General features: G+C 47.3%; 2 protein-coding genes, 1 long non-coding RNA gene and 1 pseudogene across 6 annotated transcripts; 1 reads left to right on the forward strand and 3 right to left on the reverse strand.

Annotated features, from left to right (window-relative positions):
* Nucleotides 1–25,545: 25,545 nt before the first annotated feature.
* Nucleotides 25,546–27,558, reverse strand: Ccdc185 (coiled-coil domain containing 185). The gene has a single exon (NM_001170428.1). It carries the CDS (start codon nucleotides 27,534–27,536, stop codon nucleotides 25,671–25,673), a length of 1,866 nt encoding a protein of 621 aa, NP_001163899.1. The 5' UTR covers nucleotides 27,537–27,558; the 3' UTR covers nucleotides 25,546–25,670.
* A 14,411-nt stretch (nucleotides 27,559–41,969) lies between these two features.
* Nucleotides 41,970–168,522, forward strand: Susd4 (sushi domain containing 4). Of its 4 annotated transcripts, none has more exons than XM_063272171.1 (9): nucleotides 41,970–46,399; nucleotides 47,002–47,184; nucleotides 114,456–114,668; nucleotides 135,597–135,770; nucleotides 141,219–141,406; nucleotides 160,685–160,883; nucleotides 162,059–162,203; nucleotides 165,796–166,178; nucleotides 167,198–168,522. In XM_063272171.1, the coding sequence occupies exons 2-9, from the start codon at nucleotides 47,037–47,039 to the stop codon at nucleotides 167,224–167,226; spliced, it is 1,479 nt and encodes a 492-aa protein (XP_063128241.1). In that variant the 5' UTR covers nucleotides 41,970–46,399; nucleotides 47,002–47,036; the 3' UTR covers nucleotides 167,227–168,522. The 4 variants fall into 4 exon arrangements, with proteins under 4 accessions (XP_063128241.1, XP_038946494.1, XP_063128242.1 ...); XM_039090566.2 differs by having other exon boundaries at nucleotides 41,970–46,100; nucleotides 141,219–141,407; nucleotides 160,692–160,883; XM_063272172.1 differs by having other exon boundaries at nucleotides 41,970–46,100.
* A 10,882-nt stretch (nucleotides 168,523–179,404) lies between these two features.
* Nucleotides 179,405–180,333, reverse strand: LOC120096332 (uncharacterized). Its single transcript, XR_005492690.2, has 2 exons — nucleotides 180,149–180,333; nucleotides 179,405–179,640 (listed from the first exon to the last, which is right to left on the reverse strand). It is a non-coding gene; the product is annotated as an uncharacterized LOC120096332 (long non-coding RNA).
* A 1,443-nt stretch (nucleotides 180,334–181,776) lies between these two features.
* On the reverse strand, nucleotides 181,777–181,855 carry LOC120096379 (small nucleolar RNA SNORD113/SNORD114 family; annotated as a pseudogene).
* Nucleotides 181,856–212,500: the final 30,645 nt, after the last annotated feature.

Below are 212,500 nucleotides of genomic sequence, written 5' to 3' on the forward strand. Positions count from 1 at the left end.
AAAGGAACCTTGCCAGGCTCTGAGTGTACAGATGGGGTGTAAAGGATGCCGGGAAAAGAACCTGACTGACATCAAAGACGGAGAGTCTACACACCTGAACAATCGGCATGTACGTCTCCATGACTCTGTCCTGTGGACCTATAATTGTGGAGGCAGTGGCAGGCTAGGGGGCAAGGACACTAGGATTTATTTGGACATTATCCAACACCCCCAACTAGACCCTTAGAGCCTCCCCAAGTTATACTCCAGGGTCCTCAGATAGCATGTCAAATTAAGCCTTGGACACCTGTACTTAAGAACAAAGAGGCAGGGCTGGACCGATGGCTCCACTGTTAAGAGCTCTTATTTTTCTTGCAAAAAGACCCAGCTTGAGATCGTAGCACCCACATGGTGGCTTGAAGTCATCCATAATCCCAGTCCCAGAGAATGTGAATCCCCCTACTGAGCACTGTGGCAAACCAGGCACATGTGATATACAGGCATGCGTGAAGGCGTGAGACTCGTGTCCATAAGGTAAAATAAATCTGTAAAGAAGGGAAGGAGAGAGGGAGGGAGGGAGGGGAATGGATGGGGGGAGGGAGACAGAGAGAGAGAGAGAGAGAGAGAGAGAGAGAGAGAGAGAGAGAGAGAGGAGGCAGAGTGTTGCAAAGCGGTAACCTGAGATGCTAATGTGTTTTCTGTTGCAATCAATGTTTTAGTGGTTTTTATTTGGCAGAGCTTATGGATCCCATTTTCGACCAAATTGTTCTTTCTTTGAGCTTCTGAAAATGCGCAAGGTTATAGGGCAGGCCAGTCACACTCTTTCCCACATTACTTCTTAAACGATTCCATTGAGGGTCAAAGCAAACCTCTCCAGGGCAATGTTCTGGGGCCTCCGAGAACTACCTGGCCACCAGAAGGCTCCCAGATCTGGCTTCCTGAATATTCAAGGTGGAGACGGATTTAGTTCTCAGGGTTCCTGCTTTGGAAGCAGTAATTGCAGTGATCCCTGAGTCCTTTTATACAGAGATCGTCCGCCTGGATCAGGAAGTCACGTGAAACTTTCAAAACAGCTGTCAAGGAACCCTGACCTGGCCCTCGGGGAACTTCCCACTGAGCTGTAACATTTCAATTTCTGTAAATATTTATTGGCAGCTAGCAGGAGAGCAGATGCCATGGGTGTGAGTTCGGAAAATCCAAATGTTACCTGCCTTCGGAAGGCGGGGCTGCCTACTTGAAATTCAAGCAGCGTTTGTGGATGAAAAGCTACAGGGAGCAAAGAGCCCAAGGGCTGGCACCACCAGGCTTGTGTTTGCACCCGACGCCCAGTCACTTACGGAGTCAGCCTGTTCCCTCCCTGTCTCAGAGTCCTCTTCACGGGTGGAAAAGGGCAGTTCTTGCCATGTAGATCTCTCAGGGAGACGAAAAGGAAGGAGGCTTTCTGGAGAGTCTGGAGCAGGGTGAGGGCAGGGTGAACAGTGGCTGGAGTGGAAAGCCTCCCGCAAGCAGGACACCTTCACCTGCATGGCTTCCCAGCCTGTGAAGCCAGAATCGCCCCACCCCTACAGATGCGGTGGTTAGTGGGGAATCGGAGGGGCGGCTGCCCTTACCCTAGCCTTCTGGCTGTAGGTTAGATTCTGTACCCTGACGCAGCTGGCTCTTCCGGTGTCAGGATCAGTGACCAAGAAGGGAGAAGCAATATTCGGACATGTAAACCTAATAACCATGGTTTAACCTTGAACAATCCCTCTAACTTGTGTTCCAAAGAGGATCTGTTGTTGAGCCTATCCAAAAAAAGAAAAAAAAATCACTTCTTTCAGAGCCTTTTCTGTCAGTAAGCTTCAAATGTTACTAAAGCAGAACAAAATTAACGTCCAGGACAGTATCTTCTTTATTCCAGGCAAAGGACAGGATGGCCTCTCTGGCAACCCTGTTCCTGTCTGAGGCTTTGTGCAAAGACCCTGCAGGAACCGTTGCACTTTAAATTCTTTAAGAGTTTTTAGAACCCTGCTCTCTAAGTTCTTCTAAGTTCATGTTATGAGTTGGAGGGATGCTTCCCGTTTTCCCCCACTACCTTGAATGTCTCAGAGCCACTCTGGGGTGAATCGGAAGTCACCACGGTCAGATGCTTAGAGCCAGTCATCCATTTTGACAGCCTCTGGGGTGTGGGTACCCACTTGTGCCCCAACTTGTCCAGTCTGACGAACAAAGGTATTGGACCCTGATTGGTGAAGCTCAGAGGAAGTCTGCTGCCCAATTGAGGGTTCCCTTCCAGAACCCCAAAGGTTGATCTCTTACATGTCCCTCCTCTATCTCTTCCAATTTGGCTCAGGGGTGTCCACATCCATCTGGGTTATATTTAATGTGCACATTATATTTCTCCTCAGAACAAGGCTATTTTCAAACGTTAAGCACAAATAACTATTCAAGAAACACTGTGAAAACAGCGTTGTCGGAAAACCGCACAATACAAAATCTATTTTAGATGCTTTTACAAAAATCAGAAAATTTAGGGCTAGGGAAGCAGGTGCTGTATTCTTTTCATGTGCTAAATGTCTGTACACCCACAGGGCAGGGTGAGGGCGGAGAGTGGGAGGCAGCCTGATTAGTTCCAAATAGAGTGGGGAAAGTGGTTTGAGAATACATTCTCAGCTCCAAGTCAAAGCGCCTTAGGTGAAGGCAGCTCTGACCATCAAGGTAAGATCGAAAGGACTTCTCTCTTTATTTAAAAAGACGTGTGTGTGTGTGTGTGTGTGTGTGTGTGTGTGTGTGTGTGTGTGTGTGTGTGTGTGATTTTGCCATACATAAGAAAGACTTATTCTTTAGCCCTAAAATAAAAAAAAAAAAAGAGAAGAAAAGAGAAACACGTGTGGGAGTGTCCAAAGACATTAGGAGAGGGCCTCAGCTCTCCTGAAACTGGAATTATAAGCAGTTGCAAAGCTGCCCAAACACGAGTGCTGGGAATCAAACTCCAGGCCCCCGGGAAAGCACCAAGTGCTCTCAGCCACTGAGCCATCTTTCCAGCCCCTTCCTTTTCCGTTTCTTTCTCTACCTTTCCTTTCTCCTGAGGTCCACAGATCCTGCCAAGATCTCTGGGAAGTGTAGTCGTAGGCTTTTGAGTTAGTAGCTCCCAGGGTCTTAGCCCTACCCTGTGAATGTGACTGTGGCGAGAGTTTCAGTGACAAAACACCAGTGTGAGCTGACAGGCCACACCTGAGGTCTGCAGCCTTGGAGCAGGGTCCCGTAAAGGATTCTTTGTTTCCTGTGCCTTAAGCCATGTGTCACTAGACTCCAGTGAAGGGACCCATGAAGAACAATAACACTGATAACAGCCACAGTTGTCATTTTCCAGAGCTTCCTGCGACAGACCCTTCACAGCCACCATCTCATTTACTTCACAACCATCCAGCAAGGTTGATGACATTATTATCATGTCTGTTTTCTATGGGAGTTGGGTTTTGTAGGAATCTGTTCCCAGTGGAAGGTCAGTTAACCGGGAGGAGGTAGAGCCAGCAGGAGCCAGCGGGTGCCAGCACACTGCATTCTGCCCCAGTACCCTTTCTATTCACTGGCCCCATGGGCAGGAGAGAACTATCCTGATCTCCACAGCAGAGCTCAGTTGAACCTGTCTTTGCGTTTCACATTCTTAGAAACAAAGAATGATCTCACTGTCGCATGAAGGAACATACAAAGTCAAGGTAGCTTAGCAAGGCTCTTTTGGTGTTTTTTAAAACAGATGTGCCAAGACCCAAAACAAACCAGTCTAGCAAGTACACTTGGCCAAGATGGCTTCTTTCTTTTATCCCTGACATAGGCGGTGACTTGGTCTCATCTCATTGGTGGGAGCTCAACTTCACAGTCTAGTATGATTTTCTGATTGGCAGAGTAAGGACGGGGGAAGGTTCAGGAAGTCTGAGTCCTTGCTGGGATAATACCTTTGATACATTTCTTTTCTCCTCACAACATGAAAGACATAATGGGTAGGTGCCACTTTGTATAAATGTCTGTTACTTTCCACTCAGTGGTAAGTTGTAAAACTCCAGGCCATTGACTAGGGTTGGTCCTCAGAGTGTCACTGCATGACTGCCTCTGTTTATTCTACCTTTGGGAGACCTTTAACAGCTTCTAGATCTTGGCTATTTAAGGTGTGTTATTATGTATATAGAAAGGTCTTAAGGTAGTAGATAAAATAGCTTGTGAGGAGATCACATCTGTGAGCAGTGACTGTCTTCAGGTTTTTCCTTTCCCAAACCTCATAGCTTTTGGCTCTTTTCTGTTTCCATCCTGCTGTCATGAATATTTAGAGACTCATCATTAATAATAATGTTTGCTGTCAGATTCTGGCCGACCGACTCCTTTCATCAGAATCAGGTAAGCCCCTTTCTTTTGAGCTAGCTAAGTTTTAAAAGTCATAAATAGGTGTTTTGAATTTCATCGAGTGAGATTCTTCTATTGAAATAACCATATTGCTTTTGTTCTTTTAATATGCTAATGTACTGAATGATAATTATGGAGTCCCTAAAGTTAAGCCTTATACTCTTGGAATAAACTCATCTTATTGGTACGGTATTATCTTTTTTTTCATTAAGCACGGGATTCATTTTGCTGATATTTGTATAGGATTATTGCCTCTGCATTCATGAATGAAGACTTATGACTTTTTTTCTTTGCTTTATTGTAATTTTGAGCTTTAGTATCAAAGGTACAGTGAGCTCAGAGAATACGTTGCAAAGTATTCTTTTTCATTTATTTTTCCCTCAAATAGTTTGCATATGATTAGCATATAGCCTTTGAGAGCTTGGATGAACTTACCTACAAAACCATCTGTGTATGATGATCCTGTTTGGGGGAAAATTAAACAATTGATCCACTTGTTTAAATGGTTATGGGCTATTTGCATCCTTTAAAAAAAAAGATTGCGTTTGCTATTTCCAAAGGGATGTTGGAGCTGACCAGATAGCTCAGTGGGTAAAGGTGCCTGCTGCTGTGGCTGACGACCCGAGTTGGATTCCTGAAACTCACAGGGTAGAAGGAGAGAACTGACTCCTGCAAGCGGTCCTCTGACCCTTACACATGTGATATGCAAAATAAATGAATGGCTGTGATAAAGCTAAAGGAATGTCTTCGTTTCTTCTAAGCTGAGGCTGCTGGTGCACGCCAGCATGTAGCATTGATAACACACCTTTGCCTTCTCACTCCCTGACGGATCTCTCATCATAGCCTTGGATTTATTTTTGGAATTATTTGTGAATCTTTCTTGAACATTCCTGATAAAAACCCTTACCTACCTGCGTGTGAAGATTTGGATTCACTAATCACGTCTGTTATTCTGAGTTTCCCATTCCATTCATCTCTGGGTTTATGCTTGCCTTTCTCCCACCCTGATGAACTTGTCCTATCATCTTCCTAACTTCTTTTTTTTTTTTTTATTAACTTGAGTATTTCTTATATACATTTCTAGTGTTATTCCCTTTCCCGGTTTCCGGGCAAACATCCCCCTCCCCCCTCCTCTTCCTTATGGGTGTTCCCCTCCCAACCCTCCCCCCATTGCCGCCCTCCCATCTTCCTAACTTCTTAAATCGGGTGCTTATCACACTCACGTTCAGCTTTTCTTCTCCTGTGTTAATAAACATTTGACTTTCTCCAGTCCCTCTCATAGAATCTTTTCTGTTCCGAGCAAGCCTCGGCTTGTGGCCCATTTGTCATTGTTCAGCCCTAAATGTTTTCAAATTTCTGCCGTGACCTTTCTCGCTGCAAAGTATTTAAAGTATTTTAAATTCTAGGCTTATTGTTTTTTAGTTACAAATGAGTTGCATTATTTTTTGTGCCCCACCCCCAATTAGTTGCATTGTAACCAGAATACTGACTTATACGGTACTGGACACTTGCAAATCTGAGCACTCCTCTCAAGGTCTAGTCCACAGTCGACTTCTGTAAATAGTCCGTTGATAAGTCTGTAAACCACACTTGTTAATTGCACTACTTGATGTTCTGAATACTTCGTCTATCATTGAATAAAGGGGATCCTTGAATATTAAACTCTGATAGTGAGCCTAATTTCCCTGTGGGTTTTATCAGCTTTGCTTTATGGGTGTGTAAAACCTTCAGAATTGTTTTATTTTCTAGTTGAGTCGAACCTTTGGTTATTAGGCAGTGGTCGGCCTCATCTGTGTAATGCTTGTCTGTGCTAGAGTCTATTTTTCCTGACAGAAAAGACTCGCTTTCTTTAGGTTAATGTTTGCTTTGCGTATCTTGTACTTCCAGCGTTTCCTGGTCCGTGTGTTTAAATGTGTCCCTGGTGAGTAACACAGAGCGAGTTTTAAAAACACCTAGCGTGACAATCCCCATCTGTTATCTGGTGAGAGCCCTTTCCCGTTTACAGTCGTGACTGACAGATCTCTGTTCCTTTCTAGTGTGTGTTATTTTTGGCTTATTTACCTCATTTTCTAAATCTCTGCCTGTTTTTCTTTTCTCCTTGGCGATTAAAACTTGGCACTTCTGCTGTTCCTTCTACTTATTTGGAACTTATATTGAACTTTATTTCTATCACTTCTTGGTTAACCTTGAAAAGTCACGCCCAGATCAATTACACTTTAACGTTAGTGTCCTGATGCTCTACTAAATGGCAACCATTTCTTCTCCCAACATTCGTATTATTCTTGCTTTATGTTTATTCCTCCCCACCTTTAAACATTTTTATTTCCATAAAGTAGACCTGGAAACTAGATCTGAACTTCTCTATAGACAATGTTGTTAATGTTTATCCAGTTTTCATAAATTTCAGACCATTTCCCCCATCCCCAAGACCATTTTTTTCCTTTTTCCTTTTAAAACTGCTGCCTGTGCTTCTCTGAAAATGTTTTTATTTTGCTCTCCCAAGTGGAGGTGCTTTTGCTGGGTGGGCAGTTGTAGAATGGCTGCTATATCCTCTCTGCTTCGAGAGAGTGGTGCTCTGCTGTCTCAATTGGTTTTCTGCTGAGAAAGTATCTTCCGGCATGGTTGTTTTCTTGGTAAGTGATGCATTTTCTTCTCTAACACCTTGGCTATCTTCTGTCCATCTGTAGTGTTCAATGTGTTATTTCCTTCCCTCCTTCTTTCCTCCTCCTTCCGTCCATCCTCCTCCTTTCTCTCCTTCCCTCCCTCCCTCCCTCCCTCCCTCCCTCCCTCCCTCCCTCCCTCCCTCTCCCCTCACTTCAGAATCTAATGCAGTGCAGCCCCAAACTAACCATACAATCACACTTTATCTCAAGCTTCAGATCCTGTCACCCCCATCTCCCACGTCCCGGGATCGCAGTTGTGCATCACCACAACTGGTTGATGGGGTGCTGCGGGTTGAATTCCGAGCTCTGTGCAGAGTCGGCAAATGAGTTACCCTGAGTTACCCTCCCCATCCCTTCTCCACACAGGTTTGCTTTCTTCGTAGGATTCAGAGACTCCTGTACTTCCTGAGACACTGCATCCATATGCCCAAAATTCTTGAAAATAATCTTTCGATTTCCCCTTTCCTCCATGTTCCCTGTTGCTTCCCCCTGGACTCTGATTGGACACTGAAGCATCTCTTTTTATCTTGCACATACCTTGACCTATTTTTCTCATTTTTAGATCTTGTTCCTCTTGGGGGGAAAGACAGAGACGTCTCTTCACGTTCTTCAGCTCTATCTTCACACTCGCTGATTCTCTCTTTGGCTGTGTCTAATATGCTACTTGCCCTGTGCTCCAGGCATGTGTCACAGCAGAATCTCTACTTTCTTTTACTCTCTCATATTTTTAAGATCTGCTTCTTATATGTCTCTATTTTTTGAATTTTTATGTTGGATTTTCTCTATTCTGATTTGATAATTCTAATATTTCAAACCGGGGATGAGTCCTCATCCGTATAGACTCTATCAGTCACGATCCTCTCTTCAGCAGAATTATGGATTCATAGTTGACCTAACTGTGGAAAACCTGAGCTTACACTGGGGTTACCTGTCTCCAGAAGGGATCAAGCTTGTGTCTGTCAGGGGTTCCATGGACCTGAACTTTGGCATCTCCTCCCAAGGCCTCTGCCCAACTGGGAATTTCGGAGTCAGCTTCCCCTTTTGCCATATTGTCATCCAGAATTATCCTCAGAGATTCTGCTCATGTTTCCAGACCTGCACGGTCCCTGGCCTTAGGTCTGTAATGCCACAGCGTATTTAGTGAGTGAAGCAGCCGTTCCGGGGGTCGTACGTTGTCTTCTGCACTGTCAGAAGGAGGAGTCTCGAGCTGTTTTCACATGAGTAAAGGGGAGAAGGTGTGTGGGAGTCCCAGAAGAAAAATAAAAAAAACCCCTCATTTCTCTAAATCGATTCTAAATTAATGCTAGGTACGATCTACGGCATGAGCTTTTCTATGCTATTGTTTTGAGGCCAGTAAATGTGCCTGAAGCTTATCTAGAATCTTTCATTGTATTAGCATCCCTTAAGTATTCTTGCCTGTACTATACTGTTCTGGGGATGAGTCCCAGAAGGCCCAATCTTCAGGCTGGGATGAGTACAATCCTATACGTGAAATGCTAATGACCCACATTTGCAAAAATCCAAATCTTCTCTGAACTATTCCATATTGGAGGCATGGGAGTATATATCTGGGTTATGCACAAAAGCCTAAAGCTTTTGGTGGCCATATTCCCCTGCTATAAGGAGATGTCCCATGTTAAGGACTGATTAATATTTGATTCTGAGCTGAGCGTAAAGATGCTATTTATGATGTGACTGAAGGGTGAGTCATTGTCCACACACACTTCCACATTGCTGCAGAAGGACAGCAACATCACTGAGACCAAAGCCTCCCCACCCCCGCATCCAATTGTCACCTAAAGGCAGTGAAGGACCTGGAAATTAGCACCACCCATCCAATACAAATGACAGCGGGCCGGGGATTTAGCTCAGTGGTAGAGCGCTTACCTAGGAAGTGCAAGGCCCTGGGTTCGGTCCCCAGCTCCGAAAAGAAAGAACCAAAAAAAAAAAAAAAAAAAAAACAAAAACAAAAAACAAAAAACAAAAAAACAAAAAAAAAACAAAAACAATACAAATGACAGCTACAAGTATGGAAAAGTAAGATCTGGAAGTTTTGGGGGTTAAGTCCTCTGGTTTTCGGAGAATTAATGCACCTCTATGTAACCTCAAAAACAGCAACATGACCGACCAGCCTAAGTCTGAACATCCGTCATGTCAAAGTGGAACAACAACTCCTTTTGAAACACGGGGAAATTATATGGAAATAGAACTATTCTGTTTCAAGTGCTATTAAAAGAGAAATGGCTCTGGTTATAACCAGACATAAAATTGGAAGATACCCAGAACTCTCTGAATTTTTTTTTTAAAGGACAAAATCCACTGGCAAAGGCTTGATGTCTCAAAAAATTTTTTAAAAGCCCATTATTGAAAGACTCGATTATGCAAGACACACAAACGGAGATGAATTCTGGTTCAGATCATTTCAGGGATAGACCAGTGCTGTTCAGTACGATCCTCCAAGCAAGACAGATGCCACCTTCAGACTGTCTGTAATGACTTTTATTCATTCGTGATGGAGCCTAGGACAGCTGATCCTCTCCTTAAAAGGAGGAGACAGAAAGGTTCCTGGTCCTCACTTGAGTATCCAGCCAGCCCAAGACACTCCATTTGTATGAAATTTTATCCTAAGAGAGGTGCTAGAGTATATAGGGTAGGGAAGACCAAGGGAGAGAACTTAATCTATGCAGCTTTGGGGAAGCCACCACCCATGTTGGGTGAGACTTGCCAGTGTGGCTGCTGTGGGGTCCTTGCCCGTGCTCCTGTTATTAACCCTTTGCTGTGCTCTTTAAACAACCCCAATGGTTTCCCAAAGTGATGTTCAGTGGAATTAAACATTAGTTTGTTATCTGGGTCTTATGAAGGGAAGTTAGGCATTGTTTATATCCCCACCTCTCCCAGGGAAGGAATTTTAAGCAATAAGGAGCCCCAGCAAGGTCTGATATCTGAGGTAAAATCAGCATGCCCCTCCCCACCATGAAGAAGGAAAGCGGGGATCAGAACGTCTTCGATAATGCCAGTAAAGCCAGGCCCAGCGTTGAACTGGTTCAACACAGAAGTGTGACACATTGGAAGCTGAAAGCCAACTGACTTCTTGGAAATTGAAATTATCGCTTTAGTCTTGGCTAAAAATCATTTCAGTCTTTAAAGTTTCAACGTGAAAGGCATGTGTGTTCTAATGTGTGAGAGTGTTAGGTTGCCGTTCATCTTTCCCAAATTCTGCTGTACTTGCAAATCTCTCTCTCTCTCTCTCTCTCTCTCTCTCTCTCTCTCTCTCTCTCTCTCTGTCTCTTGTATATACATACCCACAGACACACACACATAGACACACACACACAGACACACACACATAGACACACACACACACACACACTGCAATGCTGCTAATTGAACTCTTTGCCTAACACACGCTAGGCAAGTTCTTTACCACTGAGCTACATCCCTGGTCCACAAATCAGATTTTAACTGGTTAAAGTTTGAGCAGTGTCAGACCCAAAGGATTATTTCTAATAAAACTAAGGCAGAGTTTCCGTCACGTTCTTCACTCCTTTCATGCATTCATCCATTAAACATAAGGGCTATGCACTTATGTCCTTTGTGTGAAGAAACAGATGCATGGCTGGTTTGTTGTCCATTTTTCTCAACGCTGTAACAAAATACCTGACAAAAGGAACTCAGGAAGGGCTGGCTCCTTTGGACTCACAGTTTGAGGAACTGTTCCTCATCACGACATTGAAGGCAGGTGGCAGGAGCGTGAGGCCTCTGCAGTCGAGAGGCAGAGGCAAAGGTTGCTAGTGCTTGGGTAGCTTTCTCTCCTCTCCCCTTTCTCCAGTCCAGGACACCAGCCCACACTGCTGCCCACAGTCACCTCCGTGAAAATGCTCTCACTCCATCTAGTGATTCGGAATGAAGTCAAATTAACAATGGCGATTAGCCCTCACAACGAGTTAAGAACCTTGTCCGGGGTCATTCACTGGGCTTCACTTTGACCACAGGCAGCCTGGTTTCATAGCCTGCCTCATAACCAATTAGTTGCTAAAAGGCCAAGCGAGATGCAAAAAAATAAAAAATAAAAATAAAAATGGCATTCAAAGTTCAAAAGACCTGGGTTCAAATTCCATCTCTATCACTTACACTCAATATTAGAGAAAGTTTATTCTACCTTACTGCTGTGCTGCTAACCTTTACCTGAGAAAGACCATGAATAATACTTATGCCTTAGAGAAGCTATATAATTAAAACACATAAATAAATACCTGAGATGTACCACACCCTGGATAGGGTTTGGCTATTAGAGGGTAGGCTACATCAACCACATTCATCTGGATCTGATAAATACTTACACGCCAATGTTTAAGTCGCCGAAACAGGGCTAATACATTATAATTGACTTTTTATTTAATTGACAAGTTATTAAACCTATTCAATTTTGCGATCAGCTGTCTAAATAACCAAGTTGCTACTTGCAGTTTTTTTGATTGTTTTTTGCTTTTGATGAACAAAAAGATTCCTTACATTGAGATCGATCGTATTTATTGATCAGGGTTTTGGGCAATGTCAAACATGGCCAATTACAGCCTGTGCCCTCAGGGACTTTACTTGGTGGCAATTATTTTTACCAGGCTCACTTTTCCGGGCTCATATTCCACTCATCTAAGTATCATAAAGAGACTCAGATTTCATTTTACATTTTAGTCAATAACAAAGGTTATTATTTGAGGGCTTAGCAAGGCATGGCTTTTCTTTGTTGATAAATTATACCAAGTATAGTTCTTTTGGAATCCAAGGTCCTCTGCTACAATGTGTAATGCATGGGGATGTCAGTTTTATTGATATTTTGAGATCACTTTACTTCCGTATATTTTTCTCACTTGTGCGTGAATACACGCAGATGTGCATGCGTGAGCACACAAGTGCCTGTGGGGGACAGAATTGGAAGTCAGAGGTCCTAGAGATGGAGTTACACTGGGCTGTGAGCACCCACTGTGACGCTGGTTACTAAACTTGGGTTCTCTGGAAGAGCAGGAAGGGAGCACTCTCACCTGCTGAACCATTTCTTCAGTTCTACATCCGCATTCAGTTTTAAGGAATACTGCAATAATCCCTTGAATGTGTTTTACAGTTTCCCTCGTGTTGACTGCTTAAAAGCCACAGTACAAATCACACTTAGGAACAGGCAATAGCGCAGTCAAGGTTCAGAACTTCCCGAAGCTTCCTTCACTTGTGTCTCAATTTCGAGTTACTTCCCCATCTCTATCCACCTACAGGCCCTGGGAACTCTTAATCGTGTCTCCCTTTCTGCAATCCTGCCATTACAGTCATGCTCCTGCGGTGGAACCACATACCGTGTAACCCCTATAAACCACCTGTTTGCATTCAGCATAGTTCTCTGAGACTCAGCCATTTTGTTGTGCGTACAATACGTGGATTCGTTGTATTGCCGAGGTCCTGTGAGTCGGTTTTAGTTTTTCCACAGACTGTTTAACCTTTCAACCGGAAGCAGCTGGGAAACGGCTGGGCTAATCCGTCCTAGGCTATTGCAATTGAAGGTATTATGAGCACTCCTCTGTAAGCTCTCAGATGCGCGGAGATCTTAATTTCTCTTCCACAAATGTTCTTATCTGCAATGCCTGGGGAGCATAGGGTGGTGGTTGCTCCTTTGGTTTTTGAAGAAAATGCCACTTTGTCTTGCAGAGTGGTTAAATCATTTTACATTCTCACCAGCAATGTTTGAATGGCCGGTGTCTCTGTGTTTGCCAGCTTTTGATGCTATCACTGTCTCTTATTCATCTTCAGAAATCACCTATCTTACTGTGGCTTCATTTTAAGTATGTTTATAAATTTGTCGAGAATTTTATTTATTCATTTTTTTTAAATTTATTTATTTTGTGAGTACACTACAGCTATCTTCAGACGCACCAGAAGAGGGCATCAGATCCCATTACAGATGGTTGTGAGCCACCATGTGGTTGCTGGGATTTGAACTCAGGACCTCTGGAAGAACAGCCAGTGCTCTTAACCGCTGAGCCATCTCTCCAGCCCCCAAGAATTTTATATATAATGTATTTGACCATATTCACTCTTTCTAACTCCTCCCAGATCCACCTGAACTCCAACCTACTATGATTTTCCATTTTTTGTTCTTTTAAAGTGATTAACACATTTACTACAATTTGTGCTGCCCATGTATTCCTGGGTGGTGAGGTCATCCAGGGGAGCCTGGTCACTATACCAGGAGCCACACCCTTAAAGAAAAGTGACTGTCCTTCCCTAAGAGACTATCAACTGTTCATTGCTCCTCAGGAGTGGGCTCATAAACCTTCCCATTCCACACTAGAATGTCCACAGGCTTGATCTTATGCAGCTCTTACACAGGCAACCACAGCTGTTCTGAGTCCATGATACAGCAGCCCAACCACATCCAGAATACGCTGCCCTGCTCTGGTCCTCCCAACGACTGACTCTTACAACTTTTCTGCCCCTCTCTTACTGGTCCCTGAGTCTTGGGAAGAGTTGTGACATGAATTCAACATTTGCAGCTGAGCGCTTTATTGACTCTTTACTTTGACCAATTGAAAGTTTCTCTGTTAACCACTATTTACCCCACTCCACAAAGAAATGTCCCTGATGAGGTCTGAGGGCTGCACTATTCTAACGGTAGAGTGATAGGAATTTAGAGGGCAGTCTGATATTATATCCATTAGCAAAATAATAGACTTCACCCTTGGGGCCTGTGAACTCCCCAACCATGGGTCTTGGCTAGATAACAGTACCAGGCATGTGTTTCCTCCTGTGGATCTGGCCTTAAACCTGTAGCGTGAAATAAAAAAATATGAATCCCATGCTGCTGCCGGCAGAGCACTGGTGGACTGGCTAGCCTGTTCTCAACCCGGCAGACTCTCCACCTGGCTCACCAAGGTTCCATGGTGGGTCGCTGCCATGTCAGTCCCACGCTTCCAAGTTCCCATGGCTAATTGGGGTGCACTTCCGAAAACTCATGCTTTGCTGCCCTACCTTTCTCTCTGGAACCCAGCTGAGTTGCCACGTGAAGAAAAACACCATGCAGACTTAGTTTATAATCAGTAGGTTACACAATCACTGGGCGCGGCAACTAGCATCCTAATTTGTAAGCTATTCTAAGATACAAATCCTCTGATAGCAGATCCCGGCAGATCCGCCGCCTGAACCGGGCCTCCGCTACCTACATTTTGTCCTCCATAATCTCTCCCATTCAAAAGCCCTATCTTTTCTCCTGCCTCTCCTCTTACCCTACCGACCCGGAAGTCCCGCCTACTCTCCCAGTGATTGGCTCCTTGAAATCTTTATTCATTGGGGGAAGGTTCTGCCACATCTCATATTTTTCTGTCCAATAAAAAAAACAAGCTTTTCTCTCAAATATAAACTGAGTATAACCGTTACCATTCTGTAATTTATAAAGTACAAAATACACCTAACACCAAGTCCACCATGTTTGTCAATTAAATAGAACACTCTGTTATTATCCTAACTAAAAAGGCTTATCAACTCATATCTTTTATGTCCTGGTTTAACTTGTATACTATCTGAAAAACTATCCAATTAAATATGTCCTCTCAATGCTGAATAGCCGGGGTTGGCTATGAGACTATAACTAGTCTTTCAACCCCTTCAGAAATCCAAGAGTGACCAATATTAATCTGAAAATATAGGAAGCCTAACAGAGATTTCAGAACTGAGACAGATTGTAGAGACAGCTGCCTATCTATAAAGCCCCTGTATGTCAGGAAGTTGGAGCATCAATCTTCAGCCTTCTGGCCCAGGATCATCCAACATACCTTTGTGATGCAGAGTTTTTAAGGACTGATTACCCTGTCTTGGCAGAGATTATTAGTCGACTATTCTGCAAGTGTGTTCTTTTTCTGGACAGTATTTGTCTGTAGATGAAATAGGCAATTTCTGCCTGGTGGCTACCTAGCCACAATGTATTACCTCACCTGGAGGTAGAAACACTCAATTTCTTCTTTGACTCTACAAGGGGAGCTGCTTGGCACAGATAAGTCTCAACAACAAAGGAATAAATAACACTAAACGTTACATTTTGTGGATTCCTGATGTTGAAAAACATCTATCTATATAAAGTAATCTGGACTGTTTTCCGTTAACTACTCTCAGCTATTTCTAAATAAAATATTTTGCAAGCACCCTAGCGATGAACTCAGAGCCAAGAATTTGCTATCTGGCCTTTAACTCAAAGTCTTAATCATCTCAGATGAGTTTATAATAATGGTAATATAAGGACTGCATCTAAGCCTTGTGTTCTTAATTGTGTTGTATAGGCACAATGCCTATATGAGAGTAAGAATATTAATCCCAATTTTATATTAACAAGAAATTCATACCAATGAAAATCTTAAATTTTTTTCAAAATAAATTCTGTACCAAAGTAAGAAATTATGACTTCAACTTAGTAATTATTATAAAGATTTCTACTAAATGAGATGATGCCTACACAATCAATTCTAGCTATTTCCTCCCTGTTCAAATCTAAATTCCCCAGAGAGACAACTTAGAATAACCACCTCCAGACCCCCAAGCCCAGGGAACCAGGGCGATGACTCTTCATAACTACTCTTCCTGCTGAATATGGGCGTTAATATATCTTTAAAGAGAGAGGGGGGAGAGGGTAGTTTCTGATGATGTCTGTGTCCTGACTGGATCCAGCTGAGAGTTCCTGAGATCAGGAGTTCAAACAGGTCAGTTCAGCATGTCTGATGATGAGATTCACCAAGGCTGTGTAGTCTGTAATACACAAATCTCAAAACAAACTTTTATCATCGAGATCTCTGTACGGATTGTATTAGCCTGTGTAGGGTGCTCAGACTAGTTAGGATGAAATTCTGCTCCAATCATAAGTCTTCATTCGTGCCATGTGAGGGATGGCACAAAGAATATTTTCTGTTTGATTCACCTGAATTCATAGTCAGGTGGTCTGCCTCTATCAAATCGGATCCACATCACTCTGGAAGATGTGTGGACACTAATCACTTTTCCTAAACATGCAAAGGTGAAACCTTTCTCCCACATCAGCATATCCTTCAGTCGGCAACCAGGAAAGCTTGTATCCTGCCTTCTCTTCCAGAGGAATAAAAAAACAAACAAACAAACAAAACGACCAAAAGACTCATAATCCTACTCATTTTGAAAATAAAAAGAATGCAAAACAAAGGAAGTAAACTAAACAAGTACTGTATGAGCCTATTCTTAGGCCTGTTCTAATCTGTCATGCCAGGATAATTAACCCAAAATTCCCGTGGAGCCCACGAACAAAGATTATGAGTTTCCTGTACACTGTGTCATACCATCTATCCATTGTGCTCTCTGCCTGGAGCCACAGACATCCATTTTATTAATACCTCTTCATAGCAGGCAATTATCACTGCTCTCTACTTGGGGTCAGTAATTTTCCCTATTCTAGTTCTGAACCGCTGGTGAAATTCCCCAAGTGATTAGGACAAAATTCGGCATATAAAAGCAAATAATCACAATTTTATAAATTCAGTTCAATCGATATCTGCCCCAAGAAGTAGGCAGCTTCCATTCTCTGGCTCTGTGACTGAGAGCAGCCATCTTGTCTCTTTTCACAGCAGGGGACCTCAGAGCCCTCTTTCTTTCCAGGTTACAGTGCTTGAGTCATCATGTGACTCGACTATGCCCTGCTCATCAAACCAAATTTCTAACTAAATTTCTAACTCATAGGCTAAGAATCTTAAAATTCTAGTGCATTCCTCACACCTGTAGCAGGAAATATTAAAAAGGCACCATCCACACTAACACCGGCTACTCTCTGGCCCCGGCGGTCTCGCTGCCTCCATGGCTAGCCCCAGATTCTACCTGGCCCCAAGCAGTGACTGCCAAACTCACAGTTCTCCTGCTGCAGATTCTGGTCGAATTCCAGTCATCTGTCCCCTGTCCTTAGCTGTCACAAATCCCCATAACCCGGTAAAATCAAAACTCTTAATGTTTGTAATTTACCAGTCAGATTTATATCAGTAAATTCTCAACCCACAAAACACCCACACAGTGAACTCAAAACTCAATTGATATAAACACAAGTTACACACCTAGACGGAGCGAACGCACCCTACTTATTATTTAATCGTCTAAGAAATCCCCAATACTTATGACTCCCAGGACAGTGTGGTTCTGGCTCCTCTTCCTCTCCTATAGTTTCCAACTTGTCTCCTCCTCTCCTGTCCAAAAGCCAAGTCTCTTTCTCCTGCCTCCCCTCTTCCTCTCTCCCACCCGGAAGTCCAGCCTACTCCTCACCCAGTGATTAGTCCCCTGAAATCTTTATTCATTAGGGGAATGTTCTGCCACATTAGAAATCAATTGGTTACCCTACCCCCATGACATATTGCACCCGTGAACGTATCTTGCCACACTCCAGTTCTCAGGGTACACAACTGGGTAAGACTGTTGTTCAACCCCCCATACCCGTCCCCTGCCAGCAACCTGCATAGCGCTGTCGGTATGAAAGGTAGGCAGTAGGCAGGGTGCTCTTTATCATCACCAACTTGATTAATTTTAGAATTATCTATACCTACAAAAAAAATCAAAATCTGCAAAATGACACAAGGATTTAAATAAATCTATATATTACTTTGGAGAGACTTGACATCCGGTGATGGTTAGTTTTAATTGTCAAATTGACACAATCTAGAATCTCCTCAGAAGAGAGCCTCAAGGAGAGATTGTCTAGATCAAACTGGTCGTTGGCACGTCTGTCTGTGAGGGATTATCTTGATTACAGTAATTGAGATAGGAAGACTGTGGCACTGTACCTTGACAAGGGATCTTGAGTTTGTAAGAGCGGAAAAGGTTAGCTGAACTTAAGCGTACACACATTAGTTCACTGCTCTTGATTGTGGATACGATATACTTAGGCTCTTCAAGTTTCTGCTACCTTGGCTTCCCCACAGTGATGGACCGAAGCCTGGAACAAACCTTTCCTCCCAAGTTGCTTTTGCCAGTGCATTTTATGACAGCAACAGGAAAGCCAACAAGGCACCCTGGGAAGGTGTGAAATATCTGCCTTTAATTTTCATTTTTCCTTTTCGGCACTATGATGCATAGGAGTGGGGAGAAATTCACATCTTTGCCTTGTGTCTGGTTTGAGGTAAGCATCAAGACATCTACTGTTGACATAATGGTAGCTGTAGAGTGTTTTATTTTTGTTGCTTATTTATTTTATTTATTTATTTTTTAGATGTTCTTTATCAAGTTGAATACATCCCCTTTTATTAATATTTCCATTTACTTGCAAAGTATTCATGAATGGGCACTGAGTTTTGCTAAATGTTTTTTCTACATCAAGCAATAAATGTTTACATGAATTTTCTTTAGCCCGTTGATCAAGTGTCTTGTTCACAAAGTGACTGGTTTTAGGTGATTGAACCAACTTGGGTTTTTGGAATATCTCTTTCTTAGTCTGTATTTCCTTTTACACGCTGTTGAAAGCAATTTACCAACATTTTATGAATTTTTATGTGTATACTCATGAAGAACATTGGTGTATCTCTTTATTTCATATGAGCTCTGGCTGGTTTGGTATTAGGAGAATACTAACTTCCTGAAATAAATTGGGAAGTGATCTTTGTTCTTCTATCTTCTGGAAGAAGTTGTGTAGAACAGATGTCATTTCTTCTTTTAGCATTAATAAAATTCTTACATTAAATGACCTAGACTAGATCTGAGAGGCAGTTTTTAAATTATGAATTTATATTATCATTAGTTGTGGGGCTATTTAAAGTCTGGTTTTTGATGAATGAGTCATGGTTTTGTTTTTTGTTGTTTTTTTTTTTTTTAGGAATTGATCTTTTTGTCTAGGCTGTCAATCTGCGTATAACCCTGTTTACCTTGTTTTTATCTTTTGTATTTCTGTAGGGTCTATCATGGAATAGCTGTTTCATTCATTGGTGGGGTTTTTTTGTTGTTAGTTTTTCACAAGGTTTGTCAATTTTATTGAATTTTTTTAAAGAAGCGAATCTTTGTTCATGGATTTTTCTCTACTATATTTGTCTTCAGCTGGTTTTTATCTTTTGTTCTTTCTAATGCTTGCTATCACTTTACTTTGCTCATTCTCTGCATTGCTGTGTAAGACCTGGGCCCTCTGTCAGTGGTACTTTGAAATGTCCCCAGCGAGACACGGAGATACAAAAGCAAGGGGTTTATTTTTCTGGCACGTCAGGGTCCACTTCCAATTAGTCCCTCAAGGTGAATGACTAGAAGGTGACCCCAAATGGCTATTACAAGAAGTTTTTATACATTTTGGGGGCACAGGTTACATCAGCAAGACTACAGTTCAAATTTATTGGCTAAGCATATTGACCTTTAAATCTATTGACTAGCAAGCACCAGTCAGTACATTGAGAATTTTCTACAAGAGTGTTCCTGTGGGTAGAATGGAACCTGGTCTAGCCTCGCCCTGAGGCAGGTGGGTGTAAGGCTGGCGAAAGCCCCTAGGGTCCTTCACACATCACTAATTTGAGACTTCTCGATTTCTAATAGATACACAAGGTGCTCTGGGTTTCTTCTCACCTGGCTTCTGCTATGTCCCACAGGTCTGACAGGTTTCTTTCCATTCAAATCAATGTACTTTTAAATTTTCCTTTAGCTTTCCCCTTTGACTTGTGGGTAACTCAGAAGTGCTTTGCTTGATTTTTTTTTTTTTTTTTGGTTCTTTTTTTCGGAGCTGGGGACTGAACCCAGGACCTTGCGCTTCCTAGGCAAGCGCTCTACCACTGAGCTAAATCCCCAACCCCGCTTTGCTTGATTTTTGAGTGCTGAAAGTTTCCCTGCTTCATTCTGATATTAACTCATAATTCGATTCTATTATTTTGTATGATTTCCAACCCTTTTAAAAGGCATCTTTGTGTTATAGCCCAAGATAGATTCTACCTTGGGATATACTCCAGGGAAAAAAATACATATATTTTGCTTTTATTGGAGACTCCTGCAAATATAGATTAGGCTCTTTTGTCTTACAACGCCATTAAATTCTTTATCCTCCCAAGTTCTGCTTAGTTGGTCCATCAGTTATTGAGAGGACCAACTTAAATCTGCAATCGTAATTGTGGATTTGTTGATTTCTCTTTCTCCTCCTTTAGCATGTGTTTCATACTGTTGGTAGCTCTGTTGTTTGGTATGTATGTGCTTAGAATTTTTTCCTTCATAGGGTAATTCTACCATAAGTTTGTGGTTCTTTCTGCCTATTGTCTTTGTATGCTTAGGTGATCAATGGAGCTTTGTGACTAAATATTTAATAAGCAAATTTTTGTGTGTGTGTGTGTGTGTGTGTGTGTGTGTGTGTGTGTGTGTGTTTCAATCTAGACCTAATGTGGCTCCCAGAAGCAATAGGTTATTAAATGAAATTCTAGGCATGAGATATCTCCTCATGGGGCTCCAGGTGGCCCTTAAACAATACAGGCCATTGCCACTGCTCTTGATGGCCCACCAGAACTAGATGGGAAGACCCTGTTGCTCAAGACACCAGTCTCTCTAGATGCAGCACATAGAGATATCAGGCTGGAGCTGGCCTGGGAGCTCCCTCCCTATTAGTTAGCTTTCCAAGTGCTGGTGCTATGCAAGCTGCTCAAAGGAAGAAGCCCCCATTTGCTTTATTCATGGCAGCCATTATGCCTGGGATGAGACCAAACCCTAGTGTTGTCGTTTTAATTTGTGTTTTCCTGGTGCTAAGGATGCTGAGCCTTCCTTTCTCATAGGTTTCATGGCCATTTGTCTGTTATTGCTATTTCCTAAGCTACTGGGGTCCTTTACAAAAGTCCTTGCCTACACCCGTGTCTAGAAGACTATCAGTTATGTTTACTCTAGAGGTTTCAAAGTTCAGAGACTCCTTATGAAGGTCTTCGACCCATTTTGAAATGACTGATGTGCAGGGTGTAAGGTAGAGATCTAATTTCACTGTACTTACTACATGTGAACAAACAGTTCTCACCCTCACTACGTGTCATTTGTTGAAAAGGTATTTCTCTATGCTTTGGGTACATTTGCTAAAAGCACAGTTGACTGTGCTTGTATGCTTATTTCTGGACCTTATATTCCATTGGTCTGCCTGCCTGCCTGCCTGCCTGCCTGCCTGTCTGTCTGTCTGTCTGTCTGTCTGTTTTCATGCCACTAAGATTTTTTCTTATGTTATTCTGAGGTAAAATTTGAGATCAGATATGATAGCCTCAGCATTGTTTTTGAGGTTTTTGTGCACATCATTTTTACATACTATTTATTAATGAATACTTGTGTACCCTTTACACCCCAAATTTATTAATTTGGGTCTTTTCTGTCTTATGATTAGTTTGTCTAAGGGTTTGTTGATTTTGTTTATTAACAAGCCCCCCTCCTTCATCTTGGTCATGTTTTTCCTTTTGGTTTCCTTTTCTTTAATTCCCACCTTGATCTGTATCATTTCTTTCTTCTAATGACTTTGGGTTGTCAAATCGTTCTTGTTTATCTAAAACTTTAAGGTATATATTATCCTCTTAAGAGCTCTTTGATTTTTATGTAACTAGAGTTAAAACTTCCCTCTGAGAACGTCCTTGTCCCATCCCAACGTGGTGCTAAGTTGCGCTTTTATTTGACCCCAACAATTTAAAATTTTCTTCAGTGGAGCACTGATTAGTCAGGAGCACACTGCTCACTCTGCGTTTGTTCACAGAGTATCTGTAAGTTCCTATGTTACTGTTTGCCGCCTTTTCTCCACTGTGAGATTAAAAAGACTGAAAAGGATCACTTAAATTTTGTATATGGTATGACTTGCTTTATAACGCAAGGTATTACGTTAGGGTTAGTTCCATGGGCTGCTAAGGACACTGTGTGGGCAACGTTCTGTGGGTGTCTCGTGTCCATTTGATCTGTGCAGTTCCAGACATGTCTTTTAGTCAGGGTGTCCTATCTGTTGATAAGCACAGGATATTGGAATTACCCACAGTTATTGTATTTATATATTTTTCACCCTTTATGTGAAATGTGTTTTTTATTAAATCGATGATCCAATATTTGGTTCATAGAGCTTTACAATTGGTATATCTTTCTGATGGATTGTTTAAATTAGTAACTTGTAGTGACTTTTTAATCTCTTCTAATTTGGGCTTCAAGCCTGCCCCATTAAATACTAAGTGTGGGTATTTTTTTACATGTTCTTGGCTCCTGTTATCTGGTGCCATTCTTTCACTCACAGTCAGGGGTGTGTCTTTGCCCACAAGGTATGTTTCTTGTAGACAACAAGAACTTGGATCTTGGGGTTTCTTATAGGTATATATATGTTGTGTGTGTGCATACGTGTTTGCATGTGCACATACATGAAGGCCAGAGGTTAATATCAAGTACTTCTTTGATTACTCTTCACTTCTATGTGTTAGAACAGGTATCTCACTGAACCTGGAACTCACTAAGCTATACTGTCGGAATGGTAAGCCCTGAAACCCTCCTGCCTCTGTCTCCCACTTCTTCACTAAAATTTGAAATATTTGGGTTTATTATGGAGGCTCTGAGCCTTCCAGAGTTGCTCTCTTCCTCCTCCCACTCCTCCTCTTCACCCTCCCCTACCCCCTCCGCCACCTCCTCCTTCCTCCTCCTCCTCCTCCTCTTGCCCTTTGTTGTAATTTTGCCTCAGCCATGACTTTCTCTCCCTTTTCCTTCTGTTCTGGTAATAACTCTACCTCATTGATCTTTTGATGTCTGAAATCTGTCGTCTTCTACCTGTGGGTTCTAGGGAATCAAGCTCCAGTCTCCAGGCTTGCACAGAAAGAGCCTTCTCATATTAAGCTTTTGGTTTACATAGTTCGTTGTCCACTTGTATCTTTTCCATTTGGTTCTGCCCTATACTTTTTCAGCCATTGCAGAGACCTTCCTGACTATTTTAAGTGTGCCTCAAATCACTTGTTGAATCTTTCTGTTGTTAGGTAACTCCAGCATTGCTTTTGGCAAATATGGACTCTTTCTCCTTCTGTTTGAGATATTCTTGATTCCTGGTAGAGCAACTCTCATTTGAAAACCTAGACAATGTGTCCATTTAAAAGGCTAGTTGTGTGGGTTGGGGATTTAGCTCAGTGGCCCTGGGTTCGGTCCCCAGCTCCGGGAATAAAAAGGCTAGTTGTGGGACTGGAAAGATGGCTCAGCAGTTAAGATCATCAGCTGCTCTTCTAGAGGTCCTGAGTTCAATTCCCAAGCCACTACAGGGTGACTCATAGCCATCTGTAATGGGATCTGATGCCCTCTTCTGCTGTGCACTAAGGCAGCATACTCATCCACATAAACATAAATAAATCTAAAAGCAAACAAACAAAAATAAATAGTTGCCCTTTATTTATCTGACTTCCTCTGATGTTAGCCCAGGAAATAAATTATGTCACTGCCTCATACTGAGGGGCAGGAGTAAACATTCCCTTCCTCACTTAGCCATTGCCAACTGAAAGGGGTAGAGGTACTCCTCCTTAATACTGTGGGGATGGGAGCCTCCAGTCTCAGATACACTAACAGATAATGCTGCAGGAGGACCTCCTTTCCCCCCCTCCCCTGCCCCCCCATGTACCAAGATGGATGGGTGGCTGTTATGCCCTCGAAAGAACCAAAGTTAGATATGGGGGAGGAGGCAGCTGGTAAGAAGGTATTAAGCTGTGGAAGTGAGGGGGTGACAACGGTGTGTGCCAACAACAACAACAACAACAACAACACAACAACAACAAGATATTAGAGTATTAGACTCTGGGTTACTTTGCCAAACACTTTGCACAGATGATTTCGTCTATCTTTTACACTGTAAGGCTTGCCTCAGAAGTATGAGTTACTTCTGATTTTATAGATGAGGAAACAAAGACTGACAGGAAACTCCAGAGTCATGTCAAGGCTGGTCTGAAACATCGTAAGCCTGACCCCAGAATCCCCAGAGAGCCTGCTGCCGAGGCTTGAACATGGGATGATTAACTTGGACATGAAGAGAGTGATTGTTTTGGAAATTGAGGTCTGATCTGTGAGTGCTTGCATTTGTGAGGGGGGGGGTCTCCATGAGCATGTTTGAGTGAAGAAATGAGGTGCTACGTAGCAGGTCTGTTTAAGGACAAGAGGTAGAGGGGGACCTAAGACAGGAAGGAAAGAGGATGGAGATAATGGCCTGATTCTCGTGGAACAGAGAGAGTGGATGCCACACTGGCCTGTCTGCGGAATCCTGGTCTGGTTTTGTCTGATGTTACTTCAGAGTTACTAATATGACATAGCTCCTCTAATGAAACTGTCATTTTCCTTCTGCAGTTCATGCAGAGTTCACCACAGGGCTGGCGAGATGGTGCAACCAGAGAAGGTGCTAGCTTCTCCTTGACCTAAGCCTGACAACCTGAGCCAAATCTGAGGAATCACACAGAGTTGTCCTCTGACCTTCCCGTGGGCACTGGAGCAGGTGCCCCCACACATGCATACAAGAATAACAAGAATAATTTTTTAAAACCGACATCAAGTTTTTTTTTTTTTAAGAAAAGGTTTTTTTCCCCAATAAAAACTGATAGGATGGGTTGATTTCTATTGTTGCTTGCTTCGTAGCTTTAAAAAGTCATATTACTGAGTCATGCTTAGTCACTCATTCAGAGCCTCGTTAAGCTAATTAGATACAATGTGGGTAGACAGAATGACATCCTGTGGCTCCTTCAGAAGAAACAGAAGGGAAATAGAGGGGAAGAGAAAAATGCCAATAGAACCTGGATGCATAGGACTGGAGAGGAGCAACCCCCTCCAAGAAAGACTAAATATAGGCTAATGTTTATTTCTCTTCAAGATAAGGCCTCACTGTGTAGCCCAGGTTGGACCTGGAATTCATTGTATAGCCCAGGCTGGCCTGTACCACTGGTTATTACAGATGTGTGCCGACTGGGTTTCACTGAGCTCTCAAATATCACGACTGTGGTGGAACTTCGAAGACACAGTCCTGGTGTATTATAAACGCTGTCACAAGTAGAGATGTCCAAAGAAAGCCTCAGTCTGGGAGGAACTAGGCAGCCATTTACAAAAACAAGAACGAAAGGAAAAGAAAGAAAAAAGCATTTAACTACAGAACATCACTCTATAGGAAGAAGAAGAATGGGGTGATGGTCCGTGGCAAGTGCTAGGTTACAAATGAGTGTCTATACTGTAGGCGTTTACATTTACAAATGTACCAGGGGCTCTGGAGAAAGGATCGCACTAGACCAGAGTCTCCATTCTAGTTGCTTAGAGATTCTCCCAGCCCACCTTTGCTGCTTCCCCTGGGAGGCTCCTCCCGCTTCACACGCGGCAAGGCTTACCAAGTCACATCCTAAAACCCTACTCCCAACTGTGCATTCGTCTCCGGCTCCTCCAACTCCTGCCTGATGTGTGATTCTCCATTCCCTGAGAGGTATTTCACCTCAAAACCCACGAAGCCAAGCAGATTTCGTATCCTCCCCCGCCCCCGCCCCACGTCACCTGCCCCAACCACATCTACAGCATCCGAGAGAATCGATGAACTAATCCATGGGAGGAAAATGCAGCTACTGTATATACTTTTTTAAAAATCAATGCTCGATTAAAATCGGATTTTTACGGAATTGCATGACGATGTCTCTGGCTGCTGGGCTGTGCCTTCTTCCTCCTGGGTTCTCAGTAGACTCCACCCTGCTGGTGCAGGGGCAGCTGGGTCTCTGCTGCCCCCTTGTCATAGCAGCGGTTTATCTTGGAGGCTAGGGGAACCTTCTGGTACTCCTGGAAGATGGGATCTTTCCCTAGGGTCATCTGCTCTAACTTTTGTTCTTTCTTCTTGATGGCTTCCTTGATGCCCTCAATGTGACACTTCTCCTCCTTCTCCGCTTTCAGCTTCAAGATATGACGGTTCCTCTCCCGCAGGATGTTCAGCTCCTGCAGGTGCTGCGCCCTGTCCTTGGAGGTCTTGTGCGCATGACTCCTGGCCTGCCCCATCTTCTCTTCAGCCAGCTCTGCCAGCACCCGCTTGCTCTCTTGGAGCAACTCCTCCGCCTCCTCCTCTCGCCATTTCACTCTCTGGAACTGCTCTGCCTCAGTCTGGGCCTTCCCCTGCTGCCCTCTGTGCCGCTCCTTAACCAGACCCTCTTGCATGTTCTGAGAGCTCTGGAAACTCTGCTCCAGAGACAGCTTCCTGAGGAGCTCCTCCGCCTTGGCCTGGCAGTCCATGAGAACCTTGCGGGCCTGGACGTTAACAACCGTACTCAGGTTGCTCCCCTGGACCTTCTTCGGGCTCTCCATCGCATGCTGTTCCCTCTTGTGACCTGCTGTCTCCAGCCTCTTCTGCAGCTGCAGCCTGTTCAGGTCCCGCACACTCTGCAGCACCCTCTCCTGCTCCCGCAGACTCTGCGCTTGACAGTGTTTGAGGTGCTCGGCCTGCACTTGCACCCTATCCATCTTGTCTAGGCCTTGGTTCTCTGGCTTGTCAGGTTGCATCGTCCACCCACTCTGGTTCTCCGGCTGAACCGTGCTCTTTGCCTGGCGGTCCCGCCGCTGTCCCTGCTGCTCGTGGCCCTGGCGAGGCTGCTCATGGCTATGGCCCCTCCGAGGCTTGTGCTGTTCCCTCTGTCCTTGCCACTGCTCCTGGCTCTGCAGCAGCAACAGCCTACGCTCTCTCTCCAGGGTCAGGTGGACTTTCTGGTCTGAGCGCTTCAGCTCTTCCCAGGCGACTGCAGCCTGTTGCTGCAGCTCTCGCATCCTCTGAGCCTTCTTGAGCCTGCTCAGCACCAGGGCCAAGATCTTCTGGTCCCTGAAAGATATCACCGCCTCGTCCAACTTGCTCTTGAGGACCCGAGCATGCTGGCTACTCTTCTCTTTGCAGGAGGCAGAGGGCGGGTAATACTTAGTCCGATCGCGGTTTTTCCTATTCTGGGTGCACACACAAGTGGATTGCCTCCAGAGCTCTAGGGAGTGCACAGAGGACTTGTCTGTGAGATCCAAGGCAGGGGACCCGGGGCCTACATGTCTGCACACCGGTACTGCCCACCGGTCTCCATTGTGTGTCTTTTCTACAAGCAAAGCCCCAGCACTCGGGGGGCTGAAAGCTTCCCCCGGGTACTGCGGGGACGAAACTCCCGGGGCTGCAGGGTGTCGTGGGCTGGGCTGATCCGGTGGCTGCTGCTGCCGCTTCTGCTGCCAAGTTCTGCTGGACTTGGTCGGTGCCTCCCCCATCCCGCAGGCTTCTTCCAGGCGGAGGTTCCCAGACCTGTGCTTCCTGGCTCGGTCCGAGGGTCTGCGAGCCACATGTGTCAGGCTGTGGCTTTCTCGTGGCGAGGCAATATACCCACGCCGACGGGACCGCCCGGCGGGCGAACACTTCGGGTGCACCCAGGGCACCTCGGTCTCGATCTCAGCTCCGGCAGTCTGGGCCCAGGAGTTCCGAGACAGCTCATGCCAGCCTAGCTGGTCCGCGAACTCCTGCTCTCCAGCTGCCAAGGGTTCCCCGAGCTCCCCATAGGGCTTTGGGGAGAAGAGATGGAAACCGGCCATGCTCCCTTCCTGGCTGGCCCAGAGTCTACAGGAAGGTCAGCGGACCTTCAGGGGGCCACTGTGGACACCCAGCCCACGCTCAAATCCTGCGATCCACGTGGCCTGTGACGCTTCTGCCACTTCATAATGCATCCTGGTGCCACATGGTCTTTAAAGGCCTCAGTGTACCCGGGCTTTGACGAGCTGGTTGGACGTCTTGGAAACAAGGGTGGTATTTAGAAACGAGAATCTTGACAGCAACGGTGTTTCAGGTCCCTGAATTAGTGGATTGTGGGAGCCCCCGGGCCGGGCCGAGGGCGCCAGTTTAAAAATAGAAAGTAGTGGGAGGGAGGGGCAAAGTGTAGTGTCCAGGAAGGAGGATCTTGCTAGTCCTTTGGAGTCACATCTCTTTTTATTTTTATGTTTGTTCTAGTGTGTGTATGTATGTATGGACGAATACATACGCCATGATCGGCGTATGAGCAGCTCAGGACAAGTTGTAGGAGTTGACTGATTCTTTACACCATGTGAGTCCCAGGGGTCAAACTCAGGCTTTGAGACAAGTGCTTTTAACAGGCTAAGATCTCACCAACCTCACTGATCCTCATCTGTGCATGCAAGGTGTGGAAAGGAAGCAGCCCTTGAACCACACTGGTCTGGGCTTAGCGAACCCTAAGGATGCTTTCACATTTACCTTTGTGAACTTTAGAACTGCAACAGGCAATTCTGATTTTCCTCTAATGTGTGAATTACAGCTTTGCTTTTTTATCTAAATATGACTCTTGCCTGCTTTGTTTTCAAATAGCCCCTAGAAGATTTCATTTATTTGTCGTTTGTCTTCCCCCCCACCTCACCCCCCATCACTTTTATGAGATTCGTTCCCCTTTGCCAAGGGGCCAGTGACTCTGGATCTTCTGTGTTCAGCCAAGTGAAGTTGGGCCAGCACAGCACACCTGCTTCTCCATATCCCAGTATGACTCCTTGGAAGGCCCGGGCTTGCAAGTCAAGCCAGGGTTCCCAGGAGCACATGAAAGAGATATTTTGTGAATGCTAAGCTGCCAATCATCCCCTCGATGCTGAGAACAATCAGTCTCCTTTTTATCTGGCAGTGAAATCTTCAACGGACTGCATTGTGTGTCTCAGAATGTGGCCTTTTGCCAAATGAAGGCTTGAGCCCTCTTTCCAAGTTTGTTGGGAGATTGAAAGCTACTGTAAAATGTGGTCTGACCCCACAATGCAACTGAACCCGTGGGTTCTGTGTGCTAATGGTTCCTGTGGAAACTCTCTCTCTCTCTCTCTCTCTCTCTCTCTCTCTCTCTCTCTGTCTCTCTCTCTGTCTCTCTGCATAGGTGAGTCAAAGTGGAGAAATTAGGAAGTCACATATGGTACGATTGTTCAAACTGATGTGTGCTTAAATATAAAATACACATGGGGGCTGGAGAGGTGGCTCAGCAGTTAAGAGCACTGATGCTCTTGCAGAGGACCTGAGTTTTGTTCTTAGCACCCATGGCAGGTGGCTCCCAGGTATTGACGTCCCCTGTCCCCTTCTGGCCTCCACTGACACACACTCAGTATATACACATAAACAGAAATAGATCTTGTGAAATGAAATCCAACCAAAGAAAAACAAAGCACACACTGGATTCTAAAAACGAAACAGGAAGAATAAGGAAATCTACCAATGCTTCTTATTTTACCCTGGTTACATTTTGAAATCATATTTTAAGCCCCTCAGACTAAATGCAATATATTATCAAAATAAATGTTATGCCTCTTATACTTGTTCTGATATGAATTCTGGGAGATTTAAATTTACATATATGGAGATGTAATATACATTATGGTATGATTATTTGTGTGAAAGATTTTTTTCAAAGTTTATTTTAACTGACATATAAAAATTACAAATTCATGGGGTGCTGTGTAATATTTTGATATATTCCTGCACCGTGGGATGTTTAGATCAGAATAAACGAAGCTGTCGCCTCAAACATTTTTCACTCCTCTGCTGTGGAACTTGTGAAATCCCTTTGTCCCCCTGTCTGACATGTGCTGTATACAGCTGTTATCTATGGTCACCTCCTGTGCATGGCTCTGGAGATCCTGTGGTCACGTGACTGTTACTTAGCACCCATTGATCAACCTTTCTCCATCCTGATCCGTTTCCATCGCTCTAAGAAATGAAAACAGTCCAGGCTGTAAATAAAGGCTTTCAGCACACTGGTAATTTTTATTTTATATAAATTTATTAGTCACACACACACACACACACACACACACACACACACACACACACACACACACGAAGGTCAGAGAACAAGATGGGATTGGTCCTCAGGTGCCTTCCACCTTTCACATGAGACAGGGTCTCTCCCTGGCTTGAAATTTGTCCAGCTACGCTAGACTAGGCTAGGCTCTCTCCAAGCTCCCAGATCTACCTGTCTCTAGCTTTCATCTTTCCACTACTGGAATAACAAACACCACCCCTCCCTCCTACAAGGCAAGTGCTTTACTGACCAAGCCATCTTTCTTGAGGTCACCCTTTCTAGGAGGATACTATTTAGGTTGGAAGGGGTTTTGTTGTTGTTATTGTTTTGTTAATTCCTGGATGGTACAACAAACTATAATTTTTGAAATTCAGCTTTATGGTATACTTTTAATATCATGGGATTTAGGATCTTTTATACCCCGCCTCCGCTGTTTCCTTACTATGTAGGGACACACACAACGTCAAGTAACAATTTCTAAAGACACAGACCTGGGTCATGCTCTATGTGTGCCTGTAATGAACAGTGGACTCCCCAAAGACAAGGGAAGCAGAATGAACAAACCAACAAATAAAATATTCAGCCAGCCGCCGAGATAAATAAAAGCCAAGTTAGAGTGGACTGATGCTAACAGAGTGGCAAGCATGAGCATTCTAGCCTGTAAACAACTCCTCCCCACCCCCACCCCTTAAAAAAAAAGAAAGAAAGAAAAGAAAATAGTGGGTTAAGAACCTGGAAATAGGCAAGTTAGGTTGCCATGGAAACAGTCTCAGTGCAAATATTCTGAGTGGATGAGAGGTTATGTGTGTAAAAATGATGGCTCACACCCTCTGAGCATCTGCTGGACCATGCCTGCGAGTGCTTTATGTGTAAACTTGACCATGGCAAATGCTGAACGGGGCCTGCTGTTTCTGAGACAGAAGAGAGAATCCTGGCGTTCGTGAAGCTAGTACTGGGCAGAGGAACCAGAACTGGAATCCGGGAGCTCACACCCAACTTAGCACCCCCCTCCCATAGGCAGCCCTCCACCGCCAGATCTTACAGGCTAACGCTACTCTCTTATAGGCAGACAAACGTGTGGACCAGAGCTGAGAAGGGTTGAAACACTTGTGGTTTTGCTGAAGCCTAAGATTTTAGTACTCTTCACACTCGTAAACTGAATCGAATTATAAGCTCGAGATGCTAATCGATTCACACAGAAAGAAAGAGAGAACTCTAAAATGTTCAGAGCCAAGGGTGAGCTGCGTTCCCTGGGAGTGGAGGGTTGGGGGCACAAAATGCTATGCTTCAGTCAACAGAGACTCATCAGAGACATAGAAACCAACATTTCTATGTGACAGTCGTTTGCTTTATAGTACCATCTGTGCCTTAGGACGTACACACAGAGGACAAAATTCACCCTTGATGGTCACCCTATACGATGGCCCTTTATTGAATGAACTTTCTTTAAAGATGATTTTGGTTGAAAATTTTAAACAGTGTAAGACTTTCATAGTGCTATATTTTTCCTGTCTTGCTAAAGTTGAGCCTATGCTTTTAACTTTTAAGAGCCTCTGTTTTCTCAGAAGGTCCGAGAGAGGAAAGATAGTACCCTAGTGTTGGAAGGTTCGTTGGGGTGTGGACTGTGTGTGTATTGACAATCCTTGGCTGCCATTGCCAGTAGGGCAGGGACCCCTCAGCCCACTGAAATCCCAGCCTCTGCCCTGAGCAGGCTTATTCAATTATGGATGGTTTACAGAAGGCAGGGCACAGGGCTCTTTTCTACTCATAGCTACCTATGCGCAGGGATGGAGAACTCCAGCAGTTGTGGGTGGCCTTCTGTGCACCCGGAAATCACCTCTGTCCACAGGAGGTGTACAAAGACACCTTTGTCCAACTGCCAGTCAGCTGGAGAAAGCCATTACCCGCCTTCTATCCATGTGGAGTGGTGCCCCTCCCTGCCCTTCCTTGCCAAGTGAAGACCCCACTTGTGGCTCCTTTGGAGAACTAGAGCTTCTCTTTTTTTTGTGATTTGTGATCCCCACCTGGAGCTACTAGGAACTCCTGATTAACCAAGTCCTCCAGCAGCAAGTTCCACAGGAGATCACCTCATTTCCCATTGTCTCTACCACAGGTCTCCAGGGCAGACATACTGGAGGAGTGGATAAGTGTCTCATCACCGCCAAGCCTTTCCTGGTGGGTATTATGCTTCTATCGGAGTGTCTGTGCACTGCCATGGCGAATTTCAGTCTCTCCTCTCTGACTCAAGCCCTGAAGACCGTCCCCTGGCCATTCCTTTTCCTACTCTGACCCATTACATTTGTGAGAAATGGAAGTGGACAGCTCTCTTGAGTGAACCCTTTTCGGTTTGCTCTCTGTCTCTTTAAGAAAGTAACAGAGATATCAAGGCAAAAGGAGAAGTCTGGGTTCATCATTTGGCCCATTGTTCTGGGGCTGATGGCGAGGGAGTGCACCGCACAGGGAGCATACCAGTGGTGTAGGAGGCTGCTTGCCTCCCAGCATAAGGGCAGCAAAAGAGAACAAGGGTCCACATCCCAGTATAACCCTCATGGTCATGGTCTGGGGGACTTCCTCCCACTGGGTTCCAAGAGGTCCCACCAGCTCCCTGTAGTGTCACAAGGTTGTGACCAAGCCATCCGCACATACATCTTGAGAGACACTTATCCAAGCAGCAGTACACCCCTGGGCCTCCATCTTCTTCCTTTATGACGCAAGATGGAAATTGCCCCACCTCCTGTCAAAGCCACTCCTCTGGTTCTGCTGCTTACTCCTCCCCAAGCTACGGTCCTAGTCTGTAATCTCCATGTTGACGACTCTCCCATCTGGCTTCCTCTCACATGACACACATGCTGCGTGACCTCTGCTTTCCAGGACACTTGGTACTCCAGAGCACTTCCGACCAGCAGGGTCTTCTGCAGGAGGAGAATGCTCTGTCCACAGCTGTCCCTTAAGGAGGCCACTAGCCACCTGTGACTATAGTGTACAAAATGCAGCTAGCGGGACTGAGGAAATGGACTTTGAGTTTTAAATAATTACAATCAGATTAGGCATCTGTGGATCGTAGAACTCAAAAATGTGAGCTCTGGGAGAACTATTACTTTAAATACACTAGCATAAATTAAAGCTTCGCTGTCTCCTGGCTATGCAAACCCTGGGCAAGAAATTCGAACTCTTTAAATTGGCTGACTGTTGTCATCTAAAAGTTCCACTCTAATTGTACAGGGAATGAGGTGGTTCTGAACGAGAGGACTCAGAATTACACCTGCTCAGTGTAGGACCCTAGCTAGCTTCAGTGTTTACTGTGAGTGTGTGATGCTCACCCTTACAATCTACATCTTCACTTTACCTGATCCACACCTATTGTCTTCTCTAATTTCTAGTCAAGACGCTTGAATGGCCAGCAAAAATGGCTTAGTGAGTTTTGACTTGCATTTTCAATCTGAAATATATTAGACTAGAATAAGAAATATGTACCTCCCATGTGGTAGAGGTGGGTGTTCATTTGTTAATTTTTTGCTTCTATATGGGTGCACTGTATACCAGAGGGCAAAGTACAAATTTCTTACCATGGGTTACATTTTAAAAGTCCTGTTTTTCTCAAATTATCTGTTTAGGTCAAGTTGGGTCAATACTATTTTAGAGTTGAAATTTTCTGCCAGTCTTCACCTTGATTTTTTTTTTACCTCTATTACCTTTTTTATTGTAGCAATCTTTAATAAATTATTTCTTTTTTTCTCCATCTTTATTAAATTGGGTATTTCTTATTTACATTAAAATTGTTATTCCCTTTCCAGGTTTCCAGGCCAACATCCCCCTAACCGCTCCCCCTCCCCTTCTATATGAGTGTTCCCCTCCCCATCCTCCCTCCATTACCACCCTCCCTCCAACAATCCCGTTCACTGGGGGTTCAGTCTTGGCAGGACCAAGGGCTTCCCCTTCCACTGTTCCCTTACTATGCTATTCAGTGCTACCTAGGCAGTTGGAACCCAGGGTCAGTCCATGTATAGTCTTTGGGTAGTGGCTTAGTCCCTGGAAGCTCTGGTTGGTTGGCATTGTTGTTCACATGGGGTCTCCAGCCCCTTCAAGCTCTTCCAGTCCTTTCTCTGATTCCTTCAAAGGGGGTCCCGTTCTCAGTTCAGTGGTTTGCTCCTGGCATTTGCCTATGTATTTGCTATATTCTGGCTGTGTCTCTCAGGAGAGATCTACATCTAGTTCCTGTCAGCCTGCATTTCTTTGTTTCATCCATCTAATCTAGTTTGGTGACTGTATATGTATGGACCACATGTAGGGCAGGCTCTGAATGGGCGTTCCTTCAGTCTCTGTTCTAAACTTTGCCTCCCTATCCCCTCCCAAGGGTATTCTTGTTCCCCTTTAAAAGAAGGAGTGAAGCATCCACATTTTGGTCATCCTTCTTGAGTTTCATGTGTTCTGGATATCTAGGGTAATTTGAGCATTTGGGCTAATATCCACTTATCAATGAGTACATACCATGTGTGTTTTTTCTGTGATTGGGTTACCGCACTCAGGATGATATTTTCCAGTTCCATCCATTTGCCTATGAGTTTCATAAAGGCATTGTTTTTGATAGTTGAGTAATATTCCATTGTGTAGATGTACCACATTTTCTGTATCCATTCCTCTGTTGAAGGGCATCTGGGTTCTTTCCAGCTTCTGGCTATTATAAATAAGGCTGCGATGAACATAGTGGAACACGTGTCTTTTTTATATGTTGGGTCATCTTTTGGGTATATGCCCAAGAGAGGTATAGCTGGATCCTCAGGTTGTTCAATGTCCAATTTTCTGAGGAACCTCCAGACTGATTTCCAGAATGGTTGTACCAGTCTGCAATCCCACCAACAATGGAGGAGTGTTCCTCTTTTTCCACATCCTGACCAGCATCTGCTGTTGCCAGAGTTTTTGATCTTAGTCATTCTGACTGGTGTGAGGTGGAATCTCAGGGTTGTTTTGATTTGCATTTCCCTTATGATTAAAGATATTGAACATATCTTTAGGTGCTTCTCAGCCATTTGGCATTCCTCAGCTCTGAATTCTTTGTTTAACTCTGAACCCCATTTTTTTGGAGCTGAGGACTGAACCCAGGGCCTTGTGCTTAGCTAGGCAAGCCCTCTACCATTGAGCTAAATCCCCAACCCCTCTGAACCCCATTTTTAATAGGGTTATTTGTCTCCCTACAGTCTAACTTCTTGAGTTCTTTGTATATTTTGGATATAAGGCCTCTATCTGTTGTAGGATTGGTAAAGATCTTTTCCCAATCTGTTGGTTGCCGTTTTGTCCTAACCACAGTGTCCTTTGCCTTACAGAAGCTTTGCAGTTTTATGAGATCCCATTTGTCGATTCTTGATCTTAGAGCATAAGCCATTGATGCTTTGTTCAGGAAATTTTCTCCAGTGCCCATGTGTTCGAGATGCTTCCCCACTTTTTCTTCTATTAGTTTGAGTGTGTCTGGTTTGATGTGGAGGTCCTTGATCCACTTGGACTTAAGCTTTGTACAGGGTGATAAGAATGGATTGATCTGCATTCTTCTACATGTTGCCCTCCAGTTGAACCAGCACCATTTGCTGAAAATGCTATCCTTTTTTCCACTGGATGGTTTTGGCTCCTTGGCTCCTTTGTCAAAAATCAAGTGACCAAAGGTGTGTGGGTTCATTTCTGGGTCTTCAATTCTATTCCACTGGTCTATCTGCCTGTCTCTGTAGCAATACCATATAGTTTTTATCACTATTTCTCTGTAATACTGCTTGAGTTCAGGGATAGTGATTCCCCGGAAGTCCTTTTATTGTTGAGGATAGTTATAGCTATCCTGGGTTTTTTGTTATTCCGGATGAATTTGTAAATTTTTCTGTCTAACTCTCAGAAGAATTGGATTGGAATTTTGATGGGGATTGCATTGAATCTGTAGATTGCTTTTGGTAAAATGGCCATTTTTAACTATATTAATCCTGGCAATCCATGAGCATGGGAGATCTTTCCATCTTCTGAGATCATCAATTTCTTTCTTCAGAGGTTTGAAGTTCTTATCATACAGATCTTTCATTTGCTTGGTTAAAGTCACACCGAGGTATTTTATATTACTTGGGGCTATTATGAAGGGTGTCGTTTCCCTAATTTCTTTCTCGGCTTGTTTCTCTTTTGTGTAGAGGAAGGCTACTGATTTGAGTTAAATTTATACCCAGCCACTTTGCTGAAGGTGTTTATCAGGTTTACTAGTACTCTGGTGGAACTTTTGGGATCACTTAAATATACTATATCATCTGCAAACAGTGATATTTGACGTCTTCCTTTCCAATCTATATCCCTTTGATCTCCTTTTGTTGTCTGATTGCTCTAGCTAGGACTTTGAGAACTATATTGAATAAGTAGGGAGAGAGTAGGCAGCCTTGTCTAGTCCCTGATTTTAGTGGGATTGCTTCACATTTCTCTCCATTTAGTTTAGTATTAGCTACTGGTTTGCTGTATATGGCTTTTACTATGTTTAGGTATGGGCCTTGAATTCCTGTTCTTTCCAGGACTTTTATCATGAAGGGGTGTAGAATTTTGTTAAATGCTTTCTCAGCATCTAATGAAATGATCATGTGGTTTTTATCTTTCCGCTTATTTATATAGTGGATTACATTGATGGTTTTCCATATATTAAACCATCCCTGCCTCCCTGGGATGAAGCCTACTTGATCATGATGGATGATTGTTTTGATGTGCTCTTGGATTTGGTTTGCAAAAATTTTATTGAGTATTTTTGGGTCGGTATTCATAAGGGAAATTGGTCTGAAGTTCGCTTTCTTTGTTGGGTTTTTGTGTGGTTTAGGTGTAAGAGTAATTGTGGCTTCCTAGAAGGAATTTGGTAGTGCTACATCTGTTTCGATTTTGAGGAATAGTTTGGATAGTATTGGTATGAGGTCTTCTATGAAGGTCTGATAGAATTCTGCACTAAACCCGTCTGGACCTGGGCTCTTTTTGGTTGGGAGACTTTTAATGACTGCTTCTATTTCTTTAGGAGTTATAGGGCTTTTTAAATGGTTTATCTATTCCTGATTTAACTTTGGTACCTGGTATCTGTCTAGGAAATTGTCCATTTCCTCCAGATTTTCAAGTTTTGTTGAATTTAGGCTTTTGTAGTAGGATCTGATGATTTTTTTAATTTCCTCTGATTACGTTGTTATGTCTCCCTTTTCATTTCTGATTTTGTTAATTTGGACACACTCTCTGTGTCCTCTGGTTAGTCTGGCTAAGGATCTATCTATCTTGTTGATTCAGAGAACCAGCTTTTGGTTCTGTTTATTCTTTGTATAGTCCTTTTTGTTTCTATTTGGTTAATTTCAGCTCTGAGTTTATTTCCTGCCTTCTACTCCTCCTGGGTGTATTTACTTCTTTTTGTTTTAGAGCCTTTAGGTGTGCTGTCAAGCTGCTGGTATATGCTCTCTCATGGCTTTTTATTCATGTCTTTTGAATAAAGTTCAAATCCCCCTTGGTGGCTGCACTGGCTGGTTTTGTGTGTTGACTTGACACAAGCTGGAGTTATCACAGAGAAAGCAGCCTCCCTTGAGGAAATGCTTCCATGAGACCCAGCTGTAAGACATGTTCTCAATTAGTGATCAAGGTGGGAGGACCCAGCCCAATGTGGGTGGTGCAGTTCCTGGGCTGATAGTCCTGGGTTCTATAAGAAATCAGACTGAGCAAGGTGGGGGATGCAAGCCAGTAAATAACATCCCTCCGTGGCCTCTGCTTCAGCTCCTGCTTCCTGACTTGCTTGACTTCCAGTCCTAACTTCCTTTGGTGATGAACAGCAATGTGGGAGTGTAAGCTGAATAAACCCTTTCCTCTTCAACTTGCTTCTTGGTCATGACGTTTTTGTGCAGGAATAGAAACCCTGACTAAGACAGTGGCCCAAGCACCCACCTATGGCCCTATGCACACACATTCTGTCCAGGTACAATGAACTCTCCGTAATTCCCCAAGTATACCTTGACATGTTCTATGTCTTATACTGTTGTGATCCTCATAGAATTAAATTTCTCCCTTGAGAGTGAAACTTCACAATATAAAGTTCACGGCAAAATTCCGTTCCAGTACGGCATACAACGGTTATGAAGATTCACTTCCATGCCCTTCCATTCTGGTCCCACGTGAAGAGGGAGAAGACAGAGCTAGGGAGCACAGATTAGCTCTCTTGGGCTTCTAGCTGCTTTGTTACCTTTTCAGAATGGAAATAAAAACGGTCGGCTTCCTTAAGACCTGACTGTGCCTCTGTGAAGACGTCCATTCATCCAGTGAGGTCATATAAGCATTTATCAGCACCGTCCAAAGCCGGGTGGTGAATACAAAGACCAAGAGGTCATCCTTGCTCTTTGTCATCTTGTATATGCCTTCTGATACATTGTAGCATCGTCAAAAGAAAGCAAGCTCCCAGGAAATTTCTCCACCAGGAGAAATCACTTCTGGGTTGCAGGGATGGAGACTGGGGATAAACTACATTGCCCACCTCCTGCCACTTAAGTGCAAACTCTAGATGAATAGGGACTTTTTCGTTTGATCAATTCTGTACTTTTCACACTTAGAACAGGACCTGGGATATAGGTTATACCACTTGATGCCTGTTTATTCATCGAAATGTGCTGGGGGTGGGGTGCGGCGAACAAAAATTTCCATATATTAAAAAAAAAAAGTGGTCAGGGTTTTTCACTGTGAGATTCTGGAAGGCTGGGTTGATGCCTCTGTGTTTCTGTGGGCTTGGTTGGGGCTGAGCATCCCCTGGATGGATTTATGTGTGGCTGAGCATCTTCTAGGCACTCCTAAATGCCAAGTAAGTGTTAAGAAGTTCCAAGTGGAGGGTTTGGTCCATTTTACACTCTCCCTAGACATCTTAAAGAAAATGCTCTTGCCATATTGGCAATGGCTTTAGAGGGAAGAATCTAAGAAACCAAGAGAGAAAAATCAGGGTGATTAAAAAACCAAACCAAACCACAAGCTCACACAAAAGGACAAGGTCAGGAAAACAACATTTTAATGTAATTAGCCACCCCTGGGAGCGAATCTGAAAGCATTGACTCACCTTTACCTGTAGCCAATTGAGATGGAAAATTTGACCAGAGGTGGTGACCACGTTAAAATGGCTCATTAGCGGCACCTGTTTGATTTTCTCCAAGGACAAAACGTTGCTGTAGAGAAGCCAAAGTTTAATGTTATTAAAAATATTTACCCAATTCCAAATTCAATAAAAAGATGAAGGTCCAGGCATTATTTCTGTGGCTGGTCTCCTTCCCCCCCACCCACGGTGGTGATTAAATTTAACTGACTGAAATGATATTCTAAAGCATGAGATATTTATGCCAGGCCCTGAAGCGGCAGCCATCTTTGCACACTGAAATTACCCAAGGCCTGTTTTAGTGAGATGCCTGTCCATTAAACACGGTGCTGTGTACAGAATTGGTTGCTAAGAAAAGAATCAAAGGCAAGAGAACATCATAGCCCTCAAGGGGCTTTCCATGTAAGTGTGTATGTGTGTACATGTGAATGGGGATGCCCTGTGAGTGCAGATTTATTTAAGTCTGCTAGTTGTCCTTTTCTGTGTGCAGAACAATTGCCCGACACTACATTTCCCAGTTTCCTTTGCATATCAGCAAGACCATGTGACTAAATGGCCACTGTAACATCATCCTGGCTAATAGAATGTGGGCAGAATGGATGTGGGCTTTCAGGCCTGGCCCTCATACACCTTGCTCTCCTTTCTCATGGGCTGATGTTAAAAAGTGTGTGTGTGTGTGTGTGTGTGTGTGTGTGTGTGTAATGAATATATATGTGAAGGAATATATGTGTAAATTAATTATGTACTGTTAATATGTCACCCAGGTTTGAGCCTCTGGTGAAAAGCTACTAGTCATCATTTTCTTCCTCTTCCCCTTCCTCCCCTTCCTCCCCTTCCTCCCCCTCCTCCCCTTCCTCTTCCTCTTCCTCTTCTTCTTCTTCTTGTTCTTCCTCTTCTTCTTCTTCTTGTACTTTATTGAGGCTCCATTCCCCAACCATGTTACGTTCTGTGCTATCATATGAAGTCACTGTAGACCTTCCCCGATCACCCTAATATGAGACACCAATCAAGGGTGATCCCTGTGCTTTAAGCCATTCTAAACAATTCATATTAACCAATCCACAGAAGGCCTGTAATGTGGGACTTCAGCCATGTAGCCTTACAGCTCCACCTTTGGTTACTCTATCTGGTCCTACCTGGAAGGAGCAATTAAGTAACAAAGAATTTTGCCTCTCAGCTACAAAGTGATACTGTGGCATATTTCACCAGCATTTCATTTCATTTCTCTCTCTCTCTCTCTCTCTCTCTCTCTCTCTCTCTCTCTCTCTCTCTCTCTTTCTTTTTTCCTTCCTTCCTTCCTTCCTTCCTTCCTTCCTTCCTTTCTTTCCTTTTATTAATCATTTCATTCCTTTACACCTGGAATGATATCCCACTTCCCGGTTACCCCTCCACCAACCGCCCATCCCACATCTGCCCTCCTCCCTCCCTTTTGCCTATATGAGGGTGCTCCCCCACCCACCCACAGTCTCCTGCCCCACCACTTCAGCATTCCCCTATGCTGGAGGATCAAACCTCCCGGGGACCAAGGGCCTCCCTTCCCATGGTCAGGCAAGGCCATCCTCTGCTACATATATATCTGGAGCCATGGATCCCTCCAGGTACACTCCTTGGTTGGTGGTCTAGACGATGGGAGAACTGGGTGGTCAGGCCAGCCTGTGTTGTTCTTCCTATGGGGTTGCAGTCCCCCTCTGCTCCTCCAGTCCTTCTGCCAGCTCCCCTCCCAGGTTCTCTGAGCTCAGCCTGATGGCTGGCTTCAAGCACCCACATCTGCATTGGTCAGTTGCTGGCCGGACCTCCCAAGAAGCTGCCACACCAAGTTCCTGTCAGCAAGCGCCCCTTGACCACAGCAACGGTGCTGGGTTTGGATATTTCACCATCGTCGAGTCTTACAAAATGAGTCAGAAAACAAAAGGCACGGCTAAGCCATAAACGGCTTGCATTCTTAGAGGTAGACGGTGGACATTTGTTTTCCCTGCATCTGCGCCAGACATTTGATATGTCCACACATGTATCTATGGTCTGCAGCAGCACATCAGGGACTTCTTCAATTAGCCTTCTGCAAATTACCAGTGACCTTGAGCACCTTTCCATGGGTCTGTGAGCCAATCAGGGAGTGAGCCAATCGGGAAGTGGGGAGCAGGGAGCTCTCTGAGGTGTGTCTACTCCTTCCTTGTCTTGTGTCTTCATCTTCAGACCAAAGCTAAGCTTGCCTGCATGCTTTTCCCTGCTCCTCTTGGCAGGGCTCTAGGTGTGTCTCGAACATTGTGTCCATTGTGTCGTTTGCCATTTCCCTGCTTGCGTTGAAAACTCTATCTTTGGTCTCTTCCTAACCTGTCCTCCCTCCAGTGGCTGTTAGGCTATTCCATCTGCCCAGGAAACTTGTTGAACCCTTTGATTTTCCTCAAATTCACACAGACACACAGATGTCTGTACTCACATAATAGATTGAGGTCACCTCCAGGATCCTGTTCCAGGGCACCCCCTCATGTGTCCTTTCCAATCTTAGCTTTCACCAATTTAATTGTTGATTCATTTCTTTATTTTTTATTAGATATATTTCTTTTTTCTTTTCTTTTTTTCGGAGCTGAGGACTGAACCCAGGGCCTTGCACTTGCGAGGCAAGTGCTCTACCACTGAGCTAAATCCCCAACCCCTAGATATATTTCTTTACTTACATTTCAAATGTTATTCCCTTTTCTGGTTTCCTGTCCATAAGCCCTCCTCCTTTCCCCCTCCCCCATACGGGTACTCCCTCCCTCCATCTCCCTTACTGCCCCCCATATTCCCCTGCACTGGGGGTCCAACCTTGGCAGGACCAAGGGCTTCCCCTTCCACTGGTGCCCCAATAAGGCTGTTCTCTGCTACATATGCAGTTGGAGCCCAGGGTCAGTCCAGGTATAGTCTTTCGATAGTGGCTTAGTCCCTGGAAGCTCTGGTTGGTTGGCATTGTTGTTCTTATGGGGTTGCAAGCTCCTTCAACTCTGAATCCACCCTCTAATTCCACCCAGGGGGTCCCGTTCCTGTTGATTCATTTTTAACCTTCCTGTAGACTATAAAATTGTTGGACACTGCATGTTTTTATGGTCTCTGCACCTGGCATGATAACTGAAACACGTCCTGGGTCAACCCAGTAAGTGTACTTTGTATGGATAGAGGAGGTAGGGGTGGTGTGTGCCTGAATGAGCTATTTTAATCCATTTCTGCAGCCCCGGAAACTTGCCTGCTTACAGATTGGGTGGATAGACAAGCCTTGGAAGCTTCTAGATCTTCACAAAACAAGGCATTCAGTGCAATCCTGGGCTTATACTTTGTGTGTTCCAGGATCAGTAACTTGACTGTGCATTTTCCTGACACTCATGATTCAAGAAACTAGCGGAGAAGAAAAAAGAGCACTACCTGGCTTCAGTCTTTACAGTGTTTTCCTCAGAGTCCATAGTTAGAAATTTAACCCCCAAGTGGCACAATGTGCAAAGCAGAATCGGCTAGGAGTTGTCTGGGGTCCATCTCCATGAGCGTGAACTGATGCTGCTCTGGGAGTGGGTCAGTTCTGATAACAGGATGCAGGTCAGTCTCTGCACTCCTCCCTCCACCCATTTTGTGTATTTCTTTCTGGCCACATGATATCTTCTGCCACACTACAATGTAGCAAGAAGACCCTTGATGGAAGCAGTTCTTGATTTTGAACTACCAAGTCTCCAGGACATGAGCCAAGAAATTTTCCATTATTTATAAACTACCAGGCTGTGGCATTTAGATATAGCAGCAGAAATCAGAGGATGAGCTTCCCTACCATTTCATGACTACTTCTGTCTCTGCCTAATACCTCAGGAAGTCTTTACAATGAGTCAGGAAACTTCTGTCTTTTTCTGTAGCTGGTAGTGAACTCCTGTATGGGTGAGGAAGGCAGAGGAAGTAAGTTCCCCTCATTTGGTAGGAAGAAAGTCCTGCTGTCTCCTGCATACCATCTCTCCTTTCTGGAGAAAGTGTATATCCAATTATATCCAAGATGACTTGTTTTTTTGAGATTCCAGTGCCTCAGAATAAGACTATTTTTGGAGACAAGGCCTTTAAAGAGGCAATTAGTCTAAACGAGGCCATTAGAATTGTCTCAGGCACCAGAGGAATGCCCACATGAACACACAGGAGGAGACTGTCAGCTGTACTCATGCCAGCATTTTCACTTGGATACCCGGCCCCTGGAACTGGGACAGATTGAATTCCTGTTGTATAAGCCACCGAATGCTGGGTATTTTATGGAAGCCATGGAAAAAAATAAAGCATAATACAGGAAACCGACACAGTGCAGTGCTGAGCCACCCTCCCAAAGCGTCACCGCGTGAGTTGGAATGACTCACTGAGGAGCAAGCCCAGGGTGACCAAGGACCCCCTTTCTCCAACAAACTCTGGATCTGGGTGGGCAATAGGGCATCAGCTAGCTCTGGTTTGACCACAAGCTAGCAAGGAGCCCAGAAACTGTCACATAAAGGGAAGTAGCTACATAAAACCCTCAGAAGGCAAAGGAACCTGATGCTACCTCCAATTGGGCTGAAACGCCATCTTCCATTTAGTAAAATTTACATTTGTGAGATTTTTGCCCGCATTCATGCCTAGTGCTTGTGGAGATCAGAAGAGGGCAAGGGCATCAGATCCGCTGGGAATGGAGTCACAGATGGCTGTGCACCACCTTGTTGGGGGCTGGGAATTGAACCTGCATCATCTGAAGAACTTCGAATGCTCTTAACCACTGAGTGAGTCATTCTCTCCAGCCCTTGAAAATATGTCTTAAAGGAGAATCTGACTTAGTTGTGTGGGCCCAGAAAGGAGAGGCAACGTTTCAGGAAGGGTAGATCTTGGTTCTGTTATAGCTTTGTCAACTTAACATAAAGCGGACATACCTGAGAAAAGGGAATCTCAACTGAAAAATTGTTTCCATTCGGCCATGTCTGTGGGAACTTTTTCTTGAATGCTGATTAAAGAAAGAAGGGCCCAGACCACTGAGTGTGTGTGTGCATGTGCACCCGTGCATGCCTGCATGTGTGCCTGCGTGCATGTGTGTGTATATGTATGTATGTGTGTATGTGTGTGTGCATGTGCATGCATATGTGTGCATGTGCATACATGTGCAGGCATGTGTGCATGTGTGTGTGCATGTGTGTATGTATGTGTGCACATGTGTGCATGCATGTGTGTGTGTGATTCCTAGGCAGACAGGCCTGAGCTGTAATACAAAAGTCTGCCGAACAACCCATGGGAAGTAAAGCTGGTAAGCAAGCATCGTTCTCCATGGCCCTCGCTGCAGTTCCTGCCTTGGCTTTCCTTAATGGTGGACTGTAACTTGTAAGCCAAGTTAAAATCTTTCCCTCCCCAGGTTTTTGTTTTTTGTTTTTTTGTTTTTTTTTTGTATTTTTTTTGTCAGTGTTTTATCACAATAATAGCAAAAACCAAAGTAGAACAGTCCCACACAAGGAAGGCTTTTCTGAATGCTACTGGCAACTACTACAGGTTTCCTGAGGTACTAGATGAGGCTACATGACCTTGTTCACAAATAATTTAATTTTTGTGGTACTGGGGGGAAGCCCTAAGCCTCACACAAGAGCTAGGCAAGCGGTCTACTACTGAGATGCAGCCCCAGTTGGACACCACTGTGTCAGAAAGAAGATTTAAACATAGATCCCATGTTTGGGCCAGGCGGACTTGGATGTTCCTGTTGGCCTTGGCATAAACCGACTGTTGCGGCTAAGGGGCAGATTTCAAATATATTTGTCACATGGTCAACAGTTTTATGCCCTGTGGATCTGACAGCTATTTTAAAATGGTAGATATTTTTACCGAGAATGAACTAGAATAAATATTCAATTTGCAGCGAACAATCTTAGGACCTTGGAAACACAGAAAAATGCCCAAGTAATGCTTTGGGGCCTCAAAGTACTCGCTCTAGCAGGAATGCATTTGCGATAGCCAAAAATGTTAAACTTACTCTGTGCAAAACTGACATCTCAATTTTACAAATCGGGGAAAAAAAAAAACCCAACAACATTGGACTAGATTTATCTACTAAAAGCTAATTTCTCCTGCAAGAATTTGTTAAAATTACTCGCAGTAAGAGCCAACACGGTAAAAGCTGTAATTTCCCAACTACCTTCAGTATATGAGATTTTGAGAGAGTCGATAGAAGGACGAGATGATTTGGTGGCTGTATCAGAAACACGGTTTTTCATAGCCACAAATTGCTACAGAATAATGGAGTGCCAGTGGTTCAAAAAAAAAATACTGCCTGCTGGCACTACCTCATTAAGGCACACCCCTTAATCACCGTGGACCCTCGGAGCCCAGCCCAGACCGCAGAGGGAGGCCCAGCTTGCTGGGGAACAACAAATGTTGGGAGAACAGAGCTAGCAGCTGGCTGAACTTAAGACACCAGGAAGGGTCCGCTGACAGGGGAACTTTCTTTCCTGGGGACCCCTGATCCTTTCGGGTTCTTACCCACAAGAAATAAGCCTCCCCTTCCCGTTATACCCAGCTTTCCGCATTGGCACCCATCATCTCACCACCCGGTCACTTGCCTCCCTGGGGGAGAGCCTCTCTAGAGAAAGCTCCTAAAGGCATCTCCAAGGCATGCCAAGAGGGGAAATGCCGACGGTGCAAGGGACAAGAGATACAGAGAGACCTAGCCTCCTCCAGCTGTCCACTGGGCTCTAGGGGAAGCTCAGACGCTGTGGAGATGCTGAGGTCAACAAGAACTTGAGGTTTTAGCAGCAAGGGTCGTGCTTACTCTGACCCATTCAAGTTAACCCTGTCATAGGAGATGATCCTGGGTGGGATCACCCTGTCCACCTCCACCTTCGAGATCGCAGCCTCTGATGGCACGCACGGGGCAAGGGCTCCAGAGGCCACTGGTGAAGGACCGCGGTGCAGACCTGCGGTGTGTGCGCGTGCGTGTGCCTGGGTATGTGTGCGTGCATATGCGTACGCGCGTGTGTGAATGCGTGTGCGTGTGTGCCGCCGCCTGGCGACTCGAGCCCGACAGGTGCAGGCGCGCCGGCTTCCCATTGGCCGCGGCGTCGTCCTCCGCCCACGCCATCCCCTTACCCTCACTACCGGCGCTGGCTGGGACTCTCCGAGGCGCGTGCAGGCCCGCGCGCCCCTGCCCTTGCCGCGCGCGCCTGGGCCTCGTCCCTTCCTCCCCTTCTCCGCGCCGCCGCGCGCTCCCGAGCTCAGGTAGCGGGCGCGCGGGCGCCTCGCCGGGGGCGCGCAGCCCGGCAGCCGTGGCCCTCGTCACCCCCGCCCCCGGCCGCTCGGGGGAGCCCGGGGAGGGAGCGCGCGGCGGGACGGGCGGGGGCGATGTAGCCCGGCAGCCGCCGAGGCTTCCGTCTCGCTCGCTCGCTCCTCTGTCTTGCTCGCTCGTTCGCTCGCTCGCTCGCGCAGCGGCGGCAGCAGAGGTCGCGCACAGATGCGGGTTAGACTGGCGGGGGGAGGAGGCGGAGGAGGGAAGGAAGCTGCATGCATGAGACCCACAGGTAAGAGCCGGAGCCCGGAAGGGGCTTGCCTGCCCCGGGGAGGCGTGCGCAGGCCGGGCTGGGCGAGTTGGCTCCTGGCTCAGCTCCCCTAAGGGAGGAATTTTTAAAATAAAAATAACAGCTCAGGTTTCATAAGGGACTGGGGCAATAGGACCCTCCCAATCCTTGGAAAAGCAGAGAAGTATCCAGGGGCAGCAGGGTGCACATTGTGAGATTCCTCAGAGTGAAATGTACAGGCCCGGGGAAAAGTGTTTTCTCAGCCGCCTGATGCTAGAAGGCTTTAGACTTTCCTGTCATGGTCAGAACCGCTGAATCCCGGGGACCAGCACAGAGCCAGTGTGCACTAACCCCTGTCCTCTCTCCCCTCCTCCATCCCTCCCGCACGCGCAGTATCCCATAGTGGCTGCTACTCTCTGGACCCTGCATGGGGGTGGCAGGGAGAATCTCGCAGTGGGAAAGGGGGCGGGGGCTGCGCAGGGGCGAACCGGGATGGGATGGAGCCTGCAAAGCCCAGGCACCGGGTCCCCAGGGTGGAGGAGGGAAAGCTTGGCCCCAGAGCCTGGGTAACCCGGGGTATTGTGGTGTTCCGCTCCTGGTTGCAGACTCTTGCAAGCTGGATGCCCTCTGTGGATGAAAGATGTATCATGGAATGAACCCGAGCAATGGAGATGGATTTCTAGAGCAGCAGCTGCAGCAACAGCAGCCTCAGTCCCCCCAGAGACTCTTGGCCGTGATCCTGTGGTTTCAACTGGCGCTGTGCTTTGGCCCTGCGCAGCTCACCGGTGGTGAGTGGACCCCGCTGTGTTGGGGGAGCATTGGACAGCTCAGCGGGGAGAGGAGCCTGTGCTGACAGGACAGCACTGAACCTCCTGCATACATACAGACTTTAGGGGTGCCTGAGAAATAGAGTCCCTGTGTCCCAGCAAAACCCCTGGAGTTCACAGAAAATTGTGTGGAACCGGTGTAGGTTCGCACACCCACTGGCAGCCCGGTTGGGCTTTTCTGAAGGAAGGACAAAAAGCCTGGTGCATTTTCCCATTTTGGCCCAGAGGAAAAAAGAGGATTAGAGGAATGGGGGGTGGGGGGGGCAGTGTGTTTGTGGTTCTTCGACCCTTGATCTTTGCCCTCTGCAGACAGGTCAGGTTTGGGCGTCTGGATTTGAACATTAGAATAAACCGCCTTTAAGAATGTGAAGGGTCTGAAAACATGGTCAGACTAGTTGAAGGACGGGTTTATTTGAAAGTTAACTTTCTCTTTCTTGGAGGTGGTGTGCTGAGGCATGTTGGTGGCTGTTGGGGGTGGGGAAGGATGGTAGAGCTTTCCTTCAGGTTATGTTTCTGGAAGATTGCTTAGCGAGGTCTGATTTACAGGAGGGATTAAGTCAAGTACTCTCCTATGAAGTGGAAGTTCTGAAATCAAATTGATAGCCCCAGTCCCTGTAGGCGGCTAATCTATAACATACTTGATTCCAAGAGAGGGGGCTATCTCTTGGTTGTGGTCGAGGAAGACAGATGGAGTTCCTGTCTGAATTCCTCCCGCCTAAGTCTCTCCCTTTCTCCCTTGCACACTACCGTCCATCATTCTTGCCTGTTCCAGATCCTCCTTCAGACATTGCTGATGTGGGCACGTGAAGGACGCCTTTGCGTTCCCGTAGCGGATGCCTAAGTAAATTGTCATTCGATAATATATATATATATATTGCTTGGTGTAAATGAACCACGTCCATGTTGGAAAATCTTGCTGTTTCAGAGACGTTGAAGGTGAAGACCAGGGGCAAATAAGTGAGCTTGAATTTAGCAAAGCTAAGGGAGGAGTGTGATAACATGGGTCTTAGCACAGAGCAGTCAGTGATTCAGGCCTTCCACACGGCAGCCTGACGACGCCTAGGGTGTGAAAGTGTTTATAGCAGTGTGCAAGGAGTCAGAATTACAGAGGAAACTTACTTTCGCCTTGGGTGGAAAGGGTGGGTGGTTGTGTTTACTTTTTTTTTTTTTTTTTTTTTTTTTTTTACCCAAGGAGTAACTTTGTGTGCTGTTACTACGGTTTTTACTAGAAGCCTCTCCGAGGCAGATATCCTCCTCTTCACAGAGGACAAGGTCAACTGTGGGTCCAGGCCGTGTCTTTGTGGCCTGCCAGAACTCTCCCCTCTCTGGATACTAACTCATGAGCCGTTGGGAGTCAGTATGCAGGCCACCACTGAACTGGCCTGGGTCTTTATCTCATAGCCCGCCTTTCAGTTCTAGCAGCCAGCCCTTCTCACCACATCCACATGCTTTTCCATCTCTGGCACAGGTCTTCCATGTAGATGACAGACGAGCTAATTGTAGTCCATCTACCTGAGTCTCCGCCATTATTATAGAGACTGTGGGGTCTGAGCATATGCTGGATTTAAGGGCTACGCTCTCGATTTCATCCATTACTGCTTTCCCGGCTTTCTCGGCGTAGTTTCCCAAAACCCTCTGGACTCACCAGTCACCTTTGCAGTCCGCACAGTTTGTACAGCGGTGTCTCTATCCCTTCCCAGAGCCTTGAAAGCAGAGGGAGTAAGGGTTCCCTGCAGCCCTTCACTGTCAGAACCCTTTCCTTTGATGGGTCATCTGCTGCAGAATGGCTGGCCACCAGCCTGATGCCAGCTTCAGTTCTTTTTTAGCTGACGCTGATGCCCAGAGGAGTACTTAGTCCAGGATTTCTGCATGAACCCACAGTTTGGGCAGGAAAGAATGGCGGGGGACATCCCAAGACAGGTTTAGTTTCTTAGAAAAGGAATCTATGGACTCTCCAGGTTGACAGTAAAGGCAGATTTACCTTTACACCAGACCTTTGCTCTTGAAAGTTCCATATGTGTGCAAAAAATCTGGGACCTTGCTAAAAGGTAGACCCCAGTTCCATTAGCTTTGGGAGGTCCCTGAGTGTCTGCATTTCTGTGTCCTTTATTAACTTTATTTATGTGCATATGTGAGCATGTGCCACGTTTGTGCCAGTTCCCTAGGAGACCAGAAGAGAGCATTGGGTTCCCTGAAGCTTGAGGTTCATACAGGCAGCGATGAGCTGCACCGTATGGGTGCTGGGATCCGAACTCTGGTCCTCTAGAAGACTGTCAGGTGCTCTTAACTTTGGAACCATCTCTTCGGCACCAAGGGTCTGTATTCAATAAGCTCATAGGTAAAGCCTTTGCCACTGGTACAAAGACCACAGTTTGATTAGTGATGCTTTAGACCAATGTATTCCTTAGAATCAGTTGCTTCTACCTCCAGACTTCCTGACCTCCTTCTCAATTACCAGATGCAAATGGCCTGCTAAGGAGCAGAAGTCTCACCCTGGTGTCTAATCTGTAGGTGAAACGCGGCTGAAATCAGCCCTCGGAGAGAGAGCGCTTTCCTTTTTTAACCCGCAAAAGGTGCATATTTAATAGTCCCTGTTCTGAAATGTGGATTTTCATTTTTGATTGCTTTCAGAGGAAAAAAGCACACCACAATAGTGAGGTATAATAGTCAGAGCTAGGAGAGGGGGAGAAATCATGTGCCCAATATAAGTATTACAGAAAAAAGCCTGAACTAGAAAGGGAGAAATTGAGAAAAATGACCAGACAAAAGGCGGGGAGAGAAAAGAACTCCATCAAAACCGAAATGCTTTGTCCTGGGAAGCCAGAGATCCAATTCAACTCGTTGAGCCTTGGAGAGCTTTTATAAGCCGGGCTTAGCTTGTGGTGACTCTGGGTGGCTCTCCCTGGGCTGTCTTTTGTCAGCTTGGAAGAAGGGTCCTCATTTGGAGCCTCTGAGAAGGATTATCCTGAGTGGACTCCTACCAGGCTTATGGGGGGATACAGGGCCCTGCTGTGCCCAAAATTCTCATGGACCATGTCTCCCTTCAGTTGCTTTTCTTCTTTTGCCTTGGTCTACTCTCATAGAAGCCTCCTGGATTTTGAGGGATGATTAGAGCGGTCCACCCAGATGTATAGGAAGAGGATCTAGACTTTGCCCTAGAAGTTACTTCTCAGAGATGAACTTTTTCTCTTGTTGGAAACTTGGGGTGGGCACTGATACTTGATGCCTTTGAGGTTTGGTTGGGGGAAGGGGGTCTTGGCTTCCTTATCTATAAAATAAGGAGGATTTTTATAAATCTTAGGGAGTTGGTATCAGGGATGGAAATGCCACAGCCATTTGGTAATTACATGAGGTCATAGACAGTTAGTAGCTAAGACAGGGCTCAGCTTTGGGTATCTTTGCTGTTTTCATTCAGTAAACACTGATTCCTTGTACCCCACCTCACACCAAGGCCTGTGACTTACATTGCTCTTTTAAACTAATGGAACCTTATTCTCCCAACGAACAGTTTTAAGGTACAGCCTAAGTGTCATCCTCCCAAGTTTCTCTGATCAGTAAACTCTCCCCTCCCCCGGGTTCCCATGACTCTAAGAAACAGCCCTTTATCACACATCATAAGCCCACCGAGGGCTTTTTATGCTTTAGGCACCAGTGCAGCCTCTGAGCCAAATGGGCAGTTAATTATTGGCTGAAAACAAGAAGAAGATAATCCCAATTCCTGCCTCACCACCTAGAAAACAGTCACCGTGGGTGGGGAAGGTATGAAAGGTGAGGCCACATCCAACTGGAGATGATCTAGGGAGGTTGGAGGAGAAATCAGGAGGGGCTTTAGAGACAGGGTGACACTTGGGGGGGGTGTCAGAGATATCATGTACAGAGGTGTGGAGATGGTCACATGCTGGAACTCGGCATGTAGAGGATAGTCTGAGTGCAGAATATATAACCACAGGAGCCCAATAGGCACGCAGGCAGCTTACAGTCTTCTCTCAAGGGTCTGGGGAGCGTCCTGAGTGTCTCCATCAGGTGGTAGCGCCCAGCAGAGAGTCCTGAGCAGGAGTAAGGGCAGGCAGGCTGCGCTTCCCACCTCTTGCTTCCGAGTCAGTGCACCTGAGTTACATACAGCTCGTTCTGAATTCAGCCCCATGAGCCGTCCTATGTCAGTGTGCCTGCAGATAGTAGTAAATGCTTCCCAAGCAAACAACTGGCTTGTAGATGTAAGTGAGTGTCTTGTTGGAGCTTTATTGAGAAAACCTTACAAGTGAGGCTCAGGAGAAGCTTTTCCTGCAAAGCTCTCTCTAAAATCCATGATTCGGGCTGAACCTGGTCAACAGAGTCCCAACTCCACAAACAGCAGGCCCTAGTTCCTCAACAAAGCCCGTGGCGACCTAAGCAGCTGGAAACCCAGTTTATTGGCAGGGTGAAATCTGAAAGTCTCGGGGGTGCAGAAGGATTCCCTGTAACAAGAGTGAATCTCACATGTCACAACGCAGAAGGGAAGAGGCAAGTTCCAGGAGATGCAGGGTTTCTTTTCTCGGGGAGGGTAATGGTGGTGTAGACAAGGGTCTTGACCCAGTAGGTATTGATGAGATGAAGAGCAGTAGCTTTGCTATTCTGCTCTTCGTGTCTGAAACACATTCCCCAGTGCTTTCAAAGACCTTTAAAGGAGAACTCAGGCTCCACATTCTGTACAGGGTGAAGAGAGTTCAAGTCCAGCTTCTGTCCTTACGTGGCCTCGTGGCATTGGGCAGGTTGCATAACTTCTCTTCGACTCCATTCTTCCCGTATCACGGACACTATTACAGCAGTTTGTTACGTGGATCACCATTAACAGTAGTCAGCCCTCTGTGGCCTGAAAATATTAAGTGGAAAAATCTAGAACAAGCAGTAACATGTGAGTGCCATTTTGAGTAGCACAAGGGGGATCGTTCACCAACCTGCCCAATTCCTCCTGCATGGAATAGAAATTATCCTTTTGTCCAGTATACAATACAGTAGGATATTGTAAGATAATATCCAGGAGATGTGTATCGTAGTGTATTGTTATAAAGGTTCTGTTTTATTGTTTGGTATTGCTAATTCCTTACTATTCCTAACATATAAATTTAACTATCATACACACACACACACACACACACACACACACACACACACACACACACACCCCTATGCATAGGATAAAATAAAGTATGTGGCATTTGCTACTTTCTATGATTTTAAGCATCCAGTGGGAGTGTTAGAATATCTATTCACAATGATGGGGACTTTTAGGTATCGCTGGCTTCCAGGTTCTTAACTGCCTTCCCTGTCTCTCCTTTCCAGGGTTGCGCTCGATCACATCCCCTGGAAATGCATATATGAGGGGAATTCAGGTTTCCCTCCCAGGGACACAGACAAATAAACCTTCTCCAGAGTTTAAATGCAAATGACTTGCAGAAGAATTTCTTAACGTAGGTTTTTGGTTCAATTTAGAACTTAGTGTTATTTATTGATTCTGATGAGAAAAGGGACCCTCTCAGGTTGCTTCTCTTTATCCTTGCCTGGTTTCGGAAAGCTCGTTCTGTGTTTGATAATTGAAATAACCGCACAGGGTAATGGTACGTCTAAGTAGTTCACCCGGATCATAGGCTCTGACCTGAAGGGAAGAGAGGGACAAATGAATAGGCTTCTTAGCTTGTTTACAAACACAGTCACCTCTCACCAAGACACACAGCAACACCCATGGCGGGACACATAAGATGCATAGTCTTGTGTGTCTGCTGTAAAACTTAGCTACTTGTTGGTCCATTTTCACAGGAACTGGTCAGCTAACTGTAGGCGCTTGAGAAAAGATGGGATGAAATGTTAAAATGGCCAAGTTTTTGAGTGAGTGATAAACATGTCCAAACTGTCAGCGACACTGATGGCACATGCCTAGCGGGCGCTTTGTGTGCCAGCACCCATTCCCATACCTTAAGTGTGTTACCTCATTTAATGCCTCACCATACACACCATTATTTATCCTTATGTAATAGAAGAAGAACCTGAGGGATGGTGACATTAGGCTGCTTGTCATTTTCATTATGGCCTTCCTTTTAGTATGCCAGAACACGAGGACTCCGGTCTCCAAAAATCTACCCCAGCCATGTTTTATATGGGTAACTAAAAATGTCCCTTTAAGATGAAGTTACCAAGTTGTTTGAAAATTGGCCTTTCCTACCATGGCCTAAGGGAACCCTGGCATTGTGACCAGAAAGGGCCATAAACATACTGGTGAGTCCACAGGCAATGCCACAATCCGGGAGGAGGAAGAGGCTAGGGTGACTGAACCTTGGACTCTGAGTCCATGATGGAAGAGACCCAGAAGCCCTGGGGACGAAAGAGATGTTCCTTGACCCTCACCCGCTCTGGGCAAAAAGATGCCTGGTCCCTGGGACCCCTGCCAGTGCCATGCACGGTCACCATCTTCTTCTAAAGGTTGTGACAGACTTCTTTGCAGTTGCCATGCGCTTTGGACCAGTGTTAATGATCCCGTAGCTAACGTGGGCTTAGAGTGGTCAAAGCAAGGCTAACAGTTTTTGTACAGATCAGCACCTGTAATTTCCGAATGCACCAGGAGGTGGTTTTGACCGCCTCTCCATCGTTTACATCTTTATTTACAGACATCTTTAGTGAGGTTGAGCTCCGAGAGTCTACAGATGGTCACATAAAGCTAGATTAAGAGGCAAGGCACAGACACTCAGACCTGTGATCTGAACACTGAGGAGGAGAGAGACAGACAGAGGCAACTAGGGCGTTTGAGCCTTGGAGAGCATTTCTGCCCTGAAATGTTAAATCTGGAGGAAGAAGATGTGACGGTCACACTATCCAAGAGTCACTGTGCTTGCTCTCCTGTCCAGGAAGACATGGTAGATGAACTTGAGGCTGAGTTTTGGGGGGAATTTAGCCCAGTTTCCCTTTATCTTTACGAAAACCCACGTCTGAACTGCTCCAAGAGAAGTTACCTGCTCAAGAAGAAAAACAAATAGAAATAATTAAGTGAGTTGCTCACCAATTGGAATTGAAAGTGCATTTTGAAACGGCTTCTTAATTGGGAGTATTGTAATTGCTTTATTAATCTTAAACGAGGTAAATTGGGAACATCAGAGGAGTCAAATGAAAGCAAATTCTTGACATTATTTAGAAGGGGCATTAAACCCGGGAGCACAGCAGTGAACAAGCCTCCACATACTCTGCCGTGAAGGCGAGAGGCTCGTGCAGCCCCCACAGGCCAGGCACCTCTGTGACCCTGCCTGTGTGTATGAATGAGTCCCAAGTCTCCAAGGAATGGGCTTGGGTACTAAGAAGTAGTAAACTTGGTCAGTGGTCACCTTCGTCATTGTCCCCATAAATTGAGCTTCTCAAAGGAGGATTAGGAAGGGTGGGGTTCTTTGGGAAAGAAGACTGTGCTTCTCTTCTCAAGGCTGTCTCTTGCTTCCTTTTGAAATGGTTGACTTGTATGTCCTGGATCACCGCTATGGAAGAAGATCTGGACAAGCCTGGTCATTCACACACTAATGTACTACAGTCCTTTTATTTTATTTTTTATTTTCTTCCAACAGTAACAAAGTACAAAGTAACAAAGTAACAAAGTACCTCATTTCTTGGGTCTGGTTGCATCCGATAGGGGGTTAGATTGGTTGAGCCTTATGTAAAGGGAAGGTTCTCTGAAGAAAGGCGTGGGATGTGTTTGTCCAGTAGATTTAACGTTGCTGTCCCCACAGCATTGTTACGGATCTAGCTAGTTGTTGAATTCAAGTTGCCTGTGGAGAATGTAGAAGTTCCCTGAACTTTAATCTCCTACATGGGGGAGATTCTGGATTTCATCTTTGTTTTCTGTTTTGTTTTCCATGAGAGGAAAACAGGATCGCTGGTTTTATGGGAATGCCATAGGCCTACCATCTCGTGAAAGATTTTCAGTCACCTTTTTTGAGGGTTTCCGTTAACCCTTGGAATCTTAATAAAAGAATCCAACCCAAAGATCCATTTTAAGATAAGAGCTGGGGGCTGGGGAGATGACTCAGTTGGCGAAGTGTTTGCTGTACAGACACAAGGACCTGCATTTATTCAGCTCCCACCAGTCACATAAAAAGCCAGGCCTGGCTAGAGAGGACCCCTGTACCCCAGTGCTGTGGAGGCTGAGACCAGAGGACCTCTGTGGCTTGCTGGCCCGCTAGAGCAGCCGTCAGTGAGCTCTGAGTTCAGTAAGAGGCCTTGTCTCCAAAAGTAAGGTGCGTGTGGTGGGGCGGAGAGATGGCTCAGCAGTTAAGAGCATTTATGGTTCTTACAAAGGACCTGGGTTCAGTTCCTGTTTTGTAGCTCACAACTGTCTATAACGCTTGTTCCAGGGGATCTGATGTCTGATGTACCTGTCTGCAAACAAAACACTCATACATGTGAGATAAAAATAAATCTTTAAAAACGTAGTAGAGAGATGCAGAGGAAGTTACCCAACTAACACTAGTCCCTGTATGTATACTTACAGGTGTGTGCACACCCCATAAACGTACATATATGTATGTAACACACACACACACACACACACACACACACACACACACACACACACACGTACATAAGGTTTTGGGAGTAGTAGGAGGCTCTGTAGTATAGTATAACAGCGTGCTCAGTAGCTAATGGAGGCTTCCCATCAATTCAATTGTCTTGAATTACATTTAAATAGGCAAAAAAAAAAATCTTTAAGAAACTTCTAGTTTATCTGGTTAAGGTGAATTGCCCAGGGTCCACCCACCTCCCGGTTTGCTTTGGATTAGAAGCAGAGATCAGGTCCCTCCCCGCCCCACCATCTTATTTTTCTTGCTACCTTGCAGATGAAGGCACCTGCTTATTTTTAATATTGACGTGGTGAATATGTTATGGATTCCGGGGGCAAGCGCTGGGGAGACTGACTGCCTTACAGAAGGAAACCAGTTTGTGTTGCTGCTGTTACCACTTGGCAGTGGGGTGTGGTAACCTGCTCGCAGCCTTGGTTTTATTACCTGTGGAAAGGAAGTCTTTCCCTAGGTGCTGTGAAAACTGGACTGTGTGTGTGGGGGGGTGTGGGGGTGTGATCATAACTCCCTGAGGTGCCAGCATCATTGAGAACAGAAGATGCACGATTGGTACATTTCCTGTGCTGGGCGGGAGCCCAACTGAGAGCCTTCTTTGCCTGGAAGGGATTTGGGATAACAAATCCATGGCCCTCAGCGTAGGTCAGGGGAGATGGCTGGCGTACTGTAGTATTCACTGTGTAGCTCCTGATTCTTGGTCTCAGTGGTCCTATGGCTCTAACTACCATGATTTGGTACAGTAGGTTCTCAGTGGAAATTTGTCTCAGAGATTCTGGGAGGGGGAGAGGAGGAGGGATTGGGGGTGGGGGGGGCTCACAAAACACAAAGGCTTTGGAGGCAAGTCTTGATCGATAAAATAATTTTCCAGATGGAGATGTTGGGAGATGGGTTTTTGTTGTTGTTTTGTTTGTTTGTTTGCTCAGGAGGAGAAAGAGTATGAAGTACTGAAGGAGGTAAGGAAAATAACTCGGGGTCACCTTAGTAAAGTGCGATGCAGAGGGCAGGTTGGATCCACGTGCCCATCTAAGCTAACACTTAGGGGCCTGGATGAGAATCTACAAAAAAACAAAAAAAAAACAAAAAAAACAAAAAAAAAAAAAACAGGTCTTCGGGGGCCGCCATGATTTGTTTCATTTTGTTTTAAAATGGGTTTTATTTTATTTTTATTTTTTTCAGCAGCATGGAAGATAGAGACAGAGAGAAAGCGTATTAAATATTTATTACACGTCTATCCGAGACTAGGCAGGTTCCGTTGGAAACAAAGCCCTGCCCTCTGAAAATTTATATTCTCCGGGGGGCAGTTAGGAAACAACTGTATTGACTCAGGAGGGACATGCGGAGGGCTTCAGCCAGGGAGAACTGAAAAGAGAGGCAGGACTGAGGCGGAGGACAGGATGCGAGTGCAGCAGAAGAGGAAGAGCCCCGGGACAGCCTGGGGGTGGGGGCACTGGTGAGGGGTGGCAGCAAGGAGGGTGTGCCCTGCCATCATACTCGGGTGAACAGGGACACGTCCACAGCTGCCCACTGACATGGTGAGACCCTGCTGAACCTTTGCTCTCAGCGTTGTCTGGCCAGTGAGGAGGAGGAGGAGAAGGAGGAGGCTGCCTTGCCCCGGGGGCACGCACTTGGTCACCATCTGTCCAACTGACAGTCGAGAGCTCAGTTAGATGCTCAGGAGAGACATTTAGGGCTGGTGATGAAGATGTGTGTGTCATCTGCTGCAGGAGGGCTGTGGGAGGGGCTGGGCTTTCCCAGGCGGGGAGTGTGGGAGGAGAGGTTGACTATGCAGTGTTGGGAGGAAAAGCCAGCCCCGGAGGCTGAGGAGCAGTGTTGCTCATCAATGTTGATGCTAATAAGAATTTAAAAGCAAAACCAAATACACTTGATTCAGGTTATCGAATGCTCCCTCCTGTTCGGGAGCTTTTATGTTATCGTTAGGATACTTTTTATGCTATTGTTAGGATAATGTTTTAATGATCCAAATTCTGGGTGCCCGTGCCAACCAGGCAGAAAGCTGAGCCAGGAGGGGGAAAGGCCATGTTTGGGAATCTGTTATGTTTTGAATATAAAATGCCCCCTCCGGGTTTCAGGTTGTCATAGTTTGGGGTCAAGTATTGCTGTGATGAAAACCACGACCAAAATCAACGTGACAGGGAAAGGGTTTATTTCGCTCACAGTTCCACGGAACAGTTCATCATCAAAAACAGTGAGGGCAGGAACTCAAGCAAGGCGGAAGCATGGAGACAGAGCTGACGCAGAAGCCGCGGAGGGGTGCTACTTACTGGCTTGCTCAGCCGGCTTTCTCACAGAACCCAGGACCACCAGCCCAGGGGATGGCACCACCCACAATGGCTGGGCCCTCCCCCACCAATCACTGATTAAGACCACGCCCCACAGCTGGAATTCATGGAGGCTTCTTTTTCTCAATTGAACTTCCCTCCTTTCTGATGATCGCAGCTTGTGTCAGGTTGATATAAAACTAGCCAACACACACGCGTTTGAACATGGCTCCTACCGTGATGTTTTGCAAGGTGGTGGAGCCTTTGGAAAGTGGAATCTAGCCCGAGGAAGTGAGTCCGTGGGAAGGGGGCGGGGCTTGAGGGTTATAGCACAACCCCACTTCCTTTCTGTCATGTTCCTTAGAGATGTGAGGAGGTAAGAAATCCCCAGCCACTCACCCCTCCCCCACCATGGAGTTGGCCGCTGTCATGGCTTCCCACCTCAAAGGACTCTATCCCCTAAACTTTGAGTCAAAATTAATCCTTCCTCCCTTAAGTTGCTTCTTACCAGGCTTTGGTTACAACTTTAATACAGGGGCTGGAGAATCCACATAGTGATGTTTGAGCCCAGCTGAAGAACACTCGGAATGTTTCCAGTCTTTGGTGGGAGGAGACGGGTTCAGGGTGTCAGGATAGCCCAATCAGGGTGGCAGGATAGCCCAATCCTTGCAGCTCCTCTTCCTCCTGAGTACTGAAGTTTTTCTGTGTGTTCCATGATGTGAATGACAGTGTGTGTCTCTTTGGCACCCTATCCTCAAGTTCTCCAGGGACACGGTCAGGTGTCTGCTAATCTGCAGAGGGTGGGCTGTCAAATACCTCTATCACCCCACACCCTGTCACCATCCTACTGCCTCTGAAGCAAGTCACATAGTCTTCCTACTTTTTTTTTCTCTGTGAACCTAGGCCAGTGGTGAGTCCCTAGGCACCTGGCAGGCTTGCGGGACAGGAAGTCACAGGGTTGTGGGGCATGAGGGTTCGCAGAGATAGTATGAGAAGGCTTTCGATGAACATGAATCAGTGGTTACTGCCTGGATATATGGGAGGAAGCACTTGCCCACGCACCTGTGGCCACTTTCTCCTTTTGCCTACATAAGTAGTAAAGGCCATCAGGAGAGGCTCTACACAATATAAAAATGCTTCCCTGTGAGTCCAGACCCTGTGGAAGCTCATTTTGTGGAAATCTGAGGTGACACAGCCTGAGTAGCAGTTTTGCTGCAAAATGGCGTGTGCTGGTCTGTACTGGGTCCCCACTGCTGGCACATCCAGTGAGTAGTAAAGTCTAGAGTTGGAGAATCTGGTCCTTGTACTGCCGAAAGGAACTTCGAAAGAGCTGTTGGCCCAAGCCCAGTCAGTCGGCTCTCTTTGGATGCTGACAGAAGTCCCAGGAAAAGAGAAATTGAACCTTCGAGGCAAGCAGGTGATTACAGGTGCTGAAAGGGGGGGGGGAGGGAGAGAGAGAGAGAGAGAGAAGAAGAAGAAGAAGAAGAAGAAGAAGAGGAGGAGGAGGAGGAGGAGGAGGAGGAGGAGGAGGAGGAGGAGGAGAGAGAGAGAGAGAGAGAGAGAGAGAGAGAGAGACTGACTGACTGACTGACTGACTTTCTGTGTCTCTTGCTCTGCCTCCCTCTGAGCCAGCATGGTCTTTCTGCTGTGGAAGCATGTGGCTGTGAGGGCTCAGTCTTTTGCATGGTTTGCTCAGATCCTGGGATGAACAGGGTGCTTGCCTTTGGATCTAACACAAGTAGGTGCAACGGTTTGGAAGTGTGATGTGATGTCATTGGCAGAGTTCAGACTCTAGAACCAGGTGGATTGTGTGACAGAGGAAAACTGTAAAGACATCTCATAATGGTAAGTCTGTGATGTTGTGTTGGGCTTGCACAGGCTGGACCCACCAGAGAGTCTCTCGGTACTTGTATTTGTTGAGCAATGCCTCCACTCACCTCTAGCTACTTGAGTAGAATGCAGCTGTGAGACATCTGTAGGCTGTTGATTGATCGCGGGATTCCTTGTTCCTCATGAATGACAGGAAGTCCTCTATGTTCTGATCTCGAATCCCTTCAAGAAGGCAGCCTGGCCTGAGGGTACCTCACCGATGCTTCTGCTCTGCTCCTCAGACCTTGACCGAGAGAGGGCTCCTAGAATCCCGTCTGATTTGAGAAAGAGTTCTTTCACACACACCCTGATCCTTAGGCTTTGAATTGATAGCAGAGGGTCTTGTGTGGTTTTATGAGGTAGCTGAATTTATCCATCCCCTTGAGAGTGGCTTTGCTGGAAATTTGCTGCTGCTGCTGCTGCTGCTGCTGCTGCTGCTGCTGCTGCTGCTGCTGTCATTTACATGGAGATGAGTGCCCAGAGCTCACACAATACTCCCTACTCCAGCTGAAGGAAGACCTTGGTATTCAGTAGCTCCAGAAATGTCCCCATCTCTGCCCCAGCTGTCTTTGCACCTTGGCTGTGGCCCCACTCAGGGGCAGATTCCTCTGAGTCTGTTGTTGCTGCTGCTGTTAAAATTGGCCTTTCCCAGGTCCCTGCATGCAGTGTGGGTACCAGAGACTCTAATCAAAAGCTGAGCCGGCTACTGGTTCCTGCCTTTGTCGTGCTCCACGGTTTGTGGACCTCTCGTCTCCAAATGCCTTGGCCTTCTAATACTTGGCATTTTCTCTGGTGCCTGCTGTGTTGATGTCTCTAAACTGGGTCATGTTCTCAGTGATACAGCATGAGCTAACTTCCATGGAAATGTACAGGATTATAGCAAGGCCATTTCTATTGTTCCTTGAATTCATAGTGAAATGATTGTCCCCCCAAGTACTGTTTGTGGGTCAGTCTAAATAAGCTTTCTTAAAGTGAGATGGCCGCAACAATGGTCCCAACAATAAGGTTAAAACAACATCTTCATCTTGTTTAGACAGTTTGGTGGTATGAAAACGAGCCCTGTAGACTCTTACGTTTGAATACTTGTTTCCCCATTGGTAGAACTGTTTGAGAAGGATTAGGAGGTGTGGCCTTGCTGGAGGAGGTGTGTCGTGGAGGGGGAGTTAAAAGTCTGGTGCCATTTTGAGTTAGAGCTCTCTCTGTCCTGGCCGAGATGGATGTGATCTCTTAGCTACTGCTCCAGTGCCGTGCCTGCCTACCGCCATGTTCCCTACCATGATGGCCATGGGCTCCAACCCTCTGAAACTAAGGCAGGCAGTTTGAGACAGTCCCGAAGAACAAGAGCCCCAGGGACATCAATTCATCCACCGCTAAGTGGAATTCCAGTTCAAATGTTTAATGGCTTTGTAGGGCAACTGACTTGTCTGTGTCTCATCTTCTTCTTCTATAAGATGGGATGGCATCACATCACAGGACTATTAACGACAATTAAATGACTTCATACAAGAAGCACCAGAAGAGCACCTGTTATATAGTAATTGAGCTAGAACCTATGTTATCTTTACCACTAAGCTCTTCAGAGGTAGTGTCTGTGGCTGGTCTGTCTTCACGTCCCTGAACATTCTGTTTTCAGTGCTTCCCACCGATGAGTGCAGGCAGGAATGAGGGAGAGAGCAGGCTCTGCTGTCAGGCTCCACAGAGTGATCCCACACTCCTGGAGGGCTGGCACTCGACTCTGCTCTGCGTCATCTCCCCAGGGCGACCCTGGAATTTCAGCAGCCTAACCAGAGGGTAAAAGGACTCTGCAAAGCTTGCTGCTATGTAAAAAAAACAGAAAGAAGCATTTAAAAAGTGTGTCTGTGCATGGTGTGTTAGTGCCTGCATGCCACAACACACATGTAGAGGTGGAAGACGTGTTTGTGGAGTTGGTTCTTTGCGTGGGTTCTGGGGATTGAGCACAAGGTCATTTATCTTGTGCAGCAAGAACCTTTATCTACGTAACCTCCCTTAGGCCTCTTTATTATTTATAAAGTCTCTCTCTTTCCGTCCCCACTCCCAGCATCTAAGTCAGGCGCAGCAACAGCTATTGGGCAGGTGAATGTGCAGAAAGGACCGTGAGAGATACTGGCGTCTGGCTTGGATTTGAGACTTGCTGCTATTGGGAGTGGCAGCCCTGTGGCTCACTGGGTTTTTGTTTACACTGATGTAGGTGCAAACATGACTTGTGTCCACAGAACAAGAGGTTCTTTTCAGTTTTTAACCTTCGTCTGCTCTCCTGTTTATGTACCAAGCATCTAACTGAGCGCTTACTATGTGTAAGGACTGCAGTAGGTCTGAGACCAGAAATATGGATAAGATAAGCACTGGTCCTCGAGGGGCTCGTTTCTGTGTGGGATGATAAGTCAGCACAGGTGAACATATCAAGCTACCTCAGTCTGGTTAGCTTAAACAGCAGATGTGTCCTGCCTTGCCTTGCCTTGCCTTGCCTTGCCTTTCTGGAAGCTGGACGTGTCTAAGACGTTGTCCAGTGGGTGCTAGTGAAGGTTCCCTTTCTGGCTTGTGGACAGCTATGTCTCACCATGGGCCTTCCTTGGTGTGTGTGCAGGGCAGTGCAGGGAAGCAGGGCAGGAGAGACATCTCTCTGGGTGCCTCTTCTAACAAGGACTCAGTCCTGTCAGGGTTGGGCCCCACTTTTATGGTTCCGTTGAACCTTAATTGTTCTATAAGGGTTCTGTCTCCAAGTATAGTCAGAAGTGAGGGCTGAGACTCTCACGATGGATTCAGAGGGAAACAGTTCACTTCTGAGCAGATTCCCAAGGAAGGAAAGTATGAATTCGGACAGAAAGCAGCCAGGAGGACTCAGAGCTCTCATTGCAACTGAGGGGAATCTGTGATGGCTTCTGGGAGGTGGAGGGTGCCAACTTTGTTCTATAGAGAGTGGCTGTGTGAGAAGAATCAACGCAAATGAAGGTGTATTCACCTGAAGCTGTGTGTGCTTGTATGTGGGGTGCTGGGTGGAAGGTACAGGGCATTCATTGACCTATTCAAGATTATCTCTGAATTACTCGTCAAACATTTCCTGAGATTGACTCTGCATGCAGACACTGACTGTGGGGTTCAGACAAAGTGTGGAGGCTCAGATTTGCAGTTTCTTAAATTATAGGGCCGCAGAGTTTGCTCTAACCTAATCAGCCGACGGCTAGACACTCACATTATTTGATTACAGCTGCTGGACACTGAAAGTCAATTGCAAGTGGCTCCCTAGGCCATGCAGGGGGCCCCTCCTTGGTCAGGTCAGGTAAATATTGAATTATTATGAGGACTTAGCCTGAGGAGAGGTGATGGGCTAATAGCTGGAGTAATAGCAGGCCACCTCTGATGGTCCTTTTAAGTCGTTTTGAATTTACCTTCTGTGGGGCATTTTCTTATCTCTAGTCAAACGCTCCCTTTGCATTTTCTCCTTCTGCTTTCCTCTTCCTCCCCTTCCTTTTTCTTCTCCTCCTCCTCCTCTGCCTCCTCCTTTTCCTTCTCTTTCTTCACTCCTGGTCCATACCCCCACAACGTGTACACCTGAAGAGAAATCAGGGCATCTGAATGATTCTTGTAGCTACATTGGATTGTGCTGCACTGTAAAGGTACCTGCTGTCACGGGCCCTGCCACGATGGTCATGAACACAAACCCTCTGAAACTATAAGCCACCAGTAAATTCTTCTGTAATTCGCCTTGGTCATGGTGTCTCGTCACGGCCAGTAACTCTGACAGTCAGGAACTCAGACCCGAGGCCCTTTTGTGAGCAAAGGGCCTCATGAAGACTGTTGGAGGGGCTGGCGACTGAGTCTAGTGTGGTCTAGCTCTTGTGCCTGCCTCAGTCTGTTGACGCATCCCACTCTTTCATGGCCTCTCCACAGACCAGACTCTGCAGGCTCTAAACCACCCCCAAGGCGGCTTGTGACAGGGTGTGACCATCACTGTGTGTACTTCTCTGAAGAGGGCCGATTCAGAGCTCTCAGCAGACCCTCCTGTGGGTTCAGCAACGGAAAGGGGGCTTTCTCTGGAGGTGTTGTGCATAACTACCTTTGACACAGGGTATGGGGTGTCCTAGGAGAACACAGTCCAGCAAGAAGGCAACTGGTTTTGGCTGAGAAATCCTGCAGAGAGGGCCGCTCTTTCAGCCTCATCCTGACCCACCCTGGCAGTGGTAAGGACCGCAGTTCAGAAGTCCCCTCTGCCATCAAGCAGCACCTCTATCGGCTCTGAAGGAGTAGATGGGTCTCAAACAGGTGGGGCCGTCTGCAGGCCTTCCTGGAGCCTGTTGTGTGCCAGGCGCTGTTGGGAAGGTGGGGGAGTTAAAGACGAATGACGGGCAGGTTCCAGAACCCTGAGCTGATGGAGAGTGATGAATGGAAAATACCCATCTTCATATTTCTTTTCTTTGAAAATGTGGACGCTATGAGAAATATTCCAATAACCAGGCAAAAGCAACGCTTTTGTCTCCGCTATCTCTGTAATTCAGCGTGCTGTGATGACATATTGAAGCATTACATGTTTATGGCTGTGATTATGTCTCCGTTTCCAGTGTTATAAACTGATGGTTTCATTGAGTAGAAGAAAGTTGGGTTCGCCTCTTTTTTTTCTTCCTGGGTGCTTTTATGAATATGAGGAACCTAATGAATGTCTCTACCATGTACGTCCGTCCTCCCAACCCGGGCCTTTTGAGTTTAAAGTATTAAAGCATTGTGTTCCCATTGTCACCTGAGAACACGATGGTGTCATACCTGCCCCTGGGACTCTATGACCTCTCTCAGCGGGGGCTTCTTCAGAGCATTGCTTCAGACAACTGGGGAATAATGTAGGAGAAGCTTCCTCTCAGGGCCTGGAGGAACATGAGCTCCACACACGCCAGCCAGCTAGTCTGTGTGTCATCTGCCCCACCCCCTCCCCGCCCCCAATCTCCTGGAATGGGTTCCACATGCATATGAGCTGGAAAGCTTGACTTTCCGTTCTCCTCAAATACGCAGGCCCCTCTCTGGCTTTGGAAGGTGTCTCCTACTTCTAGGGGAGATTTGGGCCCGAGTGCTTTGCTGAGTAAAGTCAGTAAACCTTTGCCCTTCACACACCACCTCCTTGGAGAGGTCACTCTCAGCTTGTTTCTCCACCTCCTCAACTCTCTGTCTGCCCTGGGAGTGTTCTTCGATCCTCCCGAGGCTTGGCCAAGGGCCATGAGTCGTCAGCTGCCAGGCTCAAGGCTGGTTGGTGCGACAGGCCCTTTCTGCCCAGAGCATCACTGTAGACACCATCTCCAACCACACACCCGGCGATGTTAGTGATTCTGAGCCAGGAGGTATCGCTGGATGCGTCTAGAAGGTGATGCTGTGGCCTCGGCTTTTGTGAAGGGAGACAAGTTTACCTTGAGATGACTAGCAGGGATTTCCAGAGCTACTTGTCTCGCCCGAGACCTTAGAATTGTGAAAACAAAGAGAGATTGGAAACTTTGTTTGTAACCAGTCTACCAGGAGTTCCACACTCTCGGATTCAGTCAGTCAGAGGTTGAAGATATTCAGCGGAAAAAATGTATCCGAACTGTGCATGTATACATTTTTATTTACTTTTTCTTGTCACTGTCCCTAAACGGTACAATGTGACAGCTGTTTACATAGCACTTGAACTGCACTAGGCGTTTCTAGTAATATGGAGATAATTTAAAGTATACGGGAGGATTGCATAAGCTGTATGTAAACACGGTGCCCATATTCATAAGTTACTTGAGCAGCCACAGATTTTGCTGTCTAGGTGGGGAAGGGTCCCAGAACCAGTCCCCCATGGGGGCTAGGATATGGGTATCAGCATACGTTAGCAAACCAACTAACGACCTCTGCCCAGTAGAAGTCGTCTCCATATATGTTAAAAATGCCTTTGCCGGCGAGATATCACAGAAACACGAGACAGTTCCTTAGTTACGTCTTGCACAGATTGATGTTAGGATCACTGAGAGTTTACTGTGTGGTGGTAGTATGTCAGGTTCCATTTCTCTCAGACAGGCCACCATGGAGCTGAGATATTTAGTCAGGAAGGAATTCTACTGCTCAATACGGGCATACGTGATACTGGATGCATAGTCCAAGTGCTTCGGGGTTCAGAGGTGGAAAAGATGGGCTCCGACTTGTTTGGCAAGGGAAACGTTCGTGATAAAGGTGACTTTGAGGTTGGGCCATGAGAAATTTGTGGGGTTCTAGCAGCGGGGGATATAAACCGACAGCTGTAGGACAGAGGCTGCAAACAGAAGTGCGGCAGGGAAAAGAATGGGTCATGTTCACTGGCAGGGAGGGACTTACCCTGGCCTTGCTGTGGACAAGTGTCTCCGGAGGTCCATGGATGACAGGCTTAGGTGCTAGCCTGTGACACTGTTGTGCTAGCCTGTAACACTGTTGTGCTAGCCTGAGACACTGTTGTGCTAGCCTGTAACACTGTTGTGCTAGCCTGTAACACTGTTGTGCTAGCCTGTGACACTGTTGTGCTAGCCTGTGACACTGTTGTGCTAGCCTGTGACACTGTTGTGCTAGCCTGTGACACTGTTGTGCTAGCCTGTGACACTGTTGTGCTAGCCTGTGACACTGTTGTGCTAGCCTGTAACACTGTTGTGCTAGCCTGTGACACTGTTGTACTAGCCTGTGACACTGTTGTGCTAGCCTGTGACACTGTTGTGCTAGCCTGTGACACCATTGTGAAGCCCAGGAATGTTCAGAGTGGAGCCTACTGGGAGGAAGTCAGGCTATTGGTGCACCCACGATGAGGGTACTAAAGACCATGCTCTCTCCTGTCTTGTTTTCTGGCTGTCTCAAGATGAGCAGCCTTGCTTCCCCACATATTCCCCAGCATGCCGTGCGGTCTCACTACAGGCCCTAAAGCATGAGGTCCAGCTGAGCGTGACCAAAACTTCTGAAACCACAAACCCAAATAAACCTTTCTTGCTTTTGAAGCCGATGACCTCAAGTGTTTTGTCACAGTCATGGGAAAGTAACCATCTTGAACTGTGAGTACGTTTGGGGGGCGTGCTGGAAGACACTAGCACGCGATGAAAATGGTGGCTGCTCTTTCTCATTTGTTCGCTTGGTTACAGGTGTGTTCCCATGCCTTAGCTCATTTAAACTCACCGGAACTTGAGAGTCAATTCTCACTCCCATAGCCAGATGGGGAAACTGGGGGGAAGTGAGGTTAAAAGACAGATGCAGTGCCTCAGAACTAGGAGATGGGCTGCTAGCGGCGGTGTGAGACATCTGCTCCTAGACGTTCATGGATGGTCACTCACCACCTCGAGGGGCTCCAGACTTGGGGACAGTAGGGACAGCTTTGCTTTTCCTCCTCAAAAACTTCATCTTCCCACTGCAGTTTAAACCCAGCCCAAAGGAAGGTAAGATCAAATCTCAAGAGAAAAGAAATCCTAGACAGGTAGTTCTCTTCTAAAATATTTAAAATGTTATATTATTATTATTATTATTATTATTATTATTATTATTATTATTATTATTATATGCCTATGGATGTTTTGCCTGTCAGTATATCTATGCAATGTTCACTGAGGCCAGAAAGGACATGGGGTGTCCTATCTCCTAGAACTAGTGCTATAGATGGTTGAAAGTTGCTATATGGATGCTGGGAATTGAACTTGTATCCTCTGAAAGAGCAGCCAGGGCTCTTAACCCCTGAGCCAGCTGTCCAACCCTGTAAGCAGAAATCCTTATTTCCCAGTCTCCAAAAAACCGTTCCCTGGAGAGCTGGTTGGTGAGCTACTGAGGCTTTCACATGAGGGACCTGTTGGGGGAACCTGTAGGGTCTGGGGCTATGCCTCAGGGAGGCATTTTTGGGAGAGAGTAAGGGAGGTGAAGTGGGAAGAAGAACATACTGGTGTTCAGAGAGTAGAGACCAGAGACGCTCCCTACCACAACAGCTCCGTTGACGAAGAATTAGCCAGCCCTGAATTTTGGCAGGGGAGAGTGAGCAGCCCTGACTGGGTGGCCAGTCTGGTTGCCACCATGGGCAGGGCAGACTGGAGCAGGGACTTGGAGACAGCTACCCTGGAGGGAGGTCATGAAGACCTGAAGGTGTTGAGGCATATGCACTAAGAAGGATTGCAAAAAAGAGGACCGAGGTGAAAACCAGGTCAGCAGCCACAGCCCGAGGTGTCTTGTCCAGGATCAGTCAGAAGTGGGGTTGTTAACTGTAATTAAGAAGTGAGGCAGGCAGGAAGCTTGTGTGGATGATGAGGTTGTCTAAAGCATTTTATTCGGACTTGGAGGTAGACGCTCCCTCTGGCATTTTCAAATGAAAGGGTGAAGTTGGGTTATGGGTAAGGATTTAGTAGTCATCTCTAGGAAGCTCGCATAGACCCTCAATGGCGCTGTGGGAGAGTCAGGGCCCTAGGGTCTAACTCCAGCTCGTTCTTTGAGCAAGCATATGTATTTGAATGCATCCTTGAACCTTCTCTGCCTCACGCTCATGACAGGAAACCAAGGTAATGCATGGAGTTTAATGAGGATCCAGGCTAGCACAGCTTAACCTAAACTGTGGACAAAGAGCCTCGGAGGGCTGGGCGCTAGCAGGACACTGCAAAGGAGGTGGTGGGAAAGATTAGAACAGCCTTGTGTTAGAGCCCCTTGGTGACTTTGGGGACAGCAATTTCATTATTTCATGAATGCGGCTTCAACAGGAGTTAGCCTGCTTGGCATCATCACGGCGTCCAATTATGTTTTTCTTACAGAGCTGTGTCTGTGCAGATTTAATAACCAGTTACTCATATTAACTTTATGCTTTCCTTAAGTAAGAGGAATACACTGTAGAGGAGGAGTGAGAGATTTGTTATGAAGGAGCAGGGCAGAGGAAGACAGCAGACGGGAGCTTGTGGTCCTTTCCACAGAATCTGTTATTCTTTGAACTTCCAAACTCCTAGCGTTGGGCACAAGGAAAGAGGGCAAAAATGCTCTGAACTTGGAAGTTGTCCAGACTGTTTCAAGGAAGTAGCCTGCTGGTCTCCCTGTTCAGGCAGCCTTCTGGACAGCGGGCAGGCCAGGTTAGCCATAGGGAAAACGTACTTCGTGTTCCCTTCGGTGGAACCATCCATCATGGTTAAAGTTGGGCCATGGGGTCTAGAGAAGCTGAGGACACAGATGGGAGTCTTAATAGGGTTGGAGTTTGACTTTCAACGGCACAGACCGGACCTGCCCAGCCCATGCAAGCTCTGTCCTTGGCAAGCCTTTCACGGGGCGGCCTTCCTTTTTGTTGAAGGAAGTTTGTAAGCAACTCTTTCAGTGTGTGCACAGACTCGTTTCCTTATCGACAATCAAGGCTGAACTGATGCTCACGAAAGGAGGTCCCAGCAAAGTGCACCACCTGCCGGTCCTCAGCACGGAACCATGGGACACCTGAGCAATCCCTGAATGTGTCCTCCATTTCTTTGAGAACCTCCCTCGGGATAAGGGGTCCCATTTCCCGCCCTCTGGCAGTCCTGTCTTCTACTTCCCTAGCTCCGGCTTGCCTCACGAACAAGACTGATCTCTGCAGTTGAGGCTTCACCCCTCGTCTCTGTCTTCCTGGGCAGGTCCAGCTGCCCACATGTATTCTTTGAGAGGACAACTCGAAATGCTGAGCAGATGCGAAGAAAACCACAAGGCACATCCCATCTTCGTCGTTCTGAGGAGTCTAGCTCACACATTTGGTCTTGATTTCTTTGAAGGTGGGGAACAGGGGACTTGGAGGAGGTTGGACAGAGGTTCTTCTGTGCTGTAGGCTGTGCTCCTGTTCTTATGGTAAGAATCAAACTAGAGGAGTGGAAAAAGATCGGTGATGCTTGTAACCACGGCTCCTTGTCTCTTCCTTTGGTTTTCTATATCCAGGGTTGTCTCCCTTTGTGCTTTCTTTATTGCTTCTATTTCCATTTTTAATTCCTTCACCTGTTTGATTGTGTTTTCCTGGAATTCTTTCAGGGATTTTTGTGATTCCTCTCTATAGGCTTCTACCTGTTTATTTATGTTTTCCTGCGTTTCTCTAAGGGAGTTCTTTATGTCTTTCTTGAAGTCCTCCATCATCATGAACAAATGTGATTTTTAAATCCAGATCTTGCTTTTCTGGTGTGTTTGGATATTCAGTGTTTGCTTTGGTGGGAGAATTGGGCTCCGACGATGCCCTGTAGTCTTGGTTTCTGTTGCTTGGGTTCCTGCGCTTGCCTCTGAGGCTCTTACAGCAGTCACACTGGGAGTTGCAGGTTAGAGAGGAAATTTGACTCCACCCCCACTCCGTGTCTGGGCGTGTACTTATTGTTGGAATGTTTTAGAAAATGCTTGTTAAAAAACAAAATTAAGAAAATAAGTCCCGCCCCAATTCTTCTAAAATATGATTTATATTTTTTATTACATATTTTTTCTCCCTAATGTATAATGTTGAAACCCACCTTTGCTACTAACACTCTGTCATGTTTTTTGTTACCGTATACAAATTTATTTATTATAATACTTAAACTTATGGATAAAATGTTTGATTTTTGCGGTACTCTATTACCACTGTGCTGTCCATGTCGTGGCTAGCAAAACCAGAGGTGTTTTATCCAGTAAGGGAGACAAGCACCTTGCTAAACTCAGAAATATGTACTACAAACTCAGAGTGCCAAGGAGGAAACCTCCCTGGTGTTGGATGTGTTTATTAGAAAAGAGAGGGGTCTGCCTATGGAGGGTGATCAAGAGCTTCAGGTAGAGTTGATGGATTGAAACTGGGGAAGACCAAGGAGGGGGTGTTCCTGGTGAAGAGAGTTGTATTTGGAGATAGGGTAGAATGTTTGTGAATCTGAGGGAAGGCTGGGGTCGCTGGAGCACAAGGACCCACTGTGTGTTTATTGACTCCTTTTATTTGTCAAAAATTTTCCTAAAAAAACAAGTGGGTGTGTGTTCATGTATGGGTATGTATGGCTATGTGTTCACAAGCATGGGTGTGTGTGTTCCTGTGTGTTTGTGTGTACATGGGTGTGTTCACATGTGTTCATGTATGTGTTCATATGTGTGTGTATGTGTTCATGTGTGGGTGTATATGGCTGTGTGTTCATGAGCATGGGGGTGTGTGTTCATATGTGTATGTACTCGTGTGTGTGTATTCATGTATGTGTCCGTGTGTGTGTTCCTGTGTGTTTGTATGTACATGGGTGTGTTCACATGTGTTCATGTATGTGTTCATATGTGTATGTATGTGTTCATGTGTGGGTGTATATGGCTGTGAGTTCATGAGCATGGGCCTGTGTGTTCATATATCCATGTATTCATGTATGTGTGTATTCATGTATGTGTCCTTGTGTGTGTGTGTGTGTGTGTGTGTGTGTGTGTGTGTGTGTATGTGTGATTGCTCCTGTGTTCACAGTGGCCAGAAGAAGGCATCACGCCTCAGCACCAGAGTAACATGGTTTACAGGATGTCCAGCTCATTCTATGGGTCCTGAGTTCTGAACTCGGGTCCTCATAATTGATCAACGAGCACTGTTAACTGCTGAGCCACCTCTCTCAGCCCTTGTCACTTCTCCTGCTGCTGCTTTCCCTCATTCCTCAGAAGAGCTGCTTTCAGACATCCAGCCCCTGGAGTCTTACCCTATGTGTTCTTACGGTTTCCATCTGTCTGTGGTCACGTTAATTCAAGTTCTGCCATCATTATGCCCATGTCGTTCCTGCCATTTGGTGGCATGCCTTGGAAGTTTGTTGCCAATCCAAGGTTAATTAAATATCTGCCTGTAGTTTCTACTATTCGTTATATCTCTAGATATATAGTCAATCTGGGAGTTCATGTATGAGCGCTGGGAGAAGGTAGGGCATTGTTTATTGCTGTCTAAATGATTGGCTAGTTGTAGAAACTATTTATTGAATAGTCTGTCCTTTCTCCACCATTTTGAAATACGACCTTCATAACATACTGACGTTGTGTAGATATTTGGGTCGGCTTCTGAACCTTCTATTATACGCCATTGATTTGATGTCTCCTCCATTGTTGGCACCTTCCTATTTTACTCCCATACCCTTTAAAATCTGATAGAGCAAATCCCCACTCATTACTCTTATTTTTTTTCAAAGTGTTTTCAGTCCCAGGAAATTATTCTTCTGGATAAATTTTAGAATCATTTAGTTAATTTTGCAGATTAATCTGGGGACGAATGACATCTATTCAATACTGGCATCCTCAGAAAAATGGCAAAGCTCTCGGTTGTGTTAAATCTCCTCTCGGGTTATTGGGTAGAGAGGACATTTTTAAAGAAAGCAACAGCCTTGAAGACAATACTGGTTCATCTAGAAAATGCCGTGATCCTGAGAACATGACCAGAGTGAAAACCAGACCCAGAAGAGGTCGCTGAGGTCCCTCTGTGGTCTGGGTGTGGTCTCCTGGAGGCTTTGGTCCACTGGACAGACCCCAGCCTTGATTCTGAAGAGCTGTGGAAGGTTAGGAGGTTGATGAGCAAAGCTCATTTGTGCTGGGCACTACCCTCCTCTGGATTTGGCATGGGTCACGTTCATGCCCAACTCGATCGGCAGACGAATTCTCCTGGGCTGCTTTCTATGTGACTCGAAGGCCCAGGAAAGTAATTTAACTTTCCTAAGAGAAGGGTACTGATGACAGTGCAGAAGGGTGTGGGGCTGTGGGTGAGGAGATGGGAGGAGGAGAGGCAGGTGATGTGCGGGGGAGGGGAGGCAGGTAGCTTAAAATGCTCTGAGGTCCTGCCCTTAGTGAATTGAGAGCGCCCCCTGCAGGCAACACTGCGCGTGGGGTCCTTATTGTGCCCAGAGCAGAACTGTTCTCGTTGTACAGTCAGCCTGGACCCGTGAAGGTTTCAGTGCTTTGTCTGTAGGCCAGGGCCTCCCAGCTCGTTTGCATCTTGTGTTCTGCATGGGGAGTTTGATGGGAACTGACTCCCTGTTACTTCCCACCCAGCTGGGAGGCACATCTGGAAGAGGGACGAAAGGGGCGGTGGGATGCTTCGGGTTCTGCCAGTGGCGGCAGCTGCCTTGCTTCTCCTGTAGCCCCGGCTGGCGAGATCGGCTCAGTTTTGCTATTTTTAAACTGTCCGCTATGCTCTGGTGGAGGCTGCCTGTACCTCATGCTGAATCATGATCCAGCCTGCTAATTGCAGCAGCGCCTGTGGCCTGCCAACTACCAGACAGGCATCTGGTTCGGCATTTTGGGTTCCCGCAATAGGACAGACAGGATGACAGACACTCCTGGAGGCAGGGGTACCAGGCAGGCCCAGTAAGTACTTCTGCTGTGCTCCTTACCTTTGGATTTAATAAAGAAATTTATAGACACAACAACAAACGGCACCAGATTGTTACAGCTTACACATTAAAATGAGGGGCTTCCGGACTCTGTGACTCAAACACACAAATTTCAGCCATCAAAGTCCCTTTCGTCCCCTCTCTTAGAGCAGGTAGCATCCACATGCAAGCCACATTAACAAGATTATGGGTGTCACACACAGGTTGATTGATGTATGAGGTCGACTGTCCTTTCTTAGAAACCGGTTTTGCAAGGGCTATTGTTGTATTTCTAAAACAATGCGGAATGGAGAATTGTTCCTCCAGGAGGCTGGCAGCCTAGTGTTCTTTCTCACCGGGTGCCTCTTAGTGCATTCCCTCCCTAATGTCCCGAGCTGTGAGGTCATGGCACTAAGAAGGGCCGTGTGCATGCCCCTCCTACGAGGACCGACCCTCCATGCCGTCTTCATGGAACCTCTGAGAGCCAGCTGACAGCGCTCGCCTCAGGCTTGACATTGACATGTAGACAGAAGCCACTTCCATACCACCAGGCACCTAAAGGACTGAGTGTTGACAGCCCTTGTTTACCTTTGACAATGGTGTGGCTCTCCTGAGACATTTTCCCATCTCTCTTTAAAACACAAGGTGGCTGGGTTTTTAACCATAGCTGCTGTGTAAGTGCTTGTCTGGGTCTGCCCTTCAAGCAGAGCCCTCACCTGCTCGAGCATTACCAGGGCCGGTCCCTTTGACCCAGCAGAGGGTCAGAGAAGCCAAAGCCTAGATTTCTGTCCATTCTGGGAGGCAGGACACAGAGCTGAGCGGTGCTAAGGGACAAAGTGGCAAATAGCGGTGGCTCCCTGGTTCTTAGGGGAAGGGATGTATTGCCTTGTGACAATTCTTAGGGTACAGACCTGTGCTTGTTCTTAGGGTACAGACCAGCCCACAGGGCTGCGTGTGGCACAAACCAGATACTCTTCAAGGATTTGGCTGCGTGTGGTCCACTACAGAGAAGGCAATTTGAGCAGGATGACGGTGGTACTCTCCTTTCTACAATCTCTTGTGAGGGAGAGTTAAAAAAGACAGCTTCAAGGGCAGCTGTCAGAGGGGGGCTGGCGGAATGAAAGTCTCAGCTCTGTTGACTGAACAGATTGCCACCTGCCTCCCTCAGGACGGCTGAGAATGTCCTTATGATGAGTGAGGACAGTTATAACCGGCAGGCCTTGGGGCTGGCCCAATTTTGGAACGTAGCGAGTGGTACAGACTTCTGCATCTTGCAAGGTCTCTGACACACCATCCACAGGGCTTGTTCATCTCATGGCGCCTGAATCCCCAGCAGTCTTAAGGGGCTTTCTACAGACTCCTTGGCTGAGTCACCATCCACTCTTGAGGGCAGGCTGTAGAATGTAGGAGCTACAGACTTGATAGTGGTGAGATCCTCAGGAATAGCTGGTGTTGGTGCCCTGCTGGCCCGACTCTCACTTCAGCTCTGGAAGGGATCAAGCCATAGAAAGACCACAGAGTTTCCAGGACAGGACACGCTAGAGGGCAGATGATTGGTTGGGATGATGATACCCTCTGTCCCACCCAATCAATGCCCTGCTGTACCCAGCTCCTCTCCTCACAGAACCCCCTTTTGATCCTGGCTTTCTATGGTTTCCCCTCCCTGGAGATTCCTGGAGATACCGTTCACATTTAGTCTCTTCCCTCGTCTCCAACTTAACTGCTCAACCCACAGCAATCTGGTACCACCCCCACCACACCACTGAAATTATCCTGGTAAATGTCACCTCCGAAGACGTGCGAACAGCAGATCTGAGTGTGTGGTGGGTCTTGTGAGTTCTTTTCTTTCCCAGGCTTAGAAGGAGTTGACTTCTAGCCCTCTCTCTGCCACAGTGCTTGGCTATTTCTCTCTTCTGCCCTTTCTTCTGCTAACCATCCCTACTTTCCCCTCAGAGACCTACACCCCATTCTGTCTCAGTCCACTTCAGTGTCCTTCACGACCTCATCTACGCTGTTTTCAATCACCCTTAGAGTTGGATGTTTTCTCCTTTGTATTCCTTTCTGGCTCTGACAAGGAACTGTGGCTGCCTGTGATGGTTTGAATGTGCTTGGCCCAGGGAGTGGCACTACTAGGGGGTGTGGCCTTGTTAGAGCAGATGTGGCCTTGGATGAAGTGTGTCACAGTGCGAGTGAACAGAGGGTTTCCTCTTAGCCTCCTGAGGTACCAAGACCTTCCCTGGCTGCAGTTGGATCACGATGCAGAACTCTCAGCTCAGTGTCTTAGGCTGAACAGCGCCATACTTACCGCCAGGATGACAATGGACTAAACCTCTGACTCTGTGAGCCAGCCTCAGTGGCATGTTATCCCCATATGAGAGTTGCTCTGGTTGTGGTATCTCGTCAGACCATTAAAGCCCTAAGGAAGACACTTGCCTGTGGACACATTCACCATGTTGTCGGCCCCTTCCCCCCACCTCCCTACCAAATCTCAGCTTGTTTAGATGGAGTTATACTCTGTCTTCCAATTGCTTCTCCCCACATTCTCCTCATCTCGGTAGTGTGTGTGTTGCCTTGCCTCATCCTAAGCAGTTCTCCACCAGTGTCATGGCCGTTCACTTCCTCTTCCTCGGTCTCTACACATCATTCAGTCCTCGTGAGTCCTCACCCAGGCTCTCAATCAGTTGCTCCTGGACCACTGGACACACCTCTCAGTAGTTTTTTACCCGTCGGTAGCATCCCTCCAACTCACTCTCCTTCCTGCAAATGGAATCGTTGGTATTGTTTGTATATGCCCCGCCCCTCAACTTCCTGTGTTTAAACTTAATCCCTGAAGTAACAGCATTTAAGGTGGGACTTAATATGAGGTGATGAAGTCATGAGGTTCCTACTGTTACGGCATTATCTTGAGAGCGGGTCAGTTGTGAATAGAGGGCCCCTCTTTCTTGATCTCATGCCCTTCTTTCTGCCATGGGATTGTGCAAAAGGATGTTTTCACAGACTTGCCTTTGGACTTCAGCTTTGCCTCCATCAGAACTGTAAGAGACAAAATCAATCTGTCTGTCTGTCTCTGTCTGTCTCTGTCTCTGTCTGTCTCTGTCTGTCTCTGTCTGTCTCTGTCTGTCTCTGTCTGTCTCTGTCTCTGTCTGTCTGTCTCTGTCTCTCTCTGTGTATCTCTCTCCCTCCGTCCCTCTCAATTCACTCCTGTGTAGCAGTCTGTTAATATCAACACAGGACGGACTAAGACACTGTGGTTCAACCCGTATTTCCTGGTGCTCTTTACTGTTGGTTCCAGTAGTGGCAGTAAACTCAGATCATAGCTGCCGAGCCCTCTGCAGTGTCCACTGTGCCTCTCTCCAGCCTCAACCTTGCTCCTCCTGTGGGAGGGGGCTCTCCCCACCCCCACCCCAGCAGGTTGCTTACTGGTAGTGGATCTGATTTCAGAGCAGAGGCCCCTCATAACCCTCTGAGCCTGTCTGGCTCACGGTGTCACACCTCAGGATGCCCCTTCATTGTTTCCAGAGCACTAACCTGTCTTGAAAGAGACTGAATGGCTTTGTGAAGCCATGGTTAATCCATCCCTCCATTTCTGCCGGGAGATCTGTGTGTGCACAGATGTCCCTGCTTGACACCAATGTGTGTTTCCAGCCCAGTCAAGGCTGGAGTTTTACATCAACCTGCATGAGACTGTTCTGGGTAAATTTCCTATTTCCACTCACCTTTCTAAAGAAGTGAAAAATAGTTCAAGCATTCCCTAGGAGCGAGGAGACCGCAAGTAAAGCGGATCCAAGGAAGAGACTCGGCCCAGAAGCTGGATGGCTTTGCACACGGCCTCCCAGTGGCTTCCTTAAGGCATTTGGTATGCTCTGGCCTTGTTTACTCACTCCAGTCTGCTTTTGTTTTTGCTTTTGTTTATGCTAAAAAAAATTAGCTTTTTCTCTTGGGGACAAAAGCCACCCTGAGCAATGACTCTGCCAACTATGTAGTAGTAAATGTGTAAGTGAGGCTAGCGAGAGAGGGGGTAGGAATGGAGGGTCGGGATTTATACGCAGCTCACAGCTGCAGGCACGTGGCTCTGGGCTCCCGGGCTGCTGTGGCCTAATTGCTGTCTTCTGAGCAGATGGCTCACTCCCATGGCGCTAAGGCTGCCTGAGAGAGGCTCTGCTATTAACATGGGGTGGCAGCGGCGGGAGCTTTCATTACCTACCCACCTCCCACTTCCAGGAGCTCACTACTTGGATCCTTATAGTCTCCCTCACACCTGGAGCTAAATTTAGACGTTGGAGGGTTCATCCACTTCGTGCGGTCCGTGGGTAGGCTCTGTGAAATGTCATCCATTCATTCATTCACGGTGTGAGCGCTGAGGGAGCTGTGGGGACTGTGGGGCACAGCTCCTGTCCTGCTGGATCAGAAAGCACACTGAGGACAGTGCCATGTGAAAAGTGCTCTGAAGAAAGGTATGCTCACTTCCGCCTGGAGAACAGGGTGGCAAGGGCAAGAGGGACAAAGGAAGCCCTCTGAAAGGCTAGTAACAGCACGCTTTGATGCCACCACAGTGGCCAGCCCATACCAGGCTGCAAGCTCTGCAGAGGGTGTTCTTAGCTGTGTACGTTGTGCTAGAGTCCCAAGCTATGAGCAAATTAACCTTCGAACCCATCGGATGTCTCATATACCATGGTCGGCATCCGGGAGACAAAGTCAGCATTGAGTTTGGTTAAGTGCAGACAGAACATTCACTAGGTGGAGTTGACAAGTCCTCTAGGAACAGGCAGGCTAAGGCTCTCTGTGTCCATCAGTAAGTGGCTGTCATGTGAAGAAGCAGATACCTTCACATCTGTGGGCCCATTTCTAAATGCTCACCGGTAAATAAGGCACAAGCAAGACTTGCAACAGATCTGTGGCCTCTGGGTTGAGTTCAGTGTGGGAAAGGGTAGTTCCCACATTGCTTCTCCCAGGCCTGCTCCCACGTACACCTCAGACGGAGCCGCTTCTATGCTCATGCCTCTCCTGCAGCTGGGTAGCTTGGACTGGCACTTGCCCTATAATATCGGATATTAGAAATATTAAGAACTACCTATATATTTCAAAATATAGAATTCAGTGATATTCTTCTCTCAAGGTAGTCTCCTTTCAAGGTAGTTGTTTCCCAGCGTTTGTTTAAATTGGTTGTTTATAGTAATTTGTAAGTGCCTGCTGAGGCAAGAGATATAGACATATTTCTCCCTCCCTCCCTCCCTCCCTCCCTCCCTCCCTCCCTCCCTCCCTCCCTTCTTCTGCCCATTCATCTATCCATTTGTCTTTCTGTCTTTCATTTCTGGGGATTGGCCACACATGCTAGGCATGTGGTCTTATCGACCTACATCTCAACCCCTCGTTTTTTTGATACCCCTTTTCACACAGACAGATTCAGCCAGTAATCTTTCAACTCCCATATTCCCTTCCTGGTTGCAGTCTTGGTTCCCTCTGGCTCGTGTATGGGTTTTCTTCCCTGGATATTTGACTGGATCTGACATTGCTGGACCCGGAATTTCTCGGGTTGCACACAGACTTTAATTGAGAACCTTTTTGAAAAATCAGTCCTGTGAGCAAAGGGATGAATAGTCTGAGAGGTGACTGCGGAGATGTAGTTTTCCCTTCAACCTTCACGTGGTTGACCCAGCAGCTTGGTAAAGTCTAAGTTAAGCTTAATTGACCTCAGAAGTTTGAAGGTATCACCCTAGAATCTGTGAGTTGTAGTCTCTGTTAAGTGTTGTCCCTGATTCCTACAATTACATGTGAGCTCTGCCCTCTCACATGGCCACCTCTACCTTTCTATGAAGCTTAAAATCTTTCTTCACTCCAGCTCTCTGAATTGTCCCAACATTGTATGCTTCGAGGAGGTCTATTCATGTATGGTGGCCGCATCAGTTTAAAAACCCTTGTCTTTGAGTTCAGGGAACGTTTCATGCATTGCTCCTTTGATATTCATATTCATTCTCTCTCTCTTCCTCCCCCCCCCTCTCTCTCTCCGGATTTCCTTCAGGAAGATGCTAGAACTCCTAGCTAGGCTGATCTTTAAATGCTCTCACCTATCTTTCTCTCCATTCTCTCTCTCTCTCTCTCTCTCTCTCTCTCTCTCTCTCTCTCTCTCTGTGTGTGTGTGTGTGTGTGTGTGTGTGTGTGTGTGTGTGTGTGTGTGTGTGTCTTTATTATTCTCTGCTAAGGGAGATTTCCAAAACTTCCTCCAGGCTTTCCAGCTACTACCTGTAACACATTGTCCCTTTTAAAATGCCGTGGATGGGTGTGGTGTATGTAGTCTTGTGTGTCTCAGAGGGTTATTGGAATATTTTCTTTCTGAATTATTTCATACTTCACACTTTTTTTCCCTCTTTCATTGAAAATAGATTCTTTTCTCATACAATGTACCCCGACTGTGGTTGCCCCCCCCTCTACGCCTCCAGTTTCTCACCAACCCCCCTCCTGTCCAGAAACACTCCCTTTCTGTCTCTCATTAAAAACAAACTTCTAAGAGATGGCATGGAAATATAACACAATAAAGTACAATAAGATAAAACAAAACAAAACAAAACAAAGCAAAAAACCACCCACACTGAAATTGGACAAAGCAAACCAAGAAAAGAAAAAAAGAGCCCCTAAGAGAAGGCACAAGAATCATCAGAGACCCACTCGTTCATACACTGGGGAGTCCCATAAAAATAAATGACTGACAGCTATAATGTATACTCAGAGGACCTGGTACAGCCCCATGTTGGCCCTGTGCCTGTTGCTTCAGGCTCTGCTCTCTTTCTCCTTTCCCTGTTGTTTATGCATTTATTTGTGTGAGTGGTCATATGTGTGGGCACATGTGTGCAAATGTGCACATGCTTGTGCACCCTTATGTTTGAAGACCAGAGGTTGACATCAGGCATCTTCCTTGGCCATGTTATTTACCGAGTCAGGGTCTCTCACCAATTCTGCTAGTCTAGCCAATCAGGGTGTCCAGGCATCTCAGTCACAGCTTCTTGAGTGCTGGGGTCATAGAAACCTGTGGAGTCCACCTGGCTTTTATGTGGGTGCTGGGGGCCCCCATTCGCATCCTCATGCTTGGGCTGTCATGTGTTCTAGTGATTGCACCATCGCTGCAGCCCACACACTTTGATTCAAGTTTGGAACTCCCTTGGCTGTAGGCAGGTCTGAGGCAAGCAGGGCAGCTCTGGATCATGAGCTGGGGCTCGTCCATTCCTCAGCATCCCTGAAATGGGTCGAGCTGGGATTTAGATGTCACTGAGGGTAGATGGCGGTAGCCCCTGACTGTCTCCATCTAGAGGTGTTTTCTCTGAAGCTATTTTTTCCAAGTCTGGGGCTTCTAAAAAGATCTCCTCACCTCCCACACTACGATGGGGAGGTCACCAGGAGGCCACAGCCAGCAGACTAATTGCTCCTTACACATCTCATCTTGCCTCTCTCTTTCTAGCTCCATTCTCTACCTCCTCACCTCTGTAGAACCCGCTGCTGCCGCCAGTGTCCCCAGATCTGGGGGCTTCTGCCATGTTCTGGCAATCTTACTAACACCTTCTTGACTTCCGCCGGGTCCTTTATTCACATGTCTTCAGAGTTTCTTCTCCTTTCTGGAATGTTGGTGAGGGAGAGGTGATCAGATGTTGGATTTATCACATTCGACAGAAGTGCTAATTTCACTTTAATGTGTTTTAGAATGCTTTTTTAAGATTGATAGAGTTGCAGGCGTTCATCTGTGTGTTTCCTGTGCCTGATCTGGTTGGGTCCTGATGCTTACCCTTGAAGGAGGTGTTCATTTCCCCCAGTTTACAGGGAAGGGGTGGAAACAGGCAGAGAGAGATCGACTCAGAATGGATGGTGCGATATCACCCATCCCAAGCGTCACCTCTCAGGAAGCTCTGTGTGTGTGCAAGCCATTTGAGGTTATAGTCAGGACCTAGGAAGACAAGGGAAGGAGGGAGGTGGGGAGGAAGGACCTGAGACAAGGAAGGAAGGCTGTTCGAGGTTAGGGAGGGAGGTGGCAAGGAAAGCAATTGGCTGATCGTCTCGTATGTGATTCTGAGCTTGCTCCTACCCCCAGGTCAGCATAGACAGCTGTGGTCGGCAGTTAGCAGCATCCACTCCATGGTCACAGGTGGACATCGAGCTGGAATGTTTCATGGCCTCTATGAGGCTCTCCTAAAATGGCTCCATCGTCCCTAGCACCTGTGTACATGGAGGGGGGTTCAGTATTCAGAACAGGAAATGGACTTGAGGCTCAGGAGGATGTTTTCGTCTTAGATTCTAGCCCCCCTGTTAACAGCGCTGAAAGAAAGTGTTGTCTGTGGGGCACCTGTCTTCCATGACTGATCTCCATTATCCAAGACGGCAGAGCATCTGCAAAGCACTCCGTCGTGTTTCAGTGGCCAGGCTGCGTGTTTTTAAAAGTCTGGAGTCCAAATTACAGCATTAAAGCGAACTAACGACCTTGGGTTTAAGTGGTCAGAGCTAAGGAACTTTATCTGTGTCCAGGCAGTGAACTAGCAAGGCTGGTGTTAGGTAGTACTCATGTCTGGAAATTGTTGCAGGCACCAGCGGCAATAAATACTCACCCGACTTTTGCAAGGGAGCTCGCTGAAGTAATTTAATCACATTGATGCTTGTCGGAATTTAGGTGCCGTGTCTGAATACAGAGACACCATTTTTTACATATATTGTAAAGTTTTCTGTAGATATGTACGTGCGTGAGCACATATAAAACAAGTTGCTTTGAGGTAGCCTTGCCGTGCTTCCTAATAGCACCCTGCAAATATTTTATGAAGCACATCTTTTGTATTTTATGTCCTTACAGAGTGTTTCTGACACACCACCCTGACCATTGTTTCATTTACCAAATTGCATTTCCCCAGGAGGACTAGAGTTCAGAAGCTGCAGAATATGAGGGTGGGGTGGGATGGGGAGGTGTTTGTAACCACCTATGTAGCCACCCATGACTAGTTCCCTGGACACAAACCTGTCTCTACACAGGAAGCCCTGTTCAACAGCCACATTGCAATTCCATGAAGCAAAACACGGAAGGTCAGGGGATCAGGCTGGGACGCAGACATGTCAAAATAGCCCTTTACGACTGAGGGGAAGACCGGCTTGCCGTCTCACCCGTCAGCAGTTGGCCTGTGTTTCTGAGTATCATTCAGGCCAACCTGGGCATTTCAGTGCTGCCTGTTAGTGCACAAAAGGATGACTTCTTGGACTAAGACCAAAAAATCTCATCGCTTCTTTAGCGTCTCTGGGTTGGTCTCAGCAATCAGAATCACAAGGTCCTCAGCGTGAGTCCTCTTGTGGGGGCAAAGAGAACCTTCCCAGCCTGCTTAGAGAGGAACATGATGTTGTGTGAGGTGAGGCCTCATCCAGCATGTAAACTCATGGGGAGGATCGCAGTTTGAGTCTCAGGCCCCACGAACCACGTTTGCCCTGTGGTGAGCGTAGAATTGGGGGCATCAGGAATGATGGGAGATAGCCGGGTAGGCAGCACCCGTCAGAAAAGACAGAAGAAGGCATGACGTGACTGGAATCTGCGAGCCAGGCTTCTGCTTGCGTTTCAGGGGCCCTTAATCGCGCTCAGCTCCAACCGCACGAGGACACAGGTTCATCTAAGTTTTTGCTGGAAGTGGTGAAGCTTCGTTGGCACACGGGGTCCTCCAGCTGGCTCGGAATAGAAAGAATAGAGAGAAAAGGGAACAACACTTGCAGTGGGGACTTCTGTGGCGAAGGGAAATGAGCATGTGGTGAAAAGCCAGCCCCTGTGATGCTGGAAGCACATTGTATACTCCTAGGGGGCCACAGGGATCCAGAGGTCGTTGACTCTTGTCCTTTGGACCAGTGGCATTTGTCACCGCTCTGAGCAGTTAGCAGCATTGCCGTCACCAGGGACCATAGTACAAATCTGATGTGGAGGTGGGACAGCTGCTGCACCTCTGTCAGGGTTACAGTGTGAGAGGTGGACAAAGGTGTCGACATGGAGGGTCCAGGAGTCTGTTGGAACCACCAGCATCCCTGTACGGGAACAACAGTCCCTACTCCCCAGTGGTCAGCACTTCTCGTTCATTCCTTTGGCTAGGCTACTCTTCTGTCTTTTATACATGACAGGGAGGGACTGTGATACGGAGGACCTAGAGGGTTCCATGGGGCCATCCCACCACAAGACTCCCAGTGTTTTACAGGAAACCCAACAGATGCGGTGAGCGGTACCACGAGACTTAGCGTTGCAATCAATTGTGTCCACGGTCTGTTTACTTGAATTTGTCGCCACTGTACTTGAACTCCGTGGCTCCTGTTGCCTGGGGCCCTAACTGTACATTAGCAGCGTGAGGCTGGAGGCTTGCAGTTTTGTTTCTGTTAATGCCAGGAGTGCGAGGAAGTTAAAAGCAGCAAGCAGGACGAATGGGCGCGCTCACTGGCAGACTCTCCTTTTCTGTCTGCTTCCCTGCTTTGTGTCCCTTCATGTGGCCTGTATCTCCTCACCTGCTGCTTTCTGAGCCTCCTGGGTTCCGATTTAAGTTTGATGAGGGGGGGTGTCTCTGGAAAGGTGAGGGGTATTTCTGTAGGACCTGGGAGGTGGTCGAGCAGGTAAGAGGAGGAACAGCTGGGGCTTTTCCCAATAGAAAACTTGTTTCTTAAATAGGAAGTGAGAACAGAGTGACAAGTGGATTGTGCCTCAATCCGAAATATAACCTCTCAAGTTGCCGGCCCTTCATTGCCTTCAGGTGCTGCTGTGTGCTGGTGAGCTTTTCATGTAATGGCAGCAGTAGAGAAATTGTGAGAACTCCCACTGACAATGTGCTTAGGAATCAAATGAGTGTGATAATGAGGATGGATGTGGGCCATTGTCCTGAAGAAATGAGAGGAAGTTGTAGTAGCACACACAAGGAAGAGCACCGTCCCATCACACACACACTTTGTTCATCTATCCTGCTGTCCATCCATCCATCCATCTACCCATGAGCCAGCTCTCCATGCATGCACACGTACATGCATCCAGGAAATGAGTTTGCAGCGCTCCACACAAAGGAAAGGCCTGGAAGTGGGGTCTTAAGGGATGAGGCTCTAAATCAGTAGTTGACCCCTTCCAGAACTGAAAGAGAAAGATATATGTGGTGGCTGGTAAACAAGCACAACAGTCACACGTAGGTGAAGCACCAGAGAAACTTACAACTTCAGGAAGAGGATGCTGAGTCTGTGGGCAAAGACAGGGCAATCAATGCTTGGCAGAGATTTATTATAGTGGGGTCATAGACTGTGAAGTCAAAGCAAACAGCTTAAGGTCATATCCTTATACATTATTGATCCAGAATAGGATCATACAGGTAAAGGATGATGGTCATTAATAATCTGATTTTTTTTAACCTACATGTGAATTGTGCTGCCTTCTCTCTGAGTCCAAACACTGAATTGGATTAAATACAACACCTTTTCTGAGCCAGACACGGCAATACATAACTACAATCCCAGCATCTGGTTTATGAGTTCAATGCCAGCCTGAGCACTGGAGATGTAGCTCAGTGGTGGAAGCTTTCCTTGGCCTGTGGCTGGGTTCGAGCCCTGGTACCACACAACAAACAAACATAGAATCCTCTCCTCCTCGTCTTTATATCCACGGTGGACCTGAGGTATTCACCATGGTAGGTACTTGGCTGGATGTGAAGGAAAGTGCCAAAAAAGGGGAGGTAAGCCGAGTCCTAGCAAAGGGAAGTAAACGTTGGGCAGCTTAGAACCAGTGCTCAGAATGGAGCACAGTGCTTGGTGACTGCTTTCTTGCCACCATGGAGCTGTCCAAGGCAAGATGGGTTAGCCAACACCAGGCCAAAATTACCTTGGGAACAGCATTAGGTGTTCTGTCTCTAGAACCAGGGCTTGCCTCCACCAGAGAGCCAACTCTGCCCCTGAATACCTGATGTCTCCATGATCCCGAGGAACCAGCTGGCCACTGGACAAGGAAAGAAACAGCCCCAAGTGCAGCTGGCAGCATCTGGTCCTGGCAGTCAGCTGAGTCTGCATGTGGCCACTGAGCACTGCGCATGTCCCTGTGGTCAGGATCAGGGGACAGAGTGAGACTTGGGAGAAGCTTGGTGAATACAGAGACCATGATTTTGCTGGGTTTTCACAACCTACAGAGAGGTTCAAGAGGTGTATGGATGTCACCAGCAGTACTGTCCCCTCAAGATTTAGTTTAGGTAACCCTGACGGTACTGCCCTGCACCCTCAGCTGACCAGAAGGCTGAGATAAGATAGCAAGTTCAAGTCCCATCTGGGATGCAGAGTGAGTTCAAGGCCAGTCTGGACTACTTTAGTAAGATCTTATCTCAAAATAAAAAGTGAAAACCAGCTAGTAGCATAGCTTAGTGGAAGAGTACTTTCCCAGCCTGCTTGAGGACCTGGGTTCAATTAGGAGTATCTCCAAAAAAATTGAAAATAAGATATGCATTTCATTTAACTGGTGTTTTCCGAATGACGAGGATGTGTAACAAAAGAGACCTTACATATGAATATGACACCTTACTGAATCTTTGCACAGCAACTCCATGTGGCAGGCCTCTGCAGCTGGCACTCCACCCAAGAGAAGCAAGCAGATGAGAACTCTACTTCTCATGCTTGGCCTGGTAGGGTTATGCTTGTTTCCAAATGTGTGAGATTCTCTGTAGGCTGGCAGGGGGCTCACCACGGCCTTGTCCCCTGGTAGAGTTATTGGAAACATGAGTAGGATAGCATAGTACAGAAACACCACAGTAGAATCTGGGACCTTTCTCCACAAGCTCTGACAGCCTCATGGCTCCAAGTGGTGAGGTCATGTTGGAGTGATATCAAAGGGAAGTCCTTTCTCTTGTTCTCTGTGTGGCATGTGTGAAGTCAGAGAATCTGGTTTAGAGGAGGTAAAAAAGCTTGCTGTGGTTAGGTTGTCTTGTCTTAGAACTTTGTAGATTAACCATAATTTCCAAAAGTTAGCACTCTGTCCTTGCAATATATTTGTTTGAGAGCTGTTTCTCCTCTCTGTCTCTCTGTCACTTTCTGTCATGGTTTGAATATGTTTAGCCAAGGGAGTAGCACTATTAGGAGATGTGGCCTTGTTGGAGTAGGTATGTCACTGTGAGCTTAAGACCCTCAAACTAGCTACCTGGAAATCAGTCTTCCACTAGCAGCCTTTAGATGAAGACAGAACTCTCAGCTCCACCTGCCCCATGTCTGCCTGGATGCTGCCATGTTCCTGTCTAGATGATAATGGACCAAACCTCTGAATCTGTAAGCCAACTCCAATTAAATGTTGTTCTTTTAAGTGTTGCCTTGGTTATGGTATCTGTTCATAGCAGTAAAACTCTAAGACAGAAGTTGGTACCAGGAGTGGGGTATTGCCATGATAGGCCTGACCATTCTCTTGTCTGGAAGAATGTGGATTTTGGTACTTTGGATTTGGAAAGCTGTGGAATGCTTTAAATGGGGCTTAATGGGCTATCCTAGGAGAAATATGGAAGACTTTGTTGCTGTGAGTGACTTGAATTGTATAGACCTGGCCCAAGAAGTTTCAGAGGAGAACAGTTTCAGTATGTGGTATAGAAACTGGTTTTGTGTTATTTTGGTGAAGAAGGTGGCTGCTTTTTGCCCTTGTCTGAAGAGTCTACCTGAGGCTAAGGTAAAAAGATTTGTGATAATTGCAATGATAAAGGAAGTGTCAAAAAAAACCCTGCAGAAACTTTGTCCTATGGTCAAGTCTCATGAAGAGCATTTTGAACAAGCATAGCAAGCTTAGAAAGGAAAACATAAACTGCATGGTTTGAGTATTAATGGGGCATAAGGAAGTGAAATAGAGCTGAATCCTGTGTTCTAGGAGATAGCAGATTAAGGGAGTGGGTCTTTGGGGCAAGATCCTACCCAGCTAAATTTAGATCCAGGCATGGTGGTATACATCTTTAATCCAAAGAGACATGCATGCAGATCTCTTGAGTTCAAGGTTAATCTACAGAGCAAGATCCAGGACAGCCACGCTTAGGCAGTGAAGGAATTAGAAAAGAGGAAGCTAGTGATAGTATAATAGAACAAGGGGATCATGTTTTAGTTCCTGCAAGCAGCAGAACTCTGCAACTTTGGCCATGTGGCTCTGGCTTTAGAGTCCAGAATAAAAGGGACTACTGGGACAATTGATGCTGATTAGCCAGGGCTAAGAAATTAACAGTGATTAAGAAGAGACCAGCATCACTGAGGTGAAATCTTCTGGGAAGTGTTTCCCGAGAGCACAAAGAAGCTGTGTTCCAGAGATAGCCAAGCTGCAGCTGTACTTGGAAATGTGTATGAGTCACCCAGTTGGTACTGGTTTTGAAGGCATGAAGGAGTCATGAACAGTAGCTTGGCACTGGGAGAGGTCATGGAAGGCCATTGGTGAAGGTGCAGCCTCAGTTGCAATTAGTGTCCCAGGACTGAAGGGGTCATGCAAAGAAATTGAGGCTTGGCACCATGAAGAGATTCTGTGAGAGGCTGTTGGTGAAGCCTATTTGCAGCAGATTCCAGTACTGTGAGATGACCACCAAGAATAGCAGCATCAGTGGAGTGGATCAACCTGAGCTTAGAGTACTAGAGAGGGCAGAGCTGAAGAAGTGACACCACCCCTTTGGAGGAGCCCAGAAGATCATGTGTGGATCCCAGACATTGAAACAAGAAGCTGTAACATTGAAGTTGCCTTGGAGACCCCAAGATGCTCGAGATGCCAGAGCCATGGGTTATCTGCTGAGGAAAGCTGCTAATAGAAAGTGGAACCAACCCAGGAGAAAAAAGCTTGTTGAAGTCAACACAGATGAAAAAGGAGTTGGAGGTCTGAAGACTGCCTTGACATCAGCCACAGAGATACAGAGTATGGAGTTTGCCCATCTGGTTTCCTGTCTTGCTTTGGGATTACAGTTAAGTGATTGGATGAATCTCAGAGACTTTGAACTTTGGACTTTTAACATTATTGATTATGGTGCCTTTGGATTTTGGACTAAATGTATTTTGCATTATGCTGTTTAGGTGTGGCTCCCATGGGCACATATTTGAACAAACCTATGGGGACCAGGGAGTGGAATGTCATGGTTTGAATAATGGTTGGCCCAGGGAGTGGCACTATTAGGAGGTGTGGCCTTGCTGGAGTAGGCGTGTCACTGTGGGGGTGGGCTTATAAGAGTTGCCTTGATCATCATGTCTATTCACAGCAGTAAAACCCTAAGACACTTTCCATCTCTCTCTGTCTCTGCCTCTGCCTCTCTGTCATTCTCTGTGTCTGTCTGTGTCTGTCGGTCTGTCTGTCTGTTTTGTCTGTCTGACTCTAGCAGTGCTGGGGATAGAAGCCAAACTTTATACATGCTAACCAAGCATTCTACCCCTGAGCTACATCCCCAGCCCAAGAGTCATGGGTTTTCTAACTTTTCCCCCCATGATAAAATTCTATTAAATGATGATGCTATTGGGGATTCTCTTGTTTTGAATTCATTTGTTCATTTACTCAATTAAATAAAGACCTTGGCACATGACAGGGCTTTCTTGTCTTTGTGGGTGATGCAAGAAGGAAGGATGTTAAAGCCAGGTCACATAATGGAGGCTCCAGGCCTGGGAACCTGAGAATATCCCTCCTACTTTGGATGCCTGGGTTCCTTTTACTCTTGGCTGGTAGAAGGTCGAAGAATCACTGGCTGGTGCCAGCCGTGTGGTGGAGAATGTGTCATGGAGACACACAAGAAGAACGCCACACTGGAGCTCAGGACACTAGTTCTGGACTATGAGTGGCACACAAGGAAGTGTTTGCCCAAAGGGTTGACACTGGGGCCACACTTGCTGGTTGTCCCATGGGGCCCTCAGCCTTCTTATCAAAGTGCTGATGCAGATGGCATCTGACCCTGCAGAGGGAGTCTCCTTGCTAGACATCCTAGAGGGTCATCCCTCTGGGCAGGTCCTGGGGTAGGCGGGAGAAGGGGAGGTCTGTATGTGGGCAGGTCTGTAGGGGAGAGAGACAAAGTACAGCCAAGTTTTATTGATCCTGCAGCTCTAGAGAAGCGGCTGCTTCTGTAGAAGTCAATTCTTCATTAGCCGAGCTTTAATGGATCTTAAAGACACATTTTGAAAATAGTCATTTTGGATGAAAGTACACCCCCACCCTCCAAGTGCATTTCTTTCTCTTTCCTCTTGTTTTTCCTGGGTTTTCTGTTTTGTCATTTGAGGTGGGGTCTCGTTGTGTAGTCTATTATTGTTGTGGGTTTCTGCTGTACCTTCGATTATTTAGTTCCCAAATAAAAGACATAAAACCTTTATATTTATAATAAGCCTTAAAGCACTAGAGCTGAGCAGATACCAACCCTCTGTGCTATTTTGTCCTCTTCCCTGTCGATAACCCTGAGATACCACTTGCCATGTTCTGCCTGGGCCATTCCTACTCCAACAGGCTGGCCCTCATGGCCATGCGCTCACGATGTCCCTGCCTCATGCACCCTTCTCCTTTCTCCCCTCTGTCCTGGCCTCTGCCTCCAACCCCAAGCCCAAGAAGGAAGCCCTATCTACTTCTCTTTTGCCCAGCCATAGGCTGCAGGCATCTTTAGTCAAACCAATAGTTTAAAATTAAGGAGCAAGGTTCACACAGCAAAAGCTGGTATGTGTGAGAATTCTCTCTTCTTGAGGCAACTAGACTTTGGGATACAGAATTTGGCGTTACAGTATGGCAACAGACAAAACCTCAACAATTCCCCCTTTTTTGTTTAAATATGAAGTCTCTTTCTCATATAATAATGAATAGCGTACACTAGGAACAGTTAGGAAGCACGTATAAAAATTATTAGGTAAGCGTTACATTCACAAAGTCCACTCTGTTTACACTGGGCAACTTAGACAAAGCATTCTATCAACTGCCCTATCTTGCTGAGTTCAGAGTTCCATATCGAAATCACTTTTCTATCCTAATTTGTATTACCATCCTGAAAACAGCTTCGTAGATGAATCTTAGACGACTATGACTATCTGGTCTTCAGGCCCATAAGAGACCTGAGAAGGAATAAATATTGCCCAAGTGTTCAGGAAGTGCAGGGCTCGGCTTCCAGAAGTTACAGAAATGGCAGAGACAGCCGACCGCCTGGACTGTCCCCAACATCACCTAAAACATTGGAGCACCATCTTGAGCTTTTAGGTCCAGACAGAGAATTTGTGAAGGAGGAAATACCCTGTCTTGGCAAAGCTCGGCAGTCAACTTCCCTGAGTCCATTTGGTCCCTCTGGCAGCATCCAGTCTGAGGATGAAGTTAGGGCTTTGTCTTTGCCCATGAAGCCGTCTCCAAGTGGAGGTCCTTTGATGCGCATCAACTTCTTCCAAGTCGAAAGGGTTGCTGCCAGGAGCTGACACGTCTCAATGTCAAAGAAAGCCCTAGATTAGTAAAACAACATCTTTAAATGCTGTATTCTGTAAGGCTGAGGGGTTTGAAGACCATCTCAATCCATAGCCTATCTGAACAAGCAAACATTGCTTGTTTCTAGCCTTTTATTATCTGTTCAACCCAAGATGCATATTTCTCTGATGACCCAGGCTAGTGTCTGGTGTGACCATGAGTTTGATTGTCTGGCCATTAACTTGCATTTCTCTACCATGCCTAACAGTTTGTGAGAGTGGCTATTAAAAGGATTGGGACTAAATCTTGCATTTTCAAATGACCTATATATGAGTTGAAACATGCAGATGTACATTGTAACAAAAATTGATCTTAAAGTTTATATCAATATACAAAGATTTATACCAGTGAAAACCTTGAACCTTTATCAGTATACAATAAATTATATCAGTGTAAATAAAAATAACCTTATTTGAGAATAGCATTATCTCTAAGATGAAGAGTAGATTCAGTAATATACTTATTTATTCTACTGTTTCCATAGGATAATTCTATATAGTATGACTGGAACTCATGAACCTCCTGCTTCAGCTTCCCATGTGCTGAGATTAGAGGCATGTGCTACCACACGCAGCTCCTGCTTTCTTGTTTGTATTTGTGTGTGTGTATGTGTGTGTGTGTGTGTGTGCATATGTATGTGTTATATATATATATATGTGTTGTTTGTGTGTGTGTCATGTATGTGGTGTGTGTGTATGTGATACATGTGTTGTTTGTGTGCCATGTATGTGGTATATGTATATGTGATACATGTGTTATTTGTGTGCCATGTATGTGGTATGTGTATATGTGATACATGTGTTGTTTGTGTGCCATGTATGTGGTATGTGTGTATGTGATACATGTGTTGTTTGTGTGCCATGTATGTGCTATGTGTATTTGTGATACATGTGTTATTTGTATGTGTGTGCCATGTATGTGATGTGTGTGTTATGTGTGTGTGCATGCACATATGTATACATTATATAGAGGGTGTACACCCCTGTGCGTCTACATGCAGAGGCCAGGGATCTAACATCTTCTTTACCACTTTCCATCTTACTTGGTTAAGACAGCTTCTCTCATTGAACCTGGAACTTAACATTTGGCTAGGTTTACCGGCTAATGAACTTAAGGGATCCTCCTGTCTCTGACGCTCCCATGCTAAGGTTACAGGGGTGTGGGTCCACACATGTGGGTCTTAGAATCCAAACTCTGGCCCTCATGTTTTCATTGAAAGTACTTTACTGAGCCACCTCCCTGGCCCCAGCTCCTGCTTTCTTAAGAGAAAGCTGTTGGCTTGGGTCTTCACTGTGGACGTCGCTGTTGCGGTGATTCTAGAAGCCTGTGCCAGCCCAGCATCCCTGGCCCTCCTGCCTTTTCTAGCTGTTGTGTCTTTGATCCTGTTTTCCCTACCCTCTGTCATCTGCCAGTTGCTTCTACCTACGTTCTTCACCCTCTCAGGTGTCTAAAGCACACTGTGAGCCAGTCACCGGGCCAGAAGGGTGGAGGGACATAGCACCCTCAGACCCGCTGGAGGCCTTCCTTCCTGCCCATAGATTTTCATGTGGTGCTGAAGCTGCACACTGCACTGGTAGATGCTCAGCGACCCCCACAGCTATCTCCCCTGGGCTCAATCTGCTGCTGGGGTTAAGCTTAGCCTCTCTAGTAAGTATTTGGGAAATTAATTCTAAGGTAATTTTTTTCTTTTTACTTATTTAGTTTGTGTGCGTAGTACCAAAGCATGTTTGGAAGACAGAGGGCAAGCCTCTGGGATTTGGTCCTCACCTTCCACCTTGTGTGAGCCTGGGTACTTCTCATTCCTCAGCATAAGCTAGCTGGTCTTCAAACTTCCAGTGGATTCTCCTAGCTCTGCCTCCTGTCTCTTTGTCTTGTCTCTGGAGGGCTGGGATTGCAGATCCACACCACTGCAGCAGGCTTCTAGCTCAGGCTGTCAGCCTCAGGACTTCAAGCCCCCCTCTACTGTCCCTCCCCCTTCTGTCCTCACTGCCCCTCCCTTCCTCTCAACTTCTTCCCTTTGTTCTCCTTGCACACCTCCGTTTCTTTCCTCTCTTCGGACTTCCCCACCTAGTTTTGAGGCTCAGTCCCGAGGAAGGGAGATTCATGATGCTGTCCTCAGCCATCTCCCAAAGGTGAGAGTGACAGGGCTGTTTGTCCTCTGTCCTCTGCCTCTTGGGGGCAGGTGACAGCTTTTCTCTGTCAACCCTCTCCCCATGGCCTTCCTTGTGCCATGCCTCTCGTCCGGGGCAAGGCCCAGCTGTAATTATGAGAAGGCTTCTGGGAACACGATTAGAGAGGAATGAAAGATGCATCTGTTTAATATTTTCAAAATATCGTTCCAGTTGCGTAAACATAAATAAAACATGGACTCTGCCCATGAAAAACTTCCTCCTGTCAAGGAGATGGATGGGTGACCAACACTTTCCGAATGACTCAGTAAACACTACTGCAGTCCCCCGCTCCCTACCCCTCCTGCACACGCCAGCATATGCACACACACTCAAGCCATCCACTCCTTTAGTCTGCTGCATGATGGTGTCTGTGACCTCACTCCCGTGTCCCAGTCACTTGTACAGAGATTTTTAGCTTCTAGCATGTAAGAGCCTTGTCAATTCGTAGCACAGGGCATAATTTCTAAATTCATTCATTAAAAACAATAAATAAATAAAGACCCAGGCACTGAGTTTTCCCAGCCCTGAAGTCACCGGGATGAATTGCCCGTGAGCTCTCAGACCGCATTCCAGAGGAAGGGCCTCCCTGGAACCTAAAAGGTCTGTGAGCTAAGCTGGGACAAGGAGTTTCCTGTTTGTGTTTGTGACTGTCTAAGGGATTTCAGCTTTTCCTTTACCTAGGGAGTTGGCCTAAGGTCATCTCAGCAGTGTCTGCCTGTGGCCCTGTCACCAACGGAAAGTAAGCTGCTTCCATGTGTCCTAGTTGTCAGTGTTTCCAGAAGCCATCTTATTAACCAGTGCTTGCAGGTTAGGGAATTCTCGGATGCGACCGTAGGTCTTTACTTGATGTGTTAATAAAGAGGCACACATATTCCACATCACAGATCCGAGTGTTTTGATAACTGTATTTCAGCATGACGAGCTTCTGCTATAAGGCCATGCATTAGGAAACATTGTTTTGCACGAGGGCTCATGTGCTACCAGGGGAACCTATTGCCCGAAAGGCTTAGAACATGTCATCTAGTTGGATGAAAAGGCCTGTGCTTGAACAGTCCCGTTAAAGTGGCATGGTCCAGGCTTTGGACCTTGTCATTGGAACGGTGGTAGGGAGGTATAGAGCCACAAATGTACCTGATGTCCGGAAAGCTCAACTAGGTCTCCATAGAAGATAACCAGGGCCCTGAGCAACAACAGTGACAATAGTCAGTATGCATTGACATCTGTGTCCCTGGCAGATATATAAGTGCTTTAAGTTCAGCATCTTGCAACTTCTAACAGCCTCAGGAGGTAGGCACTGGACATGAGGTAGCTATGCACACCTTAGAGATGAGGGATCCAAGGCCTAGAGAGCTGAGTTGACATGCTCAAAAGCATGCAGGTCGACACTGGCTGACTCAAGGTTGCACATAGTGTGGTGTTTTTCTCCACCTCCCCAAGTATGGAGGCAAAGCAGGAAGGAACACTCAGGGCTTGTGTCTGCATTTCCCTGGCCATGTGTGACAGTGTTTGCCTCACAGGGTGGCCAAGATTGTGGGGTTGGGCAAAGGTGTGGTCGGAGGGGAGAGGGCTACTTCAGAAGTGCATTTCTGAACACTAGATTTCTTTGTCCTGGAACGTTGGGGCACAGGAATTCCGGGTGCAATCCACAGTGTCACATCACAAGGAGAGTAACAGTCATCTCTCTGAAAACTTGGGAGAAACAGGTTCAGGAAAACCTTAAAACTGGCATCCCACTGCACACAGACACCACCCTGAGCTACAAATGGTTTCAGAGGACTAAGGATCTGTTATGCTGAGCTGAGTCCTGGGCTTCGTTAGGGCAGTTACCTGTGGAGGTGATGCACCACCCAGGACAACTGTTCCTAAGTGCAGGGTTGCTCCAGGAAAACACCTCCCTCTCAAGCTGATTGAGCTGCTGGGAGCAAGTGGCCATTTTTATCAGCTTCCTGTTTGTCTGTTAGGCCTTGCCCTGTGTGTGTGGTGTTCTAATGGTTTATGCCACTCACGGAAGATTGTGTGTGTGTGTGTGTGTGTGTGTGTGTGTGTGTGTGTGTGTGTGTGTGTGCTTGTATGTGTCTCTATGTGTGCGTGTGTACATCAGGGGGAGTATTTGGATGTTGTTCCTCAGGCATAGTTCCCCCCACCTTTTGTTTTTTGAGACAAGGTCTCTTCTTGGCCTGGAACTCTCCAAGTCGCTAGACCTTGAGTCTAGCTCTCCAAGCTAGGCTTGTGAGCCCCAGAGGCCTGCTTCTCCGGCCTCCCCATGCACTGAATTACAAGAACACACCACTGCTCCTGGCACTTTTAATGTGGGTTCTGAGAGTTCAACTCAGGTCATGGTGCTTACAAGGGAAGCACTTTGCTAACTGAGCCATCTCCCTGTCTCCCAAGAGATGATTACGTCTCTACCACCTGTGTCCAGCCAGATGTCTGTGGAGACCCAGGAAGCAAAGGACACACACACTGACAATAAGGGCAGCTACCGCATCCCAGTTTGACTCTGGCAACAGCCCACACTCACTGTGGACTCCACTGGAATGGCTCATGGGCACTGTGCTGCTTCCAGACTGACTAGTTTCCAGCTTCTCTCCTCTGATGATGGCATTGCAAAAGGACACCTCATGGGACCTGCTGACCCCTTTAGATATATGACATTACATTTAGGAGAAGAAATAGAGTTCCTGCCATAAATCCTAGGAAACATGTCTTTCCCGGCTGAGGAGAGACAAAGGGAAGCTCGCTGGATACCTACGAGATGCCCACGCACGTTACGCCAGCTCCAGTGGGCTCCACACTCCTGTTTCCATCTGGCTTTGCTGAGGAGAAAACAGGTATGAGTGGAGAGTGGCTGGTGCGGCTGAAGCCTCCTCCCTCAGAACTAGCAGAGCTGGGTTCCTGCTCAGGTCTAGTTGTCCTCAGGTCCTTCCTTGATTTTCTTTGTTGCCCTCCCAGTGACACTTCAGCTGTGAAAAAGGCCTGAGAATTCCGAGCACGTGGCACCTTTGCTTTATTATTAATTGTGTTTGCAAGTTAGAAATGCCAACACCAAACTCCCTGTTCTGTTGACAAACAGGAAATGCCAGGTTAAAACTCAGCAAGAAGAAACACCCTAGGAGAGAAGCTGCTTGAGGGAGCCCTTATTGTCCACCTAGCACTCCGGGGTTTCTGGTGGCTCCCCATGCTGGCTGCTGGGCACATTGTGGCTGTGCTCTAGTTGGGTACGCAAGGAGCTGCAGAGGGTGCTGGGTCGGGCAGGGGGTGCTGCCCCAGCCTGGTGGGGTGTCAGGATTCAGGTTGGCTGTACACTCTGATGTTGCATCAGGAAGGCCAAGTGGAAAGTGGTCCAGCGACACTTGGAACTTCTCTGTAGCCACAGCCATGTTGATCTAGAATACGCAGCCTTCTGACCCTGTGAGCGTCACGTGTTTGAGAGTGACAATAATAATAAAGCACCTCTCGAAATAGAGAAGGAATCGGAGTTATTAGTGAAGGCCATGTCCCATGCCTCCTCAGGAACTTTTTGAAAAGCTAAGTGAAATTTGCCAATAAGGTTTCTCCAGAACCAGGTTAAACCTGGGATGTGCCAAGACCACTACTCACTCAGAAGCCTCGCTCACTCCTCTCACTCCTGGCCCCCTACAAGATCTGGCTGCTAACCCTTTATCTTCCCAAGCCCTCGCCTGCCCATGGACACATTCCTGTGGTTTGGATCCTTTCCCTCCCTTCATTGACCAGCCAGCAACTGTGCTTTTAGACCTAAGAAACGAGACGGAGGTGGTCAGAAGGACCAACATTCCAATCCTGGCCCTGTGACCTTAAGTGAGCCCTTGAAGCTTTGAACCACTGTTGAAAATCGAGTATGTGGAGTCCCTGCCAGCCAAGCCTTGGTTTTCTCATCCCCTGAGTGTGGCATTGAGAAATGGCCTAGATCTGGTGGAAGTCTGCTTGCAAGGAATCCCAGTACCGCACTGCATCTCTCTCACCCTCCCACCTTCGGTGGTGTGATGGTTAATATTATCAACTTGATGGGCTCTAAAATCGCCTAGGAGACAAGCCTCTGGGAATGTCTGCCGGTGACTTTCTGGCCTGCGGGTGTGGGGCAGGATAAACAGGACAAGTGAGCGGAACACTAGCCTTCCTCCCAGCTCTGCTTCCTGACTTGGTGGTGCAACTGACTGGCTTCCTCCGGTTTCCTGTGCCATGGGGAGCCAGAATAAACCCCTGCCTTTTAAAGGTGGCTCGGGCAGGCATTTTTGCTTCGGCAGTGATAAAGCAAATGCTCATGGAAACCCTTTAAGCCACGTTCCGGGTAGTAGCTAGAGTTGGGTGAAGGAGCGATGCCATTCAAGGTGGTATGAAGAGTCAGGCGAAGGAGCCGTGTCCTCCCCCTCCGTTCTCCCCGAAGCACCCAGCCTGTGCTGATGACAGATTACTGGATAAATGCGAGAATAATCTCTCTCCCTTCCCAGCTCCCATACTGTTTCTTGGTGCTTAGATACTCAAAAGACATTTTGGGTTTCTCGTCCTCTGCCATAGCCAGCCACGCTCATCTACCTGCTCACCCCCCACCCCCTGTGCCCTTTCACCCAGGCAGTGCTCACAGAACCCACCACCTTGAGCCTCGCTCCCCAGGCTGCAGGGTGGGGAAAAAGCCCCTCAGCCCTTCCAAGTCCCCTCCTCTTCTTCTTGCTGTAGAATCATCCCTGGTTGTCCCGAGTCCTTGGGGCAAACCTGCCATTACAGTGAGCAGGCTTTCGAGACAGAGTATACAAGGCTAGCATCCTTTTCCCATGCAGTCAGGACTTTGAATTCCCTGGGGTGGGTCAATTGATAACAAGTTTCAAAACTCAGACTCTCTGCCTAAGGCTCAGCCTCCCTCAGAATCAGACCTGCTCCCCCAAGTCTTTTTATTGATGTTTTTAGGAGCCACAAGAAGGTATCACGTGAATTCTTACCTGGAATTGCACAAAAGGAACATGCAGCAGAGTCTGAGGGCCCCACTCCCTCAGCTCCTTCCCCTATGGGTAGAGAATGTAAACCACCCTGCATTCTGGGAGAGAAAGTTTTCAGGTGCTGGAGAACGTGCCAGGTACTCTGCTCAGAGAGAGATTTTGGGAACATTTGTGAACCATCTGCTCTTAAGATCTGTCTACATTGGTTACTGTTCACCTGTCTCCCTCCCTGGTCTGGGGACCATAGCAACGATGACTCCTCCAAGGAGTAGAAGCAAGGGATAGATCCACACAGCTTCCACCCCCGCCAGAAGCAGATCCTTAACCCAGAGTATTTAGGACTTAGGCTGTTTCACCTGGTTCCCATCGTTCCGTGTTCTCCGTTTTGCCAATCGGGAGACCGGGTGTAGGAAACTATGAAGATGTTCCGGTGCCAGCCTAATGTGGCAAAGCTAAGTAGAGGCAGAGCCAGCATCCAAACCTGGTTCTGGTCCAAATCCTGATCCAGATCCCTGGTCCCATCTGTCCTTGTATTCCTGCACCATCGGTCCCCAAGGCTCATGATACAGTTAGGACACCAATACCCAGTGCACATTCTATAGGGCAGCACCCCAAACTTCAGACACCAGCTGGAAAGCTGTGGTTCCGGGCCACCAGCCTTTTTGCAACCCAGCCCAGCATTGTTAGCGCCCTGCCCCTTACCCCTTGCCCCCTTCCCCTTATCCCCTTGCCCCCTGCTCCCTGCCCCCTGCCCCTTGCCCCCTGCTCCTTGCCCCTTGCCCCCTGCCCCCTGCCCAGCTCTCCTTACTTTATAAGGTGGCAGGTTCACTTAGGAAGTTGCTGTGGTCTATCTCACCAGGTGGCATTACCATAAGCCTAAGGTGGAGATGACCTAGAAATAATTGTCTTTTATTTTCCTTTTCCTTCCTCCTCTTATCTGTCCCTTCAGTGGCTCCTGAGTAGCACTGTGAATAGAGACTGAGAAAATGGAGTGGTCTTCCTTGAAGCTCCGAACAAGGGAGCCCAGCCTCATGGTTTTATCTCCAAGTCCAGACAGACTCATTGCCCTTGGACCTCAGTTTACCAATGCAATTCATTTTCAATTGTCTTTGAATGGCCCTTCTGGTTTTCTAAGCACCTCAGGGTCCTTGTCATGCTTCCAACCTCCATGGAGTGGTGATTCCAAGTCTCTGGCTGTTGCAGATTAGATAACAAGTCTCGGGAAATGTCTATAATTAGCTGAAGTCGATGTGTCTCTGAGGGGATGGGACCAGCCTAGAAACTGGGATTGGAAGCTAGGTGTTCATTCCCCAGCTGCAGCCAGTCAAACCCTATCCTGCAGAGAGCCCTGCTGAGTGATTTAATACAGCACTGTTTTATGTGCCCTGCAGAATGGAGGTTTGGGCCGCGTTCAGTTCCTAGTCTATCCTATTTGCCAGCTAATGAGACAAATTGTGGGCCCCATAAAAAATTAAACAGCAGCTGCTTCATTTTCTTCCTATCGAACTTTGAGATTACAGCCATCTCGTTTGCACAGCAGCTCAAGATGTAGATGCAGGGGCCGGTGGGGTCCAGAGGTCCTTCATTTTAACCAAAATCGTATGTTCTCCCAGAATGACTGGCTTAAAATACTTGGAGCAACCATTCACGAACGGAACCATTGGTCGTGCAAATAGAGGGCGCGGCCACTGATCATCCTGCTGGGTGCTAATTAATAATTCTGCAAAGGTGGAGGAGCCAGGACTAATGTCAGAGATGAAATTGGGGAACGGATGGAGCTCCCAGGAAATTAGCATTCCGCCAAATGCTGGGGCGTGGCGTTCCGTAGCCTCCCGCAGGAGGATGACCGGGACAGAAACCCTTTGCGGGTCTTATTTTCACCTTTGACCTTCCTGCACACCTTTCCGTCTTGTTTTCTGGCCTGTAGTGATAACAGAGCCTGCGTCTTGACACCAGAGAGAACAGGGCTTAATCAGGTTCTGTGTCAGTCAGGTTCTGTGTCAGAGGTTTGGGGATTTTTTTCTCTTTTTTTTTTTTACTATTTTGCAAGAAAAACATAACAGAAAAAAATGTTGACTATATTTCTGAGCAAACAAGAATCTATTTGCAGTCCCCCCCCTTTGTGTTAACCTTAATTTATTCTGGTAGATGACTTCTTGCAGACACTCTGTTCCTCCGCCAAGGCTGAAGCGCACCATTTCAACCACGAATCTGGAGCGAAATCTGAAAGTAAAGAGGACTGGTGCTTCAGTGCCCTTGAGTGGCATTTACTTACTTACTTACTTATGTATCTGAAGAGAAGCTGCTTCACAGCAGCCCAGGCTACCCAGAAGAGCCTCTGACGTCACATTAGCACCGCCTCCCTTTATCAGAACTCCAGGTAGTATTTCAGCTAAGACCCCAGCAGAGGCCATTTGTTTGGGGGGAACTCAAGGGGTTTCATCTCCCCGTTCCTGATTTATCTCCATCCTCAGCAAACTCCACTGACAGCGTGTTTATAACACAGTGCTTAGGAAATTAAGTGGCTTCAGATCGTGTGCAATGGTCCATTATCGGCCCCCACCAGACGGCTGCTCTTTCCTCGAATCCATCTGTGCCGTTTCCTCTCCAGCCTCCTGGTCCCCACCCAGTACTATTATTCCCAGCGTGCTGCCGACCCTTGTGGGGAGGAGGGCCATAAAGCACCCAGCCATATTCTGAATGTCACAGACCCTCTCCCGTAGCTGCAGCCCTTCAGGATCCTGGGCGGCTCACAGACAACGCTGCTCTGAGGCAGGAAGATGATTTAGGGGAGCAACTAAAGGGACATTATGCTGTTTTTCTGGCGCCTCTGTGGAATTTAATGTCCTCCAGAGTGGCGCTGGGCCTCTGCTGTACAGTTCTGGAGGATCCGGCTGCTTCGTCAGGTTTGGGGTCCTGCAGACTGTTGTGTGTTTGTTGACTCCCATATTTCCCCTCCCCCTCCCAACCCCAATTTGATTGTCTCGTGCTCTGGAGTTCACAGAAAAACAGTGTTTGCTGTAGTTATAACTGTTCGTTGTAGACAGTGTGAATAACTCAAGGCAGTATCAAACAATAGAAGAGTTGCCAGCCCGCCTTTACTTTTTCTCATAAGTGTATCTTCTTTCCGTATTTAAAACAAAGACCCTAGGCCAACAAGATGGCTGCGTTGGTAAAGGCTTTCTACCAAGGCCGGCTGGCTCTCTGAGGTCAATCCTCAGGACCCACGTGCTGTAAGGAAAGAACTGACTCTTACACATTGACCTCTGACCTCCACTTGCATGCAGTGGCTCATGCATGCACGCTCATGTGCGTATGTATGTGTGCAAAATTAAATGAATACGTAAATATAAAGTATTTATATAAAATGAACAAATGTAAAATTTAAAAATCCTGCTATGTATGGCTTGAGGGTAGGTAATACATACACAAGAAATTGCCCAGTAGCCGTTAACATTTAGTGATTAGAAGTTCTTCCAAAACACAATTAGTGGTCTCAGAACACGGTGTCTCGTGAACTGCTCATTAGCTGTTATTATGATCAGCTTGGTGCCTCTTGTACAGGTGCTCCCGGGGAGCTGCTGTCAGGCCTACATGTTTGGGAACCAAGATGGTAGGAGATTTTATCCAAGGATTTCCAGTTTTAAGAAGAGTAGACGGGAGTCCACGCTGGGCTGCGGCTCAGTCCCATACCCCAGCTGTCCTTGAGTAAGAAGTGCAGCACGAGCTCCCAACACTGCTCCTGTGGTCACTGGCCTGCCGTGGTTAAAAGCACTTCCCGGAGCTGTCTACCCTAAGGAGTGGCATAGCCTTGCAAGCCACAGGACTCCGTGAAGATCAAAGGGGCAGCCATTGAGAATGACTTCCAGTTGGTCATCTGAGGGTCACAAGGGGCAGACAATTGTTAGACCTGGACGCTCCCCAGAACCGTCCCAGGAGCCACCCACGGCAGAGCTCTCAGGCAGTTCATGTGACACTCCATGAGCCGCACGGGTCATATGCAAGAGTCCAAGTCACCCATGTGTGCAAAGACAGAATAAGGCTAGCCAGCTCTGTACTGGGTATGGCAGACTTGTCCCAGAGGACTAGTCCCTTACCTGACTACTTCTTGACCCACAGGATGCCCTCCATCCAGACCCTAAGCATTCTAGAGTCTAGATTGTTTCTCCCTATTAACAGCAAGCATGTATATCTAGAATGAAGCTTCAGCAGAGACCGAGAATCCTGACATCACTGTATCCCTCTCTATCACGCATCATCCAGCCAGCAAGTTGTGCTGTGCTCTTCTGGGAAGTCTCGGGAAACCCTTATGTTGCTATTCTTATGCCCCTTGTCCAGTTCTGAGCATGCTTCGAGCCCATGCTGTGGCCCCTAAGTTGACTCCGCACAAACCCCATGGTTCAGATCTCACCAACTCACACTCTGCTGGCCACTTGCTGCTCTCCTCACCCAGCTTTCCTCTACTGACAAAATCTCCTAGCATCTGCCAGACAGACTGCTCAGCACAAGGTACAGTGGGAACAAGGAGAGGGTCGGGGTCTATAGGTGTGGTGCAGGCATCTTCATAGTGGTTGGGGATGGCCTGTGTGCTCCCTTTATCTGGGTTTCTGCCTTGAAACCTTGCTGATTGGCTGCGTCCAAGTCTGTTTCGTTTTCCTTTGTTTCATTTTGAACATTTTATCCTGTGGGTGCTTGGGCATAATTTGTCACAAGAGGAAGACACACAATTCCTTTTATATACTAAGAGAATAATAGTCTCCGTTGGGTTTTTTTTTAACAGCTAAAAATGAGCCACAACCTCAACGTGCCACTTTGAATGACTCTTTCCAGCTGTCCTGATCAGAAGTCCTTATATTTTCCCCGTATTCCCATGATACTCTTTCTATTATATGGCTGCTGTCTTCCTGGAGAGGAATTTGGCAGTGGCTAAAGGTGCCTTCAGGTGACAACACCCACATCAGTGGTGGGCAGAGCATCGCATTTTCTCACGGAGGCTTGTTCTGCTGCCCCTGCAGCGTGAAGGCCTGCGGATGTCCCCTGTTCATAGTCCTTTCTCCTCGGCTGTATGAGCTTACACGGTCATCTGTATGTCTTGTCTGTTTGTCTTATTTAACAGAGTTCTTCAGATGAGTTCTAAGATGTCTTCCTTCACAGCTTCTTTTTATATTTATTTACCTATTATGCAGTTTTCAGAACTTTTTTTTAATAAAGACTTAAATAGCCTAAAAAGGAGGTAGGTGATAAAATCTGTTACTTGGAGTATATCATTTAAATAAATTGTCCCTCAATGTTCCAATAACACATTTGCTGCCATAAATCCCAGCAGCTGAGTAAGGAACAGCGTCCCAATGACTGTTGGCTTTAACCCAGAACCACTGAGTCACAGGGGATGGTGGTAATGGGGAGTTCACGGCAAGTTCTGGTGATAAATATGTGTGGGTGGTGGGAGAATTTCCTCTGACCTAACTATCCTGAAAGAAAAGGGAAGGGAAGGGGGGGTTGGGGATTTAGCTCAGTGGTAGAGCGCTTGCCTAGAAAGCGCAAGGCCCTGGGTTCGGTCCCCAGCTCCGAAAAAAAGAAAAAAAAAAGAAAGAAAGAAAAGAAAAGGGAAGGGGCGAGATGGCTCAGCATTTAAGAGCACTCGTTGCTCTTCTGATGGACCTGGGTTCAATTCCCAGCAGCCACGTGGTCTCTCACAGCTGTCTGTAACTCCACTTCAGACCCCAGGCACGCACAGAGCCCGAAGGTGCACACGCAGGCAGAATACCCGTACACGTAAAAGTTTGAAAGAAAAGGAAGTTCAACAGCAGCACAAACAGACCCCTCTTCTCATTATTAGTCACTGCGAGTTGGGGGTTCACCGTCAGTGGGTGGCCCGGTGCCGAGACACACGCTGTACTAGGTGCTCTCTTGTCCATCTTTCATTTCACGAGCTGCTGCAGTTTGGGTGTTGATGGTCTCTCAAGAGCACCTGAGTCCAGTGTCCGGCTCCTGGGAGTATTGGGGTGACCCTGAAAACAGTGGGACCTGCTAGGATACCGTTACATCGCTGGTATGTGCTGTTGAGGGGACGGTAAGCTCTGAGTCGCCACCACATCTTACTTCATTTCTCCTTGCCTTGAGATGAGCAGCTTTTCCACAGCCAACTTCCCAACACACACACACATACACACTCACACATACACTCACACACACACACTCACACACACACACTCTCACACACTCATACACACACACACACACACACACACACACACAGAGTCACAAGTCCCCAGGGCAGTTGAGAGAGTAAGAGATTGGAACGCTCACACACTGGCTTAGACCGCACTTAGCGAAGGAGCTATTGAGGGGGGCCGGAGCACAGTTCTGCTAAAAGACTGCTTGAAAAGTTGTTGCTGTTAACAGTTGGGTTTTCTGCAGCGACTGCGAGAGCTAATGCTATCAAACTGTTGGAGTGATCTCTTGGGGATGCCGTGGGATGAGACGAGACTGTGTGTGTAAAATGCTCTGTAAACTGCGAGCCTGTGTACGTGTGGGAAACGTGTTCTAGTATTGTCTGAAGGCTGTTGCTTGCAAAAAGGAAGGAAAGTCTTGATTTTACAAACCACAGAAGATAGCCACAGGCATCCTGAGATTACCGTCTAGCCCCGCCCCCTCCCCGCCCCCTCCCCAGGAATTGTCTTCCAGGCTGTGTTGGTCTTGACCCTCTAATACAGCTCTCTCGTGTTGTAGTGACCTTCAACTTTTATGATCCTAATATGAACATCTGCGTTTTCTGATGATCTCAGGTGACCCCTGTGGAAGGTAGCTTGACCTCCAAAGGGGTTGTAGCCCACAGGCGGACAGCTGATGGTCTAAGGACTTATATTCTGGGAGATTGTAACATGTTCTTATCAAGAAGAGTCTAGAAAGCTGTGCCTCCAGTGGATGGTAGATTTGATTAGCATGCAGGAGACCTTGGATGTGATGCCCAGAACCTCTTGAGGCAGATTTAGTAGAGCACATCTATCATCCTAACGCTTGGGACAAAGAGACAAGAGGGACAGAAGCTCAAGGGCGTCCTCTGCCAATCTGGACCACATGAAACCTTGTCTCAAAGGAGGAGGAAGAGGACCCAAGAAACCATTTTCAATACAACATTGCAACTAGGAATTTCCAAGTTATGTATCCAAGATCAAGGGCAGGCTAGACAAGCAACCCATATTATTCTCTTAATCATTTATTTAGAAAAAAATAAAAACAAAAAAAGATACATCTTTTCCCTTAGCAACCCATTCTCTAAAACCCTATCACACCTCATTCAGGTGTCCAAACATCCGATACCACAATTTATATCAAATACAAAGGGATCCTGCTGCCTCCTGCAGACAGGAAAACTCCCGTCTCTCCTGCTGGCCGCTGGTTAGGGCTAGCCTTGTGGATGGGTGTGATGTATGCTGCTGTTCTGGGCTGGAATTGCAGGGTCTGGAATGACTGCTTTGTTGCCAGCCGAGCTCTCATGGAGCAGTGTCAGGAGACTGCAGCGAAAATCGTGTTATGAGTTCGCTTTGTGATCGGTTTTATTGGAACCAAAACCGAGTGAAAGGCCGTAGGAATAATTGGGTAATCAAAGCGAATTAAATCAAGAAGGGGAAAGTATCAGTTCTGGCATCAAATGGGGATGGCTCTGACATCCACATCTGTGGTCTTTATCCATTTTAATCAAGTCTAAATTATGCCATTAAGACTTATTTTTGCGATGTTTACACTTGCTCAGACACAGCAGACTGTATTCATCTCTGGATATTTCTTGAAACATTAAAACCTCCCCCACTGTTTTCTGGGGAGGTGTTACCTAACTTGATTAGTATCCAGATATTCTGCACACATGCTCACGTGTAGGGTATGGCGTGTAGTGTTTGGAGAATGCATTCCAGATGTCGAGCTTTTGAGCCATGCAGATGAATCTTTTGTCCCAACTCTCACTGATACCTTTGGAGAACGAGATTTAAGTGGTGTGTTATTAGTGAGAGCCCACTAAAATAAATAACCGAATCACGCTTTCCCGGGTGGCAGAAATATGACTGCAGCAACTAGCCACGTTTTCTCCTGTTCCCTTGCAGTATTTCCCAAGGGCTACTGGTTTTTCAGAAAAGGGGGGAAAAATCTGTTTAGGCCAATAAATGGCAGCACTTGCTGTCCCTTCTTCCTGACTCTCTAAGTGTGTAACTGAACCCAGGCTGAGTTATGAGGGGATGACCGAACCAGGTTCACATGCAGAGAACTGGGTGTAGGAACCTTCTGTCTCCTTTAATGAAGCTTAGCTTTCTTTGCTGCTGGGGATTGGTCACTGTGTTAGCCCCCAGTGGAAACTGTCCCAAGCCCCTCTTTCCTTCTGCTCGCTCCAAGCACTTTCTGAGTACATCCCAGGGTCTTGGCATTTATAGTCTCAGCTTGGTTTAGGATTCTGTTTGCTTCATTGGTGTCTTGCACCCAAATCAAGAGCTGTTGTAGAGGTTGACTGCTCAACCCAAGAGAGACCATTGACCATCTTCCAGGGTACCCTAGCTACTGTCTCTGAAAAAAAAAAGTGTCACAACTCTCTGGCCCTGAATGCCACTGGCCCTGGTGTCCCCTGCCCACACTGTGCTCTGAAAGAACCCTGAGTTCAATCCCCAGAGGTCTGTGTGTCACCACGAACATTTCCATAGCTTCTCACTTTGGCCAAGGGAAGGACTCTGTAGGCTCAGTCATGTTCACAGGGGTCAGATACGAGCTTGAATATCGTGAGGTGGCAAGGAAGGTGGCCAGGAAGAGAAGCCATCCCCTCTGTATGAAGCCGTGCGTTGTTCTCTTTAGAAACTTGTGGAATATTAACAATATGGCAGCTTGCATACATTGTGACCCTGCCGTCTGCCACGCGTTGCTCTATGGGTATTTACATCTCACCAAGAGTTCACAGTCACGAGGAAGTAGAGACCTTTCTGACAACACTTCCTTATACAGCAGAAGCTAATGACACCTAGAGGTAAAGAGGCTTACCCAAGCTTGCAGCACAGAAAACCAGCATCTACTCTCACTCCACACCCTTTACCCTTACACACAAACTACATCACGTCAAGTAAATGCACTGCCATTACCCCACTTTGGCTATGGCATTGAATGCCGTGCTCCATCTAATCTTTCTGGTCATGGTCTCTGAGAGCAGCACAGAGTGCAGGCGAGCATGCTGGCATAGGTGCCACAAAACACCCCACAGAGCCGTCTTCCCTCCCACACAGCAGGGACTCTGGCCTCTCCTTGTCTGTTTTGCTTTTGTCTCAGGGAGGGTGAGGCAGGAGGATCTCATATTTAAGCCCTGCCCTTGGGGGCAAACTGAGTTTCAGGCCAACATAAGTGACTCAGCGAGATCTCATCTCAAATAAAAATTCAAAATGGCCCGGGGATACATCTTAGGGAAAGAACGCTTGCCTAGTAAGGATTAACAACGTGTGTGTGTGTGTGTGTGTGTGTGTGTGTGTGTGTGTGTGTGTGTGTGTGTGTATCCTGTCTGTCCCCACCCCCAAAAAGAACAAGAAGAAAAACAAACAAGACAAAAACAGAAAAAGGAAAGGGGGTGACCTCTCCTGTAGGAGTGGGTGTGGGTCCTGCACCAGCTTCTCCTCCAAACGCACTGTTTGTTGACAGAATAAGTCATATAAACAGAAGATAATTGTCCCTTCCTTATCTCTCTTATTAAAATGCTTTCCTCTCTTCTTCCTTTTTCTTTTTAAAACCAAAGATGAAAGTTTGCCAAACGTGGAAATTGTTTGTCCCAGAACACAGGAGGCCAAGAAGCACCTAATAACGTTATCATGTAAATGTGTCTCAAAGACTCTTTATAAAACAAGTCACGTCTTCCCAGTCATTGTCCTTGTCATTCTGTGTGCCTCTGTCTCCCGCCCTGTCTGTCGGGAGCTGCTCCTGGAGACTTCTCCCCTTCTTGCCGAGGTCTCCTCAGGTCTCTGCAGGTAAACTGGTTTGACCCCAGCTCCTTCTCTTCAGAATGGATTCCGGGTTCAAGCAAACCCGTTACTAGCAAAGGCCATCACCTGGATGTTAGAACCTGGCCTTGGCTCAGGACAGACTGACTTCCCGATGGTAGGCAGTCTCTCTAGAGACTGATTCAGGAGAAACCTCCAACACTGTGTGGTGTAGACTCACACCTTCAAGTGAAGCCAGGAACTCTTAAGGGCTGCTGGGGAGGGCAGAGCAGGGATAGCTTCGAGACGTTGCAAGGTAGCTAGAAATTGAGCATGCCAGGTGAGCCTGTGTTAGCACCTCCCGTGTCTGGGTGCATTTGGGTTTTAAATATTTGCACAAGAGACTGGGCCTCACGTGCTCGGTAGCTGTAACTCCATGTCATCTCTTTGATGTCACCTCTCTGTCTTCTTTCACTGTGGAACCCATGGTATAGACACATACCAGCTCAAGTGGTGTCTGGATATTGATGTATGGATAAGACAGAATGTCTGTCACTACATGAGTTCATTTAGAAAATTAGGTCCAGGTTGTTCTGAGGGTGTGGGAGTGTTGAGGTAGGGGAAACTGAGGCTGGTGTAAGGGGAGGGGTGTGCTGCCCTCATGCACAGGTCCTGGGAGGGCGTGATTCATTTTAGTGCATGAATAAACTGGCAGAGCTTTAAACACCAAAAGGCCTTCTGAAGATTCTTCTCTGTGGGACACAGGGTATCCATCCTGGTGCAGTTTTTTTCTTGAAGCAGAGAGACAGTTTACTGTTCTGATTGTCTGTAAGTAGCTTTGCCCATGTGTTGCTGCTGACTAAAAGGGATTTGGTACTGGAGAAAAGACAAGTGTTCACCTCCGGGGAGATGTGGAGGGAAGAGTGCGGGTTTCAGGGACCCCCTGCAAACCTACCACATATTTCTCTTTGCTCTTTGCTTCTTGATTCTTGAAGGTAGGATGCAGTTCAGTCAATGGGACTTCCTCCATCTCGTGAAGCCATTATCCAGGATTGGGCTCAGTTCTCCCCAAAGATATCCTCATCAGAAGTAGACTCTGGAGCCCTGCTATGGCCAGGAGATGTTTGATAGCTCCTTTTCTGGATCCTAAGATGTCTTAGGTGACAAGCTCCTCCCATCCCTTGCTCCTCCCATTGAGATGGTGTGATAAAGGGTAAGCTTTGTGGAAACCACGAGGACCGCATGATGTGGTTCATAGTCGTCAAATAGCCCAGCATTGCTATTTGCTCAGCCCTGTTTTAATATACGAGATCCATGATCATGTAAGAGTTGAGATCGTCGCAAAGATCTGTCATAAGCTGAAAGTTGGTGAGAAAAAGCCGAGCGGAGACAGCTCCGTTCATGTCAGCAGTGCTGGACTAGTCTGAAGCCTGGGTTTGAGCCCCACTCTTAGCCACTGCACCAGTGCTTTAGCCTCACACCTCTTAACCATAGAGTCGGGCCAGTGACCTATGAAGGTGATTTGAAGGTTAACTGAGTCTTCAGTAAGAGCTCCTGGTGAGCAAAACTTGGGACTCTCAGTTATCTGTTTAACGTTTGCAGGGAAGTCTCCCTCTCGTTTACCCAATATCCTCTCACTCAAGAAATGCATACAAAATCAATTTTCACGTCTATATCCTGTTTCTTCCCCTATAGACCCATAGAGCAGTTTACAAAGAAATGGAAACCCAGCCCTGGCTCTAAATGGATTTGGCTACATTTGATACACTCTTCCTTTCTAGAATATGACTTTTCAGCTATAATAGCCCAAAAGATTGCTTTTCACACCTCTTTCGTTTTTATGATCCTTTTCAAAGACTTCTTATGTTGTTCACAGTAGAAATGTCGGCTGGGTTTCTGTAGTCTCAGAAGTAACCAAGCCAGAAGTGTCAAGACCCCATCATCATGGAGAGTCTGATGCATTTCTTTGTGTAAGAAGATAAGGGTGCGCCCAGTTCCCATTATTCACATGGATTTATGTTCAGAGAAAAGGAAACTAAGGAACCCTCGCATCCATTGGATCCAGAGACCAAATTATAACCAAGTCTTTGACTTGATCTGGGCTCATCAGCACCAGAGATGACGATGCTGATACCCAAGAGGTGCAGGCTCAGAGCAGCCAGTCCTGTAGGCATCAGAGGGACTGCAGGATAGGGCTGTCCCACTGGGCTGTCCAGACTCCAGGGTTCAGGCACCAACCCCATGCAGCGAATCAACTGTATATCTGAACTCAAAGATCTTGAGAGAAGTGGCCCCTGAAAGCAGGCATGGTCAGCATCCCTGTAGTTCACATGTTGGAAGTGCCTCAGCACATAGAAGCCTGTACACGTCTGGGTTCTGCTGGAAAAGGGAACTGATAGAAAACATCAATGTGTACGTCCATTCACCCACCCACCAATTCTCCCCCTGAACCCTCCTTCCACCCACACATCCATCATCTGTGTCTCCTAGAGACCTTGGAGCATCAGTGGTGTAAGTCCTGACCTAAGTCCTGGTCCAAAAGTAGAGGACAGATGCTCCAGCTTAAAGACTAGCAGCTAGAGAGAACAAACACCTTCCTATCCCTCATTCTGCTCTGTTTAGGCCTGTAACACTGAGCAAGGCCACCCTACACTGAGAGGGCAAGCCATTCTGCTTGGCCTCCTCCAGAGTCTCAGGCTGATCCCTCCCAGAGGAAAGGGCACACCAATCCCTATACAATAGGACTAATGTCTGGGTGCCTACATCCCGGTCTAGGTCACACCCAAGTGTGTCTTACACACACACACTGTACTCTTGAGTGACTGTAGTAGGCCAGGAGAGGCTGCTGCTGAGAATCGTTTGAACCCAAGCACTCCTCCCTCCCCCTCCTTCATCTCCTCCCAAGAGCAAACATGTCAGAAATCATTCTGGGAGCTCACTCTGCCCTCCAGGCCGTGACTGCTCAGTGCTAAAGCATACGCAGAATTTGAAGGATGGGAGGGAAGTCTGTTGGGGTTTTAAGAAAGCAGATTCTTGAGAGATGATTTGAGTGGACCTGCACAGGAGTTATTCTCCACACCTCCAAATACCTACATCAGCCCACTCCTTAGTGGGTCTGTTATCAGATGGGGCTGATCACCATCATTACGGAAGGACCCGAAGAGAGGGCTCTGTAGAAAAATGGCCTGGGCTGGGAATTGATCCACCGAGGGATAATTTGAAACAAAACACTCCAAGATCTAGCAGGCCTAGAAAATTACTATCTTGCTCAATGGGATTAGTTGTCCAAATAAAGAATATCTTCTCCTTGCACCATCCTACCTTCTGCTGCCTCTTTTCTGCTCATCTCTTCTGTGCCAGTGACTGGATCTTCAGCGCTTGCACCAGGCTCAGGAATAGGGCTGTGCTTAACTGTGATTCAGTGGGAGCAGAGAGCTGGTGGGGCCGTGCTTCAAGGACAGGGGATGCATAAAGAACCAGCTCATGAGGAACTTCCTGCGCTCCCCCATTGTAATCCTCATGAACTCTCATCATTTTTTTATTAGCACAGTGATTTTCCTGATGGATTACGTCATTTTTTTTTTCTGATGGGTCTTCAGCCCTCCCTTGAATCTTCTCTCCCTCTCTGAAAGAGAACAGCTTTGTGGCCAAGGACAGGGTGTGGCCAGCTGGAGGTACTCCAGAGTCGGCAGTGCTGTTTGGTAGCAGGGGTGACTGGCTGGAAACCATGTGTTAGGGGAGCACAAATGCCCCAGGCGAGGCACAGCATAGACCTGCCCTGTCTGTGAAGAGGGTTAGGACATTGGGATTGTAGGAAACAAAGGAGCTGGGCATGATGGTTGCACCCCTTTAATCCCAGCACTCAGGAGGCAGACACAGGCAAAGCCCTGTGAGCTTGAGGTCAACCTGGTCTACAGAGCAAGTTCAGGCCAGCCAGAGCTACATGGTGAGACCCTGCTTCTAAAAAAAAAAAAATACAAGGGAAAAAAATGAAAGAAAAGGTCAAGGATCATAGTCCACAGGAGAGGGAGAGTACGCTTCAGAAAAGCATTTCATGCCTCCCTTTCTGTGACACTCAAGAGCTTCCGGCCACTCGTGGCACTGCTTGGTTGGGAGGGATGACTGTCTGACGAGTCTAACAGAGCAGTTGGCATGCAGTTCTACCATTTGCTCATATAACCACACCCTTTACCCATCCATCCATTCATCCATCCATCCATCCATCCATCCATCCATCCATCCATCCATCCATCCACCTACTCATCCGTTTACTGACCTATCTATCCACCTGCTAATTCATGTATCAATCTGTCCATCCATCCATCCATCCATCTATCCATCCATCCGTCCATCCATTCACCTACTCATCCATTTACTGACCTATCTATCCACCTGCTAATTCATGTATCCATCCATCCATCCATCCATCCATCCATCCATCCATCTATCTATCCATCCATCCATCCACTCATCCATCTATCCACCCATCCATCCATTTGTCCATGCATTCATCCATCCACCCATCAATTCACCCACCCATACATACATCCACCCACCTATCCATCCATCCATCCATCCATCCATCCATCCATCCATCCATCCATCCATCTATCCATCCATCCATCTGTCCATCCATTCTTACATCTACCTACTCATCCATTTACTGACCTATCTATCCACCTTCTTATTTATGTATTCATCTATCTGTCCATCCATCCATCCATCCATTTGTCCCTCCCCATCTAACCATCCATTTACACACCCATCCAGCCAGTCATCTTTCACTAATGGCATTTGTGGGAATGGTTACTGCACACAGCACACAATGCTGGGTGCTGAGGACATGAGGACAATTAAATCTACTTAGGCTTTCAGAGACAAAACAAGGATACACATACTTAGGCCAGCAGTCCTGGTCAGAGAGGAAATCCTTGAGGGGTGAGCCCAGGCTAACTTGATGGGAAGAGAGGCTTCCTGTGTATATTCTGAGGAGGCTTGCACTATGGGAAACATGTCTTCATTCAAAGGTATGGCAAGCTTTCCCTTCTGTTTCACGGAAAGTACCCCTCTGCACCCCTGGGTTTAGGTGTCCTCCCTGCCTGCATCTAGGTAGCAGGCACTTACTGAAGAGCCCCTCAACCATCCCCGGCACAGCTTTCTGTTCTCCATCGTTTCCCTTGTTGTATGAAGATTCTTAGATCTCTGCTACTTAAAACCAAATTTTAGCAAGGGCAACTCTTACTGTGTATACCAACTTAACCTGGAATCCCCCACGTAACTCAGGCTGGCCTCAAACTTATAGTAACCCCCACTTAAGCTCTAGAGTGCTGGGGTCACAGGCTTGGGACACTAAGTCTGGGCTTATCTTGGCATTTTAATACAATAGTAAAAACTTTGCCTTGGCCCTCTCTAAAGGGTAGCTACCTCCCCTGTTCTATTCTCACTGGCCCTCCAGAGAACTGTATGCTGCTGCTATTCTGTCCTCTCTAAACACCAGCAGACAAATCTCACCATGTCCCTCATGATGTCTGGGAAGTGATCCCAGGATCTCTGTCTTCATCCATGGGTACTCTTGACCTGTACCCATGATGTCTACCTTCCTTTCTGATTGGTGTGTCTACCCTCACAAGGACTTAACTGGAGGCCTTCCAGAGACTTCCCTACCTCTGGGATAGTACGTTCTTCCTTCCCTGCTATGGCCCTCACCGACACATATGTACCCCATTCTGATACAATTAGAGAGTGGCTGGCGCCATCTGACATCCAAGAAGACGACCTTTTCGAGGGACCTGTCATGAGAATGTGCAGTCTGCCAGACTGAAGGAAACCATGACACCCTTTAGGGAAGCACCTGATGATCTAAGGAACGTTCCCTAAATGTACAAACTTGAAGAGATCATGTGACCGCTGTCCTGGGCCATCTCTTGTTGCTTTGAAGCATTATCAGATCTCTCATACTTAAGAAGTAGAAGTGCAGACACTGTCCCCCTGCAGTCTTCCTTTTTAACTGTTTCCTCCCTCCACCTCATCACCTCTGCACAGAGGGAGCTCTCACAGCGAGTTTTGGACATGCTGCCACCGTGCCTCTCATGCTGAGACGCGCTTTTAGCTCCGTGACCCTGAACACCAGCGGGGGAGGGAGTGTGATTCTCACACAAGCATGTGTGTGAGGGGTGAGGGGTGTCGCTGACAGCTGAGGACCTTTAGCAATCCAGGCTGTTAAAGAGGAGTAGGTGTACCTCACAGTTTCAGCAGCAGACAGCAGCAGAAGCCCCAGTGTTGTGTGAGTACTGGGTTCCGAATCTGAGAGCAGAGCTGGTACCAGCAGGCTGTACTGGGAATAAAAACTGGGCACACCAACCCGTGTCTCCATGGAGCCAAGCGTACTGGTTCCTGAAACCTGCTCAGTGGGGATCTGTGTGTCAGCTTTTCTAAGTTTAGAGAAGTTTACAGTAGATGTCTGTGTAGGGCTTAGACTTTTCCAGGCCTTTCCTTTGGGGACACGTTTGGACCCTTGGCAGACAGAAGCCACAACTTCCTCATTCTTGGGCCCTCCTAGTCAATGGGTTGTAAGCTGACACATTTAGGTCAGTTTAGTCTATAAGGTTGGAGTGGCTGAAGGGGTAGGAATACCAATCCTGGCTGAAGTACTCAAGTCTCTCTCTCTCTCTCTCTCTCTCTCTCTCTCTCTCTCTCTCTCTCTCTCTGTCTCTCTCTCTCTCTCTCTCTCTCTCTCTCTCTGTCAATGTAGGGTTCGATGACCTCAACGTGTGTGCTGACCCAGGCGTCCCAGAGAATGGCTTCAGGACCCCCAGCGGAGGTGTCTTCTTTGAAAGCTCAGTAGCCCGATTTCACTGCCAAGACGGTTTCAAGCTGAAGGGCTCCTCAAAGAGACTGTGTGTGAAACGCCTCAATGGGACCCTAGGCTGGATCCCAAGTGACAAACCTCTCTGCATACAAGAAGGTAAAGGGCCCGCCTCTCTGTGGAAGTCAGCCATGTGGAGATGAAGACTGTGGTTTCTCTGGAGGGGAGTCCTAGGGCTGGTTGGTCTTATGAAATCAGTTTGAAAAGTTCTCTTTCTCTGTCAGTTACCATCCAATCTATACCATTCTGTCTGGTTCAAGAGAGCACTCAGATCCCAGAGGCCAGTTTCCTGTCGGACTGCCAGTTCAGCACCCACTCCTGGGTTACTCAGCGAAGAGTGCAGTAAATATGTTTTGTGCAGAGGTGGGATGTAACTTGGGCTCTAACCAGCTACCACCTTTTAGCCCAGTGTTTGTTGTGACTTGTTTGAGAAGACGCCGTGACAGGTTGACCAACATGGTTGATGGGGCTCTCTAGCAGTGACCCCTGAATGTATTACTCCTTGCCTCCTGGGTGCCAGCCTAAATCTGCAGGCTCAAACAATTGCACATGCTTTTTTCTTTCTTTCTTTTTTCTTTTTTTTTTGCTTTGTTTTGTTTTATTTTTACTCTGCAGACAATGTTTAGAATTATGAAACTGCATTGTTTAATTAATTGGCTTGAGTGTGAGCCTCACAGGGTGAGTGAGGCTGAAGTTGGAATAGGCCCAGATCAGAAATTGCCTCAAATTCCTAACTTCCAGGAGGCACAGGCAGGCCTGCTCTGTCTCACCGAGCTCATTAACTTCCATTTCTCTTTGTTATTGAGTTGTTCGGGGGAGAAAGGTTTTAGGATACGATGCAAAGGATCATTGTGACTTAATAATGTGTACTTTCCTTAATGAAACTTTAGAAAAAAAATCACGCGTGTGCATGTGTGTCTGCAGGTGAGTATGCACATATGAATGCTGGCACCTGTGGAGGCCAGGGGTGCCGGATCCCCTGGAGCTGGAGTTACAGGCCAACCTGCCAATATGGGTGCTGGGCACTGGACTCGGGTCCTCTGCAAGACCAGTGCGTGTTCTGACCCACTGAACCATCCCCACAGCCCTGCGTTAGGAAACACTTAGACCGGTTTAATGTGACACTGTTTTTATTATGCTTTCTTGTACGGAAATTGCGAAGGATGAGGAAGAATGATCTCTTGCCCTTAAAGTACCCACTAATAAATTCAGTATTCCCACTTGTGTGCCCGGGTGAGCTGCACCCTCTGTGAAATTCTCAACTAGAAGTGTATCTGGTTCATGTCTGTATCTCCTGCCAAAGCCTATGACCCGAGACGCCCTGAATTCAGAAACATGAGTTGACCAAGAAAAGGAGAGCAAGGGCCCCAAATATTGCCCAGTCATGACGGCCTTCTCTTATTACGTCTTCTTGGGGCAAAGCCAAAGCAGTTTAGCATCTTTAAAGTAAGCTTCTCTCTAGCTCCTTGCTCTGTGGGGTAATTCCATGCAGTGAGCCAGTCTCCTTGGTTGGGGTCCTTCTTGGGTGCCGAGACGCAAGGGGGAAGGCACAACATAAAGTGCAGACACGGTGTGGGGACACAGCACTCCCACCGGAAACCAGACCCCAACTCTCCAAGCGAGGGTCCAGACCCCATTCTGGTGTCGAATGGTAAGCAATGTTTGGGAAAGCTTACACAAACCAACTGCCAGCTCGGCTGACACTAGGCCGTCATGATATGTTTATCTGAACTTAGCGGTGATACCATAGGCCTTGGGAAGTTTGTGTGCAGAAGTGGCTGCTGTGCCTCTATGGTAGAAAACATCATTGCTTATATCTTTGGTGTTGTTCGTTTGTTCTTTCTTTCTTTGTTGGTCCTGGGGATTGAACCCAGGGCCTCGAGCATGTTAGATATGCTCTCTACTGCTGAGTTATCCCCTTCGTCCTTTATTCTGTACAACCCATAGGGAAGGTGATAAAAAACAAATAAACAAACAGAAAATCCTTACCGTGGAGGGTTTTGTTTATTTGTTTGTTTTTAAACCTCGCTTTGCAAATAACCCTGGCTGAGTGCTTCACGTGTACGCTGGGTGGATCTTAAGAGCTGTCGAATTAGTTTGCCGCCCTTGCCAGAAGGCTTTTGTAGCGGAGATAATGATGATTTATTTTAGACTCACAACAGCTACCCTATGAGATGAGAATTTTGTTCTCATTTTCTGTGTGGGAGACGGAGACTCAGAGAGCTCAGTCACTTCCTCAAGGTCACACAGCTTAGGACTAACAGAACTGAAGGGAGTCCTAACGTATGGGAGTCCTCAGGGAGTGTTTCAGCTGTACTGAAAACCAGCAAGACAGAAGTGATGGGGAAACAGTCTTGCCCTGGGCCAGCCCCAAGGGCAGTGAGGCAGCATCTCTATCACCCAGGGTTCAGCGGAGCGGGGAGTGTTTCTGGGGCACATGAGGGTATGGTGAGACAGGAGTGAGAATACTCTGCTCTGTGGGGGTTCTCCTCCTGAAAGTCCATCTGGATGTGGACGTCTCGGACACTTTCTCATAGGTCAGACTTTACTTTCTCATATGTCCACGCAGAGAGGAGAAGGCTTCAGAGAGCATCATGGGGAAAGAGTGGAGGATTAAGGAAAGAGAATACGGTGGGTGGACTGCTTGCCCACACAAAACCTGGGTTTGATCCTGTACCACATAAACCAGGCATAGTGCCACAATCCCACAATCCCAGCACTTACGAAGTAGAAGCAGGAAGATTAAAACAAAAGACAAAAACCTCAAGTACCAGTTACTCAAAACCCAGCTACCTAGCCAGTATGAGGGCTAGCCTAGGCCGCCTGATCCCTTGTCTTTAAAAACATAGAGAAACACTGGGAAGGGACACAAACACTAAAGCCCCATTGTCTCACACCCCTGTTCAACCAAATGACTGACTTTCTAAGTTTGCTGTTCTGGCCGATGATCTACATTTCTACGTTTACAGTGTAAGCATCTCCCTGCCCTGTCGCTTGCTTTTCCTCATCAGGGCGGTGCCCGACCCTTTATTGAGTCCCAAAGGCCCCATTCGACTCAGGTGTGGGAGTGCATTGTTTCTGCAAGTGTCTGGGTCTGAGTTGGGATTGACGGAGCTCATAGGACTCTCACAGTTGAGGTACCATTTGGCAGGCAGAGAAACTGAGTCTTGAGGAAATAAAGGGTTCCCTGGCATTCTGTGAAGATTTCTGTGACACATGGACCAGATCTGTCCTCAGGGGCCCATCACTGTTACCCTCCACTGTTCTCCCAGTCCTTTCTCCTACCCGCAGGCTCTGCCTGAGAGCAAAAGAAAGGGTCTCCTGTATCTCAGGTTAGCCTAGAGTTTGCCATGCAGCCAAGGATAGCCTTGAACTCTACCCCAAAAGTGCTGGGAGCACAAACATGTACCACAGTGTCTCTGATAAGAAGCAGATTTTGAAGCAGCCAGTTCCCTTGACTTTCTGGTGCCCATTAGTTGAGCAATGCTCTGCAGAAGTCATGTGATACGATGGACAACAGAGTAGGCAAAAGTCTTCTTGGACAGTCCTACAGAGTCCTCTCCCAACATGCTCTTTGCATGGGTGCGCGCGCGCGCGCACACACACACACACACACACACACACACACACACACACACACCATTCCAGTACAAACTGCTTGTTTCAGGGAAGCTCAGTGTGAACCAGGGTCTGCATACCTAAGGTTACAGGGAGTAGATTTATCTCGGTACCCAAATCTGCCACTTGCTGTGCCGCTGTTTTTTCCTGAGCCGTCATCCAAGGGCCAAGCCAGCTTTCAGGACCGAAGCCTGGTGAATGCACCAGGAAATTCTGTGGCCGGCAGAAGACTGAGAGGTGTCTTGTTGGCACAGCATTGCAGACCTGTGAGGTCAGGGTACTGGCCACCAACTGGGCCTCTGCTGTGGCAAAATCACTCAGCTGCGTCTAACCAGGGACACGTTCCTGGGAGCCACACACTTTCCTGTGAAGGAGAGGTGATATGAGATTGGCCTTGTGTGAATTGAATTTCTAGACACAGGCAGAACACAAATGTCAAGGCAGGAGCCTAGCCCAGAAACTAAAAGAAAGGCACTTTGGTTCCTACCCCTGTGAGCGAATGAACAGAGTAAAGGAGGACGCTCAGCCTCTGTCGTCAGGCCTGTTGGTCGACGGCGTTATTGGAACATTGCCTTGATTAAGCATCGTTTGCTGCTGGGCTACAGAACGCACTTCTCCCTTAAGCGTTGGTTGCAATGGCTGGGCGGAAGCTTTTGCTTTTGTTTTTGAAGCAGAGAACTAGATGAGCCGCTGCGGCCAGCTTCGGCGTTGGCCAGAGTCTCCCTTAGACTGTGAACCAGCATTGCACAGCACCAAAGTCCCTTGGGAGTCTCCCCGCTAGGACGGGTGACATGGAGCTTTTAAAGTCAGACCTACATAGCAGGAATCTTGTCGTTTGATCAGGTTCAGGCTGCCCCCCCAGTGCATCTTTGGGTGTAGTCACACAAGTGAGGGGGCACACAGATTTCTCTTTTGCTTTAAATGCCCCTACCTGGAATAGATAGCATTGGGAAGTAGAGACTTAGTCACTGCAAACAAGCCCTTGTGAAATTCACATCTGAGTGCTTCATTGGCAAGTTCTCCTTGGCAGGGTGGAGGGCATCTTTCTGTTTCCTCCCCTGCGGCTTCTTCAAGAGGCTTGGAGAACCGGTGCTGGCCTCCTTGGCCATCTCATTTCACATCAGCTTCTGATAAATACATATTAAGGAGGAGAAGAAAAAAAAAAGTCTGCTCGTGACACTGCAGTCCCCCGGCTCTAACAGACAGCTTGTTCCAGAGTGCCTTCCCCAGCAAGTGCCCAGATGGTTTATGAGGACAGTGACATTCCTAATCCCAGCACAGTGCTATTAAGAGACCTTACATGTAGCTCCTCCTCAGAGCATCCCGTATTGCAGATGAACTGTCTGAGAGGGAAGCTTTTTCAGGCAGTGATTCCTCTCCAGTTGGCCAGTCGGTTCCCCTCAGCCAGAGAGTATTAAAACATTACTTAAACCACACAGAAAACACAACTCCAAGCTCTGCCTACTCAGAACCCTGCCCTCAGCGTTACCACAGCCTCCTGCCCCAAACCTCAGGCACAACCTTCATTGCTGCTTCAAGAGCAAAGCTTAATTAAAGGTGACATTGGGGCCACTGTGCGGAGGGAAGTATGCGATTTTGGGCTTTTAAAAATTATGTGTATGGATGTTTGGGCTGCCTGTGTGTCTGTACCTGGTGTTCGTGCAGTGAGCGTCCTCTGAGGTAGGAAAAAAAGCATCAGACTTGCTGGACATTGATTTATGGATGATAGATTGTGAGTCACCGTGTGGGTCCTGGGACTCCAATGTGGGTCCTTCTGCAAGAGCGGCCAGTGCTCTTAACCTCTGAGCTATTTCTCTGGCTCCCAAAGGTTTTCATCTCCCAAAGAACAACCTTGTTCCTGCCTCAGTACCTTCAAAGGGAGGGTCCCCTCAGTCTAGAAGATGCCACTTGCAGGCAGCATGCTGCCGCACCTTGCAGGTGCGTTGAGATGCCACTGGATATCCATGGTCTGCATAAATGTAGACAACTCCTCACTCCTGAGGTACCAAAGGAGGGCCCAATGTTCCTGCAGCTCCCGCTTCCTCAGTGTTCTAGTTAGACACAGTGGTCTTCTGCAGCCGCCTGCCTCCGCCTCCTCTGAGGCACCCCACAGCCTTCACAGGTGGCCTGGGGATAAATGGTGTCCCCTAGAGGTGCAGAGCTTGTTGGGGAGTGCTGGGTTTGCTCTGGTCTCTTTGACTAATGCATGAGTTTCATAGGTAAGGTGGCTGCAGCCGCTCGTGGTCGTTTCCACAGAGCCTGGCTTCCTTCCTTTTGTACTCCGGTTGCCTTAGTACACACCTTATCCTTGTTTTGACACAATTAATGAGTCAGGTGCAGTTGAGGCTGAGTTATCTGTAGGGCTGCGAAAGGGGTTGCCAGTTCCGGATCATGCACGTTGGGAATGTTGACCGAGATGAACCTCGACAGCCAGACATCAGTCCAGAATCTGCCTCCACCCACAAACACTAGCCCCCCCCACGTCCCCCTGTGCTCTACGCATCTCTGGCTCCCAGACCTGTTCTGTTTTGGTGTAATGCCTTCGTTCTCCTTTCCCCCAGGCAGACCGCACTGTTCTAAGGAGGTGCGTCCTATGTGGACTGGGTACTACTGTGTTAGAGGCAATGTGTGCTCTTCAACGGCCAGGTTCTACCCTGGATTCACTGTGCCTCCTTCAATGGGTACAGGATGCAGTGTACTGATCAACAGCTGGGTGCTAAGCTGGATGCGCCCTGTGTTCTTCCATGAGTACAATACCCCAGCACGGCAGCTCTGGCATTGTTTTCTGGATGAGAAAGCAGAGGCTTAGAGGAGCTGGATTCTCAGTGGAAGCCTGGGCAGTGGCAGGGATGGGATCAGCTCCGAACTTTCCAGGACACTCAGGAGATATCCAGGGTTTATTTCCTCTCACTGGAGTAAGGGGGTGACTTACATGTTAATGGCCGTAGGTCCACATCCCCTTAGGGAGGCCTTGTCCTCCCCGGCAGCATCTTTGGTGGGGACCAGTTGCTATAGGGCCCTAGCTTTCAAAGTATAAAGGGATCCCCTGCCTCAGAGCTGGGTGCGAATACCTCTTCAGACCCCTCTCACTAAAGCGCTAGGGGCAGGACCAAAGAACTGGCATTCCTAAAAAAGAAAACCGGAAACATCCCAGGTGATTTTCTCCTCAGAAGCCCTGGAAGCCCCTTACTCTGGGATGTCATGTTGCAGCTTTGTGTGAGAAGAGAGAACTCGTTTTCTGTCGTGTTCAGCAGAGTTCCTTAGAGACCGTTCTTGTGATGTAAGCATCAGTGTATCAGACAGGGACCTGTGTGAGCATGAGTGAGTTACACACTGTGCCCAAGAAGCAAACTGGGAGTGGATGGGCCGGCATCCCAACGACCCCCACTCCTGTGCTCTCCCTGGAGTTGTGTAGCCTACCATACCTTCAGATCGCCTGTGGAACTTTAAAAAAGAAAAAACAAAAAACATACTCTAGAAGCTTCATGGACGCTTCATTCAATTGTGTGTTTCCCTTTGCAGAAGGCAAACATCACAGGGCTACCTCCAAAAGCTCCCAGGCCAGTCCAGGGTGCACCTGGGAAACCCTTCCCTCTGTGCTTTCTGTCTCCAAGTCCCTGTTACCCAGTTACCAGGTCCTAGCCCTAAGGAACTGAACACAGCAGAGCCCTTTCCAGGATGACCCCAGCTTGCTATGCCTGTGTGCTTAACCCTTCTTTGTCCAAAATTCCTTGCAGCGTGCCAAAAGGTGAGAAAAAGAGCCATTCACGGAGCACGTTTTTTAAGTACTTACTACAGTATTTTTGGCTCCCATAGGCCTGACCAGGATTGCTATAAAAGATGAATAATTTGACATTAAGAAGAATCTTTGAGCTTCCTGGGGGATGGGTGCGGTGTGAGTTTAAGTATTATTATTACATTATAAATTTTTAATTAAAAGATCCAACTTGACTCCCAAGCTAAAGCTGACAGTAGTGCTGGCAGCCAGCCCCCTTTATTCATCGGAAGTGTGGGGTGCAGGCATTTTTCAAAAGCAGGGGACTCTTACTCCCTTTTATGGCTACTCATATATTAAGTTGAGCTGTCTTCCACCTTCGGGAGCTTCACCGAAACAGATGGAAGGCCTAAAAATGTTTTATTTAGCGTTCCTTTCTTCTCAGGTGCATTTTCCATCACCTAAAATTCTTCCTTGGTTGCTTTAGACATGAGTTATCAAAAGTGGCAGGCAGCCTCAGCCCACGTGGGCAAGTGTTTCCATGTCTTCTATCATCTGAGGTAGGAGAGTGCATAAGGACACCCCTCCTGTCCCCAGGGCAGCTCTCAAGTCTCACTGATGTTGACAGAAGTTACCATTTGCCCATGCGCCCCCCCGCCCCCCCCCCCCCGTTGTTCCTGTGTGAGTTTGGGTCTCTGTTCTGGAAGAGTTTCTTTTCTTAAATGTGAACATGACTTGAAAGGGGAAAAGATTCCAGAGAAATAAGGGTCAGGGGAAGACAGAGGCCTATCCGGTAAAGATGAGAGGCAGAAACAATCACTTACCCCCGTGGCAAGATGACAGCCGGATAGCCACAGGCAAGTTTACTAGCCTGGCCATCAGGCCCTACAAGGGCAAAAGGGAAGTCTCCACCTGGGTGACATTGCAAGGTAACCAGCTGTGCCCCCATATTCTTGAATTCTTGTGCAGGGGTGACATTGCTGTGCCCCCAGTATTCTTGAACTCTTGTGCCGTGGTCCCAGCCTGTCGGAACAAGGGCCCTGCAGAAGAGCGGGTGGGTGGCTTTAAATCACAGAATTACCAGGTACATGGAGAGTCACAGCACCAGCATGGTTTAGATCCCTGTCAGATCACATGGATAGGTCACGTGATGATCCGTGGTGACCTTGAACATCTAGTTGACTATGAATCCCTGGAACGCAGTTTTTCATTGGCTCACAGCTGCAACAACCCAGAATCGGGTTGCTTATGAAGAATGTACAGTTTTCCCAGGGGTGTCCTCCAAACTCATCACTGTGCACCCGGTTCTCTCTCTTCAGCATGGAGAGGTTCCAGGCTGACCTGGGCTCTCCAGGCTGTTTTCTGTGTCTCATTAGCACTGATAGAGACTTCCTCAGAGCCCCTCCTGGGCTCACAAAGCAAAGGCCTCATAGTGCAGACTCGCCTGTTTTAGAGTCCAGTTTTACTTGGCTAACACAACTTCTGGGACCATTAAATTCCCAGGAATCATTGCTTTGTTTCCACTGAATGTCTTCTGTCTTCCTGGTCACCACGCACTGGCCTTGGGTATCTTGATGTCTCCTCTTTGCCTTTGTCTCAGAGAGAGATGAAAGATACCCTTTGCAGGCACCACGCCCCAAGCAGTTTTCAGGCTGGAATCTAAATTTATCAAACACCCGTGTAATTCTCCTGCTAGGCCTCAGGTGCTCCTTGAGAGGCTTGTCCTGGGTCTTCTGTCTGTAAGTAAAGCTCTGTCAGTCTTCCGTCTGTGAGAATGATAGCCTTTGAAACCCATTCTAAAGAGTAACTCAGGAGGCTAATTACCCACCTAGCACTTGCAAAGCCATGAGTTCGGTACCCAACATCACCAAAAGAGACAGGAAGTCCTTTTTGATGCTTCTTCTGAGTCTGCTTTGGGCCACTCAGGGTTTCCCATCTCCTCCTTTTTACTCATCTTTCCAGAAAGTGAACATCGATCCCAGAGTTCCTTTAAGGATAAATAATTAAGCCTTTGTTGATCAAGAGAAGCAGAAAGAGCTGGGGAGATGTCCCCACTGACAGGACGCCTGCTGCAGAAGCATGAGGGCTTGAGTTGGGGTCCCCAGAAACCATGTAAAAAGCCAGGTACCGTGGCTTGTACTTGTAATTCCAGCACTGGGGAGGTGGAGACAAAAGGACCCCAGGGCTTGCTAGCCAGCCATCTTACTGGATTGATAAGTTCCAGGTTCTGTGAGAGACTCTGCCTCAAAATAATGGTGGTGGTGGTGGTGGTGGTGGTGGTGGTGGTGGTGGTGGTGGTGGTGGTGGTGATTATGTGTAGAGCAATAGGAGGAACTACTCAAAGTTATTTTCTGCTCTCAATGCACATGCGCATATTATGTGTGAGTATGCATACTCAAGTATACATGGGCACACTCATGAACATGTATACATACACAGACAGACAGACAGACAGACAGACACACACACACACACACACACATACACACACATACACACACACACACACACAGTCAAGGTTTGCCCGAATGATGAAACTGCACTAACTTCTGTCACTTCCGTCAAGAAGTCAGCAGTCAGCTTGCCCTCGTGAAAGTTTTCTGGCAAATAATCAAGTTTTTATACTTCAGAGGAAATTCAGTGCTTTGCCATTCATTCCAAGACATTGTGGCTCGACCCCCAAGACCCAGTAGCTCTGGGTGAGGTGGGGAAGGGGTTGCATTTTCATTGAACTTTCTTGTTCTCCATTCTGGTTCATTTTTCTGTCTTTACCATGACTTTGTCTAAATTTGAGATTATATATATATATATATATATATATATATATATATATATATATATGGCTTTGCATATACCAAAGTTCAGGAGACACCACAGCCCAGTGGACACTCACGAGGTAGCACCAGTGTCACCTTCATCCAGGGAAGCAATAGGACACTGTTGCTGTCCCCAGAAGCTTATTCCCATTTCCTTCCTCCTCCTCCTCCCCCAGAGAGGTAGCAAACCCTTCTTATGATGGCCGCCCCCCAACCCTGATGCATCAGCACCCTAAACATGATGCTATTTCAAACTTACTTTCCTTTTGCCTGCTTTGGGATTTAACATACATGGACATATAGGGTAAGGACTACTTTAGAGCTGACTGACGCACTCCCACACACAGACTATACCCTTTAGTGTTTGCAGTATTTTAGCCACCTGGCAGGTATGTAGTGCCCCCTCTCACTTTGTAGTGGGCTGGGAGTTTGGGAGTTTGTTTCTTTGATGTGGGTGGGTTGGTTGGTGGGTTGGTGGGTGGGTGGGTTGGTTGGTGGGTGGGTGGGTGGGTTGGTTGGTTGATTGGTTGGCTTTGTTTTGAGAGAGCATCGTACTGTGCAGGGCACACCTGTCTGAGCCTCCTGAGTCCTGCTTTACAGACAGGCATGAACCTCCACTCCCCGAGCTTCTCACCTTCAGTGCTCCTTTCCCTGGTGCATAATAAAGTTGAGAACCTTTCCGTGTTTATTGGCCAGCTGGTGAGTCTCTCCTGTGAGGTGCCTGCTTAATTCGCTTAACCGCTTATCGATTGGTTGTCTTTTCCGGATTGATTTCTAGGAGATTTTATATACACTACATACGAGTCCTCCGTTAATCGCAGGTGCTATGAAGCCGTCCTGTGGCTTAAGGTTTTACTCTCTTGTTATCTGTGTGATGCGCAGAATATTTTAACTTGAACGTAGTCAAATTTATCAACCATTTCCTCTATGCTCAGTTTGTGTGGGGTGTTCTTTGTCGTGTTTGAAATGTTTTCACTGGGCTACATAGATGGCTCTTCTGGAAGACCCAAGTTTGATTCCCACCCTCCGTGTTCGCTAGCTCACAAGGGCCTAGTACTCCAGCTCCAGGGGAACCTGGTGTTCTCTTTTGACTTCCACGGGCTCCTACACTCACATGCGCATACGCGCACATGCATTCGCACACAGGGTTTGAAAGTGAAAATAAGTCTTTCAAAAATGTTTTCGTATTTTTCGTATATTGCAAAGGCATTTTCCTGTGTAATCTCAGAGGCTTACCTTCTTGCCTGCCTATTTATCCCTCTAACCATTCTTCCTGGGCTTGGTTTGTATGTAACACACACAGCACTGTTCATTGGAACGCATGCTCCCCCTACTTCCTGATGCCATCTCTGTCAGGAAATGGAAGTCCTGGCTCAGTCCTCCGTTCTGTTGGTTGGTCTGTCTGTCATGTGCTAGATGTGTGCTTTTATGACTGTAGCCCTGTAATTCTTAAATGATTGTAACACAAGCGTTACAATCTTTCTGTTTCTTCAAAACTGTCTTGGCTCTTTGTGGTCTTCCAGGTTTCCATGTAGATTTTAGAATGAGCAGAGCAACTGCCAAAACAAGTTTGAATTCTGAACAGTAATACGTCGTGTTTTGTGATGTTTAGTTCTTATCAACTTAACACAATCCAGACTCACCTGGGAAGAGAGTTTCAATGAGGAGCTGTCTAGATTAGGTACACCTGGGGGTGTGTCTATGAATGATTGTCTTGATCGTGTTAATTGATGTGGGAAGACCCAGTCCACTGTGGGCGTCAGAATTCCCTAGACTTGGGTCCTGGACTGTGTTAAGGGTGGACAACAGAACTGAGCAGTAATGCATGCTTTGTCTGCTCTTGACTTTGGATGTGACCAGTTACTTCAGGTTTGTGATTCCTGTGACTCCCTGCTATGACTAGAAGCTGGTATTTTGAATGAAAATAAACCTTTTCTCCCCAAAGTTTATGTCACTTAACTACAAAGGAAAAATAGGACAGATTTATTGTTAAAATTGTAAGGAAAATGAGGCCTATGCAATATTAGTTCTCCCTACTTACTAAGGTATTTAACAATTCTTCTCAATAATGTTTTCTGTGTGGACATCTTGTCTTTTGTTTATTTATTTGAATTTAGCAATTCAAATATTGATGTACTTGATGAAAGTTTTAGGTTTGTTTAAACTGCTCTGTTAGAAATCCGTACATATTCAACTCGTTAATTTTACTACTTATATTTGCAAATTCTTGAAGAGGTTTTTAATATTTATTTCTTGTCCATGTATGAGAGTTTGCCTGCCTTCATGCATATGTACCGTGTGCACGCTAGGTACCCCTGGAGGTCAGGAAAGGGTGTCAGATCTCCTGGGAACTGGAGTTACAGATGATTGTGAGTCACCATGTGGGTGCTGGGAACTGAACCTCGGTCCCCTGCAAGAGCAACAAGGGCTCTTAACTGCTAAGCCCCTATCTTTGCAAATTATTTTGGTTCTTACCAAGTGCACTGCCATTTCGTATTTGAACATTAAAGCCTTTTTCTTTCTAGCTAATTTCTTCCACTTTCCTCTTACTTGGGTCCTGCCTCAGTTGGAAAACCCAGTACAGATTTGGCCGTAAGTGTAAGGATTGAGCCCCCAGTCAGGGGTCCCAATCTCCAATCGATGCCCTCTGTATTTTTGCACTAACATAGTTTTCTAATAATATCGCTCATTGGATTGCAGTGTTTTGTTTAATCCCTAGCCTCTTAAGAGCTTTTAAATATGAATGGATGCGGGATTTTTTTTCAAATGTGTTTTTCACATCTAATAAGATGCTAATTCTCTCCTTTAGTCTGTTAAATGTTCAAGTCACATTGGTTGATCATTAAACATTCAATCAGCTTACTTGTGATACACCCGAGTGGTGTGCGCTAATGTGTTAATTTTAAGTCTTGCGTCTGTGTTGCTGAGATGGCTTGGCCTGAATGCTCTTTCCTTGATATTTCCCGTGATGTTCTTTCTACATTGAGTAATAGTCATCAAGGGGGACTGCCCCAGAAACACGCTGGTGTCCTTCAGAAGAGAACGCCTTACTCAGGGTGTGTGCGAGGTTGGTTCTGTATCGTCCACAAGTGTCCAGCAGAATTCACAGAGAAGTATCTTGGGTCTGGAGTACAGTTCGTGGGAAGCCGTTCTGGTTTAAACTGAGTCTGCTTAACGTATTACCTAAGTGTAAGTTGGCGACTTTGTTAAATGAGGGTATTTCTGACCTTGTCTGAAGAGCTTGGCTTCATCTAACTTCTCAATTTTTTTTTGACTTCAAGGTTTTTTTTTTCCTTCAGTCTTTTAAGTTTTTTTAGTGTAAGCTATGTCATGCTATATCTTTTTATCCTTACATGGTTAGGTATATTATACTTCATAGCTCTCCGTGGGTCCCATCGCTGACCGTGGATTATGACTTTGAAGAATGGATGCTTGGTCTTGCTGCTCCTTCTTAACCTGGCCCTTTCCTTTCTCACCAAATTCTCTCCTAGTTATTCATGACTATTTATTTCCCTGTGGTTTCCTTGGGTTTGATCACATATCCTTTTTTTTTTTCCTGACGATTAAAGAATTCTTCATGTTAGTTCTAAGTAATAAGCCTACATTTGTATATTAGTGGTAACTTACCTCAACATTTATAAAGCAAAATCCAATGGAACTTGAGGCACAAACCCTCAGTCACAGTAAGACCCTGACTAACATTGAGTAATCCCCTGAGTGCTGGGATTCCTGGCTTGTATGAGCATCAGTGCTGGACCTTCAGTGTGTGTCTTGGCTTGTGTGAGCATCAGTGTTGGACCTTCAGTGTGTGTGAGCATCAGTGCTGGGCCTTCAGTGTGTGTGAGCATCAGTGCTGGGCCTTCAGTGTGTGTGAGCATCAGTGCTGGACCTTCAGTGTGTGTGAGCATCAGTGCTGGACCTTCAGTGTGTGTGAGCATCAGTGTCGGACCTTCAGTGTTGCTTAGGCTTAAAGAGAAATGTGTAGCCACAGATTTATCTGCATGGCATGCATTACAACAAATTTTCATTGTTACTCCAGCTAAAACATTTTCTGCTTTTTATCTTGTTATTTTATTGGACCCATGGGTTATTTAGGAAGATATTACTCAGTTTCCAACATGGGGATCTTGTAACAATTCTTATTTTCAACAAGTCTTATTTTCATTGTGGCCCAAACATGTGCTCAGTAATTTTAGCCATTTGCTACTTGTTGAGACTGCATTTCCTCCCAAGTGGTGGTCAGTCTTTGTGAATGTTGCACGATTACTCCAGTGTATGTAATGTGTCTCACCCTGAAAAATGGATAACAATACCCATAGAATTCCCTGTCTAAGGTGTAAATGTAAAAATGCATGCACAGCTCAAGATGCCATAGGTCATCTCGGGCTATGTAGCAAGACCCTGTTTCAAAAAAGAAAGGAAAAAGAGAAGAAAGTCTAAAAACAAAACAAAAAACAAGACAAAATGGTACTTTTATGTGGCAAAGAAGTGTGCTTGTTTATTTTAATTGGTCTCTCTCCTCTGTGTGTGTCTTTCTGTATGTGCGTGTGTGTGTGTGTGTGTGTGTGTGTGTGTGTGTGTGTGTGTGTCTGTGTGTGTCTGTCCGTCTATATCTCTCTGTGTCTGTATGGCTGTCTATCTCTCGCTGTCTCTCTGTCTGTGTGTGTGTCTGTCTGTCTATATCTCTTTGTCTTTATGTCTCTCTCTTTCTCTCTTTCTCTCTCTCTCTGTGTATCTGTATGTCTGTCTATTTCTCTCTGTGTCTCTGTCTCTGTCTCTGTCTCTCTCTCTCTGTGTATGTGTCTCTGTGTGTGTATCTGTATGTCTGTCTATTTCTCTTTATCTCTGTGTGTGTGCCTGTCTGTCTGTCTATATCTCTCTTTCTCTCTCTCTCTCTCTCTCTCTCTCTCTCTCTCTATGTGTATGTATGTATGTCTCTGTGTGTGTGTGTATGTGTATGTCTCTCTCTCTCTCTCTCTCTCTGTGTATTTGTGTCTGTCTGTACCTGTGTGTCTTTGCCTGTGATGTACATGTGTGTTTCTGTCTATCTGTCTGCCTATCTGTCTATCTCCCTCTCTGTGTGTCTATATGTCTGTTGATCTCTCTATCTATGTGTGTCTGTCTCTCTCTCTCTCTCTCTCTCTCTCTCTCTCTCTCTCCATGTGCGTTTGAGGGTGTGTGTGTATGTCTGCATGTATGTCAGTTGTGTGTGTGCGCCTGTGCCCGTGTCTGTGTCTGTGTGTTTCTTAGTGGCTCCAGACAGGGAACTAATAACCCCACAGTAGCATTCACGTAGAACCACAAGCTACCGAGTATCCTGTTCTGACACATCAGCTTTCATCAAAGTCAGCATCCTTTAAAGAGGAAAGAACCGGCCAGAAGCAAAGCCACTCACCGAGGGGCACCTCTTTTTCTAAGCAGCTCCACCTGTTCCATCAGCTCCCTCTGGACAACAATAGCCGTCACCTCTCCTTTTCCTTCTCCATGTTGATTGTCTATAATGACATCATTTGTCTGGGCTGAATCCGTTCAGCTTCTGCAACCTGCTCCTGAATAGACCAGTGGTCAGGGCTGCCTCTCTGAATTGTATTGGAGCACAGGAATAATGCTACCTGTTGCCAGTAGATAGCTAATTAAAATACCATCCAGTGGTACAAAGGTCTACAGCCGCCTTACTCCTACACTGTCTGCAGGTCTGGGGCTCTCCAAGGCCATTTTCAAATCCAATAATTCTGTCAGATTCACATAACTTATAAAAACTATGACCCTCATGGATAAGTGTGTTACAGTGAGGATGCACAGGTTAAAGTCACCCAAGGGAAGAGTTACACAGGACAGGATCCAGGAGTGACAGCCACAGGCACCCAGTGGAGCTGTGCAGACAATCCCTGTCCTTGAAGCAGCCTTATTCAACAGTATATCAACAACCAGGGAGACTCACCCACAGATTAGTGTCCAAGGTTTTATTAGGCTCCTTTCATAGAGACAGAGTTGACTTTTGTGGGCTGATATTGGTCTCCAGTCCCCTCAGAAGCCAAACTGATATTTGGTGTTCCAAATCACACAGACTGCACCGAATTCCCAAAGCCACCAAGTGAGCAAGGATACATATCTCAGGCAAGACACTCCGGGAGCTTAGAGATTACCTCCTACGGCCCAAGGATAAGACCTTGCTTTTGGCCAAGGTTCATCATTCATTGCTCATGTGACAAACCTTTTGAAAATGCAGTCTAGATCCTTCTACATGCTTAGGCTCTGATAGCCTCCCATCCACCAAAACAAAACCCCACTCCCTGTCCTAATGTATCAGGCAGAGCATGATCTGGCTCCTTACCCACCTTCCCCCCCCCCAATACGTTGCAAACACACAGGTCTTCCCTGGTGTGCTTTGGGACTCCAAGCGTCTTCCTGGCCTTTGTGCTAGCCTAGCTATTCTGCCTGAAATCTCCCAGATCCACATGTAATTGGATCGGTGCTGTCATTCAGGTCTCAGCTTAATAAATGTCATTTCCTCAGAGGCCCCCTGGCCCGTCTCTTCGAATTAAATGAGTCCCCAAGTCACTCCCTGTCTTATCACCACATTATGGGCTCATCGCAACAGTAAGGTTTTGCCTGTTGTTTCCCAGCTCATTTGTCTCTTAATTTTGCCACTAGAAGCCCCATCCGTGTAAGGGCGGTAGATATGGAAACGGCGACTTCTCTGCCGCACCCCTCCCCCACCCAGGAACCGCTGCACCTGTGCGTGGGCTCACACGTCACTGAACGAACACCAGAGTGAATAAGTTAAGACCTACAAATGCGGGTTTCCTCAAAACTGAAGTTAAAATCTTTACAGCGGGACATTTAGAGCGTTTAACATGATAATATGGATTGCAAGGCTAATGTGTATCTGTGCATCAGACATTCATGTTCCTGGGGAGAGTTTTGCATTTTCCCATATAACCAACATCTTGGAAAAAAAAAAAAAAAAAAAACCAAAACATTGACCCTTCCTCTGCTTGCCCCGACCCTGGAGTCTGTGCTATCTGCCGACTGTCATCGATGAATCTGTACCCAAGCGTAACTGTTTGGCACTGCCACGTGATCATTACACTGGATCTCCATTTTGAATAGGTTCAGTGTACAAGAATGACTGTGGTGAGCTGGTGAAAGATGTTTCTTTCAGAATGCAAGCCTTTGATACCCCTCGGGCTACGTCCCTGGAAGTGCCCGTTCATGCCCCGCCCACCTAAGTTCTGTCGGCCAGATTCTATGTGACAGAATCAAATATTGGCAGATGCTTCTAGTCTTTGCTAATGATAATGTTTGACATGACTTTATTTCTTTTTCCGAATGGATGAATCTGCAATGTCAGAAGCTGTGATATAAGCAGTCTCTGACTTCACAATGGTTCAAGCTAATGGTGTCTTGACTTTACCGTGATGGGAAAGCAGTGTGCACTTGGTAAAACCTTACTTCCCATTTTGAAGTTTGCATTTTTCTTGGTTAGTGATACGTGGCATGGAGTTCCGTGTCGATGATAGGCAGTGGCAGCGAACTGCAGCATCTAGTCAGCTGTAAGATGAGGGGAAATGACCCACGCCCTACACTCCACTGGGTGCAGTCAGTTGTGTACTTAATACTTTTTCAACTGTTTGTGTGTGTGTGTGTGTGTGTGTTAGGATGTATGTGTGTCTATGTGTGTTGTGGGGTGTATTGTGTGTCTGGGTGTGTCCGTGTGTGTCTGTGTGTGTGGTGGGATGTGTATGTGTGTATGGTGTGTGTGTGTGTATGTGTGTGTGTGTGTATATGTGTGTTTGTATGGTATGTGTGTGTATGTGTGTGTGGTAGGGTGTATTGTGTGTTTGAGTGTGTCCGTGTGTGTCTGTGTGTGTTGTGGGATGTATATGTGTGTATGGTGTGGTGTGTGTGTGTGTGTATGTATACATGTGTGGTGAGGTGTATGTGTACGGGGTGTGTGTGTGTGTGTATGTGTGTGTATGTATGTGTGGTGAGGTGTATGTGTACGGTGTGTGTGTGTGTGTGTGTGTGGTGGGATGTGTATGTATGTATGGGGTGTGTGTGTGTGTGTGTATGTGTGTGTTTTCAGTTTACAGTAAGCTTCTCTGGGTAGGGCTCCTCTTATAAACCAAGGAGCATCCGTGTTCCTACAGGACTATGACTTCAGTGTTAATGGAGAGCACGCATAAGTTTTCAGGTACTAAAGGTCCTGATTCTTTTCCTAGAAGTAAGGTCGACTGTTATTTACAGTCTCCAGAGATCACTGAAGCAGATACTTATCCTAGGCCGCATCTTATGCCGCCCTTACCCTTCCTTCTGGGAGAAGCGGACGGTGCCACGTGGTGAGCATCAGAGAGGGTGTGGGTGACCCTTCCCTCTGTTGAGCTTGAGGGTTGTCAGAGCTGGGCTGGGCTAGCTTTTCCCTTGGTCCCAGCGCACATCCCCAACTGTTCTCTCCACTTGGAGGGACTTGAACTACAAAACCGCACTGCCTGTCGGCTGTGTGGCTCTCCCATGTAGTGAAGAGGTGCCCTGTTACCCCATGAGTCTGTGTCCACACGCACACAAGCACACACACACGCACTCACACGGCAGCAGACCCAACCTGTGTGAAGCACCACACGTTAATCTCACCACGGGCTAGGAAGTCAATCTTGGGAGCATGGCCTGAGTGATTTCCCTCTGACTAGCTGATGTCAACCTGTCTGTGAGGTCCAAGTAGACGCTCTGTCCATTGACTTTGCTCCCCAAACTGGCCGCCTCCTGGCCATGCTAGTTAATTCTTGACAACTCAAAGACAGTTAAAGCCAATCGTGGAATGGTTGCTTAGACATGTACTTACCACGTCAGGAACTATTTATGCCAAGATTTTACAGCCAGATGCCCTGATAAATATGTTTTTACATGCTGTGAATAATTTCTGCTGAGTGCCATTGAGAAAAAAAATAAAATTCGCATTTTTCCATTAAGAAGAAGGCAGCGCTGGTGTGCAGAGCTGTCAGTTACCTCGTGACTCCAGTCGGGACTATTCTGAGGTGGATGTGGAAGAAATTCAGCTATTTTAGCTCAGAAACTATCGGTTAAACTCGAGCACTCCTTTCTGTGTCCTGGTACCAAACGAGTGAACAGTGAAATGGAAACCAGTAGGCAGCTCTTCAGCTGAGACTGTCGGGGGACTCCAGGGGACACCCAGGTTGTGCCCAAAGCCAGCTAGCTGGCCGCAGAGGGCTGTGCACCCCCAGCATTCCTGGTGGAGCTTCAGACCGTGCCCCCTCCTTGCAGTTCTTTGCCAAGAGCATGAGTGGGTCTGGGAATGGATAAACACTGGGGAAGACCTGTGTCAAAGTGTCAAAGTGATTCAGGTCTTGCTCTCAAGCTAGTGGTGGCAAAGATAAAATTATGTCACGGCTCCCAAGGCTCAGGGCCTCAGAGTTGACAGTTCCAAGTTTAGCCTTCTGATGAGCAGAGCCCTTATTGATACTGTTCCAGCCACCTTGTGCATTCCGTGACTCTGGGGACTAGCTAAGACGCCAAACATCCTTTCACACTGAAGAATTTCTGAAGAAATGTTCTGACTGGAAAAACACTACCCTTAGATTTTTTTTTGTCATATTTCCCAAAAAACATAAGAATTCATAAAGTTGGAGTATGGCCCATTTCCAGGTCATACTTATAAACCTGTGGGTGTTTAGCAAGGGTAGTGGTAAAACCCAGAGATAGATTATTTACCCAGCAGTCTCAGGGTCCTGGTTTCTAGACCCAACACTAAGATAAAATGAACAAAATCAGAAACATTTAACAGAGATGTACTCATGAGGGATGAAGAAGAAACAGTAGCACACACATGCACACACATACATGCACACACACACATGCACACACACACATACATGCACACACATGCACACACACATGCACACACACATGCACACACACATGTACGCACAATACATGCACACACACGCGCACACACACATGTATGCACACATATATGCACATACACATGCACACACGCACACACACATGCATACACACATGTATGCACACATATATGCACACACACGCACATGCACACACACATGCACACACATGCACACACACATGCACACACGCACACACACATGCATACACACACCGTGGGCAATGTACCAGAGGAGACTCATTGGGCGGTGTTTAGGTATAGGATTAGCAGAATCCCAGCTTGGCGGTGAGGAGCACAGTGGTTTTTACAGTAAATTGTAAGTGGAAAGGGTTGGAAGCAGATGCCCATCTGGTATTCTTTGGTGGGTTTTGGTCATTTTGCTACCTGTCCTCGCTGCCCCTTTAACCTTACTGTCCTTTTCAATTGGGCTCAGCCACTCCACATGAGGACACAATATACCCAGCTGTCCTGAACCCCAGCAGGTTGGCAAGAGTGCTGCTGGTCTAGTGCCCTTTGGAAAGCACACAGAGGCAGTTCACTCTCCATGTCATCCCGTACACCATGTTTGCTCAACAGGCTGAAGCCAGGCCCTGTGCCGTGCCTGGGTGGCTACAGTGACTAGCCAGACAGGCTAAACAATGTTAAATCCTGTCCAAAAGACAGCCAACTCTTTGTCTTGAGAATCATTTTAGAAGACAAACTACTTTGTACAAAGTGTCATAGGCAGAAATTTAAAAGTTCTTTTTGTGATATTGGTCCCTGCACACCGGATCCCTCTTCCTTTTAGTTCTGCGGTGCAGGCCATGAGTTTGTCATCCTTACCTGAGTCTGGTGACAGATGAGGTACCACGTACTTGTCTGTTAACAGATGGAGACTAGGGGCCAATGGGAAAGCGTCCTTGTAACGCCATTCACCGTTTTGAGTTGCAAAGAGTGATGTTCGTCTTTTGTTGCAGACTGCCGGATCCCCCGAATTGAAGATGCTGAGATTCATAACAAGACATATAGACACGGGGATAAGTTGATCATCAACTGTCATGAGGGATTCAAGATCCGGTACCCCGACCTGTACAACATGGTTTCGTTATGTCGTGATGATGGGACGTGGGATAACCTGCCCATCTGTCAAGGTAGGAGATGGGAGCCGCTGTCGTCTGCTGTCATTGTAAAGGACGGGCGGGCAGGCACAATCCTCTAACAGAGCCATAGACACTATGGCAGAGAAATAGTCACCCCACCTAGGTCCTGCCCTGCCTTCCCATGACTTCTCTCCTTACAGTGACTCAGTACCATACATCAGATTTCCCAGTACAGAAAGGACAGACCTTATACCTCGGAATGTCTAGTATTATACCCTTTCCCACCTACAAAATCAGAAAAGTACTTCAAGAATTGGGAGAAGTAGGCAGGGAAAGGGGCTCGCTTGCAAGCCTGAAAACCTGAGTTGCAGCTCTAGGATGTTCTCACAGACATAAGAGACTGGCTACCAGAGGCATTCTGGCTTGCACATGAGTACCAATACCCACATAAGCGTGCAAAGGCACTCGCACATACACAAACACACACATACATGCATACATACAAACACACACACATACTAATAATAATAAATTAAAAAGAATGAGGAGGCTTCGTAACGGGGCTTTGAACACAGGGGATGAATCGTATACTTAAAGGAAGTAAGAGAGTGTGTGGTACTTTAGTAGTAGTAAGAATACAGTTAAGCATCTTACAGAGAGCGTTTTCTCTTCATAATGTTGTCCTTCTTATAATGCATGAAAAGCAGAAAAATAGTCACATTCAGAGGCTCCCAAACCGCACAGCGAATATTTATCCTTTCACACTTTTAAGATCTGACCCAGCCGCCACAGATAGAGGGACTGTTTCTGAAAATAAGCCCTTGAGTTCACATTAATTCTGATTTTATTTTTTGACATGTGACTTGGTCTAAAGGACCAAAAGAAGCCAATGCATAATTCATAATTTGAGAGAGAAGGAAGGCATTCGAATTGGTTCCAAAAGCGCCGGCATGCTCAAGTTGAGATGAATGTTAACTTTGTGCCTGGAAATCACAACTGGCAGGCCCTGATATTGCTTTGTGTGCCCCATCATCAGAAATAAATTGTTTTCCCACACCAGAGTTTAAGAGCTTCGACCGCATGAAGGAATAAAGGCTTCAGAGGTAAGAGGACAGAGGAGCTCCAGCCATCACATGGCCTACCCTGTGGCCTGTGTCACTAGCCTACCCTAAAAGAGACACGGGTTTTATTTATCTGTTCAGAGACTGCCCACAAAACAGACATCTGGCCCTGGGTTGGGCTCCTCCTGCAGATAAACATCATTAGCCACAGATTCATTTCAGGGCTGGTGTCACGGGTGAGGAAAGTCACCCCAGACCTCAGCTACTCCTGCAGTGCAGTTTTCTCTGTATCCTTTCTCTCTAGTTCTCCCTCCTGTAGCTTAAATGCAGTGAGTTCCCTCAGGAATTCTGCTTCCCTGTGGCCTCCTGGGATGCTATTGTAAAGAACTCAGATATGTACTGTTACTCTGTCTGGCTCAGTCTGGGTCACTCTCCCATTCTCAAATGCTGCTCAAGAGCAGGTCAGCAACAAGAGAGCTGGCTGGCTGTTCTTTTTCTTTTTCTCTTTCCTTTTCTTTTTCTTTTTTCCCCTCCTCCCTCCTTTCTTCTTCTTCCTCATCCTCCCCCTCCTCTTCCTCCTCCTCCTCCTCCTCCTCCTCCTTCTGGTTTGATATTCTTTTTCATTTCCTTTCCTTTTCTTTTTCTTTTTTCCCCTCCTCCCTCCTTTCTTCTTCTTCCTCCTCCTCCTCCTCCTCCTCCTCCTCCTCCTCCTCCTCCTCCTCCTCCTCCTCCTCCTTCTGGTTTGATATTCTTTTTCATTTCCTTTCCTTTTTCTTTTTTCCCCTCCTCCCTCCTTTCTTCTTCTTCTTCTTCTTCTTCTTCTTCTTCTTCTTCTTCTTCTTCTTCTTCTTCTTCTTCTTCTTCTTCTTCTTCTTCTTCCTCCCCCCCCTCCTCCTCATCCTCCCCCTCCTCTTCCTCCTCTTCCTCCTCTTCCTCCTCTTCCTCCTCTTCCTCCTCCCCTCCTCCCCCTCCCCCTCCTCTTCTTCCTCTTCCTCCCCTTCCTCTTCCTCCTCTTCCTCCTCCCCTCCTCCCCCTCCCCCTCCTCTTCTTCCTCCTCCTCCCCTTCTCCTCCTCCTCTTTCTCCCCCCCTCCCCCTCCTCCCCCTCCTCTTCCTCTTCCTCCTCCTCCCCTCCTCTTCTTCCTCCTCCTCTTCCTCCTCCTCCTCCCCTTCTCTTCCTCCCCTCCTCTTCTTCTTCCTCCTCCCCCCCTCCTCTTCCTCCTCCTCCTCTTCCTCTTCCTCCTCCTCCCCTTCTCTTCCTCCCCCTCCTCTTCCTCCTCTTCCTCCTCCCCTCCTCCCCCTCCCCCTCCTCTTCTTCCTCCTCCTCCTCTTCCTCTTCCTCCTCCTCCCCTTCTCTTCCTCCTCCTCCTCCCCCTCCTCTTCTTCCTCCTCCTCCTCCCCTCCTCTTCTTCCTCCTCCTCTTCCTCCTCCTCCCCTTCTCTTCCTCCCCTCCTCTTCTTCCTCCTCCTCCTCCCCCTCCTCTTCCTCCTCCTCCTCTTCCTCTTCCTCCTCCTCCCCTTCTCTTCCTCCCCCTCCTCTTCCTCCTCCTCCCCTTCCTCCTCCTCCTCCTCCTTCTTCTCCTCCTCCTTCTGGTTTGATGTTACTGGGATTTGAACCTAGGGCTTCCCAAATGCTAGATCAGTACCCTGCTTCTGAGCTATGCTCCTGTTCCTCCTCCTAACTCTTAATTATGAAAGAAGGTCTCAGTAAATTGCCCAAGCTATCCCTGAACTCACTCTCTAGCCCAGAAGGGCTTTGAACTTGTGATCTCGTTGCCTCAGTTTCCCAAGTAGCTGGAATTATAGGACTGCCTCACCCAGGCTGCATCTGGCTACTCTTAAGAAGTGTAAAGTGCCAGACAATGCCACATAGCCCAGCCCCATCATCACTCCTCCTCAGAGCCCCCATCCCACACAGTAGGTGCCCTGCCTATGCTGTGGTCCCAGCCCATCCTGTGCATTATTGCTGCAGGGGGCAGAGTCCTGCCAGCCACCCCTGCATCAGCTTTCTTCTGAGTGCCCAGCTGGCACAACAGGAGAAAGGGGTCTTCTGAGTTGCCGCAGACAGCCTGGCACCTCTCCGAGCCCCCTGGTGGACTGTACTTGGCTCCTAGAGTGACACTTCATTCTGGAACTTTTATTCGCACCTATAGATCCACCGGCTTGGGCTCCAGTAGGCGTCTCTCTATTACCCAGAAGTGCAAATGGAAATCCCATTGAACTATTGAGTTGAAGCCTGTTTCCCACTGTTATATTTAGGACGGGCTGTCTCCAGCCAAGAGTGAGCATATCTTTCCCTCTCAGCACTGATTAGCTGCACAAATTATAGCTCCTGCCATCTCCTCAGGCGGAGCGCAGGGCAGGCCACACAGAGGCGGCTTTTTTGTTTGTTTGTGGTTTGGTTTTGGTTGGTACTTCAGGCTTAGGATTTGGAGCGTGTTTGCATGTCCTGCTCACCGTGGGGCAGAATCATTTGTGATTTGGGAAAGGCCATTGTCTCCACATGAGTAGCCTGGAGTGGGAACCCAGCCACAGGAGGGCATGCTGGGCCAACACCTTGTCAGGCACCTGAACTGTGCAAGCATCCAGGACCTGCCTTTGTTCCTGTTGATGGACTTATCCACTCTTTCTCAATTTCGGGTCACATTTCTTCCTACTTTCCACCCCCCCCCAGCCCTGACCCCTCACACCTCACCTCTGACGTGAATATTACCAATGTTTAACTCTGGAAAATCAAAAGCCATCTAAGGGAGGGAACTCCGGAGATGGCTCAGTTGATAAAGGGCCAGCACGAGGCACTGAGGATTGGGACCTCCAGGACCACAAAAGCTGGGCATGGTATGTGGCATCTGCATCCCACTGCTGGGTGTACAGAGGCAGGGCACGGCTAGGCCAGCCAGCCAGCCGAGCAGAGCCAGAGATCCCCTGGTATGGTGAGAGATTCTGTCTCACAGAAGAGAGACAACAATAGGAAAAGACATTTGGCATTGATCTGCAGCCTCCACACAAGTACTTACCATCACAGATGGATGGACGGGTGGACAGACAGATGGACAGATGGATACACACACACACACACACACACACCCTGAGGGTACAGGGGTTGAGAAAAACAACCTAATACCCTGAGACAGGGTAAAAAGACAAAGTTCTCCTGCCTCTGGGGGTGTCTAGAAACCTCCTGACAGGTTCTGGGTTGGGGTCCCCCATATTGTGAACCTTGGTGCCTAAAGCACAGCAGCTTGATGGGTACCCCAAGATCATAAGTGCGAATGACCAGGTTTGTCCCTAAGGTCTGCACTCCTGGTGCCTCTGTCTCTCCTCACTCTGGTGCACAGGCACTGCAGCAACTGGCTGAGAGAATGACTTGAGCCCGTATGCGTATGTGGCCAAGCCAGCTCTGGAGGAGGGCTTGGTCGTCTCCCGTTATGGAAGGCAAACCCTGTGTTTGGCACTCAGAGGGAAAATGGGTCTTTTTGTTATATGCTTTTGCTTCGCATACATGCCTGCCCCCTGGAAGGATAGCACGTCACCCCGCGATGTCATGATGCACTCCAGTGACATCGCTAAATTCACCACAATTCCATGGCAGCCGGAAAGGCACGCACAGCAGAATTCTGTGCCACTGGGAATGGGACAGGCCTCAAGAGCCAAAGGCAGCCAGTGATTTAGGAGGAGAGATCCAGGGCGCGGTTTCCCACTTTTCTGATAGCACCCGAATGCTCCTTTTGGAGAAGAGACCCACTGCAAGCCTGTGCTCCTCAGAGGGCCTTCCTCCCTGGACCTTAGCAGTCATATCCTCGGGCTGCCAAGACCTGCTGAGGCAGAAGCCCGCATGTGGCCTGGGTGAGGTCTGTGTCTATTAAGCCCTCTGAGGGGTTCTCAAGTTTGAAAATCAGCACACTTTAAGGCTCTTAATCTATTTCACTTCCAACCAGATTCTCAGGAATCCAGTTGTACCAGCACAGCAAGATTCTGTCCCATGACTAAGTTTAGAAGATAGGCTGACCACATCACGGATCCCTAGCCACTGGAGTGTCTGTACCCTCCTAGGGTGCCTCAGTGTTCCTCAGCCCTGATGTCATCTTAAATGACATGGGGAGCTTCGTAAACACACAGTGACACAAGGCTCTTCTCCTGGACCCTGGGCACCGCAGGGTTGTAAAAGCCTCTCAGATGATGTTGATGGCCCACTTGGGGCAGGCTCATCTGGCTCGGGGTGCACTGACCCATACCCCACTGACCTCCTTCCTCCCCTTCTAACCCTTTATCTGACCCCCATGGTACCATTTCAGCTATACCATCAAACATCTATGTATTTGCAACCCAAGTCTGCAATGTCCTTCTGTTGCCAGGGGGCAATCCCAGAGTCCCTCTGTGCCGTTGGCCGTACACTTACCCAAAGGCTGCCCAGTGAAACCTTTCCATTTTGCTTTCACAGGCTGCCTGAGACCTCTAGCCTCTTCCAATGGCTACGTGAACATCTCCGAGTTCCAGACCTCCTTCCCTGTGGGAACTGTGATCGCTTATCGCTGCTTCCCTGGATTTAAACTCGAGGGTTCTGAGTACCTTGAGTGCTTACACAACCTTATCTGGTCGTCCAGCCCACCCCGGTGCCTTGCTCTGGAAGGTAACACATATAAGTCTTTTGGACGGGCAGGAGGTGTCTGATGGTGGCCAGTAAGGACTTTTGCTTGCTTAAACCCAGGTCACCCACCTGACCTGGAGGTATACATATGTTACAGGTGTCCCCCTGTCCCCCACCCACCTGTCACCGTTATTAGATTTTAGGGGAAGAAGGCGTATAAGAGAAAAAGCTGAAAGAATCAAATGTCAGACTTCAGAGTATTGCAAAGTTAAGCGAAGTGCCTTCAGAAATTAGCTTTCTCTGCACCGAATGATAACAGACAGCAGGGTGGCACCGTCCGTCTCGCCCCTCGGTTTATTGAGGTGTCAATGTTTCTTTCATTTTCCCGTGCGTTTATGGCAAAGCCATAAATGTTTGGCTGTAAGACACTCTTGGAAGCCTGATCACAAGACCAGTCTCTTCCCTGTCTTCATGAAATCTGAATGCTTCATAAAGTGTATGCTGATAAAGACCACTAATTAGGGGTCTGTGTGGGCTGGGGCTGGGAGCAGAGTGCCAGGGCCCCCATTTCCAGAATCAGGACAGCATCCTGGGCTTCCTAATATCCTCATTACTGAAGTCTAACGCCTGGCCTCAGCCCTGGTTTGTCTCGGGTCGGGATGTTTCATCAGATGTGCTTCTTCCTTAACCTCTGAGTAAATGGGTGGAAATGGTGGAGGAGAAAACATCCATCCCAGAGCCCAAAACCCACCCACCCCAGACCAATAACATGCCAAAGCAAACCAGTCCCTTCAAGTTTGCGGCAGCATCAGCTGGCTTCTTCCCCCAGGAGAAGTCCAGTTGAGAGTGCTGTGAGAAGTAGGGGCAGGCAGAAGGTTCTCAGAGCTGTGAGAGAAGGCTTTCATTTCTAAAGGAAGGACCAACATGGAGAGAGGTTAGCCAAAGCCATGCAGCCTCCTTGGACAAGAGTCGAAGAGGTGGAGGGGAGGGATGCCCGCCCATGCCATTCATTCTGCTACAGTCCGGCTAGGCCTTAAAGTCCCCACACATCCCTGTCTCCAACATGGACCAAATTTTATAGGGGACAAAGAACAAGATAGAAGGTTAAAGTTGAGACACCTCGTTCATTTGAAAGGCTTATAACAAAGAATATTTCAGTAAGAGCATTCAGTAGGAACTAGAGTGTGTTCGTGTGTGTGTGTGTGTGTGTGTGTGTGTGTGTATGTGTGTGTGTGTGTATTTTCTTCATCTGAAACTCAAATAGAACCGACTGTTTTGAACCTCTGCTTGCTAAAGCTTGCTAGTCTAGTCTCCAGAGACGAGGTTACCCCTTTTCCAGTGTAGTGACCTCCCCACTGTCTGCATAATGTGGGTGGGCCATGGCCAGTGGGGGCTGTCACTAAAAGGCCCATTTCCTAGTTCCTGGAGGATTTTCCATAGTCGTATAACCAAACATCAAGCGTAGTTTGAAGATATCATTGTTATGATTTTGTCAAATTGAAATGCCTGTTTCAGGATCTTTTCAGATTTGCCCTAACTGCACTTCCCGGAGTCAGTATGTAAGCCTCACTGGGGGCCTTGGAAAGCAGCCTTTTATGGAGCTGAGAGAATATGATGTGGACAGACATAAAACAAAATCTGACTTCAAGAGGCGATGAGCTAAGGCTATAAACAGGGAGCCGGGAGCAGCAGCTTCTGGCTGAACACTGGCCCCATCACTGAACACAAGGGCTGCCTGGTGCCAGCTCTGGCCACGGAGCGATCTGAGAACCCCCTGTGCCAGGAAGGCCACTGGTGCCTTCCCTACCCCACTCCCACCACTTTTTAAAAAAAGATAACTTTTGTGTCTTTGTTTTGAATGCCCTTCTCTCCAAAATATCCAAGGAAACGATGTGTGAACCTGTTCAAAGCCACACAGGCGGAAAGGGTTGCTCTGGAACACAACTAGTACCTGAGGAGACACTCAAGTCAGCAGCAGAGAGCACAGCGTTCCCTGACCATCTTCCCCTTCACATTCCTCCCACGTTTCCCCTTCCTCCTCTCTTTATGAAGTACACATTTTCATATAATTTGATTTTTTCTTTATGGTGCAGTAAAAACTACCTAACTGTGCCATGTATGCCGTACTCCTTGGGGCTTTTAAATCCATTAGTGTTCTGACCCCAGCAGGGAGTGGGGGTGGACAAGAGTTCTGTAAAAAGCTTTGCCCAACCTCTTTAACTCTTACAAATCCTCAGCCACCTACACACAGTGGACCTGTCACTCACGCATGACGTGACAGCTGTCCCAAAGCTGACATGATCGGTGGCCTGCTTAGTACTCACAGCATTGGATTCAGTCCCCAGTATTACACAGGCCAGGCACGGTGGCACACACCCATATCCCAGTACTCAGACGGCTGAAACGAGAACCAGGATCAAGGCCCTCCTTAGCTATATGATGAGTCAGGGCCAACCATCTCAAAAATAAGAAAACAGGACTGGTTCAGGGACATCCTTCATCCCTGGCCTCCATATACCTGCTCTTGTGTGTATATACCTTACACAGAACACACACACACACACACACACACACACACACACACACACACACACACAGACTTTAGATAGACTAGAATAGGAAGTGATTTTGATCATATGATAACATATTTAATGCTTCTAAGGAGTACTTGACATGTAGTGCTCATCAAGGGTACTGCCGCCCTTAGATTTAGGTGTAAAGTCACCCTTCGTTAGTTATAGCTCTGAATAGAATTCCCAGGCTTTAAGGCTCATGTAGTGTGGCACTGTCTGTTTGGTCAGGTGCTATTGTGGCTCTCTGCGTGTTCTTAACTGTGTTTGGAAATAGCTCCTAATAACAGTGATCACTTAGGGATGGGTGGTGGCGGGCTGGAGACATGGTTCAGTGGTTAAGAGCACTGACTGCTCTTGCAGAGGTCCTGAGTTCTATTCCCAACAACCACATGGTGGCTCACAACCATCTGTAATGGGATCCGATGCCCTCTTCTGGTGTGTCTGAGGACAGCGACAGTGTACTCATATACATAAAAATAAATAAATGTTTCTTAAAAGGATGGGTGGTGGCACACACCTTTAATATCGGACCTAGAAGGCAGAGACAAGCCTGCCTGTGTGAGTTTAAGGCCAGCCTGGTCTACAGAGTGGGTTCCAGAACAGCTAGACAAAGAAACCCCAGCTTGAAACAAAACAAAACAAAACAAAAACAATGGTCACTTAATTGAAAACTGGCAGGCTGCATGTTGTGCCCTCACCATCTGGCCCTCACAACCTCTCTTTCCTGTTCTCAGCTCCATCTCCCTGATGAGCAGACCCAGGCTTCTAAAGGCTCAATGATGGGTGCAATAGAGTACGAGATGGAGCTGGGACCAAGCCTGGGCCTCTGTCGCTTCAAAGCCACTGGTCTTGCCTAGTTAACTTGCAGGGATTGCCTTACAGGCTAACAGGAAGATAATCTGGTGTTTTTATAGTTGTTTTTGAAGTTGAAAAGAATGGGCAGTAGTGGAGTCATCATTCTAGTCTAGTTGTCCCCCTAGAGCCATGCCAGAGGGAGGAAGGTTCATTGGAGCTGTAGGTGTTCCTTGCTGCCTCCCATCAGTACTGGGCGTCCCTGGCTACAGCGGAGCCCATTTCAGCAAGGCAGCAGAGAGCATCGGTCCCTTTCACAGCCCCAGACAGTGACACCTTGGTGGGTGAAGAGCCAACATTTGAAGGACAGGTGTGGGCGATCCCGTCATCAAGTTCAGGCTTCATGAGTTGATGGCCTGGAAGCGAAGGTCCTGGCAGTGCCCTCAAGAGTCCCAGGGGGACACAGGTTCTTGAAGCCCTGCGCCATTCCACTCATCTTGCCAGCAGTGGGCACGTTCTGGAAGGCACATGTGTTTCCGTGTTCCTATCACGGGATAAAGGGCTCTGAGAACATGAAGGCTTAACGTTTAACCCTGCTGTAACAGATGAATATAATCATGCATTTGGGCCTGACAGTATTCTATGGTCCTTACACATTGGCCTGTTTTTGTAGGCCTGTCTGTCTGTCTGTCTGTCCTCGTGTGGCTGCGTCTTAGTTCTTTCCTTTCTCAGGCCTTTTGACCTCTGTGGCTGTTACCCTCTGTCTGTGTCTTTCCCACACTTCCATGCCGAATCCAAATCTTCTTTTTATAGGATGCCTTTGTTGGTGAGCAGTCTCCTGGTTCTGTGTGCTAAGAGCTCTGTTGCCTGTCTACCAAACACTCTCCAGGCCCGGAGCAGTACTGAGCTCTGGGCACCAGGGAACTCCAGGGAAAAAAGGGACATCATTCAGCTACTTGCAGAGCTGACAGTCTAACAGATTCATAACCGACCTCATCCTCTTGAGACCTTCATCATTACCGTAGTCGGATGTCCACTTGCAGCTACTTTTACCAAAGGGCACATCCGAGCTTCTGCTGTGGGGAGGGCTGGGAGGGCGAGATTCGTGGGAGATAACACAATTGCAAAGTGAAATTTCTACCCAGAGATATATGACTTCTTATTTTCTCAGAGTCTGGGCAGTGGTGTGTTTTCTGTCTGCACTTAAGCTTTAGGAAGTGTGCGTCTCTCCTGTCTGAAAGGATTTCCTTCTGCAGCTCCACAGAGCTCTTCAGGCTGTGTGAATACCTTGGCATGTGTGGAGGGTGCTTGCCCAAGGGCTTGTAGGATGTGAGTGTGGGAGAGAGTGAATTACCCGGGTGGCAGGTCAACTCTACTTGTAGTCAACTACACATGCTCTAAATGTTAGAGGGAAGCAGGTGGGCACACAGTTTAGGAAAAGGAGATAAAAACTGCCTAGAATCCCCAGAGCACCGTGAGGCTGGGACTGTGGAAGACTTCTGTGTGTGGTTCCAGTGTGCGGCTCTTCTGAAGATGAACCCTCAGAAGGTGCTTAGTGTCTAGAACATTCTCTAACATCCAGGCTTCCGGGTGGTCAGGAAGTAGCATGTGTGCTTTGCATGTCTAGTTAGAGAAATTCCTGGCAACTATTTTCCCAAATGGGAGATCAGGAACAGAAGTGATCGTGTGACCAAGAAAATACAAGCAAAGAAAGGGTCAAGAGAAGAGGTGACTGAAGCATGAAGTTGGAATTCGGAGTCCGTAGCTTAAGATTTCTGTGCACTTAAGAAGTCTGCACCCATATTTGTAGCTGTAAATGGCTAATCCTCTCTGAGCTCCCGGCGAGCGACCGCACTTCTTGCTACCTGCCAGAGTTCTCTGGATTATGGAATGAAAAGACACACCACATACTCGCACGCACGCACACAAAACCTTTATATTTTGATATGCCTTGACTAGCTCAATGGTTGGGCACTTCCAAACTTCCTCGTGGTGAGCACACACCCCCTCAATATTCCCGAGTTAACACTCTCTGAATCTTTATTTTATCTTGGCTGCCCTGTTTTCCTTCTGGGCCTCCCTCCCATGGGGCCGCTTTCCCTTGGCACCTACATTGCTGGGTGATTTCTCTCCTGCAGCTCTTAACTCTGATCTCCCCGCTTCCGAGCCATGGTGATTCTGTTCTTCTCTCCCTTGCGTTCCTTGCCAGAGAGACCTCCCATGCCTGTCCATGGCCCAGCTCACAGGGTAAGGTGGAGGTATAATCAGTGACAGATCCAGTCACAGAGCAGGCTGCAGTTGCAGTGTGGGTTCCTTAGAACCTACGAGTGCCCAAGGTCCTTTTAGATCGGCATTCTTTCATAAGAAAAGGAGGAAAAATAAGAAACTGAAGAACCCTTTTTGGCCAAATGTGAAATAACTTGAAAGGTTCCAATTTGAGATCAAACCTCAAAGCCAGCTTGGATACATTCAGGTATAAGAGGCGGATGGCCTAGCAGGTGCCTTTCATGATTTCTCCCTCTGGGACTCCCACCTTCACCAGGAAGCACATGGGGACTTCAAAGCACAGGTAGCAGGAATCCGAAGTCTTCTGGTCAGAGGCCTTCTTTGCCGGCTACAGAGCGCTCCTAGGAGACATGCTGCCTCACCTCACAAACCCACCAACCACTCTCACCTCAGTGGGTAGCGGGGGAACTGAGAGCACCGGGAGTCCAGCCTCTTCCCAAGAGTGGCTGTCAATCACGGCCCATGATGAAACCCACTGCTCCCAGGTCGCTCCCTCCAGCCACAGCTGGGGTCCTCCGGCTCACATGTGTCAGCTGCTTGTGACCGTTCACAAAGCAAGTGACAGAGACTTAGAATCTCTCCCTTTTCTACCCGGTCGTCCAAACAAGACCAGCTCGGAGTAGCCATGTGCAGCTTAGTTCTCTAAAGTATTCCGCCTAGACTTTGAAAGCAGAGGAGAGGCAAGGAGAAAACCTACCCCAGGAACATCACGGATCTGACAGTTATTTTCCCTGCAGAGCCAAGTATTGAACCCAGGGCCTTGGACATGCCAGGCGGGTGCCCTGGTACTGAGGTCCATCCACAGCACCTGTTATAGACTCTCCAGGCTGGCCTTCAATTTGCTGTCCTCTTGCTTCAACCTCGGGGGTATTGAGATAGCGAGCCTGGGCCACCATAACTATGCTCATTTTCAGTTACCGATTACAGAAGACAAAGCCGTAGATATGGCCGCTGCATCCCTCATTCACCCTCCCACGCCATGCTCCAGCACTCCTCTGTGTAGATGAATGGGAGCATCGAAGCTGGCTCTGCTGTGGCCTTGAGGCCTGTAGGTGCTGTGCCCACTGAGGTCCCCACACACAGCTCCAGGCTCGGACCCTACCAAGCTGCTTGGCATGGGGGAGGGCCCCTGCTCCTCCCTCACCCCTCCCTTCTGTACCAGCATTCTTGATCATGAAGAAATGATATTCCTAACTGTTGCTGTCCCTAGAACAACCCTTTGCTGGAAGAGAGCTTCTCCCCTTCTTCCTAGCCATGACCCCAGATGTACTCTCATTCCCCAAACCAACTTAGACCGCTTGTCATTTTGAAGTTCTTCCTCCAAGCTCACACAGTGGGGCCTTTATTCTCGGATTGCTTCCTGGTCACAGTCACAAGCAGGTGTGATGTCGGCCGAGGAGAGCTCTCTGTCCTCTCCAAACCTTAGATTAGATCTCAGCTAAAATCACTGGAGGCTATGCTGTCTGGACTTCAAGTGGAACAGAAAGAAAGGCATAAGAAAAGCCATGTTCCAGAATATGTGTCTCCTGAAACCCGGGCCTTTTTACACAACACTTGTGGCCCTCTAGGACCCAGAGGCCCCGTTCTGGCAGCCACATTTTCTGACTGGTTTGTACCAGAGGCCATTCTGCCCAGGGAGATTGCTTCTGAGAGGTGATTTGGGGCATGTGATTCCAGTTAGGTAGGCCAGCCAGCTCAGTCCCACGGTCAGCCTCGTCCCATCCTCTCTGCTTCTGCAGGGTCATCTGAGAGACAGACATGCCGTTTGTCAACTTTCTTCAGCCTTGAGCCAGTTCCAAGTAATGAGTCTTTTACAGAAAGGAGAGAGTCTGGATAATGCCCTTTGGCCTTGGGTGCCACCTACAAGGAAGACAGATCCAGAAGCCGCCCTGCCCCAAGATGGCGCTCTTCCCCTGAACTTCCCGTTGTGTGACCTGCTCTTTACCCATCACTGTTCACTGAAGTGTGGAGTTTTGGTGTGCAAAAGCTTTTGCCTGCGTGTGCTCGCAGGGTGGAGAGGATGTGGCCTATGATTGTCCCCAAGATGCCCTGCATACCTCCGTACAGCAGTGGGCACTGTGGTACTTTTCTTCCCCCTCCCCCACCCCCCTCAGCTAAAGCCACAGCAGCACCAGAGCTGTACTGAATGCATGGCTCTGCTGATTAGAATTCAAGTCTTGCTCACCTCAGCTGTAGTGATAATAGCAGTGACCAGGCGGTCACCCAGCCCCTCCCCCTCAGCTTCCCACCCCCTGAGTAGACCAGCTGGCTGGGGCACAGTCTCCATTAGCCTCTCCTGGCCCTTGAGGCTCCCTGCAGACTCACCCGCCATCCCGGCAGCAGCTGGATGCAATATAAAATTGAATCAGTAGAAAGTGAGGAAAAGAGCAGTCACTGCCTCTTCTCTCTCCTCTTTCTCCAACGTAGCCGTGGGGCCTCTCTTCACAGAAAGTGCAAGGAGGCCTCCTGGCTTACATCTGCCCCAAGTTCTCCCCTCCTCTACCACATTTGGGATTACTGTCCTCCAGGCTCTGAGACCCATAGAGCCCTCTTGCAAAAGCGGTTCCCAGGTAGCCTTGTCCCTGGCGGTTTCTATTCCAGCCACCTCTGTCTGACTTTTATTTTTTACAAACTGTGTTCCTACTCAGGATGTTTTGAAAGAAGAGCTGCGGTCAGGCTTCCTTACGTTAGTTTGTTTTGTCTTTTGTGTAACCCAGGTGGGTCTAGAAGTTGTTATGTAGCTGATGCTGGCCCCAAACATGCAGCAATCCTCCTGCCTCTGCCCCCAAAGCTGAGATTGCAGCTATGTGCCACCACATATAAAAATCTGGAAATCTGCCCTTAGTTCTGCCTTCCTGAGAGTAAAGTGGTTTGCTGGGATCGTAAGACTCCCAACCTCTTCTCAGACTCCCAGCCGTCAGCACACAGGGGGTGGCTAATTTATTATCTCAGACAGGTACCTGGCTGACACTAGGCAAAGTCATAGGGTTTAGGGAATCTTATTCTCAAAAACAAAGGGGTTTTCACTTGCTTCGAAGACAAGCATGTGTTTCCTGGTCCTGGGAGAGAGGAAAGCTCTGCCTTGCTCCACCGCAGGGATTGGGTCTTGAAACACTCGGAGGTCAATTGTGAGCACAGACTGCGTGCTCTGGTCTGGTCACGATGCTAGTGGTTCTGTCCCCTTTGGGGCACTTGGTGCCCTCACCGTGAAATGCCTGTGACAGGCACTGTCTGTCTGACAGCCACCTTGCCAGTGACCCCGGGAGGTATCGTCTCAGCAGGCAATTCTGCTACTGAGTTGCTCATAAGCAGCAGTAAATTATCCTAATGCTGTTTTCATGCGCTGCTGTACAGGACAGCAGGGTGATTACGAGAGGACAGCAGCCTGCATGCGGCACCTGCCCTCGTCACCGTCACCATGCCTAATGTTTTCCTTCCTTCTACAATGAGTTATTGCTGGTGATGACTTCCACCACCCACCCACCCCCCCAGTCACAGATGTCTGTGCTTCAAAGAAATTCTGTCCTAACACTGAGAACGATTTCCCTGCTCCTCCACCAGGACCTCTCCCTCCTACCCCTTACCCCCTCCTCTTCTTCCTCCTCCTTTATCTTTTCCTTCCTAATTTCTGCCTACATTGAATTAAGAAACACTGACATTTTCCTCTTAAAGCATACACATTTTTAGAGCTGGAGAGAGGGCTCAGTGGTTAGCCATTCTCCAGAAGGCCTGGTTTCCATTCCTAGCAGCTCATAACGCACTGTAACTCCAGGGCTGGGACATCTGATGCCCTCTTCTGGCTTCCCCCAGTACTGCATGCATGCTTTGCCCAGACACACACACACACACACACACACACACACACGTATGCCAGCCCCTCCCCTGCAAAAAAAGCCAGATTTTTCCCCCTGTTTTCTAGGAAGACCTAAGGCTTCACTAGTGTCCCACCTCACAAATGAGCTCAGGCTCTTCCTACTCTTCCCCCAGGCTCAGTAATTCGCTGGTTTAGCCCCTTGGCAGGGCCTGCCTTGTTTCCTTTCCTTTCCTTTACTCTTGTTGCAAACATGTCCATTAATGTTCATCTCTTCTGGACTCTGACAATGAAATGGTTCTTCTTTCTAAACTCCATTTAGGAGAGAAATTTCAGCTGAGGCCAAAGGAACAGGACAGGCAATTCTTCCATAGAGACCCCAAAGGAAAATCGGCCCCCTACCAGGCCACTGTCCCCCGGCAGGCCGCTGGTCCTGGGGTACCAGTCTGTGGCAAAAGCAGGAAGTGGTTCCTTCACAGGGTTCAGGGTCCTTACCAAATCCATCCCCACTGTAGCCCACGGTTCTTCACATTGCCTCGCAGATGAGCAAGCCTCTGTTTTGGAAGGCTTAAGTACCAGCCTCCTTAGAGAAGCACAGTGAGTCACCGACTGTGGCGGGTACTTTGAGCTCCTCACCAAAGGGGCGACTTCATTGTGCTCGGATGTAGCTGGCCACTACAAATGGGAATTTCTCATCTTTGCCCTTAAACCCTAGAATCTCAGCCAGCCCTGCTCCAGGCAGAATTTATTTCCTCCTTCCCTCTCTGGGAAGTAGGATGGCTTGTATTTCATAGTAATAAAACCTCTTGCAATCAGGTACAACACAGAAAGTAATAAATCCCCTGTATCACTCTGGGGCCGTGCCAGCCTGGCAGAGTGGTTGGGGGTCATTTTCCTTGTTTTTCTTTTCCTTCTGTCTGCCAGCTTCCCACTCCTGCCCCACTACCCCTCGTGAACCACCACCACACCAGCCAGAAGCATTAGGTATATGATCTGTACATATACTGCCTTGTGAGGCAGCATCCAGATCACAGAGAAGGATAGACTGACCAGCCAGCACGCCCTAAAAATCCACCCCTCGGTGCCCCCAGCCGTGTGGGCTCTGTGCGTCTGTTCAACAGGCACTGCACTGGCTCTCTCTCCCTTCCCGCCTTTGCTTGTTCTCAGACAGGGCACTCATCCATTCTCGCTCCCACCTTCCTCTTTTCTACCCTTCTTCCCAACACTTGTCTGTATGCCTTGGCAGCGCATAGCATGTGACTTTCCTTGCAGGGCATACTGGAACACTTAATTCTACCATGAGTCTTAGGAACGCTGCCCCACAGGCTAAGACATAGCCATTTTCTCTGTGAAACCTGCAACCACGTCCAACAGTATGTGCACGCATGCTCAGATGGGACAAACAGCTGCCTCTGGATGCTCTCTCCTCACCCACCAGGGCTTCGTATAAGATTGGAATAAGAAAGCACCCATTTTTAAGGGAAAAAAGGGGGCTCGAAAACTCAAGGCTCTACCTGAGGGACTGAGGTGAGAAGAGCTGAGGTCCTCGTGGGCCCCCGCGAAAGGGAAACCGGAAGGTGGAGACTCCTGGTAGGAAATGATCTGTGATCCTGGCAGCTGACAAACGCATCTAGCAGTGATGCTTATATTAACATCAGTTGCTGCCTGAAGAGCCTGCCGCTCCATGTAGCCTTTGGATTGGCTGTTCCTGTTAGAAATAAGGCTTGAGGCTCCGAGGGAGACTAATGTTAATGCTTGAAACAGTAAGAGAAAGGCTTAACATAGAGACGTCTCCTGCTTCCAGCCTGTCTGCCACAGCGCGTCAAGAGTGACACGGGGGACAGCAAGATGTCCCGTGAGTCAAGGTGCTTGCCGCCAAGTCTGATGATCTGGATTTAATTCCTGGAACTCACATGGTTGAAGTAAAACACTGACTCTCACAGGTTGCTCTCTGCCCTCCACACACAAATAAGCAAGAGTGAAAATAAAACAAACACCATGCTTTCACTCTGTCGAGTTGCCCTAGATTAGCCAGGTTGCAAAGCCAGTGTCCAATGCCCTCTGTGGGGAGCTTAGGCTCCCTCCCATGTTGTACCTGCCTCTGACACTGTACATGAATAGCCGAGGCTGAGTCGAAGTTGCATCCTAAGCCTCTCTCTACTTACGAGTTCCCTTGACCTCGAATGCTTTGCACTGAAATGGTACCAGGGCATCTGACTCAGCAGACTGATGTCCATCCCACCTATGGCCTAAAGCTTGCATTAGCCTTTCAGACCGGGAACCTATAAGACTCAGCCAGATCCCCTTTCAGCCCTGGGTGTGTGTGGGGGGGGGGGCAAACCAAACACCATGCGTGCACATGTGTATTTACAAGATTCGTTGTCCAGTGTTCAAGTGCTGCTGTCAATTGCTCTGTACTGGTGGGCAGTATTTTACCCATTGGTGCGTTCATGCTTACGAAGGGGTTATTGGTATTTATTTTAAAGGTGCTAGATTTAATTTGGCTATACGGTTGTAATACTTAACCTTGAGTTCCCCACAAGCACGGCACTATTGCTGTTTTCTTTTCTTTTTCTTTAATTTAAGAAAATGTACTTAATAATGAAACAGCTGATGAGGAACGCTTTTCTACTGGGGTCCTGTCTGAAGCCTTGTAGCACTGAGCCACTAAAATGTTCACTGTTCTGTGCTTTTAAGCAAAATTTCTATTGTAATTAAGGGAAATCCAGAGAGAAGAGGGAACGAGAGGGAAAGCAAGAGAGACAGAGGCAGAAGAGAGAGAGAGAGAGAGAGAGAGAGAGAGAGAGAGAGAGAGAGACTGTGTGTGCACGTTAGCTATACAATGAGTCTGTTTGACAAAGCAAACAAAAATCTTGAGGTTCAGAATGTCCCACACTAATTTAGCTGTGTGTCACCGTGGTCTAGCCTGTGGAAGGAGAGTTTGAGAACCACCAGGATATTCTAGCCACCTTGAACCTTGCATGGTCTCTGGTGGTGCAGACCTTTGTGAGCTGCAGAGAGAGGGAGAAAAGGCAAGGGACAAACCCATCTTACATGAGAGCTTTCTGGTCTACCTTGTGGAGCACATGCCTCCCTTTCATCTTGAACCCCCGATTCCTCTTGAAGAAATAAAGAAGTCGTGATTGCCGCCATCGGGGGTTCTGACTGCAGCAGGTTATATGTTGAAAAGGGGACCCCAACTTCAGACCAGCACATTGTGTCCTCACCTGGTGGTGGCTGAGACTGCCCTTGGTGTAGCCGAGGCTCCCGTCATTCCAGGGAATAGTTGCATCCATGGAGCACAGAAACACGCTTCTGACTTCAGCCCATCTTTCCCTGCTGCGAAGGCTGTCAGTAAATTGCAGGTTCACACCAGCTGCCTCATCCGTGCGCTCTCCCATGGCTTCTATGTGGCTGTGACACACAGCACATTGCTTATGTGAGGCCTCGTTTTTATTTGTTTGTTTTCACACCAAAGTTGAACAGCCGTCAAGAGATGTGTGCTGCATTTCTTCAGAGCACTCACTGCAGTGACCCTGAGCTAGAGAGCAGGTCACAGGGACCTGCTGGGACCACTGGGTCCTATAAATCTTGAACACCATCTGTCAGTGTATCTCAGTTCAAGAGGACACTGTTTTCTACCCTGCCTGGAAACATGCAGAGCCCAGTTCACGATCGTTAGCTCACTTGGGCGGACACATTTATCGGTGTCCTGTGTTGTTACGACAAAAGTGGAGAATGCAATGTGCTGTATAACATTTATTGATTTTTCCCTGAGCTAAAAGTAAAGTTTTTCAGATGTCACCTTGGAAACATCTGTGACTTTGGCATGTAGGGGTCCATAAAGCTTCCTGGATTCATTACCTAAACTAAAGTCGGACTGGGGACACAATGGCCACAATGACAGTTTCAACTAGGACAGGCCTGCAGATCTCCTGAGGAAGTTGAAGGATTCTGTAGCTATCTACCTGAAACCATAGCCCTTTACAAAGCTATCAAGATGATACAGTAGACTGCCTGAAGGTGAGGTCAACGCAGAGAATCATGGGTCTTCTCCCATCATGCCTTCTCTTCAAGGTCAGATTATGGCTTTAGAACCAACCTCTTTGCTTCCTACCCCTAGGCCCATCTACAATGTCTCCTTGGCCTCCCTAACTTCATTGTGAGTGTGTCTCACCAAGGCCTTTCTCTAACACAAAATTTGTGATTCAGTATCTTAGGGCATGGCTGGAGTCTGCACTTCTAGACTCCTAGCTCATCCAAAGCGGCTTGCTGATCTGTGTTCCCCGTAGTAAGAGCTTAGTGAAAGGTCAAGACCAGACCAGATACCATGGCGATGTAGTTCACACACGAGCTCTGCTGAAGATGCTAAGCCTGCAGCCGGCAGTTGGTGAGTGGAGGGAGATCGGTCTTCCCCAAGTCTCTACCACAACTGCACAGAGCAGGGCATCTTAACTTGGATTGCCCATTAGAATCACTCGGGGAGCTCTTAAGAGCTCGCCAAGGCCAAGGCCCAGCCCTGACCAATTAGGCAGAGTTCCCTGAGTGATTCTAATGTGCAGTCTGGGCTGAGGAACCACTGGCGTAAGGCATTAAAACGCCGTTCAAATACAGCTTCTAATACAGCAGTCAGAGCACACGCTGGCTGCAGTAACAGCAGTGAACGCATTAAGAAGGTTCAACGTGCTACTTCACATAGCAGGACGAGTGTCTGTTACTTACATCTCATGCCAAGTGTAAGGTAAAGCAGAGCTGTGAGAAAGTTCCCAAGGGCGGGTTATGGTGCAAACAAAGCAGAAGTTGGTATCGTGGTGCATTGTGTTGGTCAGTCAGTGCCGCCTCTTCTCACAAGGTCCATAAGTGCCACTGTCTTATAGCTTCAGATCCCTCTGGGAAATCACTCCTGTCCTAGAAAATATGGAAGAGACTCATGGGTCTAGCCTGGACTCATGGGTCTAGCCTGGACTCATGGTACCAGTTGCTGTGTGTTACTTCTGATAGTCACAGCCCATTGACTAGACCCTAGACATACACAGAGCCATAGGCAATGTAGGCTAGAGGAATACTCAGAAATAAGAGAGCAGTGTGGCTGGTGATGAGCAGCAAACAGCCTCTTCCACTAACCATGAGGGGTCGACACAGCTACGTGACCTAAGCTCTTTCCTGTGTGAAGAGCATGTGGACTGTGTAAGCCTTTAGAACAAGTGAGAAAGAAATGATCAGTGAACATGTCTAAGCTCATGGCCTGGAAGAATTTTAAAACACTGGAGAGCAGAGGCTATAATGTTCTGCGCTCGCACCCCTCCTGCTTCTGTGACTATTCACGAGGAGCCCAGACTGTTTTCTTTTTTCTTTTCTTTTTTTTTTCTTTCTTTTCTTCGGATCTGGGGACTGAACCCAGGGCTTTGCGCTTGCTAGGCAAGCGCTCTACCAGTGAGCTAAATTCCCAACCCCGCCCAGGCTGTTTTCAAAGCTCATCATCCTCTTTTGCACGGATTGAAATACATAAATGGTTCAAGGACTGTGATCAGTGATACACAACCCTCAGACTTGACTCAGAAACTAGGAGTCTACAGAGCAGTCTGTCCATCTCTCTACCGCCCTGGCCTTGGAGCTACTGGACCTGTGCCTAGATCCAGTTCCGCCTCCAGAGCAAGTGCCCTGCTAATGAGTGATCCATCCCCTCTCCTCACACCATCCTCCTCCATCCCCTCTCCTCACAGCATCCTCCTCCAGTCCCTCTCTTCTTCACAGCCGTCCTCCTCCATCCCTCTCCTCTTCACAACCATCCTCCTCCATCCCTCTCCTCTTCACAGCCATTCTCCTCCATCCCTCTACCTGCATCACCCGTCGTCCACCATGCTGGACCACTCCCAGCAACATACTCCAGCCACAAACAAGGCCCAGAACTCCGATGAGGTCCTCCTCCTTGACCCTCCAGCCACCCCATTTGCTGCCTGTCTGCCACAGACTACTTCCCCACACCATTGACTCCACTCTCTCCAAATGGGTTTAGTTCTACCACCAAGTCTCAAGGTGCTTTCCATGTAGCCACACCCAGGGCCATCCTTCCCTTCCTAACCCAGGGCCACGCTTCTCTTCCTAACCCACACCCACGCTTCTCTTCCTAACCCACGCTATACTCTCTCTTCTCAGCTCATAGGTGTGTCCTTTGTGTGGAGCATGCAGTGGGGTTGGGGGATGGGGGAGCGGTCAGGACTAGCACTGTAAGTTACCCTTAATTGGAACTTTCTTTGGCCAGTGTTTGGGGAGGGGACCGCCATTGCTGGCATCCCTGGTGAAGCAGAGAGTAGAGAGTCCCCATGCAGTCAGCAGAGTTCCTTCTTGATCCTAAAGTCTCCAGCAGCTTCACCTGGAACCAGGCTGTGGGTCTCGATCCTAACCATGAAAACAAGCCACTGGTGTGAACCTCTCATTAGCTCCTTGCTCAGAGCCCTCACCCCGTGTAATCCTTGTTAAACCCTTGTGGGTGGGTGTCATTTCTCTTGCTTGAATGAATCAAGCAGAATAGTGCCTAACTCATTCTGAGTGCCCAGCACGGTCCTAACACCCAAACCGGACAGGGATGCTTTATGAAATCCAAAATAAAATGTCAGCAAATTGAATCCAACAATGCACAGAAAAGCATTCACTATAGTAAATGGGATTTTTCACCAGACTCGGGATGGATTGTCTAAGTAGAGAAACGTGTGTGTAGTGTACAGAATGCACAAAGGGCCCAGGAAGGCTGTGGGTGTTACTGTTGTACTCTATCCAAGGAGGGGAGAGAGAGGTGTGGTGCACAGTGAGGACAGACCTCATCAGCACGGAAAAGAATTGCCCGGGGAGTTCCCAAGTGGCAGGCTGGGGAGAGGAGTGGTCCCCACTTGGGGAACTGAGGTGTGATAGCAGACCTTCAGATTGCCTATCCGGCCACTAGTGTCCAGCACGAGCAGACTGTGACCTCTGGCCTCTGACTCTTAACTCCTATCCTCTGTCCCACCCAGCCCACCTCTGTCGAGTTCTGCGAGTGACTGATAGAAAGCTAGTCTGCAGCCATTAGGCAGGCAGGTATGTCCCCCGCTCTGCAAGGAGACGTCACCCTCTGTCCGGCAAATGGCAAATAAGGAGTAGAGCGGTGACACCGGGAGACTGTAGCTAAGATCCATCCCTGCTGAGCCTCAGCAGAGCCTTGCTTGGGTTCTTCCGGGACACGCAGGCCGCAATCCTCTGGAAAGTAGTAACTGCCGGTGATCTTCTCTAAAGTGGAAGGAAATGCTTTAAAAACTAGAGTTGCACAGGACCCACCCTTGGTTCTCACCACCCACAGCTCTTGCTGGTAGCTGAGGGGTCTCTGAGTCAGGGGCGGAAGGGGTGTTGAGCTGAAGCTGTGGTGCAGAGCCGCATGGTGTCTCTAGAATACGTGACTCCACACAGGTGCTCCACTCGGGGCACTGGAAGCAGGCTGAGCCTGGATCACTGTGTGGGCAAGTGCATCTGTCAGTCTGTCTGCCTCCTAGGAAGGCTGTGAGGAAGATGCAGAGTGTCCTGGTGAGGCAGTGTTAGGTGATAGTGAGAGTCCTTTGAGCCCCATGTCAGGATTTTGAAATAAGCTTTACATTTATAACTCTTCTGATATGAATGTATGTATGCGTGTATGTATGAATGTATGAATGTATATATGTATGTATGTAATGTGTGAATGTATGTATGTAATTTATGTATGTGTGTATGTTTGTGGGGATGCATAAATGCATGCATGTGTGCATGCGTGCAAGCCAGAGTTGTCATTCCTCAGGATGACTACACAAAGGAGGAGCCCATTCCGTTGCATCTCTGGTGTTCTCAGAGGTGTGATTATGGATTCCCTCTCTCTGTCCTTCCTGGTCACCAGCCATCTTTCTTACCTCCTGAGCACCCATGGACGCTCTGGACAGAGCCCTTCGTGGAAACAGAAATAGCAATGCATCATACCATGGTGTAGGCAGTGCAGAGGAGGGTATGTGCCAGCCAAGGGGACACTCCCAGGCAGCAGACAGCTCCTTAGTGTTAAAGTCAGAACTCAGACTCTGACTTTTCCAATGCCTACCTGGAGGGTCCTCTCAGAAGCCACCATTGAACTGCGCACAACTTGGGCCTCAGATCCACCTCTGGGCCCTTCCCTGTACATGCTCTGTTCCAGCTGGGATCCCTCCCACAGACCTCACTTCCTAGAGTCCCTGCAGGACACTGCTTCCAGTGTCCCCCTCACTCTCTCTCTGCCCTGGAGGCAGTTGCTTTGGCTCCTGCTTCTCTATGACCAACCTCTGCTGTTCCACTTCTCCCAGGACCCAACAACCCTTTCTTCCAGCCAACCAGGAGTGGCAGTGTCCTGCTATTTATAACCTTTGCCATTTCTCTACTTCCTTATTGAGTTCCCTTGATGCCCAGGTCCTGCCCAGCCCCACTGAACCACTAGTACAGAGTGGCCCTGAACCTTAGCAGCATTCCTAAGTACACCCCCCCCCAGACGCTCCTGGATTTCATGGGGATGCTGGGATAAGAAGGACTGGCTTGGGGTCATCGACTGCTGAGTTATTCTGCCCGAGTTCAGTTCTGTACCCATGTTTAGCAAGTCTCAGTGACTTCTCCTACACCTGCCTCTTCCCTCAGCTTGTTCCCTCATCTACAAGAGAGCTGGAAAGATATATACCGCACTGTTCTTTGCAGGATTAGAGATAGGGGCACATCTTGGGGAACCTCCATCAGGGACCCGTCTTGCCATCCAGCTTGAGGAACACACACCGAAGGTTGTTGTACCCCCATATGCTCTCTGAAAACTTTGGCCAATTTGAGGTGTGGTGAATAGTGCCAGGGGGTTCTGCCTGTATTTGGTTACTCCGAGGAAGAGTCGTAAAAGTTGACTCTCTTTTGGACTTGTCTGTCTTGGGTTTTAGCCTTTTTAATGGTTTCCGCTGTGTGGCCTGAATGCCATGCATTGGTAGCTTGGTTGTTTCCTGAAGGGTCTGAGTGATGAGCTGTTTAGAGACCTTTGCATCCTGAGATGGATAAACAAGAAGCTCCACTAAAACTATCCAATGTCAGAAATGTAGCCAGATCTACATTTGCAGCTCAGGTGTGATCTCAAGGTAGGAGACCGGAAACTACCCTTTCCCCTAACATCGTACAGCATGGCTCAGAAAACCCTCAACCATCATCAAGAACAGAATAAAGACGAAGGAAGAGACCAGGGCTTACTGAGGGTTCAGTGACTCGCTTAAGGTCACACAGTGTGTTAACAGAAGAAAGCCTAGGACTTCAGGCTTTTAGTTCATATTCCCATTACACCTGTGTGTGAGGGGCCAAGGCGAAGTCTGCAAACAGAAGAGAATCCCTACCTGCTTGTCACTGACCAAACCCCAGCAGGACATGAGGGTGAGGTGGGACAACAGATCCCCAATTTAAACAGTTCCAGGTGACCGCTTTGGTAAACAGAAGCAGACTTGGCACCACTGGGCCATTGGGTAAAGATTTTGTCCATAAATACCTTGATTTCATTTACTAGGTTATCTGGCATATAATAGCATACATTATTAATAGAGTAGCTGAATACTGTCTACTGTACAGGCATAAGCTTCTCGTTGTAAGAGGAGCCTCTTTTACTATGTGCTTTACAACATATGACATTCGTGCTCAGAATATCCTAGCAGGCTTCCACTGACCTTCTGTGGAAATATAGGCTGTCGCTGGCCTGTTCCTTAATCTGGTGTTCTAAGCGTAAGTACATCCTGAAGCAGCTGTGGTTGGCCATGCCTGTATTATGTCTGGATGACTCGTGCATGGAACCTGTGGTTCTGAAACTTTTATTCTCCCCAACTGCCCAAGTTTGTCCACTACCTCCTATGGTGAGTCACGGAGATTTCATCTGCCACCCGAGGCCTTGTGAGCGCTACAACCATGGGACTGTGGTGGAATTCTACTGTGATCCCGGCTACAGCCTCACCAGTGACTACAAGTACATCACCTGCCAGTATGGAGAGTGGTTTCCTTCCTACCAAGTCTACTGCATCAAATCAGGTAAGACTGGAGGCCGCGTCCTTAGGTCCTCCGAGGGCAGCCTTCAAGCTGTGGTCAGACTATGTCCTGAATGGTATCCACTCCCACCCTGTCACGAGCCTCAGGACCAGGCTGTAGAAAGTGACCATTGTGGATACAGGTGGCCTCTGTGAAGGGATTTCAGGCCTGGTACAGAGGGTCAGAAATACTTCTAAAGTGAGTCATAGCCCTGGTACCCTGGAGAAATTCAGCTTCTGCAACTTCTCAAAGCCTCGGTACCACCCGCTGGTATGCAGCCCCATAGGTGTAACCAGAAATATGCACATGGAGCCTGAATGGTGCATGACCTCACTCTCCTCTCCCAATATGATTGTGGGTAAGAACTGACCTCACACAAGTGGAGAGACTGTATACCGGCTCCACTGCCTCAGAATAGATAATATAAGATGGCAAGCCGTCTTTGCCACCGGTTCCAGCATGCCTAGAAAGCGGCCCCATGAAGGAGACCTGGTACCAGCATACACCCTTCTTCTGTTCTTCTGATTCCTGCCCACTCTCTCAAGCGTTTTCCAAACCACAGCCAGGGCTACTGCCCCAATCAGCACTGGTGGTTGAATGCTGCTCTTCTGGGTTCGGAAGTATAATGCTGTGTATCTGAAGGCAAGTAGATGTCATGTGAGCCAGCAAGAGGAGAGGCACTGAGCCTAAGAGAATAACCACTGAGTGGGATCATGGGATGGGATGTGTTGGGAGCAAAAGGAAGAAAATCTACAGCCATGTACCCTTAGTCTTGAATGCCCTTGCGTATCCATCCTTCACCCGAGAACAGAGAACAGTGCTTTGGGCCATGTCAGAACAGACCCAGAACAGGGCCGAAGGACAACTTTCACTCTCTTCCTAAGAAGCAGTTACATCACTGCTTTGTCCTTCGCCGTGTCCTCCTCCTCAGGCTGCAACATGAACATGCAAGTCTACAGCCACCGTAGTGTCTACATGTATATCACCTGCCAGTATGTCTCCAACTCAGAAGGACCCATGCTAGAGATAGGTTTTAGCATTGTGTGGGTCCTAACATGACTTAACCAGCTGTACTGGAGGTAGGGTGTGTCTCTTGAGTCCCAGGAAGTACCTCATGTACCAGATGACCAGGAAAGGGACATGCACCTCATGCCTGGCTCTGTTATCTCTTATGACAGAACAAACGTGGCCCAGTACCCACGAGACCCTCCTGACCACATGGAAGATCGTGGCATTCACAGCCACCAGTGTGCTGCTGGTGTTACTGCTCGTCATCCTGGCCAGGATGTTCCAGACCAAGTTCAAGGCCCACTTCCCCCCCAGGTCAGTGCATCACAGAGCACAGATGAAGGTAGAGCTTAAGGATGGCCTCTCAGGGAGAAAGCACTATGGTGGAGACAGACCCCTCAGTTCGTTAGAGCACGGGACTCTAAATTCCAAGTTCATGGGTTCATGCCCCACGTTGGGCGCCAACTTGTTGTAGTAAATCTCTAATCCAAATATGCCTATGCAAAAATACACAACTTGGTTATAATATTTATAAGTCGTATGCCTAGACTGGGGAGATTCACCACTACACTAATTTATTCCCAACTATGAGATCCCTTGCTACTCATGGCTTCTCCAGGCCATGTGGCCCTGCTCTTCCTTCCATCTTCTTCCTTTCTTGTTCCCTACTCTTCCCTCACTCTCTAAAAATCCAGATCCACCTTCCCCTTCCACTGCCAATCACAGGCTCTAGCCTCTATTTGACCAGTTAAAATGGAGAGAAGGTCCACATGAAATCACATGAGTATGTGATCCAATTGTTGTCATTGGCACAGCTCCTCTTGAGGAAGCAGAATTAACATCAGAATACAGACAGCACCAGGGCAACTCATAATACATCCCTGCTTCCCTGGGCAGACCGTTCTGAAGCAGGCACTGGGGGGAACTGGAGAAGGGAACCAGGCCAAGGATACAAGTTGTGCACACCCCATCAGGAGCACCTCCCATCTTGGTCTACCTGCTGTGGCCCTAAAAGATGACTTGTTACATACCTGGGGAGGAAAAGGTCAGAGATGTGTCATAGCAGAAGTCAGCTAATTGGATAGGAAGCTTCTGGAAGGAGAACAGACCAGAGTGAGAAACCAGAGAAGACCTGGGAGGGGATATGGGTCTTTGGAAGGTGACTTTCGTTCCTCCTCAGCTGCATGAGAGGGCTCTGGTTGGTGTCCTCCTCATGCCAGAGCTTTCCTTACAACTGAGCCTTGTCACCTCACTGCTAAGTCAGTCATCCTCCCATCCGTGAGTTGCCCTCACCATGGAACCTAGTCATCAGAACAAGGAATTTGAGGTTCCTGAGAAAAGGACAATTGTTTGGGCCTTCAAGAAGGAGGAGCCAACTACTCTGTTCCCTCCAACACAACTCTGTCTCCCTCACATCCCAGGAGTGTGGAGAGGGACAGAAGTGACAGCTTCCCTAAGTCCCCACATTGTTGTGGTAGATATTAAAAAATGGCTAAACCTTTTATCCCATGCTAGCTCTGGCACCTGTAGGGCCACATGGCACTGCGGGGTATCTTTATCTCAGAGGTTCCATGCTGCCCCCAACTACTCTCTGACCTAAGCAGTCCACGGGCTGTTCCAGCATGACACCTTGCCATGCTGGTCTCTAGTGTTAGTTCCAGCACTGGTGGATCATATGGAACTAACCATCATTTATCTCTGGTTAGTATCTCTTCTGGTGGTTCTCTGCTAGCCGTGAACTCTCTAGTTCCAGATACCCAGTAAAATCAGGGCTCTAGAAGTCTAGCATGAGCTGGCCTATCGCAGCTCCCTGCCATGCACTCTGCACACGTTCCCCACAACTGCCCCCTCGTAGTCAAAGTATAAACTCCCAACTGCCCAGTGAAATCAGGACTCAATAAACTGCAATTTAGTAATCAGATTTATATGTTAAGTTCTCAATCCAATACATCCACACAATAAACTCATCACCAATTGGTAAAGATATAAACCACCCACCTAGATAAGGTAAATTGACCTATAGAAATCCATCCCTTAAGAAATATTCATAACAACCTGTATCTGTGTAGAGATGCATGGTGAGGATCCTTTACGTCTGCCTCCATGTTGCTTCTCCTCCTTTCTGCCTCTCCCTCTCCTTCTAAAACCTCTGCTCCCGCCTCCCTTCCTTCTCATCCAATGACAGGCCTCGTTTTATCTTGTGTCTGCTCTCACCTGCATGACCATCAACCTACACCCACTCCAGGACAGCCTCATCTCAATTTAGTGCTCCCAATCCTGGCAGCAGAAACATCACAGGTCAGACCCAGCAGGCACGAGCGCTGGGTGTGGGAGGCACTTATGTCCTCTCCAGGCCCTGAGGCTTGTCGGCACCTCCCCGGTAGTATCTCCAAGCCTTTGCTGAGAACCTTTCATTCTCAAACCATCTGCTCTCTGGGTCCTCGGCATTATTATTTATTAATCAGGGGACCGTGTTCTATCACTAAGCAATTATAGTTTCTCAAGAAGGCCAAAGGATCACAGAGAAAAAGCTAGACTACACAGCTGTGATTTATGGTGCATTAGACTTTCAAACGGCCCCCAAGCCATCTTTTTTTTATATATAGTATGCTCAGAAGAGTTTTCCAAGATATAGACTACTAGGGTGTTTTTTGAAATCTTCTCAAGCCTCACTTGATTCTCCTACAATGGCCTCGAGTTGTTTAGGGGAAATGGCGTCATCTGTGCAAACAGAATATGTGGTACTCAGGGGCATGCCAAGGATAGATGGCAGTGTTCTCCGGGTCCCAGGTGTTTGAGATCCAAGTATATCAAAGTCACATAACATGGTTTGAGCTGTGCAGAGGGGAATGTGGCCTGAGCATGAGTCGTTAGGGTGAGAAAGGAGATGAAGGTATCAGCCTGCTCTGGCCTGACATTTTGAAAGCAGGGAGCAAGAAGGAAGTCGTGAGTGAGCCAGAGAGGCTAACGGGAGACCATGGACTGGGCAGAGGAGAGTGAGCATCCAGACACATTAGCATCTCCAGGTTGGAAGCATGCTCTCCCTGCTTCCTGCCTCCCACCTTCTAGGGAGTGCAGGCCTCGGTCCTCTCTTAATTTCTCTGTTATCCTCTCTCTGTGGAGCAGAGAGTCAGTTGCCCTAACACCTATGCTGTTGCAAGATGTTTCAAATAGCCACAGGCTTGAAGCTGTCCCTTTCATGTCAGCGAACACTGTAGGCCAGTGCCACCCCTCCCCCACAAATGCCACGTCCAGACATTGCGTGTGCCCTCCCAGAAGCACTCGGAGTTTTGAGCACCATTACAGCCGAACAGATCACTTCCTCTCCCTGCTGTGTTATTTCTCTGGCCGCATCTTCCAAGTTCAGTTCCCCAACAGAAAGAGTCAAGCTCTAAGCTACTTAACTGCTCTGGCCTCTTCTGGGGCCAGGAGCTGTGTATGGGATCCACGGGGACGAGAGGACCTGCCAGGTTGGTAGCCTGGCTCCCCCAAAACTTTCACAGCAACTGTGCAGGTCCGGCCTGGTCCACGGTGCTGCACTGGGTCTGGGGTGGCCATGAACTGAGTATTTGGAATAGCACAGTCGGAGATGGGAATTAATAGCTCACCTTTTCTGTGCTCTGTTGTACTTTGTCTACCTCTCTGAAAATGGGTGGGGGTGGTTTTTTGTTTTGTTTTTACAGAGAAGCAGCCTAGTAAGTGCAGACTGACTGTCCTCTCTGGGCACTTAGTGTCTGTCCGTCCTCAGAATGGAGATGGATCGACAGAAAACCTCTCTGCAGAAATGGACCATGCATGCCCCACAGCACACCTGCCAGGGACTTGGGAGGAGAGGCTGTTTCTCCACGCTGCCTCATTCCTGGGGGCCTGTAGACCCTGACGTGTCTCCATTGCTTCCTCTGCACAGGGGTCCTCCCAGGAGTTCCAGCAGTGACCCTGACTTCGTGGTAGTGGACGGAGTGCCTGTCATGCTCCCGACCTACGATGAGGCTGTGAATGGCAGCTCGAGTGCCTTAGGCCCCGGGTACCTGGCCTCCGTGGGCCAGGGCTGTCCTTTACCTGTGGATGACCAGAGCCCTCCAGCCTACCCCGGCTCCGGGGACACGGACACAGGCCCTGGGGAGTCAGAAACCTGTGACAGTACCTCGGGCTCCTCCGAGATGCTCCAGAGTCTATATTCACCCCCGATGTGCCAAGGGGGCAGCCGCCCTGCCCCAGACACCCCTGACACGATTTCAAGCACAGCAGGGGAGGTAGCATCCACAAGCCCAGGCATCGACATTGCAGATGGTAAGCATTCCCAAAGCCAAGGCTAGTGTCTCAGGACGGGGTCAAGGCTGTGGGCCTGCTTCTTATCCAGTGGGCATTGCTTCTCATTCTCTCTGCTTATAGGGCTACCAGCAGGCCAGCTGTGACAAAGAATGACCAGTATTCTGTGAGGAATGAGCCCAGGAATAGGAATTTCATGAGGCCCCCAAAGGGAACCAAGCCATGGAGTTAAAGCCTTAAGAACACCTATCATATGGGATGGAGGGTACCTTCCTGTCCTTTAATTGAATAGGGCCTGGAGGTGGCATTTGGGAACAGTATCACACACAGGCAGAGCTGTGTTCCAAGTCCCAGCACGCCTGCTAAGACTGACTTAAGGAATCTGGTTCTTCAATGTCGCTGTGCACATTGGGCCCCACCTTCCCACTGTGGCCCTGAGGAAGGCTGGTACAGTGGAGAACTGCTGCCAGCCTCACTTGTGGAGTGACACATCCCCACCCGACCCCAGAGAAGTGATATGTGCCCCGAGGTCGCTTTACCCATGTGCATCGAAAGGTTCATCTGTCATGGGGAAGACCGTGGCTCATGAGTAAGTGAAGTGTGTCTGAGTCATCAGGGCACCACTTCCTAGGGAGGGAAGCCCAGCATGGCTCTGTAAAGTGTGGCCCCAGTACGCAGCAGAAACAGGGCAGAAACAGGCCCGCTGGCCCCTCAGAGCGCCCTTCCTGGGCTCCACCCTGCCTCTCTGCGCTTGAAATGGTAGCAGTTTGGCCTAAGCAACTATGAGGGCTTGTGGTGAAAGTTTAACATTATCCTTTTTATGAGCTGGATATAAAATCACAAATTGCTCTCTAGCAGATAGACGGTGTATGGGGTGGGGAGAAGGGACGCGGTTTTATTTGACCTTTAATGGATGTATGGAACTTAACGTTTTCCTTTCTTCGCTGATTTCTAGGATGGAGCTGTTTTAACGAGGCTCGTAACTCCAAACCATGTAGCTTTCAGTCCGACTAAGCAAATAACCATCTCTTGCTTTCCAGAGATCCCACTCATGGAAGAGGATCCCTAGTCTGGTAACATCCTGCTAACCCCACTGTCCCCTTTGGGGGAAAGAGCCTTGAACCTTGGAGAGAGGCCACAGGAGGACAGAGCTTGGGCACAAGGGGGTGCTTTTAATCTATCTACACGAGGACGGTGATTCATACCACACAACTCCAGCAGGACTGTGGGTCTGGCCGACAGCAATGGCGGTGCTTTCAAATGAGACTCAAGGGTTTATCATGACCTGCAGGGAACAGAGGGCAGAGGGGACTCTCTCAGCCTCACCCCCCATGACAGAGCTGAGTGTCTCTTGCTACGAAGCGTGAGACAGTGCCACACACATCCTGGCGAGTCACATATCCTGTTGCTTCTGTTAACAGCAGTCCCTGCTCCTCCAAAAGCATGCCATATTGTATAAATCTGCTTCTAAACTCTGCTTTGAACTGTCTAGGGACTTTAGATCTGGACAGGTCGGCATCTGTAAAAAGCCCGTGTTGACCTGCAAACCCAGGAGCAGATCCTCTCTTTGCCCTTACTCGGAAGGGACGGGCTCCCACAGCTGATCAAAGCAGAAGGAAGTGGCAGTTTGACAGAGAAAGGAAAGGAAAAGCCACCTCTGCTTTCTGGAAATGTCTTCATGCCAAGCCCCCATGCTCTGCGCTGCCCTCTGGTGACATGCATCGGTGCCTGTGTCCATGGTCTGGCAGTGGACCTGTGGCGTGGGGTAGACCAGTGACTTTACACGTGGGGAGAACGAGTTCAGATGCATCTTGTGGTGGACCAAGTAACCTGGTCGTGTTTGGTTTGGGCATTGGGCAGACCCCACTCACATTTATCTGCTCATGCCGTCCTACGTGGGCCATTGCTGTCCCATTGTTCTGACCCTAAAACCTAACCGTTCACTTATTTTCCAAAAAGGCAAGTTTCTGTGAACACATTCTGCGTTTGGAGGAGGACGAAAGCATAAGCAGGATCTTTCATGACCATCCCTCAGCCCCTCAGCTCTATTTCATCCCGCTAAGTCCAAAGGCTGGCCTCCCAGCCCCGAGTCACCCTGCCTGCCTGCTATCCCAAGTTTCTAGGAGGGTCTCATGGCACCCACTGGGTGTTGTGCCTAAGCAATCCATCGGTTTTTTTGAAGAAGCGTCTCTCCGAACACACGTCGGTCCATGGTGTCGTTTCCATCCCTCCTCTGGGTTGTAAACAAATACAACCAAACTCTCATCCATTAAAATCACTGTGCTGGTAGAGCACCGGGGGGCTGGAGGCTCGATCGAATCCCGCTTTCTCTCAACACAGACCGATTAAAAATTAAAAAAGAAAACGACAGTTTGGAGCGTGACTACTTTAATAGTGGAGTGGAGTTGGGGGGGCGGGAAGTGGGTGATGTTGATGGTGGGTGGTAGAAATAAGACGTGGGGATCAAGAACGCACAGCTGAAGGAGACACCATATCCAAAGGGTGGGCTTTGCCCTGACATATGCACGGCCACCATTCGTGGCAGAGTGGCGCTGAGCCCCAGCTTACGGTTGTGGGCAATTGCAGGTTGAGTGACAGCCTCTCGAAGTCCCTGGTGAAGCCCCATGTCATCAGCTCCTTTTATTCCAGGGAGTTGACTCGTGGTGACATGCCACTGCCTTGACAGTGTGTGTGTGCCCTGAGGAACTGGGCCCCCACCCCCATGGGAAATATCTACCAGGCAGCCACACCTCACGCTCGTTCCCTTCCAAGCTTCCTCATACGGATCGTGTCCCAGACACCTCTGGACAAGAGTCCCACCTCCCACGAGGCACACAGAGCTGTCGAAGGCCATCTCGCCTGTTTCTAGGAAATTCACCAGCAGCAGAATGGCAGTCTGACCTGGACACTAAAGAAGGTTGCAACCAGGCCCCGGGAAGACAGCCGGGGGCATCAGGGAGCTCACAGACATTGTTCTCATGCACAGGCTGTGGGGTGAGGGGAGAGCATTGCTGTTTAACTGCGGCTCACCTGCACCCTGCCTGGTAGCACTCAACTCAGCCCCTAGCAGCCATTTTCACCACAGATGTTACTGATGGTGAATCTTCCCACCTTAGGTACTTAATGACTGAGGGAAATCTGGTGATGTTCCAAGCATGGTGTGGTCCCAACATAATTCTTTTAAATACCCCAAAGTCCCTGTGGTGTGAGGGAGCAGGTCCTCTTCCACAGCCTCCTCAGTATGGAAACAGATGGGCCTGTGGAGGAGGGAAGAGTACCAAGATTGGTACTCTCCTCGGACTTGGGCAGTGCCCACCTCAGAGCTACATGCAAGCTACGCAGAGCAGCTCAGTCCTGGCTGACCGGCTCCCCAACGTGAGCACAGCACGGGCGTCTTCACACTTCATTACCGGGTAGCTTTTCTTAATTGCAAGGTTATGATTTGCCTGTGTGGATGCTTCAGGCCTTTTCCCACCTAATTACACCCAGTCTAGCAGCTGGCACAAAGACAAGGCTGCCTTCTGTTGCTACAGAAATGGCCCCTGACCACCGGCAGGTCCAAGATTACCCAGCGCAAAACCTCCTAGTCCATAGCCCATTAGGTCCAGTGGTTTCTCCTATTCCATCACCCTTCTACACAACAGGCATTCAGATCCCTCCCTCTCAGACAGCCACAGGCTCTAGCTCTCCAGCGCAGCATGGGAGAGCGTGGGCTTCAGAACCTGCCTCCTCCAGGACCACCTGGCTGTGAGCTTGGATCCATTACTAAGCTCATTGGGCCTTTGTTTCTTCATGCAGAAATTTAGAATGCTTTCCCCCAGCGGTCATTGCTAGACTGTGCATGGCAGCTGATGTAAGTCAAGCATTCAGATGCAGGGGGCATTTGAGACACAGCAGCTTCCGGCCCTGTGTGAAAGGGGAAAGGCCGCCGTATAGATGGATCCCCTACAGGCATTCTCACACGCCTTTGACCAGCCTTGGTCCCTTTGCCCTCTAAGGTATTTGTACATGAGGCGTCTAAGAGGCTATCTGAAGCAGAGAGATGAGGTAAGCCACATTCGTTCCTGGAATTGTCCTCCCAGGATCCCATCCCCCGCCTTTTGTGTCAACGTGAGTTTCAGACCATGGGCCACCGGGTCTTTGTGCTTGTTCCCAGCCCAGCTCATCTCTGCTCACCGAGATCAAGAGAACCTCAGAACCCCTCCACCCCTACAAAGGGACTCACTGAGGATTCACTGGTTTCTATAGGCAGCCCTGTAGATTTGTCACTAAACTGCTTCCTTCGTTTTATTGTCCGTTTGGAGTTTAAAGCATAAAAGTCAATGCCCGCACATCTCCAAGGCGATACAGGGGAAAGTCCGCAGGTAAAGACACCCAGTCCGACAAGCAGAACAGGGCCCCAGAGAGGATTGGTCACTTGTAAGGAGGATGAACCCTGAGCATGCTAGCCCTGAAATCATAAAACTTAATCCTGAAATCATAAAACTTAATGTACAGTCTCTCTTTCTCTCTCTCTCTCTCTCTCTCTCTCTCTCTCTCTCTCTCTCTCTCATCTTTAACTGCCATATTGGGCAATGTACCACCCGACACTGGGTGAGATACCAGTCCCCAAGTGCCTGCCATTTATCATTCTGAGTGACCAGAGTAGATTGGCTACCTGAAATCGAGCCGGGAACATACTGAGAACTTCATGCTTGGGCTCTGAGAGGCTGCTAGCCTCAGGAGGCCTGGGCCATGCTCCTGTGAGGCCAGAAGAATTCTAGCCGGGAAGGGCCATACAGCGGAGTCCAAAGAAACAGACTAATATCTGACTGGAAGCCTACATGTAGACCACCTGTGCCCCCTAGTTGGTGAGGGCCACTCCGCAAAGGCTTGGAGCTGCGCTAAGCGGCTTAGTAGATGGCCTTGGAGGAGGGGCAAGCCATTGGAGATTTTGGTGCCAGAACATTACTAGGGTGAGCTTGGGCTGGTAGCTATTTTGAAGGCAAAAACAGTTTAGAGAGCATGGGTCTCCGAAAGGGTATGGAGGGCAGGCCCCTCCCAGCTCCAGGTTCCTCAGCTATGCAGTGAGAACTAACCTGTCTTAAAGAGGCTCCACAGAGTAGCAATCTTGGTGTTTACTGTGGTTGGATGGTCGTTTTGTTTTTAATCAAGAATCAAGAATTGCCCAGTTCTGCCTGGACTCTTCAGCAACTGCTCACTCCCTTAGTCCTCAACCCCACCCCACCTCCCATGTGGACTTCAGAATGACACTCCGTTTATTTAGCTCCTTCTCCCTGGAGCCCCTCAGCTCAGGAACAGAAAATCCCAGTGCCCTTCCTGTCACCCCAAGGAAACGGTCTTAAGAACAGGTGCCTTCACTTTGGGCAAGGGAGTCAAGAGATAACAGCATTTTGAAGTTCTGGCCTTTCATGGCACTTCTCAGACCCCATCGCAGTTGGCCTTGGCCAGAGGGACAGATGCTGCCAGTGACGCTGTGGTGTCCGTTCTACTATAAGAACTTGGAATGATAGACTCCCAAAGCAATCTATTGGCTTGATGGAGCCCACAGATTCTTCAGAGCCGTAAGTGTTCATGGCCTTAGAGAGTGTGTTCATGTCTTTAGAAAACTGTTTTCCTACCTGTCGGGGTAAGAAAGCCACACTTCTGCACAAGGCTGTGTTCCTATGACTGTTGATGCAGAGTTACTGTTCATGTTGTGGGCGTGGTCAAGATCTCTACCCTTGCATCTCTCTGTCTCTCTGTCTCTGTCTCTGTGTGTGTGTGTGTGTGTGCACGTGCTCGAGCACATGTGTGTGCACGTGCGCGTGCATGTGTGTTGTGCAGGCAACTGAAGTCATCCAAAACCTCACACATACTAAATAACTCCACCACTGAGTTAAATCTCTGGGCCTCCTAAGATGACCTTGAACTCACTCTAGTCTAGGAAGATTTTGAATTCGGAGTCCTCCAGCTTCAACCTTGAGAGAGGGATTACAGGCCTGTATGTCCAGGCTCAACTTTTTAATAGAGCTTCTTTTTTTTTTTTTCGAACAGATCTAGAAACCTTCTAAAAATTGCCCCAAAACTAGAGCTCCCTAGCCCTGGCTTCCCCTATTAACACTCTGCATGGGTAGGGAGCAGTTGCTAATTAATCAGCTCATGATTGGCACAGGGCTGACCAAACTCCATAGCTTAGGTTGATGTTGGCTCTTTGTGTTCTGCAGTCTACAGATTCTTCATATGTGTGATGGCATGTGTCCACTGGGATCATAACACAGAATTGTTTCACTGTCCTAAGCCTCTCCTGTGATGAGCCAATATGTCACCACACACACACACACACACACACACACACACACACACACACACACACACACACTGCAGTCACGTATCTTTTCTATGTCTTTAGTTTTGGGTTTTCCAGAAGGTTGAAAGTCAGTGCTTAAGCCTTCCAGCCTAGCTTCTTTCATTTGGCCATATACATTTAAGTTTCCTCAATGTCTTTCAAAGGAAGAAGAGGGCAGCCCAGTTTTTAGACTTCAGAGTCTGTTCTTAAAGACTTATTGGCTCTAGGAAAATTCTGAGAGTCTCTCCATGACTCTAGGCCATCCAAGGGTTCCAGGAAGGGAAACTCCACAAACCCTTCAATACCTGTGTGGATGACACTTGTTTCCCATTCCTGACCCCTAAGTTGGTGTTTGATTGACATTTTTTCATGGCCGCCCCATACACCTTTGTTATCTCTTCCTCTTCAGGGCCTCAGATCCTCTCTCCCCTTCATACTTCAGACTTTCCTAAATCCCTGACCATCCTCTTCTCAACATTCGTCAATACCCACACATGCCTTGTCATTGTGTTTGATTCTGGGGGGTTCCTAATGGATGTGATGAGACCAGGGAGATACAGACATGAACAAGCAGATTCAGGAACAGTGATAAGCACTGGGTGTCTGGTGAGAACATCGGAGAGGCCACTCCTCCCACGTGGGACAGGAGAGCAGCCCAAACAAGGAGTCAGCTGAGCCACTCGACACAGCGTGATCAGCTCTTTTGGGTACACGTTAGTCATTTTCCATTTTAACTCTTTTAAATGGGGCCTTATTGAAGGCCCGGGCTGACCTTTGAACTCATAACCCTTCCTTTGCTTCTAATGCTAGGATTACAGGTGAGCACCACCACCCCTGGCTGCATCAGCCCCTCTTCCTCAACCTTACCGAGAGAATCTCAGAACCGATCGAGACTCTCCGGCTCAGCTATGTGCTAGCTATCACACTGTCACAGAGATAGAGCTCAATGTGTTTTCAGTTGTGAAATATGGAAAGATAATAGGACCTGTTTCATATAGCCACTGGGAGGAACTCAATTAGCTGATTCATGTAACGTGAGCAGAGCCACATTTGGTGAGGGTTCACGTTTAAGACTGTTGGCTATCGTCTTTATCATAATTATACTCAGACAAGTCAGTAGCATGGCTCACCTCCCCAGTCTCTCAGGCCCTGCTGGCAGCCACCTGCCGAATGGCACTTGCTTTGTTCCCTGAATACTCACAAGGACATAGTCAACTGCCTGGTGAGTCATCTCCAGATTTTACCAGCAATTCCTCTGCCCCACGATCACTCACTGGGCCCTTTGAGGCTCAGTTTTCAAACCACAGATAGGCAACCTGCTCTGATGGCAATGACCTCAAGCCTCCCACCTGCACGTGTGGATGGATGTTGTAGGAAAGGTGGCCAGATCATCTGTGGAAAGCCCTCGTCAGGCTCCCTGCCAGCACTGCCCTCCAGCCTGAGCAGGGGCATCAAGAACAAAGCTGCCCACCTTGGCTTGCTCTGTTCAATTTTTCACACTTGAGGTGCCTTCTGTCAGCCACTTTGGAATCCCAGGGTTCGGGGACATAGGTTAATCACTGATCCAGAACATGTCTAGAGTTGGCACTGAATTCTCAAGCCCACAAGTCACACTGTCCACCTCCTTCATTTCCTTCAAATACCATAAGATGAGCATTCCTTGTGGGCTCCTAAGAGCGAGTTAGTGCTGCTGCCTTTGGGGGCTGGAGCATCTTGGATGGGCAGGGCTGCCCTCCAGTTAAACTCAAGTTTGGAATCATCCCTGGGTTTAAGCGCCAGCGCTGTCACTCACTCAAGCACAGTCAGGCATGATAACTGGCATCTAAGCCTCTTATCTTTGTCCTGTGAAGCAAGGGCACTAATGACACTGCCCAGAGTTTGCTGTTGGGATTAAACATGATGACACAGACTACTTAGAATCATTTCTGGTGTCACGCAAACACTCAGAAACTGGAGCTGCTCTTGGCTCTGTTGCAGCCTGGCACCCATTACAGATGGCGATCCTGTCCTTGTGCCAACACCATAATGCCCTTTCACAAACCTCGGTCTAGAGGTCTAGGTCAAGGCAGACATGATGCCATCAAGAGACAAAGTAAGGCTAGGTCTGTAGCTCAGTTAAAAGAGAGCTCACCTGCCGTGCGCAGAACCCTGGGTTCTCTCCCTACCGTTGCATAAACAAGTAAGAAGAACAAGCATGAGAGTGAACGGATGTAATCCCAAGCCTGGGGAGGCAGAAGCAGGAGGATCAGAAGTCCGAGGTCATCCTCAGCTACACGGTGAGCTTGAGGCCGGCCTGAGCTACAAGAGATCTCATCTCAAAACACAAGGTGGTGGTGGAGGGTAGGCAGAAGATGTGTGAAGCTGCCGATCAAAGTATGACAGACCGGTTCGCACTAAACTCTTTCGAAGTAGAAGGAATAAGCTCCAAAAAACAATAAAACTATGGTATGGCAACAGGTAAACCCGACTGCTCAGTAGCATGGTCAAGTAGAGTGCAGGAGACAGCTCTTTGTGTAACGCTTTTACACCACAGACTGACTCTTCAGTAGCCTTGTTGAGGTAAGCACCACCATCATTGTAACAACCACCCTGTCACTAGATGATAGGAACCCTTCAGCTTCAGCAAAACCTTTTGGAACCACCGCGGGCTATGCCATCCAGCCTTTGGTTAATATGTAACTATGTGGATACATTTCCTCTTTGCACTTAAAAGAAACAAGAAATAACTCCCTTTCTTCTGGTCTGCTGATAATTGGCCTCAGGCATCAGGGCAGCAAGGCGTGTATGGTGTCTTTGCTCTTCTGGCTTTTAGTGAACTCAAAGGTCCTCTTAGGCTGGGTTAGTTGTTTTCTATACCTCCTGTGCATCCTGGCTTTTAAGACGTTGGTTCCCGCATCTTTCAGATCAGGTGTTTTCATTAGCTCTCCACACCCCCATCCAAGTGTGAATTCAGCAAGGCTGGAAGCTCAGAACTCCCTGTCAGAGTTACTATCATGAAGACTGTTAAGACTTGTGGGAAGGGCCTTCTATCGCTTCCACCTCAGATCAGTCTCTCTTGATCATGAGCCTGTTGAAACCTGGTCCCCTAAGAGAAATGGGACAGAATTCTGCTTTTATTGCATGTTCAGACATTGACAGATTACCACAGCGAATGTCTAAAAACTCCTTCAGTGCCACATTGTACTCAGCACATTGTACTGCAGCCTTCTTGTGCCTTCTCCCAGGGCACATGGATGTGGAGCAAAGAGAAGGCACACTGGGCTTGCAGACGGCACCAAGGCCATTGCTGCACATCCTTCAGAACCCAGAGCAGTGACCGTGAAATGCCACTGTGACATGCCAACAGAAAAGCAAGCAGCCCACACGCCAGTACTGCCAAGGGTGAACATCTCCAGTTAAGGATAGGAATTCCCACATGGCTATGAAATATATTCCACATCCTATAGCAGAAGTGATTTTGGGGTAGCCTGGCTCATTAGCAAGTCAGGTAGGTATCTGGACTATTTTGTACTTAGAGCCCTGTCTTAGGGTTTTACTGCTGTGAACAGACACCATGATCCAGGCAAATCTTATAAAGAACAACATTTAATTAGGGCTGGCTTACAGGTTCAGAGGTTCAGTCCGTTATCATCAAGGTGGGAGCATGGCAGCATCCAGGCAGGCATGGTGCAGGAGGAGCTGAGAGTTCTACATCTTCATCTGAAGGCTGCTAGCGGAAGACTGGCTTCCAGACAGCTAGGATGAGGGTCTTATAGCCCACACCACAGTGACACGCCTACTCCAACAGGGCCACACCTCCTAACAGTGCCACTCCCTGGGCTGAGCACATACAAACCGTCACAAGCCCTTTGACAGTCAGGTGAGGTTGACAGAGTCTTGCTCAGAACGGTATTCTTAAATGCACATGATAAAACAAAGCCAAATGGTCTCTGGTGAAGCCCTGTTGTGGCAATGCTTTCAAAAATTAATCTAGAGCATGATACTGCTCACTGTGAGTAATATTAAATGACGGGGTCTGCTGGGAGTCTAACTACCTTAACTGTGAGGCAGTGACAAGTTGTAGAAGTAATGGTCTATCTACAGGCACCTCCCTGTGATAAAAAAGCATTCGTAGTGGCAGAGTCACAGCCACAGCCACAGCCACATGATAATGATGGAAATGCCAAATTCAGCTAGAGGTTAGCGGCGGCATGCAAGTGGTTCTCATCTGAGAACATGCTACCATGAGTTCTGGGTGACTGAAAGCTTAGCTCTTAGATTCCCAAGCACCCATCCACATCCCCGAGGCTCCGCTAGCCCTCCCCTCCCCTCCCCTCCCCTCCCCTCCCCTACCCTGTGGTGTGAGGTCAGGATTCCAAGCAGACCCTACAGGGTCCTATGAGCTGTTCTTGCCCCAGACTGCTCTCTAACCATCAATTATGGCCCAATGAAAAAGCATAGGCTTCCTCTGGAACGGTGAAACTCGGATTCACAGCCCAGCCCCACCATCGGTAGTTTATGTGGGCTTCTGTTTGTTGCTGGATCTCTCTGAATCCCCATATATTCATTCATGCACAAAATGAGCACTAATCCCAGGTTCAGAAAGACAAGCAAATACCAGGTGCCGGTGGACCAGGCGATGTGACGCAGTGAGGAGCACATGGACACGTTAGAAAGAGGCTACTGTCGTTCTTAAGGAAGGCCAGCGGTGGAAACTGTTTTCAGCAAGACACTAAGCAGTTGGTATCACAATGACATGCCGCGACTGGTCTGTGTCTATCCTCTTGGCTGGCTCTCTTGTCTGCTCAAGGGGCTTTTCATTGATTAATACACATAGAATTATTCACATAGAACTATTTCAAGGGGGCTGGAGAGATGGCTCAATGGTTAAGAGCACCGACTGCTTTTCCAGAGGTCCTGGGTCAATTCCCAGCAACCACGTGGTGGCTCATAACTATCTGTAATGGGATCTGATGCCCTCTTCTGGTATGTCTAAAGACAGCTACAGTGTTCGCATATAAATTTGTTCTTTTTTCGGAGCTGGGGACCGAACCCAGGGCCTTGCATATATATTTTTTTTAAAAGAAACATTTTGAGGTTGTCTGCCTCCAAGGCCACAAGGTTCATATAGTATGCCTCGTGCTTCCTTGTAGGCAGGGTCAGTTCTCAGCCAACAACACATGTGTCACCTACAGTCCCGAAACGACCCAAGGCTGCATGACTGCCCTGTGTCTGGAGAGATTTGGTTCAGAAGCTTGCTCTGACCCTCTAAACCCCAATCGGTGCTTCTGGCCTTCACGCTGGGTCTCTCCCTTCACCCTCTCAGGTTCTCAGTGTGGACACAGCAACATTGTCACCTGTGATCAAGCCCAACCCACGCCTATGTCCAATATGTCCACAGATGGCTCCAGCCCTTGCTGACTATGGCACTGCTCAAAAGGGCAAACCTTACCCAGAGCCGACTTCCTGGTAAAGAAGCCAAACCCAAGGTCTCTACTGCTGGGGTCTCGTCCCTGGGTCTGGATCTCCCTCGCACACCTTCCCTGTTCTCTAAGTCTCTGTGGCCGTTTCTTGAAGTTCAGGTTGAAAGGGGATCTCTAGGTTAGATTTTAGGAGGAGTCCACAAAGCCGGTGTGGGCTTCTGTACCTAACACGTCTCAGTGTTCGGTTGTGATGGCTACATGGGATTTCCCATATATGATGGCTTGTTTGTGTGTATCTCAGAACGTATATTAATATATGTATTAGTTATTTTTCTATTACTATACAAGATGCCCTTTGGAAAGGGTTTAACACGGCTCATGGTTTAAGATGTCATATGGTTCATGGTGAGAGAGAAGTCACGGTAACAGGAGCACGAGACAGCTGGGCTCGTTGTGGCCACGGTCAGGCAGTAGAAAGGAGAAACACCGGCACTCAGCTAAGTTTCTCCTTTTGATTCAGTATAGGTACCTACCCCACAGCGTGGTACCAGGCACATTCAGTGTGGGTCAGTTCAGCTAAACAGCCTCAGAGATAGACCCAGAGCCACGTTTCCATGGTGATTCTCAGTCCCATCCAGCGGACAATGAAGATTAACCACCAGAATATTTACTCCCCAGTGGGATATGGGTCTGGAGGAGGCAATTAGGTCATAAGGGTGGGGTCTTATAATCAGTAGAGCCCAGAGAGTTTTTGAACTCTCTGACCACCATGTGAGGACACAACAGGAAGCCACATGTTTGTAAACCAGACAAGAACCATAGCCAGAAGCTGTGGTGTTGGTGACCCGATTTGAGGGTTCCAGAGGAAAACTTTTAAAAGTCCTCGTTGCCTGTAAGCAGTCTGAACAGTGACAACCCACCACAGCTGCTGAAACAGGAAGAGATAGCAGAGGACCCCTCCCCCCAAACCCCCACCCCCACCCACCATCACAAACATCTCAGGGGCACTCTGAGAACTAGTCAGTGATGAGAGGGGCCTCTGAGACCTTGAAAGCCCACAGCCCATGGCCTCACACTCAGCATAGGCCCCTCTGTGTCCCTCCTGTGCATCATGTAATCCCTTTTGGACTGGAGTTCACTGTCACAGCTGAAGTTACCTACCTCTGCCCTGCAGGATCCCAGGACTGAAGCTCTGTCCCTCTTCCACAGTTGCACTCACCCACCAAAAGTCTACATACGGGACCTTGTCCAGCTGAGTCTGAGGCCACCATGACCCAGGCCACACTACCCTTTATCCTAGAGCCAGAGGTAGGCAGAGGGGAGCACCAGCTTATTCATACAAATGACTATGCTGCTGCAGCCGCTTGGGTCTGGACTATGAGCCACTCCAAGGGAGACCCTGTCTGCACAGGAGACTGAGCACCAAAATGCAGGATGGCACAGACACAGCATTGCCGACACCAAATGGGGAAGCTGGGAAGAGGCACGTTTTTCAAGTTACCAACGAGCTCGCTGTGCACACCAGAAAGATGGAGTTATCTTTTAATCCTCTCTGTAGTAAATGATGATGCGAAATTACCATCCGATGAAGACATCAAAAATCATGCAGCCAGGGCTTGTGGGATGAAAGGATTACGGATGAGTGGCGGCCAATGATCCAGAATAATTTATAAACCATGCTGTCGGTTTTGCTGGGGTCTTACAACTGCGTAGTTCGCTTCTCAGGATGGGTGATCTGTTATGATTTCACGTTCTGTGTAAATATTAATTTTTGTATTAATTTGGTACTCGTTTTGCGTGCTTTTATCTTCAAATAAATTCCTCAGCCCATCCCCACCTCCTCATCCCACCCCATCATCCCAACCCCTCACAAGGCTCTGAGGATCAGCCTGCCCAAGCCTCATGGAGAGATAGTGGAAAGAAGATGCCTTCCAGTTCTGTTTTTTTCTAGGTCTCCAGAGAAAGCCTGAAGAATCTCCCATAGGTGAGGAAGAAAGCAGAGGCCCTATGTGCAGCCTGCACCCAAGGAAAAGGAGCAAGCCATTCCTGCCTGTAGGGTTCACCTCCAGAAAAGCCACTGAAAACAGTGCCAATTCAACGCGCCCTAGAGGGTTACACCTTGGGGAGGGCAAGGAGTCTCGGGAGGGGAGGAGGGAGGAGAAGGAGGTGGAGAAGAAGAAACTGAGGTGAGATGGCCATGGGGAGACAGACAGGGGGGATCTGTCAGAAGTGAGCCCTCCCCAGCCCACCCCCAGGCTCACCAGCAGCTTGGCGACTACACAGTGAACAGACACACACACCCAGCTCAGCCTCGCCCTGCACACCTGCTCTCACTCTGGTCACCCTTCCCCCAGCTTCCATCTGATCTCCAGAGAAGCTCTGGTCTGTGTGACTCACGCTGACTGAGCAAGGAGCTTGGTTCTCTGCCAAGCCCCTCGATCTCTCCTTGCCTCAGCCACATGTCAGAACTGCTTCTTTGAAGGCTGATGGCTGCTGGAAAGACCAGCTGGCCTTTCCAGGGAAGCCATGAGAAGGTCACAGCATCTAGCCTGCCTGGCGCTACCGGATTTCCCTTCTCCCTCACTTCGCAGGCTAGTGAGATCGAGTGCTTCTGAAGACCCAGAAATAACCCAGAAAGTCTTGAAGATGGATGGCTCCCACACAGCCTCAGCTCTCTGAGCCTCAGTTTCCCATCTGTCTGGTAAGGTATGAACAGACGGCTCCCAAAGTCCCCTCTAGCTCTGACACTATTTACTATCCATTCATTGAATACCTGACTAAGCCACACACAAGGGAACTAATTGATGGCTTCTGAGCCTTGGGAGGTCTCCATGTTGCTGGATCAGTCAGTGAGGTCTGAAAGCTGAGGGAGACCATGCAGAAACATGAGAGACAGACTTACGGAAAATCTCACACATGGGTACAGCAAACTCAGAACTCCCGTCCTAGCTTAACCAGGAAGTTAGGCATGAGGTGAAGACCGTAGAGTGCCCAATGCTGTGACCTTCTGTGGCCTGAGGCCACAGCACTGCAGGCTGACGTCAAGATCTAACTAGCCTCAGAGGCCTCTGGATGAGGAGCTAATAAAATCAGACTGACTGGACAGGAGAGGGGCCAGACTAACAACCAGTAATCGTGGACAGTACCCACTAGCTCACCCTGAGTGTTCAGATTGCTTGACCGGGCCATGCTAGGCCTGTTATGATTCCTTCCTTTTAAGAGTAAAACCTCCTAGCTGGCTACCCTACAGAAACAGCCTTACAAACTCCCTCGGACCAGACAGGACTCTCTCTCCTCAGAGCCTCTCACCCTCACCATCAAAGGAATGAGACCCATCTCCTTCACACAGCGGGCCCTTCCCTGGCAGGCCCTTTCTGCCCCTTCTCCATATTCCATACCTTCTCCAAGCTCTAGGGTCTTCAAATGTCCTGCCCCTGGGACTCCCTGGACATTACACATGTGTTCCTTCAACCTGGGAACTTCTGGCCTCTGTTCTCTTTTGCTGGGATATGTCTGTCCAGTCTTCAGTTTTCGGTTTAGGCATCACAAAGTAGCCTTCTTGTATCTGCTTAAGATGACCTGGTCATTATAGAAAACAGGGCCATGGTTCCTCAAAAGCAGACAGCATAAGATCTGCTATCTGGCTACCACGCACAAGCCCAGAGGAACTGAACCTCGAAGAGACATTTGCCCAACTATATTCACAGCAGCGCCACTCACAAGAGCTCCAAGTGAAGCCAACAGGTACCTGTCAATGGATGCATGACAAGGCATACACAATGGAATATTTTCTAGCTGTGGAAAGGAAGAGTAGACCGATGCTTTCTACAGCACAGTTAAATATAATACAAAGTTTTGTTTTGTTCTGTTTTTTTATATATATTATGATGTGGACCTCAGACTTGAAAAGTTGTAGTCATCATTCATGTCTCATACGACTCCCACATTTTGTAGTCATCAGTGATCAATATAATACAAAGTTAAACTCGAAAAGCATTTGGGCTAAGTGAGGAGGCTTAGCATTTGGGCTAAGTTAAATGTGTGAGGAGAAAGGCAAATGTTACTCCAGGTACCCGGATACCTGGAGTAATCGATACACAGAGACAGTCTTCCAGGGTTGGGGATGAGGGGAATGGGGAGTTAGAGCTAAATGTGGTGGTTTGGGTTCTGTGTGATGAAGAAGGCAGTGAGGTATTTGATGCCATTGGACTATAAGATAAAAGATGGCTGGGATGGTAAGGTTAACTATATAAATGTTACCACAATTTAAAAGTACTTCTAAAAATTTAACAATTTACGCTAGTCACTCCTACTGCCAATGGCCCCTGGTGTTGTTGAGTCTCTGCCTGTGGGTGTTAGCATCAGAGAAGTGAGATCCTTCTAATATGGGTCTGAAATGTCCCTAGAGGCCTTGTCACTGGTACTATCAGAAGGTGTCAGAACCTTTGGGGAAGAAGGACCCAAATGGGAGGAAGTTAGATCATTTGGAGTGTGCCCATTCCCCAATAATGGAAAATTCTGTATTCTTCCTCCCTTTCCTTCCTCCCCTGTCACATGCTCCCATCTTGATGTATGGCATCAACGCAGGTCCAAACAGGGGGGCCTAGCTCTAAACCCATGCACTAAAGTAGACCTTTCTTTATTGTAAGTTGATCATCGGGTAACTTGTAATGCAAGCCTGTGGACGTGAGAGAGCAACACAAAACCTGCCTCTCTACCTGCAGGTCTGGGTAGAGAGGAGTAGCATGTGAGCATCTTCCAGAACCCTTCTTCCTTGCTGATAACAAGCATGGGAAGGAGGGGATATGCCTGGGTAGAAATACGTAGCCCAGCCCCTCATCCTTACACCCACCTTGGCAGGACAGATAGAAAGCTCAGGTCATGTTTCCATGTTCCTTTTCTGTAATGGCTTGCTGTGTGTTCCCAGACCCAACACCCAGCAGCCCCCACTTGTCAGAGTGACACCATGGCTCAGCCACATGGGTATTAGTCATCCAGGCTCCTCGGGCCTTGGATTCCTGAGTGTAAGCTCTCCAAGCAAGGAAGAGTAACTGAATACCCTTTCCCGAGAAGACAAACACCCTCCAAGAAAATTCACACAAAGGCTTGCTATTTGTGGCCCATTCCCAGAGGACCACAGCCATGTGTTCATTTGTATAAAATGCACAGCAAGAGTCTAACATGGTAAAAGTGAAACCTGCCTCTGCCTTCCAGCAGTTTCTAGTCCAGAGTGGGGAGGATATGATACAGTAGTGGTGCTAAGTGCTCAAGGCCCCTTGGGGGAACTCTTGGTCTTTAGAAGTCCCTAATCAAACTCCTTGGCAGAAGAATGCCTGTCCCTCAGCCTCTGGGCATCCATTACCGTGAGTCCTCACATGAGGCTAACTCTGTGCCTCACAGAATATACTGTTGACTGTTGACTTGTTGCGTTATGACTTTCCCAGACCCCTCTGCAGAACCATCTCTCAAATGCCAGCTCTGACTATGCAGTTCTGGGCTCTTCATTTATGTCCTGTAGTAGTCTTGTGACAGCCTGAGTTCCCAAGTCTCACCTCTCCCTGACCAGCAGAGCCTAAAACAAGAACATGTTGAACTTGGGGAAGAGGCCAAGAAGCAGGAATGAGTAGGAGTCTGGACAAAGACAGCAGAGAATGAAGGAGTGGCAGCATGCAGATTTCTTCTTAACACAGTCACTACTGGAATCCTAGGGACTCATACCAACTGGACTCTCAAATGTTTAAGAAAATGTGATAGAGAACTTCGATATCCTTTCTACTGACAGAGAGTAGCGCCCTCCATCAGTTGCTGTTTCCACTGGTCAAGAGTCATCCTGGGGTTGGTAACACCTTTGGTTCATTTAGACTACCCTTGTATGAGTGCCAAGGAGACCTCTTGAGAGATGAGTACACCACTAGGTATAAAGGAGACAGGCAATAGTGCACGTGTCCTCACCTGTGGCTAGAGAACAACTGGACCATCCAGGTGGTTTCTGACACAGCATGGCAACCAACCTTTTATACCCAGCACATGAATCCAGCCTAGAGACAATACTCAATAGATAATAGTCACATTAGTAAGGACAAATACATGAGTGTACTTACCATATACCCGGTACTATCACAGAAATTAGTCAAGCCTCCCAACAACCCTATAAAAGGGCCCATAGATTGTACTTCTGTATTTAAGGATATGCAATGTTCCTAAATAAAAACTCATGAAAAAGAGACCATAGGAGGTTTGGAGGGGATAAAAGGAATTAGAGAATGGTCTATTTATACTATTATTCCAAAAAGATAATTTTAAAAAGTGATCTTACTATTACCCCATTGTAAAGCCCAGGATACTGTGGCAGAAGCATTGCAGCTTCCCACAGACTTTCTGTCATACAAAACAGTCAGAAGAAGACAGAGCATACATCCTAAACTTGTTCCTTCTTGCCTAAACCACCCATGCCAGGAACAGCCAAAGAACAGTTCAGAATACCAAAAAGAACTTTCTGGCCCCTGGCAACAGCTAGATCTGATTAAATTAAATTGTAGCTCTGCCCCTCGCTGGCTGCGTGACCTTCAGTGAGTCACTTCAACTCCTTGAGCATCATTTTCCTAATTTGCAAAATGCAGAGCAGATACATTAGTCCCAGTGGGCAAACGCTGGCAGCAACCCAGGAGCTTATCAAGACAACGATGATGCATGCAACCATGTAAGGAGACACAGCCCGCCTTCCGTAGCCACTGGCTTTGCATACAGGGATTCAGCTGCAGATAGAAAACATTCAGAAAAACAAAACATAATTGCTATGTACTAGACATACACAGGCCTTCTCTTCTTGTCATGTCCCCCAAACATTATAATAGGAAAACACTTCCCAGTATGTTTATACTGCACTGGTACTGTCGGTTATCCAGAGATGATTTAAAGAATACAGGGGGAGGGTGGCACAGGGGATATGTAAATGCTACAGAAATTTATGTCGAGAGTGGAGTGCCTACAAACACTGATATCTGCAGATAACCCCAGAGCCAATGCCCCTTGGATACTGTGATTGTGAATCTTGCTTTTCAAGCCTATGCAACTTAGAATCACTATGGAAACAACCCTCTGAATATGTCTATGGGGGATTTTCTAGTGTAAGTTAATTGAGATGGAACAACTCACTCTGAATCTGGTTGATGAGCTGGGGTCCCATATTTGATTTTTTTTAAAGGAGGAATGAATATAAGCACCAGCTCACACCCCTCTCAGTTTCCTCACTGCAGATGCAATGTGACCAGCTGCCTTAGGGTCTTTCCTTCATTGACTTTCCACAGTGATGGTGGCAAAATGTGCCCCCTCCTGTCTTGATTTCCTAGCTTATTGCTGTGAGATGGACACAGACAGACAGACAGACAGATACTGACAGAGCAATTTAAGGTATTGATGTGGATGACAGGTCCAGAAGGAATAGTTCATTGTGGTGGAAAAGACATGGCAGAGTCAAGGCAGGCACAGTGACAAGAGCAAGGGGCATCTCCACGCAAAAAACAGATGAACAAGAAGGGAGTCTAGGCTATAAAATGTCAGGTCCTACCCCCAGTCCTTTAATGAGACTCTACCTTCTAAAGGTATTTCCCAAACAGCACCAACAGTTGAGGGCCATGTGTTATGTGAACCTATCAGGTTCACATTCAAATACCACCTTCCTTCCAGAGAGAGAGAGAGAAAGGGGGAGGGATAGATGATAGATAGATAGATAAATAGATAGATAGATAGATAGATAGATAGATAGATAGATAGATAGATAGATAGACAGACAGACATATATATATATGTGTGTGTGTGTATGCATGTATATATGTATGTATGTGTGTAGATTGTTTGTGTGTGTGTGCGTGCGTGTGTGTGTGTGTGTGTGTGTGTGTGTGTGTGAGTGTGTGTTGTTTCAGCAAGAAGTCAGGTTACTATACAGATACTGAGGAAAGACTGCCCCACTCAACGAACAGAAGTGAGAAGACTCCACTACAAGCAATGGCATTCCTTCAACATACATGGCCCTTGTGAACACCATGCTCAGTAGAGGATGCCTTCATCTGCAGGGCATCCTGCAGGTTCCATAGGATTCTATCTCTGTGAAGCTCTGAAATAGACAACTCCATCTTAAACACACACACACACACACACACACACACACACGCACACACACACAATCTACACACATACATATATACATGCACACACACGCACACGCACAATCTACACACATACATATATACATGCACACACACACACAATCTACACACATACATATATACATGCACACACACGCACACGCACAATCTACACACATACATATATACATGCACACACACACACACACACACACGCGCGCGCGCACGCGTGATGGTTTGTATATGCTTGGCCCAGAGAGTGGCACTATTAGGATGTGGCCATGTTGGAGTATATGTGTCACTGTGAGTATGGGCTTAAGACCCTCATCCTAGCTGCCTGGAAGTCAGTCTTCCACTAGCTGCCTTTAGATGAAGACATAGAACTCTCAGCTCCTCCTGCACCATGTCTGCCTGGACACTGCCATGTTCCTGCCTTGATGATAATGGACTGAACCTCTGAACCTGTAAGCTGGTCCCAATTAAATACTGTCTTTATAAGACTTGCCTTGGTAATGGTGTCTGTTCACAGAAGTAAAACCCTAACTAAGACAGTTGCTACCAGTGACTGGGGTATTGCTGTGATAGCCTTCAACATGCTTTTCTTTGGAAGAATATGGATTTGGGGACTTTGGATTTGGAAAGCAGTGGAATGTTTTAAATGAGGCATGGAAGACTCTGTTACTGAAAGTGATATGAATTGTGCAGACCTGGTCCAGGAGACTTCAGTGGAGAATTTCAATATGAGACCTAGAGACCGTTTTTGTGGTGTTTTGGTGAAGAATGCAGATACTTTTTGCCCTTGTCTGAAGAGTCTGCCTGAGGCCAAGGTGAAGAGACTCAGATTAATTGCATTGACAAATGCAGTCTCAGAAATGCCCATCGTAGATTTTGTTCTCTGGTTAGGTCTCATGAAGAGCATTTTGAACAAGCATAGCAAGCTTAGAAAGGAAAAGTATAAAATATATGCTTCAAGTATTAAAGGGGCACCAGGAAGTGAAATGGAATAGAATCTTATGTTCTAGGAGATAACAGATGGAGGGACTTTAGGGCAAGACCCTACCCAGCTAAGTTTAGATCCAGGCATGGTGGCACACACCTTTAATCCCAAGAGTTAAAACCAAATAGATCTCTGAGCTCAAGGCCAGCCTGGGATAGAGCAGGTTCTAGGTGAAAAGTTTAAATCCAGGTATGGTAGGACACCCCAGGAGACAGGCATGCAGATCTCTGAGTTCAAGGTCAATCTACAGAGCAAGATCCAGGACAGCCAAGCTTAGGTAGGGAAGGAGCTGGAAAAGAGGAAGCTGGTGATCATGTAATAGAACAAGGGGGCCATGTTCCAGCTCCTCATGCAGTAGAACTCAGCAGCTTCAGCCATGTGTCTCTGGCTTTATCTTCAAGAGGAGGAGACTACAGGGACAAATGATCCTGGTTAGAATAAGAGACCAGCATCACTGAGGTGAAACCTTCTGGGAAGTGTTTTGTGAGACCACAAAGAAGCTGTGTTCCAGAGATAGCCAAAGTTGTACCTCGGGCTGCAGCTGGACTTGGTAATGTGTAAGAGTCACCCAGGTGGTACTGGTTTTGAAGGCATGAAGGGGTCATGAAGAGCAGCTGAAGCTGGGCACTGTGAGAGGCCATGGAAGGCCATTGGTAAAGGTACAGCCTCAGTTACAGTTGATATCCCAGGACTGAAGGGATCATGCAAAGGAGTTGAGGCTTTGCACCATGAAGAAATCCTATAAGGCTACTTGTGAAGCCTAGTTGCAGCAGAAGGTCCCAGTGTATTGGAGATGCCAATGCCATGGGATGATCACCAAGAACAGCAGCATCAGTGGAGTGGATCAACCTGAGCTTAGAGTGCTACAGAGGGCAGAGCTGGAGAAGTAACCTCAGCCCATAGGAGGAGCCCAGAAGATCATGTGTAGATTCCAGACATTGGAACAAGAAGCTGTAAGTTGCCTTAGAGACCCCAAGATATTTGTGATGCCAGAGCCATGGTCATCTGCTGAGAAAAGCTGCTAACAGGAAGTGGAACCAGCTCCGGAGAAAGAAGTTTCTTGCAGTCAACACAGATGAAAAGGGAGCTGGAGATCTGAAGACGGCTTTGACATCAGCCATGGAGACGCAGAGTTTGGAGTTTGCCCAGCTGGCTTCCTACCTTGCTTTTGGGATTACAGTTCAGTGATTAGATGAATCTCAGAAGAGACTTTGGATTTAACATTGTTGAGACTGCTATAGACTATGGGGACTTTTGAAGTTGGACTAGATGTATTTTGCATTATGCTATCTATGTTTAAAGTATGGTCCGCATAGACTCATGTGTTTGAAAAAGCCTATGGGGGCCAGGGAGTGGAATGTCATGGTTTGAATATGCTTGGCCCAGAGAGTGGCACTATTAGGAGGTGTGGCTTTGTTGGAGTAGGTGTGTCACTGTGGGTGTGGGCTTAAGACCCTCATCCTAGCTGCCTGGAAGTCAGTCTTCCACTAGCAGCCTTCAGATGAAGATGTAGAACTCTCAGCTCCTCCTGCACCACGCCTGCCTGGATGCTACCATGCTCCTGCTTTGTTAATAATGGACTGAACCTCTGAACCTGTAAGCCAGCCCCAATTAAATATTGTCTTTATAAGACTTGCCTTGGTCATGGTGTGTCTCTTCACAGCAGTAAAACCCTAACTAAGACACACACACACACACACACACACACACACACACACACACACACACTAGTGTTGCCTCTGGGTGGTAGAAGCAGGAATTGGCTGAGAAAGGGCATGAGGGAAATTTCCAGATAGCAGTTTAGATTATGTAACTGTTTGCTTTTTCAAAACTCAATACATGTACACTTTAAGCTTTCAGCATAGCACAGTATGTACATTTGACTCCAAAGAAACATCTACTCTGCTATTGAACCCTAGTTAATGATTGCATGCTCAATGAAAGGGACGTTTCCTGGTTTACAACGTATTCTGAGCTATGCTCACAACTAAGGTGGATTAGTGGATGGATTAGAGGGATGAACAAATGGATGGGTGAATGAGCAACAAAGTAGCAAAGTAAATGTAATAAAATGTCAACTGCAGAATCTCGATGGCAAGGTAGGGGTCTATGGAACAGAACATGTTACCGGGTCATCCTGGTATGTCTGAAAGCTGACCACTCCCAGAGTTCTTGGTTAGAGCAGTGAGGACCTCTGTTGCCAATGAGGGTAGGTTCTCATAGTATGAGGAAGAGGGAAGAGGTGCCTCTCAGAAACATGACCTTGGACCACACAGGGGCACGTCCTCAAGGGTCACAATGCTGTGAGCTTGAGCCTAGTATACCCCCTGTGCTTCCTGAAAATCACAAGATGATCCAAGCCAAACAAGGTCCACTCTGTTTCATGCAACATCACTGGGCAAAGAAAAGGTGTCTCCCCTATCCCCATTACCATCACTTGAGGCCCAGCCTCAAGCCAGGGCACACAGCTCTCGGCAAGTCGGGCTAAGCTAGGCATCAGCTGGGCACAAAGCTTCAGCCAATGTTATGCACAAACTCAACATTTCACATATTTTTTTTACTGCCTGCAACTGTTGCTTTCTTGGTCCTTTAAGGTAGAAAAACTAAAAGAAAAACAATAACCACAAAGTTGACAACCAAGGATAACTGTCTCTCTCCATTTAAAAGTATTCTGGAGACTCGGAGTGCATCTCAGTTGTTGAGTGTCTGCCGGGCAAGCCTGAAGGTCTGGGTTTGGTCCCCAGCATTGCATAAACAGAGCATGGTGTCCAATGCCTCTTTACATTGGCACTGGGAGGTAGGGACGAGAACAGAAGTCCACGGCAATCCTCAACTTCACCGTGAGTTCAGTGTCAGCCTGGGCTACATGGGACCTTTTCTCAAAATAAATGTAATAAAATAAAAATAAACAAGTAAAAGTATTGGGGGAGGGGGAGGGTTAAACCAATAATACCTAGTAAATCCCTACCTAGTTCACTCAGAGTTCCAGTTCCCAGTCTAGGTTTCCTCTTTCCCTCAAAAGTAACCATTCCAGTTGACTCTGGTTTCAAAACGGTGAAAGACTCCTGGGCAACAGAGAGAGGCTGGTCACCCTAAGGCCGAAGTTTGATGGTTACCGAGCTTCTTCTCTGTCCTCCAGTGATGACTGAGTCTGGGCCCCTGTTCATTTATTAGATGTGGAACTCACCTCATCTGCACATTGCCAATCCACATCCCTTTATCGTGTTCTTACTGTGTTTGAAATTTGTCTTTTAAAAGTACATTAATCTACAGAGACTCCTTCAGTGTTCTAAGAAATATCCACCCACTTATTTATTATATACTGGAAAATCTATTTCTGCCTCTATTGCTTGCCCATTAATTTCACTGATGGATTTTCCCCTGATATATGATATGTTTAGTTCTCACTTAGTCAATATAGAGTTGCTATTCTTCTTCAGTGCCAGAGAATGAACCCAGAGCTTTGTAAATGTTGAGCCCTCTACCCTAGGGCTATATCTTCAATCCTTTATTTACCCTGTCTTGGTGGCCTCTGGTATTCTTACCAGAAAGTGGTCTCCTGCCCCAAAGTTATATAAAATATGTTCCTACATCCTATTCTACTGAGTACACTTTTTATTTTGACAAGTCGATATCTGGCGAGGCTAGAATTTGTTTTCATGCATGACTGAGGCATGTTTCCACTATTCTGGAAGATATTTGTTAGTTCCTGATGTGTATTCTAGTCACTGCCTTGCCCCATCTTACTGTATCAGTTATTCTGATCCAAAGCACTGCTGATGCGTGTGATTAAGACAACAGCATTTACCTCCGTGAATTAACAGAGGTAATTGTAGACCTTTGGCCTTCATTTGTTTGTTTGTTGTGTTGGGACATCTCTTATAGCACCCAAGCTGGTTCAAACTCAGGAATTAATGGAGGATGACGTTTGAACCCCCGATTCCTGACCTTCCAAAGTGCTGGTGTTACCGGTATATTCTGCCACACAAGCTTGTTTTCTTTAAGTGACTAATCGCCACCATGTTTGAACAGTTACTACTTACACCAACCTCTTACAGGATAATGTATCTGTTAGATACATGACAAAAAGCCTCCCTCCCTGAGCCCTTTAGTAACAAAACTTTCATTCATGTGGCCCACAGGGACAATCTTGATAGTGTATCCCTTTCCAGTCTGTATGATCCCTTTGCTCCAAATAAACTTCTCTTGCTCCTTTTGCAAGTCTGCGTGTCAGTTAAAACGATTAATATTTTGTATACCTTAATTAATGCTAGAAATTAACATGGCAGCAATTAATCCTTAACCAGTCTTTCCCCGCAAATAATCGCACAGAGACCTTTTAATATTTTAAAGCCTAGGCCTTACACAATCACCTAACTCATCTACGTTAACCTGACCACCTTGTCCCACCCAGACATGTGGCCAGCCATACCCTCCAAGCCATAGTCACGTGCGTCTGTCTCCACTCATGTCTCCTCAATAAAAGGTTTTCCTCCTCCTCTTCCCCAGGATTCCTTTCTCCCTCCCAGGAAGTCCCACCTCCCATTTCCTGCCCAGCTAATTGGCCATTGGATTTTTTTTTTTTTTATTAAAGCCAATCAAGGAAGGCCTCAGGTAGGTGAGGAAAGACAGAGACCCAATTTCACACATGGTGCCCCATCGTCTGTGTGAGCCCTTGTGTTCAGTTCTTTGCATAAGAAGTCAAGAACCTGGGAGCACCGGACTGTGGGCAACAGGCTGGTCAGTCCAGGTAGCTGACTCCAGGCTTTACCTAAGTCTCCTGGAGTTCTCTTGCAGCTGTGCTTTTTCCTTTTCTCTGTAAACTTTGAATTTTCAATTATTCCATTCCACATTAAACTTTAAATTACTTTATCTCATCTCTGAAAGCAGGAATCTACAACACCATTAAAATTTTATTCTAATGTCTTAAATTTATATATTAGTTTTTGAAGGACTGTCATTTTTATGATATTAAGTCTTTCCACATAAAAATATGGCTGTACATCTCCATTAGTTGAAATTTTTTAATGTCCTTTAATACATTTTCATCATTTTATTGGTATAAATAGCATGCATTTTATTGTTAAATACAACCTTCGAAAGTTAATACTGTTTGTTGCTATTATGAATGAGCTGTTTTTCCCACTTTCCTTCCCAAAGGTTTATTGCTTCCATAGATCAAAGTTCTGTATTTGTATATTTATCTATCTGTGTTACTAAATTCTCACACTAATTTTAATATTACTTTATTAAAATCTCTTAGGTTGTCCAGATACCTGTAAATATATTTTTATCTTCTTTGCAATCAATTCATTTTTTTTCTGTCTTCCAGTATTATTTAAATTCTCCAGAGATATCTTAATCAGCAGTGGTGACAACTGTCTTTTCCTAGAATTAACGGAAGTAACTTTAGCTTTTTTCTGTTGCATAAAATGTTTGTTGTTGGCTTTTAGTAACTAGTTTTTGTTTTTGTTTTTGTTTATGTTTTTGTCTCTCTCTAAATGGTTTCTGCTGATTCGTGGCCACCCACGACTAAAGAGAAAGAATTATGTGTGCCTTCAGATGCACAGAAGAACTACCAAATGTCTAGGAAACCTGCTGTGTAAGTGTGAATAGGAAACCTGCTGTGTAAGTGTGAATGGGAAACCTGCTGTGTGTAAGTGTGAATAGGAAACCTGCTGTGTAAGTGTGAATGGGAAACCTGCTATGTGTAAGTGTGAATAGGAAACCTGCTGTGTAAGTGTGAGTGGGAAACCTGCTATATAAGTGTGAATAGGAAACCTGCTGTGTAAGTGTGAGTGGGAAACCTGCTGTGTAAGTGTGAATAGGAAACCTGCTGTTTGAGTGTGAATGGGAAACCTGCTATGTAAGTGTGAATGGGAGGCCTGCTGTATGTAAGTGTGAATGGGAAACCTGCTGTGTAAGTGTGAATAGGAAACCTGCTATGTGAGTGTGAATAGGAAACCTGCTATGTGAGTGTGAATAGGAAACCTGCTGTTTGAGTGTGAATGGGAAACCTGCTATGTAAGTGTGAATGGGAGGCCTGCTGTATGTAAGTGTGAATAGGAAACCTGCTATGTAAGTGTGAATAGGAAACCTGCTATGTAAGTGTGAATAGGAAACCTGCTATGTGAGTGTGAATAGGAAACCTGCTATGTGAGTGTGAATGGGAAACCTGCTATGTGAGTGTGAATGGGAAACCTGCTATGTAAGTGCGAATAGGAGACCTGCTTATGTAAGTGTGAATAGGAAACCTGCTATGTGAGTGTGAATAGGAAACCTGCTATGTGAGTGTGAATAGGAAACCTGCTATGTGAGTGTGAATAGGAAACCTGCTATGTGAGTGTGAATGGGAAACCTGCTATGTGAGTGTGAATGGGAAACCTGCTATGTGAGTGTGAATGGGAAACCTGCTATGTAAGTGCGAATAGGAGACCTGCTTATGTAAGTGTGAATAGGAAACCTGCTACATGAGTGTGAATAGGAAACCTGCTATGTGAGTGTGAATAGGAAACCTGCTATGTGAGTGTGAATAGGAAACCTGCTATGTGAGTGTGAATAGGAAACCTGCTATGTGAGTCATGAGGCATGACTCATACTGCTCACTGTACGAAGGTGAGAGACTCATGAGGGCTTGTGGGTAGGCGCCTTAGAGCAATTAATAACGGGTTCTTCCCTGCCTTCTCACAGAAGGAATCACAGAGCCAGGCTACAGCCTGCAGTGGGTTCCCAGTCCAAGGGGGTTGCCAGCAACAGGCAAAGGAGGAAGAGCATGAGAAAGGTAGAAAAGGGCAGAGAGAGAGATGGAAGACAGCAGAAGAAGAGGTGGAAAGAACCAGCATCCCAGGCAGGAGTTGGTATTCAGAAAGAAGAGGCCAAGAAGGGCCAAACACAATGGACAAATGGTCTCTTCACAGTTGCTGCATTATGCCTCCCACATTCCATTCTTTGGCCTTCTAATCGATTCCTACACTCCTTTACCTGTATGGATTCGTCTCTTAACAGAAACTTGACCAGGTAAGCCTTGACTATAAAGCCTCCTAGCCCCAGCCCCAGTCCCAGCTCCAGCCCCAGCCCCAGCCCCAGAAGGCCTTCTACCTGCCCATTGCTTTGCCCCAGGCTGCCACTGGCCCTGATGAGCCTGAGGCCCTGATGTGTATTCTGCAGACCTGGTGCTTGGAGATCTGTTTCTAACCCCGTTGTCCCTGCAGAGCTCCTGAAGCAAGTAGCTAGTAGTCTATTTGTTTTTCTAACTGTCACGGGAAACAAATCTATGCCGGGCAGAGATCTGCATAAGGAGCTAGCAGCCGAGCTGCCCTCGCTAGAGGGTAAAGCCACATTGGTATTCGTGGCACAGACTTGCAGGATGACTTTAAGCCACGATTTGCATTTTCTTCTTGCAGAGCTGTTTATTCAGGGATGTTAGAGTTCTCTGTATGTGGGGAGCTCTCATTTAGCCTTATATAAATGGACTCTGGTTGAACCCTTGCAGCTCAGGGAGGTTTTTTTAAAGTGGCCAGCAGGTCCTCCGAACGATGATCCTTAATTCTGTGACAACTGGCTCCCGGCCTGAAGGAAAAGCCAACCTTAACGCCATACCTCTCCCTGCAAGGGCGTTCTGAAAGAGATGACTCAAACTGTGATCTCAGACATTTGAAAGAAGTTCCCATCTCTAGACTGGACTGTGTTGCTTGAGGGGGTCTCCTTAAGTTGCAAAACCCTTTCATGGTTATGGAAAAACAAAAACAAGGTAAATATTTAAATGAGCAACAGAAGGGACAAAGTAAGAAGACACTCTCTGCTGTAGTTTTTGTTGTTATTAAAATCTCATTGTTGTTAAATATTGGTCGTGCCCATCCGGATAGAGCACACCAAACCAACATGTTTCCACATGGAGAGATTTAATGGGAAAACGAGACAAGGGGAAGTGGGGAGAGAAAGAAGAGAAAGAGGAAGAGGGCAGAAGTCTGCCTTTTATTTGGAATGTGACGTAACTATTCGCAGGTGGAAGTGGGAATTGAACCAAAGGTATACTGGGAATGTATGGCTATTGCCATGGCAACAGTGACCAAACAGGTAAAGGCAATTCCTGATACCAACAGTTTTGATTGGAACTTTTCCCAAAGGCCTGGGTGTTAAAGGCAGGGTCCCCACCCTGGTATGGTTGGGAGCGTTGGAAATTTTGAGTAAGGCTTAATGGGAAGCCTTTGAGGTCGTGTCTTCAAACAGGTTTCAAGGCCCTAGACCCTTGTTCTCTCCCACTTCCCAGCCATGATATGAGTGACCATGTATCCCCTCCACAGTGTACTATGCTGCCACAGACCCCAAATCAAGGAAGGACTGAAATCTCTGAAAACTGTGAACTCAAATAAGGCTTTCGCAAGACAGTCTCACCCGATAGTTAGTATATGATGGACTAACATGTCCAGCCTCCAAACTCATCCAAAGATAAAGGATGGATCTGATTTGATTCAGACAGAAATGTCTTGGGACCAGGACATCTCCTCTCTGTGTGTTGCAGTGGCCACTGAGTAAGAACAGCCGCTTTATCTTACTGGTTAATTCACACAGTAGCATTTGTCAAGGTCATTGAGACCTCTTGGAGAAATCCAGCCAGGCTACAAGTCATCCTATTTGCACACACATGCACACACTCTCACACATACACACTCACACACACAGAGAGACACCTATACACATAGACAAACACATGGGCACACAACACACACACTCACATACACAGAAAGTTGGGGACACAGTGGGTGTTGGTGGCCACTGAGAGATCTGAGGGCAGTGTTGGCGTGGGTGTGGGTGACTAAATATACTCAGAATACACAGATACGTACAGACTTGATCCAGTCAGAGACCCCACGTGTGTGCCCGTGAGAAGCACTACATGTGTGCCTCTCAGTGTGTCATGATCATCTTCATATAACCAACAAGGCTGCAAAGCCAACTGTTTGAAGACAGGAATGACGCCTCGGAGTCCAGTCTGCACTGGTAGCTGGTTCAGTGTTGAGCTTCATTAGCATTACTTAGACTTGAAAGGGCTTGGCGTTTCCCTGGGGACATTCCGGTAGCTGGGGACAGTGCTGTGGAGCTGGAAAGGTCAGAGGCAGGAGGATGAGGAACCAGGCATCTAAACTAAAATGCCCAGAAGAGATAAGGACCCCAAAGGAAGCTAGAATGAGAGAAGCAAAGGATAAAACTAATAAATAAACCAGTCTCGCCTATCCCCAGCACACACATTTTCTGTGTATGTGAGTGTGTGTGTGTGTGTGTGTGTGCGTGTAAGTGTGTGCAACTGTTTATGGAGGCCATAGGTCAGCCTCAAGCACTTTTCTTCAGGTACTGTCTTACCTTGGTTTTTGAGACAGGGCCTCTCACTAGGACCTGAGGATCAGTCTGGGCCAGCGGCCTGGTGAGCCCCAGGGATCTGCCTATCTCTGCTGCCCCAAGCACAGGCACTCTGGCAAGCACAAAGACCACACCCAGCTTTTTGTGTAGGTGCCAGGGATTGGGTTCAGGTCCTCAAGCTTGTGTGTCAAGCCAGAGCCACCTCCCAGACCTCCTGATGGATTTGTACTCATCCCTTAAACAAACCTCCCTACCGGAGACAACACCAGGAAGCATTCGTCCAGGCATGGGCACAGTTTTGGGTGAGTGGGTTTGCTCATCCAAGGCAACTCTGTGAGAAGCTCCCAGGCCTTCTCGAGGGACTGTTGCTGTTCCAGGTCTGGTGTGCTCGATTCTTAGCTCCCTTCCAGAGTCCTTCCATTCTTGGACAACTGTGACCTGAGATGTCAAAGTTGAGGACCCTTTTCCTACAATGCAGCTTTGAAAAGGAAAAGGAGTCAGTGCAGGGATAAAGAAAGATGGAGCAGAGACTGAGGAAATGGCTAACCAATGACTGGTCCAACTTGAGACCCACCCCATGGACTAGAGCCCGCCCCTGACACTATTAATGATACTTTGTTACAATTGCAGACAGGAGCCTGGCACAGCTGTCTTCTGAGAGGCTTCATCCAGCAGCAGATGGAGGCAGATGCAGAAACCCACAGCCAAACATTAGGTGGAGCTCAGGGGGACTTGTGGAAGAGTTGGGGGAAGGATTGAGGACCTGGAGGGGTCAAGGACACCACAAGACTGTGAACGTGTGGGCTCACGGAAAGTAAACCACCAACCAAAGAGCACATAGAGGCTGGACCTAGACCCCTACACATTTGTAGCAGATGTGCAGCGTGGTCTTCATGTGGACCCCTAACAACCGGAGTGGAACGTCTGTCTCTGACTCTGTTGCCTGCCATTGGATGCCCTTTCCCTAGCTGGGCTGCCTTGTCTGGCCTCAGTGGGAGAGGATGGATATGTTTAGTCCTGCTGTGATATGATGTGCCAGGGCAGGTTGGTACCCAAGGGGGCTTCTCTTCTCTGAGGAGAAGAAAGGGGGTACTGAGGGAAGGGACATGTGAGGGAGGGACTGGGAGGAGAGCAAGGAAAGAGAGCTGTGATAGAGACGTAAAGAGAATACACAAATGCATGCATACAGGCATACATACATGCATACATGCATACATACATACATACATACATACATACATACATACATACATGGAAAATGAATGAAGAGCTATATGGGATACTGGCAGGGATACTGTAAGGCAAGTTTTCATGCAGATGCTGAGAGAGAGAGAGAGAGAGAGAGAGAGATCTAATTTGATTAGCTTAGGACAACAGAGGAATCATAAGATATATAGGTCATTCCTGGGTCTCTGTCTCTCTGCACTCTCCTCAACCCCAGGGCTCTGGGCCCCTCTTGGGAGCTGTCTGTCTGCCTAGTTGTCATAAACCTGAATGTCTAGCTCCTCTCCTGCATGCCCTGTCCCTCCTGACAGGTTACTTTCTCTGGTGTCTGCTTGCTCTTTCTTTCATTCTGCAGCTAGTCACGGCACTGTGATTCTAAGGCAGAGGGAGGGACTGGTCCTGTCTGTCTCTGCAGCCACCTACCCTCTCCTCCAGTCTGCTGCCCTGGCTCTCAGCAACCCCTCCCCCATTCACTCAGAGACAGCATGGATAGGGGTTCTTTCCTGGTCCATTGAGCTGTCAGAGCCTCCAAGACTGGCTGCATGGCTGTACACTTTTCTCTAGATTAAAAACAAAGTCTTTATGAAAAATTCATCTGTCCAGGGTGAGAACTCACAGCAAAAAAATTAATAATAATAATAATAATAATAATAATAATAATAATAATAATAATAATCAGCTTCTCGGGACTTCACTGGCTTCTGGAGAATTGATCATACTAGGAGAATTGAGGAAGCCGTTTCTCTATCTTCTTTGCACAGCAACCATTTTTGCTCATGGTTATTTTGTAACACAGTGAAACCTTCCTTGGGGAAGCAGGGTCTTGAGTGTGCCGTGCGCTTGGCTTGGCTGGCCTTCTAGTTTGCTCATCCTCATTTCTTTTCTTAGTCTTCCCTCATGATATTCAGCAATGTCCAAAGGCTTAAACATCTGTCTTCTCTACTTCCTCCTTTCTTGTTCCCCACATGCCCCAAACACCATGGCTAACAGTGCTGGAAACTCTAGGGTCAAACTTCAGCCCTGACGTCCGTTGTGTATGTGGCCATTGATGAATTATTTCACCTTTCCCTCTCCTGCCATAGGCAAGGTGAGTCAGGGGTTGAGGCAATGCACACATAAAGTCTTGCCTGGCCCTCTGCCTGCTCTCCACACCTGCATTTTACCCTTGCAAAGCAAATTTCCAGGAATTATAGGAAGACCCACATATGTATGAAGGTTCTCTGGAATTTTGCATTATCCCAGAGAGCTCATGGTGTGTATCAGGAGGACATAGGTGACAAATGCTGACTCCAAAAGACCTTTGGAAGCTGAGCGCTATGTAGGATGGACAGAGGTGGACAGGAGAACAAGACCAGGAGCAGACTGACCAGAATGAAATCTCTCCATTCATGTGACTATAACTCTCCTCTTCTTCCAAGATGCTTTCTCCTCTCATAGATTAAGGTAGGCTTTTTGTGTGAAAAAGGCAAAACCAGGACACTTCTTTTGTCCTTAAAAAACACAGATTCCCCAAGATATTAGAGTTCAATGGCCTTACCTCAGAAGGTGCCAGCCACCATCTTGAGAGAGCACTGCAATGCTGGCTCCCTTCGAGGAGGAAGGAAGAAGGCTGACTTAGTCCATTCAGGCTGCTGTAGCAAAATATCACCACCAAGGGGCTTAAATCTACTCCCATCTATTTCTCGAGGTTCTGAAGGCTGCAAGTTCAGGGTCAAGGCACCAGCAGATCCAGGGTCTTGTGAAGGCCTACTACCTCCTAGGTGGTATCTTCACACTTCGTGGATGAGGCAAGAGAGTTCCAAAGTGCCTGTCTTAAAAGGGCAGCGAACTCACTGGAAAACACCTTCCCAATGCCCCGCTTCCCGAAACCATCACAAAGGGAGACCAGGTCCCAGCACATGAATCTGGAGACATTCGTCTAATCTATATAGCAGGATATCTCACAGAATGAAATAGCCTCAAGACTACATAGGCACAGTCAGTTCCTGAACCTGCTGCTCACCCCACGTCCCATCTGTCATCCACACACCACAGCTACAGCCCCTTGTGTAGTTCTGCAGAAATGGCAGTGCCCTTAGGAGTGGCTGCCCCCCAGAAGGTGGAGGAATCATGTTAGGCCAAGGAAGAAATCCAGTGTCTATGACCAACTTTGTTTTAAAAATAAATACAGACTAGTAGGATGGGATGGAGCGGGAGGGAACACAGTCTGACCACTTCCAAGTCCAGTTCACCTAATGAAGAAATATTACTGTCCTAGTTAGAGTCACTCTACTATGACTGAAACACTGACTGAAAGCAGGCTGGGGAGCAAAGGGCTTGTTCGGCTTACACTCCCACATCGCAGTGTATCATTTAAGGTAGCCAGCGCAGGACCCCAGAGGCAGGAACTGATCCAGAGGCCATGGAGTGGGGTTTGCCCCTCATGGCTTACTCGGCCTGACTTCTTATAGAACCCAAGACCACCAGCCCAACGGTGGCGCCACCCACAATTAGCTAGACTCTCCCCCCATCAATCGATAATTTAAAAATTGCCCTACAGGCTTGCCTACAGCCCGATCTCATGGAGGCCTTTTCTCAACAGGGGTTCCCTCCTCTTCCATGACTCTGACTTGTGTCAAGTTGACATAAAATGAGACAGCTCAACTATTTTATGGAAGTTTTGTCCAACTGAGATATGCGTGTTTGGGTATATGTACTTGACACGAAAAATCTATCTTTGGATACAGTTGCTATCAAAATGACAATACTTTACTAGATGTTGGAATTTCTACTGATTGCAGACTGCCATATTCAGAACTAACTGCCTTCCCCCTAACCATTCCTGTGCATCCACACTAGGTTTTTTACCTCTATTTCTCTAGTTTGTCTCAGGGACATATGACGGCTCATCCATCAATACCTATGCTCATCACATAGCAAACTCTTCCAGCCCCTGAAACCCCAGGACCTTCGCATAACTTAAGGGATGAAACCAGATTTCTGCGGACTCCCAACATCCGGCCAGCAGGTGTTCTGGTTACACATTCTCCAGCCCCTCAGTGCCAAAGGACCCATCACGTTTGTCTTTCCAGGATACTTTGTGTCTGAGAGCGTCTCCCCTTCCCCCACGTCTACCCTCTGGGCCCCAAATTCTATTTCCCTCTGATGCTTTCTTTGTTTACAGGCACGGAAAGTCAACATGGTAAGTCCACGAGGGACCGAGTCTTATGTTGCCAAATCTGAGCCTTAAAAACCACTGTCCTGCGGCTCAGGGCTTCTGAGGCACCCACATGTCACGTGTGTCAGTGGCTCATTTCATTTTAAATCTCCATGTGATTCTCTTCTGTAAGCACCAACATTTGCCCATTCCTTTGCAAGGAGTCTAACCAAAGAACAATGTCTGGGGGGAGAAGACTCCCCCAAGCCTGCTCTCAATTCAGATGCCAAGGGCAAATTGAAGTGGCCCCAGGGTATCATCCCTCGTTATCAGACAGCTGTAGATAGAGTAAAGGGTCTCCCCAATCGCTTTCAGGCTTGGAGGATTCAGGCAATCGCCATACTCAACAACTGAAGGTGCACTATGGATGGGTACGAATCAGAACTAGCCACAGGTTTTACTGCAGAGAGCAAAATGATCCCTTGTTCTCAGAGACCCATCGCCTTCAGAGACCTCGTGTTCTCCCAGCATCTATGTATAGCATTATGTGTTGTGCCCAGATTTTGGGATCCACAAAGACCACCAGGAGTCTGAATCTGTATGCAAAAGCAAAGAGCCTTTACTCAAGCTAAAGCTTGGACCCTCAGACTCCTCAGACGCAGCGGATTTGTGCTGAGAGCCCTTAGCCTCAACTAGGTAGGGCTGTTAGCAAGTTTGAGCAGAGAATGGGAGTCTCTAGCCTAGCAGTTTGGCAAGGGTTGAGCAGGGAACTGGAGTCTCCAGCCTGGCAGTTGACTTATTTGGCCCAAGGGTTATCTTGGTGCACGGGGATTGGTCAGGAATGACTTCAGCCAACTCGAGCAATTTACCTATAACTTCTGTGACTTGGGGTACTTTCCCTCTATTCTTTGATTGGCTTGGGCCCAGGGTAGTTTCTTCCTGGAATTTGTGTGGTATTTCTATTAACCAGAGTTCAAGCCTGGGACAAGCAGGCTTGAGATGGAGTCAACTTACAGGGTGAGTTTCTCACGTTGCCTGTGTTCCTCATATACGTGAGATACTGGTACTCAAGAAGCTTGCCTGAGCTTCATATCCGGTGTTTTAGTTTCCGTGTGACTGTCCATGTGACTGAGCAGTTCCTCCCAGAAGGGCCATCATAAATCATAGTCGGGGCTGGGCAGAGTACTTGTCTAGCACTGACAAATCCCTGGCTTTGATCCCAAAATAATGCACACATGGAGGGATACAGCTGTAATCTAAACATCTGGGAGGTAGAGACAGGAGGATCAGAAGTTCAAGGTCATTGTCCACTACACAGGGAGCCAGCCAGCCTGGTCTACATGAGACCCTGTCTTAAAAAGTAACAATAAGGGGTTGGGGATTTAGCTCAGTGGTAGAGCGCTTGCCCTGGGTTCGGTCCCCAGCTCCGAAAAAAAGAAAAAAGAAAAAAGGAAGTAACAAACGTAGTTGGAATAGTTTCTGGCCAAAGCTACCAAGCTAAAAATGACACCACGGTCACAGGACATTTCAACAGCCCAGGGATCAACTCTGAGTAGCCACAGGTAAAGAGCAGACCTCTCTCTCGTCAGCTAAGTCTTTACTACTTAGCTGCTGATAGGCATTTGGCGTGTGAGCAGTAGTGGCTATTTGGAATAAAGCTGATATCATGGACCAACATAGGTGAACCTCAAACCCAATAGGGACCCAGACTTATTATTCCACATGAAACCCCAGAAAGAGGGAGTCTCAATGTACGGTGTCTGCAAAAGGATCCACCGTTACTACCGACTTTGATAGGGCAGTTGCATTTTGTCCTTTGCAAGCCACACCCACTGGGAAGTGGATGTTTTCCTCCTTACTGAGCTCTTGCCAGCCACTGCAATAAACACTTCACTATAGTAAAATGCTCAGGCTCTGATACCACAAGTGGGCACTGTGGACCCTCTTCGTATAGCTAGATAACACAACTGAGGCCGACAGAAATGAAATGACTGGCCAAAGCACCATTAGATGAACGGCGCTGCTTGGCTTTGAACCTGGGTCTGCGGCACACCAGAAACATCAACCTGGGCCAGCATTCTTGCCTCTCTTCACTCCTCTCTGGATGGTGATCTGTTTTCTCCTAAGTGTCTCTCAGGCCTTCTCACTCAGGAGCAAAGGTGACATCAGCTGTAAGAGAAAGGATCTGCCATATTGCACCTTGCATTGAAATATTTTATCAATGGGTATTTTCACTAGATGCACAGTAACCATACAGTTCATGAGGTGCAGCGTGTCTCTTTCATATATGGATACAATGTATATGGTTTGGTGGCCTTGCTGGCATAGCCGTTGCCACAGATACAGGTATCTCTGTTTTAAAAGCCCAACACAAAAAACAGAAGCCACTTCTCACCAAATTTCTCTGTTATTGTTTTTCAGTGTGCGTGTGTGTGTGTGTGTGTGTGTGTGTGTGTGTGTGTGTGTGTGTGTGTAAATCAGAAGTTGATGTTGGCTATCTTCCTCAACTGCTTTCCACCTTATTTTGGGGGGGGCTAGGGTCCCCACTGGCTGAGTCGTCCCCTAGGTTCCTTTGGTCACCCCTGGCATTGTCTGTACTGAGGGAAACGTGACAATACAAACAGAAAGGGCATGTGTGCTCTGCACAGTGGCGAATGAAGTAGCTTTGCGACGGCAGCAAATGAGCATGAAGCTGAGGACGGGGTCGGTATGTCACATCTTTTCCTTCCTCGGTGATGCATCCGTGGTCCCCCAGGCAGATCGATCTGTGGCTCACCAAGACGCTAGTACAAGAAAAACACCGAATTTACCACCACAAAGAGAAGACGCCGAGTTGCAACTGATGTGGGGATTCTAGTTTCCTTTTCCTTCAGGCAACAATTTGCAGTGTTGACTATGTAACCATCAGTGGAATAATGAGTGGATTTTAAGTTCTTCCTGGAGTTTCACATTGATGAGTTTAACCCCAGAGTGCAGGGTGGTGTGAATCAGGGATCCCACCCGTGATCAGAAACATGGAGCTGATCCTCCCTGGGACCCCTGGGTTGACTGAGCAGCTAGCTGCCTGTTGTAGCACGGAGATCCCAAGATACTGCACATGCGCGGACTTCATGAACGCTCAGCCAGGTTTCTAGGGGATACTTAAGGATCCCTTGTCCCCATCCTTCCCTGGCCTTGGTCTCCCTTTTTTTCTAACATGTCTTAGCTTCTACTCTTCTGGTCTGGGCAGTTGTAGAGGTAGAACTGATAGGGTTGACATGCTCTGTCTGAAGCACTCTTGCTCAGCGCTTTCGCATTCCAGCCCCGGCTTCCCGCTTCCTCTTCTCTCCAGGAAGCACTTTGTCAATAAATCACTTAAACATAAGTTCCCATTTCAGCACCAGCTGTACTGAATCTGCCATCAGGTGCTGGTTTTGTAATTTAACTAAAATAAGTGCTTAAAGAACACTCTACCTGGGCCTGGAGAGCTAGCTTAGCGGTTCAGAGCACGCTGGCTGTTCTTCCAGAAGACCGGGGGGGGGGGGGGGGGGGGATGGCGGTGGGGATTGGGGGGAAGGGGGAGGATGTTAATTCCCAGCACCCACACCGCAGCTCCAACTGTCTGTAACTGCAGTTCCAGGGGATCTAACACCTTCACACAGACATACAGGCAGGTAAATCAATGTATATAAAAATAAAAAGAAATCATTAAATGACAGAGAGCGAGAACACTCCACCTCTTTCAATTCCTAGTAGAGCTGCGCACAACTGCCTGTAGACTCTGGTCACCATATCAACTGGCCATGGATCCCAGAGTCCCCTGAGTGTAAATATGTCTCTTGCAAGAAGTGCTACTTTTTGCAGGCCAAGAAGACAGTTGTGTAGAGAAGAACACTTGCTTCACAAGCACTAGGACCCAGGTTTGAATCCCTGGCATCCCCGTTAAAGCTGGGCATGGTTATAAATGCCTGAAACCTGGCACAGGAGGAAGTGAGGCCAGCAGAGACAGCCTAGCCAAGCTGGTAGACTTCAGATCCAGTGGCAGAACCCGTCTCAAAGGACCACAGCACAGGGTTGGAGAGCCGGACTTCTAGATCCTTCTTTGCCTTCTATGCAGGTGCACACACCTACACAAACTGCAAACACACAATTACACAGGAAGAAATAGAATAAAATGAACTTATAATGTAAAGGTAAGGAAAGGGGGAGATGGGGAAAGAGAAAGAAGGCAGAAGGGGAAGAGGAGGAGACTGCGGCGGAGGGCTTTCCATGGCTTAACCCAGCCCTTAGGACATGCAAGGGCGAAAATCATCTGAGAGTGTGTGAGCCAGAACTAAGCAAGGTGCTCTGTGGATGTGCTGACATTTCCCCCAAAAGAGAACAAACTGAACTCTTCCCCATTTTCTGCCTCTCTCCCACCTGTGTGAGCTGAGCTCCCTCAGTACGCTGTCTTCGGCTGACCCTGAGGATGTATGAGAGAAAAGAGACAAAAAAGGCTGAATACAAGACTTCTTCACAGAGTGTGATTCCTGCAGAAGAGTTTCTAGGAGTTCAGCCATGATGACTCAGACCTATAGCGTCAGCACTCTGGAAGCTTGAGATAGGGAGGATTAATTCGGGTTCCAGACCAGGCTGGGCTACTTGGTGAGACCCTGTCTGAGAAACAAAAAGGAAGCAAAGAAACAAAGAAAGTTACTGGTGTGGTTTCTTTTTTAAAGTTAAGCACTTCAAACAATAAATAATTTAAAAACATTGTCTTTATTTTGCACTGATCTTAGCCAAAAGGCCTAGCAGGGATGTCTTTATTTTGCAACAAGGAGACAAAGTACATCCTCCTGAACCTCACAGCTGAAGTTCTCTTCCTTCCCCAACAGTGGATACAATAGTGTATTCCTCCTGCTGTTTCTTCTTGATTGTCAATTTGATTGGATCAAAGATCCCCTAGGAGACTAGAAGAGCACACTTCTAGGTGCCTGTGAAAGGCCTTCCGTGAGAGGATTACCAAAAGAGAAGAACTATGCTAAGTGTGGGCGGCATCACTCCACCGGCTGCAGGTGGCATGGGAAGAGAGCCAGCTAGCTAGTGTTCTAGCTGCTTCCTGTCCCATGATGCTCCAGTAATTCTCATGACACTCCTCCATGCCCCTTTCCACCGCAGTCCCCAACATTATCACTCTCCTCTTATCTTTTGAGTCAGGATCTCTCTCTCTCTCTCTCTCTCTCTCTCTCTCTCTCTCTCTCTCTCTCTCTCTCTCTCTCTCTCTCTCTCTCTCTCTGAACCTGGAAGCCACTGACCAGATTGACTGGTCAGCCAGTGAGCTCTAGGGCTCTGCCTGACCTCAGCCCTTCTCCTGCCTCAGCCTTAGGGTTACAGACAGGTGTGAGCACACCTAGCCTCTTTACATAGGTGCTAGGGATCCACACTCAAGTCCTCACACTCATAGAGCAAGCACTGTATCCAAGGGACCGTCTCCCAAGCCACCTTCGCTCAATACCTTCTGAACTGACTTCTCATAGTGTTATTTGCACCAAAGGTTCTTTTGAGAAAATAACTGGAGTTTAATTCATCGATTCATAGACCTCCATTTGAGAGAGGTTACCGTCTCAACTCTACCACCGGGATGAGTCAGTTTAAAAAAAAAAAAAAGAAGACTTCAAGTCTATGAGTTTATTTTCCCGTGCTCCTTAGGGAATCCCTGATTCTGGGTGTAGCAGGAATAGCAGGGCCGCCTCTATGTAACCGCTGGGGGCCTGTGCAGCTGCAAAAGCATCTCCTGCAGGAGGACCTAGTTGAGGACTGCCTAAGAGACCAAGGATTGCTGGTGCAAACAATGCCAGCAAATCAGGAACTGCTGTCTAGAAGAGTTGCTTTCTTGGGACCAATGAGAGCGTGGGTGGAGGGTGTTTAAGGAGCTCGAAGCAGTGCTCAGAGGCGCCTGCTGCAGCGTTTCTCACCTGCCTCAGAGTCTGTGTCCTTGACTGTGCACCGACTCACCCCCAAACCCCAAGGGCAGGTAGGGTCCGGAGAAGAACCAGGGTACAGGCAACATCAGAGTGCTAGGGGATCCAGAGTATGCCGAGTTCAGGGACAAAGGAAGCCTTTCTAGCTGGAACGAAGCACAACGACCCAGGACCCATTCCCTAAGAAGGCTCAGACACCTGTGACTGCTCTCCAGCCATCTTCCTACGAACTCCGGCTGCCATATTAGGTCACTAGAAAGCTTGATCCGGAGGCTGCCCTTTATTACCCACGAGTGTCCAGGCCTCCATTCATAATGACACCCGGTCACAGTAATAGTGAGAGGTATGTCTAGCAACGTACATACAGTAACCTGTGCCCAGCTGTCTTGTGTTTTCTGCCCTTGAAGTTTTTTGGTTTTTGGTGTTTTTTTTTAAAATCACTTTCATAAGATTGTTGGGGAACAGGAAGGAGGTGGTTCCATTGCGTGACTTTTCTTGAAGCTCCGTGTTCCTAAAAACAGCGCTGGCAAGCAGAAGGGGCCTTGAGGAAATCCCCAAAGGTCTGAAATGTCAGCAACAGAAGACAGGAATGAAGAACAAGTCTAACTGAAGTGCCAAGCAATTAAGTACGGTGACTTTGAGAGACAAACGGGCTAGGGACTGTGAGTTCCTTGCCACAGGGATGTGGTTTGGGGGCAGGGCGAAGGCACACCTCCTGCTGGCTCTGGGCTCTGCTGCAGGTTGACTCTGAGGTAGTCTCTGCCACGTTATTTACACTGTAGGTTCTTCTGAGAAAATAACTGACATTTAATTCATTGATTCATAGACCTTCATTTACAAGAGGTTAATATCTCAATTCTCCCAGTGGAATGAGTTGGATTAAAAAAAAATAGAGTTTAAATTCTAGTTCTATCACCAACTAGGCAAGTGATTGGAAAACTCATTTTATCTCTCTGGGGTAGACGCTAGGAAGGCTCAATACTTCTTACTGTGGCACATTTAAAAGCATGCGGAATTCTGGAAAGAATAGAATGCTCTTGTCTGTACCGCTCATCTTTATTAAATCTCAGCATCTCCACACAGCTACTTCCTTGAAAAAGTAAAAAGCCGCTACACAGCCCCAGTCCTGAGCAGCCCCTCCTCCTGCTTGACAGCGACATAATCTGAACGGGCTGGTTTTATTCGTATGTCTTCATTTATTATTTATGGTACGGTTGGGGTATTTATTTATTTATTTTGCTCAGTACCCAACCAAGGATCTTTCTCATGCCAAGCCAGTAGTCTATTGTTAAGTTGCACCCCAACCCCTCTGCATGATTTTACTTTTAGATGAATACCCTCTTATTCGTAAATCTGAACCCCCCCAAAAAACTTCTGAGATACAGATGAGGTTCTGTTTGTTTTGTAAATTCATAAGCTATTTCAGAACATAATCTGAGCAGACACGAAGTTATTTGTGGACTTTTTGTGTCTCCCTCTCAGTGACTGTATTTTAGTTTGGAATATTAACTATTTTGCTTTGAAATATTAATGTAGGTGAACATGGTTTGTGCCCCTCCCCTTAGGTTGATAAAGGTGCGTTCTATCATTTAGAGAGCCCCTGTGAGGACTCTAAAATCAGAACAACTCAGAATATCAAAATACATTTGGTTCTCTCATGTTGAAGGTAAAGCAGTGGCCATATGGCCCTGAGTATGCCACAAGCATGCAGTACCAAACATACACATCAAGGAGGGTTCCATGCAATTCTTCAACTCTTCTTTAAATGATATAATCCAATATGTTTTCTTCAGCAACTTGCTTTTGCTCACTAGGTATTTTTAAGGTTTATTTTAGTACTTATTTATGTGAATGTATGTGCACACTCACACACATGTACACATGAATGTATGTGCACACTCACACACGTGTACACGTGAATGCATGCACACACATGTACACCCACACGCTGGTGCTTGTGGAGTCTAGAATAGAGCACTGGATCCCTTGAAGCTGGAGTTACACACACTTTCACGTGGGTGAGGAGATCCTTCCAAAAGAGGCATCGCCACCCCAGGAATCCCCATTTTTAAATTTTAATCTTGCTTAATTACAGCTCACAGTGGCCAGTCAATTTACTCTCTCAGCATCCTCGCCTAGCCCTGTTGTTTTCTATCCATGAGGGCAGGTGGCATCATTAAAGTCTTTTTCCCATTGTTGCCAACCAAACTGTAGGTTTTGAAGAGGCCAAACATCAGGGGTGGTTCTTAGCCAGGCTAGGAGCCAGTTGGGAAATCAGACAAGTAAGTAGAGACAGAGATTCAACACCCCCCAAACACACACACACACACACACACACACACACACACACACACACACACACACACACACACACACACACACACAGGGGTTTGACCTCGAAACAACCCGATCAGAGAAGACTGAGCCTCCCTACCACAGAGTACTTTCCCCAGAGAGGAAGAGAGACTACACTTCTGCATTCAGGATCTTTTTCCGGTTGAGTTTCACACAGTGGAAAAAACATGCAATACCCACCCCATGCTCAGCCTCCTCACCATCTTCGTGGGAAGGAGGGAGGCAGAAAGGAAGCCGAAGCCCTAATATTTAGAGGAAATCCCTTGCTGAAGAAAACAGGGCGGGGGAGGAACATCTGGCCTCTCACGGCTCGAGTTTTGTTATTGTGTTTCTCTAGTGCTGACCAAGGCTGAGCAAAGAGTCGCCAGGTTATTACTGGTCACCGATGTTCTCTCCTGGTCATTGCTTGTTCATTTCCTGCGCCCATCTTTCTGTTGGGCTGTTGGTCTCCATCTTTATTAGCATAAGTGATATATTCTGAACTTTTTGTTGGCAGCACACGTTGCTGAAACAGTTTCTCAGACTTGGTATTTCTTTTTTCTTATCTTTGACTAAGTAGACATGTATGAACAGAAGGCTTCTACTTGAAAATCCTTCAGTAATTGTCCTGAGGTTTTGTTGTTCTTGCGGTGATGGTGGTGGTGGTGGTGGTGGTGGTGGTGTCTTTGTACCTTGAAAAGCCACAGTTACTATGAAGGCTGGGTAGGAAGTGTGTGGGCCAAACAGCGGGGGCCATGCTCTGGGGTGGGAAAGTAAACACCTATATTTCCTTGCTTCATTTTGAGACCAGATCTCACTATGTAGACCAGGCTAGCCTAGAATTCATAAAGCTCCACCTCTTGCATCCTGTGGCTGGAAGTCTAGCATTTTGAGGAAGCCTATAATCTGGAAAAGAGGGAGGACATCAGAGGAGAGGAAGAGAGATTTGGGGGTCTGCCAGCATCCCTACACCACAGCTGGTTCTGGACAGCTCAACTTGTCTAGCGCTTTACTGTGCTCAGTCCCTCAGTCTCAGATGCATGCCACCAAGGAAGGCTGACTGTGCCTTTCTATCTAATCCATTGGTGCGCTTGCATAGCAACTGTGACCAAACTGCTGACAGAAACAACCTCAGGAAGGGTTTATTTTTGGTAGAAGGTTCAGTCCATCCTGGATGGATCTTTTGTCCCTGGGTTTACAGTGAGGCAGAATAGCATGGCAACAGGAGCATGTGACAAGGGATCCACTTCATGGCTAACAGAAAGTAGGGAGCTGGGGGCCTAGTGTGAGCGTGTAAAGTGTGCTACCTGTTTCCTCTAGTCGAGTCCTAGCTCCAGAAACAGTATCACCCAATGGCCAAGGATTTAACACGTGAGTCTTTAGGTCAGTGGTTCTCAACCTTTGGGTCTCCACTCCTTTGATGGTCAAAGACCCTTTCACAAGAGTCACCTAAGACCATCCTGCATATCAGACATTTGTATTATGATTCATAACAGCAGAAAATTACAGTTATGAAGTAGCAATGAAAATAATTTTATGGTTGGAGGTTACCATAACATGAGGAACTGTGTTAAAGGGTCACATAGGAAGGTTGAGAACCACTGCTTTAGGGAAAATCCTTTATTTTCAAACCAAAGCACAATGTCTTGGGAGGTGGACCAGCAGGTAAAGGTACTTGCTTTGCAAGTCTGGTGATCTGAAATCAATCCCTGGAACCTACATAAAGGTGGAAGGAGAAAACAGACTCCTCAGAGTTGTCCTTTAACCTACACACACACACACACACACACACACACACACACACACTCACACACACACACATACTCACACACTCACATATTCACACACTCACAAACACACACATATACACACATACACACACGTACACACACACACACATGCTCATGGACACACACACACACACATGCACAAAAAAAAAAAAAGCAATGTCAAAAAGGCAGCCCCAGGACTTCTTGGATATCAGTTTAATTTTGTGCCCACACAACCTAGTTCTTAACCATTGTACTGTTGGCCAGGCTTCAACCTGGGAGTACTGGAGAAGCCTCTGTAGGAGGTCCTTGTGCCCACAGATAAGCACCTGGGGAACCAAGAATGTTAAACAGACAGAGTTGTCTACTCAGGAGGAGAAATGTGTAACTGTTTTCTGCTGAGAGTGGAGGCAATTATCAGTCTGAGGACCTTCGCAATGTCTGTGTGGTGGGGGCCATACCCGATCTTCCCCCAGACCATTATTATGAGGTGGGTTTTCTCAGTCAATCTATAGAACCTGTCTTGGTGAAAAATGTCATACGTACTTTACAAGGAGTTAGGATGTAGTCAGTCACATCTTAAGCTTTGTGGTACAAATGGAACCGAGTCAATTATCTTCAGGAAAAAGTTTCCTCCAAATTGTGCTGTGCCTAAACTAAAATGAATCACTCAGAGTCAGATTCCTGAAATTTGAACCAACACCCTCACTCTTGCCTCCTCAGATCATTATTCTGCTGGCTGTGATGGTCTCAGAAACACACACACACACACACACACACACACACACACACACACACACCCCTGCCTCCACCATCTTCCTCTGAGCAGATTCTGAGACATTTATGGATAAGAGTATCTGAAACTAACAGGTCCTATGTCTACCTTGCCAAGGGGCTCTAGGGACCCTGGTAGGGAGAAGGCATTTGTGAGCACAGAACTGAGGGGCTGGGGCAGCTACAGGAAGAAGGCAACTTCTGGAACAGCATGCACCAAGGAATGTGCTGTCTATTATCTGGGGATCAATTTTCTCTCTACAGATCCTGTGTCCTAAAGTCACGTGACACCCTCAGATGACCTGGATACCCACTGAGTCATTGCCTCTCTTTCACCACCAGGAAGAGCAGCAGCAGCAGCAACTGAGGTGGCTTGCATCTGTGAAGTGCAAACATCAAATCTTTGGGCTCCATGTTCACCAAGCATCAGGCTGGCCACACTCCCAAGACAACATCCTCCCAACCCCTGTCCTCTGTATCAGCCATAACAGCTCAGAGGCTTTCTCTACCTAACCCTGTCCTCCTGAACACACTCTCCAATCTACATCACAGGTCAAATGGTCACCTGTCACACTTAGTAAGTCCTTGAGGTCATCATTTCTCTGGCCTCTTCTTGGCTGCTCCTTCCTGACTGTGGCCACCATGGTCACCGCTTACACACACTCTCTCTCTCACGGAACCCATTTTTACCAAGTTGTGGCCAAGAGAGGTAAATATCTCAGAGTAGTCTGTGTGGCTGTCATTCACCGAAATTCATAACTTCCCACCATGACGCTGACGAGGAGAGGAGGAATATGAACTGAGAGGACCAAAGAGAGGCAGGCATTGAGGTATGTCTGTCACATTGGAGGCAGAGATAGGATCCGCACCCCTTCCCCACTGCCTGATCTTGACTCCCAAACCCCACATCTGTATTGATTGGATCACTAATCAGCTGAA

This window comes from Rattus norvegicus, chromosome 13 (genome assembly GCF_036323735.1).
Source record: "Rattus norvegicus strain BN/NHsdMcwi chromosome 13, GRCr8, whole genome shotgun sequence".
Classification (NCBI taxonomy): Eukaryota; Metazoa; Chordata; class Mammalia; order Rodentia; family Muridae; genus Rattus; species Rattus norvegicus.

Excerpts from the sequence above, each read along its gene's own strand:
- Ccdc185 (NM_001170428.1), bottom strand. The coding sequence starts at position 27,536 with ATGGCCGGTTTCCATCTCTTCTCCCCAAAGCCCTATGGGGAGCTCGGG.
- Susd4 (XM_063272171.1), top strand. The coding sequence starts at position 47,037 with ATGTATCATGGAATGAACCCGAGCAATGGAGATGGATTTCTAGAGCAG. Across the intron at positions 135,771-141,218 it reads TAACCTGCCCATCTGTCAAG|GCTGCCTGAGACCTCTAGCC; the intron begins GTAGGAGATGGG and ends TTGCTTTCACAG. Across the intron at positions 162,204-165,795 it reads AAGGCCCACTTCCCCCCCAG|GGGTCCTCCCAGGAGTTCCA; the intron begins GTCAGTGCATCA and ends TCCTCTGCACAG.